Source organism: Melospiza melodia, chromosome Z (assembly GCF_035770615.1).
Source record: "Melospiza melodia melodia isolate bMelMel2 chromosome Z, bMelMel2.pri, whole genome shotgun sequence".
Taxonomy (NCBI): domain Eukaryota; kingdom Metazoa; phylum Chordata; class Aves; order Passeriformes; family Passerellidae; genus Melospiza; species Melospiza melodia.
This window is the reverse complement of record NC_086226.1, coordinates 637,378-925,735: the sequence shown is the minus strand read 5'-3', so window position 1 is coordinate 925,735 and position 288,358 is coordinate 637,378. Positions and strand designations below refer to the sequence as shown.

Genomic DNA, 288,358 nt, shown 5'->3' with positions numbered 1-288,358 from the left:
GTCTCCTCACATCAATTACAGCAAGGCTTCAATGTAAAAGCCTTACCCAGGACAAACTGGTCCTGGGTTTGTTTGAATTTAAATGTAGGTTCAAAACAAGTCCAGCTCAAGCTCTTACTATCTAAATGCTATTCCTCTCAGTGATAGTGTTTTTGTAATTACAGCTCATAAACTAATGGGGGTGAGAGCTATTGGGTGCTGTTTGTCCCACAGAATGTCTGATTAAAAAAATCAACTCTAAACCCTCATTCTGGAAATATCTGAAGAGTTTGCTTCCAGCTCCAGAGGAAAGCTGATTTCAACATGTGAGGACTTAGGGCATAGTACAAGGAGTTGCTTTAAGGATTTACATGTGACACTGGCAGTGATAATTCCACATAGCCTAGCAATAAATGTCTGTATTTAATTAATCAGGAGAAAAAAAAAATCACCTAACAGTCAAGTTGTAGAAATGCTCTGAAGTGCAGCTTCTGGCTGGGGATGAGGCTCCGGGGTTAACAGAGCATCCCAAACCCATCATGGGATCTCAATGCAGGCATTTTTTGGCTGCTGCTTCAATTGTGTTTCAGACTCCAAATGTGCAGTCTGAAAACAGACTAAATGTCACTGAGGCAGCTTTGCTGCCAGCTGTTCCTGGGGTGTTAAATCTCTTCTGGTGTTTGGAGCTGCCTCTTGAATCATCTCTTCACCATCACCTGGTGAAGGCTCTTTGCTTCCAACAGGCAATCTGATCATGGTGCTGCTATTGGGTTGTGCTGCCCCAAAAGTGGAGAGGGGCATCTTTATTTGTCCCCTCAGTGAGCCCGTGGTGAAGACATCTTGAGGGACAGTACCAGCAATGGGGCTGGGACTGTCTGTGTGTCAGGTGGTGAGGAGACCTGCCAGCAGCAGGCTTCTGGCTATATTCTGTATGAAATAGCCCAATTTCTTACCTGGCCCCTTGTGTTCTGTCTCTGACTCCAGGCTTGGATCCTGCTGGCCCCATGTTTGAAGGAGTGGACCCCAGCAGGCGCCTCTCCCCCGATGATGCCAACTTTGTGGATGTCCTTCACACCTACACCAGGGAAACACTGGGTGTTAGCATTGGGATCCAGATGCCTGTGGGCCACCTTGACATCTACCCCAACGGGGGAGACTTCCAGCCTGGCTGTGGCCTAAGTGATGTCTTGGGAGCCATTGCCTATGGCAGTAAGTTCTCTTTAATCTTTTGCCTCTGGTCAGTGTAGACTTCTCACAAATAGACTTGGGTTGATGGAAAGAAAACCATTTTTTCCTTCTAAAATGTCTGTACTTCTGGAGATAGTTTCTAGAAACTATAGATGCTTTTAACAAAGAAGCACATTCTCACTCCAACACCTGATCATAATCTGTGGTCTTATGCTGGGACTAAAAGCTCTTCATGGGAGGGACCAGGAGAGCATCTCCCACTAACCTCCCGAATTGCTGCTGTTCTAGTTTGTCCCTCCTCAGCTTGTGCTGGGCTGCAGAAAGGCATAGCTCACTTTATCTTATGGGCCGCCGGGGTGACAGCTGCTTAAACCAAGTGTATCCCTTGCAACTCTGCCTCTCCAGCAATTGGTGAAGTCGTCAAATGTGAGCACGAGCGGTCTGTGCACCTCTTTGTGGACTCCCTGGTGAACCAGGACAAGCAGAGCTTCGCGTTCCAGTGCACCGACTCCAGTCGCTTCAAGAAGGGCATCTGCCTGAGCTGCCGCAAGAACCGCTGCAACGGCATCGGCTACAACGCCCGCCGCATCCGGCACAAGAGGAACAGCAAGATGTACCTGAAAACCAGGGCAGACATGCCCTTCAAAGGTACGCCTCCCCTCCCAGCAGGAGCACGGCCTCCCCGAGCGGTGTGGGGAAGGAGGCAGAGGCGGAGGAGCAGCATCTCCCCAAAGCTTTGCAGCTCCAGTTGCTGTTCTGCTGTTCTGCACCTGCCTGCACTGCTGTGCTGTGCCATCACTGTGCTCCTTCCTCCCTGTGGAATCCACCCACAACAACACTCTGCCTTTTGAGCAGGGCTGCAGTTCACCTGCCGTGCTTGCAGAACTCAGCCTCAGAGCAATGTAAGGTCTGGGGAGCTGTCCCCAGGGTGGGCCTGCTGCTGCTGTTGTGTAAAAAACCTCAAATTTGTAATCAGTAAGGGCAGGAAAAAGTGATCAGAGCTGTCTCACTACAGGAAGGGTCTGGTCTTTGCTAGCCAACAGTATTTCAAGCAGAGCTGTGCTGAGCGATGTTTCTTTCAGCACAGCTGATTCCATCTCTGCTCTTCTCTCTCTCTCCAGTCTACCACTACCAGATGAAAATGCACGTCTTCAGCTACAAGGACTTGGGAGAAGTTGATCCCACCTTCTCTGTCACCCTCCACGGCACCAATGGAGACTCTGAGCCCCTCTCTTTAGAAATGTGAGTAATCTGCCCTTTGTGTTTTTACCCAAGTACGAAGGCCACAGGGACTACACAGGATAGCAGAATTCTTTTTCCTCTGCCAACACTGGCGTTGCATCCCAGCCTAGCAGCCTCACTTCATCACCTTTCCAAAAAGCTTTTCATTCAGTAGCTTAATTATAATTTATTACTGAACGAATTGAGAACACTTTAATGTGCCCAGTCCCATGTGAGCCTTCACGGCTCGTTGCTTTTTTGTGTGTGGGTTGTTTTGGTTGGTTGGTTTGTTTTTGCCCCCCACCATTTGGACACAGTCTGAAATGTCTCTGGAGGCACTGCTGACCTCCCTTAGCCTCTCCCAAAGGAAAGAGCAGGCACAAACCCCACCTTTAAGCTACGGAAGGATGGCCAAGCTAAGCACACACTGCGTTGTGTGGAGCCAGCTATCTGAGCTCCCGTCAGTGCAATCAGTAATTAACTGGTGACAGTTGAACGTGCAGCACTTGATAAGCTGCAGGGGCTCTGTTAAACTCCTGGCATGGAACAAAGGAGCACCTGGCATGCTTCCATAAGGAAAAAATGCCAAGTCTCTGCCTCTCTTCCAGGCTTGATCTAATTGGCTTAAACGCTACCAACACCTTCCTGGTCTATACTGAGGAGGACATGGGTGAACTTCTGAAAATAAAGCTCACCTGGGAGGGGACGTCTCAGTCGTGGTATGATCTCTGGAAAGAGCTCAGGAGCTACTGGTACAGGCCTGTGAATTCCTCCCAGGAGCTCCACATCAGACGAATACGTGTGAAATCTGGGGAAACACAGCAGAGGTAATAATTGTGCTAGGCTGCATGTGAACTGACCTGAAACTTCAACCCAGAGCCAAGGGAAAAAACCCAATGTTTTGAATGTAGTTGGTATCCTGGCTGCCTTCCTTTTTGGTGTCACCAGCTATTGCTCCCTTGTGGTTTGGGAGAACAGGTTACTGTCCAGCATGAGGCTGCAAACAGGCTTTAAGCAAAACTGGTCACCACAGAGCAGATTTGGAGATTTACTTTGATACTGTGGGGTCCACTGGGACTAAATTAACATGCTTCAAGGTGGTTTGGATTGTACCTGAGATGTTAAAGTACTGAGCACTGAAAGTACTGAAAGATGGATGGTCATGGCTATTATTTATAGGCTCAATGTGCTGATTTGGTACAACCAAGAGGGCCTAAAACTGCAACCAGTAACATGGTGGCACCAACCCCTCAAGAACTGCACTGCTCCTTCTGGGATCTGGCAGGGGGATTGGAACTAGGTGATTTTTTTAAGGGCCTTTCCAAACCCAACCCATACCCCTGGATCATAGAACTGACCATAGAATTCTAGTGGAAGGTTCTCTACCATGGCAGGGATGATTTTTGAGGTCCCATCCCACCCAAACCATTCTCTGATTGTATGATTCTCTGCAAATGGAAAGGTACTTGAGCATCCAAAACTTGTTAAAGCTCCCAAGCATGTAGCACAGTGCTCCCACACCTTCTGTTAATGTTGTTCTGAAGGTAACCCAGATCTGTCAGAGAGCAGCAGTTGACATTGATAATTTCCCACATTTCTCAGTGCTTTAAATAAGCATCACCTGTCATCTGTAAGGTATTCTGCATCCTGGCTTCTATGAAACGTGGGGGTAGCAGAAGCAAAGATCCCCAGTTAAAGTATTGAAGTAGGAAATAAAACAGTAACTCAAGGGGCTGATGGTATATCAAGATGTTCTGTGGGATGGATGGCTAATCAAACAACTTGTCCTAGAATAAGCTGCAGTCCGTATTACCTGCTAATTGTTAATCATAAGACAGCAAGTGCCTTGACTTCTGTGTCCTCTTCCTCCTAGGTTTGCTTTCTGTGTGGAGGACTTCCAGCTAACCAGAATATCTCCTGGCAAAGAGCTCTGGTTTGTGAAGTGCACAGAGGAATGGCAGAAAAGGTACGGAAATCAGTCAAGAGAAATTCTGTATGGTGCATGTGGCTTGGCTGGGATGACTGGAACCTTCTCATTGTATTTTTAGCTCCTAATACCTCTTTTTCTTTCAAAAAAGATAAGAAATCCTAGCCTATGATTCACACCTATCAGATTAAATTTTTTAATATCACCTACTATTGCTAAGTAGGTGGTATTATTCTCCCTTCTGACCTTGGATTGTCATCTTATACCTTTACATCTTTATAGCCAAACAGATGTATCACATTCCTTGCTGCTGATTGTGGTAGGTGCTAAAGTCAGGTGCCACCCAAGCCCCAGATCTGTGCAATAGTGGAAAGGTAACTAAGAGTCATTCATTAAGTGCCCTGTAAAACAGGAGGAAGCTGGAAGAAGTGCAGGGCATTTCCTCAAGCTCGGGTGGAAGACCTTGAGCTGCCAAGAAATCACTTGGTTAAACTTTGAGCTCAACTGCATGAGGAAGACTCAGGTGAGGAGTTGCCGTGGTGTTACAGCCCTGAGTCCTGCAGGTTCATCTCCAGGCCTGCTGATCTCCTCTGCTTCAGGAGAGTGCCACTGCCAAAGCAGCTCAGGCTTCTTTAACCTCTGGGGCACTTCCCAGACACACACAACAGTCCTCAGAGCATGACTTCCAGAAAGTCTGGTCCCAGCAGTGACAACCTGATTGCCTCGGATGCCTCCGGTCATGTTTTGAATGAATTCCTGTTCATTTGACTAAATGATACTTTCCTTTGGATTTAGCCCAGCCTTTTGCTCTCTCTTAAATTTCATTTTGTAGACTTGGAGCTTTGTCGCTTCTAATCCAGAGGACGAAGTGCTTGTTAGGGCTAGCAGAGCCGCGTGGAAGTCGAGCTTAGCACAGCCTTCCTGGGCACAGAACTCAGCTCAGAAATGCGAGCTGGTCCCATTCCAGGTTTGGCAGAAACCAGCAAGCTGTGCTATGCACGGTAGCAAACAATTCTGTGAATGAAACCCCTGTGCAAGAACTTGTTGCTCTGCCACAAGTCTCGAAAGATCGAGTAAACATTCCTGCAGGTACAATAAAAGGTTGTTTTGATATGCTACTTGGTAACCCCCATAAAACTGAATTGCTGGCAGATGTGCCCTTCCTCCTTTCTCGTGCAGTACAGCTTGTGCACGAGGCAGAGGAGTTGAGCTCAGCTGCAGCACACCATTTTTTCTAGGAAATGATCCTTCCTTCCAGAAATCATGAGTGATTACTTGCTGTTCAGCTCTCTGTTTCTGCCAAGTCAGTGCAATATTATAGTTTCCCCCTTAGAGATTGAGCCTGCAAACATCTGTCCATCCCAAATGGAGCTGCACAGGCAGGGTCTAGCTCAAGCCCTGTAATTTCTGCTTGCAGCCTGCATAATGTCTGCTGCAGGCTCTCACTGAGTAGCTACTGGGCAAAGTGCAGCTTTGGCAGAATAAAACACCAGCCTGTGCCGTCCAAACCTGTTCTTGGCGTTGCACGAGTTCTTAGAAATCCTTCATTACTCCTCTTAACTTCTGCATTTAACTAGGTGTCTTTTTTGCTGTCTGTTTTCCCCAGGTCTGTGTCAAATCTGCTCTGAAGGCTTCCCTAAAGACTCACAACCAAGCAACCTAGATGCATGATGACCACGCAGGTGGCAAGATGCTCTGGGAGAAACCTGGCTTGGCAGCACTTAAAGAAACTAGCTCTTCAGGACAAAACATCTTGGATTGGATGCAAGAAACTGAGGAGCAATTGATGAACCATGGTCCTAGACGTAAAATAACTAAAACTCCATTTTTCCCTTTCCCGAGGAGCCTGGTTTGCGCATTTAACCTTACCTTGACCTGTTACACACTGCATTTTCCCTTCCCTGCTCCCATTAACCAGGACTATGGATGAGATCTTCACAGACTGAGACCTCAGCAATGATCTTCTGGTCTGCCTGCCAGTGGAGTTGAGAAGACAAATAACCATGCTAACTGCCCATCAGACTGTGGGTGACAGAGCTGCCAAGAACAAATTAGCACCTAGGGTAGGGTTACCATGGTCCTGTAGCACTGTGGGCTCTGGGAAGGTGAGACCAGCACAGGTCAGGTGTGTGGGGCTGTCCAGGGAAGGGCTGGGGATAAGCACAATGCCACTTAACTTCAAGTTGTCCTTTGCTTGCCTTAAAAATAATCCGTTCTGATAGTGAAATGTCTATTTTCCTGACATATGGCCTGATAAGGAGGCAGAGCTCTGTCCTCCCTGTGCCTGGGGCAGGACATGGTGCAGGTGGTGGTGGTGGCAGCTGCTCCTCGGTGCCTGGTCAGTGTCTGCAGTGGGGCTGCCCAGTCCCATGTGGGGATCCCTTTTTAAGGGGCAAAGATGAGCTGCCCTTGTTCTGACCACAGGGATGGAGGAAGGCAATGCACCGTGCTGCCTCAGGAGAGCCTTGCACCACTCCATTTAACCTCTGAGAAAGTGCTCACCTCTGCTCAGTTGTCGTAGCACCAATGCATAGTTAAGACCTTATTTTTGAGTGCCAAACATCCTGCCCCCAATTGTCACAACACCCCAGTTGGATTCCCTGGTCCCAGGTGATCTTGGCTTGGCTTTGGGTTGGACAGACTCTGCAGCTGTTCTGTTTGCTACAGCAGAGTGGACCTTGTCAGTTGGTGAAATAGGTTTTGTTTTGGTTGCTTGCTTTTGGCTTTTATTTCTTTTTCCTTTTTTTTTTTTTTTTTTTTTTTTTTGTACTTTCTGGAAGGAAAATTGGTATAACAACCCTTGAGCTTTTGGCTTGCAGAAAAGTAATCTCAATAATGGTGTTGCCAGGTGGTACACTGAGTTCTGAAGTCTTAGCAAGTCTTTCTGAGGCCTGCAAATCTCTTCAGTTTTTGTAGAGCTTCACTCCAACCAAAGCAAGCACATTTGGGGATATTTTTTTTCATGGTTTTGTGCAAAGACTTCAAAAACAGAAGCCTTTGCAGAGTTATTGCCATGCCATACTTAGAGAAGTTTCAAAGCCCTATTTGTATATTGTGGTTTTTGTATGACTTAAAACATAATTTATTTCTCATATTGTATATATGTAGAATTTTAAACATTTTGGTTTTGAGTAACAGTTTTTATGAGCCTTGAGATCAAAAATAAAGGGCTTTGTAAAAATCAGTGAAGTCTTGTTATTGATCACAGAACCATTTAGGTTGGAAAGACCCTCCAAGAACACTGAGGTCAAACTTGTCCCCAGCACTGCCAGGGCCACCACTGACTCCTGTCCTCAAGTGCCACATCCTCATGGCTCAAAGGATGGGGATTCCACGACTGCTCTGGGCAGCTGTGCCAGGGCAAGACCACCCTTTCCATGAAGAAGTTTTCCCTGATTTCCAGCCTAAACTCCCATGGCCCAGCCTGAGGCCGTTCCTCTCCTCCTGTCCCTGGTCCCTGGGAGCACAGCCCGACCCCCCCTGGCTGTCCCCTCCTACATTGTGCAGAACAATCTACCAAAAGCTTTGACATTCCTTGCCAGAACAGCTATGACAGTCTTGTTCCTCCTTGCAGGTCCCTGAGACCTTCAGCCAGGTTCAGCACCCTCCTTCCTCCTCCTTCCCAGCTCCTCTGCGTGGCCAAGGCCAAGCTGTGCTCTCCATGCTCCCACCACCGAGGGCCTTCAGGAACGGGGCAAAGTCACTCTGGATCTACAACTGCCCTGTAGAGATGCCCCCCATAAAACACCAGGAGAGGGGGGACACGGAGCTGCTGCCAGGGCTGGAGCCCCTCTGCTCTGGAGCCAGCCTGGCACAGCTGGGGCTGTTCAGCTGCACCAGAGAAGCTCCAGGGACACCTCAGAGCCCCTGCCAGGGCCTCCAGGGGCTCCAGGAGAGCTGCACAGCCCCTGGGGACAAGGCAGGCAGGGACAGCACCCAGGCAATGGCTCCCACTGCCAGAGGGCAGGCACAGATTCTGGCACATTGGGAATTAGGAATTGCTGGCTGGGAGGGTGGGCAGGCCCTGGCCCAGGGTGCCCAGAGCAGCTGTGGCTGCCCCTGGATCCCTGGCAGTGCCCCAGGCCAGGCTGGATGGGGCTGGGAGCAGCCTGGGACAGTGGGAGCTGTCCCTGACCATGGCAGGGGGTGGGCTTTAAGGTCCCTTCCAACCCAAACCTTCTGTGGTTACAGGTTTATTTCAGTTTTAGCTCAGCAGTGAGGACATTATTTGAACAGCACCAGTACTATCATATTTTTTTTCAGCAGAGTGAATGTCAGAAAACCAAAATTCTTCTCCGCTTTGCAGGTGAGGGATGTTCTGGCTGGCCGTTCCCCACAGTGACCTCGAGCCACATTCAGCAGGGAGCTCCACCAAAACCATTACCCTTCCCTTCCCATGTTGCTTTCTTTCAGACATGGCAATACCACTACTGCTTTTGGCTGGGGAAAAGCAGGATTTTGTGTTACTTTCTATGGTTGTAGCAGTGAGTACAGTGGACTCTGGAAAGACCATTGCTGCTGTGCCAGGCTAATCAGGACAAGTTCAAACTCCCTCTCTTCCTTTGATTTCTTCCAATAATTTTTTTTTTCTCCATAAAATGTCACTTACATTTTGCCTGAAATGCTTCACCTTTGCCTGACTTCGCTAACAAACCCATTGGTGAACACTTGTAAGAAAACTTACCCAAATCTAATCACTGAGTTTTCCCAGCTTTTCCCCGCAGCCACACCACTGAATTTAAAGGGAAGCCTCTTATTGTGCTCTGCCTGTGCCTGACACAAATTGATGGCACAAATCCAGCAGCAGCAGAAGGACTTTGCAAACAGAGCAAGTACCTCTGAGCTGAGGAAGATTTGCATGAAATTACTTAGTTAACCTTTCCCTATGGAAAGCTCAGCAATGCCTGTCTGCAAGGAAAACTACCTCGGTGGATTTGGCAGAGAGCGATTTGGTGCTTGCAGGGCCCCTGATTATTCTGCACCCCCGAGCTGGAGCTGTTTTCTGATGTGTTCCTGTGGGGCTCCCTTCCACCCTCTGCAAAGAGTGTGCAGAACTAACACCAGAAGTCATTCCAGATATCTGGAACTCATTTTTTGGCTGCTACCCCGTGGACACAGCTGCAGCACAAGGGCTGGTGCCTCTTGCAGGGTGAGTCTCCTGCAAGGACAAGCAGGAGCTGGCCTCTAAAGGAAAAGGGGGAAGAATACAAGCTCACAAGAGAGGAGAAACAGACTGCAGCCCTTCTACATCTGTGGGCATCCTCTTCAGGTGTCTGGCCCTTCACACAGCAAATGTTAGCTCCCAAAGGCATCGCTCCTGCTGCTCCACACCTTGAGGGGTCACACCTGCTGGCACACCAAGATGCATCCCCGCATGCCTCCCCTCACTGGGAGCTCGGCTGTGCATTAGACAAATGAGAAAACAAAGAGAAGAGGGTATTTTTTAAAAAGTTTCCAATGAATTTAGAATCTTTTTTATGTCTCTAAGGAATTTAGGCCTGGCAGAGCAGACACATCCCAATCTGTGCCAGGCAGGGCTGAGGCTGCACAACTGTGCCTGAGCTGCTGGCACCCCTCCCCCAGGTTTCCTTGGGGTCACTTTTTCACAGCCACTGCATTCAGCCCCAAGGGTTAGGTCCCCACAAAGGTCAGGCTGTTCTCTGAGGAACAATAGGGCCGGCATGGGGAATGCTTTATAACCCTCCTCAACCCCCACCCAGGGCTGCCCCAGCCTCACAAGCAGCAGTAACTGCGCAGTTTCACCAATTACCGTAAAATCAGAGCGCCATAGAATCCCAAAATGGTTTGGGTTGGGAGCTTGAATTCCAGCTCATTCCAATCCCCTGCCACTGGAGGCATCTCTAGAGGCATTTTCCACTGTCCCAGGCTGCTCCAAGACCCATCCAACCTGGCCTTGGGCACTGCCAGGGATCCAGGGGCAGCCACAGCTGCTCTGGGCACCCTGGGCCAGGGCCTGCCCACCCTCCCAGCCAGCAATTCCTTCCCAATATCCCATTTAATTATCCTATCTAATATTCCCTCTGGCAGTGAGAAGCCATTCCCTGTGTCCTGCCCCTCCATGCCTTGTTCCCAGTCCCTCTCTCTTGGAGACCATTTAGGCACTGGTAGGGACTCCAGGAGAGCTGGAGATGAACTTGGGACAAGCTCAGCCTGTCAAATACATCCCAGCATCCCTCTTTGGAGGTGATTTGAACACAAAGTGCATTTGGAGTGCGCTTCTCCCTCATTTCCCAGTGTAATATCTCCCTTTGGCAGTGTGTCCTAGATCAGATCTTGCTGTCCTGTTCAGATCTCCCTAAACCAGGACACAGTGCTCTGAGGTGCCTTAGCAGACGTCCCCAGTGCAGGTCGTGCCAGCTATCTCTCCCAAGCTACAAAAGTCTGGACACAAAAGATCTGTCTGGGAAGAAAAAGACCAACCCATCCTTCCAAGAACAAGGACAGCACGTCTTTTTTCTGGCTTCCCAAACTGAGACAATGACCCAGCCTCACTCCAGCAAGTAAGACTTTCCAGGGGTCCCCAAGAGCAGCCTCACCGAGAGATGGCTGTGACAGTTCAGGAAACCCAAGATCCTGCTCCTCTGCCTGTGCAAACCAGTTGTAATTTCATGCCTGCTCTGATGCTGACATTCCAACATAAATTATACAGCTCATTGCCTTTGCAGCATCCCATCCAGCCCAGCAGCAAACACAAAGGGTCTGGCAACTTCTGCACGTTGATGCAAAGGCATCAGAGACCTCACACTGCCCAGAGGGATGGGTAAAGCATCTCGGTCCAGAACCAACCCAAGTTTAAAACTAAAGATCAGATAATTTATATTGCTTGATTATTGGTTTTTTCCTATCTCTGTCCTCTCCGTTCCAGGTTGTTTTGCAGCTGTTTCACAAAGGTTCAGGATATTTATGGCAACCTGTATAAAGAAGACACAAAGTGCAAACATGCAGAATCCTCTTCTTCTGACCTGACTTGTAATAATATTGAAAAATGAGGAAGGTGGATTAATAAAACAAGGTTTTCCAGGCTATGCTGTTCCACCTCTCCTCATTCTGCAAACAGGCAAACCAGCTCAGACAAAGTAAGAAATGACACAAGACTTGGACAAAACATTAATGCAAATATGGTTGATTTTTCACCCCCTCCTTTCCATGTGGCTTTCCATATCTTGTTTTGGCTGAGAACAGACATATCCTACAAAGTTATGAAGAGAAAGGCCACACCAGCTGGGCTGGAGCTAGGCAAGTGTACTGGAGCAATTGTAGTCTGATGCCCTAAAACCTGCAGATGTTAATGAGAAGAAGATCCTTGCTCTGCTCTCTATGAAACAGCCAGACATGTAATTGAACAACCCATCAAAGACTCCATGGAAAAGCTGGACCACATTTTATTCACACATAGCAATGGAGGGAATACCCAATTATCTCAAAATCAGTTGGGTTAAAAAGCTTAAAATTTATCTCTAAATTTCAGACTGATGGATCTGTGTGGTTTGCAGATGACTAAATTTGTTCCAAAACATCACTGCTCTCTTTACAACTAGTTTATTAGTTTTGTGTTTTTTTGCTGAGGAGGAAGAATCCATTGAAATACAACAAAATTGATAGCTGGATAAGATTAACAGATTTGCCTTAAAAATTTAGTTTGCTTTAAAAGCACTCCAGGAGTCAGTGAGAGAGAGAAAACACAGATGCCTTCACCTTGGTTAACAGCTCTGCACTTGAACCAGAACTGTTCAAAGTCTTCTGAACACTTTTCATGAAAAAAAAAAAAAAAAAAAAAAAAAAAAAAAAAAAAAAAGAAGTTGAAGAGTTAATTTTTCTTACAGGAATTTTCTTCTACTAGTCCAGTCTGGTCTAATACGATATGGTCTCATTCTTATTAGGTTAATGAAGGTAAGTGAAGGTAAATCAAAATGAGTGAAACAGAAAATTTCTAGGGAGAGAAGGCACATGAAGCTGCTGCCAGGGACTGGAGCCCCTCTGCTCTGGAGCCAGCCTGGCACAGCTGGGGCTGTTCAGCTGCACCAGAGAAGCTCCAGGGACACCTCAGAGCCCCTGCCAGGGCCTCCAGGGGCTCCAGGAGAGCTGCACAGCCCCTGGGGACAAGGCAGGCAGGGACAGCACCCAGGCAATGGCTCCCACTGCCAGAGGGCAGGCACAGATTCTGGCACATTGGGAATTAGGAATTGCTGGCTGGGAGGGTGGGCAGGCCCTGGCCCAGGGTGCCCAGAGCAGCTGTGGCTGCCCCTGGATCCCTGGCAGTGCCCCAGGCCAGGCTGGATGGGGCTGGGAGCAGCCTGGGACAGTGGGAGCTGTCCCTGCACATGGCACGGGGTGGTGTTGGATGAGTTTTACTGTCCCTTCCTGCCCAAACCATTCCATGGTTCTGTAACTCAAAGGCTGCCATGGTGGAGCATCCATCCCCAGGAGAGCAGCAGCACACTTACACACTGGACATGCTTCCCTTGATGATTTCTGTGACCAAAGCCAAGGCTGCAGAAGCGGGGACATGACAGCTTTTCTGGGAGTTGTGTCTGCAGAGCTTCCTCCTTGTCTCGGGAGCAAGGAGCAGCCGCTGCCGGGCTCGGGGTCACCCAGAGGGGCACTGCCCTGCAGGACCTCGGCTCAGGGCGCACACGAGTGCTCCAGCTGGGCCTCCTTTCACATCTGAAGGAGTTTTCCCTTGGATGTCTGCAGATGTAGGATGCTATTCCAGGAAAGGGAAGGAAGCTGAGCTGAAATGCCCAGGTGAGGAGCATGCTCTGCGCTCTGCAATGCTGGTTATAAAAGGCATACATTTCGAGAAATTAAAACTCGGTCCACGTTTTCGTCCTGTTACTTCTGCTCATCATCCTCAGTTGTTGACCTAAATTCCTGTTTGGAGTCCAAGTCACACGCTGCCTCCAAGCCAGCTCCAGTAACAACATCAAAGCTCTGACCTAGACCGATCCTGTGTTCCGGCCAACAGCTACTTAACAGGACACGATGAACTTTAGATCCAGTTCATCTTTACAGGGATGAGCCAAAGGAGGCTCTCATTTTTCAGTCTGATCCAAAGATCCTCAGTTAACTTTTGCTGCCCTGTAATGGTGCACTTTAAAGTTGTTTGCCCTCCCATCTGGAAGACCCAAAGAAATAAGTGGAGAAAACCTGACAGCTAGATGGGTGAAGCAACAAATCTGATTGTGTAAATGAAATGCTGCCAAACAATCAAGAAAAATTAAGAAAGGGAAAGACTAAAGACAGTGTCTTCTTTTCTTTTAGCTCTATTACAAGTGATTAAGTAGTGAGGGGAAGAAGGGACAAAACCAGATAGTCTTAGGATATTTAAATACTGTTTTCCTAAGATAATAATCACTAATACTGGAAATAACTGGAAAGGCAACCAGAAAAAAATTTTCCACTCTTTCATTTACACTAAAATTGAACGTTGAAGAAACCCAAAACATTCTAATGAAGACTGTTTTAATTCAAGTCATACCCTCTACATATCACTGGAGCCAAAGCCAAGCTCTGCTCTTCATCATTAATGTCCAGAAACCATTTAGGAGACAGATTTTTTAGATAATTCTGCATAATAATTATCTGTGAAAGAAAACCTGCATCCATGTTTTTCATTTGCATCCTTGAATTGGCTCGTATCCATGATCCACTCCATCTCCCCAGTAGATTCATATCCATGTTCCTCATTATTTTTTCCTCCAAGTTTTAGAAGAAACAGCCCTGCCCACTGCTGCCTAATTTAGAGACTCAGTGAGCTCATGTTTGTCCTCCAAAGGATCAATATCTGCACCCAAATATGAGCTACTCCTCTCAGGTGAGAGCCCACCTGCAGAGCTGCCCCAGCCCTGGCTCCAGCAGCACAAGGAGCTGGAGCTGCTGCAGCCAGTCCAGAGGAGGCCACGGAGCTGCTGCCAGGGCTGGAGCCCCTCTGCTCTGGAGCCAGCCTGGCCCAGCTGGGGCTGTTCAGCTGCACCAGAGAAGCTCCAGGGACACCTCAGAGCCCCTGCCAGGGCCTCCAGGGGCTCCAGGAGAGCTGCACGGCCCCTGGGGACAAGGCAGGCAGGGACAGCACCCAGGCAATGGCTCCCACTGCCAGAGGGCAGGCACAGATTCTGGCACATTGGGAATTAGGAATTGCTGGCTGGGAGGGTGGGCAGGCCCTGGCCCAGGGTGCCCAGAGCAGCTGTGGCTGCCCCTGGATCCCTGGCAGTGCCCCAGGCCAGGCTGGATGGGTCTTGGAGCAGCCTGGGACAGTGGGAGGTGTCCCTGCACATGGCAGGGGGTGGCACTGGATGGGCTTGGTGGTCCCTCCACCACCAGAATTTCTGATAAGGAATTTCACAGCACAGAGCTTGACCAAGGGCAACCCACATTCCAACCCTCTCCAAATCCTGTGTTCCTCCTTGTCTTCTTTCCCCCTGTGTGCAGCCTCCCCACATGTAACTCCTGGAATTCTCTGAGCATTCTGCCTGTCCACAGCTGGGCAGTGGAGAAGAACAGAGGAGCATTCAGGGTAAGCTTTGAAGTACCTGAGGATGAGTTTCTCCTGCCCAGAAGCAGAAACCCCAGGAGCTCACAACCCCTGTAGCACACCCAGGTAAGATGAACAATGACATTGCCTTAGGAAGCTGATGGTCTTCCTGTGTCCCTGCAGCTCCAGAGCCATGCATCAAAGCAGCTGAGATTGGGAAAATTGTTTTATATGGTGTTTTGTTAAAAAGGGATAGAGGAGAACCTGTTCCAGCCAGGCCACCATCTGTCCTCTGCCTTCAACCTTTGTATTCTGGGGGTGCTGGAAGAGATGCAGCCCCTGTGCAGATGCACTCAGAGCTCCATCTCCACCTGCACCCTCTCCTCGGACCTCTCAGGAGAAACACATCCTCCAGCTCCCTTTACCTGTGTCTCATAAAGGAAACTCTCTCTGCTGAGCTTCCAGAGGGAGGTGTAAGGCCCAGCTGGGCAGGGGACACACATGCACTGATGTCCCTCTTGTCTGGGTCATGCTGCTGCTGGCCCACAGAGGTCACCTCTGAACCCAGCACAACAAAAGCCCTCCAGGCAGTGTGGAACTTCCCACCAGGAGCTGTGATAACAGCAGCAGGCATGGTGCACCCAGCCACGCTGGAGGCCACCAGAAGTCCAGGCTTTTTGCCAAAGATCAACCCTCCTGTCGCTGGAAGATGCTGCAGGAGCCAAACAACACATTCCAAACCTCAAAGGAATTTACAGGGTTCCCTCCTTGATATCCTTATGGATCCTGGCTTGAGCATCCTGAAGCAGCAGCTGCTACTCATGGCCGGGTCAGCCATTCCTGGGAGGTTGCTCAGTTAGGCTGGGATTGCAATGCTCGTCCCTGTGCTCTGCTGTCGTATCAGCAACTGGAAGGGTTGTGAGCCATGTTCTGCTGAGCCACCATCAGCTGTTGGATATGATAATATTGAGCCCTTACCTAAATTTGTGGTCAGTTTGGGAATTTAGGTTGAAGGACCGTGTCCTCCCCCAGCTCGGTGGTTGTACTGCAACAGGGCTGTGGCCTCTGATCACTCCATCCATCTGATTTTTCTTTACAGCCAGGTTGAAGCCACCTGCATCACCAGCTCCAGACCTGGCCAGAGAGGTGGGACAGCTGCTCACAACCAGGGGTGAGCTGGGGCTGATTTATGCTTTGGGAGATGGGCACACCAGCAAGCCTGTTTGTTTGTAAACCAAGGATGATTTATTCCGCTTAGTAATTCAGTGTCCTTCGGAAGGCACATGATGTCAGCCCCATTCACCAGCCCTTTTATTTATTATTTTATTCCTGCATAATCCATGCTGCAGACAAAGAGGCGCATTGTTCTACTCTGGCTGACAAACAAAATCTGTTTTTTTATAAATTCCTGCTGTGTTGTTTTCTCCCAGTTTTGCTGTATCAGCTTTTAACTTCCATTTAGAAAAAAAAGGTATTATTTTAAAAAGAAGTTAAATTTGTTTTGTAATCCAACTGAGTTACCTCCTTATGCAGTTTCAGCAGCATTTTGCTGCTCCAATGGCCAGGAGGCTGTTTGTGCCAGCCTATCCAGACTGCCTTGCCTAAACCACCCCATCCTGTAGTTTTAATGGGACTGGACTCAAGAAACAAAGCAAAGGACCAAGTCCAAGCTTTGGCAAGTACTGATGTCATTTTTCATCCTGCTTTCAGGGGAAAAAAAATTGTAGAATCCCAGAATGGTTTGGGTTGGAAGGGACCTTAAAAATTATCTCATTCCATCCCCTTGCCATGGGCAGGGACACCTTCCACTATCCCAGGTTGCTCCAAGCCCTGTCCAACCTGGCCTTGGACACATCTAAGGATGTAGCAGTCACAGCTGCTCTGAGCAACCTCAGGGTCTCACCACTCTCACAGCCAGGAATCCCTTCCCAATATCCCATCCCTCCCTCTGGCACTGGGAATCCTTTTCTCCTTGGCCTGTTTGTTCAGAGCCTTGTACAAAGTCCCTCTCCAGCACTTCTGTAGTCCCGCCATATAAATTTGCCAAGATAGAACAGTTGGGGCCCAAAAGATTGCAGATTTTAGGGGATGTTACCTTGAATTTTGTGAACTGATCCACTGCCCCGTGACAGAAAATTCTGGGGAAAGTCACAGGAGCCAACAAAAAACTCCCAGTGTCTGTTGAACTGCAGATGATCTCTGCACCCATTGCAGTGAGAGTTGACCTATTGCAAAATGCACACCAAACATCCCTCTCTTGGCCACTGGACTCTTGTTGCCTCTTTAGGGTCTCTGGAGATGATGCTGAAGCAATCCCAGCTCAGTATTGTTTTGACTGGGTGGCTGACCACAAGAAGGGTCTCTGGCTATAGCACAGAACTGGAAAGTAGATCCAAGGTTGGTTATCAACACTGATACCCAAGGACAACCCAAAGGTCACAGACCGAATGCTCTTTAAACCCCTTGGGAATCTGCTGAAAGCAGAAACCATGAAGTTGCTGGTCTTTGTTCCTGCAGGATGATTGCAGCCTACCCAGGTCCTGAGGCCAGAAATCCCTCAACAGCATCCCCATAACTCACTGTGCTCACTGCACCTGCTGCCCACAAGGACAGGTGAAACTGCTCCAGGTTTGGACCTCAGCTGCTTGCTGATGTGTGAGAGCTGGGAAAGGCCATTACCAGCTACCCAGCCTGGCTGAAGGTGGTTTTCAAGGGTGAAATCCATTTAAAGACAAACATTTATTCTGGCTCCATCTTGATCTTGCGGTTTTTCTCTCAAGTGAAATGCTGGTGGGCGTCAGACAATCCTGTTGCAGATGCACAGCAAACTCAGGACAGTTTCAGAGCGTATGGAAGCTCCCAAGGGATGTCTTATGATGTGCCAAGAGTGACCCCAGCCACCCATGTGGCAATCCTGCACACAGCTGAGTGCAAGCACAAGTTAGAATAAGAAGAAAGGCCCCTCAACTCCATGCAAAATGCCAAGGACCAGCATTGAACAAGGGTGAAGAATGGGCCATGCTTATTATGACAACCTTTTTAGACAGTAGAACATTATAAAAATTCCCACCTCACTGGAATCTGCAGCATAAGCAGTCCCTGATGCTAGGTCACCAAGGGGTGGCTTTAAACTCCCCATTTCTGGGCAAAATCTTGTCCGCAGGGTGTTCCTTGCACTCTCAAGGGAGCACACCAGAAAGCTGCTGATGCCCCTCATTAGTCCTGTAAAGCTGCAGGACAGCCTCCCACCAGTCACTGCAGTAAAACCAACTTGCTTCACTCATCCATGACCTGACTCCTTGGCCAGCAGCCCAGGGATGTGATCCCCAAGCTCCAGAAGCCTGGTGATGCTTAGGCTAGGGAGCATTAAAGTGGAGGGGCCATTTGCTGCCAGATTGCAAAGGGAAGCCAAAAATAAGACAGACTAACTAGGAACTGAGCAGCTCTCCACAGACCATTGGTGTTCCTGAACTGCCCTCGGAGCACCAGTGGCATTGAAAAATGAGCAAGGAAATTTCCAGCTCAGCCACTTCCTAATCACATAAAAAGTTCAGGGAGGACAAAGACACACAAAAAAAGGAAACTCTGAAAGGAGAGCTTGTTAAACCACAGATAAAATGCTTTTCTCTGGCCGTGACAGTACCACTAGAGTATAGCATAGAGTGGTGCTATACTGGTGCAGTTCAGGGTCCTGAAGAACTTCTAAGGTTTTCGTGTGCTCAAGGAAGAAGGGATCAGACTGGGCTCTTCTGGGCTGTCAGAGGGCATACACAGCTGTGCAGATGTGCCCTCCCTGCCTGTTCCTTGATGACATCCCCTTTGTATTCATCTTTTGCTGCTATCATGTCCCTTATTCTTCAAAACTCTCAGAAAACAAGTATCCCTGCACAAGGGAATGTTCTACAGCAGAGGAGAGCATACCATACCTAAACCCAAGCCCCCAGACCAGTTCTCCAGCATGTTTGCAAGAGCTGCTGCTAGAACTCAGCATTTTATGGACTTTGCGGTGGATGCTTTCCCTTCTCAAGAGACAAGAAACACAGGTTCTGCATGGGGCTTTCTACATATGCAAGAATTTCTGTCTTGGAGCACTCCAGATTTCCAGATCTGTAGATAAATCCTTCTCTCTAACCTGTGCTCACCTGCTGCACAGGGCGTTAACTGAAAATCAACCCTTCCCTCATCATTTTGCTTCTCCTGGAAAAGCTGAACACTAAGGCAGATCTCAAACCACTGTTGGCCCTGCCTTTGGAGTGAAAATCAGTTATTTCAGGTTATTAAAGATGTGTTTTGCCATCCAAGTGCCTCACAAAGCATGGTGGGAGTGCCTCCCACACCATGATTGTCACGCACCACAAAGGTCCTGCCCCAGGCATATGGGACAAAAGGTGAGAGAAGCGCAGCATGGAATGAATTTTGGAATGTGTGGCTGCTTTCAGCCCTGGCATGGCAGAAAGGGGAAGGTCCATGCACGGACCTTGTCTAAGTTATCAGCATCCTGTGGAGTGTGGGCTGTGAAGCTGAAGTATCTATCTACCTATTGATACACCCAATAGCAAAAAAAACCAAAACAACAAAACAAAACAGTTCCCCTGATAACCCCTCTGCAGTTTCTATGCTGACGTTTTCATGTCTTTCAAAAAACAACCCACGAAAAATAAGCCTCACAAAACCCCACTCATCATGGTGAACTCTCCAGCTCTTCTAAGAGCAAAATTTAAGATCCAACTTAAATGCTTAAGATGAAGTTTTAAGCATCAGCTAGATCAAACTTAAATGGAGAGGATGTAATAGACAACTTTTTGGAATTTAACTGAGGTTTCTCCATCTCACCCAAATTGTGCCTCACTTAAAATCTTATTCATGAGTGTTTGGAACAGCTCCAAAACCTTTAGCAATTTCCACATAGTACAAAGAGAACTTAACTATTGCCAATTACATATTGCCTTTACCTAACAAAGCCATCATTTCCTTAAGGCACCCACAGAGTTTCTTTTGCAAATGTCTCTTACATGGCAACAGGGAGCTCACTGTTTAATAGCACCAAATCCCCACCCTGCTTTTCAACACAACGGAGCTCCCCAATGGTTTGGTTATGGATCACAGAATTGTTTAGGATGAAAAAGCCCTTTGAGGTCATTAAGCCCAACCATGCCCAGCACTGCCAAGGCCTTTGCTGAACCCTGTCCCCAAGTGCCACATCTGCACAACATGTAAATCTTGCCAGGGATGGGGACTGCACACTGCCCTGGATGGCTTTGCCAGGGCTGGACAGTCCTTTCCATGGAGAAATTTTCCTCAATATCCACCCTGAGCCTGCCCATGTCGAGCCTGAGGCCGTTCCCTCTGCTCCTGTCCCTGTTCCCTGGAGCACAGCCCGACCCCCCCGGCTGTCCCCTCCTGTCAGGAGCTGTGCAGAGCCACAAGGGCCCCCTGAGCCTCCTTTGCTCCAGGCTCAGCCCCTTCCCAGCTCCCTCAGCCTCTCCTGGGGCTCCAGCCCCTTCCCTGCTCCCTTCACCAAGGCTGCTTCAGCATTGCCAGAAAACAGCACTTTTCCCTTGCCTCTTTACCCATTGCTGGGCATTTGTCACCTGCAGGTAAGACCAGCTGTTCAGCAGGACAATGAACTGCTCTGCCTTGGCCGCAGACTGGGATTGGGAGGAAAACTCCTGCTTTTCAATTTTTAGAACAGGCAAAGACCAAACAAGGAATTAGCTAATAAAATCCACTATGTTCTGTGGTAAAAAAAGAGAAGAAATCTTGAATAAATTGTGTCAGACACTGTAGCATCTGAACCCTATTTGCTACCAGAGATAACAAGATAACATACTTTTCTTTGTATCTCAAACCAGTCTTGGTTTGTTTCAAATCAGATTTCCAGAGTCTGGCAGTGCAATATGATCCTTTTCTTGACCAAGTTGAAGGATAAGCCATTTTTTTTCCCTCATCTGGAAACAGCTGACAACAACTTACTCTGCATTTATGGAGTACTTTTAATCTTGGGTGAAGTGTTTATGGACCATGGGCCTTGTTCCACTTTCAGCTGCGTCTGTGCAAGCCCGTGCTTGGCTGGAGGAAGATAAATTAAAGGAGGGCAGAAATCACTGCAGTGTGTGCAACAACAAAACAAGAATTAACTCCATATGAAGCCCATTTGGCTCTGGCAGGGCTTGTTTGTTTTCTCTGTGTTTTTCTTTACTCCTGCTGCTCACTGTGAAGGGAAGATAAAGAGATGGCTGTAGATTGCCTTGCATAATAGAGCAGAATTTATTCCAGAGATTTATTTGTTATGGGAAAAAGAGTAGATCTTGGAGACCTTAAAATAGATCAAAATCCTATCTTTTCAGGTGCTGTACAGGTAGTCACTAAATCAAGAGCCAGGGATCTGGCAGGCATCACCCTGCATAAACCAGCAGTAAGGAGTGTGGAGAGGGAAATGAAGGTCCAGAGCAAGAAAGGTGAATTAGCCAGGTCACAATACCCATCAGTGCCTGCCAGAATCTCTGCAGTACCCACTAAATACCTCTGCAGAGATGCTCTGGATAAATTATCAACCCCAGGAAGCACAGCTCCCCTCCAGGCAGTCTTGAGAGCTTGAGGTCTGTCCCTGAACCAAAACCCCATATAACATTTACACACCACACATTATTCCTGAACCACCAAAATTCTCAGAAATTTTTAGGAAAAGCTCCCTCCAGCTCCAAGCTCGGGGTCAGCGAAGGCTCATCTCCCTGGTGGGACTCAGTGCTCGTTGTGGAGCTGGAGTGATGAACCCTGTGTGTGAGGCACCTGCTTCTTCACGCTGCCCTGCTGACAGCCAGGCCCCCAGGGGCTGATCCCTTGGGGTCTGAACATCTGCCAACACCTGCACTCACCTGGAGGGGCTCTGCTCCTTTCAGAGGTCTCCCGGGGTGTTCACTGGCGGGTACCAGGAAGAACGCCTTTGCCACATTTCTTTCCCTAGATCTGTGTGGTTTTTTTAGACAAAACAGAATCACAGAATCCTGCAATCATAGAATCATCAAAGCTGGAAGACACTCTAAGATCACCAAGCCCAGCTGCCCACCCAGCACTGCCACTGTAACCCCTAAACTACATCTCCCAGTGCCAGATCCTAACTCCTCTCAAACACCTTTCAGGGATGGTGACTCCACCAGCCCCATGGGCAAACTGATCCAATGCCTTACCAGCCTAACAGTGGAAAAATATTTCCTGATATCTAATCTGAATCTCCCCTGTCTCAGCTTAAGGCCTTGTCCTCTGATCCTCTCACTTCAGCCACAGCAGAAGAGACCACCCCCCACCTCACTGCACCCTCCTGTCAGGGAGTTGTGGGGAATTACAAGATCCCCTCTGACCCTCCTTTTCTTGAGGCTAAACAACCCCAGCTCCCTCACCTGATCCTACAGAAGTCAGGTGCACCTAGGGATTCTTAACCTTAAAAAAACCCTTAAAGACCAAACAAATTAACACACAACCCAACGCTGGCATCTTCCCTAACCCTTTTTTTTTTCTTTGCCTACATGAATCAAGAAATTTCACTTCCAAAACGTCCCCTGTGGTATTCACTAACACTTCAAACATTTTTTCTCATTATAAGGACTGTGATGGGGCAGAGAACTTGAATGAGATTGTAGAATAGTTTGAGTTGGAAAGGACCTTTAAAGCCCATCTCATTCTGCCCCCTGCCATGGGCAGGAACAGCTTCCACTATCCCAGGTTGCTCCAAGCCCCCTCCAAACTTGCCTTGGGCACTTCCAGGGATGGGAGCCCACCTCCCTCACAGATAAAAATTCCATCCCAATTTCCCATCCAGCCCTGCCCTCTGGCAGTGGGAAGCCACTGCCCCTTGTCCTAATGGTAGTACACATACCCACACTGAACAATAATTACATTAATAGCTGGAGGTGAGGACATCGCAGCCAGCATTTACCAAACACCTAAAACTGTACAGAATTTACATTACGGGCTGATTCCAAGGAAAATTGGAGAGCATCAGTGATACAGGGAGTGAGGCTGTTCTCCTGCCCAGTTTTGCAGGTTCATGACATTTGGAGCACTCAGGTTCCTGGATGCTGACCCAGTCTTTATGACACAGTCACTCTGGGGTGTTTTCAGGCAGCATTTTTCAGATGCTGAGGATATGCAATGAAGATCAGACTTAGAAAAAGCTCATTTTTTGTGCATTTAAGCAGTTGGATAAGTCTAAGCAGCCCTTTTTAGGGCTGCACCAGTTGCAGAATCAGGTGGCTCACCATTTGAAAAGTGGGTTGCTTTTGCCAGGGCTTGAGAGAGTGCAAGGTTATGGTTTTTGAGATCTTGTCCCAAGCAGTGCTATCCTGAAAGAGGCAGCTAGATGTGGGAAACCTCTGTCTCTGTGCCAGAAAGAACAGATGTCTGTTAAACAACCAGGCTCCCTCAAACATGTGTAACTGATAATATTCCAAATTAGTGTTCCAGGTAGAAATTCCACAAGCAAACAGAGCACTTTATAATTTTTTAAGCTCAGGAGACTGGTCTCTCTGCATCAGGGAGATGTGCTCAATCTTGGAGCCTGTGCTGCTGGCCAGGTTCCAGGACTGAGTGTATCAGGTTTCTGCCTCTGTATTTGCACATGGTTTTGGATTTGGGAGGAGAAGCCCTTCCTCCTGTGACAGCCAGTCCTGGATTTCTGGATTTTCAGCTGCCCAAGTACTGCAAGTTGGAATGAATTTTAAAAAGTGTGGGTCCTGTTTAGGCTGCTAAGAGAAGGCAACTTCAGTTTTCATCCTTGCAGTGAGTTTTTATGCTCCCCTTGGTATTTTTTATTCTCTCCATGATTCAGAGCCTTACTTTGGTATCTAAGTAACTTTCTTTGCAGCTGAGTTTGGTATTAGGGGCCACTTTTCCACGTGCCCAGGCATCTAATGAATCAATGATTATTTCTCCTGTGGTATCTCTCTCTTATTTTAGGCATTTCAGTCATCTAAAACAACAGCTTTGTATTTCCAGGTATTGAGTGCTCACCTTGATGAACTCACCTTCTCAGCTCTTTGACTGCGCTTAATTTGTTTCTATCACATGGGAGATTGGCAAGAGCATGGATCTGACTCAGCATAAACATATTTAGGAAGCTAATAAACCTATATTTTTAAGCTCTCTCACTCCCCCTCTTGTTATGTTCCCTGTTACTGTTGAGGTTTTTCATGCATTGACCACATCCAGGTTCCACTATGTCCTCAGTCAACCTCCTGTTACTGGTGAGCTCTGAGCTGCATCGCCTGGGACTGTTTGATTCACCTGTTCTATAATTTTCTGTCTCCTCGGCTCTTACTGAACTGAGATTGGTGGTATTCCCCATTCCTGGGAGTGTTTAAGGACAATTTGGACAGCTTTGGAGCAATCTGGGGTAGCAGAAGGTATCCCTGCCCATGGCAGGGGGTGGAACAGGGTGAAGTTTAAGGTTCCTCCCAACCCAAACTATTCTGGGATCTCTTCTGCTCAGAATGGCAGAACTTCTTCGGAGAGTCTTCAGCTTTTCAGAGTGGCAGATATAGAGGGGATGATGGGGTTTTGGGGCTGGGAAGTCCTAAGGGACTAACACTGCCGTGCAGACCAACTTTCTAGGTGGTGTTTGGAAACGAGGAGTATCTCACGAGGCCGATGCCCTCAGAGCTGCTGGTGAATGTGGAGCCGCCAGCGTGTGCCAAGTCCCGGGGCCGTAAATAAAACCAAACTGCCCCTCTGCTAAGCCATGCATCACGTAAAGCCCCTGGGAATGGGATCAGTGACTCGCTTCAAATGCAAATCGCTCTTAGTGCCGGCGGGCGCAGCCCCGGGTTCACGCACAGCGCCATTCTTCAGCCCTGAAAGCCAGACAAGGCCTCCATGAGTAATAAAGTACCTAACTGGACTCTGACCTCAGCTGCACTGGGCCTGTGTGTGAGTGTGGATGTGTGCGTTTTTGTGTGTGTGCCTGTGAGTGTGAGTGTGTGTGCATTTGTGTGTGTGTTTTTGTGTGTGTTTGTGAGGGGGTTTCCCTCAGCCTGCTCCTTCCCCCGGGCACTGCTGCTGTCTATGTGGTGTGGGCCTGTCCGTCACGGTCTGCTGCCTCTTGGCCGGCTTCCACCTGGCAGCCTCTCTGCTAAACCCTTCAAACAAAAATGCTCCTCCCTGGAGTCCCTTTCGGTTTCTGCGGGCTTGGGAGCTGCCAGAGAGGACCTTGGCACACCATGCTACGGCAGCAGTGAGAGAGAGAGAGAGGTTTCCACCATGGCCCACCACGTGTCACGAGGAGGGGTCTGTCTCTTACAAGGACAAATTTTTTAGCAGGGCTCGTTGTGACAGGATAAGGGGGAATGGCTTTAAATTGAAAGACAAGGAGGTGTGTATGGGATATTGGGAAGGAATTGCTGGCTGTGAGGGTGGGGAGGCCCCCAGCTGTGGCTGTCCCTGGATCCCTGGAAGTCTCCAAGGCCAGGCTGGACAGGGCTGGGGCACCTGGGACAGTGGAAGGTGTCCCTGCCCATGGCAGAACGTGGAATGAGATGATCCTTAAAATCCTTTCCAACCCAAACCAGCCTAGGACTACTTATAATGAGCTAAAGAACTTGCTCTGCTGACCCAGCCTCTGCACATATCTAACAGCATCACCATAAAACGTCTGTTAACCAGAATCTGTGCTGGAGACTCAGATCACAACAGAGTCTGTGGAAACAGTGCTGGGAGATGTCCATTTTTTGTCTGGACATCTCTGTAATTTAAGCTGTTGGAACCTGGATCTCAAAGTCTTGGGAAAAAAAACCCAGAAATATGGTCTGTGGAGATCAGAGGAAATGATCAAAATGCTAAGGACAAAGCAGCCAACAAAATTCAGCAAAACTGAGGAAAAAGAAAGATAAAATCACAATGACTGCATGAGAGGAAGAGGGGAGCATAATTTGGGTTGATAGAAACGTTTCAGATACAGCTGCTACAGAAACCTTTGCCAAGGGGAGTTTAGCAGTTGGCAGATGTGGATTGCTCGCTATTGTGGTCTCTAGAGGTGTATCTTCACTTTTTTGGCACTCTCAATCTGCCTGCTTTCCTTTCCTTGTATTCACAATGTAAATTGTTTGGGACAGAGACTCTCCTTTTGGTGCATGGTGGACTTTGCCTAGTAGGTCTCTGAGCATTGAAAATTCTACTGGCAATTATACTGAAGACAGCTTAACCCTGAGGAAAGGATTTTTGACAACCTAGAAACAGTCAAGATGCTCCTTTTTTCCTGCCAAAAAGTTAATTTGTGATGAATTATGGGTTTGAAGCATACACAAGGAGTAGATACATAAACAGGAACACTAAGTTCTGTTTATGAGAAACCTGCAGAAACTCAAAAGCAACAAATCTTTCTTCACTCAGCCTTCATCCCATGGTCCTTCCAAAAGCCTGTTTCCAGTGGGCACTCCCCAGCTTTTCCTTGGCTGTCTGGGAATGCTTCATGTAATTTTTGAGGCATGATAACCAGGCATCTCTGCTTTACTCTGCTTCCCCACCTTTGGTTTCTCAGAGTGTTTCAATAATTGCATCAATGATCAGACAGACAGTGAAAGTCACAGTAAATATTTAATTGTTAAGGAGCATATGTGTTTAAGTCATGATGGGCCTTCCCTGCTAGGATCTTATTTATCTGGCCATGGATCTCATCTGTATATTCTATCCACCTACTTCAGCCCCCAACTGAGAATCCCTGTCAAATCTTCCCAACACTCCTGGAAAGTTTAAAATTAGATCAAATCTCCGTGGGTGGCTCTTACTTCTAAAGTGGATGAAATCCAAACATGAGCCTGAGCTGCACACAGTTTGGAGGCTGCTCTGGGAGGCTGAATCCATCCAGCCACCCTTGTACAGGGGCCAAACCTTTACATTGCCCAAAGCACAGCCCCCAGAAACGTGTTAGGGCTGGGACCAAAGATCAGAGGGAATGGAGAATTGCTGCTGGACTAACCCCCCTCAGCCCTAGCACGGTGAGAGTTGCATGCCAACAGAAACACAGCAACTATTTATTGTTTTTAATCACTTTGAGCTCAAACCTTTTCTTAAAAATGCTCCTTCAAACTTCAGGCTCTGAATCAGCCACGTGCCTGGGGCAGGTGTCCTGCAGGAGGACATGGTGGCCCACACATGGCCACAGGGTCACATTTCCAGGTGGTCTTTTGACCAAGAGGAGCACAGCAGATGTGTGGTGGAAATCTCTGTCCATTCTTTGTGCACAGGCATTTCCCTGAGTATATAGGCCATTTTCATCACATTTGGGACACTATTTCTGCCAAATATGAATCTCTGAATTGGTTCCTCAGCATCCAGTGCAATAAATTTCCAGTTTTGAAAGGGTTTCCAGACAAACAATACCAAAGTTAAGTATTCATAATGTAAAAGTACAGTGATTTCCTTCTTCAACACAATATAAAACCCAGGAAAAAGATCCAGAAACCTTTTAGATTAGAAGTGCCAAGGTAGTCAGACAAGTGGCAACTCAGTACTTTTCTTTTTTCAATTTAAAAATTGAGATAATGGATATTCACAATTCATAATATGGAGATTGACTTCCCATTTATCCAGGATGAAAGGCTCTCTGTAGGAGGTGAGCTCAGCTGAAGAAGGAATTTGGTGAAATACCTCTTGGAGTCCATCAGGTCGGAACAACTCTTCTCATTTGGGATGTGGAACTAAGTCAGAGTGGTAACAGGCACTTTTCAATGACAACAGGTTGAGACAGGGTCTGTCTCCTATTTAGTACTCGGGTGGAGAGACCACTCATCTGAAATATCAAAGAGAAATATCAAAGAAATATCAAAGATTTGCAGTCTCTTCTTCAAGCTATACACAATTATTCCTGTAAATGAGAGCTGTTCCTACAGGAGGCACTGGCTGAGAACAGAGGACAAAGCACAAACCTGGACAGGGTGGATTTGTGCTTGGTGGTCCCTCACCCCGCTTGAATGTTGCAGGGTTTGAGCCAAAAGGGATGTCTCTTTCCTGGCTGGGCTGGGATGTGCTCTGGGAGCTTGGAGGCACATCCTGCAGCAGCGTGGCTGGGTCTTTGGGAGTGTCATGGGTACTGCCATGGAATCCTTTAGGTTGGAAAAGCCCTTTAAGTTTATCAAGTCAACCATTCCCCAAAGCGCTGCCAGGCCCACCAGTCACCCGTGTGCGCAGGTGCCACTGGGGACTCCACCACTGCCCCAGGCAGCCTGTTAAGGGGTTTGATGACCCTCTCCATGAGGAATTTTTCCTAATATCCAAACCAAACCTGCTCTGCTGTAACCCAAGGATGTTTCCTCCTGTCACTGGTTGCTTGGGTGTCCTGAGCCCACTGTGCCTGTGAGTGGGAACCCTGCTGAGCCCAGCCCTGGATAGCAGGTGCCCAGCTGGGCTCAGTCCTATTCCTGCTGCCCTTGGGAACGTGGTGTGAATTATGCTCTGTATAAACATCCAAATTATGTCTGGGGTCATGTTAACTTGGCTGGGGGAGAGGAGAAAAAAAGGAGGGAGACACGGGTACCTTTTGGGGGTAGGGTGAGGGACACAGACACCCTGCAGGTTTCAAAGGCCCTTTCTTTGTCTTTCTTTGAGTTCTTTGTGCCCAGAAAGTTTATTTTCCCTCTGAGTCTTTCTTCTTTCCCTTTAAAATGAATGTTTACTTCTATTAAAATCCCTCCCAGACTACAAATGCCAGTCTTTCTCCACTTGTGATGCTGCACTCACCATCAAAACAGAATGAAAAGCCAGTCCTCCAAAATTCTGGGGGAAGAGAGTGTTTTCTTGCGATTAAGCAGATTGCTCTCTGGGTCATTATGTACATTAGGAGTGCTGCAGAATTGTCCTTGAGCGCGAAATTCCCTTGAAAAAGTGCAAGTCACTTGAAGCAAGAAGGGTTGTTTTAATTTCACAAAGCAAAGAAACTCTGGGCTTAGACAAAACAACCTGGTGTGAGATATCAGCTGGGTGGTGTATCCATACCAGTCTCCTCAGGGGTGGCTATGGGAACAGATCCAAAGCCAATTTAAATGACATATTTAATATTCAGATATCTGTAATGAAAAAGCAGTTTCTAGCACTGATTTTTTTTCAGTGCTGAAGGGAGCAGTGCCTCTGAGATAAAACTGAAAATGTCACTTCCCCTTGGGGCCCAGCTCCGTTCTCTGGTAGGCAAAAGAGCGATTAACATATTTTATTGTTTCTATTTCCCTGCTTTGCATTGGTCTTCCCAGCCCACATCAGGGAGAGGGTTAGAAAGGAGACGTGTTCCTGCTGAAAAGGCTGTTTAAAGTCTCCGATTTGGCACTTTTACGTAAGATTTCGACCCCCATAAACAGGGAGGCAGCAGCTGTGAGCAGCAGGGAGAGGGAGGGCGGCTGGGAGGGCAGGGTGTGCAGCAAACAGCTGGTATTTGTGTTGTCAGCCTGCAAATGCTGTGTTTCATACGCCGTGTGGTTGTGATACTGGTGCAAATGGATGTGCTCAGATGCAGCAGATCTCCAAGAAGGTCCAAAACAACTAAAACCCCATTTCTGCAGCCGTGTCCTGCTGCACGCTGCACCACCGGGAATTCCTGAGCCCAAGATGTCACCTGCAGCTTGGGTAGACTTTACTGCCTTAAAAACCTCTAATCCTGCCCTAAAAACCTCTAATCCTGCCCAGCTTGTCCCCACTGAGGCCAATGTCGTCATGTCCACTGTTTCTACAGCTTCATGAGGCAACCAATGAAAAAATATTGGGTCAGATGACCTTTAAACCTCCCTTCCAACCCGAACCATTCTGTGATAAAAAAGACTCTTGTGACACCGTTTTTGAAGCTTCTACCTGGTGGTTCAATTTTTTGCACTCCTGCAGCTGGGCTGCAAGAGTGTGGATGCAAAGTAGGCAGTCTGGTCATCAAAATGAGATCTGCAACATGCTTTTAAATGCTGTACAAAAAAGTGAGTATTTAGAGATGTGCCTTCTAATTACCCATGGAGATGATAACTATAAACCTCTGCTCCCGGGCATGGTTACAACACCCTTCTTTCTTTTAAGGCAGTTTCCTTGTTTCCTTGCCACTTTTTCTTAAGCAGCTCTGAGGCTGGAGCACAGGGATCATGGTGGGAACTCAAAACCCAGCACAAGAAGATGCCTCACTTCAGAATATTTGTAGCTGTTGATACCAGTGGTGAAGCTTGGCAAAAGCCATGTGATGTTAAGAGGAAGAATGAGCTCAGTTCAGCTAATTCTCATGAAAATGGGAATCGAAGGAAGTCACAAGTGCCAACAAGAACCTTCTCAAAAGTGTTTGCTGCCTGTTGACTCACTCTGCTTTAGGCAACCAAGGCACAGCCAGGGTTTGGGTTACTCTCTTAGTGCATTTTGTCATTTTTCATGTAAACATGACAAATACCTGATAGGAAAAATTAATGATATGGAAGTTCAATATGTACTTTTATGGGGTGAGGCTTGGTGAAAGCCAAAAAAGGATGGTATTTAAGAGGTTTGCAGCTCAAATATTTGGCTTTTCATTGGATTTAAAGCTGGTTCTAAACGACAGTGTTACTGAATATATGTGTTTTCCAAAGTCCTGATTTCTTAAATCAAACAATTCCTGTATATAACTGTAGTGTTGCCAGGCCATGGGGTGTCTTTCACAAATCTTGTCATTTCTGTGATGCTTCTAGATCCCAGTTTCTTGTGTTGGTGAGAAATTCAGCTTTTGTTAAGTAAATAAACAAAGTTCCTGGTCATCTTAATTGTAAGGTTAAAATAACCAAAACAAAATCAAAATGAGAAAGAGGACCTGGAGATGCTGGGGATTCTCTAACGAAATAATAAGTGATGTCTTCTAGATTGTCTGGAGGTGTAACAGCTCCTCAGGTTCCTCCAAAAGTTCTCTTCCACAGCCTCCCTGCAAAGCTATCCATAGGGATTGAGGGAGGTGTGTCTCAGCTGTCAGCCAAGGAAGGTGCAGAATGTCCAGGAAAGCTTCCTGCCTATGGACAAGAGAGCTGCTGGCTTGGGAATGTCCTTCCTTGTGTGTCTGGCAGCTGGTCACAGAATCACAGAATCACAGAATCACAGAATCACAGAATCACAGAATCACAGAATCACAGAATCCCAGATGGGTGGCCAGGGGATGGTTTGGTGCCTTAAAAACCTATTCCATTCCATCCCTTGCCATGGGCAGGGACACCTCCCACTGTCCCAGGCTGCTCCAAGCCCCATCCAGCCTGGCCTGGGGCACTGCCAGGGATCCAGGGGCAGCCGCAGCTGCTCTGGGCACCCTGGGCCAGGGCCTGCCCACCCTCCCAGCCAGCAATTCCTAATTCCCAATGTGCCAGAATCTGTGCCTGCCCTCTGGCAGTGGGAGCCATTGCCTGTGTCCTGCCACGATATGCTCTTGTGAAAAGTCCCTCCTCATGTTTTCTGTTGGCTCCTTCAGGCACTGGACAGACACAATTAGGTTTCTCTGGAGCCTTCTCTTCTCCACGCTGAACAACCCCAATTTTCTCAGCCTTCTCTACTCACATAGCAAAGGTCTAAGAAAGTGGATTGAATATTTCTGGCTAGCCAGGAGACATTCAATGCATTGAGGTAATGACACTTCAGAGCCAAAACTGCACTTTTTAACCTGCCCTTGGTAGCTGCAAAGGTGAAACAGAGCAGTAGGAAGGGCAGGGACCTCGGTAGCCTCCTAAGCTCCCTGGTCCTTAAGAGACCCAGGTGTTCTAGCTGAAGTAAGAGACCAAAACTCATGGCACCCTGTGAGTTTCATGAGTGAATTTCATGGCACCCTGTGAGTTTCACAGCAGCGTTGGTGCTTTAGGGAAAACTCGTTTCATGTGAGTGCTGGTGTCTCCTGGGGAGCCGAGAGCAGCCAGGAGCGCCTCCTTACCCAACCCTTCCAGCTGTATCGGTGCCACTCAGAATAGATGGGAAATCTGCTGCTACTCATCGCCAGAGCATGGTGGGTGGTGGAGCCCTGCCAAATGTGGGTGTGTGCAGCCTGGCAACGGATCCATGGAGCAGAAATAAAAAGGTAATGTGCCGGATTTTTCAAGGGATGTTTTCGGAGCAGTTAGGCAGGGAGGTTGTTTGATGGAGGCTGCAGACACCTGAGATCCTGCAGCATCTGCTCAATGTGCAGAAGGGCCAAACTTCCCCTCTGACAGCTCCAGTGCTCTCCCATGCCAGGATCTCTCCTGGGTCCAACCCTGCCTGCATCTGGAGGTTCCCTAATCCTCCCTGAGCCCCTCAGTGCCTTCAGCCCCTCATCTTCCCTGAATCACCCACAGAACAATGGCACTATTACACTGCCAAATACCTCTTCACAAACTCATCTCTATAGGCATTGTAGCAACAGCATAAAATATCCTTAGTTAAAAAAAAATAAAAGTCTATTTCTTGAGCAGGAAAAATATGAGGCAGTCAAAATAATTGAAAGAATGGTGGTAGGTAGAGGTTTACTTATGAATGCTTGAGTTCATGTGCTTAATTGTTCTACTCATCAGCATTTAGGCAAGAAAATTACTTGAATCTGAAAATGTATTACTGCCTTCACAAATTTTTTATTGCAGTTTTTGGATTGTTGCACAAAATTCAGTACAACTGACATCAGCTATTAAAACCTAATACAGCTGGGAGAAAGGAAAATCTCAGCAGCTGAGAGAGGAAGAGAGAATTCCCTGTTTCCATTTGTTTTGTATTTGTGCCCAGTTTCTGTATTCCCTGAGGATCTTTCAAAGACCATGATTACAAAATGCAGGAAGGTGTGTTTGGGAAGCTGAAGCACCAGACAGTAGCACCCAAAAAAGGCTTTCAGATGGATTTATCAAAAAATTTACTACCTCCAGAGTTAATGAAAGCCTTTGAAGACAGTGGTGTGATGCACAGGAGATGAAGGATTTGTTGTAGTTTGTTGTGCGATGTTGGGAGACGTGCCACGAGCCCACGTAATGCTGGCAGTGACACCCTCCCCTCACTGTGCACTCACCCAGCCTGCTCCTCGAGGCTTCAGAAGACACTGACACAGCCAGACAAGGCAAAGGAACAGAAATAATAAGGGCTAGATGGAGACATTAAGTGTTTTGTCATTTCAGATCCTTTTTCCTGCCACCACCACCCATACTCACTCTGTAAGAAATTACCCCTAATAGGAATTCACTTTTCTTTGTCTTTTTCCACCAAAAACCACCCAAAACTGGGGAGAGAGACAGAAAGAGAGAAGGTGAGCACACCATACCCCTTACTTTTCTGGGGATCATGATCCTATTTTACTGTGTATCAGGACAATGCTGAAAAAAAATAAGTATGTCAGTTTGGGAATATTTTGCAGGTGGGGTTATAAGTCAACTAAGAAATGAAACAAAAAAAAAATCTCTTGGCATCCTTCTTTCCCAGACACAGCTAAGATTCCTGCTTTGACTTGATCCAGGCGAGGGAGGGAGTGCAGCCTGTTCCTCCAACACACTGAGATGCAAGGGGTGTTTGTTTTCTGTTATCAGCAAAGGGTGGTGATGAGCTTACTGTCCATGAGATAATCTTTTTTTTTTTATTACTGTGGGTTAGATCAAGTGCACCATGTTTTGGAACAACAATGAAAGACAAAAATCCCCCCCAAAACTGGAAAAAAATCCCCACCCTTCTCTTTTGCACTGGTGATAAAGTGGTATTTTTTGTCAGAGTGCCCACCCTGAAGCACACTTTAATAATATTAGTGGTTATTACATGCAGAGCAGCTTTTCATGTCACATGAGCCAGGCTTGAAAGAAAATCCCAGCCTCTCTGTGAAATCCACTTGATCCTCGTGTTGAAACACAGCTATTTCCAGATGATACGAAGCACCTGTTTAACAGGGAACTCGGGCAGGAAAATCCCATATTCCAGTCAGAACGGCAGGAGGAACTTCTTGGCTGTGCAACAGAATTACTCACTGACCACACAGGGCAGGTTACAGGTCACTGTCATACTTCCACAAAAATTGTTACAACGTGGAAATGTTTCAACAGCTCTCTGATCGGGGCTGAGTCAGAAAGCATTGTCCTCTGCTCCCACCTCAAATTTGCACCCATCTTTTGCCATGACCAGAGGGGACCGGCGTTCAGCTGCCACGGCTACAGGATGATGTGTCATCAACGTAATTATGGTGTTGAGGAGAGAAAAAATGATCCAAAGAACAGCAGCAAGTCAAGGTCTTATGAAGGAGAGCTTTGAGAGCATTTCAGAGGGAATCGCAGAATGGTTTGGATTGGAAGGACCTTAAAGCTCATCTCATTCCACCTCTGCCATGGGCAGGGACACCTCCCACTGTCCCAGCCTGTTCTGAGCCCCATCCAGCCTGGCCTGGGGCACTGCCAGGGATCCAGGGGCAGCCACAGCTGCTCTGGGCACCCTGTGCCAGGCTCTCCCCACCCTCACAGGGAAGGATTTCCTCCCAGCACCTATGGTAAATTCCCCCTCTATTTAAAACTGTTTCTCCTTGTCCTATGACTATTTGTCCCCTGTAAAAAGCCACTTTCCAAGGCAGAGGAGATGTTTCTCAATGCAATAAGGCATTAAATACAGCAGAAACCTTTTGAGAGAGCAGCTGGAGACTACTCAAAACAAATTGCTGGAGGATACTTAGGGACCTGTTCTTCCTATGCTTGTGAAAGCTGAATGAATAGTTTTTATCCAGATTCATTCCTAGCTGTTACAAAATCACTCATATTCTGCCGTGTAATTAAGATGACCTCTCCCCTTCCCACCTTCACAGCACCGCGCAGTAATTCAGGGATGTAACTTGTGGGTCTGACACCACCCCTCACTCACGGGATCATCCGTGGGGCACAGGGACCCCAGCCCACCCCACTCACACGGGACACACACTCCCAAAACTCCATCCCGGCCCTTAGAACGGCACCAAAAGCACCAGCAAAGTCACGGTGCCCGCCAGATGCGCTGCCAAACCTGACGAGGATGTCTCCCACGAGCAGGAGTGCGTGGATAAGAGAACAATACGATTTGGGGCAGACAAAAGGCTTGAAATCTGAGCCCACCGAAGTATCCAGGCAGCAGCTGCAGCGAACACTTCCCGGGCAGATCCTGTTAAAGGAGGAGGGTCTGCATTCGCCCAGCTCTCCCAGGTGCCATCACAGCAAGGAGAATGAAGATCTTTCGCTGTCCACAGCTCCCTGACAGGAGGGGGCAGCCAGGTGGAGATCAGTGTCTTCTGCCACAGAACAAGTGACAGGATGGGGGGAAACAGCCTCAAGGTGTGCCAGGTTGGATATTGGGGAAAATTTTCCATGGAAAGGGTTGTCCAGTCCTGGCATAGATTGCCTGGGGTAGTGTAAGAGTCCCCATCTCTGGAGGGATTTAAAAGCCCTGTGGATGTGGCACCTGGGGACATGGGACAGTGGTGGCCTGGGCAGTGCCGGGGAATGGTTGGACTCCATGGTCTGGGGGTTTTTCCGACCTAAACCTCTCAATTAGTCTGTGACTTGCATGGAGCAGTACAGAGAGTGAAGGGCCAGCTGGATCATCCAGCCTGGACACAGAGGGCTCTCTGGTGCCTAGGGCTGCTAAAACTTTCAGCATTCCAGACTCAGCCAGAGGTTTTCCATGGTCAGTGGAGATAATGGACACTAGTCTCATATTTATCCTTTTTCTTAGGATGAACATTTCTGAAGAACACCTCAGGCTCTGCTGCCTGCAGAGAGGATCTGCATGGCCACATGAGGGGAGTACACCATGAAGCTGCTCTATTTCCAGATGTGTCCTCTCCAAGGAGTAATTTTTATCTGCATTAATATTTACCTTTTTTTCATAGCCAGTCTTGTTTCCCCACTCAATATCAAGGGTGTTGGAACAACCTATTCTTTATCAGAGCGTTTCATTCCCGAGATGTTTCCCAAACAGCTTTCAGTGCAGCTTTTGTACTGGTCCCATCACCAGTGTGTCTCTGAGCATCACGTAACCACAATTTCAGTGGCAAGTGAAGCATCATCACTTATGCTGCACACAGGCTGCAGGTGCTTTGGAGGTTTTCGTTGTTGTTTTTTATGTTTTGGGAGTGCTCCCAGTGTTTTCCACCAGGGCATATCTGCAGAAGTACAGTGCTGAAGCTGCACAAAAGGCACACTTCCAGATTTCACCAGCTTTAGTCCCAGTATCAACTGTGTCCAGACAGCTGTCCTTGTAATCTGCAGGTTGCAGCTTGTGCATAAGGGAAACCAAAATAATGCATATTACTGGAAAGCTGATGGGCAGAGATGGCCAGGAATATTCTTCCTCTCACTGGTGAAGATGTGTAGGGTTGCCTTCTTTTCTTTTTATTTAAATCCACATTTTAGATGTAAAGGGAGAAGCTTAGTTCCCCAGAATAGGCTTATTTTATTTGGAATTTTTAATTTGCAGTCAAATTCTTGTTGTTTTTCTTCAATTTCTTGGAATTCGTACTCGTATGTGTAAGAAAAACCTCATTTCCTGTCTCCTTCCTGCCATTCAGGTGTTCCTGTTGTCATTTGCTGACAATGACAAAGAGCTTTCTAAATTTCAGTCACTTAGAGAAGCTGAAAATACCTACAGAGCTTCTGGCTGGGGACTTGCAGCCACATGCAGAGGCCTGTGCACAGCTGGGAAGTGCCATTGACTCATTATTAAGGATCTCAACCAGGTGGACATCTAAATCCAGATAATCCATCTGCTGATATACATAGAAGGAGAGGAAACAGAACCAGAAGGAGACCACAGGGCAGGGCAGCACTGAAAAGCTCTGCTAAGTGATCCACGACAGACAAAGCTGAGCTGTTGGTGCTGCTAACTGGTTTGAGAATTCTTTTCCTGATTTTCTGGGTTGAGACAATCTCCTGGAAGTGCCAGCAGAACTTCTTCCCCTCAGTTTGTCCCCATCCCAGCTACTGCAATCCCCCACGAAGCTGCAGGTGTAAATGCTCATGGCAGGTCCTGAGCATGAGGTGAAACTCCACTAAACTCCCTCTGTTAAACACCCAACTTCATGGCTGGAGTTTGGTGGCAAAATGACAAGGGTAACCCAAATAAATGGGACACTTGCAGGTCCCAAAAGGAAACCCACAGACAGCTCTTTTTGTTTCACCCAGGGAGGTTTGATGTCTGAAGTTGAGCTGCAAGGAAGGTCAGCTCAAATTCAGACATATCCTCAAACCCTTTTCATCCAGTTGTGGCATTTCAAAAAGATGAAATTTCAAAGGATCATTTGGAAATGGACATGCTGTTATGGCTATAAGCATGGATGAGCCATTTTTCCTGAAGGGGAGACAGTGTTTACTGTTGGTGAGCTGTAGAGCAGATAAATAAAAGCTTTCTCAAGTGCACTCAGCTGTCTTCTGCTACAGAGAGCTGCTCTGGCTGTTCATAAAAACCTCCACAGAATGAACAGCAGTGGCATTTCCCACCCACTTCCACTTCCACAGAAGTAACTTTTTGTCAAGGGAAAAATAAGTGTTTAAAGCTCTCAGCATTTCAGTTGGTTTTTAGTGAAGTGTTCCTGCAGTTATGGCCCTTTGCTCTGCAGGAACCAGGAGTGAGCCACCCTGTCCCCATCAGCATCTTCACTCAGCCACAGCCTGAAGACTGAGGGCATGACTTTGCACCAATTCTATAAAATTGGTACAAACCGGGGCACTCAATTCTCTCATTTTGGACATGTCTTTAATAAAAAAATCTTTCTTGCAGGATACACGTCACAGACACTCAACCTCAGGAAATTGCCTTGCATCTAGAAGGGGAAAAAAGCCCCACCAGCTTGCCACCTCCATAAATCAGCCATCTGCAGAATGTAAACTGGTGCAGCGTGGCTCTATCAGCACTTACAGCTCCGAGTGCTGTGCAGAGGTCTACACAACGTGAACTAAAAGAAATCTCATGCTATAAATTGCCAAACTTTCCAGGAAACACGACAAAAACCCACCCGTCTGTGCTGACCTGCGGGGCTCAGCTGTGGAGCCCGTGAAAAGGAGGAGTTTCCCTGGGGGTGGAAGGAGCTGCAGAGCTGAGCTTATCTGTGGGTGTTTGGGGAAGAGGGTCACCCGCGGCACATGGCGATGCCGCTGCAACGCGAGAAGGCGTTTTGGGAAGGGGCTGACAGATGATGGGGGGAAGCGAGGAGGAGACCAACGCACTCCTCTCCTTCCTGGCCTTCACAGGCTCCAAGGACATAACCCAGAATCAGCCTGAGAGAGCAGCAGAACTCCTGCTGAACCCAACAGGGCACAGAAAGATATCATACCATTTGTAAGACTTCATTAACCACCGTGTTTTCAGTTCTGTGGCAGTGGCTGCAGGAGCAGGGGCTCCTTTCCAAGTGCTGAAACAATTTTTGCCTATGTTTTCCCATTCTCAGATTTCTCTTAACTTGTGGACATAGATAATGCTGCTGCTGAACCAGCCCTGGGGCCAAGAATGCTCCACTATGCTTCAGCTTCATCCAAGTTTATTCAGCAGGTCCATCAGGAGCAACATCCTCCACCTCATGGTGTGGAACAGCAAAATCACCATTAATTCTTGAAAATTTTAAGAGCCTGGAAGACAAGCAAGAGGGGAAGCAAATGGGGAATGAATTCCCACTGCCAGAGGGCAGGGATAGATGAGATATTGGGAAGAAGAAATTGTTTCCCATGAGGATGGGCAGGCCCTGGCCCAGGGTGCTCAGAGCAGCTGTGGCTGCTTCATCCCTGGACGTGTCTCAGGCCAGGTTGGGCAGGGCTTGAAGCACCGTGAGATGGTGGAAGATGCCCATGGCAGGGGGTGAAATTGGATGAGCTTGAAATTCCCTTCTAACCCAAACCATTCTGGGGTTTTGTGATCTGTGATGCTTTGAACAATTGTATTAATACTGGTATAACTGAGGTTTGGTGGAAAAACACAGGGCTGGTTCCTCTCTGTTGAGTCAGTTCTGGGAAAAGTGGCCAAAGAATTGGCCTGGTACATGCTCTTTTCCTATTTAAGTTACACATTGCGGAGAAAAGCACCATCTTTCTGTAAGACTGCTCAGCACTTAACAATTTCTTTATAATTGGTACATCTAAAAAGCTTTTTTGCTTCCTGTTTGGTTTGCAGCATCAGTGACGATCTCCAGCTGAGGAGCTGGGTATATCCACAAATGGAATAGACACACAACCAGATTTTTACTTGACTTTGTGACAAGATGAGCTTCACACAACTTCTCTTTGCCCTCTTCTTTACCTGAAACAGCTGCTCTCCTCTTAAGGGGTCCCAAAATCTCCAGTGGAGACCTGGTTGCCCATGCTACCTGCATGGTAGCCCCAAACCTGCTGAAGTGGGCCAGGAGATCTGACTCTGCTTCTAAGAAACATCCTTAACATACAATAAAAAAGCCAAATTATGAAAACAGGAAACCACAAGTGGTTTCACCTCTAGTAAGTTCAGCTGCTGAAGAGAACCAAAACAAACCCTGAAAACACACTGAGCTGCATTTTCTGAGGCCAGCTGTGCTGAAACACTCTGATTGCTGGCTGTTTTCTGTCCCCCTGCATGGTCCAAGACATCACCCTACTTTTCAGAGCATCACCATATCAGTTCCCAGTTATAATGTCACTCACAGTAAAGAATTCTTCTCATTTCTCTAGTTTTGGCAACCTTGCCCTGCAGCTGAACCTCCCTCCAGTCTTGCTCATAGACAGCACAGAAGAACTTCTCACAGACCTCCATCCTGGGGGAATTAGGGTTAATCATGTGAGGAGAAGGAGGTCTGGGAGCTCTGAAGTCTCCCTGGTGCCCCTGAGGAGTCACAGCAAAGGGACTGCACTGCTCTCGTGCTTGCCTCCCAACCCAAGCCTGGTATCCCACGTCCATCTGTCCTTCCCCTCCTTGGCCCCCGGCCCACACCAGCTACATGCCTGTAAAGAAAGATGCTGAAGGAAAAGATTCTGGTGGAAGAACACGTCGGGGATTCCACACAGGGGATTTAAAATGAGTGTAAAAGCTTCCCTCACCCTCTCATGCAAAAAAGGTCCCCAAAGAGGAACTTACTGACCCCCAAAATGTGCCAGAAGTAGCAAGTTCCTGCTTCTGTCTGAACATGGAGGAGCGGCGGCAGAGTACATTTGTACCTCCTCATTTGTAACCTAATGGAGAAAATCACAGGATTTGGGGTTATGTTCTCCTTGCCTTCCTCGAGTTTGTTCACGTCACGGGCCATACAACCCTTCCCTTCCCTTCCCCATGGAACCCTTCTTTCTTTTTCTTTCTTCCTTCCTTCCTCCTTTCCTTTCCTTTCCTTTCCTTTCCTTTCCTTTCCTTTCCTTTCCTTTCCTTTCCTTTCCTTTCCTTTCCTTTCCTTTCCTTTCCTTTCCTTTCCTTTCCTTTCCTTTCCTTTCCTTTCCTTTCCTTTCCTTTCCTTTCCTTTCCTTTCCTTTCCTTTCCTTTCCTTTCCTTTCCTTTCCTTTCCTTTCCTTTCCTTTCCTTTCCTTTCCTTTCCTTTCCTTTCCTTTCCTTTCCTTTCCTTTCCTTTCCTTTCCTTTCCTTTCCTTTCCTTTCCTTTTCCTTTCCTTTCCTTTCCTTCTTCTTTGTTGTTCTTTCCTTCCCGACCTGCCATTCCCCCAAGTTCACCCCAACACCTGACCTGGCAAACCTGCAGGAGGGCACCTGGGCCATGCCCAGCTCCTGCCCATTTTCCTGAACAAGGCTGCTCAGCCTCAGCTCTCGTTTGTGCACAAAAAGCACAATTAGATCAGGATCCAGTGACGAAAGAGCCCCAGTCCCAGAGCTGAGAGGGCAAGATGGGAGAGATCACCCCTTGAGAGCCTTCCTGTCTTGCTGCATCATTTCACTTCTCCGAGCCCCTTCTCCCCCGGCATCATCGCCATCTCCCTCATCCGCAGCTGCTGTGCCCAGGAGGAGACAGGACAGGGACATCCCTGCTGGGCAGCACAGCAGCCCTGTGTGTGCTGCCCCTGGTGCCAGGGCTGTGCTGGGGGCAGCACACGGCTGGGAAGGGCTGTCTCACCTCCCTCCAGCCATCACCTGAAGGCACAGGAAACACCTCCCCTAGAGCCAGCAGAGGAGTATTTCCAGAAGGAGGATGATCTCAACTTTGAAAGCAAGATGTAAGAAAATGCATGAGCAGATGAATTTGTGAAGTCTTGTTCCAGAGACAAAAAATTCTAAAGAAGCAACAAAAAACCACTGCCTTCCTTAGGCTGTCTTGCTGCAGCAGCTACAGAGAGACTTGGGATGACTAACATTCCTCCTTCAGCAGCCAAGTGACACACAGCTCACCTCCACAACAGAAAATAGATCAGAGATTAATTTATTGTAAATAGAAGGTGTATCCAATAACACAGTGCTGAGAAATGGGAAAAACACGGGAAGGATTTCAGGCAAGGGTGTGCCTGAAAGCAGAACACTGCATGTCAGGAGATTCATTAATGTGCAGTGCCATGGGACCCCGAGTGAGGAAATGAGCTCATCTTTTCATCTTCAGAAATCCCATCTCTTCAGTTCTGTAAAACTGATGGAATTTGCTGTCTTCATTCCCTGTCCCGGTGAGGAGAGAATTCTACTTTTATAAAAACATAACTCAATGGAGTTCTCTTTTCAAATAATTCTATTAAAACTGGTCTTCAAGCAGATTTTAATGTGTCATAATTTCAAGAATTGATGAAAATTTGAAGATGTATATCATTACATATTATATATGTTAAGTTTGTTTAAAATGACAGTAAGTATGATTTTAAATTATTCAGGAAAAGATTGACAAGTGAACCATATGCTTGAAAACTAGAAAAATTCATTCTGTAGTAACGGGAGTTATTTTTTTCACAAATTATTTAAAACCAGGAACAGTCCCTTATTTTTCAAAATAAGTCATATTCTCTGACAGGCATACACTCAGGCTGAATTCTCTGAGAATAACAACATGCAGATACATAAAATAAAAAAGGATAAATAAAAGCAGGCATTTAAAAAAGAAGCCAGCAGTATTTCTCCTTACAGGTGAGCTGCATCTCCTGGTGACAATTCTGAGGATGTTCTTAGTGACAAGGGCCACCAGCAGCCAGACTGCACGGGAGGGAGATGGAAGGCACTTTACACCAAGGTAAGATGACTCAATGATCCCCATGGTTCCCTTCCAGGTCAGCTTATTCCGTAATTCTGTGATTAATTCCGTGATCCTGTGACTGACTCTGACAGCTGTGGGAACCAGCAGTGATTTCTGGGCGGCTGAGGCTGTCCAGATTTGTTAGTGTTAGTTAAGATAGTTCCAGGAACTGGTGTTAGTTAAGATAATTCCAGCAGCCAGAGCTGCTCCTGCCACAGGAGGAAACACACAGGTAATTAATGGCTCCAAGTTCCCGCAAGCACCCGTGGACGCTTCGTCATTGCATTAATTGGGTGATTTGCCTGCTGGGTGAAAGCACAAACCCCGGCTCACTCCTCCAGGTCAATTCACAACTGAAGGAGCCCACCTGGAACTAACAGTCAGCCCTCTTCCTGTGGTCATTGGGTGACATTCATTGAACAAATAAATAATCTGCATTTAAAAATCTTTAAGATTGGGTAAGGGTGGAGTTTTGAGTCCATGCCTCCAGCCTAAACAAGAGCAGGTAGTACGTAAATCCATACTTCAGCTTTGCCCCAGGTGAAGTCTGATGATGACTGAAATAAGTGTTCTGCATGTTTCACTTTTTCTCTTAGGCTACAGAGTACTCTGGGACTTTCTGTTTTGCAACAGAAAATCTCAAAGGTTTTTGATCTCCAGTTCATCCACTGTGTGGGTACACACCCACCTAACTTTAACCCAAACACAAACCATTTCTGTTTTGGGGAAGCACAAATGTTTGATCTCTTTGCTTGCACAATGTGACCATGAAGAAGGTTAAACAGGATGACACTAATTTTAGAAATATGTTTAATTTTTGTGAAGTCAGAGCATCATTTACATTTGACAGTAATGAACTAAAACCATCTTTATTTCAGGCTTTAAAAGAGGAAACTGAACTAGAGCAAGTGGAGTTGGTGGCAACCCCATGGGTAGAAAACACAACTCTCTTTCCAGATTCTTTAGGTTTAAAGGTACACATCATTCACCCAGCACAGGGCTGTGAGGGGGGAGCTAACACACAGCTCTGAACCTGACAACATATCTCCTGTCTGTATTAATTAGCATCAGATGGATATGCCAGTATGAGCACACTCTCTCCAAAATGCCTTTATTTTGACACATAACATCCTTTGACCTACCAAACCCACATCCCTCCATGGCAGGAAAACTCACCAGGACAGCCACCCTATTAAGTGATGGTGAGCATCCCCATAACCATTCCTGGGAGGAGCAGACCAAGTGTCCTGGGCAATTTTTGGGGAATAACAGCCAGCAGAACAAAAGATGTCTGTGTGAGCACCAACCAAACTCAGCTCTGACCTGAATGGAGGTGTCTCTGTGTGTGCTAAAGATCTGAGCTCCCTCCAGAGCCATCTGAGATCTGATGCTCCATCCCTGGAAGTTTTCCAGGCCAGGTTGGACAGGGCTTGGAGCAGCCTGGTCCAGTGGAAGGTGTCCCTGCCCAAGGCAAGGGGTGGAACAAGATGGTCTCTAAGGTCCCTTCCAGCCCAAACCATTTTGTGGTTCTGTGTTTGTGTGATCCACTTTGCTCACCCTAATGCAGGTTTCAGGTAGGACCCCATGAAACCTCTGTTGTTCCCCCCCACCATATAAACCAGCAGGAAACGTTTTGTCTATTGGTCTCAACACCAATATCCTGGGAGGTCTGGGCCAAAAACCCTCACAATTTGTGAGAAGAGCTGAGTGCCAGAAAGGTGACTTTCTCCAAGGTACCATTCACATCTTCCCTTTACTGGAAGGAGCCCAGGAACATGTCATCCATATCAGCACTTGCCCATTCTAGGATATTTCTGGTGCTGCAGGAAAACATAGTCAGGCATCATCCTGCACTCTGAGCACATGCATTACTGCTCTCCAAAACATGTGTTGAAGGCCTTGGCAAGTCTGTGTTCCCCCCAAGGACAGCTCAGATTCAGCTCAGATTCATCTGTTCTCTCTCCCCACGCCAGGAATGGAGGTGATAGGCAGTAGATATATCATCACACACATTTGGGGCACATTATCTGGGGTCACCTGAGAAGCAGGGTGCAATTTTAGGTCATTTTTCCTCTCTCGTCTGTGCACAGATCTGGGTTAATCCTTGCAAGGGTTATGGCTTGTGATGGTGCAGACCAGATTTCAGATGAGAGGTGTGTCTCCTCTGCACACTTTTCATCTCCAAGATTCGACGTTTGAAATCAAATAAGGAAATAAGCCCTCACAATCAGTATTTTGAATTTGGCTCTGGGGCTTTTATTTCTACAGCATTTGCCTGTATCAGTGAGGAGGGAGAGATCACAGGGCAGAGGTGGGTCACCGTGTCCTTGCACTGCCTGTGGCACACTGCCCTTCACTTCAGAAAGATTTATGAGTTCCTCTTTCATCTCATAATCCTTCACTTTTGCCATGTAACCTCCCCTGAACCTGCTGTGAGTCAGCAGGACTTGTCTGTTAAGGCAAGATTGATGGATGGCACTGGAGCAGATAGTGCATGTTCCTGGATTAGCCAGAGGCATGCTGGCCACATCAACCATCTCTCCCCTGCCCCACAGGAGGGATGGACCAGGTCCAGACCCTGCACGTGGGTGCTCCAAGGGTCCCTGCCCCTCTGTCCCCTCCCCAGACAGACTGAGGTGGTGATGAGATTGTGCAGCACAAAATGGCATTTTCCATTTCTTTTGCACAAAGCTCGTGTCCCACAACTCAGGTTTTGGCTGCTGGTGAAGCTTTCTTCCAAATGGGACCAAAACATGAACGCTGTTCATTTGTGCATATTAGGGATTGCGTAGCTGGCAAAAATATTCACCATGGGGTTCTGGCCCAACTCTTCCCAGGTGGTCAAACTCTGCCTCCCAAAGCTCTCCTGGAAAAAAAAACATACCTAAAGTTGGTGCTGTAGTTTGCTTTAGAGGTGGGAATGTGTCAGGAATGAGAGATTGCTGGGAGCAAGCGCTCCCATTTGCTTAAAAAAAACAAAAACATCCCAGAGCTTGATATGGGAGGTCAAATCTGCCAGCTTAAATCACTTTATTTCTTAAAAGTTGCCATTCTTGGCAAATATATGGTGGCCTTCACCTAAAAGTGAGGCTGTCTGTGAATGCCATCTCATCAGATGTGCACTGCGGCTTCTTTCATCCCCGGCAGAGGAGGGCTGAGGGCTGCAGCCTGAGGCTTGAAAAGATACTTTTCTTTGGAGATGCCAACAGTTTCTTCGGCAGATTTCTCCCCCTTACCCCCTCCCAGCCCAACCTACTTTCACAAAAGAGACAAAAAAAAAAAAAAAAAACCAACCCTAAATGGATCCTGTAGTGTCTGCAATGTAAAGAATTAGCTGAATGGGAAGAAATGAACCATAGTCTTTATGTCCTAGTTACAGTCAGTGCAAACATTGCTGCTAATCCCTGTTGTCAGAGGGGACTGGGGAAGAGACACGGATAGATCCCACTGGGAACATTTTGTCTCCCTCAATCCACACTTGAGATCACATTTTTTGTGTGTAATAACACTGGGTTGTATTAAGAAGCCTGTGGATAACGTGAAGCTGGGGGGGATAATTGCTCGCTGTCCATTCCACCGAGCATAGCACCTACAGCCTTCATATGCAGGGAGGTCTCAGCAACCCATTCATTTCAGGGGAGAAAAAGAAAGCTATTCATTCCCAGCAAATCCCATTTTGCCATGGTAACCCCCCTTCCCGCCCCTCGAGCACAACAGTTGTTCACAGGAGCTGTTTAAAACAGGACAACAAAACCAAACCATCGTACATCCAGCCCTGGCATTTTCTGCTCAGTCTTTTCTGGGCAGAGATAACCCAGGGATGGGGAAGGGAAGGAGTGAACAGCTTATTTTGTCCCCTGCCATCCCTGGGGGCATCCCACTTGTGTCCCTCAATGGGACCCATCCCAGGGGTGGGGTGTCCTGTACACCCAGAGCTCCACAGTGGGACAGTGACCATGTCATGGAAGCAGGGAACAATGGGGGGATCTTATTTTCTACCCTGTTGTGCCAAGGAGAGGGCTGTGGCTTGCCAGAGCTCATGCAGGGGCTGGGGAAGGGAAAAGCAGGCTCCCTGCCAGCTCTGTCCCAGTCTGGAAGGATCAGGCCTGTTTTCTGCCATCCCTTCCATGCGGAACACATCCATGGGTCCAACAGCAGCTGGGAACCAGCACAACTCTCACCACTCTGGGGGCCTCCAAGTGTCCTGGGCCCGTGCAGCCATCCTTGGGTAGGAGCTCTGGAGCTCCCAGTCCACAGCCAGCACCAGGAAACCCAAAATTGTGCTGCTAGTGGAGCATTTGGTGGTCACTAAAGCTGTGTCCCAGCTGCTGGGGAGGACACGGGGCATGCAAGGTTACTCCTGGTGTAACACTGAGCAGCCTGGCACTGGGCAAGGGGAGGGCAGGGGGGTGGAATGAGCTGGTTGTGGAATCCCAGAATGGTTTGGGTAGGAAGGGACATTAAAGCTCATCCATTCCCACCCCTGCCATGGTCAGGGACAGCTCCCACTGTCCCAGGCTGCTCCAAGCCCCATCCAGCCTGGCCTGGGGCACTGCCAGGGATCCAGGGGCAGCCACAGCTGCTCTGGGCACCCTGGGCCAGGGCCTGCCCACCCTCCCAGCCAGCAATTCCTAATTCCCAATGTGCCAGAATCTGTGCCTGCCCTCTGGCAGTGGGAGCCATTGCCTGGGTGCCGTCCCTGCCTGCCTTGTCCCCAGGGGCTGTGCAGCTCTCCTGGAGCCCCTGCAGGCCCTGGCAGGGGCTCTGAGGTGTCCCTGGAGCTTCTCTGGTGCAGCTGAGCAGCCCCAGCTGTGCCAGGCTGGCTCCAGAGCAGAGGGGCTCCAGCCCTGGCAGCAGCTCCGTGGCCTCCTCTGGACCTTCTCTGGCAGGCCCACGTCTCTCTTGTGCTGAGGCCCCCAGAGCTGGGTGCAGCGCTCCACGTGGCTCCTCTTGGGGCAGAGTAGAGGTGAGGAATCACCTCCCTTGACCTTCCCATGCCTGTTTCAATGCAGCCCAGGGAGTGTTTCACCTTCTGGGCTGTGATTCTGGCACACAGCAGCTCATGTCTAGCTTTTCACACACCAGAACCAGCAAACCCTGGGGAGCCTTGATCCCTAAGGCCCCATCCGACTCAAACTGTTGTACAATATCCACCCCAAGGTCTTCCCTGTGCCTCCCCATTGCTCTCCCTTCCTGATGCCCCATCCCTGTGTAGACACTCGACATCCAGGGAGACTTGGGGTACAGGAATACTCTGGCCCAAACCATTTGAATCTTGCACCAAAACTCCAATCCAAGTTGCAGCTCCCACCAGAACAACCAAGACTGAGGCGAGCTGAGCACCACCTCTTTTGCAGGAGACCCTGTTCCAGCTAATAGTAATTCCTTCCTGTAGTTATTATCTGAGCAGAGACTGATGTTGCATCACATAACATACACGGGGCACGGAATCCAGGGAAATCCAGCCAAAATTCAGGCAAACAGTGTGAGGAAGACAGGAGATCCTCTGCATGTGCCACAAGTGCTTTAACTCTGTGGCATCACCTCTTCTGAGAGCAGGGCTTCCCACAGCTAAAAATCACATCATTTTTGGTTAACCTGAATTTGCATTTGAGAGCAAATAAGGGATTCCTAGCATAAATATAATTTCAGTAAAAACTAGAATTAAGGACTGGTTTTGGTTGTTAATTAATAGGCCATTTTATTTTTGTAAACGCAGAGGGAGCACAAAATGTTGGGAAATAAAAACAACTGTTTGCACCAGGTGTTTTTGAAATAAATCCCAGCAATACCACAGATTTTATCCTGCACTTTTTTGTTGACTGAGGTGAATGAAGCCCTTCTGGTAACCCAGACTTTTCCCTGCTACATCCTGGGTATAAACCCTCCCTCTCCACAGGCAAACAATGTTAGTCAGTTGGTCATACCACAGCCTATTAATATGTAGATATTTTAATCACCCTCCAGATCCTCTCACAAATTGCTCTGCCTGGCTCTTTCAAAGCACACAACCAATTTCCTGTTTTTTAGTGGCGCTCCTTCAGGACAGTCTCGTCTGTCCAGAGCACCTTCTCCTCTCTAGACACTCAGCACATTGTGGGATCTACCCCCAGCACTGCTGCCTCCTCCAAAAAAGTAACTTTAGAGTTAGAGAAGTCTCAAAGCAAATTGTCTTTGTCTAAATCAAATACCCAATTCAGCTGAAACGCCCATTCCTGGATGGAGAAACCACTCCTCTCCATTCACAAGAATGAGAATTTAAGGTTGCAATGAATCCCACTAAAAAGTCCCCCTAGAAAAAAAATCCTGTAATGACAGAGTTTGACTCATACTAAACTCACTGCAACTGTGGGGCAGGGGGTGAGAAAAGGGGAAGGAAATAAATCCAAAGGCTTCTCCATTCTCATGTTTTCACTGAAAAGGCTCTGACATGAGCAAAAGCATATTAAAACTAAGTGCCTGGAGAAATGACTGCTCCCAGCTGTCTGTCCTGCCTCCTTCCCCTCCAGTGTCACCGTGTGTGTGACACAGACAGCCTGGCTCAGGCAGCAGCTGTTAAACCACTGGAAATTTCACACAGATTTAGGGTTTCTTTCATATGTGAAGTGTAACCTGCAGCTGTTGAGCAGCTGCTGTGCAGGAGCTTAACCACCCGTGCAGCAGAGCTGGGGGAGGACAAGTACCTGGGGGACGCAGAGCACCCACATTTGATCTGCTTCAACCACAGCCCAGCCCTTGGTGCTCATCAGAGCTTTGGTTTCACTCAGGACCCTGGCTCTGGAGTGTCTGCAGGGTCCCTGCTCCCCTCAGGCTCCAGGGGCGCCAGCCTGGTGCCACCCAGCTCAAACCATCCTGGAATGAGCGCTGGAGAAGTGCTGTGACCAGCCTCTGCACCCTGTGAATCCTTAAAGTATTCAAACGTCCAATATTGAGGTTGGAGTGTCCGCATGACAGTGAAATAACAGGAGGTAGTTACAGGTCATAGACTCAAGGACATATTTGGGTTGGAAAAGCTCTTACCATCCATCTTACCAAGTCCAACCATCCCCAGCACTGCCAAGACCACCACTGCCCCATGTCCCCAGGTGTCACACCCACACAGCTTTCAAACCCTGCAGGGATGGGGACTCCACCACTGCCCTGGGCAGCTGGGCCAGGGTTGGGCAACCCTTTTGGTGGAGAAATTTTTCCTCATGTCCAACCTAACTCCCCATGGGAGCCAAATTCTCTGCTATGGACTTGTTTTTTTTGTGAGGACCATCAAGTTTCTTACCCCTTGGCTAAGCCAAAACCTCAAATACTGACAGCCCTTGGCATTTTCTGGACTACTCGGGACAGAAATGGAGCCCTGGGTTCAGAACATTCAGGAATGGTGTTCCACAGCCATGTGGGAGCTACAAGGCTCCTGCTTGCTCCTGTAGGCAAACACATATTTATTACCTGGAGAACACTGCCTTTAGCCTCCAGAAAGGATGAAACAGCAGGATTGTTAACCTGGAGGACCATAGCCGTGGTAAGAACGCAACGATATCAGTGCCCCTCAGCCAAAGCAGCCTTTTCTCTGCTGTTCAGCTTTTCTTGGTGTTTGCAGCTCCCAAACACCCAAAATGACCAGAAGCTTCCCTGGGGCTGGTATTTCCACAGGCTGGGCCACAGCAGTGTCCTGGAGCTGCCCTTTCCTACCTTGCTCCATGTACCTTTCCCTAAGGCACTGAGGAGGTGCCCGAGTGGGGCTGTCCTGGGATCCTGTGATGGCTTTAACAGATGGACCATGACCACTGATTCACACCATCAGCCTCCTGACCAACACCTGCCAGTTTGCCACCATGGACAGAGGAATCACTTCGTTTTGCCACAGTTCTCTCATCCTCTATAGACAAGCAAAGAAAGCCAAGTAGAAGCTGGCTTAGAAAACACAATCAAGTCGTTTTTGTATTCTTGTCTCTATGGAAAGAGAGTTTTAGTTAATTTCATTTCATCTAACCTCACCCATTCTGTTTGGCATACAAATGATCTCATCCTCTCACCATAAAAGACAACATCAGATTGTTTGCTGTTGCCACAAAGTTGTTTTTATTGATAAGTACAAGTGAATTTATTTGGCCTGTTGGTGCCTGTTTAAGAAATACTTATGAGGAATGCTCCAGACCAGTTCCAGTTGTGTTTTGTTGGTGGTTCCTAGAGAGAATGCCAGAACTGTGTAGTGTTCACTCTCTGAAATTAATGGGGGTAAAAACTAGCATTGCAGGACACCACTATATATCAACCCTGTTCTGGGCCACGTTTTTGTCCCGCACATCACACTGTGAGTGGTTTCCTAATTTCTTCACATGAAAGTAATGAAGACTGAAATTCAGGTTTACATTTCAAGCAGCCACACACCCCACAAAAGTTTTACTGAGGGTGTAATTAAATATAAATTAAATATTTGCTCTGGTTTGTTAGTTCATATCAGCCTCAGCCAGAAGATATCCCACTGCCAACCCTGGGCTCCCAGGGTGTAAAATATTCCTGCTGGCAGCACAACCCTTGTGAGAGCACCAAAGCCTTGCACACACACTCTGGGTGATGGAGCAGGAGACTTTCCAAAGAGAAGCCACTGTGCTGAGGGATGAACTGTCAGGATTTAGGAAGGGACCTGGGGCAGAACCTCAGATCTACCCACCTTTGAATTTCCCAGAGTTTTTGTATTTGTGTTACAGCATGAATTTGTCTGTTCTTGCCCTTTGACATGTTCTGAAAACCAACAAAGCTGTTGAACTCCCACTGAAGAGCACTTACAGAGGCTGGCATGCTTTTCCCAGGAAAAAAAAAAATCCTACAGAAAGGAACCAAAAACATCCACGTCCCTGGCTGCAGCTGGCCCACATGAGAAAGGATATACCTGTAGATATCAGAGTGGGTGGAAATCATAAAAATTTCCAACTTGAGAGGCAGTTTCCTGCCTCTGCAGCATCCTCTCCCTTCTCCTTTTGAAGAAAGACACTCACTGCTTTGGAATCTCAAGTATTTGGAATTAATCCCACCCCCTATCCCCCGACTCTCTCATTTTTTTTTTTTAACCTTGTAGGTGGGAAATATTAAAATGCTAATTGATATTTTCAGTCATTGATCCTTTGAAAAACACCTGCATGACCCTGCTGATAAAATCTGTGGGCAGCACCAGCCACTGGCAGTTCTCACTGAGGGCAGGGGAGCTGCACTGGGATCTTCCAGCCAGCCAGAGGTGTTCTGACAAACCCCATTTTCACTGAGCTGAACAGAAAGTTGCAGCTGCAGTTGTTATCTGTGTGGTGGGAAAATGTGTTCTGAAGGGTTTCAGCTGAAAAAAAAAAAAGCAGACGCAATGGTATTGTACTGGTATAGCATTGATTATACAATTGCAGTGATATTGAAGAAGCTGGTAGCAATGCAAAAAAAAAAATAAATGAAAGGACTGGAGAAGTTATTGTAAGACAGAAGAAGTATTCTCAAGCTTCTGTATCAAAAGGAAGAACAAAAACCATATTCAAATGCACCATATCCACTCTGAGCTCACAATTCTGGCTGGGGCATCCCCACGGCAGAGAGAGTGGTAGGATTTTTAGTTATTGCACTGACTGAAGGCATTTTCCAGCTGGGATCCTTGCCCGCAGCAGATTCCATCCATCTTGTGGTCCAAGGGTTCTCTCTGGTTTAGCCAAAGGAGGGTTGAGGAGTGCTTTGATCTCTGCTTATGAGTGCCTGGACTGGGAAAATAATTAACGGGTACTAATCAACCCCAGCAGCTGAATCCAGACAAGTGCAAGTAAGAGTAAATCTCCCTTTCTCCAAAGGTTTGATTGCCCACATGGGACAGCCCTTTCCAAGGAGGAAACAGACCTGCATTTCTTGGTATCCTCAGCTCCAGACGTCACCTTTCTCAATAGTGTCCTTCAGCCTGACCCAAGCTATTGTGTGTGAATGGTATTGGGGGGCAGGAGGGAAGAAAGGGAAACGAGGAGGAACTGGACACTTTTCTTCTGCTGAGGAATCTCTTTGGCACCACAAACCAGCCTTTCAGTGGGCAGCCCCACTTGGGAAGCAGGGCGAGAAGAATTCCCTGAAGAATGGCCTGTTCTTTGCAGGAGGGAAAACTCCAAAAGCACAACTTGTTCTCCCTGCAGTGCCAGCCAGCCCTGATGCTGCTTGGGGATGGCTTTGTGTGTCTGCAGTTGTGTCAGGACATTTGTCGTCACTGCCCGGCAGAGTGCTCAGCAATCCCCTGATGTTCTCATCCTCCCCCTGCACAAGGCGGTGCCTTCCAAGCTTTTTCTGCCTCCTCTTTGTAAGGGCTGAGGAAGCACAGGAGCTATGGCCTGGGCTGCCAGCAACGACCTGGAAGGAACAGGAAAGCCAGGAAGAAAGACATTTGCCCCTGAGTGTAAGGAGAAACTCACCCAGCTGTAATGATCTGCCCATGTTGCTCCGTGTGGAGTGTCTGTACCCAGGATGACCCACGGAGCTCTAAAGAGGTGGGCCTCAGCCTCTCCTGGATGCAGCCCTGGAGATGAGGGCTCCCAGCCTACAACCCTCCCTCTGTAAAGGCTCCTGATGCTGCAAAGGAAAAAGAGAAGCAGCCCTTTGAAAAACTAAAACCATTTGGGTGGGGGGGCTCAAATTAGAATTGTACCGCTCAAGGTTTATGAAAAGATGTGTCCATGTCCCTCCAGGGTCACTGCTGAGTAAATCTCAGCAGTGCTAATGGTACTGCTAATAGCCAGCACACCAGAGAGGGATGGTCCCAGCTGGAAGGTGATGGTTTGTTGGTAAATCCTTGGAGAAATTAATGGAATCACGGAATCATTTGGGTTGGAAAAGCCTTCAGAGGCCATCGAGTCCAACTGTTCCCCTAGCACTGCCAGGGCCACCACTGACCCATGTCCCTAAGTGCCACATGCCCATCAGGGGATGGGGACTCAGCACTGCCCTGGGCACTGTGCCAGGGCTGGACAGCCCTTTCCATGGGGAAATTCCTGCTGTGCCCACCCTGAGCCTGCCCTGGCCCAGCCTGAGGCCGTTCCCTCTGCTCCTGTCCCTGTTCCCCCCGGCTGTCCCCTCCTGTCAGGAGCTGTGCAGAGCCACAAGGGCCCCCTGAGCCTCCTTTGCTCCAGGCCCAGCCCCTTCCCAGCTCCCTCAGCCTCTCCTGGGGCTCCAGCCCCTTCCCAGCTCCCTGAGCTGCTCCTCACAGGACTTGTTCTGCACTACACAAGGTTTCTGCCTGGCTCCTGGTAATGACAAACTGAGCAGAGTGAAGGGAACGCAAACTTTGGGTTGGATTTTGTTTTACTTTTTCTGCTCTTAGAGTTATACAGAATAAGAGCTCACTTGCACAGCAGCCCCTATGATAGGGTTTCCCTGCCATCTGAAGGCTCCTCCTAGACACCTTGCAGGAATTTTGTGCTTATGAAATTGCTCCAACCTCTGCAGCTCAGCTCCCCTTGGAACAATGCATTCTCTGTGAGCCCCTGAATAGAAAACATCAGCCCATAGTGATAGAGCTCCTGTTAGTGCCCAGCCCTAGACATGGGATAAAAGTGCTTTTCAATGTGTACTTGGGAAAAAAAATGTCTTTTAATGCTCCCACAGTACTCCTTTTACAATGCCAATGCCACTTACAGCCATTGATAGGAAGAAGTTGGACTAATCTTAGCCAGAAGTTCCCATGACCTTTCAGTATCTGCAATACTGCAACTTTTCTTAAAATTATCTTTGCAGGGAAAACAATGTAAAATATACCAAAGGACTTAGAGCAGACAAACCCTTACTTGTTAAGGAGCCCAAATATTACAGGAAGATGTTTTTGGTGATTTTATGCAGCTGGTATGAGGAGGGCAAAATTCACAGGAATCAAGTGGGAATATTGAGGAACAAAATGAAAGTGAGTCAAAGGGTTCAGCAGTGATTTCACACAGTGCTTCATGGGGTAACCTGGGGAACTCCCTGCCCCCTTATATAATCTCAAATTTGCAAGTAAAATGGAAGCAACTGTGATTAAATATTGGAACCCCCTTCACTTTCTTAGAATCAATTAAAAAACTCCTCGGAAAAAATGGTTTAAACCCTCTTTTTAGGAAGCAAACTCATAAAAGGACAGAAGAACCAGCAAATTAGAGATAAAACCATAAATCTTTGAGCAAATACCCATCAAGCAGCAGCACTGGCACAGAAGGTCTAATGGAAGAAGAGGAAAAAAGAGAAAGGAAAGGAAGGAAATCTCTTCTCCCTGTTGTCTTTGTGTACAGTAAACTGTGCTCACCAAGAACCTGCTCAACACCTCTGCCAAGCAAAGCTCTTATTCTGGCCTCTGCCTGCTGCAGTCGGCCAGACTGACCAAAATCCCCCCAAAACTGTGACAGCTGGAATAAAATAGTGATCCTGGCAGAGCAAACATGATCACAGAATGGCCTGGGCTGGAAGGGACCTTAAATCTCATCTCATTTCACCCCTGCCCTGGGCAGGGTCCACTATCCCAGGCTGCTCCAAGCCCCGCCCAGCCTGGCCTTGAAGCATATCAAAATGACAAGAAAACAGTAACAGGGGGAAAAATTTTTTTTGAAGGACCAGGAAACAATCAGAAGCCATATTTGAGAAAAATGAATGCAAATAGGTCTTGTGATGCAGGGAAAAAAAGCCACGCTCTTGAAATGTGTCATCCCATGCATGACACGTTTTGGGGGAGTAGCACTGAAAAGCAGCAGGCTGTTAAACATCATCTGTTTCCAAGTGGGAAGTGCACAATTTCAGATCCAGACCTTTTCCAAGCATAAATGGTGGGAGAAGCACTTCACTCTTTTTATGACTGTGGAGAAGAGAAGAAAGAAGAGGCTGTGGAGGCTGTGGTGGGCTGCAGTTAAAATGGGATGGTTACCTCAGTCTGGCTCTGCTGGGACCCTGGACAATGACCCTGCACGGGCCAGCGTACTTGTCCTGATGCGAGCTTCTCAAAATTGAACCTCATTTAAAAAAAGAGACCAGCTCTGCTCCTTAAGGCTTTTCAGCACAGGAACTTGCCAAGGCACAGGTATGGTTACTCCTGGGACATTGGGGTGACACCCCTTGGAAAACTGTCCACAAGCCTAATGTATTTTACATGTGTTTTAATGTTTTTAAAGCAACAGCAAGCTGCTTTTCATGCAAGTAGGGATGAAAATATATGCAAAACTGAAATGGATTCCTTTATTTTCATTGGGCCTTGCAGACCACACCACTAAGTGTTTACAGGCAGTCCTTTTAAGATTTATTTTTATATTTGGGTATTCAGAGGCAGCTTCTGCTCAAGTGGAATTCCATTTTCTGCTGTCTGTGAGTAGTTTTTTCCTAGTAAAAACAACCATTATTTTTACTAGCAACAGCTGCTGTCCTGAGCCCAGCCCAGCAGCACCCAATCTCCATGATGTGGGAGTTTTCCCTTCAATCTGGGAAACACCAACTCCAGCTCTGATCTTTTTTCTTTTAAACCAAGGGTTGCCCAGCCCTCAAGCAGGGATGAGCAGAGCCTGAATCTGGCTCCCTGCTCTCAGAATATCTTGGAGATGTGAGCAGTGGGCTCATGGCTGGGCTCTGCCCATGGCCACCAAATTGGGGACCACAAACCCGAGCCAGACCAAATTCCAGCATGGACACCTGGAAGATCTGCTCTCCCCTTGTCCACAGCAGCCTCCTGGTGCACACCAACGGGATGTGGGTTCCTAAACCCCTGGGCATTCCTGAGAAACTCCAAAGGAAAGAAAAAGGATCCTTTCCTGGCCGTGGAAGGTCTGCAAATGCCAGACGTTCTGGCTGCCTACATTCAGCCTCAAGGCCCCTTTGTCTCATGTGAGTTATTCATAATTACTCAAGCTGCTAATTTTCCTCTCATGTAAATGATGTTGGGAGGCAAAGCATGAAGGCAGCTAGGCACGTACGGGATAATGGATTGCAGGAGGAAAGAATGGAGCTGGCGTGATGTGAGAATGGCTCTGGGTGCTAGGCAGGTTCCAGCAAACTGGAATGCTTCTGGGGATTCCCTAGAGATGCAGGTGGCACCAAAAAAAATTCCTCTTCAGATTAATCACCAAAAGATTGAAAGGGTGAAATGTGAAATATTTCCTCTCACGTGGAAAAAGAATCCATTTTAGTGCCATGGTTGTCCTCCCCAAACCAGCCCCCTCTTCCAGCTCGGGGATGTTCGGTTCAGCCACCCCAAAGGCACAGCCCTTGGGGACGGCTGGGTCAAGACTTTTGAGGACATCCTGTCTGTGTTTACCCTGCTGGAAAAACTTCCAAATGAGGCCTTATAAACAAGCTCATGTTTTTGGTTTCTTTTTTGCAGCATCTCCACCTGACAGCTGAGTGGCCGTCTCCTGGGAGCACACAGCCCTCGTCACACAGCCGCGAGTGAGAGCTCGCCTTTGGATGCAGGGTAAACGCCAGCAGACGCACACAGCCTCACCAGGAGGTAATCCCAGGCACTTCTGTGTCTGTGCTGGCCTCTACTTGCATCACCAGCACTGAGTTTTCCATCTCAAACCCCACTGCTCTTCAAGTCAAGTGGTTTACCCTCACAGTTCATGCCTTAGCTCCCTGTTTTGCTGGCGGTGAGGATGTCAGGAGAGGGCAAGGCTGAAGTGCCACAGCACAGTGGGGTTGGTTGCTTGTCTCACATAATTGTGGGGAGTGCTGGAAAGCAACTCTGAACACACCTACCAAGCCTCCAGTGAACCCATGGAGCCTCCAGACCACGTCAGGGATTTGTTCAGCTGGAAACCTTCACTCAGTGCAGATGTGGGCTGAGGTTTCCACACGTCTCTGTTAATTTTTAGCCTAATGGAGCTGAACCCTACGGCCAGCATTTTCATGTCTCATGACTTCCTGAGCCTGTGACTGCTTCCCATGGGACATTTGGCCTTGTGTAGGGGAGCACCTCTGGGCAGCACATTTCCTCTCCTTACCTTGCACAGATCCCCCCGTGGTCTTCACCACAAAGTGCTTCCAACCAAAAAAAGCTTATAGCTCAGCTAGAAAAGATGGTTATTCTCAAGATGTGAGGAGTCTTACTGACACATCTGGACACAGCTGAAAAGGGAGAGAGCAGCCAGAGGCCAGTGAAGTGCTAACAAGGATGGAAACACTTGCAGAGAGCCTTGAAAAGGGCAGGATTTCACTCTCCCAAGTCCATGCACTGTCCCACCAACCTGTCATAGAGACTAAGGAGTGAAGTTTTTTTTGAGCAAACACACACAGAACCAGGTGGACTTGAACTTGGGCTCATTAATGGGAAGGGTCACATTTTTCCTCTTCCAGAGGAGAGGAAACAAAGATGTGGGATCTGTCTTAGTAACTGGAGGAAGGAGAAGGCAATTCTAGTTTCTTTCTAGCAAAAAAGGAACATGTTTCAGCCAAAGAGCTGAGTCAGCTAAGCACCGTCTGTGTAATTAACCATAACGTGAGTAAGATTCCTTGGGTTTTCTTCTTTTATCTCATTCCTTTGCTGCAAATCTATTTTTTCAGCCTCATGTACCCTTTAATCTGTCTTGTTTAGTTACAACTGCGTCAGCGTGACCTGAGACATAACAAGGTGTTCTCCTGCCCTGGGGCTGGAGGCTCTTCAAACTGGGCTATGGGGGCTTGAAACCACTGTGCTACCTCCCCAAAATACTGCTGTGATAGGCATTGAGGTTGGCTTCAACAAGGTCTGCAAGAGGCCCCTGAGGAACAGCTTTGATCTCTGCTCCCTGTGACCTGCAGGCCTGCACAAGAAAGCTAAAGGCTTTTAGGAGGGAATGGAGGGAGGGTCTTCAGAGAAGAGTTGACTCCAAAGCCCATTTTTGGTTTGGCATGAAGGGTGGTGAGGCTGTCACTAGTGTTCCAGTTGGGATGTAATCCATCTGCAGCAAGAGGGCTGGCAGCCTCTGGAGTGTAATTCAGGATGCCTAAATCAGTAGTTGATTGTTCAGAAAATGCAAACTGTGAATGTGCTTTTATAAATATTTCATCTGGGTTTGTGTCATCAGGTCCCAGTACCCAGGGACAGCTGGAGCTGTGCCAGAGGGGTTTGGGTGGGATCTCAGGGAAAGGCTCTGCCCCAGAGGGTGCTGGCCCTGCCCAGGCTCCCCAGGGATGGGCACAGCCCCGAGGCTGCCAGAGCTCCAGGAGCCTTTGGACAGCGCTGCCAGGGATGCCCAGGGTGGGATTGCTGGGGTCTGTGCAGGGCAGGGGCTGGGCTGGGGGATCCTTGGGGTCCCTTCCAGCTCAGAGTATTCTGTGATTCATATCAGACACCATCTGGGTCATGAGCTGCTGCTGACCAGGTATGGGAGTGAAAAAGGTCTCTCCAGTGACCAAAAACTCAAGAAATGTCTCTGTCCTGTAGCAAGACACAGGAGCTTCAGAAAGGTGCAGTCTTGACACTGCTCAGCAAGAGCATCACCCTTGCCCACCCATGCCTCTGTACACTCCTGGGCTCGAGTGCCTCCCTGAAAAGGTTCAGCCAAATCACAGCTAATGCTGTGTGTGGCACCACTGATACTGCTCAGAGCTGGTTTTCAGCTTTTAAATGCTCTTTCTGTTTCAGTTCACTGCCTGCAATATGTCTTGATGTGAAACACCTATCCCACAAAAGGTCTTTCAGTTCCACCAAGCCCCAGCAGATAATTTTATGCAGAAATACCTAATTTATCACATGGTCAAGAGAACACTGCATTTTCACATGCAACTCCAGGAAGCAGCATGCTCTTAGGATGTCACCTGTTTGGTCTATTCCTCATTTCCTGCCCAGAAAAATCCATTAGTCTTCAACTCAACAACTACATCTCAGGTATGTAACCTACCCCTCACCTTCTCTGTTTATTAGTTGGGTCAAGAGGCCAGAATGGGACTGGCCAATGCAGAGATGTCACTGGTCCATGTCCAAATTGCTGCACATTCTCCAGAGATGCATATTCAATAAAACCTCCCCTCTCTGATACCTTCAACCCTTGCTATCTCCTTTTACAACAATTGGGTTCAAGCTGAATGAATCAGTGAGCTTTACGAGAATGACATTATTCCTTGAGTTTTAACAGGGTAAAAAGTGATTTTACATGTTAACATTTTCAATATGTTCTGGAAGTCAAACTACAGCTAAGTAATAGCTTGGGGCACTTTATAAAGGAATTCTAAAACAGTTCGAATTGGAAGGAAGCTTAAAGTCCTTATTGTTCTAACACTCCTGCCATATGCAGGGACAGCTCCCACTGTCCCAGGCTGCTCCCAGCCCCATCCAGCCTGGCCTGGGGCACTGCCAGGGATCCAGGGGCAGCCACAGCTGCTCTGGGCACCCTGTGCCAGGGCCTGCCCACCCTCCCAGCCAGCAATTCCTCATTCCCAATGTGCCAGAATCTGTGCCTGCCCTCTGGCAGTGGGAGCCATTGCCTGGGTGCTGTCCCTGCCTGCCTTGTCCCCAGGGGCTGTGCAGCTCTCCTGGAGCCCCTGGAGGCCCTGGCAGGGGCTCTGAGGTGTCCCTGGAGCTTCTCTGGTGCAGCTGAGCAGCCCCAGCTGTGCCAGGCTGGCTCCAGAGCAGAGGGGCTCCAGCCCTGGCAGCAGCTCCGTGGCCTCCTCTGCACTGGCTGCAGCAGCTCCAGCTCCTTGTGCTGCTGGAGATTCCCTTTGAAAGCAATACAATGTACTAAACCCCAAAATTATTCCATATTTGTTCAACAAAGGTGGCACAGGACCACTGAATATCTGGTCTGTGTGGGGTTGGGGTTTTCCCCTGCTGGACAGGATGTCAGCAATGTTCCCATTCCATACAGAAACCACACGTTACAGCTTTGTGTGCTAAAAATCATCAGCACCATCACAGCCCCCTGCAGAGCTGGAAGCAAGCCCAAGGAGCCTTCACAACCACTTAGCAGGCATCAGACAGTTAAGAAGACCTTTTTTCTTTGTGCATCTTTATAAACTGGAAGCACAGCCAAGTGGTGGAACCACACACAAGCTGAACCCTGAGTGTCCAAAGCAGGCTGGCACCTTCCACGAGGGCCAAAAATAAATTGGGTCAGGGTTGACTCACGCTTCTTCACTCCTGACACCCCCTCAGGTTCATGGCGTTCAGTGGTATCTTTAAAAACTTAGCTTTGGGCTTCTGTTCTTACAGGAAAAATGTAACTGTCCCCAGCATAAAACCAGAAGCTGTTTCTGGTGGGTGCTGGGGAAGCAGCGCTCATACAGCTTGGGGGTGAAAAGTTAATCAGGCCTCCCTGAACCCAGGGTTTCAAACAAGCAAGGAGGTTTCAAACAGCTTTCTGTGGGGAAGAAGAGATAGGAAAAATAACTTTTATTTAATTTAATAGGAGAGAGAGCCAAGGCTGAGGCTGACACACAACTGAAATGCCTCTAAAAGGCAGAGGTGAGGAGGGCACTCCAGGAGGCACTTTCATTTCTAGAGCTGGGTCCTAGCAATGTTCAAGACCTCTAAGAACTACTACAATTAATTGCCTCCTTCCTCCACGGCTCTTGTAGTCCTCCCTCTGCTGTATTTTTCCGTAGTATAATCACAAAAAACCATAAGGAGCTATCGGGAAGGAATATTTTCAGTTTCTCTTTTGAATGTTATCATGCAAGAGTTTGTGCAACTTCCCTGGAAAATAACTAGCCAACAAATCAAGATCAAAATTACTTTTTTCCAGGTTTTATTTTTTTTTAGAACTAAATCCTTCTAAATCCACAAAATCAGAGAATAATAGCACCAGCAACCCAAAAAATGGTTCTTCATCTTCAAAGTATCAAAATTAATGAATTTTCTAATGAATTCTAGTTCAATTTTATTCTGGGGGCAGCAAAATGATTGCAAAGTGTCTATTTCAACAAAAGTATTACCTCCTGGTACCTCATTAATTGAAGATTAGGCTGCAGAGTTTCTAATCAGATGAGTTTCTAACCATTCTAAGGTAGATCATTAGAATCAACAATTTTGTATTGTCAAGCCATGGGTCAGCCACAACTGAAGAGCAAAAAGCATCTACCCAGAAACAATGTCTATCTACAGAGACATGTAGAGAGGGAAAAAAAAAAAGAAAAATGAGGAAAAATGATTGAAGATGTGGATTTCTTCCTAATGGCAAAACTAAAGTTTGGTTTTAATAGGCTTCAACCAGAAAAACTTAATTATATGAATAGGCTTTTAAAAAAGTGTTTTCTGAACATGCATGTGATAGGCTGGTTCTCCTGAAGGCCACACATCCCACACTGCCCAGGCATGGGACCAAGACCCAGAAGAGATTTTTTTTAATGTTTCACTGATATGGGATTGCACTGGGGACTTCCTTTAAAGAGCAGCCGCTGAAGGCAGCAAAGCAAATTCCCCAGCTAACATTTCAAGGAAATGAGAAGTGTCTCAGCCTCTTTGAGAGCCTCTTCTGTCACTGCACAGCATGACCATATCTGCTGAATTCTCTCTGTAAAATCCCCCTCCCAAATGAGGGCTCTGAAACTTTCTCAGAAAATGAAACAGTGCAAATTTCTCTGCCTATCAGCAGCATAAATTCACCAGGAAAAAAAAAAATCATGTAGTTTAGCAGAATTTACTCAGAGAAAATTTTCATAGTGGGGTTTCCTTCTGAATGCTTGTGCAATGATAAAATCAAAGTCAAAGATCTGGAGATAAACTCCAGTTGAGGATCTGGAGAGGCAGTGGGGACCTCAGCAGCCTTTCCCAGCTTGCAGGGCAGGATGCTTTAATGGCACCAGGTACATTCCCGTAACACCCACCTTATGCAAACAGCAACAACCTGTTGGGTAAAACACGGCTTGTTCCAGCTTGGGGTAGGCAGGCCCTGCCTCCCACATGGCATATTTGGTTCATGGTCTCGCTGGGACCCTCCCCATCCTCTGGGGATTGGTGGGGTGCCTCAACAACCACCCTCCTTTATAGGATCACAGGATGGTTTGGCTTGGAAGGGACCTTAAATCCCATCCCATCCCACCCCCTGCCATGGGCAGGGACACCTTCCACTGTCCCAGGCTGCTCCAAGCCCTCCAACCTGGACTTGAATGTTTCACAGCCTCAAACTGTACCAGGAGAGGATTGGGTTGAACATTCAGAGGAATATTTTTACAGAAAGGGTGATTTAACACTGCAAATTGCTGCCCAGGAAGGTGTTGGAGTCCCCATCCCCGGAGTTGTCCAGGAAATGGCTGGATGTGGCACTGAGTGCTCTGGGCCGAGTGACGAGATGGGACCTGATGGCCTTGGAGGACTTTTCCATTCCACGTGATTCTGGGATTCTGTTTCCAAGGACGGGGCATCCACCGCCCTCTGGGCAATCCTTTTCCTCTCTGGGACACAGCAGCACAGGCATACTTTTAGCTGTGGGGAGAGATCTGTTCCCAGTGCCCCAGTAAGGTCCTGGTGTGCCTGGGTCATTCCCAACCCCAGGACAGAGGGGGAGATGTTGTCCAGTGAGGTCCTGGTGTGCCTGGGGTTCATTCCTGTCTCCAGATCACAGGAGATGTGTCCCAGTGAGGTTCTGGTGTGCCTGGGGGTCATTCCTGTCCCCAGAACACAGGAGGAAATGTGTCCCAGTGAGGTCCTGATGTGTCTGGGATCATTCCTGTCCCCAGAACACAGGAGATGTTTCCCAGTGAGGCCCTGGTGTCTGGGGGTTCATTCCTGTCCTCAGACCACAGGAGATGAGTCCCAATGAGGTTCTGGTGTGCCTGGGGGTTCATTCCTGTCCCCAGGACACAGGAGATGTGTCCCAATGAGGCCCTGGTGTCTCTGGGGGTTCATTCCTGTCCCCAGGACACAGGAGATGTATCCCAGTGAGGTCCTGGTGTGCCTGGGGTCATTCCTGTCCCCAGAACACAGGAGATGTGTCCCAATGAGGTCCTGGTGTGCCTGGGGTCATTCCTGTCCCCAGGACACAGGAGATGTGTCCCAGTGAGGTCCTGGTGTGCCTGGGGTCATTCCTGTCCCCAGAACACAGGAGATGTGTCCCAATGAGGTCCTGGTGTGCCTGGGGTCATTCCCAGCCCCTGGGCCCCTCCTGCCAGCCCCACATGTAAGGGCCTAACCAGGCCCTGCCTCAGGCCTGCGCTGTCAGGCATGAAGAGTGATAGATAATGGGGGATTGGCCAAATCCACTGGCTGATCCATGCCTGGGTAAGTCCTCCCAGCTGCCCCGGCCTCACAGGGAAGCAGTTGTGAGTGGTTTGGTGCCCTTTTTCCTCTCTCCTCAGCAGACGAGGAGCAGCCTGAGCCGTAGCGATGCCCTCAGAGCAGAGTATGCTCAGCACAAATATTGCTGGTTTTACTCACAAGCAGGAGTTAGAGAGGGCTTTCTCCACCCAGGTATTTGCAGCAGAGTTGGATGCATCATTTGCTTTGACGATGAGCTGCATCAACCCATCTGGCCCATTCAAGGAGCTCTTTATGCAGGAGACCCCCAGTCCAGGGAGGAGATGCTGTACCTTGAAGGACACCAGCACAGAGCTCCACTTGAATGTGGGATGAGCTGGATTGCTCCGTTCTTTGGAGCAGAGCCATAAGCAGTCATTGCCACCAGCTCCTCCTCTAAGGAAGATCTGGGAAAATTATTTTCTAGCTCCTTTCCATATAAAAAGTCCTAAAAATGCAAAGACACCAGCAGGTATGGCTGAGACCAGCCACACTTTGCCTCTTCAGCAGGAAGATAAAGAGCTGAGAAGATTCTTCTCAATACATAAATGTGATGGGAAATTATTTACTTCAGTGCTGGTAAAGCTCAGGATAACATCCAGCCTGGCACAACTGCACAAGAGAGGTGGACGTGATCCTGAGGAACAGCAAATTCATTTATTTATTAAGTCTCGTGCCAAAAATACTAGAGCAGTATTTGCTTGTAGAAATATTTAGTTCAGTCTGGGACGGCCCTTCCTGAAGCTGGTGTGGGATTATTTACCTAGGCAGAAAATTGCAGGGTGTACTCAGGTAGGAATAAGGTGGACAGATCTGGGATCTGCTCCTGTCGCTGGCAAAACAACTGGCCTAGCAGAGCAGCCCGTGGGGAGGGTGACAAAAGGGTCCTTTTCCCTCCTGCCACAGAGGATGAAATGTGAAAGCACCTCCTTGAGGAGCCCCTGAGCAGGGTGAGCAGCTGCAGAGGACACACTTGCCCCAGGCATGCAAGGGCCCAGTGTCCTGTGGCATCCTCCTGTTCTCCTCAGCTTGGGGTGGGATGGTGGTATTGGGGGGAAAACACTGATTTCAGGCAAAGGCAAGAGCTGTTAGTAGATCAAAGGCTATGGAACAGAAAGGTTGTCCTACTCACAGCTCTACAGGAGTGTGTGAGAGCCACAGACCTCTCTGCCTTCTGGAGACCCACCTTAGGTAGAGAAGAGCAAATCTGTTTTACAGGCCCTCAAAAACACACAGGGATGGGACAAACCTTGCTAAATGCTTTCACTCCCTGAAGAAATCTTCATCAAATTCTATTGGGAAATTATCTCAAGCAGTTTTCCCCAAGATGAGGGAGGCAGCTCCCATCCCAGAAGTCCTCTGGTTCAGCCAAACACCGTGTGGGTCTCTCCCTCCTTTACCACAAATCCACTTCTGACCTGATGCCCAGAGGCTGTCATTCTGTAATTTGCCCCTCTTCCCCCCTCCCCATCATTATTCCTGCACTTTCCCTACCAGCTGCTGCTGCTGCTGTACCACAGGTGTGTCAGAATCACCCTTTTCTCCTGCTCTGGGCTGGGCAGTTCAGGAGGGTGCAGAACATGGACAGGCACCCCCAGGCATCCCCATGCTGGGTGCCCAATTCATTTATTTATGAAGTCTCATGGAGAAGAGGGTCTAGTGACAGATTACACAATTTTGGATGGGGCTGCAGCCCCTGTACCCAGTAACATCTTTTCCTACAGATAAAACAGGGATCTCATCATCTTTGGTTCTGGGATGTCTCATGTACACCAGTACAGTAATATAAGCCAGAAATACGTCCCAGACCTGGCAATCTCACAGCTGATAATGAGAAACATTTTCTTTAACAGAAGACTTCCAGGCATAGAAACATTGAGAATAAATCTTATCAATACTAAAAATGAAGACAAATTATTCCAAACCCAGGACGAGGATTCCATAAATCTGTGAATTGCTCCCGGTGGTGGGAGGAGAGAGCCAACAAGCATCTTGTCAGCAGTCCATGCAGAGGTGGGCACCACTGCAGGAGAACTCTGGACAAGCTCTTGGGGCTGACCTGCCCCTCTGTTTTATCCCAGTGCTGAGCAGTGATGGGGTCCCAGGGTCACCATCCTGGCCAGGCTGGGTATCAGGGAGCAGGAGGTGGAACATGCTTCAAAGTAACTTGGGGTAAACACTGCAGCTAAAAATCCTGTGGGCCTATCACTGCAGCTACCTAAGCTTCTGCATGTGTCCCAGATAGGAGTTTGTAGATAAGAGAGTATGCAGAGCCCACGGAGCAATAGGAGTGTGTTCCACCCAACATGGCAGTGACTCACGCTGCCAGCATGGGTAAGTAACTCCCCCCTCCATCCTTCTGCTGTTGCTCCATCTGCACTAAGACTGGTGCAGAACTATAGAAACTGTATTAATAAAGGTCTTTTATGTGGGTTTAATCATCTCCCAGGATCTGCCAGACCACAAACTTGAAACTCTTTATGAATGTGACTCACTCCCAGAGCACACGTTCATTGGTCGACAGACTCTCCTGATTTTGCCCTGTGAAATTCTTTTTCCTATTGGAAGAGAGGGCCTGAGGTGTTACCTATGCTGCAATGGAGTTCACTGACTCACAGTAACCCCAAATACTTGTATTACATTGTTTAATACTCATTCATTCATCCCAGAGCAGCCTCACAATAAACACTGACCCCCCCCCTTCCGCAGAAATTACCATGTGTGCAGATACACTTCCTACTTTTGCAACACATTTTACAGGGTAAGGTTATCTGCAAGACCGAAACAAAAGGAAAAAGAAGTTATTTTTCTCCTCAAATATATGAAACATCCAGATTTGCCACGGTGCACTTAAAGAAAAGGATTTGTATGAAGGACCTCAATGTGTTTTGAATCAGTATCAGATCCCACTTAGGAGCTGGTGTCTGACCTGCAGAGAAATGCAGTGCAGCCAGAGATGAATGAATTTTAGTGACATTTTTAGAGTCAAATATGAGCTTGGCAAGTGATTCATAAAGAAGAAAGTTGATAAATATGGACACAGAGTTCAGCACTGGCAATTTAAGCTGAGCTGGGGTTGCTGCAATATTAAACCCATTGAATGTCTGCATTGTACAGAGATCTCTCCAGTTCCTGTTCCCCCGAGCTGCAGAGGGATGGGGGATCCCAGGTCAGGCTCAAGGCTCTGTGCTGCAAACATAATCCACGGAGCCAATTAGAGGCTCATGCACATCATCACAAATCTCTGCTAGTGCAGAAAAACGGAAAGGAGAGATTTCCTGCTTACAAAGAGCCAGGAAATGTCCAGCTTGGCAGAGGTGTGAAACTCAAACCCTCAACACAGGTGATGGGCTCAGCTGCTAAAGAGGAAACTATTCACAGGGGGGGCATTGCAGAGACCTATGGATTTGACCCTCTTAGCAAGCATCTGTTTGTCAAGTTCACCAATTCACATGAGCCCGGGGGCACCTCCTTTGCGTGTGTTTATTTGTACATCTGCACTCACAGCACTGTACAGACCATCTCCCACCCAGGGCTACCCCTCAGGCAACCTCCCAGGCTGCCCTTCCAGTGAAGCAAAAATCAGCCCCCAAACCTGGACCTGCTCACTGCCCTTACACATTTACACCAGCCAAAGTGCCTCACTGGAAAAGCTCAGAGCAAAGCAGGCAGGCAAGAGGCAAATGCATTCTGAAATATCTTCTCCGAGGCGCTGGATCCTCTGCAGAGCTGGACATAATACAAAGCCAATATCACCACAGCTTGTCCTCCCCACACTGAGCACTGGCTCACGCACTGAAAAAAATGTCTTGGATGTCTGTCTGGAACACAGCCACTTGCTGACAGCCTACCATAACATTATATACAGGGCTATCTTACCTTCCAATTACACGTCCCCAGGGTGTTCCCTAAATATGACTACGCTGATTATATTCACCAACCCTCCTTCCATTGAAAGGCACTTATTTCCCCTCTCCCTCCCAATTTATTCCAGACACACTAGAAGGCTGAATAAAAAACACCGGAGTCTGTTGCCCATTTTCATTTCAGATACAATTTAAATTTTAAATTTTAATTTCCAAACACGGTTTTTGCTTTACATGTCTCTCAAATGCCTTCAGTATCCTGGTGCATCCTGCTGGTTACTCCAGTCACCACTACATTTTTTTCCCAGAGCAAACATCTGTATAGAGTATTTCCCTCCATTTGGCACAAGGAAATTGGTACCAGAAGTGAGAAAAGAGAGTGCTGAGGAGGGATGGATGAGTGGATGGATGGAGGTCCCTTCTGCATGCACCTTGGATGCAGTAGGACAGACTTCCTATCACACAGGAAAGGTCTCTGATGTCACCACTTCTTCTGTATTTGCACAGTACATTTGGCTCCCCCGTGAGCCGTGACCACGTCAGCATTGGCAAACTCCTCTCCAGTGTTGACGTCTTCTGCAAACACCCTCTTCATTCAACAAACAGCACCAAAAGGCACATTAAAATATTTGAGGCGCCAGCAGAGCGAAATAATACATACATGGATATTTTACCAACATACTCATGGACTGCAGAAAATTCTTATTTACCACAGATTAGCAGAACTCCTCTGTCAAAAGGCTAAAAAAAGTGCAGCAGCCTGAAATAGAAACAAACACACTTGTTTGGTCACAGAGGTCAGTGCTGCTCTCTCGTCAGGAGCTTTGTCATCCAGATCTCAGGAATTCTGCTGCTGTCATTGCAGCCATCCCTGTGTGCCCAGGGCTATGCTCCTGTCATTGCAGCCATCCCTGTGTGCCCTGCACTCTGTGCTGCTGTCACTGCAGCCATCCCTGTGTGCCCAGCACTGGGAGATGCAGACACACATCCCTGTGCCTCATCCATCACATTCCCACAGCCAGCGTCCCCAGCCAGCATCCCCTGCTCCTGGCCAGTGTGAGATGCTGCCAGGCAGCCCTGGCACCTCTCTGCCTGCCTTCCTAGGAGCTGATACAAGAAGCAAAGAGGTGAAAAGCCAACCGGACAAAGGAACCAGGCTCCAGCTGCCACGAAAGCCTCGAAAAACCCCAACTCCTGTCAGTGACTGCCAGTGCCAACATCTGGATTCACTGAACCCAAGTCGTGGCTTTGATTTCCTGTGATTCACCTGTGAGATAAAGGGCTCAGTCAGCTCCATCAGATAGAGGGTAGAAGAACAGACCACTATTCTCTCTTCAGAAAACCTGGCACACACAGATATCCTGACTGAGGTCAAGCTTCCCAGCGCTCCAGGCTGCCTGCCCCGTAGGGCCATGGAGCTCCCCAGGACACCGTGCACAGCAGGCTTTCCTAGAAGCCTGCTCCAGTAATTTTGTTGTCAGAGCACTTCTTTTAAAAGGTGTTTGTAGAAGGCAGAGAGGGATAACCATGGCTGAGCAGGAAAGCACAGGCTGGATGTAATCCAGGGCGAGTGCGCTGAGCTGCGATGGGGTGCTGTGGGGCTGCTCCTGTGAACTGCAGGGAGATGGTTATGGATGTGCTGCAACACAGCCACTGGGGTTTGCCTTTTTTTCTTTCTCTTTTCCTTTTTCTTCTTTTCCATAAAGAGCTAATATCTTGGGAAGCCTTCCAAGGCAGCCTGAAAGAGAGGTGGACCTGCCAAAACATGATGCGCGCTGGACACCACTCCCCGCTGCAGGCTGCCAACCAGCTTCTCCAGCCAGCTGCTTTAGGAGTTGACAAGTTTTTCCATAGTCCTGGATCAAATTTAGAAGCAGTGATCCAGCTAGCAGCAAGCAGCACAGATGGTTTCTTTGTCAGGAGAGCAGCAGGTAGAGATCTTCCAGCTCAAGAGGACTGATCTGTCTGGTCTCAGGTCTCCCTGTTGACTCAGGGCAGGAAAAACCTCAGCAAGCTTTGGTGGGGTTCAGGCTGGAAGACCCAAACCCACCCCAGGCAGGAGATGCCAGACAGGTCCTTTTCCCCTCCTTTAACCTCCCCCACCACCTGCACTCTGTGATCCATATGTTTATTTGCTCTGCAAGGCGGAGCCAATTCCTGGCACTCTTTGGAAAGCCACCACCTGCTCCAAGAGACCTTGGTGACTGCCCTTTTGCAGTCATTATGTTTGCAATAAAATTCAAGCAGGCCCATAAAACCAGGGGGAAAAATCCGATCAAGTGTGGGTCCAGCCCCGGAAGAGGCAAGAATTTCTGGATTTAGATCAGGGGTGCTCATATCTCAGCCTGGGCTTTCTGCCAGGCACCAAGAGCTCCCTGCAAACCCAGTCTGGAGACAGAGCTGTGCCATGGCGAATGGGCGTGGAATATCTCTGAAGGGGCTCCACAAATCCCCATGCACTGCAGCAAGGACCCTGCCAGGAGACAGCACTGGGCAACTACTGGAAGGGGGAACTGAAATGTTCAATTCAGGTCTTAACACCAAAATCTCACCTTGAGCACCAGAGCTTTGTGCTGGGTCACACTGCACAGTGGGACAACTGCTCTGGCTCTCCCAGTGCCTGGGCTGCTCTCTGGGGCTGACAAAGGCAGAAAACCTGGGTCCACCTGCAGCACTGAGCTGTTTCCTCACCTCCAGCAAGGACCAAACCCATATGCCTCAGTTTCCCCACCTGCCACAGGGGCCCAGCAGCACTCTGAAGTCTCTCACAGTGCAACTCCTACCACATGTAAGACCTAAGTACCATTGCAATGCAATTATAATAATTTCCCATGTCAAGCGTGGCTTTTCCTTCTCCACGGAGAGCTTTCCCTGCTGGCTTGCAGGAGGCAGAGCAAGGGGAGCCCTGCTCACACCACTGCTGCTCCAGGGCTCACACCACCCTCCTGCACCACATTTCCTTCGGGAATGCAGCACAGAGAGCGTGGGAAGCGCGGAGGGACCGGGCCCTTGATGTGCAGCCCTCAGACAAATCCCGTGGATCTGCTCCTTCTCCCTTGCCTCTGCCTCTTTGTAGCCGTGACCTCTCGCTGGCGAGGCCAACCTTCTCCATGGCATTTCAGGGCTGACCAGGGCACTGAACGGGGAATCAGCCAGAACACAGCCTCCTTTGTTGCAGTTCTCCTTCTAATGTATGTAAATGGGGCAGGTTGCTGTTGCAGCCCCGGCACCCACCCGCAGGTAGAGGGGCCTTCCCCCCATGGCAGAGGCCGGAGCAGGGCCCAGCCCACGTTCCTGGGTGAAACACAAGCTGCATTCCTCCTTCCTGCCTTCCCAGCAGAGAAACATGAACACCCCAGATAAAGCCACCCAGCATTTGATATTTCACAGGGCAGGAATGCGCTTCATCCTCTCTAGGACAGGGTTTTCATGCCATCTCCTCCTGCTGACAGATCACTGCCACTCAGCTGGCTCGGGGGTCTGGAGCAGGATACAGCGCCCATGGGTGGCACTGCCTTCAGACCCAGCTGATCCTGCTCCTGGCCCATCCTGCCTTGAGGTTCTTTTGTCCTTTACCTCTGCTCTGGGGTCACCCATTGTCCTGCATGGTGACAGGTTGGCAACCTTCACAGGAAGGTGACAGATCATTCTCTCATCACTCTCTCATCACACTTTGGGGCACTAAACTGGAGTTTGGTACCTCCTGGTGCCTGAGGTGGGAGGTAAAACACTCCTCCCAGACACAGACTGCTACTATCAGGCTCAGGCTGGAGCTTCATGGGCCCAGGAGCAGGGAATTCAGTCACAGAACTGCCACTTGAAGCCCAGGGCTTGTCCCATGTTTTGGTCCACGTAGTCAATAAATAGGAAAAAGAAAATAAAGGTTTGGCTGAGGGGCACACAAACCTTCCAAGCACATCTGAGGGGAGCTCCAGGACAGACCCCAGACCTTCCTGCAGAGGTGTTTTGGTGACTGTGAGTGAATCCTGTGGCAGAGTGCAGCTGAGGGAGCCACCAGAAGAAAGGGAAGGTGGGATTTTGCTGTACACATCCCCATTTCAATGCACAACTCTGCAGTTTCGCTTTTGGTAGCAAACACCAGAGCTACAGACAACAAAGGCAGCAAAGAGAAGAAAAAAGGAAGAGGAGGAGACGGAGGGGGAGTGGGATCAGAGATTAAAGGGCACCCCGAGCCTCACACAAAACATTTTGCTTTTGATCTTGTCCTTGATCATGAAGGTCCAGCCCACTTTTTGCACAGTCAGAGGTCATATTATGGCTTGTTTTCTCAACAAAAAGAAATACAACTCCAGAAAACTGGCAGGAATTGGCTCTCACGCACAGACCTGAGCAAGGGTCACATTTCCAAAGTGAAAGTGTCTGTCCTGTGTGAGCAGAGGACACGAGAGAGCCTGGAAGGAAGGTCTGGGGATGGCTGCAGCTCTGCTTTCTGTGTGAATGCAGATGAGCAGTTCAGGATCCAGCTCCCTCCACCCTGCCCCAGGCTGGCAAGGTTTTAAGCAAATTGGACAAAGAAGGAGAGATCTTAAGGAACCAGTTTTTCTACAAGGCTTCTGAAAGTTTATGTTGGGAAGAGCAGAGTGAGAAAAATAAAAAAAAAAGACCCTGTAAGTGTATCCATTCAGAGTAAGAATCAATCTGTGGGTTCACTTCCTACTAAATATTGGAGAAACACACCAGAGACCTCTTAAAAGGCATTGGCCGTCAGAGAGCTTTTAATCAGAGCTCCCATTTCCATCAACACCTAAGTCAATCAGCATCAAGGCACCAACTCAGGGTAAATCAGGCATCCTAGCTGCAATGCTCACAGGGTTTTCCCTTTCCTCTCTCTTGGACAAGGTACAAGAAATAAAAAGCTTGTTTCCAAACGGTACAAATTTGAAGTGAGCAGCTGTTCACCAGGGAAAGACCCAGAGCTAATTACCCAGCTCATCTAACAACCTCCTTGCGAGGCTTGCAGGATGATTCAGGTTGGAGTGGGCCCTGGGGGAGGTCTGCAGGCTGAGCCCCTGCTCCAGGCAAGGTCAGCTGTGAATTCTGCTCAGGGCTTGACCCAGCTGAGTCACAGAAGCCTGCAAGGATGGAGACTGCAGCCTCTCTGGGCAGAGCTTCCCTGCAGATCCCCAATCTGGGATGTCAAGGGCAAGGAGATACTCCTTGGTGGCAAGGGAATCACAGGAATGTCACAAACAGCACAACTGACCTCCCTCTCAGGGTTCCCATCTTATCAACACCTACTGACACCAGGAGGACAACAGTTCTGGCAAAATCCAGAGTAAAACCCACAAACACCTCTGCAAAATGAAGTTCTGCAGGGAAAGCACAAAGCACAACCTTTTCCCTCTGCAGCTGCATGAGGAAAAATCCACCCATTGCCTGCCCACGGTGATCTCAAGCCCTAAATTTAAACTAGGAAATCAGCTGTCATTGGGAAAGTAACCTGGGTATTTTCAGCCAAGATTCCTGGCATAGCCTGGGGCTGCTCCGTGGCAATCCCAGAGCTCAGTTGCCTTTTGTGGGAATAAACCTCGGGACGGGCCCCGGGAGGAGGAGGGGAGCAGGGCAGGTTCAGCTGGTGTGAGGTGTGATGGGTGCAGGTCACAGCCCACTCCACATCCCGTGACACAACCAAGCCCTGGGAAGTCTTGGGAAAAGCCCAAATGCACCTAAACAGTGGTTATTGGGCCCAGAAAGAGTTGGTCTCTGACTACTGCTGGTGAGCAGCTGGGTTAGTCCATAAATGCAGGTGTGTGAGGTTACAGATGGGGGCTGGTCTCAGCTGGCCCAGCTCAGGTGTTTCTACATAATGTTTCCTACCTTACAGATGTATTTACACTCCCATCCCCTGCTTTCCTGCATGATCAGAGCTCATTTCCAGCAACTTGGTGCACACCTCATGCAGTAGGGCACAGAGAGCAGGAATGGAGCAGTTTAGGTCCTGATCCAATGCAGAAAAGGCTGTGCCACACTGTCACTGCATCCCTGGCTGTCCCAAAGCAATTTCTGAAAACAACAGTGAAGCTCAGCTCGGCCCAACAGGGCACCAAGCCCAGGTGCTAAAATTGTGATAGGATCAGAAAATTAAAGTGGTTTGTTACAAGCAGCAGCTTCTTCCTGCACTCCTACAGAGTGCAGCACATCTCTGTACTGGTGGGAAAGAACCAGCGCTGGTCTTCACGCCTGTTTTATTCATGGCCTCATTTCCCTCTGCCAGAGGCAGGGATGAAGACCCATCCACGGGATTATTCTTGCTAATGAGTGAACAGGAAAGAGCCCAGGATCGCTCTTAGTTTCTAGACCAAGACTGGGGGATTGATGCTCAAAATACCTATTTACCTAGGATCGGAGTCCCTGGCAGCTGGGGCATCCTCCTCAGGCTTGGCTTTTGTGTCAGCCCTGAGCTGCCACTGTCGGAGCACAGGCTCACCGTGCTGAACCAGAGCAGGGTAGCAAGCACAGCCCTGCTGCCTGGCTTTGCACCACCTCCCCTGGCTGTAACTCCCCACTCCTCTCCTGCACACAAAGTGTGCCTCTGCTGGCAGCTCCCTCAGCACAAGGATCTGAATCTGCTCAGCATTTTCCACCTGCTCTAGGCTGGGCTGCAAGACCATTTTCCTACCAGGTTAGGGAAGTACCTGTGGTGTTTCTAGTTGCTGATTCAGGTGTTTGTCTTGTGTACCTTGGCAATACACAACTGAATGGCCTCAAGTCCCACCTTTGTGTCCAGCATCCCCCAGCTCCTCTCTCTCTCATTCCCTGGGCTGGTGGAGACTCTCCCTCTGTGGAGTAAGAATTGAGATACTCCAGGGAAGGAGGCTCAATACTGAAATCATAGACTCACATAGAAGAATTTGGGTTGGAAGGCACTTCAGTGATGATCCACCTCCATGGGCAGGGACAGCTCCCACTGTCCCAGGCTGCTCCCAGCCCCATCCAGCCTGGCCTGGGGCACTGCCAGGGATCCAGGGGCAGCCACAGCTGCTCTGGGCACCCTGGGCCAGGGCCTGCCCACCCTCCCAGCCAGCAATTCCTAATTCCCAATGTGCCAGAATCTGTGCCTGCCCTCTGGCAGTGGGAGCCATTGCCTGGGTGCTGTCCCTGCCTGCCTTGTCCCCAGGGGCTGTGCAGCTCTCCTGGAGCCCCTGGAGGCCCTGGCAGGGGCTCTGAGGTGTCCCTGGAGCTTCTCTGGTGCAGCTGAACACAGCCATCTCTGCCAGCTTTTAAAATGCAGACTCCTCTTCTCCACTTTCCCTCTGTTTGAGACATTTTTCCCCCCATTTCCCCACCACTGCGTCTGTCACCTCCAAGAGCTCCTACTCCACAATGCCACGAGCCCTTTTCTTTGGCTTCTTGCTCCTGGGTGTAACCCAACCATCTCTGACTGCTGGTCGCCAGAGCTCAGTTTTCCTGTATCCTCGCTCCCAGTGTAAAATCTGATTTCCCGGTGATGCCCCAGACATTATCAATGCCCCCAAGCCCCACTCACAGCCGCCCAATGTCCCCCTTCCCCCCAGCCCTACACCCCTCACTCCTGCAGGCAGAGGAAGCCAAACTGCACAGACCGGCCCTGGCTTGGCAGTGATGCCAAGAAACTTGGAGATTTCCTGCTGGAGCACCTATGGAAAATGAACAGCTTATTTTTTCCTCCGTGTGTTCCCATTTATTCACACTGAACACTCCCCAGTGTTTCCTCTCTCGGCAGAAGCTGTGTTTGCTGTACCCAAAACCCTCTCAAAAAAGCCTCTAGACAGTCACATCCCATCAGGATAGCTGCCCCTGGGTGTTTTATGGGATCATGGCATCAAGCAGGTTTTATTTGTACTGTTTTCACCAAAAATAACCCTCCTCACTCTCCAAAAAGGGTTTTCAAGGACAGTATTTTTTAAAATAATTTTAAAAATTATTTAGATTATTGTAGAATTTCTTGAAGACCACTTATTTTGCTATCAACAGAAACAATCAGATCCCAGAAACTATTTAGAAAACCTTGCCCTGAGTAAATGAAGCCCAGAACACTCAAGAAGTCACGTCCACCTGTTATCAGAAGCCACACACCTTTGTAAGCACTTGGGTATATATAATTTTAAAACCCCCCTAAACCTCCTACTACTAAATGCGGCATTTATTAGAGCTACCAAATGCTTTTAAAAAGATCTTTTTACTTATTTAAGAACTTAAAAGATATTTTTGGGGAAGGTGTAATCCATTTTGGAAAGTCTGCTCCACATTTTTAAACCTGCTGATAAAGTCACTGCTGCTGTTGCAAAGGATCTGTCAGTTCCCTGAAGAGATGCAGAAAGTATTTTTATACTAAAAAAGCTGTGGATGCAGCATGAGGTCCATACTTAACAGATATGAAATGCCTCATTTTTAAACACTAGGGCTGGATAATTTTGGCAGCCTCTTTCTATCGCATCTTAATTATTTTTCTCTTCCAACAAAACAGAAATATTTTCTCTCGATTTCTTGAAACAAGGACAGTTCATGCATCATTTGGCAGCCCTCTGCAAGCGGTTTGTACTTGAATTTCCAGAAACAGTGTGTTATTTACACTGCCAATTGCAACACTTTTTTCTGTGTAAAAGCTCCCTTAGATTTCACCAATCTTTGCCTTTTTTTTTTTTTTTTTTTTTTTTTTTTTTTTTGTTTTGAATAAACAGACCCTGAAGGCAAGAAGAGCACTGCAGGGAAGGAAAATACCTCCAATACTGCTGGAGCTGGAGGCCAAACACAAATTCCACACTCTCCGCCAGCTCAGGTTGATAAATTTGCTGGGATTTCAAGGCACAGCCCCAGAATTTCATGTTCCCTGGGAGAGTGTTGATGCACAAGATATATATCTGTCTCTCAATATGGTGCTTTTCCAGGGGAATGTGTTGATCAGCCCCCAGCTGGACAAAAATGCACTTCTCATTGCTGTCCCGTGGAAGTCCTTCAGGGCTCTCCAAGGCTGGGAAGGAGGACTGGTGAAGGCTGAGGAACAGAAGGGGAGCTGAGCTCTGGGGATGCTGCTCAGCCACAAATTTATCCCTTTTCTATTTATTTTATTTTTTTTTTTTTTAACACGCAGATTTGTTGTTTAAACAACACCAAAGCCACAGATCCCAAAGTGCCACCTGCTCCCACTCTCACACAGCGACCCCGGTGTCTGCCACTGCTCTCATTCCATCCTCAACATCCATCCCTTTTAATGGGAGCCACAGTTTTAGGAAACACTGGAGTCTGCAAACACCCATGATCATTTTTCTTTAAGCAACCCAGATGGGTTATTAAATGGGTAACACCACATGAGCTGATATTATTATTAAATGGGGAACACCACATGAGCTGATATTCCACATTCATGAGTTTTTAGAAACAAAACAAGAGCTTGCAGTAAATCAACCCCATTGGAATAATAGGTAGGGGGGAAAAAAAGGAAAAAATCAAATCCTGGAGTGTATAGCTGTTGAAATAAAACACAATACCAGAAAAAGATGTCCAGAAAACTCATTTTTAAATCGAGAAGTTCACGTTTTCAAAAGGCACAGCTTGTCCCACACTCCCACCCCTGCAGAGGAGAGAGGAGAAGCTGAAGGCATTTAGTAGACATTTGCATCTATATTCTGCAAGTAGCAGATGCAAAGGAAGAGATTCATTTCCCCTAACATAAGCCATCTAAAAATTAAATGCTGATAGTTATCTTGGATTCTTTTTAAGCCCAGATTAAAATAGCTGCTATGTGCAGGTCTGCCCTGCTCTCTCCCCAGAGATTACAGAAAGCACTCAAGTGCCAAAATTAAATAGGGGGCTGAAATTAAACCAGAGGTATCCCACTCTCAGCACAGCTCCTGAATGCAATGCCTTGTATCCGAAGCACACTGGAATCCCTGGAAAAATCACGGCTGTAATCCTGGAAGGGCGTTTGAGCCCTGTGCTGCTGCTCAGGGATTCGGGCAGGTCAGGCTGACCTGAGGCGCTGTGTCAGCCCCCAGAGCGACCTGCCCTGCTGCTGCCAGCACCCAGCACCCTCCAGGACAGCACAGCACGGTCCATTTGCCTGGGCTCAAATGGGAAGGCAGAACTGGAAGCAAAGCGAGTGCTCGTGCTCCCAAACTCTCTGCTGGGATTGATTTCTCGTGGTATTTTTACTGCCAGATACCCTGAGCCCTACCAGAGCAGCATCACTCTGAAGGCATTGGAAAAAGCATCTCTGGGGTGCAGGGGGAGGAACTACAGCAAAATCCTCAAAAAGGGTCTAACAGGGTGACGAAAAATAGAACATAAAGAATTTAAACATGTGCCCCAGGAGCAGCACCCAAAGCCGTACTGGGGCAGAGTGGGTGATCCAGGGAGAGCAGCAGGAGATGCTCCCTTGGCTGCCCCAAAGGCACCACCAGGAGACTCTGAGGAGGCATCCAAGGCAGGGCAGGGAGAAGTCCTGGAAAGGAGCCCCCATTTTTGCTGCTGGGGTCTTGCACTGCAAGGCTTGTGATTGAGGGCTCTGCCCTTTTGAACACCCAGCTTCAGGGGGAGGGTGCGTGGGGAGCAGAGTGGGAGCAGAGAGGGGACCAAGCTCATCTGCTTTTATTCTTTCTAATTTTTAATTATTTTTTTAACGTGGCAGGTGCTGGTTTTCCACGCACGCTGCCAGCTCCACACAAGCTCTTTTTTTTTTTTTTTTTTTTTTTTTCTTCCTAACACGTTCCTTTGAGAAACAAAGGTTCGACGCAAAACGCTGCCCCTGATGAAATGTGGAAAGCGGCCGGTCTGGCTGCTGGTGAGTGCTGCTATTCATCTGACTAAGCAGCATTTGACATTTGGGCTTGGCGGGTCTCAAGTTTCCCTCTAGTAAGATATGGGCTGACTCGGGCGCAGCCAATCTCGGTCGGAGGCGCGGATGGTGCCGCAGGGAGGGAGGGAAGGAGGGAGGGAGGGAGGCAGGAGCGCATCCCAGACGGAGCAGCACCCGCGGGCCGTGCGAGCGGCGCCGCAGCCTCACCTCAGCTGCACCGCAGCCGTGGCACCGCTGCCCGCTCCTCCCGGGCCTGCTGGCGACGATGCTCAGCTGCCGATTCACACCTTTCCTTCCCTTTCATTTCTTTTTTTTTTTTTTGACATTTCTTCACGACTTCCACTCGGTTTTTTGCTCCTCTTCCCCCCTTTACCAGAGCTCTGTGTTTCCTGCTGCCCGCGTGGTTTATCCTCTGCTGTAACCGGAGGCAACTGGAAGCTGTTGTACAAGAGTTTCCCAACCCAGGTTCGAGCTTGGTGCAACACAACCAGCAGCGCAGAGGGAAATCCTTTCTGAGGGCCGGTGTTTCAGAATAAACCCAGTCAGACTGAAATGATACCAAAAGCGGCAGGCTTGCAGAGCGCTGGCACGGAGGCTGTGAGCTGAATCCACAACTCAGACATGTCCTCCCAGATGGAGGGAGTCCAAGCCAGACAACAATACCACAGTCCAGTCTTCTGAGAGGTGTAATCCACCAAAAATCCTGCTCTGGGTGGATGTGTCACTGCCCAAGCACAGCGAGCCAGCTGGATGGAGCTGGCATGCTTGCCTTTGATGAGTAAAGCATTAAGCATGATTTGGTAGAGACACTTTGTGGTACTGGGAAGATCTGTGACATCCTTTAATCTTTACATTTCTCTTTGCCTTTTGTGCTCCTCCTCCCAACCCCAAGATTTTTGCTCTAACTACAAGCAAGGACAAAAAGAAAGGAGCTGCAGCATAAATGACATGAATACTAAAATAAGTGCCATTTATAAATAAGGGGTTTTTAAGTATTACTACTTCCTGATGCAAATACTAAACTCCTTGTCCACAAAATTTAAAACAGGCCTGTACAACACAATTTTTCAATGAGTAAAAATCCCTTATCACTTTATTTTGCACCAGACTTCCCAGGACTGTTACTTGCAACATTGCCACAGAGTCTCCCAGCTCCTAACAGCACCGTCCCCAAAGCCCCACTCATCACCCTCATTTCCACTTCTTGAGACTTTCTATTAGTGGAAATGAAATTTGCAGAGTTGCAAAGCTCATTGCATAACTTGTTCAAAAGCAGTTAGGAACAAACACAAACACATCTCATGGATAACAATGAGCCCTTGGGAACCCTGAAGTCCCAACAGGCATCTACCCACTCCAAAAAGCTCTCTAAGGACCCGGCCCCAGCCTCACTGAGCGCAGGAAAAAAATTAACTCCACACCACAAGTGCTGCAGAACACTCTAAAGCCATGGCTTATAAACTTTACTTGCCATGTGCCCCCATTTGTTTGCTTCAGGAGCTGGATAGCCTCACCCAGGATGGTTTTCTGCGTGGTTCCTGGCTGCCCAAGGACTCAGGCAAAGCTCAGCCTGACTTTGAGCCATCTCTTGGCTGGAGGCGATGCAGGAGCCCTCCTGAGCAGGGTCTCAGGGCACCAAGTCAGTGATCAGCCATGGGGTGGGACTGCAGGCATGCACAGGTCCCACAAGTGCAGCATGCTGTTGCAGTCCATGCAAGATGTGGCATGTTCCTCAGCCCCAAGTACACCCAAGACACTCATCTGCTCTGCAAACAGAGCTGGGGCTCCACATGAGCTCATGAGGACACACAGGGGTATGAGCAGCCTCGCACTCAAATATGGGTATGAACAGCCCTGCCAGAGCAGCCACACAGGAAACCCGGGGCGTTTCAGGGATAAAACTGAGGTGTCACCTCTCCCTGTCACCCCAGAGAACCTCTGCCAGCTGTGACACCAGTGCAGGGCACTCCTGCTGCCAGCTTGGGCAGGGACAGCATCCCCAGGACCCTGGGCCTGGAGCAGCTCGCTCCACCCCATCCCAGAGCACAGCAGCTGTGGGAGGAACAGAGCAGGTAGAACCAGTGCTCCCCACCTGCCAGGGAGCTTGCTGCTGAGCAAGACCAGGGGCACCGTCCAAAACAAACAGAGCAGAAACCACTTCTCCAAGGAACAGCTTGTCCACGCTGCTGAAACCTCGAGGATTACTGCAGAGCAGCCCTGTCCCAGCAGGCACCTCTGCTGGGCACACTCCAGGGCTGGAAGCACACCTGGAAAATGGAAAGAAGAGGTGAAACCCAGGAGAAGGGCCTGCCTTATGCCACAGGCCGACCCTGAGTCCCACATGTTTGCTCTGGTTGTCTTTAGCAGGCACCCAGGGAGGAGGCACTGACACAAACCCAGCTCTGAGCACTGGCAGTGATGTAACTCTGCGTCTCACAAGGAAGAGGAATGCAGGTTTTTCTCTCCCTGTTCCTCCTCAGCAGGGGTGCAAGTCCCACTGCTAATGGCTCCTAGTCTGTGCCACAGGAGGATGAGCCGGCTGAACGCTGCCCCAGAGGGAAGCAGCAGGCTGGAAGGGATTTCTTCCAGCCCTACAACCACCACCTCTGACACCTCCCCGGAGGGCAGGAAGAACAGGGTGCTCACTTTAAACTGCCCTTTAAAATCACGTCTAATTTTCCTTATTCCAGCACTGAGCTGCACAGCTACCATGTAACCTGAGGGCTGAAACTGAAGGAGTGCTGCCACACTCAGCAGCTACATTCACACAGGTGCATAATTGTGCAATAGTAGTTGCAAAAGCTTCTATCATTCAAGCGTCAAGACCTGAAATTGGAGGAGAGAGACCTCTTTTACTTCTTCTCAGCACAAGGTGAGCTTGGAGAACATCACCAACCTGCAAAAGCCAGTGATGCCTCAATTCACACTGCATGGCCACCAAGCTATCAGCACTGTGCACACACCTGCACAGGCAGCTGCCTAAGTCACATAAAGCATTTTTAGAAATACAGTTGAATGTTATATTCCCTGTGAAGAGTCCTTGTTTTGTTTTCCTCAAACAAAACTCTCATGGTTCTCAAACTCTCATGGTTGAAAGGGGCACAGGCAGCTCCAGTTGCAAGTTTATTAGCAAATTAACAGAAACCTTGATGAACTCCAGCATATTTCTGGTGGTTGATGCCCTAAAGGATTTTATTTATATGAAATCCATGCTTTAAACAGCTGACAGTCACTTCAAAACACATCAAACTGACCCCTGTTCTGGCCTCAAAGGAGCTCGCAAACCATAAATTTACGTAATAAATAAAACTTCCCCTGGGACAAACAACAGCCTGTGAAATGCACTCGTTCAGCAACTGCTGAGAACACTCATTTCCTAATCAGGCCCTGTGGAAGCAGCACACACCAAGTTAACCTTATCTCCCCTCATCTGGGACTCAGACTATGTGCTCACACAGCAGCTGTGCTCCTCCAGGAGCACCGTGCTGCTCAGGTGCCAGGTTTTTCAGAGATGAATCAAACACAGAACGGTGAAGAGCTACAGGAGCTACACAGGACCTGAAACCTGCCTGGCACAGCCCCAGCCACAGCCCCATTCCTGGGGAATGAGGAACCTGGGCACTGAACACCTCTTCTGGCAGCCTGGAACCCTCTGTCAGATGCAAATCAGGAGCTGCTTCAGCTGGGGATGCTGCAGGTGGCTGGCTGGAGTGTCAGGGGCTGAGTCACAGCTCGGAGCTCTCCACCTGCAGCCTGGCAGCGCCAGGGCCAGCAGGGGAGCTCAGCTGCTCGGGAGCACCCTGGGAAAGGGACAGGTAGCCAGGGGAGCTCAGCTGCTCGGGAGCACCCTGGGAAAGGGACAGGTAGCCAGGGGAGCTCAGCTGCTCGGGAGCACTTTGAGAAAGGGACAGGTAGCCAGGGGAGCTCAGCTGCTCAGGAGCACCCTGGGAGAGGGACAGGTAGCCAGGGGAGCTCAGCTGCTCAGGAGCACCCTGGGAGAGGGACAGGTAGCCAGGGGAGCTCAGCTGCTCGGGAGCACCCTGGGAAAGGGACAGGTAGCCAGGCTGCTGCTGGAATAAGCTCAGGAGCTGGGGTATAACATGAGACCAGGGCCATGAAAGTCAGGTTTTGGCTCATTATCTACCAGATTGTGACATCCACTGCATGGTGTGCTGCAGCTTTGTACAAGGCATTTGGTACATCCCTGATACCCCATCCCTGGAAACATCCAAGGCCAGGCTGGATGGGGCTCTGACCAACCTGACCTAGTGCAAGGTGCCCCAGCCTATTGCAGGGGGATGGATTAGGGGTCCTTCAAAAGTCCCTGCCAACCCAAACTGTTCTGTGATTCTGTGGTCTATTCCAGCACTATCAGTGGTAAATAATGCCTTGACGAGGTATCTCACATGGGAGGCATCTTAGAATTTTGACATACTGCATTACCTATTTTTCACAGAAAAATAGTTTTTTTTAAAGTTCAGATTTTATTCATCTCCTAACAGGTCTGCTCCCAGATTCTATCCAGGGCTTGAGCTCAAACTTTGCACAGGGGAGTTTGTCCAGGAGAGCATGAAGTGGGATAGTGGAGAGGCTGGGAGCCCAGCCTTTGGGCTCCTGTGCTGTACTCTGCAGTTTTTGTCCTGTACAAGTGCAAGAGACATCCCAAATGTCTCTTGCACTTGTGCAGGACATTCCCCAGGTCCATGGATGGGAGACAGCAACCTGGGACAGTGGAAGGTGCCCCTGCCCATGGCAGGGAGTGGAACAAGGTGGGCTCCAAGATTCCTTCCACATTCCCTGATTCTATGACAGGGGACCACCTGCAGTGTCAAAACAAATCAAAGAATCTCTGATACACAAAAATCTGGCTCCGGCTCTCTCTGAGAAGCAGGCTGAGGGATGAGAGCGAGTTCACTGCACCTTCATCAATCTCATGGAGAGGCCCATTCCAATAGTGACACCCCTGGCTGCTTCCAAACCTTGTGCCAAACAACTGCACCAATGCCCAAACCACGTGAGAACAAGGGAAGGTGCAAAGAAAGGAAAAAGAGAACATCTCTATGTGGTTAGAGCCCCAAGCTGCTCATCCTCCATCACACGTGCAGGGCTGGGAGTCACTGACACTCCCCCTGCCTGCCCAGGGGAGTCACAGTGAAATCCTCCTCTGAAGCCACTGATTTGGACTGGAATTACACAGGTGGTAGCAACATACTGCAAATTCCTTGGGTTTGGTTGGTTCTCAAGTCATCCTCAGGGAATCTATCTATTTTTAGGCCTGCAACTGCATTTTTCCATGGCACTGCATGACCCTTCCTCCCACCCCAGTGCTGGGCAGAGCAGGAGGAGGCTGAAGACAGAGAGCAGCCCTCAAACCAACAGGACGTGAGCAAGGGGCACACCTGCTCTGCAGTACAAGAGTTGTGGGCCTGGAACCTGTTTGAGAGAAAAGAGCAGCACAGAGCCCTGCAGCACACACTGCTGCCCAGAGCACCAGCACCTGGGGTTCCCAATCTCCAGGACAAAATGCTACAGCGGGTGACAGAGGCAGGACACCCCCGGTGAAGGCACACAGCACTTGAACCCCATCCCTTTCTTAGAAACAGCATGAATGAATAAATACTACTGTTTGTGCAGCTGCATCCAATACCTGCCACAGTGAGATCTTGGTTCATAGCCATACTTGCCCTTTGTCTCAAGTTTAAACTACTCCACATCAATTTACACTCCATACCCTACTCCATACTCAGCCTACTCCATATTCTACTTCCTTACAATCTCTCCTGAATCTAATTTGCAGACTGACACTCGCCACTGTTAGAGAAGTAGTCATAAATGTTCTACTTTTCGCTCACCACAACCTCACAATGCTTTTCTCTAAATTAGTAATTTTTTTACCCTTCTAGCAACTGCAGATTTGCTGAATCACAGAGTTTTATGATTATTTTTAAGGTGATTTAGAGGTTTCTGGAGTCTGGTGAATGTACTTTTATTAAAAAGAGCACATCTTTAGTTTGTACAGGTAAAGAACTTTAACCTGGTGAGTGTCAGAAGAGGCTCCTGAAATTGAGTTATTGATAAAACTGAGTTATTTCATGCTCAATCCAATTAGTGTTCCAGTAAATACAACTTCCCAATGCTCTGCCATCTCTTAAGTTCTCCCTCCCTTGTTAAACTTATGTTGTCTTCTGATTCACACTCTAGATTTTGCAAATCCCTTTTCAAGACCTGAAAAATCTCTTTTTATAAATAACCACAGCAGAGGGGAAAAACATTGTTGTGTAAAATATTCCTACAAGAAAAACAGAAAGCCCAATGATTATATCATGTGTATCTTGTACTAGAGCTAAATGTTTATAAAGAGGGATTAATTTTTTTTTTCCTTCCTGGCAAAGGCTAAAGTAAATACAATGCTAGAGAAAATATGTGACATGCACTCAACACTGAAGAAACATGTTTGGATACAGCGCAGTAAGGAACTCGCAGAAGAATCTAACACCATAAAAATTCTGAGCTTCCAGCTTGCTGTCAGTGCTCAAATCTCTCAAAGTAAAACTTGGGTGAATTTTCTTTGGAGATGTGGTCAGATGGTGCTTACAAGCTCCATAAACTGATTAGTTAGTAGCAGGAATGAAAAACATTTCATAGGTTAGCAGAGGTTATCAGGCAGCAACACAGAAATGAGGGCACAAAGCCCTTCCCCTCCTCCTGATTCCTGCAACCCCACAGCTCAGGTTTTGGCTCATAGATGCTTACTTTGTTCTTTTATTTTTTGTTATTCTAAGTTTCCTGCTGCTAATGTGGAGGAGCTGGTGTGATGTCTGTGCTTGGGACAGACAGGAATTTGGGGTGCCTGGCTCCTGGTGTCCAGGCTGGGCACCACGACCTCTCCAGACTGGCAGGTTCACTCCCAGAGCTTGCTGCCTGCAGCTTCTGTGCAACAGCTCCCTGTCCCGCTGATTCCCAGAGATTAAAGCTCTGCTTTCACAATCATTAATGCCACATTTGGGCAATGCCTGATCTCACAGAAAACACATCCAGCCCAGGCAGGGTGTGAACACACAGCCCTGCTTCTGCTGAATCAGAGCAGGAGCACGATCACCAGAGGGAAATCAATAGCTGCTCTCCGTGAGTACCTGCCAGGAGCAGTCTGCCATGATGGCAATTCCAAACAGCTGTGGATCAGCAGCCTGAGATTACACCTGATCTGCCCTGCAATTCCTACGGCTACAGCATTTTGCCCAAGCATCACTGGCTCTACAGCTGGGCTTGTTCTCAAAGAGTGCCCTCAAATAAGTCCAAAAACATTACCTTTTGATCTTAACTCACTTCCATGAGAAATACTCATCCAGTATAAAACTAAAACCAACAACCATATGTGCAATTCAAACTTCATTCATGCTCCAACCCACCTGCTAAATTTACTTTTTCATTTAAATGTACCAAAGTCAGCAAAGACATGACCAGCACTTGGTTCCTTGTAGCTGCTTCCAGAAGGTGGGAAGCGTATCCCTGTTACTAAACCCTTAGCTTTGAGCTCTCAGAAGGATTAATTTCCCTTCTGATCCCCCTCAGCATCCCCCTGCAGCATCCCAGTCAGACAGCACAGACTTTGGCAGGTGGAGAGGCCAGACAGAGCCCTGCCCAGCTTAACAGCATCACACCAGATGGAAAACGTCTGGATCTGCAGATGGAGGAAGAGCTTAATAGAAATACTCTCACGATGAGGTGAGACTTCCCCAAAAATGTGCACTTTAGGAGCTTCAACAAGTAATTTTTTTATACACAGAATGCTACACAACATCCCATCTTCATTACTGCAGCTCCACTAGCAGTGCAGCAGAACTGCTGATATCTACTCCAGAAAGGAATGCACCAGGTAAGTCTATCTCTGTCAGGCCTCTGCACCTTCTCCCTCTCTCTCCCATACAGCTGTTTAGGATTAAGGTTTAATAGCTTTTTTTTCTGGACCAAGGAACCACAGAATCTACTCTCTTCATCTCCTGCCAGACTCCAGCGATGTCCCCACAAACTGCACTGGGACGCACTCTGTAAAACACCAAGTGCCCCCCAATGCCCTCGGAGTCCAGCAGCTCTGGGGTGCAGAGCAGCACTGACGCGTTGGTGTCGTGGCAGCTGCCTGTTTAAAAACCATAAAAAGAGAAACGGGGAACGCTGAATTTTCAAGTGTTTCAGTTTCAGGGTTTAATCCATCAAGCACTCAGGAGAAAGGCTGTGCTACTGCAGGGAGTGCAGATGCCTCTGCGAGGCTGGGACAGCTGCAGGGTGTCTAAAACGCTCCACCCAGTGGCAGAAAGCAACACCCGCCTGAAAAGGTAAATCCGGCACAGTTCTACACGGGCAGTATATCCCACACGTGCTTTCTTACCCCACACGGTACAAAAAGAGAAAGAAATTAGCATTTTCGTTATACTGCATAATAGAGGCTATTCACGTAAAGAATACAACTGAGCCTAAAAAGGAAGGAAAAAAAAAGAAAGTATGCACTCAGTACATTTAAAGTATGTGATTATCCCTCTAAAATCTAACACATTTCTTATCTCCCACTACTTCCAGGACACTTAAATTCCCGTAATCCCAACTGCTCTCAGCAGAGATGCCTTAATTTCCCAAAGGCAGAAACACAGTTCTGCCATTGTTATATCCAGGAAATCAGAGAGCATAGCTGGGAATTAGTACAAGGATCAGGTATTTCTGCTGTTATTCTGCAATAAATGATAGGGCTTGCTAGCAAAGACAAGCTCACACCAAATCCTCAAGGCTCAGCACTCCTACGTAACGTAGAAGATTGGCTCAGGAATCAAACATCAATGCTCCTGCTCATCTTTAATGACAACTCAGCAAGAAAAAAGCCAGTATTTTGAATCCCTGCCCATGGCACTGGGGTTGGAAGTAGATGATCTTTAATGTCCCTTCCAACCCAAACCATTCTGTGATTCTGTGATTCTGAAGCACAGCAAACTGTGTTTGTGTAGGGCCCAGCACAAGACCTGGTTTAGGCCTTCTGGGAATGCCATGCTTTAGGTTTAGACATGAAATCAGGAACTACAGAAGAGGAATGCAGAGGGATTGTCACTGGTCTCAACCATTTAACAGTTTAATTTGCACAAGGAAGATTTTGATGGGCTATTGGGAATTAGGAATTGCTGTCTGGGAGGGTGGGCAGCCCTGGCCCAGGGTGCCCAGAGCAGCTGTGGCTGCCCCTGGATCCCTGGCAGTGCCCAAGGCCAGGCTGGAACAATCTCATCTGGTGGAAGGAGCCCCTGCCCATGGCAGAGGCTGGAATGGGACAGTCTCCACACCATTCCGTGATTCTACAAGCACATCATTCTGACCTGGCTGACCTCAGCTGGGTGATGTGAAAGAAGGTGATGTGAAAGAAGCTAGAGCTGCACTGCCTCAAGCCCCAGTAACTTCATGGGAAAGGATTTTTCACTGCCTCACTTTTGTGTGACAAAGCCTCTCAGCCTCCTCAGTTCTCACAGAAAATGAGCAGGATAAAAATGGAATGATATGGGAATAAGCAGTTGGCTCACACTGCAAAGAAAGGTTACTGGCAGGAGGATGTACATCATCTGTGCTGATAACACATTTGTCAAGGTATCTGGAAAGCTGCAGCTAATGCATAAAAAGTTCTCTGGAAAATAAGATGGACATGATGATGCATTCTTCAGAAATTACACCATAATTCAGGATGACCAAATGCAGCTCTCCTGGCTAGAATTACACATGAATCTCAAAAATGTGAGTGATAAAAAGGGGAAATGAAACATTGTGTGCTAAATAAAGCACATGAAGAGGATTTACTGTAAACACACAATGATGAGCTCAGAAAAAACTGTTATTGCACAAGGAAAAGATCCTGGAAAAACTTATCCAGTTCTCTGAAAACAAGAATTCAGTGATCATCCACAGTCAAGAACTGCCCATAAATTCCTCCATGAGGACCCAACCATGATCTCTACAACCAGTGACAAGACTGAGGGAATGACCAGATCGGAGTGAATGACATGAAGCTCTGTAAGGGCAGGGTTAGTTTGGATGTCAGGGAAAGGCTCTTCCCCAGAGGGTGCTGGCCCTGCCCAGGCTCCCCAGGGATGGGCACAGCCCCGAGGCTGCCAGAGCTCCAGGAGCCTTTGGACAGCGCTGCCAGGGATGCCCAGGGTGGGATTGCTGGGGGTCTGTGCAGGGCAGCGGCTGGGCTGGGTGATCCTGGTGGGTCCCTTCCAGCTCAGATTATTCCATGCTTCTATGATTCTAAGAAGAAACAGGGAATTAGTTATTGGTTATTACAGAAAGCACTACTCGTTATTAAATAAAAATCCTCCTGCAAAAGATGTGACAAAATCCATGTGGAAAATGTTTTCTGAGCAGTGAAATCCCAGTAATCCCAATCTACTACAGTAAGAGTAGAAAGAGGAAAACAGACACTGTATTAGATAAATATCTGGTTTGCTGCCCTACTGCAGCTGGGTTGGTTGGAGATTTTTTTAATCCATATAAACAGTGCTAAATATCTCTACAGTTTTTAAAGTCACTGCACCCATGAAAACCCCTCGGAAGATGATCAGCATATTTCAATTGTTATCCACCAGCTGAAGCAACACTTGCCTTGGCCTGAATTTCCTGCTAGGCTAGGCAGACAGGTTTGAGTGCCTTTCACAATCCTCCCATGCCAGCAGAGGGTTATTGTAAGGAATATTTGGTAAGGAATATTTGGCGGAGGATGAGAAGGAGTAAAGGCTGAAGTCCCTGCTGCTGTTCCAGTGCTATGGAGAGGTGTGTGCTGTCTCTGGCAGGGCTCTCTCCAGTGAGCACCTGATGCAGACATGCACATCAGAGCAAGCTGCAAGCTGCTCACAGCAGCCTGGAGGACTCCAGCAAGCACCAAGACTTCATTTCACCCCAATGTCATGCTGGCCCTGTCAAACGATTCACAACTCCAACTCCACGGCCTCTGAGGCAGCTTCCTCAGAGCTGTACCTCCCAAAGTGGCCAAGAACAGCCCCACACCAGCAGTCCCAAGAAATATGGGTGGTACTATCAGAGGAATTTTAAGAAAGAGATGCTGAGTGCGTGCAGTGAATGTGCCCCTTCTCAGGGGGCTGGCAGATTTGCTGGAGTTCTCTAGAAACTACCTAATAAACACCAGTTATTCCTCAACAAAAAGAAACACTCTCTCCAAAACCCAACACTGATTTCCCAAAACTAACAATTCTCACGGTGATTTACATTTAAAATAAACTAACAAACAGAACACCAAGTCTTTTTCCTTTGTGTGTTATATTTATTATTCTTTTGGGAGGCACAATGAAAATTTCAGCTTCTGTTCTCTTCCCTTGCAGGACAGCAGGGTACAGGTTAACAGCCACCAATCTACAATCAATATATACTTCAGAAAGTCTCTGATTGCATTTTCACATTTCCTGATATTAGAAGAGGCACATGTACCAGACAGTGTCAGTAGCTGAAATAAGTTCAAGCAATACTTGCTTAAGAAGCTGCACTGACTACTATTTTAAGGCAGGTTGGGTGAAAGTTTGACAGGCAATTTCCTCAGGAAATGAAAATAATTTTGCCTACAGAAATACATTGATTGAAAAGAGGCTTTTAGAAAATACTTCATTAGTGTGAAATTATATTGATGCTGCACTTCCTTTAGTTAGAAAGGCATCAATGAATCTCTTTTGTTCAGAATTCTGACTTCTCAGTCGTTCCTTTACCTTGCAGGAAAGGCAGGCAGCGATGCTCTGGTGTCAGAGAGGCAGGTTTCTCAGGGGATCAGCAGCTGCAGTGCCCAGGAGGCCTCAGGCTGTGTTCTCAATGAGCACAGCAATGCCTTGCCCTCCGCCGATGCACGCTGACCCAACCGCGTACTTCCCACCGCGGCGCCTGCCCAGAAGCAGAAACAGGGGAGCGGTTACTGCAGGTTACTGCAGCTGGTCTCCTCTCATAAAATCAGCAGCTCCCGTCCTGATTTTATGAGGAAACCAGCTACCAACTGGGTGTCACTGACAATGACATTTTAGAATGTCTATGTTGTTATTTTTCTAGTAAAATACCATGAAGTCTCAAGTGCTGTTGAAATATTTCTTAACAATGACTTTAGAGATCATCTGGTTCCAGCCTCTGCCACAGGCACAAACTTCTTCCACTAGACCCCACCTGAACATTTCTGGAATAGTTTTTAAACTAAAATAGTTTTTATACTAATAGTTTTTAAACTAAAAACATTACTGAGGTAGATTTCAAACGCTACGTTTTCTACAACCACGCTCCAATAAACAGATTTCTGCAAGGTGCAAATGATCTGAAGTCTCACAGCTGAGCACTAAGACAGTGTTGCAAGTGCAAGCAAAGAGACACAGTGATCTCCACCCTGAGGGGGGAATGAAAATGCTGCTAAGCATATTAGGCAATCCAAAAGAGACAGAATTTCTGAAAATGGGCTAAAGGAGAGAGAATGTGACAACAAAGTCTTTTAAAGCATCCCCTTCCAGTAGCTAAAGGACTGGAGGGGGACTTCATGCATGGGAGGGAAAGGACAAGGGGGAATGGCTTTCACTGTCAGAGGACAGGGACAGATGGGATATTGGAAAGGCATTCCTGGCTGTGAGGATGATGAGGCCCTGGCACAGGTTTCACAGAGCAGCTGTGGCTGTTCTATCCCTGGTAGTGTTCAAGGCCAGGTTGGATGGGGCTTGGAGCCACCTGGGATAGTGGAAGCTGTCCCTGGACACCTGGGATAGTGGAAGCTGTCCCTAGGACTCCATGATTCTATGAAATGCCCCACGTTAAGAAGAGAACAGACTTTGCTCAAAGGCCATTTCAAAAGAAGGAAACCTTCCCACAGGCTCCAGTAGGCTTGGACCAGATCTAGGTGAACTGAGAAATGCTGTCATGACAACAGGATGGGATGTGAGGCAAGTGCAGGACCTGCCCTGCAGCACAGAAGCGGCAAACTCACACAGAAAGTGGCCCACTCCAGCCAGGAGAGTTTTAGGCTGGCTGACCAGGAGAGTTTAGTCACATGGCATCCGTGCCCAAAATGTCAGCAGGCATAAATCCACCCGCCAGCAGCGCACCCATGCTGAGCAGCTGCTGAGTTCATACCTTAATTCATGCACCAGGTGAGCTGTGATCCGTGAGCCCGAGGCCCCCAGGGGGTGGCCGATGGCAATGGCACCTCCATTGACGTTTGTTTTCTCAGGGTCAAGGCCCAACACCTTTTCCACAGCCAGATACTGAGGTGCAAATGCCTCATTCACCTAAAGCACCAGAGAAAGGACAGAACTTCAACACCAGCTTTCAGCAGTATGTGCGCAAACAAGAATAAATAAGGTGAACTGGTCAAATGCTGTGTCTATAACAGCATGCTCAGCCAACACTCATGTGTCAATCCAACCCAACTACATTCAAATACTAAGCAAGACAAGGTGAATTTTCTAAAAAAAAAGTACAGTATGTTCTGAGACAGTGGGTCCATGAAGAGCCTGCTGCTCTGACAGAAAAAGGCCCTGTTCACATGTATCACTAGCTAAAAACATGAGCAGTCCAGCCAAAGGAGTAAAACGTCATGTCACATGAGGATATTTTTGTTCCACGGAATGCGATCGCACCATTTCCAGTTTCCACGTGCCTGGGATTTCTGTAGTGACTGTGCAGCAGAAACTGGATGGACAGAGGTCAGGCAGGCTCCTGACAGACAAGAACACCTACATGGCATGAGTGGAATCCTCCTGCTAAAAAGATCAGGGGTAAGATCACTGCTCTTGTAAAAACATCTCACCTCTACCAAATCCATATCCTTCAGGGTCAGTCCTGCCTTCTTCAAAACCTCTGTAATTGCAGGTACAGGGCCTGTTTGGAAATCATATGCAGTTAGTTAAATTTAAAAAATTATTAAATTAAGTATTAGAAACTTGTTTTACATAGGACAAATTCATAAACCCTCATGAGAACCCCTCCCACAAGCCTCTGTGCAGATAATGAATTCTGGATATGTCACTAACCTGCTTTAACAGGTGGTAAGAGAGCTCCTAAATCTCAAAACTACTTGGTCTCCTTGCCAACATGCAGCCAGGGAAATCTTAGAGTGTCACTACTGCTGCACACAGAGCTTTTGAGTCAAGAGAAATGACAGTCCCCAAGTAAATAAAACAACTTCACAATGGTTTTGAGGCATTCTCCTTCCCCATACTCGTGGTTCCACTTATTCTTTCCTCACAACTTGCAGCCTCCAGGTAAACAAAATAAGAAAAACACAGGCTGCTCTAGAGTTTGCTGGTCATGTGCTTAGTTATGGGTATTGTTGTTTTGGTGTTCTCAATATATTTGAAAATCTTCTAATAAAAAGCCAAACCTTTAACTAGTTTATTCCAAACAATTAGATGCTCCCTTAGACCCAGGTCTTGGACAACTGAAAAAAGCAAGATTTTGAGTTTCAGATTATTAAGAGTTTGGCAACAACACTGTCCTCTGGAAGAAAGCTGCCTTCTATAACCTAATATAAACTATGAAGGGAAATTAACCTCAAATGCAGCTACCTAAGGAAACACACACACTCAAAGAGAATTTGGAAAGGTTAATCAGGTATGTGATTGTAGGAGAAACATACTGAGATGTTGGGTGGTGGCTGATCATTCAATTCTAAAACAATCCTAAATGCAATCACATCGCCAAAAAATGGCGATGAAAACACATAGCTCAAAGAATAAATTAAGTAAATTACCAAAGAGACAGAAAAATATAAAAGAAATAAGCACTCAGTTCAGAGCTCAGTGGAGTTTCAGGGAGCCCCAGGCAGCTTAACACCATACTAAGTGCATCTTATTAGGGAAGGATTTTAGTATGCCTGTTACGCATCAAGAGTAATGGGAGGGTCTCATGGAGACAACACAAAGACCCCTAATGACAGCCAAGTAAACTTTTCCCCCTCTCTCTCTCTTTTTTAAAACAATGGATTCTCTCACTGAACACTGTGAGACAGGACCTGCTATCAGTATGTGAAAGGACAGTGGCTCAGACTGAGCTCCTGTTTGTCAGATCTGCTGCTGTCAGGTCGATGAACCTCATCTGCTCTCTTTGAGCTGCTGGGGACAAGCTGTGGTGTGAAGGAGTTGGGATACTAAGTGATCCTCCATATGATTTATGAAGTTTTTAAACAAGCTAGAAGAGATGCCTGAACTCGAGAGAAGGGGCTTGTCTAGGAAGCACAATGCCAGCACCAAGTCCAGCGAAGAAAACCCTCCCTCCTGCTCTGTGTCAGTCAGACAGTCTGAGCAGGAAAACAAATCTGACAATGCCTCATTTGCATTTCTACTGGCACCCAGAACCTGCCAACAACAGCTCCTCTGAACAGAACACAGAGATGAAAAGCAATGCTGGGATACAATGCTGTCTGCAAACTAAAGTGAGGGGAAAAATTCTGTGGTGTCTGGATTGGCTTTGAGGGACTGTTTGCACTAAGAGAGGAAACAGAAAATACCTAATGAAGAAACAGAAAATATGGGACTAAAGCAACCAAGAAAAGGTTTTTGGTTTTCCAAGTAACACATGAACAGATGCATATCCTGGGATCCAAGCAGTTGAGTCACTGAAACTGCTGAAAGGCTACATTACTCCATCAGCAACAGGTGAGGCAGGCAACTCATAGTTACACATTTTATCAAGGGATTTAGAGCTCACAGCAAATGAAAGTGAATTTTAGGAGAAAATGGTTTTTAAAAAATGTGTGTTTGTTTTCTTGACTAAAAGAGACAGTACAAAAAGGGAAGAAGAGCCCGGGAAACCATGCTGATGCTATTACTGTGGGTCAGGCACTGCACACACCCCTCCAGCCAAACTGAGGAGCAAATCCATCCCTCTGCACAACAAGGATGGACTGGCACAGCAGGATGGACGGCAGGACACACAAACACCTCCAGAGCCACCAGCCTGAGCACATTTCTTTCCTTCAGAATGCCCATGACAAGAACATTTTAGTGCTGTTTGATGCCATAAAATTGTGCTTTACTGCAACTTACCAATGCCCATGATGGAAGGGTCACAGCCAGCTGAGTGATAAGCTACTACTCTTGCCAGAGGAGTGAGACTGTGCTTTTTAAGTGCTGATTCACTGGCAAGGATGACTGCACCAGCTCCATCACACACACCCTTGCAGTAAGAGAGAAGCATTCTTAGTGAGAAAATACAAAGAAACAAAAAAATCCTCACACTCTTTAACCCCAAAAAGGGGCTTGAGTCTAAGGTACCATAATTAACATTTAACAATGTTTCTTCAAAACAACCAAAAACAAATCACTCTTCTGAGGCTGGGGAAAGATAGTTAAATATAGATAAATGTTTCATGAATTCCAATGTGCTGGAAAAGAAAAATAAGTCTTCCCTGCATTGGAAATATGATTCTGCTGACTTGCAAGAACACTATTAATAATGGATAATATATGTGCTATTAATTATAAAAGATGCTTTACAGACACCCACACTTACTGTGGCTATGATCTATTTTAGGCATGAATTCAGACTGTATGATCACAGCACTCCATCTGGCCCAAAGAACTTTAATCAATTAATTCAGATAATGACTGTGAGAGGAACAGTCCATAATGACATGCTGCTAAGCACCGAGTATGTTCTGGGTAAAAGCAAAATGTGGTTTGGGGGAGAGAGGACAGTAGCTGGGGTACAAAGATGAGCAGCAGCAGTATGCCCACTAAAAAAATGTAGGTTTGAAGCAAAGAAGTTCAGTTACCACTGCCCCCCAAAAAAGGAGAGTGGCTACGCAGCCACTGCAGCCACCAATTGCACAACTCAAGGCTCAGGAGGAAATGCCAATGCCTCACTGCAGTATCAGTGGCAGCCCATAGAACCAAATTTAGGACTTAGGAGTGACTGAAGGATCCCCTGGCACCAACCAGGATCACCTGGCACAAGGCTGGGAGAGTCAGCTGGGGCATTCAGCTGCAGAATTAGAAGGCATCTTTGTCAGGAGACACCACTGAGAGCCAACTCGGTGAGAGATAAAAACAGTGGCAATAAATTTGGAGAACCACAGAGGGGACACGTGCCCAGCCCAAGGGTGTGATGTACTCACTGAAGCATTCCCAGCCGTGACTGTTCCATCCTTTTTAAAGACACACGGGAGTTTTGTCAGCTGTTCCATGGTGGTCTGGGGTTTGGGGTGCTCGTCCTTTTGCATGCTTTCTTTACCCTTTTTTGTCTTCACCTCAATTGGTGCCATCTCAGCCTTAAAGTGGCCAGCATCATTAGCTGCAACCACAAAAAAGAAAATAAAAAGGACCTGATAAAAACATCAAGATGATTGCCCAGCATGACCAACAATCATATTTTCATGCGCACACAGCTTCTTGCTCTATTTGAACCAAAAGTTCAGGGACAGCAATATTTATGCTTTATTTTCCTTATTTATTGTTGGGGGATTTTTTGTGGTTTTTGTTATTTTAAGAAGTTGGGTAAAAACCATAGACGTACACTGTCAAACTTCTCCAAATAAAGCCTCAAATATTGAAACTTTATGTCAGGTTTCAACAGCTGAACTCCTTCTTGTTTGGTTTTTTTTGTGTAAACCACTAGGTTTATTTTTAGTAGATACTCCCCTTTACTGCTGCTTTATTTTACAGCTCTGTCATTTCTCAGATGGCCAAGATGTAAATCTCACTCAGAGAGGAATGAGCAGAAAACCTCTTGAGCCACATTGTTTCTGTTGATAAGATACTGTACATCAATCAAAATCCTGCTCAAGGTGATCCTCCGAGGGCTCTCACCGTCAAACTAAGATCTCAGAATGGGATTCAGCTGCCTAAACAACCTAAAACAATTCAAGCCATTGCAGGTATCTAAGATGCCCAAAAAAGCATCTGGCCAGATTGCCTAATAAACACGAGACAGAGATTTTAAAACTGAAATTGTCAGATCTGATGTTGTTTAGCTACCTCTGGACTTCTCAATAAATGCCTCAAACCCTTTTTCTTTCCTGATTACACACAGGGTTCTCTCTTTACTGTGGGATAAGATGACCTGGTCCTACATGCAGAAATAAAAACAGCAAGGTAAAATCCTAGGAAACAAGAAACAGAGTTTCTAGCAAAGGCTCCAGTAATAGCAGGAGTTAGGTAACAAGAGTAACGAGCAGGAAGGGTAATAAATGATGAAGAAAAGTTACAAAAAGCTCTTCTACATCCATTAGAAAAAATACAGAATCTTCCCTCAAGAGCGCAGCTGTTAAAATGCACCGTCATTAGAATCTAAAACCATGCTTAGATCTTTCCTTCTTATGTTCACCTTTGGTCTCCAATGTATGCTGAGTCCCAGGATGGCCACTGCACATTCTACTGGATTTTGGCCTGAACTTCACAGTAACTGAGTCACAGAAACTGGGATGGTTTGGGTGGGAAGGGACATTAAAATCCATCTTGATCCAAACCCCTGCCATGGCAGGGACAGCTCCCACTGTCCCAGGCTGCTCCCAGCCCCATCCAGCCTGGCCTGGGGCACTGCCAGGGATCCAGGGGCAGCCACAGCTGCTCTGGGCACCCTGGGCCAGGGCCTGCCCACCCTGCCAGCCAGCAATTCCTCATTCCCAATGTGCCAGAATCTGTGCCTGCCCTCTGGCAGTGGGAGCCATTGCCTGGGTGCTGTCCCTGCCTGCCTTGTCCCCAGGGGCTGTGCAGCTCTCCTGGAGCCCCTGGAGGCCCTGGCAGGGGCTCTGAGGTGTCCCTGGAGCTTCTCTGGTGCAGCTGAGCAGCCCCAGCTGTGCCAGGCTGGCTCCAGAGCAGAGGGGCTCCAGCCCTGGCAGCAGCTCCATGGCCTCCTCTGCACTGGCTGCAGCAGCTCCACGTCCTTCTTACATTTTAGGCTCAGAGCTGAATGCCTCTGAATTATGGTTTCGGGCACGTAAACCACCCAGAGAACAGTTTAAAACACAGCTCCTAAACAAATATCCCCTCTTCAGATTCCATCTGCTCCGACTGTTCAAGCATTCAAGAACTACATTCAATTTGCAAAAGAAAGCAGAAGGATTTAGATGAATTACAGCACATGCTGGCACACAAGGAGGATGTGGGTCACTCTGTAAGACTGTTCTGCCGTGCAGAGGAAAGAAAGGAGTGCAGTCAGGCATGCCTGGGACAATGCTGCATCCCACCAGAGGGGCACCAGCAAATGACATCCACCAACATGAATCCTGCTCAGGCCGTGACTGGCCAGTGGTGTTTGCTGCCTCAACAGCTAAGGAATGTCCCTGAGGAAGGCACAGGAAGGCAGTGGAAAGGGGCTCCCACTAAACCTTCTGAGAGGTGCAACCCCGCACTCACCACACTGTCAAAGCCAACCCCCCTAAGAGTGCATTATTTTTACCATGGGGCCAGCAAAATCACAAATTACAGCATGCAAACAGAAGGCCAAGAGCACCAGAGAAACCTTGGAATGCTTTGAACCAAGGCTAAAAACTGACTGGACTTGAAACTGGTGCCACGTGAACACCTCCGCTGCCCGATTCACTCACCGGCCTTGCACCGCTGCTGGGTTTTGAGCGCGTAGCGGTCGCAGTCCTCCCGGGAGATGCTGTACTTTGCAGCCAGGTTCTCAGCCGTCACTGCCATAGGGATTTTAACATGGGTATCTGTTAGGGCCTCCCACAGCGTGTCCTCCAGCTGCGTGGAACACCAGAAGAAGGAAATCAGGAAGCACGGCAATACCTGTATTAATTACTGACAGCTTCTAACTGTTCAGCAGTCTCTTAGAAACTAATGGCTCTTTGTAGAATTAATTCAGGTTATCTACAGATAATTTACTGATTTATCAGAGTGAACATAGTGAAAAACAGTGTGCAAGCTCTTGTGTGCTACTCTAATTAATCTCCATTACACTCTAGTGCGATTCTTTCCACTCACACATGGCCCCAAGAGGCTTGGGGAAAGCTTTAAAAATAGATTTTTAGTATTTCAGCATATTTCGCTTCTGTATTAATTATTTATTAGAGTCCTGTGAGCAAACTTCCTGCTTGCCAGGAAGGAAATGGGAGGCACTGTGAGAAGGCACAACAACCTACTGATTCTTTAGCTCTTTCTCTAATGTCAGGTAGAATCCCCTTGCTAGAGTCAAAAGTTTCTGTGGGTATGACATCTCAGGGGAGAAGACACCCAAGTTTACCTTCACTCAACCTGATAAAGGTAAGTCCAGTCTGTTCAGATGGGTTTTGTTATCTCTGTCAGCAGTAAAGTTCTGCACGATAAGCCATTCATTCACCTGTCACTGTGCAATTCAGTTATCTTTATGGTAAGAACACAGTTGCACCTACTTAGTGTATCAGCAACTTTGTGAAGGCGCTGTCAGTAGGACCTGTGCCACACAAGAACAAATCAAGGACATCATATTCACCATCTTCACAATGAAAATACGGTGTGGGGAAAAAATCCAAAGGGCTGAAACACTGAAATATCCTAATTTTGCATTTTGATGTCAGTTATGACCTACTGAGTAAGTCGTGACACGTTTTCAGTTTATCCTGCTGATAAAGTATTTTATACAGTATTCACTCAGAACTTATCTTCAGAAGAAAATGTAAATATAACTTACTGGTCAATGGATTTAACTTCAAGGTTCCACTTTGAAATTGAGAGATGCTCACAGCTGGGAGGTATACATGCTCTTTACCAGTCTCTCTACCTACTGCCAGCACTACTAGCCTTGCCTAAATGTGTGTGCCTCTGCTTCACAGACATTTTGTACATAGTACTTGCACAGAATGTAGCAAGTGAACTAAATTTTGTGTCCAAGAGTTTACTGGTATGTTTAACATGGAACAGGAACTCAAAAATTGTTTTGAAAAAGCTGGAAAACTGGCACACTTCACCAAATGGCCTGAACCTACTGTTTTGATACTGTCTGAATACCAGATAAATGCTTTAAAGTACAAATTCTGGATCTAATCTCCAATAATTTCATTTTCAAGGATTTGTTGCCTACAATCCTGATACTAAGCAATGCTTTGCTCACAGAGCAAAGGAAGTACCTTGAGTTCTGCTCCTAGTCTGGTTCCGAACCGAACCTTCCGAACCGCGTAAGGAGCCTGGCTCATGCTCTCAGCTCCGCCACACAGGACAACTTCTGACTCATTCAGGCAGATTTCCTGTCAACACAGTAAAACCAAACACATCCAGGATTTAGCTGGCTGCTTGAGGAAGAGAATAACAACTGTTTTAAAAGAAGAGGTTGCCACCTACAAAGCAACGACCTTAGAATGAACGCAAGCTTAGCCATGTGTGTACATGGATGAAGGGTTTACCCTTCTGTTAATGGTGGGGTCTGTCTCCTTCATGCCACTTCCCTTTTTCTTCCCTTCAGCAAAGAATGACTGCATCCATGAGGGAAGAAGAGAATATGGGTGTGCACACATGACAAGAGCAGAGGAACAAAGACATCAGGCATCCGCATGCTGGTGTAGTTTGCTTCACAATTGGTTGTGCTTGTGGTTTTCAGCTCCCACTCTTCTCAAAAGGAACACAAATTACACTTCAAAGCCTGAAGTAAGATCTTACAATTCAAAAAAAAGGGACATAATTTTAGAAGACAATAGCCAGGTAGCTGCCAAAGTAAGTACCCAAAACACATTAATTCATCAACCGCAAAGCAAAAAAAACCTAAAAGCCCCAATTCTTAAATGCACCATCAAAGCATTCAAGAATAGTGCTTCCTTAAAATGCTTCACTGAGTTGGACTTTGAAGTTATTTATGAACTAGAATGAAAGAAAATTGAATTACCCCAGAGCAGCTGTGGTTGCCCCATCCCTGGAAGTGCCCAAGGCCAGGCTGGACAGGGCTTGGAGCAACCTGGGGTAGTGGAAGGTGTCCCTGCCCATGGTAGGGAGGTGGAACTGGGTGTCCTTTGATGTGCCTTCCAACCCAAACAGGTCCATGATTCTGTGATCTTGATATGCATTTGAGATTCCTAGTTGATAACTTGTGTGTAGCAATAAGTGCTGAGATGATCTTTACTGTTACCAAAAACTTAGTGAGCACCTAAGCAGCACAGGCTGCATTGATGAAACGCCAGCTTTGAAAAGGACCTCACCACCATGCTTCCAGTAAAAGTGGTCACATTTTGCAGCAGATTTTTTCAGTGTGGACAAACATGTGTCTGGCCTCTGCAAAACGCACTAGTAAAAACAGCTGGGTGGATGTTATTGCAAACATGTAACCTTATCTCCACATTTTTTGTATTTTTTCTTCCAGAATATCGGGCCTAAAATAATTCTTTAGCCAAGGAAAACCAAAAAAATCCCACACAATAAACAATCTGCTTGTTCAAGTATTCATAAAAGCAATGTATGAGCAAATGAAATAAAAATCCCTGCGCTCTGACTCAATGGCTTTGGCCAACTCCTCAAAGAGAAGTTGATTCTCTTCTATTTTAAAAGAAGTGACCTCATAAACTACTTAACCCATGAGAGGCTTGGATCTTTGAACAAAAGCATACTTAAAAAGCACTTTTTAAGGTTGCTGCTTACACAGCTAGGCAGGTGAGAATATAAACAATGATGAAGAGATGAAAGACTCCTGGAGTCCAGTAATTCCAGTCCATGCAAACAGGATTGTGGGATGCAACTATAGCACAGCTGAGCTCCATTTCACTAGCTAACACTTGTTGCATTCCTCATATTAAACTAAAAGTTACTACAATACTTGGATTTTAAGAAACATCCACACAATGGGGCACTGTGGTGGCTGAACTCCTGCAGAAAACTGTGCTGGACAATAGAAACCTCTATCAAAAACCCGTGTGAAGACTCATCCCAAACACAAAGGACACGTTTCTACACCTTAAAGGCCTGACAAAAGCTACAGCTGACACAGAAACACAGCTTTGTACCTGACAGCCATTGGTAATGGACTGGAAGCCAGAGCCACAGAGCCTGTTGACAGTGAGGGCAGGGACAGCCACGGGAACTCCCACTCGCAAACCAACGTGTCTTGCAATGTAGATGGCATCTGAGGAGCTCTGCAGGCAGAACAGGAAAGATGTTTTGTCACACTCTCGTTGGTTTGGAAAGCAAAAATAGTGTTGATGGAAAGTCAGAATGGTGTAATTGCATCCCAGGCAGAAGATGGTGCATGTTCAGCAGAAATCTTACCACTCACCAGAAGCACTTTGATTGAGCTCAGAAAGACACTATCCTACAGGATCTGAAAGTGTCACTGTCTTAATATGAATTTTAAAGAAAGTGTGTGTTAAGTCAGAAACTTTATGGTTTTTTCCCTTATCCTTTATTTTCAAAACAGCACCCACACAGCAGGCTGACACAAGGGCAGATCCTGCCAGGCGAGCTGCAATTATTTTAAGGTAAATTAATATTGCTCAGACTAACAAGGGAAGGCCTCCAAAACCAGAGAGAACACCTATGCCCTTGGGGAACGTGCCCTAAGCTAAAACGTATCATAAAGACAAAGTTCTGTGAACAGTGCTGCAATACTATTACAAGTTCAGAAAAAAAATAAATGAAGCCACTTCTGCTGAAGGAGTTTGAAGAAGTCACACATTCACAGTTTATTAAATTTAATCAAACAATATAAATAAACCAGAATTAAAAAAAAATCTACTGGAATGGGGAAGTATGATGCAAAGGAAAAGACATGTACTTTCAAAATAAAAAGAAACTTTATCAGGAGATGGCTATTTTTTATGTGAAAGCACTACAAGAGATTTGAGTGCAGCAATGTTCTCCTAGGCCACAAACAGCTCTTACAGAATTGAAAAGCTGAATAAAAGAAGCTTAGATGGTAGCTGTAGGAGACAGAATAATTTGAAACCACTCTTTTGGATGAAAATGCAAAGAAGGAATACCACCTTGTTCTTTGCTTATTGTCCAAGTTCTCAGCTACTTGCTTCTTCTGCATCCTTGAAACATGCAGTGCAAAATAAAAGTCCCCACCCTTAATAGTAATGGTGAAATCAGAACACAAAGCAAAAAAAAAAAAAAAAGCTAGGAATGTTCTTTGCTGTCTTGCCTAAAACAAAGATCCTCATTTGTATGTGTGGGTAACTGCAGTTCTGCAATGCATACAACAGCATCCTCTTTGGAAGAGACACGATTTCCAAATGTCTCTGCCAATCAAAGCATGAATCCTTCCAGTTCAAAGGAAACTCACATTCACTCAAAAAAAAAAACTATAGAAAACACAGGAGAAATTGACTCGTATCACTTACAGGCTTGACACAGAAAGGGATTTATACAACTCTGTGAAAAAATACAGATCACTGAGTCACACAGCTCCAGCCATTAAAACCAGGGAAACATACCTGGGATTAGCAACTAACCAGTTAATTGACACATACTTTTTGGAGGTCAGCTCGTCCTGGTTTAAACGACCTCTGGCACCAAAAAAAGCAAGCTAAGCCCTGCTCCCAACAGCACCACAAATCACACAGGATACATCCCTCAACTCCAGCACAAGCAAGAAACACTAGCCTGCAAACCGCTCCCGACCCCTTTGGCTGCCAGCCCGCGGCAGGGGCACACAGGGCCACACCGAGGGTGCCTGAAACAGCCCCCGGGCAGGAGACCTCGCAGGCCACCAACCTGCATGACGTTGCCCACGACGACGCTGTCGACGATCTCGGGGGGCACCTTGCCCGCGGCCAGCGCGGCTCGAGCGGCATGCTCCGTCAGGTCGGTGGCCGAGAAGTCCTTGAGCAGCCCCCCGTAGGTGCCGAAGGGAGTGCGCTTGGCTGCCACGATGAACACACCTGCAGCGGGGGCAGAAACGGCCCTCGGTGAACACACACCCAGCGTGGGGGGCACAAATTATCCACAGGCACAGCACCTCGCACGCAGCAGAGCGCCAAGCCAGCCTCCAGCGCGCGAGCGTCACCGCAGGACACGAAATAAAACCATGCGGACACAGGGTAAAAGAAGGGCAGCTTAATTTCTGACTCCCAACATTTACAGATTCTTCTAAAAGTGACTGCAGATTGCAGGGTGACAGTGCTACCTCTCCAATGACACTGGGCAAACCAACAGCCCATGAAATTTCTCCTCCTCCAGAAAAGAACACGAAACAATAAGCACTCACAAAAAAAAGGTGTGAAAAAATTCGTTGCAAGGATGTAAACATCAGCAGGCTCAGGAGAACTTAAAAGAACAGGGCAACAGGTGACACCCCAAATTAACCCAAAACTTTTAAAGAATAGGCAACATGAACACAGGAAGTTTGAGATAAATAATGAATGGTGCTTTAGACAAGGAAGGCGTGAAGAATTACCAGTCAGAAAGAAAAGCTGGGAAGATTCTGGAAATACAGTGAGGTTTGACAACAAAGTAAGGCTGGATACAAATGTGGAGTTGGACTAGGCTGCCACATGCATCAAAAATTAGTGCTAATGCACTAAAAACATGCCAGCAACATCTAGGAAATCCTGTAGGAGACACCTCTGAAAAAATCAGACAAGGAACAGTGCTTTTAGCAGAGGCCATTCCCTCATCCTAGAAAAATCAGCAGATTTTTGGTTTATATGCAGAAATAGTTTCCACAAAAAAAACCAAAGCAAAAAAAACCCCACCAAAACCAAAACCAAACCAAACCAAAAAAACCCCAAAAGAAAACACCAGAAAAACCCCAAAGCACAACCCCCCCCCATACACTTTTTATATGCATTTCAACTATTTCAACTTTGAGGACTTAGGACTTTAGCTTAAGAAAAACTCTCCCTAATCAAAAAATTCATGCTCCTGCCACCAGAAATATATACGCCACCTAAACTGCTTTAGCACGAATCTTTTGGCTCCTGGGAAGAAAATCCAGTTTTCACTAGGCAGGAGACCATGTGCAAGCAGTTGTGCACAAATGCACGGAGCAGGAGCAGATGATACAAATTCCAGCTCAGGCGAAGCCATCCCTGAACCAAAGCAAACATCTCCTGGCTGCCTGTGAACACTGGCTCCCTGCTCCCACGTGCAGAAAAACAAGTGGGAGGCAGGCTGTGAACTTTCCCCCAGTTGAAGCGTATTGCTCACAGCCCCTGTTTCCACAGCTCCCATCAAACACCCAGCTATTTTAGGGAACGCTGCAGGGACACACAGAGATGTAAGGGCGCAGACAAATGAAAATGCCTGCTCATTAAGCTGCTTGTGAGCACTGATTTCAGGTCATCTGATCCGTGTTACTTGGCTGTTTTGTCAGAGAGAGGGTGCTCCTCCATCCCGCATGTATTTGCACCCCAGGCTGCATGACTGCTAGAAAAGGACATTCCAAACTGGTCAAGGTCAAGGCTCCCCACTGGCAAGGGCCTGAACACAGTGCAGAGATCTAAAATGTGCAGGGAGGATCCTCAGACACATATCACAGAATGGGTTGGGTTGGAAGGGATCATCCAGCCCCAACTCCCCTGCCATGACCTTCTGTCATCCCAGGCTGCTCCCAGCCCCATCCAGCCTGGCCTGGGGCACTGCCAGGGATCCAGGGGCAGCCACAGCTGCTCTGGGCACCCTGGGCCAGTGGCTCGTGTCATGGCAAAACACTTCTTCCCAATACCCAATCTAAACCTTCCCTCCATGGCATATCTTTCCTGCAGCAAAACAGGCCTTGATACCCGCATTCTCCACCACTCCTCCCGTCCACTGATTCCCTGCCTCCTCCAAGTTGTGCCTGCCCTAACTGACCACAAAGCCTTGCTGCAGACCAGCCTGGGGCCCTGACCAAGCTAAAAGAACCCCTTCTCCTCCCTGCTGGCCGGGTTGTCAGCCACCCACATTATTTGTTCAGTCACATCCACCGCGGCATTGCCTCACGAACAGTGCAGGGGCGAGGATGGAACTTTGCCCCTAAACACTCCTTCCACATCAACAGCACCTCTCTCTCTTTCACGGAGGCTGCTCACTGCTGCCCGCTTCCCAACAGCACCACGGGGCCAATAAACCAGGGCAGGTCACACAACAGAGGCGGCTGAACACCAACTCAGCAGAAAATGAGGGCCCCATTTTCACTTGGATCAGTCCCGTGCCCGCGTTCACCTTCTGGCTGCTCAATAAAACAATAACTCGAGGCTCAGAGAGAAGACTGGGCGGAACCAGTACGAGGAGAAGACGAAGGAGCAGCAGCACAGTCTGTGTTATGTTGAATTAAGCTGGACACAGACACTCCCTTAGGGGACATAACTCACAGCCTGCCAAATTTTGCTCGACTGGAGAGGCACCTACAAATGCTACTGCCTCCCCAGAATTTCAGGAGAGGCAGCAAGGGGTGGCTGAAGCCCTGAGTGAAAAAGGATTCTTTACCTTTAACAACTCTTCTTAAATTCCCATTAATTAGTTCTGTCCTACATTATCAGAGAAATTCCAGAGTCTCTGCAATTTTCCAAGGTGATAAACAATGCATGAGAGCAGAATAGTACCAAATGCATAGAGATCTGACAACTTTTGGGGAAAGAAAGCCAAGATCACTCTGAATCCTTACCAAACACTATATTTGAGACATTTTTTAAACCGGTTTTGTTAATCACTTGCTGCCAAACAGGGAACTGAAACACTCCTTAACGCTCCAACATCTCTCAAATGCACTTGGTACGAAAATAATTCTTCATCAGATCCTATTCTGAAAGCCTACAAAACAACCTATAACATAAAAAAGGAAGTTGAGAAGCATGAACGGTATATGAAAGTGTTGTGGATTGAGATAAGAGAAAATCCTGCAGCGGGCACAGAAAACTAAATCAAACAATTATGGGCAAGGTGCCCTCTGCGCTATCCAGCTCAGCAAACCCATCAGAATTAACACAATGCTGACTACATAGACCTTAGCACTGCAACTCACACCATGACTGACATGTATGCTATTATTTAAGTACAGTCTGTCGAGTAGCAAAGTGCTGTCAAATAGATAAAAAGCCCTATTGCAATAAATTCCAATTTTGTTTTCATACAAGAACAGGTCTTAAAAGGTGTATGTACCTCATTTTTAAGAGTCACAGAATTTAAACAACGCAGAGCATAAATCAGTTCTTTGCACCAAACACTCTGAGGAGCTGTGGCAACTTGCGGAGTTTATCCTGCACTATCAGGGCTAACACAGGCAGGGTCTGTATGTGACAAACTCCCTGTCACTGACAGTTCAGGTGTCACTTAGTGCCTGCACGTAAACAGAGAATCACAGAATCATCTGTAAAACACCTCTAAGACCATGGAGTCCAACCATTCCCCAGCACTCCCAAGGCCACATCCACACGACTTATAAATCTCTCCAGGGCTGGGGACTCCACCACCGCTCGAGGCAGCTGTGCCAGGGCTGGACAGCCCTTTCCGTGGAAAAATTGCTCCTGACACACAAGTCAGTTCCCAGTTACATGACACACACGCACCCCTTGCTATGTGTGTGCAGCACAACTGAGTCGGGCACGCAGGGAGCCAAACACCGCAGAATTACTGCAGAAAACAGCGCTGAACAGAGGCTGTGACTGACACTGTCTGACCCCCACCTCACCTTCTGCACCCCCTCCCCACCCTGTGCTCCCCATTCCCACCCTCTGAACCTCATTCCCCCCCGACCACATTCCCTCTCTGAACCCCATTCCCACTTCCTGAACCCCACTCCCACCCTCTGAGCCCCCTCCCCACTCTACGGCGATCATTCCCACCCTCTGCACCTCATTCCCACCCTCTGACCCCACGCAGCCCGGTATTTTTGGGAAGTTCCTAATTACTTCCAGCTGTCAGGCCGAGCAGGCACGGACGGGACAGCGGGGAGAGGGATCCCCCGGAGGCACGGGAATGGCTCTCGAGGGCTCTACTTTGTAATTCCTGCCGGCCCCACCAGCTGCCTCGCTTTGGGGGCCCCTACAGCGTCCAAGCCGTGACCTCCCGCCCTCAGAGTCCGCCCGGAGCCCCTCAGGGAGCCAGGGATCCGCGGGGGCACGGGATCCTCACCCCTCAGCAGCGCCATGGCCACACCGCGCCCGTCGAGTGCCGCGCCCGCCCGCCGGGCCCGCACATTCGCCACGCTCAGGGCGGAAGGGGCGGCCGGGAGCGGCCGGCAGGCAGTTCACTTAAAGTTATTTTCTACGCGTAAATTTAGTTGTTTGATAAATTTATTTTAAATGTGGGGGGAGTTTTTAGTTGTTTGTTTTTCATACTTTGCTTCTGCTTGGTTCGATTTTTCCCGTGCGGTTTTGGCGAATCGGCGGCAGGGGGAGCGAGGGCCGGCGGTCATGGCTGAGGGGAGAGGCTCCCCCGCCGCCCGCCCCACAGGTAATTACACCGTGATACGGTTAATTGCAGATAATCGTGGGATCGCTTCCGTTGGAAAGCACCTCCGAGATCATCGAGTCCAGCCTGTCACCCGATCCCCACCTTGTCACCCAGCCCAGAGCACTCAGTGCCTCGTCCAGGCCCTCCTTGCGCACCTCCAGGGATGGGCACTCCAACCCTCCCTGGGCAGTTCCAATTCCTGACCTCCCTTTCCATGAGGAAATTCCTGATGGTGTCCAACCTGAGTCTGCCCTGGCGCAGCTGAGATTTATGAACCTCCCTGAGGGGATTGTGGAAGGTCGCACCCCTGAATTCCTGCACAATCCATGGCTGACACACTGCTGCCCCTAATTCCAAGCTTTGGCTCCCCTGGAAACGGATGGAGATGAGCAGGAGCTGCTTGCAGCCCATCTGTTTGAAACCTGTAGGCATTTGGATACTCTCATTTTCCAACACAGCCGACAATGAGAACCACAGGGATAAAAGGGCTAAATGCCTGTGATCATATACTGGTCACTAGAGGGAAGAACCGGTCCCTCCGTGGGCTGCAATGAACACGTATTGGTCTCAGTGATGCAGCACCATGGATGCTGCAAGAACCGACAGCAGGACAGATCCACGGTTCACTCTGATAATATGAAATAGTTAAAACCACACACAAATATCCTAGAATCCCCAAATGGTTTGCATTGGAAGGCATATTACAGCTCATCCAGTGCCACCCCTGCCATGTGCAGGGACACCTCCCACTGTCCCAGGCTGCTCCCAGCCCCATCCAGCCTGGCCTGGGGCACTGCCAGGGATCCAGGGGCAGCCACAGCTGCTCTGGGCACCCTGGGCCAGGGCCTGCCCGCCCTCCCAGCCAGGAATCTGCACCTCCAAAGTACACCACAAAACCCACCCTCCAGAGTTCTGATGGTTGAAATGCACCTTGAGGTATGATTTATCTGTATAATTGCTCCAGTGGAACCATGCCGGCTGTCAGGCAGAAGACAGGGAAGGCAGTGAAAATATTTTGTGTACAAATAAAAACTGCCATATGTCTTCAGGGACACATTTAAAGGTCTGTAAATTTTCTAGTAGAAAAAAATGTTATCCTGTCAAGACTCCAATTTTTCATTTAAAATAATCTCTCAAGTACTTTCTCTACATAATTCCAATGATTTAATAAATCTATAAATCAATGAACATGCAACATTGTCTTTAAAAAGAGACAAGGGCTTTGCTCTATTTTCTTCCTTTGCCATTGAATTCTCTTATCTAAGTCTCATTTAAGGCCAAGGGAGGGGATCCTGCCCCTGTGCCCCTGTGCTCAGGTGAGAGCCCACCTGCAGAGCTGCCCCAGCCCCGGCTCCAGCAGCACAAGGAGCTGGAGCTGCTGCAGCCAGTGCAGAGGAGGCCACGGAGCTGCTGCCAGGGCTGGAGCCCCTCTGCTCTGGAGCCAGCCTGGCCCAGCTGGGGCTGCTCAGCTGCACCAGAGAAGCTCCAGGGACACCTCAGAGCCCCTGCCAGGGCCTGCAGGGGCTCCAGGAGAGCTGCACAGCCCCTGGGGACAAGGCAGGCAGGGACAGCACCCAGGCAATGGCTCCCACTGCCAGAGGGCAGGCACAGATTCTGGCACATTGGGAATTAGGAATTGCTGGCTGGGAGGGTGGGCAGGCCCTGGCCCAGGGTGCCCAGAGCAGCTGTGGCTGCCCCTGGATCCCTGGCAGTGCCCCAGGCCAGGCTGGATGGGGCTGGGAGCAGCCTGGGACAGTGGGAGCTGTCCCTGCCCATGGCAGGGAGTGGAACAGGACGGGCTTTAATATCCCTTCCAACCCAAACCATTCTGGGATTCTGTGATTCTGTGATTTACACGTGCACAATGGGTGGCTTTTCCTCTCCTTTTCTCCACTCATTTGCACTGGCTCTCAGGGCCATAACACTCCACACTCAGTGAATTTCTGATCAGCTGCCAATATTTCAGCACCTCTGAAATCAGGTTATAACTTCTAAAACCTTTCATGTGCTAAGTAAAAGTGATTCTCTTAATTTCTGTTTATAAGCTAGAAATGTTTCTATTGGATGGAAGTATATATTGAAAGGGGTTATTTCTTGCATTCCCATTTTTGACCAAGAGCCACAGTTTCTTCAAAAGTGTTTATTTCACAATTTTTTTTATCCCCAGCTGAATATTACAGTGACTATTACAAGCATTTTCTTATAAACAAAGGTGTAGTTTACAGATTTGTTCAAAATGGAAAAATATTTTATAAGCAGTAGTATTTCATCTACAGTATTCGCTCATGTATATCATTCAACTTTGACAGCAGCTATACCTTCTGCTCCTTAAGGTAATGACACTTCACACCACAAAAAATAAAATAAAAATATCCCCAAAGATTTCAATATAGTAGCACTTTTTTAATATACTTATTTTCTTCTGATTTCAAATTAATCTGAAAGTCTTTGTCCACTGGCATTCACACCTTGAAATAATTTGGATACTCATCAGGGTTATGTCTTGTGGATTGTTTTACTTAACATCTACCTTGCTAGAATTTCTTTCAGAAAGAAAAAAAGATCCATTTATGACTGTAATATATATGTGAATCAATGAAGTTTGAGGAAAAAGCTTCATGGAAATTCATGCAATTCATTTTAATTAGGTTCTATTTATATGCACTGATAAAATGCTAATTTTTTGGTTAATGGTCTGAAAATATAAGTTTGCAAAATTTTACTAATTTACTATTGAAAATGGAGGAAAACAACCATTGTTTCAAGTGCAGCTTTTTCATTTGTACCTTTTGCAAATCACACAAACGAGGAATCAAGTCCTGCAAAGACTCCAGTGTTCAAGTTGCAGGGTGATCAAAAGCAGCCACTGTGCTTAAAACATGCCCACACTTTGGTACTGTTTCACAAATACAAAGAAATTCTTGGAATAAACTGCATGAGCAAAAAAATGTAACATAGGATTGCAAAAATTCAGTCTTGAAGTCTAATATTCTTTTTCTACAGTCACCTACAGCAGCTTTATCTTCAGATAAGATAAGCAATCTCAGCTACAAAATGCCAATTAAAAAAATAAAAGGAAGAAGGAAAGGAACTTTCTGGTGAAAATGAAACATGGACCTTGTCCTGGATGCTTCTTGTAGGTCAGCCAGCATATGCCTCAACTCATATTCGAAGTGTTGGTTCTGTAATGCTGGTGACTTGGGCATTTTGATTGTTTAATTTATTTTATTTTATTCCCAGTAGTGTTTTTTTGAGATAAAAGCCATCATATTTGCAGAAATCACAGTGGGTCACTATTGTTTGGGGTTTTTTTCCACCAAGAACTTCAAAGTGTTTTTGCAGACTTCCTCTATGTAAGATTTTATGAGTAGACTTTTATATCCATAGACAACTTTTTCTATGACAGAATAATAAAAATACTCCACTGTTTTAATGCTTATTTCAGAGAAAGAGTGGTTGAGTTAAACAGCTGAAGGCACACAGTGGGAAAATGCTAAACGTAATAATCAATATTTAAAAATAAAGACAGATCTGGAGAAGAGCCAGCTTTCTCTAAGCCATGCTTTGTGATCATTTTGCTTTTTAAATAAAGAAGTGTAAATCTGAGGAAAGAAGGCGTGCTTGAGCATAGCAATTTAACTAAATTAACATTTAAATACAAATTTTTAAAAGTGCTAACAGAAAAGATAACATATATTAAAGATATTTCATACAGAGTTCTCTTCCAGATGGATCTCAGTGGATAAACTACATGATCACAGATCAGGATGTTAAATCCCAGTTCCCATCTACACATACTAAGAGTTTTTAAGAAAGAATATATAAATTACAATCCTGAAAGTGCTAGTGAAGGACCATTATCCCCTAGAAGACCATTAAGCACATTTTACAGTGGTAATCAGCAACAAAGCCACTGCAGAAGAGGATTCTGCAGCAACCTGTCACTTAGTCTGAGTGATAAGCATAGGTTTAATCAATGCATTGGGAATTGTACTCCAAATAATTTACATCAGAAAGAGGTAGAGACCTGAACTGCCTGAAACTGCTGACCTAACACGAATCCTGAGCAACAGTTTGCTGTTTAAGCCACCTTACAGAAAAGCTGAATCCTGCTTTGAATTATTTACTTTTAAACCATGACAACTGTTGGAGCATGGAAAGAAGGGAGAGGCAACAACTACCAAAATTCAGAGCACTGCAAGGACATTCACTGTGAAAAGAGGTAGGTGAAAATAAATAAAGGTGTAGTGGGTGAGTGGGTGGCAGGGCTTGCTGGGCACGGGCAGCAGACTGGTGGCATGACCCTCATTGCACAGCCAGGGGAGATGAAGGCACTGCTGAAGACACAGCAGGGGTGAGTGCCCAAGAACTGCAGTTTGGAGACAATCCTGGCTCTTTACAAGCAAAATCTCTGTACTTCAATGGGTGATGGTTAAGGGGGGACAAATTACTTTTTAGCCTGAAGTCTGTCCTTCAGTGGTAACAGTTGCTCTGAACTATAGTCTCAGTTTGGATCAAGGTATTTACCCACTGGCATAGACCGATATAACTCTGCACAGCACTCAAAAGTTTCTTTTAAAATGTGCTTTTTTGGATAGTCATATACATATATAGTACATACAGGACTACTGCAGTTTGTATATACACCGATTATATACATGATGCCTAAATCACAACACGCTCCTTGCCTAGGAAGGAAACTGCAGCAGACAGGAGGTGGTGTATCTCCAAGAAACTTCACATTCTTCTTTCAGTCTCTGAGTAGACAGCCTACCTGGTCATAAATTTACTGTTTGGATTTACACCAGCTAAAAAGAGTCAGATGGAGAGAGTGGATTTTTCTTAGAAAGCTTTTAGTCGTGATGGAGCTGCGCAGCACAGAAGAAGCCACAAAAGCAGGTGAGCTAAGACTGATTTACACAAGACCATGGTGGAAGTGGAGAGGGCAGGATGGTGGCAGCCCCCCGTCCTGGCTGCAGTTTGGCACGTGGTGCTGTGGCAGGAGCATCCCCACGCTGAGCAGCACTGACCCTGGGGAACCCACCTCCTCCCCTGCCCAGCAGCCACTGACAGCCCAGCGTGTGCTGCCAAGGACCACAGAAAAACCAATGCCTGGTCTCCTTCAGCGTCTGTGTGGTGAGGTCTGAGAGTTGGTTCGGCTTAGTTTATAAGTCTGATTAAAAAAAACAAAACAAAACAAAACTAAGAGAATCTGAATTGAAGGCAATTATTAATTTAAGGTTGTTGCATTTTGGGTTCACTCTTAAAGAAATGGCTTATGTATGTTTTTAACATACCACCTGACAGCTTTTTTTTTGCTTTTTTTTTGTGTTAGAACATTTCATCTCTTTTAGAAATTTTTAAATTTTTAAAATATTGTCAATTTATCCAAACTCTGTATTTCCATGATTCTTAACATTTTGGATGGCTGCTGAACTGAATGGAGCTTTTCCATGGACAGCTACAGCTAGGATTAACCCACTGAACACAGGTAGGGCTGGAGGATTAAACTGGGCTCCTTGGCCTGATCTGTGCATGGGATTCTGACACTGGCCACGTAAGAGGTACAAGAACCTCGACAGCCACTGGAGGAAAGTGTTTCAGACTCAAAAGCACAAGGAAAGCCAACAGTAGGGATCAGGATGATGCTATGCTAGAAGCTTAAGAAGGCTTAAGGCAGTCCTTTGCATCATGATTATTTCGCTAGGACAAAACCTTTGCTAACGTAAATTTGGTAATGCAAGAAAGTTCAATGGAACAAATTCCTGCCAATTTATCTAAATTTCCATGAAGTAGATACACTGAATATATTTAGCAATGGCTAAGGAGAAACAGCTCCTCCTAAATACATTTGGTGTATCTGAATGTATTTGTGAAAAATGTATTTGTATTTGTGACAAATTCCACATCAGTGGAAACAAGCAGCATCCCAGCCATTTACCTTTATGGTGTGATAAATACACACCTTCTGCAATTTACTTTTTCAATTCACTGTCATGAATGCAGTTACTAGCAAGAATTGAAGGCAGAACTGCATATTCTGCTGTTCATACACACAAGACCACCTGCTCCTAGACAAATGACACATCCTTCAAGGCAGCACAAGTGTCTCAAATTTTGTTTTTGTCATCGACACCTATGAAAATCAAAATAAGCTGTCTCCCACTTCTTGGCTTTTGGAGATGATTATGGGCTTTGAACTATGTCAACATAAAATCAAGCAGTAAAAAATAAGGATACTTTTCAAATATCCTTATTTCTGAGATGCAAATTACCCAAAAAATCACATACAGACCAGTGTCTTTTTTAGTGTACATTTTAGCATCCATTTGTTACTGTGTACTGGTTCTTCCATAAGACTGTTTGGTCCATATTTTAAGAGCTCTTGAATTCTTTTTATGATTTTTTTTCTTTTGTTGCTGGAAGTCTCTGGGTGTGAGAGGTGAGTTTAATTCTACTTTCTTCAGACTTTTTTGAGAAAATCCAAGTTGAGAGAAGCAGGGAGATGAATGGAGTCCATGGTGATGGCAGATGGGTTGAATGGGAACAGAACTGGGAACGTGTGCTTGAAGTCTAACAGCAGCTGTGGAGGGTCATTCCGTTCTTGCAACTGCTTCTGTTGGGTGTGGGAGAAGAAAACAAATTTAGCATCAGTTGTTGCCTTTTCTTGTTGTGTTTTACACCATCAAATGTTTGAGAATGTACATCATTTTACAGATACTGCAAAAAACGGTGAGAACTATTTTGTTCTCTTCTGCAGCACCTTTCCTTCTGAGCAAGTATTTACAGGAACTTCTATCAGACTGTAGGAAACACTGCTTCAGGAGAGCCTGGTTACATTTTCTACATCACCACAAAGATACAGGACCTGGAAACAAGATGATCCCCTTGGCACAGCAAAAGCAGGACTACATGATACCAGCAGACCACCTTTGATTCAGCTGATCAACCATGGTGATATGTTCTGGGGGTAACTGAATATATGTCCTTCCTTTTTCTCCCTGCTCCTTGTGAGCATTAAAAGGTAGTTGGCTTTAATTTGTTTATTTTTCCTTCAGTTGCCAATTTCTACCTCCTATCTCAGAAGTAACTCAATTTCACCAACACTTTGTTGACTCCTGCAACCTTAATCCTCATTTGTGTTGCTACTGAAGAGCTGAATCAGCTGAGCTTGGGATTTGGGTGCTTATTGCCCTCTGTGATTAACAGCCTGGCCATCCCTGCAGCTGTGTGCTGTAAGTGTGTGTGCACACACAGAACACTGAATTCAGGACAACCTGCAGCAGCGTGCCTTTTATAAAATGCCTGAGCTACCAGTGATTTAATACAGATGCCACTAGAACTACAGAGATGTCATTTGTGCCCTCCAGTTGACAGCCCTTTAAATTTACCTGTATGTTTCGTATGAAAGCTACTGTCACACGTTCTTCAAACTCATTCACAGGAGTGTAGAGATTAAGTATCTTTACAATCTGTTAAAAAGAAAACATGGTTACAGTCGTGAGAAGCTAAACTTCTCCAGAACACAAAGCACCAGCAGCAGGTTGTCATAATATGGCCACAACAAGTCTGCCTTGACAAACCAGAGGAAGGAAGCAGCAGAAGTATCACCCTGGTCTTTTTCTTTGCCTCCTGTAAGGTTTGCAAGATCGATGGACCTGTCAAAATCACTTCTTATGGGAACTTCTGTAAATTGGCAACAGACCTGGGCAACAGATTTATACAGGGTTGGCACATGCTGACATGGATGACTTCTGATGTCACCTCTACAATACTTCTCTTGATGCTCCCTCACTCCCACTCCTTCCCTCAGCTTTTCTCAAAAATTGATGTTCAGGACAGGGTGGTACAGATAGATTAGAAAAGCTCTCTGAGAACCACTGGAAATCAGCTCACACCTCCCACGTCTCCCTTCCTACAATATAATGAAATTATATTGGACAGGCAATCCAGCAGTAAAAATTGTGAGTTTATATCCTCCTGGAATGGAGTCTCAAAGTTCAAGATCATATCCAGCCAGCCTAGATTGGTACTTCTAAACCTCCTGCCCCAAACAGGAATCCTTGGTGGGCATCCTGCAGGCACAGCCAGTTTAAGAGCTGGCAAAAGACAATAGGTGTGGGAATCCTTAAAATCAGAGGGTTTTGGGAAAGCTGCAAAAGGCAGGCCTCAGAGAGAGCAGAACTGCAATTCAAGCCAGGCGGGTTTAAAATGCCAAGGATCTGACTTACACAACAAACTCCTCGGGGCTGTGTTTAATCTTTGCACATTTCTGGAGCTCCAGTGCCATCAGTGGCACTGTAACACTGTGACCACCTCTGGGAGGTGCCAAGGTGTAACATCAGTTCTGAAAAGCTGTGCCCACTGAAGAGCTGGCAGAGGGAGACCACCCTTTCCCACTCCTCAATTACCTGTGCTGTAAACCCCTGCCCTGCTCCCTACCTGCTGGGTTGTGAGTGACGTGCACAAGGAGCAGATGGCCTCAGCATCCTCTGAAGTTTTCTTCTTCAGCTGCAGGAGCTGTGCTGCCTGAATCAAGGGCTCCAAAGTTTGTGCTGCTCCACTCTGCTGCAGATTCTTCCCATGCAGCCATTCCTCCAGCTGGCTGATGTTAAACCTGGATAAGTGACCAAGACAAGATGTGAGCTGAGAGGTAAAAAGCAGCATCTTCAAAACTCCTCCTTGGGCCTCAGGGTATGTTGCAGTGCTGGTGTATGTCGCTCTTTGTGATGTGTTTTTGTGATACACACAGCAAGAGACAATCAGATCAAAGCTTAGTACTCAACAGCTCAGAGTAAAATATATACTCCAAGTATCTTTCAAATAGATGAACCATGTAACAGCCAAACAATACAAGGGAGGTGCTTTTCTACAGCATTCAGATTCCTCCAACAATTAAAATGAAGATTTTAACCAGCTTTTAAATGCTAACAAGATCCTGCAAAGTACCCAGATACCTTTGAGAATATCTACACAGAAAATGCTTTTGCTGTGCCCACTGTCCTCAAGGGGAATATAGAAAGATCCAGCATGGGAAGGGGAGAGGGTAGCAAAAGGAAGATTCAACGAATTTGCACTGAGAAGTGCACTTTTTTCCCCTATTTCCCACCAACTTACAGCATTAACAAAACTTCCCTAATCAGGCAGAGCCCTGCCCCAAGCCCCAGCCCCACCTCAGCTGCATGCCCGTGCTCCACGAGCAGACATCCTTCCTCAGCAGGAGGTTGTTCAGGGCGATGGCGTTGATCATGTAGAAGAGCTGCTTGAACACCTGCTGGATGATCTCTGGGTCCAGGCCCTGGTCACACATGATGCTGTGGAACGTGTTCAGCTGGCGAATCATTTCATCCAAGCTGTAGGAGCTGTCACCCGCATTGGAGGAGTATTTCCTGTAGCCCACCAGTTTGACAATGGAAAGCCCTTGGATACTCTCATTTTCCAACACAGCAGGCACTGGAAAAAGGGGGGGAAATGGGCTAAAAAGCCTGCATCCATCTATTTGTCACTAGAAGGAAGAACTGATCCCTCCATGGGCTGCAATGAACACGTATCACTCTCAGTGATGCAGCACCATGGATGCTGCAAGAACCGACAGCAGGACAGATCCATGGTTCACTCTGGTAATATGAAACAGTTAAAAACACACACAAATATCATATAAGTGTGCAAGAGTTTGGTTTGGAAGAGTCTTTAAAGGCCATTCAGGTCAAACACCCCTGCCATGGGCAGGAAAACCTTCCACCATCCCAGGTTGTTCCAAGCCCTGTCCAGCTGGGCATTGGACATTCCAGGGATGGGGCCTTCCTCAGGTGAATCCTCAGGGATTTAGCTGAAGAGATAACTCTTCCTTCTCATACCTGCTCTCACACCCTCAAAAAGAGTCTTTTTCCTCTTCCCAATCCTCTCCTCTCTTATAATATACATTTCCATCCAAAAAAGATTAACCACAAACCTGGTCTGGAGGAGACAGCAGACCCACTAGCACAATCTGATCTCTTCCACTGCCTCCCCAACAGAAATAAAAGAGATATCTTCTAGAGTGGGAGGAAAAACCCTTACACCTATTAGCTCCTATCATGGGGGAAGATAAAAACTCTCTGGGTCATGCTGGCACTGTGCAAAGGTCTGAAAAATAGCTGGAGCAGATAAGCTGGGCCAAGAAGCACCCTGCAGGTGTGAGCTCACCGATCATGGGCTGCAGGATGCCCCCCGCAATGTTGATGAGCTGCTGGTAGATCTGGATGGAGAGGTGGCCCAGCACCTGGCGGTACTCAGTCAGGTCAAAGTTCTTCAGGCAGTGCTCATTCTGCTTCGCCGTGTTTTGGGTCATGAAACACTGAAAAGGAGATTAAAACACCCAGGCTCATTATCCCACCCACTGACAGTCCATCAAAACCGCTGCATTAAACCCCGCCTGCACCCTTACAATACAGTGTACCAAAATATGTTACCAAAGTACATCACAGAAAAGATCAAAACTCATAAATCACCTTTCAGTAGCCTAGGCATTTGTTTATAAATTATTACTAGAGAACTACCTTTTGAAGAAAATCATTAAACTACCAGATTTTCATTTTATCCTTAGCAAGGATCTGCACATTTGTATTAACTGCAATATACAGGAGTAGAAAATAACATTTTAGGCCCTCTGAAACTTAGCTTTTAGCTACATGCTTATCCCTTTGAGTGCTGACTGTTTCTGGGAAACAAAATATTTTTAAATTAAGATTCTAGAAAAAATTCTTGAAAAAAGATTCTTGAAGGATTCTTGAAAATCATTATGGCTGCATGTCACATGCTGCTTTGACAACATCTTAAATTGTTCTGAAATTTCATAAATGTCCTGAAACAACTGAATTTATTGCCTGTTTTTGCTGATACAGCTGATCTATAATCCTGCATTTGCCTACTGTAAACCCTCAGTTCTGGGCTCAGATATTAATACCAGTTTTAGTGTCAGAATTCAATGGGATGCTTTAATTAACACAGATCCTTTAATTGCCTGTTCATATGGTCTTACGTGGTGTGAAAATCAGAACTATGAAACTGTTTTTGTTGGTTGCTGAGTGGCAAAATGCAAAAATACAACATGTACCAATTTGAGTTGATTTCACAATTTCCCCATTTTCCTGACTAATCGTAGAGCACCATGCTCCTCACCTGACAGGAGATTGCATGTGGGCTGGGATTTTCTTTTAAACCTTTTCGGAAAAACAGGCTGGATTTAAAACTAAAGATAACAGTATCTTGCAAACAGCTCTGTAGTATTTCTCTCCTCTATATTTTGCAACAATTGCCAATGGAATTTGCAAACAGCTGATAAATTTAACACAGTAAATCATGGTTTTAACCCAGCTGATTTTCTGGAGAGGATTTTCTCTAAATGCAGTATTATTATCCAGACAGAAGAGGGCAAACAAGAGCACAGCTTCTAGTAAGTATTCTCTAAAATATTTTTAACCTTTTATTTTTAAATCTTCGAAATCCAGTGCTGAGGTTTTACACACAAACCGTTATCTCTTGAATGACCTGAATAGTTCATTTAATTTTATGAAATTTTTTTCTTACATTTTGAATGCTTAATATATCTAAATAGATATCTAAAGACTAAAAAAAAAATAACAGTATTTGTGTCTGTTGAAAATTTTAATATGCAGAATACAAGGCTATAAGGATAGCAGTGTGTAATGTTGTAGGAGAACGGTGATAATCCCATTCTTCTGAAAGGGATAAGCTTTAATAAAACATTTCAAGCTATAAAATATTGTTTAATGAAAAGCTGAGGGATGAACTAAAACCAGGAGAACGACCTTCAAAATGGTTCACCACAAAGATCATAGAAAGGCTGGCACAGCTGGGGCTGTTGAGCTGCACCAGAGAAGCTCCAGGGACACCTCAGAGCCCCTGCCAGGGCCTCCAGGGGCTCCAGGAGAGCTGCACAGCCCCTGGGGACAAGGCAGGCAGGGACAGCACCCAGGCAATGGCTCCCACTGCCAGAGGGCAGGCACAGATTCTGGCACATTGGGAATTAGGAATTGCTGGCTGGGAGGGTGGGCAGGCCCTGGCCCAGGGTGCCCAGAGCAGCTGTGGCTGCCCCTGGATCCCTGGCAGTGCCCCAGGCCAGGCTGGATGGGGCTGGGAGCAGCCTGGGACAGTGGGAGCTGTCCCTGCACATGACAGGGGGCTGAATGAGATGGGATTTAATGTCCCTTTCCAGCCCAAACCCTTCTGTGCTTTTAGGAGCTTTTCCAGGGAAAGCTATCTGTGCTATACCCAGATCATAGCTGTACCCACATTAACCAAGGAGGGCAATCAGAGCAGCCCCATTCCAGCCAGAGGGAAGCCCCTGGTGCCAGGAGGAGGCAGGACTGTCCCTCAGGCCAGGCTCTCACCTCTTCCCCACTGTACTGCTTCAGGCAGTGCAGCAGCCGGCAGGTGTTGGCCAGCCAGAACGATGTCATCTCAAAGTCATCCTGGTGCTTCTGCAGAGACAGAGTGAAAACACATGAGATCCCACCCCCTCCTTTCATCACAAAACAAACCAATTTTGAGTTTCCCCACCTATAATCAGGCAGCTTTCCCTCTGCATCTGGGCAATATTAGCTGTTCTTCCCTGCAAACTTTTTTTTTTTTTTTACCTCTAAATTCCAACAATTTTATTGCTAAGATCACAATTCTCCTCGCTCTTCTAAAAAGGGAGTCTCTAAAAGCAAATTGGCCTGAAAAGCCCTGTGAGAGCTGAGTGCCACACTGTTGGACTTGGTTATTACCACCTGACAGCCTCTCAACCCCAAGACAAGAGCAAATGGACACCTGCCTTCAGCACTTTCTTCACGCCGTTGATGGTGGAGGTGAGCAAGGAGTGCACCTTCTGGTCATCGTTGATGTAATCTGCGTGTCTGATGCACATGTAGAGGATGTAAGCAGGAAGGCAGGGAACAGTAGCAGACACTGCCTGGGGCTTGAGATCTGGAAGATTTGACAATTTAAAAAATGAAAGATTTCACAAAAAAAAAGAGCAAACTTAAATTTCCCCAACTGACAAGAGAAGCAGAGAACGCCACAGCTGGAATGTACCCAGGCAAACCCCTCTCCTCTCAGTCCTGGGGAAAATTATATTTTGGCTCTGCAACTTGCATCCCTCTCTGCAGAGTGGATACAAAGCCAGAGATTCAGCTGCAGGACAGAGGGACCTGCCCCAGACCCTCAGCACTCAGGGTTGGGAGGGCAGACCCTGCCTGCCCTGAGGTTTGTGACAACACCCCATTTCTCCTTATGGAACCACAGTGGAGCCAGAGCTTCTCTACCTTGTAAAACCCTCCCCCAGCAGCACAGAACCACCTCAGAACAGCTCCCTGAAGCTTTCAAGGATACCTCACACAATAAGTCCTTCCCCTGAATTGATGACACATTAAATCACTCCTTCCCTCAAGATACAGAATCCTAATGGTGGCTGTGGGCATTTGAAGCCTCTGAAGAACAAGCTTGCCTGATTAGGAGAACTTCAGTGCCCACAGCAATGGGCTAGCACTGCTCTGTGAACACTTTTTGGATCCCCACTAGGCTCTGCTGGAGTTAGAGTTGTAGTGAATGCCAACACCTTGCCAGGGAAGGCTGACTTCTGAAACAGCACTGAGTGAGGGGATGCTGCAGCAACTCTGAGCAGCCTGTGCAGTGCAGAAGAGTTCACAAGTTCATTACCTCATAAACTGAGCTACCTTTGTTCCACTGCTGTGCCAGACCCAGGGCCAGTCCTTCTGCCACCCCCTCCCCATCTATCACCTCATATGAAACTCAGCAAGTTACTGCCTGCTCTAAAAACTAGCCTTGCTTTGTGTTTCCCATTGTTTGCTATCCCTAAGGGATCTAGCTCCTTAGTGCAGCACTACTTTACCTACCCAAACTGCCATCACCACAAACATGCAGCTCCAGAAGGGATCAATTGAGAAGATCTATTTGTCTACCTTAGTTTTTTAATCTCAAGTTTACAAACTCTTCCAGGCACGAGAAGGAGCAGCCAGGCAGAGAAGCAGAGCAAGTTCCCCACCTGTAATGAGGTTTCGGATGAGGAGTGGCTCATCTTCTTTGTAATATTCCAGCATGCCCTGAAAATCCTTCTCCTTCCTCTGGACAGCAACCTGCATGTTCCTCTCGTGTGGCCTCCTCTCCGCTGGCACTGTTGTCTGGGATGCTGTGAAGAGAAAAGGTTATCAACACCTGGCTGGCACCTGGGAATCAACAACTATTCAGGCCCTCCACTGGCCTTGGTGCAGAACCAAGTCAAAAAGTTATATATTGAATTCCCAATAATGTCACCGGCTTTGACAGACTTATAAAAATAAAAACAATCAGATCCTGGATTACCAGTCCACAGAGTTCTGACTCTGAATGAAAAAAAAGTGCAAAACTTGAACTTAGAAGAGGAAAAAATGAAGCATTTTTTTATTTTCCAAGAGACCACAGGCTAGAAGGCAGCAACCCTAGTGAATGATTTTCACAGAGCCAGGCAAAAAGCAGGCAGGCAATGCAAAATCCCTAAGCATGGCATCTTCTGTCTGCCTGCAAAGCTGCACACCGTGGTGGCACACTGCTGGAGTGTAATAAAGCAGAAGAGACCAGCATGCAAATACTGCAGCAAGCAGCATGCAAATCACACTGACAGGGAGCAGCTGGGCGAGCCGTGGAAACCCTCCAGTTATTCAGCTTAATTTCACTTAATGCCTGGTTTCCAGAAATTAACTCATGAGATGGGGCTCTCTGATTAATCACGGCTTCTCCAGAGAACAGGAAGTGCTTTCTATGCAACACAGATGCCACATTTAAGGTGATTTCTCATTAAGCAGAATATACATACACAATTTGATACTAAAGGGTTATAATTCTCCCTTCAAAATTGACAGATCAGAACATTTCCCTGCTGGCCACTGGGCTCCTTTCTGTACCTCTGCCTGGGTCACTGCAATGACAGGAATGACTGCAATGACAGCAAAAAAGTTTCCTCAAATATCCTCCAAACCCTGGTACAGGGTCAGTGTCAGCTCTGTGCCTGCTGCTAGCTCAGTGCCAGAACAAGCAAAGTCTTACTTTCATAGAAAGAAAAATAGAAAAAAACCCTGAAACCCTGCAGCTCTCCAAGACTGGCCAAAGAAGTAAAACCCAAGTGAAGTTTCCCCCAACCCAGTATCTCCCAATGCACAAGTCACCTTCAAAATCTTGGACCTTCTTCATGTAAATCTTCAGCTGCTTCTTCAGCTTCTTTTCATTCTTTTCCAACTTTTCCAGCAGTTCTTTAAGATCCTGAAAGACAGAAGATACATTTAAAAGAACTCCCAACATTAAGCCCTAGAACAACTCATTTGGGGTGAGTTAGAGGCTGGAGTATGTATGGCCTGTGCATCACCAAGGCGTGGTGTGAGCATCTCAGTGGAAGAGGAGCACTACCCACAGCATTTAATCCTGCCTGTTAATAACATTTAAACAGTTTTATTTAGATACTGGGGTTGTTGAAAAAAGGCAAAAACTCAGGAGGTGCCAACATTCCCTCCAGACTTTGCACACTGATATAGAAGGGGAGAAAGGGAAGATTTATGATCATCCAGGCCAACTTTTTGAAGTGGCAACTGCCTTTCCACATCCCAGTAAAAGCAAGTAAGATGAAAGACCTGTGCTGCCTCTGGGCCTAACAAAGTAGAAGGGTCCCCAGTGATCTGATTTGAAAGGCAGTGCCACAAAGTAGACAGGCTTAAAAAAGCATTTAAAAAATTTAAAAATAAAGCACCTATGTAAGTCACAAAAGTCATACAGCCACAGAACATCAGCTCAAGGCCAAGTGCCAACACTCCCAAATACACCAGTGGGAGATGCTGATGGATTCTGCAGAGTTTAGGAGGGGTGAAAGAGATCCTAGTGCCCTTCCCTCCAGATTATGCCTCATATCTCCTTCTCTCAAACCATTTTTTGCTCTCTGTCTTTTCAGCACAGCTTCTTACCAGGTTTTCATTGGTCAGACGTGTAATTTCTTGCTGAAGTCCAAACTCCACCTGGACCTCTGGAGAGAGCTGCAGAGTCTGCAGGAATGCCTGCTGCTGCTTCTCCAGCTCCTCTTGCATTAAATCCACCTGGTTTTTCAGAGCCTCCATCTCCTCCTCGTGCTCCCTTCTCTGGTCCTGGAGCTGTGCTTCCAGCAACCTGAGAACAGGACCACACTGATCAGTCTGTGATGTCAGCATCATGGTGGTAACCACCACGTGAGTTTAGATCCTTCAAAATCTAAATTTCCCAACTTGGGAAATACTCTGTCAACCTCCCTGTAAAACTGATGAACAAGAAGCTATTATTGCCACACTAGTCTGTCATTTGCTATACTGCAGATGAAATACTTTTGAAATTAAGAGATGTGAAATCAAAAGTTGGGATTTAAAAAAAAAAAATCCCAAAGCACCCTTCTTTATTTAACTTCATCAAACATCCAGGTTCCTTTACTTGCACAGAGTAAATACATGGCAAGAAAGTAACACAGATCAACACCTGCAAGTTTTGTTTTCAAAAGCTCAGCTTGAAGGACATTTGTTCCTGTGCTCCTTACCTGTTCAACAGAAATTCTCACTCTTGAAAACTGCCACTTGCTAAGCAGAATGCCTTTCTAAATCCAGTGGAAACTTAACATCACTGAGATGTCAACTGCAGACACCCATGCTGAAGGTGATGGTGACGGCCTAGCAGGTGACATAGTAATTGATTTTAAGTGTCCCTTACCCTCTGGTACATGGAAATGTCCCTTCAGCCCACCAGCTCTTGCCAGAAGATTGAAGAGACTCCAGAAGGTGTGAGGCCTCTGAGAGAGAACCACCAAGCCAGAAATGATATAGTCCCAGATTATACAGGACAATGGTGACCAAGAGAAGGAATGACCAAGGGCACTACCAAGCCCCTGCCCCTGCTGCAGCTCACTGATGTGCCTGCTCAGAGCTAAGGGTCACCTCACACCCAGCTCAGGGCCTTCTGACACTGGATGCAAACAGCAGCCCTCAAAGATGAAGAGGATTCTGCTGTTGACAGCTCCACACTGATCCAGGACATGCACAGAGCTACAACTTGCACTGGTCCACTGGGAAATTGATTGTGATCCACACCTGTCAACTGTTTCCCTACAGGAACAACTATGCACAGAAATTTTTTTGTTGTTGTTGTTGTTTTGGCATTTTCTGTAATAACGTTTTTATAAAAGAGTGCATGCTTTCAGGGAAGATTCCTGGATGAGAAGTACTAATCATCCCCAGGTTGTTTTGTGTGGTGGTTGTTTTTGTTGCCTTTAGAAAATTTAACAACCCAGTATCTACTCCCACATTCCAGAACAAGACAGAAAAGCATGTTTTCCACCTATAGAAACATGAGCAATAATGCAGTCAGCCTCATAATCCTGTCAGGAGTTATATTCTTAATAGGCTTGGAAAATACAGACCCACCATGAAATAAGTATTAAGTACTTAATTTTCATTTTATTTCTTCATACTGGGATTAGTTGGGATTCAGACTGGATAATCTGTGAGACACCCTCAGAAGAACATGCTCCTTCTACAAACCTGCGTTCCTACTTTGCTTGGAAAAACACATGAAATAATCTCTGTTGTTTCTTCCTGTTACTGTCTGGTTTTACCCTGATACCTGTAGATGTGACCACTTTAGACTACTCTATACAAAATACTTAAATTTTTTATCTCTTTAATGTCCTTAAAACTTTAATAAAATATATATATATTGGAGCCCCATAAGCACCAAGCATGGGGGTGATGCAGGACAAGAATCCAGGAGGGATATTTGCCCAGCAGAGCAGGACCTGGGGAGGGCTATGGAACAAGCTATGGAAAAGCCTGTGTCTGCCATGTGCCTTTGACACAGACAACACATGGATGGGAGCACAAAATCCCCAGGATCATGCAAAGGTGACAGCACTGGGATACAAGCACAGACTCTCCCCTTCCAACAGGTCAAGGACTGGGAGAAAACCCTTCCAAGAGGTGCCATGTCTTAGTGCAATTTGGGAGAAAAACAATAAAATGGGAGGCATTTTTTGTCTTCTTTGAGATCCCAGCCTCCCAACCCCTCCATCACCCAATTTCCCATTAGTGTCACATAATCCTTACTGGATCACAGCTCAGGCATTAGTGACAATAGCCACCACCAGCAATGGCCAACTGGAACCATGACTCCTCTGAAAATTATAGGAGGGTCTCAATTCCTGCAGTTTGGAAATCCTTCCTGCAGCTGCTCCCAGACAGGACAGAGGGCCCTGCCCAGGACCACATGGCAACAGCAGAGCAAGAGCAAGAAACAAGAGGGCAAGGAAAAGGCAGGAGAAGGCAGAAGCAGCAGTGGGGAAAAACAGAAAGTGTTTGACCTGGCAACTTGCTTTAAACCTTGATAAGCCAAGCCGAGCTCTCCATCTTCATTGAGATAGCCCCAGTCCTCAGTCTTGCTAGAAATAAAGGACAGAAAAAGGAAACGAGGACAGAGAAAGACAAAAGGTCAATTGAAAGAGAAGGGGGAAAGGTGCAGAAGCCTTATGTATTTCATTCAGTATTAGTTTTCAGAGCACACTTTCATTGCATTGCATTTCTTTTTCCACCACAGGGAAGGAGAGCCCTGCCCTGGTTGTGCCCTGTAAGACATTTTAAAAACAAGTTTCTCCATCTCTTTCCCACTGCAGCAACTCCCACTGGTCTAAAATAAACTCTACTTCAGCCAAGGGTTTCCTCAGCATTTGACTCAAACACATCAGTCTTTCCTCTGAGCAACCTTTGCTCCAAACACCACATGCATCCACACAAGATCAATCTCCTCTGTATACAGCCAGGCAGAATAATGGTCAGGAAAGTCTCATCCCACTTTAATACTTTTAGCAGTTGGCTTTTTTAGTCTCCTTTTAGCAGATTGTTTGGCGTTTTTTTCAAGTTATATGAGGCAAGATTTATCTTCTTTAATGAGGGGCTCAATACATTACAAATGAGTGATGTAAGCTGGTCAGCTTGACCAGAAATGTTTGTTACAGCAAGATTTTACGTGGCTTTGATGTCAGTTAAAAAAAAAAGTGTTTGTTTTAAGCAATAACAGTTTAAAAAGTAAGCAAGGAAACCATCAAACATAACATATCATTATATTAAAAAAACAAAAACAAACAAAACCAAAACACAAAAAGAAGAAAGCCAAACACACATTTTGAAAAGAGCTGTAGCAGATGCCGTTCCCTAACAAGGGAATCTCTGCATATTTCAGTGGCAAAGCACAACACAAACATTCACGAGCAAATTTTCACAGGAGGGAAGCAGTGAGAAATGTGGTGTTGCAGCACTGCTTTGAAGGGGCTCTGGAGGTGCCTCACCACCACAGACAGCTCGTGCATCCCTCCCATGGCACTGCTCAAGCACAGCACTTCTCAAATCTGGCAAACATTTCAGGCGCTGACACTTGCAAAGTTCATCTGCTAGAGCCACATGTATGAATTTCAATTAAAACCTTGTTGCTATCCCATACATAGCAGGTTTTCAAAAGGGTCTGCAGGCTGACAGATACAGGGAGGTTTATTGGTCTCATTTGCATGAATTTGTGACTCAAGTAATTTTTTTTGGTTCATATAATCTTATCAGGACATGTCCTCAGGCACTGAAAACCAAAGGAAAAAGCAGGAAGGTCCCCACTATTTATTGCATGTCAGAAACCTGTGAAATCTCACACGATGAGCAACATTTTAAAAATATAGCCCTCCTTGGAAAAATAGCTTTCTTTCCTTTTTTAATCATAGGCATTGAGGTAAATGAGGAGAGCAGCTCAAGAAAATGCCATTTTAAGATAAATATATAAAAATGCTGATTTAAGGTAAACCTGCGCTGGGAAATAAGCATTCAGTCCATCTCTATCAACACAGCACTGACTCAGAAATTACTGCACTCCCCCTCTCCCAGAAGGTCATGTTGACCAAGACATAAAAAGGGGTCCTTTCAATGCAGTTAGAGTAATTGGCATCTGAATCATAATTTCCTAAAATGCTGGGTCAATCCTATTCTCAAATAAGGCTGGAGAGGAGTTAAAAGGGCTGATTCACAAAGCCCTTTATCCTCATCTTAGAGGCACAGGTCTGGGGAGCAGCTGGGACCTGCAGTCAGCAAACTATCCTCATCAAAAGCAAAAAATTCCTGCCCAAACACCCCCCTGCCCAGTGAAAGTAGCTTAAAGGAGATGTATGTACCCCAAACCAGAGATCTTAATTTCAGCATCTTCAGTAAATGATCCTCTCTTCATTAAAAGGGGGCATTTCAGGCAGAGATGGACCTTTTTGTTTTAGGTAAAAGGAAAAATACTGTGCATCACAGACTAGATCTCTGGCAAAGGGGGAAGATACCCATGGGAGAGTGGGAGGCAGAGATATGGTAGGATCTCCACATCATGGTCTCTCCCAGCTGCAAAAGCATCCCTCATGTGAAGCCAGCATCAGCTCTTCACTTCGCACAGCAGCTGCAAGTGGGACTTGCCCAACAGGAAAAAAAAATCCAATTACTCAACAAAATCACTTGGAAGCTATCATGGAAGCTAATTTCAAAGGCCCAGCCTGATTTACCTTGAGCTGCCAGGTTATTTATTGTCTCTTAACACCATCACCCGGTCTCTCACTGGCTCTGCATTTCCACCAAGATCAAACAGGCTTGAAAGAATGATCCCAAGAACCGAAACAGGGAACATAAAAGCCTACTTAGCTTTAGATTCAGTTATTGTAGGAGAAAAATGAGGTAGGAGCTAACTTGATTTTACTCTTAGCAGCTGAAATTCAGCAGAATTTTAGGGAAAAAAAAAGGAAAAAAAAGAAAGAAAAAACCTGATTTTAATGCATTTATAAAGTCTGATGTCAGTTCAAACTTGCCCTTGACCTGGAATCAAAGGGCTTTGCTCTGGAAGCTTTGTGGAGAGAGAATTCCTACATGGGCAGGGTTAGCAGCACCTGCCAGAGTTCTTCCTGTTTTCCTCCTGCTGTATTTAGAAGTGCTGCATGACATAGACATGGAGAGAATAAAAGGTTGATCTCGCACCAAAATAAAGCCATGCTGTGTCCTCAGGCTAAATAGCTAAGAGATGATGACTTGGAGCTAGGAGCACCTCCTGGGTGGAGTGAGGTTTAACCACATCCATAAGCCTGGCCTGGTGAAGAGCAACCCCACCAGAAAAGCTTCCCATTAAAATATGTATTGATCAAGAGTAGAAAGGGAAGGCATTTCTGTTTCTCATGCTGACACCCTTGGGTATAGAGCTGTGTAAGTACAAATGCAAATTTTTGCTAGGGGAGGGAATGTTAATTTATGTCCACAAACACAATAATCTAGGCTCCCCAAGCATTTGTCTTCATCCATTTTATTGCCATCAACACCAGCCTACAGCTTATAAACCAACCCAATAAACAGACAAGTGCACAGGGAACCTTGTAATGGGGAGGCTTGTGGTGCTTAATGAGACACTGGATAAATCACTGCAGAAAATCAGGGTGAGAGCATATAGAGCTTCTGCTGCTGTATTTCAGGAGCCAAGCTCCAGTCAAGCTTCACGCAAGAAGCAGATGAGAGAATAATGAACTGACCCTGGAGACTGGAGATTTCCCCTTCCAAAATTTAAGAGACCAAAAACCACCAAGGCCAGATTACATGAACTTCTTAGCATTGCAGCTCACCCATGCAATTGCAAGGAGAGAGATTTGTAGTCCTGTGGAAAATTAGGTCCTGCAAACTTATAGGCCCTGGAGGGATTTAAAATCCATGTGGATGTGGCACATGGTTTAGTGCTGGCCTTTGCAGTGCTGGGGGAAGACTGAACCTCAAGACATCTTTTTGAGCCTAAATAATTCTACAATTCAGTTATTTCTGTAGAAGTGAAGTGTAGAGACCAGAATGCTGGGAGGAGGACTGGAGCCTCCTGGCAGGCTACAGAAAGCCAAGTGCACCAGTATGGCCAGACACCAATTTATACTGGGGACCAGTGACACCCCTGGGTCAGACACATTTCCTGTGAATGCAGCAACCCTTATTTTGACTCCTTCACCAGCCCCTGAACACAAACTAACCTTCCCTGCATACTGGAAAATGTAGGGAGTAATTAAAGCTGTGCCCAACAATGGCATTTCACGTCTCATCTGAGCACCCATGGCTCCAGGAGAATGTTGGAAAGAAGGAAAAAGAATGAAAGAAGAGAAAATTCATAGAATTCATTAAGTGACCAAAACCTACTCCTTGCTGCAGAAAGCACACTGGGCTCCACTGATTTACTGACAAGAATGTGATGTGCAAATTAATCTCATCACCTCTGCTGCAGGAGGGGCAGAAATTTCATCAGCAAGTTCACTTCAGGAAGGCAAATATTCCACGGCAAATTAAAAAACCCCACAAGGACTAGTCCTGATTTAGCCAGACATGACGCCCAGGTGAGAAACCAATGTCACAAGAGTCCTGGACCCCAACAATCCCCACTGCTCCAGGCCTCCAGACCTCATGAAAGCTGGCAGAACAGCCTCAGTCCAGCCATCAGGGTTTTAAGCTCCACTTAAATGGGCCCTTCCTCATATTCATACAGGTGTGAATAAAATCCTCATTAAGTCAAGTCCCAGCATGGAATGTTAACAACCTTCTGCAACCACTCAAGGAAGTAGCAAACCATTTGTGTTATTAAAAGCCATTAATCCACAATGGCTGGGTCTTCTTCCTTGCTGAATGGAAATTATTTAGGAGGAGGAAAGATTCAAACATCTGTATTTGTCAATAGAAAAAAAGATAAACATTCAATTTCCTTGAAGTAAAATAAAAATTTTCTTTTCATAATATCTTGCTGTTTAATCCATATAATTTTTTCTTCTTGCAAGATACTGCTTTATTATTTTATATTCTCCTGGGCAGCTGCAAGGACTGACTTAATGCTTGACAATATCCACCCATTGTTACTGTCACGACAGATATATGTTCAAAGTATTTATCCTTATTGAGGCAAACTGGCAGTAAAACAGTTGTTCCTGACACTCAGTTTGGGTGTAAGAAAACCAGTAATATGAGTGTTTTCAGGGAATACAGCATGTTTGTTAGCTCAGTTAACCATGATGGGTTTTTGCCTCTGGGAAAACTAGAAGGGAACTGTGGCATCTTCCCAACACGGTATGGGACACCTGAGGAACAACTGAGGGAGCTGGGGGTGTTCAGCCTGGAGAAAAGGAGACTCAGGGGTGGCCTTATCACTCTGTACAGCTCCCTGAAAAGTGGCTGTGCTCAGGTGGGGTTGGTCTCTTTCTCCAGGCAGCAACTGACAGAACCAGAGGACACAGTCTTAAGCAACATCAAGGGAAATACAGGTTGGATATCTAAGTTTTTCACAGAAAGAGTGATAAAGTTCTGGAATGGCCTGTCTGGGGGAGGTAGTGGAGTCACCATCCCTGGATGCATTTAACAAAGCCTGGATGTGGCACTGGGTGCCAGGATTTAGATGAGGTGTTGGGGCTGGGTTGGACACGATGGTTTTGAAGGTCTCTTCCAACTAGTTATTCTGTGAATTCTATGAAATAAATACAAATACAGTCCCAAATCTTAGTCTTCCTGCTATTTCCATACTGGAAGCAAAGTCAAAACCTGCTTTTGCTCATGTTTGCTTTTCCACCTGCTCAGTATGTGACTGGAACCAGATGATCTTAAAGGTCTCTTTCAGCCCAAACCATTCTGGGATTCTACAATTCCATAAGACGCGTGTCCTTGGTTTCACCTTTATGGCCCACCCTTGAGTCCACAGCACAGTGCCGAGGCTGGCAGCCGTCTGGAACACATTGATTTTGGTGTGGGTCCCTCTCTGACACAGAATCCCCCCCGTGCTGGCGAGGTCTGTGCCACACTTACCGGTTGGTCTCGCACATGCCCTGGTAGGCTTCGATCGCGTCCTCCTGGTCAACGTGCCGGTCGCTGTTGGGCCAGCTGGCACTGGGGGAGATGCTCTCCTAAAGTCAACGTGCAAAACACCCATGTGACTTCCTGCTTTAAAACTCTGCCCAGCCCTGAAAGCTCCTGACACCAAACCACTCCCAATTATTCTATTAAAAGCATCCCTGGGGCATCCACCACACTACTGAGTTTCTGTGAATCCACACACATGCATTAGGAGAGATAACAGATGGAAGAAAGATGCAGTGAACTTAGGAAGAGGATAAGCAGGGTGCTTGGCTTGGTTTGAAATACAAAACACGCCAAAACCTTGAGGAACGATAAGACAGCAAATCAATAAAGACTGAGTTTCTGGAAAATGTGCCCTTCCATTGGAATGTGCTCTAAATACAAATCCCATCCCAGTTGTTTGAGAGACAGGCTCCCATCCTGCCTGCATGTCAGAAGAAAGACATTACACCTACACCAGCCCAAACTGAGCAGAATCTGGTCTAGAAATTCTTTTCCCTCACCCCATTTCCTTGCAGGAAAAGATTATTGCTGTGAAACATCACCAGGAAGGTGCTGAACCACACACATTAGTGCAGGGCTGGTGTGGGCTGGCTTACCCTCTTCTGGTGTGGGGGTAGGCACCCTACAGCAGTACCAAGGCACAGATAGTCCTGGGCTGTCTGAAATGCCAGGGATTCCATTTTATCCCCAGGCAGCAGATCCTGTATCCCTGCACAACCCCCCGTAACCTCCCTGTGCCATCCTGCCCACCAGAGCAGGAATGGCATTGCTCAGGCAGCAAGTGAACTTCCACCAACAGAGGGGAAGAAGGAAAAAAGAAAAACCATTATCCTCTCCTTTACCATGTTTTTCCCCGTCTCTTTCTGCTGGGCTGCCTTCATGATCTGCGACCTGAGGATGAGCACCTCCTCCTTGCGCACCTCCAGCTCCTCGTTGGCCGATTTCAGCTGGTTCAGGAGGAGGTTGTAGCCGTCCTGCACATCGTTGGAAGAGTTGTTCTGGGTGGCGTGGTCTGCAATGGCCTTCCTCAGCTCATTGAGGTCATTTTTCAGCTTCTTGTTCTCTGACTCCAGCTCTTGTCTCTGGAAAACACCGAGCCATTAAGCAGTTTAAATAAACCGTAGTGCTTCATCCTGTTCTGAGATGCCTCTAGGCTGACTCAATTATCGATGGTTACAGATCAATGCAAGCCAGGATCTGGATTTTGCTGCCAGCCCAGCCATCTGTGGTTCAGGGAAGGTTTTTGCTTTAGTCAGCAGCCTGTTGCTATTTAATAACAACACTACAGGGTGACCCAGTATATTTTTTATTTGTTGACACTATTTCTAAACACAAAAGCAGGCTGTTAAAGAAGCTAAGCATGCTCTTTTCTCCTCCACCTCTTTTCCTTCTGAATCAATAAATCACACAACCCCCACAACATTCAGCTCACCTTTCATATTCATTAGATAAGCTGGAAGATGCTGGTTTCCCCAAACCATCATCATGGCAGGCAACCCTTAGGTGAGCCACGGGTCTCTGAATTCCCTCTTCTTTTGTAATTCCCCCACCTCAGTGCAGTGTTTATAGCTGGAGGATTTCCTCACCCTGATCACAGAATCACAGAAATTCTAGGTTGGAAGAGACCTTTAAGATCATCGAGTCCAACCCATGTTCTAACACTTCAACTAGATCATGGCACCAAGTGCCACAATGGCTGAGGTCTCCTCAGCCATTGGCATTTGACAGGCAGGGTCAACACTGTGCTAGTTTGATGCCAACTGATTCTCCTGAATAACAACATCTTTACTGAGACAACTGAAGGGCTTATTCACTTTTGCATGGCAGCAGAAGACAGAAGAATAGAGCTCTGGCAGCTAGGACAGCCTTTCTTTTAGTCTGTCACCACAAAGCTTTGTTTGCAGGTGGCAGCACAACATTTGGTAGCTCCCTGCCACCACCCAAACCCACCTGGAGAATCCCTGTTGGGTCAAGAGCAGCTTTGCTCCTGCACATGGTGCAATCACAGAACCATGGAATGGTTTGGCTTGGAAGGAACCTTAAAGCTCATCCTGTTCCACCCCCTGCCATGGGCAGGGACACTTCCACTAGCCCAGGTGGCTCCAAGCCCATCCAACCTGGCCTTGGACACATCCAGGGGCAGTTTTTCTGGGAAACCTGCACCAGAACCTCTCTACCCTCACAGCCAAGAACTTTTTCCCAATATTCCATCTAAACCTACCCCCTTCAAGCTTAAAACCATCAGTCCTTGCTGTGGGTCACAGACCGGCTGGGAGCCAGACTCCTTGGAGTCCTGTTGACAACAACCCATCTTCCTGGGCATGACCCTCCACCTCTGGCTGCTGTATGGTGCCACCCAGGAGTGCTCCCTCCTGCCCCACGCCCCCAGACTCCTCAGGGAACACCAAACCCCAACAGGACCCTTGTCCAACACAGCACAAACCAACAGCCCTGCACGTGAGCTGATGACATTTGCTGTCTGATGAGGGGTCAGCTCTTGCCTAGGGACCAACGCCACCCATGTGGATTCTCCAGTCTACAACAGCACATCATTCCCCACTGTCACCCACATGCCTCATCTCCCTGCTGCTTATTGAGCCTTTCCACGGCTTCCTTTCACAACCCCTCCTATCTCTGGGATCTCTGCTTCATTATCAGCTTGGGCTGAGTCAAGCTAATGAATCCAAAAATGGCTGGGGGGGATGGGGGCAATTTGTACAATTTACACAGTGTGTAGCTAGCACAGCTGTGTAAACCCCATTTCCATAGGAAACGGGTGTTGTAATTATAAATCCTTACAAATTATAAATAGCATGGCTTATCACAGCAGAGGTGTGAGCAGAATAGCTGATCTGGCATCTGGGCAGCATGCTCCTAGCTGAACAGACACCATCAGTATTGGGGCATATTCAGGTACTTTATACCAGCCGTCATGAAAAAAACAAAAGGATAAGATATGCCTTAGATCCATCAATTCGGGTTAATTCCACATTAACCATGCATATGAGACATGGGTTTTTCTGTAACTGGTGATTAAAGCAGGAGTTGGAAGTGTGTGCATGGTGGGAATTGGTGTCAAACTGGGTTTAACTCTTCCTGCTACATCACCCCTCACTGATGGTGAAAGCAGTTACTTGCTTTTCTACTAAAATAACTCATCTGTGGGTTTTGTTATTTCCTGGGTAAGACCTCTGCTTTCCTTTTTTTTAACCTTTGCTCTCCTCCTCTTTGTGTCCCTTTCTTCCTCTCTTTTTTGGAATGGGTCAGTCACACTGCTAACTCCAAGGCCCGGTCATTTCAAGCTCTGGTTAGAAACAAAGCCAGAAAGACCAGGAAAGAAAGCAAATACGAATCACTCAGCTCCAAGAGCCCCTACCATACATTCCTTTCAAAATTTACATTTACGTTTATTCCTTGCTCCTTTCTTTGTGGATTTCATAGAGCAGTGTTAAAACACCTTCTGTCCCCAGCTCACACACTCTTTTTGCATCAGCTCTTGCCACGGAAGATCAGAAGCTAAAATAAAATGCTGTGGATGTGGAGATTTCTACTGGCAAAGTGAAAAATACTCTTTCTTCAGCATAGGCAAGTCCTGTTGATTTATTTGACAAATATCTGACAAATAAATTTGACCAAAAAAAATTTTACAGTCAGAATGCACTGAACTTGAACTCACACTTGTCCCAACAGATGCAGTGTTAAAGAGCTCTGACAGGGTAACCCAAGCACTAATGGTGATGGAAATAGCTTCACTCTTTAGCAAAGGGCCCACAGAGCAGTGCTGGGGGAAGTGTGAGCCTGCCTAAGTCACAGGTCGGCACTGCCATGCCAGAATTTTGCCCCTCTCTTCTTTTCTGGTACTCTGCAGGAAGAGGAAATTATATCCTCCATGCAGCTCATTTATGATGAGCTGCCAATTCTAAGGGATGAAACAAGTGAGAAACTGAATTATGCATCATGCTCCTGTGTGGAATCCTAGAATGTGTGAATGAGGAAGGACCTTTAAAGGCCATCTAGTCCAGCTGCCACTAGAACAGGTTGCTCAGGAACACAGAGTCAGAGCAAGGGTTTCTTGGTGCTTTCATTCCCACTGCCACTTTCCCAGCTTGAAAAAACAAGGAAAACACATTTTTCACTGGCATATCTGAGGGACATAACTCCCTGTTTTGCATTCCTGGATAATGATTAACCAAACATCTGGCTGGGTGTATTTTGGGACAACATCTCCTGAGAAATGCATTTCTGCATTACAAAGGACAGGTGACTTCTGCATGTAAATTTATCAGTGTTAGCTCAAGTTTCACACATTTCAGTCTTACAAAACTAAAAAACCAGATGAGCCTCTCTAACAGAGCACTGTGCCTCACCCACTTCCCTCCATCAGAATCTGCATCAAGAACAGGCTCCCCAGCAGATGCTAAAGCCAAAGGCAAATCCCTGCCATCATGAGTGTTATGAGAGTAATAATTACAGTAATAATTACACCAAGACACCAAGCTGGAGGACAGCGGACAGCTATGAAGTATCAGACCATGTGCTGGTTGCAGAAGCCAAACCTGCACAGCCATCCAGTAGCACCCACACCTTGTATTGTCCTGCTTAATGGTCTGTGGATGCCAAAAATGTCTGAAATTGGACATAAAAATATGGAATCTTTCTTTAAAATAGTGAAGAAATAGTTTGTAAGCTAAGGAACCTTAAAGCTCATCTTGTCCAAACTGAAAGAGAGAAGGTTTAGATCAAAAAGGAGGAAAAATATTCCTGTCTGGGAGGGTGGGCAGGCCCTGGCCCAGGGTGCCCAGAGCAGTTTGGCTGCCCCTGGATCCCTGGCAGTGTCCCAGGCCAGGTGGGAGCAGCCTGGTCCAGGGAAAGGTGTCCCTGTCCATGGCTGACTAACTGGTACCTCACAAGCCATTCAAGAGCATCCACAGAAAGACTGTCCCCTGTCTGAGCTTTTAGGCACCTCAGACTATTTCCCCAAGATACAGTATTTTTAAGCTGGTAAAACAGCTTAAGTTTCACAAGAAACTCTTTAAGGAGCCAGAGATAGTACAAATATTTGAGCTATAAATTAACAGGAGAAAGAGAAGAGAAGAATAGCTTTGTCATAGCCTTGGAAGCAGCTGTCAAGGGAGAAGGAGGGAAAAGATGCCCTCAAAATCAGCAGTAAGTCACTCTTGCATTGCAGACAGAGAGTTCAGGCTGTGTCCCATGTTCAGATGTAGGGAGCACACAAATACACTGGGAAGTGTATTTGTCTGTCTTTTTCAGTGGACCTTCTCAGGAAAACACTCCTACAAGGAATGTTAATTCCCTGCAGGTTCATTTCCCCTCTATTTTAGACTAAAGTTTAACAAACCCTGCATTTTTAGCAAACCCATGCTGCGTATTCTTATGAAATAGTATTAATAGTAAATTTTTTAAAAAATTAACACTTAAAAATTTAAAAAATTTGATAGGTATGTAGAACTATGAATGCTAGTATGTTAGCGTGCAGAAAATAGGAAAATCCAAAATCGGTATTTCCACTCTGAACTTCCAGGGTTGAACCTTGAAGAAAACACAGTTTGTGAGCTCATACAGAAGTCGGAATTCCAGAAGCCATCTAAGGAGGTGGTGGTAATTCTCATCTGCTGGGTTTCCCCTTCCAAACTGCAACTCCACTTTGCTTTACCAGGTCAAGAAACTTAAATCTTCCACAAGTATGTTTAACCAACTGGAAGACACTTGGGCAATGACCTGGCCAGGCTTCTTCTCCAAGGGACTATGTAGAGGTACTAAGGAAATTCAGGGGGTTTTCCTCCACCACAAACAGCACATTTAGCCAGACCTATACCAGTATCATGCTAGGAAAATAAAATTGGATTATTAAGTGTCACAAAAATCTACTGATACTCTAAGGGCTTAGTGAGGGTTGGACATCTTTTCCATCTCTAATTTCTGCTTTTTTTACGTCCAGTGGAGGAGATGATGCAGAAGGAAAAATTAGTATTATTACTGACAGATGGTTTAGCATCATGCTATTCTGCAAAACATATGTTCCTCTGGACTTCTCAGTTGCCTTGCAATATTTTTTAATGGGATAGGGAGAGAGGAACACCAGAAAGTTAGGTCTGCACTGAAAAAACCAACAGCATAAAAAAATTTCCCTTAGTAGCACTATTCTAGAAACTGGTTTTCTGAGGATAAGCAGCACATAAAAAGTGGTCTAAGACAGTTAAGGCCAGAAATGTTTGAATACAGTTAGAGCAGGAGGATAGAACCCACAGAAGCTGCAATAGGAGCCCAGGAGGTTTCAGTTGCTCTGACTGTCACAGGGAGAATGTGACAGGGACAGAAACTGTCAGGATTTTGAGCTTGGGAGCAAGACAGATTCTAGGGTAGGGCAATGCTGGGAAGACATTCCATGCTGGAAGGATGATTGTGGTCAACCAGCACTTCTGATGGGAGATGGAGCCATTTAAAGAAGCAAAAAAATCACTCCACAGATTTATCTGGGTTTGACCGGAGTGGCACCTTGGGATAGCACAAGAAGATGGCTAAGAAGCAGAGGTGGCGCCTGGAACAAGAAACAGCCCATAAGAATTTACACCTGCTGCAAAGCCAGCTGCTGAGACCTGCAGTGCCTGTCAAAGGGAGCCCAACAAAGTCCCAGAGGGAATACCTGCCATGGAAAAAGCCCTCTTCACCACGAGTGGGTTCGTTACCTCCACGGATGACTCAGAGACAGGTAGATCAGCAGAAAACAGACGTCACCCCAGAGAGACACATATATGAGCCCATCCCAGGCCCAGGAGAGGATGGAAAACCACAGTTTTCCAACTGCCCTCTCTAGCAGAGCTCATTATGGCAGGTTTTGGATTATTATCACATTCACACCATTTGTTTGGGCTGCTTGAGCCACGCAGTAGGTTACAGCACTAAGGAGAAGCCTCTCACTCACCTTCAGGCTGTTGTATGCAAAATCTTCATGTTCTGAAGTCACTTCAGTCTTTATTTCATTTACCTGTGCAGAATAAAGAGTAAATTTTTTATTTAGGATCAGGCAGAAGAACGGGCACACAGCACAGGGTAGCTGGGCACATCTCCATCAGCATTCAGTCCTGCTGGCCAGCTCAACCATAATAATGTCATTAATTGCCATCAGACAGCATCCCAGCAACACCAGTGGGGCAGAGGACACTCCGAGAGAAAATGGTTTAATCTCTCATTAATATCTTGACAACTGTGCCTCGCTGCAGCTTTCAAACAATGACAGTCATTAAGGGAACAATCTCCAACACAGCAGTTGGAAAACAGGTTTTTAATCCTCCTGCAGCAGGAATGAGAGGCTGGGGAAGTCTCCTGTTTCATGTCTTCCCTGCAAATTACTAGGGGTGATCAATAAGGGCATCTAGTGAAGCAAGTAAATAATTACTGTGGATGATTTTGTTGAGTCTCCTACTGCATTTGTTCTAAGGTACACTGATCTCACACTGGAGAGTAATAATGAAAATAATTCCCAAACAAAGCAACAGGAGCCCCAGAAATTCCAAATATGTAACCAAGAGGGATGGCATTTGCCCAGCAATTTGTAAAAGAGCAGTGCTTCAGGGCACCAAGCACACAGCAGCACTGCTGTTTCATAGCACACTCTGGCCTCTGAGAAGCCACAGAGCCTTGGCTACAGATGGCAGGGAAAGCACATTCAAGAGATCTGCTATAGAAACCCCCCAGCCCAGAAGTCAGCTCACCACCACCTAGAAAGCTCTATTTTCAGACTCACAGATTCCTGCCCCCTGAGTTACCACTGGGCTGCCAGTAATCTTAATTTTTTAGATATACATGTTTTTAATTTGTTTTCAAGCAAACAACTCAAATTTTAGGAAGTTTGAGGCTGTTTTTTGTTTGGTTTTTTGGTAGTTTTTTTTTCACAAGGAACGAAGAATGCAGCAAAAGACTTCCCTGCCTTGCAACAGAAATTAAGAACCCATTCTCCTAACAGCTACCCTGATATTTCTGACTTACTACATTACTTTTAACCTGTATTCCTCTCTATGATCACTACTGAAGGAAAAAACCTAACCAAAACACAGAGATGATAATAAAACCAAAATGGGGACACCAGCCTGACTGACATGGGTGTGAAGTGCTTTCCAGTTCATGCCACACACTGCTGGATGGAGGGAAGTCAGGACAGCAAAGAAATGCTTGAATAAAAGGAATCATCCAAAAGGGATGGTTGTTGAACATGCAGGGCACCACATGTGAGACACAGGGTCAGTGCAGGTGGAATAACGTGTGCCAAAATTGATTCCACATTTCATTGCTTTCAAGAAGCTTAAGATACTGGCCTAAATATGTTACAACCGGTTTGATTAAACAAATAAATAAAGCAATTCTCCTGTCCAATTGTCCTTAGTGGACAAAAAAAAAGTTTATCTCCATTTTCCAGATGGATTTGTAGCCCCTTATGTTGAACTTGTCACTTCTAAAGCTAAATTCCTACATCATGTGGCCTCAGGCAATCAAGGAAAGCCAGTTACAAATATGAAATATTAGTATCCATGAAAAGATGCCTCTTGCCTGGGATTTCTTGCTCTCTTGCTCCTTTTTCTCCAGCTGGGCTTGCAGCTTCTTCCTCTCCAGCTCAAGCTCCCTCACTCGCTTCTGTAGCTTTAGGAATAGGGTCATGTCCATGGCTGCTTTCTCCATCCCAATCTCCTGGAGAAGGACAGGAGGGAGGGAAAAAAGAGAAGACCTCAGTGTCAAGCTCTACACCCATGCACAGTGGCAGATGCACCCTGTATGTACATCAGCCACAGCCAGGAACAAGAGCATCCTAAGAAACACATGTACTTCCAAAAAGCAAGTCCACATTCTAAATACCTATTTTTAGTGTCAGTAAAATACCTGACTTGTTTTGATACATCACTGAATGCTTAACAGCCCAACAGATAAGTAGGTGATGCAGGTAAGAACATAAAAAAATGTCCCTTTTAGTTAAGTGTTTATTTGTTGGGGTTTTTTAAATGCCACACCTGGAATATTTTATATCAAAGCATTATCAATACTGATTATTTTGACTTCAGAAAATGCTTTCAGAGCTGTTCAAGAATACCAAAACGATATAATGCAGCAGCCAGCAGAGGGAAATGGGGGCTTCTGCAGATGTGTATTGGGACACAAACTATGGTCCTGCAAGGGTAGAGCTGACCCTAAGGATACTGAACACCCGTAAGTGCTCAAGAGTCAGAAAAGTGGAGTTAAAAAAGCAGCCTACACTATGTAAATAAAAAACACATTTCCCTTTTCCACAGGATTCTTGATAGCCAAGGAATAATTTGTGCTGCTCTTTTCTGCATTAGGAGACTGTTGATTTGATTACAGGGCTGTGCTGGCCAGCAAAGCATCCATGAAGATGCATGGGAAGGAAAATGCTCAGGGCAAGAGGCCAATGAATTCTGGTGTCCTTGCAGAGAGGGATCATGATACAGTCATGATCCATCACCACTGGGTGTAACTGCTGTGATGGATTTTCATCAGTCCTCAAGCTGGTATAGCCCAAAGACAGCACTGTATTATTTTTAGAGCCCCGATGCTGCAAACAAGTAGAATTTGCCAGAGCACCACAACCCTGCAGTCCCTCTCACACAATTAACGATGCATTTCTACAGCATGGAATCAATTCCATCCGTCCCACCTCACTGTCCAGGCTGCACTGTCCCCCTGTGCTGCAGACCCCACACCCATCCCGCCCAGAGCAGGGCTCCCCTGCCCTCCCCCCTCATTTGCTGTACCTCCACCTGCTGTATCACATCCTCGGTGTCCCCGATCTCAGAGGTGCAGATGGATGCGTTGTTGGAATCAGACTCCAAACTGCTCTGGTTGGATGGGTTTCTCCTGTGCCCTGGTGTTTGCTGCCAAGAAACGGTGCACACATATAAAGCACCCAGTGTTAAAGGACTCCTCTCCAAGTGTTGCTTCTTTAGAGCAAATATGTGGCTATATACTTAAATTACCTTACAGAGAATTACATGTTCTAAGTTTTTATGCCCTACCCTTAAAATTCTTATTAACACTTCAAAGTGCAAAAGTGATATAGAAGCTCAGCTTTAAAATTCTGCATGAATTAAAGGCTCTTCATGACACCAGATGCCTGGTAAGTATGAACATGCAAATCTGAGCTCAAGGTTGTGCTGCTGACAGAACCCTTCAGGACCCTCTTTAAAACACTCAGAATTCCATCAAGTCCAGCAGCACTCTGATTTTCAACAGTTTTTCTAACACTGTAGCAATGCTGAACCTAAAAACTCTGGCTTTTGAAATTCTGAAGTCATATTGCTGGAGATTTTCATTTGTTTGCTTTTTTAACCCAATACCTTCGCATGAACATCACTAACACAAAAGCAAAACAACAACAAGCATGAGCCAGCTTTTGCTGAGGTTCACAGACATCTGTAAGCATTTCACAGAGAAGCATGGAAGACCAAGCTCCTCTTGCAAGGTACACAAAAGGTTTGGCTCCAGTGCAGATAGGTATCCTTAGAAATATCAAGCACAACCTGCCCACTAATCGCAGCTCTATTAAATGTTTTGGGGGTGAGTGAGCCACGTTATCCAGGCACCAACATCAGGTCCAGGGCACAAGGGAACAGGGATAATTCCAGTTTAATTACCTTAAAAATAGTCATTTCATCCTTCAAGTTGTCATATCTCTGCTCCAGACTTGCATACTCTTTTACCAGGTTCTGATAACGAGATCTCTCTTCTTCCAGCTCTTTCTTCATCTGCATATTTTCCTCAACTGTGTTTCGTGCAAATTCATCTTTAAAATAGGAAGGGAGAAAAAAAAAGAAATTATGAACTTTAGCTGAGAAACAAGCTTCTTGTAAACATGTGGAACAACAACAACAACAACTAATGAACAACATACTCCTTGCCAAGAGCCAAGAGCCTAAATACATGTAAGTATTCAGTAATATTTAGAGACCATTATAATCTGTATTTGTCTCCTCAATATTTGAAAGAGCTTCAGCTCTTCTGTTTGCAGAGCAATCCTTTGCCTTGAGTTAAAGAGAATTCTCCAGTGCCTACAAACCATTATTTAACTGTGGCAGCTACAGCTCCCATGGACCAGCCATAAACCCACTTAAGAAAAGCCCAGCACGGTACAGAAATACATTTGGGTTGAAAAGTGGTACTTGCTTTATATTAAAACTTCCCTGCCTACTTCCCAGCAGCAGCTTTGGCATAGGAGCAAATCAACAACAGCAGCTCTTCCTCGTGTCATCATCAAACATTTACCATGGCAAGATTGTGGGGGTTCAAAGAAGTTCATATCCAAATAAATTGAGTTATTTGTTGAAAACTCCCCTCTGGAAGCAAACCTGGTCCCTTCTCTTCCTAAGGAACGAGGCAAATGTAGCCCATGTGTTGTTTTCAATGGGTGAACAACAAACCAACCCTCTACTCTTCCTTTCTCCCATCTTAGATGCTCCAAAAGCATCCTGTAAAGGATGAATAAATATTTGCAGCAAGTTTCTTCTTAATATGTTATCTTCATTCTTCTGTTTTGTGTTAGGCTAGGAGCAAAATGCACTTCACAAGTACCACAGAGCAGTGGTAGTTACATCCACAGCAGGATGACCTTTGTAAATCCTGCTGCAAAATCAAAGCTGAAAAGGATGACAAAAAAATAGAAAAGCTCAATACATGCAGGAGAGTTCCTTTTGTGAAATGGGATCTTCCCAGGTTGCTTCCCCTATGTACGACTTGTCATCTAAGTCTCTGCTTTTAAAAAACACTTATAGGCTCTTGTCACACTAGACAAATCCTTTGCCACAGCTCAATAATGTGAATTGTGCTGCCCCTTAGATCCTTTATTAATTATTCTTGGGATACAGCTATTCCCTACTCCATCAGCTTCACTGCCTCCCACATTGTCTGCATGAAATGCTTTAACATAACTGAACTAAAAAGCCTTGCTAGGTACTTTACTCTGTATTTCACCAATTAAACTGGCCTCTGCCTTACCTGTTGTGCAAGCAGCTCTGTTCATGCAGTAGGACAGCATGAACACAGCTACCTGCACAACAAAACAGAGACAAAAGCCACCAGGAAAGGGTCACGGGAAGATTAGCATTTTTCAAGGCAGGGAAAATTAGTTTCAGGGGAGAAGATTAAGCCCTTGTCTAATGGAGGCATGACGATGCCATAGGCAGTTTTTCCTACCTTCAGACTGACAGAGGATCCTGCTGTTGAGCTCCTCTTTTTCCTGCTTCAGGAGAGCATTTTCTTCTTCCAGGTCGCAGATACGCTGGGGAACAAGGCAGAGAGTTACTGCTGGCAGCAGGGCAGGGCTCCTGCAGGGATTAATTTCACCTGGCAGGAGACAGGGGGCTTTGTTCGGCCTCTCTTTGCTCTTTAAGAGATCTGTTCCCCTGTGCTTCGCCACTTATCCTTTGTACACGGGTAGCAGAAACACAGGAAAAATGCACTGCTACAAAAGTGAATAAATTCCCCTTTCCTGAGTGCACTTCTCCCTTAAATCTACATTTTCAGCAGAATTTTACAAAATACGGAGCAGCTGGACTTGGTGGCCACGACCTGCAGGAGCAAAGCTCTTGGAAGTGATCAGGTCATCAAATCAGAGGCTTATTTTTAGATTTCAATGGGCTTCATCATTGTCCTCAAGTCACAACACCGAGTCACAGCTGCTGGGGAAATAAATATGCTGATTGTCCCCAGAGATGTAGCACTTCAGGAGCTGAGATGGACACAGTGAATGTGAGCTGAGTGAATAGATCAGGCTTTTTTAACTTTATTGTACCCAGTCCATGTAGCATGATGAGTCACTTCAGTGCTTCCCACAACTAGAGAACCTCTGGTACAGCGAGGAATGACATGTACCAGGGCTCTTGGCAATACAACAGCAGCATATTTAGCAACTATTAACAACAATTGCCTCGTAAAAAATAATGAGAACAGGAACTAAATCCTGAAAATGCTATTTTCACTTGTCACAACTGCAAGGCTGGGCTGATGCTGACAGCAACCAATCCTGGAACATTATTCAGCTTCCTGAACTCTGGTGCATTCAACAGCGTTATCTCAAAACACACAACCATCATATTGTCAAGTGAAATACGGTGCCGCGGCTAAGCAGGATGATTCTGCTGCTGTCAGGGGGAGGACACACATCATCCCAGCACGTGTCATCCCCTATGCCTGCTCCTCCACTTCCTGTAGCCACTGCTTGGGAAACAGCTACACACAGCAGAAGGAACTCAAGGCACCAATGATAAACAACAATGTAAACACCATAATAAGAGTTTCCAGAGCCCAAGAGTAATAATTTTGCTGTCACCACTAGATTAAATTTATAGGCAGCCCAGCTGGCGTGCATTCCTAGCACAGATTTCAGTCTTCCACACAAGCATGCTCAAATTAAGGCATTTTATCAAACACTGGCTACGCCAGATACATCCTAATGATGAGGACAAAAGCACAGTGAATATTTTCTTGTAAGTCACAACTGAATCAGTCCTGTTCCATGCACAAACTGAAAAACCTCCCTACTTGTTACTCTCCCTGTTAATTTACTCCAGCTCTCTGCATTACATCTGTCTGCACCTCTCCTAGAAGGCTGGAGTCTGGATGTACAACTAGAAAGTAAAAAACCCCATAATTTAAGCATACAGAGCTACTAGTGTTTTAAATCCTGTGAACTGAGCCAAGATTTTAATATTCTGTACCAAAACCAACTGCACTCCTTCACCATAAATCACATCTGTCATTAGATCAGCACTAGTGTCTTCAAGATATGAAGAATTTTTTAAAAATTGGAGAAGAGATACAGGAGTGATGGAATGGAAGGAAAACCTGTGCTGCAATGGGACAGCAAGGAGCTCTACTTGTTTGTCCCATCAGGAAAAGATTAAAAACAGTGGGATTATTTTTCTAATGCTTTTTATTGGGTGCTGATAAGGAATTCTCTGCCCAAAGCTATGATGGTTGGAAAACAAAACAGACAAAAATCTTGAGGATTCTCAACTGTGCTGAGAGGATATTTGGAAGAGCAAGACTTAACAGAATCCACAACAATTATTCCCAGATTTTAAAATTTCTGATCCAGGTTGGGTAGAGATATTTTTAAGATGTTCTCTTAAGCCACTGGATTTGTTTTCTGCATTCCTGCTTCTACATGAAACAGGAATAAGCTCAGAGATCAAAACCCATGTCTAACCAAGCCCTGTGGGAACATGAATGGTCCACACAATGGCCAAGCAGCGCCAACTCCACCCCTGATACCTACACAGGCAACTTTTGTACCTCCTGCTTATCTTTCCACAGGAAACAGATCTGTGGAGGTGCTTCAAATGCAAGAGCACCTGCTTTGAAAGATTTCTGGGGAAGATGCTGAGCAGGGAGCCCTTGTGATGGCTGCAGCTCTTATCTAAGTGTCTCCCTGGAGCAGCCTGCTCATAAGGTCTGCCTCTCATCCTCCCCCAGTCTTGCAAGGAAAGGATGATGGCATTTGGCACTTTTCTAATGAAATTCCTGGCCAGGCTGTGAATTATCCTAGCTACGAAGCAAGAAGAATAGGTGCTACCAAAAGCCCTGGAAGGAGCTGTTGGTACTTACCCAGATGTTTCAGATTCAATCATAAAATTAAATAAGAAGAGCTGCTCTAAAACTAAGGACTTAGACAGAATGGCTGTGATGAAGAGATTAAAGGACTTTTCTTCATTAACTAAATCATAACTGACATGGATTTGCAGGAGCTTAAGAAAAATTAAAGGCTCATCTCAGTCTCACTCAGAAGTGAGATGTCTTTGAGAATCTATCCCACTACAACCATGCCCATGGTGTCCTCTTGATACTGAAGGCAAAAACTGCTTCTCACCTGAATTTAATTTCATGATGCTTCCCAGCTTCTAGCAGATATTAGACCAACTCAAAAATCTCTTCCCAGAATTTTTCTTGGGAAGTGTTCTGGATAAATTAATATTTTCAGGAAGGAAACAGGTCCTCTCCCTCTTCCCACTTACACGGAACCGAAGGGAGCAATGTAAAGCTAATGCCAGAAATAGGAGCCTGCACCATTAAAAATGTTTTATAATTAAACTGTCTATTTTCATGGTGAAATGCACAGTATTTGCTCTGCTGTAGGCACTTTTACAACAAGGGAAATCTTCTGCTTTGTTTTCATGCTTTTTAAAAGCATTTCTTCAGTGATTAATCCAACCTTCCATCCAAGTGCTCAAAGGCGATTTGCAATCAAGAACAAAGAGACACAGTTTATCCCCAGCTGCATCACCCTTAAAATCAAGCATCCTTTCAGGCCCTAAAAGCCTGTGCTGCACCCAGCTAATGAACAGAGCCCTGTGCCAAAAAGAATATTATAATTTTAAAAGGAAATCACTAGTTTCACATGTCCCTGTGTGGTGAACCACAAGTGCAAGGAGTGGAGCAAGTGATCACCTGGCAGCTCTCTTGGTCCAGCCAAGGACAGCAAGGGTACAGACCGTTCACCTCTTTGAGAAGCACATCCAAAAGTGCATTTGAGTCATGCCAGAGGCTTGGGGTAAATCACCCTGACACAGCAATGGTGCTGTGTGAAGTGCCCTAGAAGAGCCTCATAAGGACATTCTTCCACTGTAATAATAACACAGCTAATTCCAAGCTTTTCTTTTTTTTTTTTTCTTTTTCTTAATTTCCAAAAGTGACTCGTCTTCAGGTTGTCACACACCAAGTACTGTTCTAGAATAACAGCTGCAAACCAGCTTTTTCTTTGCAATTTATTGAGTATAAAATCCCTAAATTCTTTCCAATTGCAAGATCAAAGATTCAATTCAATTTCTGGTGCAGAAGAGATATCATGGATTTAACTTGAGCAGCCACAAGCATTTGCAGAAGGACACTGAACTCTCATGTCAGTGCCTCAGGTAAAGAGAACGGGTGTTATTCAGAATTAATCTGATCAGTGAAGAAATTCAGGGCAAAAGGTCCATCTTTGCTATTTGCAAAACAAACTTTACACTCTGAAATCTCTTCCTCCCACTAGAATGACTTCTTGTACAATGGTGGCAGTGCTGGACTGCTCCCACCCCAAGAGACAAAGAACAGGATTGCTGCACTTGATTGTCCTTGTGGGTCCCTTCCAAACCAGGATATTCTTTGGATTTGCATGAAGGAGGAAGGAAAAAAAATAAATCTATTTTGTGTATATCCCAGCTCCAAATGCCATAAAAGACCGTAACAACCAGCAGCTGTTGCTGGAGCAGTGCCTCTCCTCAGGGAGGGAAGTTGGTCCTCACACAGGTCACGCTCTGTGCATACCTACAACACCAGCTATGTCAGAAACTGAACCTTGTGTCCCATCCCGGGCTGGGGTGAGGAATATTTACACCTTCCTAATATTTGCAGCAGCTGTTACAGACCTCCCCAGTAATTTGCATTACGCACCATGAGGAATCACTGTATACACATGAAGCTCTGGCATTTACATGAATCTCATGACAAGAAAAGCAGCTTCAAGTTGTGCCAGGGCAGGTTTAGGTTGGATATTGGATAAATTTTTTTTTCACTGAAAGGCTTGTAAAGCATTGGAACAGACTGCTCTGGGCAGTGGTAGAGTGGCCCTGGAAGTATTCAAAAACCACACAAATGTGGCACTTGAGGACATGGCTTAGTGCTGAACATGGTGGTGGTGGGCTGATGGTGGGACTTGGTGATTTTACAGGTCTTTTTCAACTTCTACAACTCTTTGATTCTATGATGTTCATGGTTTTTAGGCACCCTGATTTCCAGATGTGTTTGGGTTTGGGTCATTTCCTTGTGGTTGGCAGCACAAAAGGCATCAGGGTGGGGTGTCCTGACACAAGGCAGCCACTGCTCCTGCAGGGATCTCCACCTGTCCTGCTCCAGGAGCTGTTGTAAATCCCAGGGGCATTCAGCAGCAGAAATAACACTCAAAGAACAGACACTTCCCTTCAGAGCTCTGAAGAGCGAGCTCTCACCAGCATGGCCACCTGCAGGAGACAACCTGTGGCAGACAGACAGACAGACAGACAGACAGCCGTACCTTCCTCAGCAGGTCCCTCTCCTTGCCATGGCTGTCCTCCAGCACCTCCCTCTCGCCGTGAGCCCTCTCCAGCTCCAGCCGCAGCCGCTCCGTCTCCTCCTGCAGGCTGAGGAGCTGCTTGCCATCACCCTGCTGGGTCTGCTGGTACTGCTGCAGCTCCTTCTTCAGCTTCTCCACCTCGGAGGAGTGGGCTGATGTCAGCATGGACAGCTGCTCATTCAGAAGCTTGTTCTCCTTGTTCTGCAGCCAGCATCCCAGGAAGAAGAAGACAAGAGCACAAGTGACATCAGTGCACGCAGTGATGCAGTACAAAAGTAACCACTCAAATCCCCAAGCACGGTGGGTGACAGACCCACAATAACAAACGTTCCCATGCACATCCTAATGACGCTCATAAAGCTAAAAGCTATTTCTAAACTGTGACAAAAGCTCAATAATATTTTGGCAACGATTACAGAAGCATTTGTCAAATCGTACTACGCTGATATCACTCAGAGAAAAGGCAAATAACTCTTGGTAGCACTTGCAACCAAACCAAAATACTACACTTTTACTACAGCTTCCAAACAGCATAGCTTAATATGATTGGTTTGCAATTTTGGGGGCCTTTGTAGTATTCCTTTTGCAGTATACCCTGCTATTCCTGAATCCCATACCTGCAGAAACCCGGAGTGACAATGCAGAACTGCAGCTTCAAGCACAAGGAGCTCCCCAAACTCCAGTTTCAAGTCATGCGCCAGCTCAGCCATCCTTTCATTTGCTCAGGTTTTCATTTCTAGCATTTAGCACTGATTTTCTCCCCAGTTTTGAGAACTGAAAATTCAGCAGACTTTGCTCATTTTTGGGCCTCAAATCAAAGTCAATGGGCATTACATTGTGACTAATAAAACATCATAATTATCAGGCATCACCAGGCCAAAAACCAAGAGCATTATTAAAAGCCTACTACATAAGCTGTGCTGACTTTGGGTAGATAAGCTTGATACCACAAGAAGAATTTTGAAACTTAAAATGCATTCTAGTTTTTAAAGTTTGCTCTGATCATCCTTCTGGCCCCTATTAAGGTGACCTCCCAAAGCACCCCCTCTCATTGCATCTCAGTGCTCTTGCTCAGAAGCAAGATAAAGACACATCTCAAATGGAAAAAACAAGTAAATGAGCCATATTAACATTTTCTTCCTTTGTTCCCTAGTAATGAATTATTAATGAACATCAATATTCAGCATTCGTATCATATTAGGAAATTATAATTTCTGCATGACCAAAGGCATTTCGTAGAATCCTAGAAGGATTTGAGCTGGAAGGGACATCATGTTCCCTGCCATGTGCAGGGACAGCTCCCACTGTCCCAGGCTGCTCCCAGCCCCATCCAGCCTGGCCTGGGGCACTGCCAGGGATCCAGGGGCAGCCACAGCTGCTCTGGGCACCCTGGGCCAGGGCCTGCCCACCCTCCCAGCCAGCAATTGCTAATTCCCAATGTGCCAGAATCTGTGCCTGCCCTCTGGCAGTGGGAGCCATTGCCTGGGTGCTGTCCCTGCCTGCCTTGTCCCCAGGGGCTGTGCAGCTCTCCTGGAGCCCCTGGAGGCCCTGGCAGGGGCTCTGAGGTGTCCCTGGAGCTTCTCTGGTGCAGCTGAACAGCCCCAGCTGGGCCAGGCTGGCTCCAGAGCAGGGGCTCTGAAGATATTTCCAAATAAATGCATTTTCAGAACCTTGTGTCCATGGTTTCACACAGCACCCAACCAAGATTTTAATGCAAATACAAGATAAATGCACAGGAATGGTTCTGGGTTGTTTTATTAAAAACTACTGACATGAGGGAGCATTTACTGGGTTCTTCCCCACTGCAATCAGAGATTGCTCAACAAACCCTATTTAATTTGAACTTGCTTTATTTTCAACCATTATCCAGTCCTGCAGATTTGAGACAGTCCTGGTTTCAACTCAGGCTCTGTGAAAAAACCCCAATTTATTTTGCTACCAAAGGCAGATGTAACAAATTCCTCAGCTTGTTACCCAAACTAGTTTTATTCACAAAAATGCTCACAGAGATAGCAGTGCTTGCAGAGAGAGTGCAGGGAGCTCACAGTGTGTCTAAATATTGGCTGCAAGAACATGCAACACTAAATTAGGCACATGCCTTGTAAGTGTCTCAGGCAATTCCAACAGATTTAAAGAAAATTACCTGAAGGAAAAAGAAAAAAAAAAAAAAACCCAGAAAAAAAAAAAAAAAAAAAAAGAGAAGGAATTGGTCCAATGTAAATAGAAAAGATAGTGCTCCAGTGAGGATGTTTTGCAGCAAAATAGATCAAAATCTTTCTTCTGTGTGCAAAAAATCCCTCATCGATTAAAAAACCTAATTAAATGATTCCAGTTACAGATGCCAGAGCATCTGAGCCGAGGCTGATGTACAATAATAGGTTTTAATGTTTTCAAAGAAAGATCTCTTCCTTAGGGGCACACGGAGGATTGCATCTCTACTCATGCATGAGCTAAAGTAGCAGAAATAGAAACATTTTCTTCCACAGCTACTCAAAACAAACCAACACAACTGCAGCTCTCCAGGTTACCTGCTATATGCTTTTTTTTTCTTGTAAAGTTAATTGGTATTTTCAAAGGTTGTGTTTATAGATTAGCAAGGACTGAAAGCAAGATCCTTCAGGGAAACGATGATACTGCAAATGCGCCGTGCCAGAAAAAAGATTCAGTGCACTGAGAAGAGAATCTGCTGGAACAATGCTCCTCAGCACTTCCAAAGCATCCCAGAGAAACCGGGCAGCCCTGGAAGGATGGTTAAATTCAGCTCTCTGGACAGACCACCACATGTAACCCAGAGCAGGAATTCTTTCCTGCAAAAGATACACAGAAAGCATCCAAGAAACTCCTACAAAATGGTCTGTGGAGAGACTGAGGGAGAGCAAGATGAGCTCGAGACCATTATTTCTGCCTGGTTAAAAGCTCTCCACGACTCCTTCCCTGAAGCAGATCTTCTGCTGCTTTCATAACCCGTGACAGAAAAGCCAATGTTAACCAAATGTTGTTTTTTTCCTTTACTGTTCCACTGCCACACTTCTCCTAGCAAGGAAATAGGGGAAAAGACAAACTATAAAATACTACTGATGTTCCAGTGTCAAGCCCAGCTGCTCAGCAGATCCAACACTGATGTTCACACTCTTTTCATGAGTTCAGCCCAAATTATCTCGACCTGGAATGACTCTTCCTATTCAATTCCACCAAAATACCTCCTGGATGAAAGGTCATACCTTTCAAACTTTATTCTGAGAGTTTCCCATTCCTAAGCTACTGCTAGCAAAATCTAAGTATGGAAATGGGGATTTTAAAATTAAACACCAGGGTCTGGAAGTTGGACCCTGTTGTGGTGCAGCTGGACCCTGCTGCGGTGCAGTTAATGCACTGCAGCCAATTAACACTGCAGTGAGGCTGACCACAGCAATGCAACCCCCTGTGTGTCCTGACTCTGCACTGTCTGAGCCAACACAGAGCCACTTGTCATCACCCCCAACACAGGACTGCTCCTGTCTCACTGGGGTGGGGAGATTTCAGCTGGTGAATGAGCCATGTGGGATGGACAAGGGTTTCTGACAACATCTCAGAATGATAAACTGGAATAATCACAAACTGGTGCTACAAATAAAGGGTAATCCCAGCTGAAGAGGATGTTTTCCTACCTGTAAAAATTCAGTTTAAGGGTTCAAGTGGATATGAATTTCCCTGTTGATATTAGTCAATGCAACTAGGCCCCACTCAGCATTTCTCATGATCACCCCTCAATTCCTTTTACAGCAACACAGAAAGTATTTAACAAAGTAATTTGGACACATTAGTAGGTGAAACAATTATTCTGCTATGTCTGTAAAATCAAACCATTATTTTGCAGCTTATTAATGGCAAATGGCTACTGAAGAAAACACCCCTGTGATCAAAGAGTCACTGTAAGGTCATTAACTCACGCCACACAGGGATCTGTCACATCACACTATCCCACCCTCCCCTTACCCCTGGAGAACTGTTGTGTCTAGTAACACAAAGTAAACTATTTACCCAAATTGCTGTTTATCTTCCAGGGAATGTGACTCCCAAGACACACAGTTCACAATGCCAGTGGTGGCACACACTCTGCACACTCAGTGCCCACAGAGCAAAAAGCACACAGAGCAATTCAGCCCCAAACCTGTGACATTGGATCCCACGTGGAGCTGGCTTGGGTTTTTAAGCAACACTTTCTAAAACTGCTGTTCTGTTTTGCCCCTCTGAGCCCTGCTGGGTAGTCCCCACAACAATTCCAGTGCAGCTTGGAGCAGGCTGTGTCCCACCCTTACAAATGCTTGGCTGCCACCAACATGACTGTGAAAAATGTGTATTATATGATTGGCTTTTTCCAAATATTAAAATCAATATTATATGTGCTATGTCAGAAAGTTATGCTGTATTAATTTTTTTAGTAGTGTGTTAAATATAATTTTAGATTATAACACAATGTTAAAACAGAAACTATGCTTTTTTAAAGAAAGGACTTGCATCAAGATAGCAGCCATAGGACACCTACATCTTTCAGAGAAAGAGCATTTATTGCTCTCTTATCAGAAGAAACTAACTTCTTCCCGCCTTGCTCAGCCCTGAAGAGGCCATTAGGATTAAGAGGAAGAAGCTGACACTGACCAGACAGAATCCTTTGTTTGAATGGAATTTATGTATCACGTATGAGGTGGATGAATATACAACAGGCTTTTGTTTTTAAGGGTTAATCCTCTGTTAACGTGTGTCCTTTTTCGGGCTTATTTTGCCCAGAAAAGGTACCCAAACTGTCCATAACTCTTCTTATTTGTCTTGTATTGTCCTAATCCCAACTGTTGAAATTTTCATTACTCTATTTATATTGCTATTTTTATAGCCACTTTATTACTATTAACCTTTTAACATTTCAAAAACAAGTGACTGGCATTTTTCACAACGGCCCTTCCCACACGACACGGGCAGACCCAAAGCGGCGGCTGGGCCAGGCCCGTCCCTGCACAGCCCAGGACGTACCTGCTCGTCCACCTTCCTCTGCAGCTGCACCACCTTGTTCTCCATGCCGATGTTGAGCTTCTTGAGGTGCTGTGCCGAGCGGGCCTCGATGCGGAGGGCCTGGAGCTGGCGCCGGGCCCTGAGGCGCCGCCAGTGGCACTGCAGCACCACGGCGGCGGCCTGGGCCCGGCGGAGCCGCGCGCGGGCCAGCCAGCCCCGGGCGTACTTCTGCAGGATGGTGGCCTTGTGCTCCATCAGCATCTGCAAAACACGGCCACAGCGCGGCGGTCAACAGAGGGAAGGCATGGGATTGTGGAACCCCAGAATGGTTTGGGTTGGAGGGACTCTAAAGATCATCCACCATGGGCAGGTGGTGGATGATCACACTTCCACTAGACCAAGGTGCTCCAAGCTCTGTCCAACCTAGCCTTGGAAATTTCCAGGGATCCAGTTGTGTCAGAATTCAGGACATTCCTCTGGCTGTCCTGGGTTGCCAGGGGGCTCAGAGACCCTGGCACAGAGCCCAAGACACCTGTGACTTTGATTATGACCCATGGAAAAAGTTAACAACCTTATATGAGGATCTGCAAGCCACAAAAGTCCGAGTAGAGTAATAATCAGTTTGTCATAGGATGAAAAGTAGAGTTTTTTGGGGTTTTAGAATGGGGGTTCAGGGGCCAAGATGGAGGAATCTGGGTGTGTCCAGCCTTTCTCCTTCTTCTTCTTAGCCTCCATCTTCTGCTGTGATGTTGGCACTTTTAGATTGGTTTAGAGTAGAAGCTCACTGTCTAACATTGGTGATAGGTATTGGAAAGTAATTGTAAATATTGTACACGTAGTTTTTAGTATAAAAAGATAACACCTCCCTGGGGGCAGGCAGATTGCCTCTGTCTGTCCTGCTGAGTGGACCTCAGAGGAGAAAGAATTTTATAGATAAAAAATAATAAACAACCTTGAGATTGAGAAATGACAAGCTCTGACTCCTCCTTTGACCGTGGGGCTGAGAAAAGAGACTTTCTAATACATCTTGAGGTCACTCTGACCAGCTAAAGTCCCAAGACATTTGCTCTGGGAAACCTGTGCCAGGGCCTCCCCACCCTCACAGCCTTCCCAATATCTTCTCTAAATCTACTTTCCTTCAGCTTAAGGGCATTCCTGAAAGGTCACCTGCACAGCAGCTCAGGTTTGGCGGCAGCAAACATTAAACACTTCCCAAACGGCCCTGGGAAGGGCTTCTCCTCCAAGGAATGTCCTGGAAGATGCAGGTGCTGATGGAAATGGAGGCTGTGGTTTTGCACCCTCCTTCATGGACACTGTTCTCAATGGATGCAGGCAGGGCACCTCTGCTAGGAGCCTGCTTAGTCTCAAAGCAAAGACCTGCTTGGTCAGTGACACGAGGGGATATGATCCTGGTTGTGAGGACTTGGTGGGAGCAGGTGACATCTGGGCTCAAGTGTGACTTTGTGGACCACCTCAGAAGAGTACTGAGATCCACCAGAGCCACAGCTCCAGAGTAAACACTCATTAACAGACACACTAACAGTCAGCAATGAACTCACTGTCCCCTCAGCATCAGACATCACCAGAACAGATCTGTAGATTTTTTTTCCTGTGTTCTGCCTCTGCATTATGATAATTTTTACTGCAGATAAATGCTGTCCTGATGGGATTTCATATCATGTGGATAACCTTCAAATAAAACTATGAGTCCTTTCACTACAGTCTGCAGCTACTTCTCTAGCACGGTTCAATTTGTAGTAATTTTTATCTGTTTTCATGAAATTTCCGGCATGTTTGCATTGGATTTCTTCCTCAAAATTTGCAGCTATCTTGTCAGTCAGTGGCAGTTCAATTTTGCTCTCTAAAATTGAAGGCTGACATTTTAGAGATACAAACAGCATATTGTTAATAGCTTCCTTATGCTTCAGTCTGCTAAGGAAATAAATAGGAGAATTTGAAGATTACAAGACACTTCATTGTTATTAGTTTGGGTTAAGTTGTCTCAGAAAAGGTTATCCTATCAGCTTCTCTTATAAATATTTTGTTTCACCCTAAGGCTTTCTTTGCAGTTGCAAATTTTAATTCAGAATAAAGGCATTGTATGAATTTAAGATGCAGCAAGAATGACTGTGAAATGAGCTTTATATGTCTCCAGTCTCGGCATTCATAAATGGGGAAAGCTAGGGATGCCCAAAGAGGTAGAAGAAACCCCACTGCATTGCCTTGGGGACTTATTTCAGCTTTACACAAAAATTTTTGGGTGGGAACTGGGCATGCCTTCATCCCATCGATCATCACCCACTGCCCTGCATCTGTCAATGAACATGCACTGGAACCAACACTTTTATCTAAAACCTATACCCAGTGCTCCAGAGATTAAGGACACTCAGATTAGAGAGGCCTGGCCTTCAGACAACTTATACACCTTGCTAAGATTTGGGTGGCCTTGAATCTTAGAGAGTTTAACTGCTGGATCAGCTGCCTCCTCTGCAGAAGCTTCCACTTTAAAAAATAGATGCTGAAACAGCAGCGGCAGCACAAATTCCTTATCGCCAGCTGCTGTGTCTCAAAGGACAGCCCTGGTTTCTCTGGGAGGTCACCAAGTGTCCAGGTAATTTCAATTATTTCCAGGAACGGGCTTTTCCTTATTGAAGCCTCTCACTTCTTGGAATTTCCCCACAACCCAGTTAGGCACCAGTTTAGTGCTGGATCTGCAGAGTAGACAGAAGATTCTCCAAAGCTGTTCTCAGTTTCCTGACAGAGAGTAGCTGGAGAAAGGCTCTGGACAAGTGATGAGGGGACAGGACAAAGGGCAATGGCTTCCCATTGCCAGAGGGCAGAGTTAGATGGGATATTGGGAAGGAATTGCTGGCTGTGAGGGTGGCAATGCCTTGGCACAGGTTTTCCAGAGAATCTTTGGCTGTCCCTGGATCCCTGGAAGTGACCAACACCAAACTGGACAGAGCTTGGAGCAAGCTGGCATAGTGGAAGGTGTCCCTGCCCATGGCAGCGGTGGAATGAGGTGATCTTTAAGGTTCCCTTACACCCAAACCACTCCAGGATTCAATGACTTATCACTGTATCACTGCTGTCATGAAACTCCAAATCTTTTGTGTCCTACTCCAGGTTTAACACAGAAAGCTAAAGGAGAGACCTAATTAAAGAGATATGCATATCAAGAAATTAATTACTGTCTTCCATGACAGACCCTCTTTGTCTTCTTACGCTATCGGGAGCAGCTCCAACACTCACTCAGTGGGATGGGGAGGTTTCAGCAGAGCATAAGTTAGACCAAATGACATTTCCACATCTCCACACCACCTCCTGGCACCACAGTGACCAACTCTATTTAGCTGTTCTGCTGAGGTGCTGCTGCCAAAACGTTTTTTGCTCGCACAGCTTTAAATAGCAAAGCTCACCATCACCCTCGGTCCTCTGGCAACACTGGGGGCTGTCAGCTTCACAAACATCAACACCGCCACAACAAACACACCACAGAAGTAAATATAAAGGTTCTTTCCTCATGCAAAGACCCTCCTGGGGGTGTACCTGGTGGTAAATCCTCCTGACAAACATGCCCCGAGCAAAAGCCTGGATGGTGAGGGTGGCGCTGCGGACCCTCAGGAAGGCCCGGCGCATCCGCAGCATTCGGTACTGCTTCTGCAGGATGATGGCAGCCCTCGTCCTCCTCAGGTGCTGGAAAAGCCTGCAGGGCACAGGAGGAGGGTAAGCAGGGCACATAAACTCAACTTTTCTTCTGATGCAGTAAGTTTTAAGCCAGGGGGAGAGGAAAGCTTTTGTCCAATGTGGCTTGGTAGTATTCAGGAAAGACCATCCCAACAGCTGGGCTAAGAAAGCCTCCATGCTATCAGACAGCAGCCATTGAACCCAGGAGCACTGGAACCACAGATCAACACACCCCATTGCTCCCAAACAGCATTAAACCCAAGTATTCCCCAGGTTTTCCTTGGTTTGAACTCTCTGCCTTACATCCGTTCTCTAATCAGCACCCAGGTTGGCTCCATCACCTCCCTAACTATAAAAAGCACACTACTGACTCAGTGAAAACAGCAGCAAATTGATTTGACATTTAAACTGGTGTACACTGCTTTGGCAACATTCCTGAGCAGAGCCTCGAGCCATTCAGAGACAGTAAATAATGAGGGATGTGGTCAGCTCTGCACCATGTTGCTCCCATTCTCCAGCTGAACTCATGTTCAATTTGCTGTTACACTGGTTAATAAATGCCCATAAACCCTCCATTAAATTTGATAATTAGCTTGTTTTGCTGGATTTATGATTCATTTATTGCTCTCAGCATGCAGCATTATACAGAAATTTGATCCACTTCTTTTATTTTGTGAAAAGCATATCAAAATGAAGAGCCACATCAGATTGGTTTATATATTCCCCTGATTGAGGCAAATGGTTTCTCATTAGGACCCACTGATGCAAGGCTTCCTGAAGAGGATAAGGGATGGTCCGTCTCCAAAAAGAGACAGTAGTTACTTAGATGCCATCCCACCCTACAAGCACTGCACAAACAGGGGAACTGAAAAATTATGTAGAAGAAACTCTGCAGCAGCTGGTTCTCCCCGACACCAACCCCTTTCACAATCACAAACAACACCACAAACTCAGCTAGCATCTCTGATGTTCTTCTGCTGATTGTCTGGCTTGAAGAAGGGCCACAAGAGGGAAGGTGGCCAGTGGGTTGGGATGCTGCTCCATTGCTTCACTCCTCCCTCACATCAACCCCACACCGGCCACCAGGTACCCACCCTCCAGCAGAGCGCTACCTACAGAAACCCCAGCAAGCCACTGACACAATGGTTCCTGCACAGAAACAGTTAACATGAGGCTCTTTTATTATCTACTGTACACAGCCCCCCTGCCAGTGATTTAGAGTGATTTTCCTCATTACAAAGGATACAGCCAATCAATCCTGAGAACTCCCCCTGGACATCAGGAGACACAAACCTTGTCCCTGCAGGGGAGGAATGCATACCAACTAGGCAGCCCTTCTCTGGCTGATCCAAATGCCCTCTACCAAAGGCAGTCCCAGGAAAATATTAGTTCTGTGAAACACTTTCACCTAAACCCTTCAGAGCACTGTAGTCACCTCATTACAACCAGATTGTCTATGTTACGACCTTGGCCCAGAACCTAGAAATTAAACTAATGTAAATATGAAACCAGTTTGAGGCAAATAATTTTGATCTCTTGCCCCTAAATAAAGACAGATAGAGGGGTCAGAAATAAGTCCCAACTTTAGCCCTTTAGAGTTTTTTTAGAAACTCTCACCACAGCATTACCCACATGCGCGTTACGCATCTTGCTTTCAAGCGAACAGAGCATTTCCAAAGCTCCTCATATGAAACCCCCAAGATGAAACAGACTGAAAACCCGTGTGGCCAGCGGTGTTTCCACCCTTGTCTGCCCCGCTCTGAGGCTGCCCAGGACCCACCTGCATGCCAGGTGCCCGCGGGCATAGCGCTGCAGGGCGAGGGTTGCTCAAGTGCTCAAGTGAACAGAGCATTTCCAAAGCTCCTGATATGAAACCCCCATGATGCAACCGATTGAAAACAGAGGTGTTTCCACCCTTGGCTCCCCAGCTGCCCCCTCTGAGGCCGCCCAGGACCCACCTGCGTGCCAGGTGCCCGCGGGTGTAGCGCTGCAGGGCGAGGGTGGCTCGCCTCAGCCGCAGGTACCTGGCCCTCTGCAGCCAGCCCCGCACCATCTTCTGGATCATGATGGTGGCAGCTCTGAACTTATCTGCACGCAGCTTCTCCAGATATGCCACCTGGCCTGCACGGAAAAAGATCTTGGTACGGCCAAACTGGAACTTGTCTGGATCCTTTTCAAAAGCATAAAGGAAATTATATTTAATTGAGGCAAACATAACTTTTTTTTTCTTTTTGTTTTCAGTCTAAGTTCATCAGTAGATACAGAGTGAAAACACTACTTTGAATCAAATTTATCAACTCATGTCTCTTCTTAACTGGGTAATGAAGATATTATTGGGTAATGAAGATATTATTCGACTCCATTATTAGATATATTAGATTATTAGACTTATTAGACATTATTCGATATTACTAGACTTACTACACTTGAGCATCTACACACCCATTAAGGAAAGCAGCACTAGGATTCAGTCTTGAACTCCATATAGTTGCACAATTTTGAAGAGGTTTTGGGTTGGGTTTTTGTGTTTTGTGGATTTTTTTTTGCTTAGTTGGTCTGGGGTTTTTTTGTTGTTGTTTGGTTTTGGTTTTTTGTGGTGCAGGAGTTTATTTGGGGTTTATTTTGTTTTGGGTTTGTTTGTTTGCTTGTTTGGGGGGGTTTAGAGGTTTTGTTTGGATTTGGTCTTTTGTTATTTGTTGGTTTTTACGTACATAAAGAAATCACAGAATTGTTTAGGTTGGAAGGGACCTTAAACCTCACATATATCCAACCTCCCTGCCATGGGCAGGGATGCCTTCCACTACACCAGACTGGAAATGCAGCACCACAGCACTTCAAGAAAAATATTTCTCTTTTGAAAAGATTAATGTTTAGACCTACAAAGTCATACATGCACTGCAAAAGGCTCTGCAGCCAAGGGTAACACTGGGTGCAAAAAGCAAAAAGAGGAACCCAATTGGGTTAATTCCTCAAAACCCCACAGGAAAACAAGAGATCAAGCATTAAAACCTGTCTAAGGTGCTGGCCACATTCTGAGCCACTCAACAGCAAGAAACCTTTGCATGCACATTTGCAATTTAAAAATAATGCATACAAGCAAGCAGTAAAGTTTTGGTAAGGTGAGGTGGCAAAATCTTCTGACTTGTTTGTGGTAAAGAAGTCCCAGTCTGCAGGAGGTTTTTTCCACATAGGGCCAATGAAAGTCTCCCACACATCAAGAAAAGGCATTTACTGCACTTTTCCCTTGCTCATTTGTGCAAAGAGTCAATTAATGACTGACTAAGGTTCATGACGTCCCAGGGTGGACCCCTGAAAAGTGCTCCAGCTGTGGCTAGACAAAAGAAGAAGGAGGGGATGGGGGGACACATTTTTTAGAAATGGCCAGTCATTTGTGTCCAGCCAGTGACAGAAAACTTGACTTCACCAGCACTGAAAAGATTCACTCCTCTTGACCAGAACCAAGAAATCCCATGCTCCTGACACCTCTTTGCAAGACTCCCTCATTTTGGGAAAACTCCCAGGCTGCCTGGGGTGGAGAAGCACCTGCACATGCAGCAGGTGAAGCTGGAGCAATCATCAAAGCCACAAGTTCTGTGCTTTTAGCATCAGTGACAAAGATCTGGTCCCAGCTCACCTTAATGAGGTCTTCCAGCAGGGTCTGACAGATCTGCTTCGTGTTGTTCTTAGAGAGGTCTCTCTTGTTCATAAGCACACGGTACCTATTGAAAAAGTCAGGGTAGGACCACCTGAAAGCAAAGCACACGCTGGGTTAGTCTGCATGCTAGGTACTGCTTCACTAAAATAAAGGGCTTGGAGTCATAGATGAGCCAAAGTGTGCAATATTTCAAGGGATTTCTCACCACAACCAACATGGACCAACTCCAAAAGGAGCTACTCACCCCCAGCTTGGCCCCAATCTCAGATGTTGAATGACCAAGTGGCCTTTCTAGCCTGGAACAGAAAGGCCACAGATCACCCTGTTCTCACCCCTGATGTGCTTCCCAATCTGCTGCTCTTTACTACTCAAACACAACAGTGCTGCTCCTGTCAGAAAGGAGAAGCTAACTTGGGAGAAATCATGGATCTCTTGTTTACCCAAAAATAAAAACTAAACAGAAATCTTTATAGTTGTAGATTGCACAATCATAAAGTTGTAGAAAATGAATCAAATAGAAATTCTTCGGTTTTTGTGTTCCCAAACTCTGCTGAATACTAATTTCAATCTACTCCCTAATTGCTCCATCTTGAGGTCTGTGACTGACACCCTTCAAACAAACACAAAATCTTTTGGCTCTGGAAAGACAAAGCAGCCCCTTGGAAGATGCCTCACTGTCTCCAGCAGCAAAGCCTCCAAACAGGCAATGCTAATTGAAGGAATTAGAGCACTGTATCCTGCTGCTAGAAATATCATCTCCCGCTGCTGGTGATAGATGTAGAGCCTGCAGACTGCGATCCTGAAATTGCTTCAGCATCTGCCAAGTTTCAGCCCCCTCTAAATTAACACAGTGAGTTATAAACCCCTCAAAACCTGAGATTTTAATTAACACTAAACTTCTCCAGAATGATCATTGGTATTTCAACAAAATACGCATAACAAGCATCAAAGGGAGACTGGAGAGAATCACAGAGGATTTGATTTCTGCCCTCACTCAACAAAACCACCTGTGAGCCTGATCCTTACCTGCAGGGATGCTCTGGCAACCAGGACGAGAACAAACTGTGAAGAGATGCCACACAGAAACATTCTCTTCACCCAGAGGCCCCATGTCCACCTTAACTTTTTGCATTATGCACCAAACTCTTCCTATTTTTACACTTCCAGGGATTAAGTGTTCGGGAGGGAAAATAAACTGCAAAGGGCCAGAGCATTGCTTGCGACGGGTCGTGGCCAGTTTGCAGTGGTGAGACTGAGTGAGACCACCTGAGCAGTCACAGCTGCCAGCTCTACAAAATGCATCATGAAACAAAACTGTTCAGTTGGAAGGGACCTGCACAACCATCTACTCCAGCTGCTGGTATCTCTCACGAAACACCTTGAAGGCTGGAAGCTGTGGTATTTGCTAAGACAGGCATATTGCTGATTTCAAAACACACAGCCAACAGAGTTTTTTGTCACTTCAGAAAAGGGGAGGAAAGCCAATGCTTTTTTTAATTGAAAAGAGTGCAGTAAAATGAAATGTTTGCAAAGGGAATGAAGAGAGCAAATGGGAAAAAAAGGTGGATTGGTAAACCACATGTAACTCCTGCATGGACACACAGCACCCAGGGCACAACTAGTGAAAAATAAAGGGACTGGCAAAAACCAGAATATCCTTAGGATTGCACCTAAAGCCAAAGGTAAAAAAGAGAGCTTGTGGGGGCAGAAGCATGAAGGCCACTGTGATGAAAGGATTTCCCATGCTCAGAATGCTCAGATTGGCTCTGGAACAGCCAGATTTTGTGCTGATTCAATCTCTGTCTCCATGGGCTACTCCTGAGGCCAGGCAGCTACAGCTACCCACCCTCAAATAACCAAAAGATCACTGGATCACTAAAAAAAACTAAGGTGTCAGCTATGGAGAGCTCCCTCTGGGGTGAAAACTGAACACAAGATTATGCAAGACTACAAACTTGTGTCCTCTGAGGTTTAACTTAAACTTGCCTCCTCTTTGCTTTCCCAGCGCCTCTGTTTTGTAATTACGTTTGCCACTTTGCGTTGTGCAAATGAAATCCGTTTTCATTTCAAGCATACCCAAGGTTTACACAGCTCCAAATCAAACCTGAGAGGAGAAGCAGAGCATGCAGAGCCCGCGGCACCCAGCCAAGCACACGAGGCTGGCTCGGGTACTGCTCGAGGCAGGGAAAGCTTGGGAGGAGGGAAGAGAGAAGGAAGGAGTATTCCCATTAACCTGCCAGAGTCAGCTCAGGCACTGGCATTATTAACTGCTGATATCCAGAGAAAAAAAATCACCCTGCAGGTGCCACCCAGGCTCTTCCAGCTAAGAGCAGATGGTGAAGAGGCAGAACATGAAACTCAGGGCACAGGTCCAAGCTGGGCAGAAAGTAAAATCCATCATCTTCCAGGACCACAGCAGAGATGGAGATCCCACAGCTGCCCACAAACAAGAGTCAGACACCTGCAGGAAATCCTTAAAAATAAATCATAGGCCACCGCACAGTGGGTCTTCCTCCAGAGCCTGTCACTCTCGTTTCCCAAGGCAGAAAAAAATTATTTTCCACATCCATCCTTAATAAAAATGACTCACTTTTCAGGAGTAAGTCTCACATGAGACATTGGAAGAGTCAGGGAATACATTCCCTGGTTTCTGCCAAGGTGTTCACAGGACTGGTGGCATCCACAGCCCCACATGTCCCAGAGGTTCACAGCCCCACGCTGAGCCCCAGGGCACTGAACTGCCTCCCTTGTGCTCTCACCACTCTCTGATTTATCAGGGAATGACAGCCCTGACACCACACTGCTCCTGAATTATTGTCCATGGGCATCAAAACAAAATCTGTGCCACAACAGGAGTTTCACTGGGATATTTGCCATCCCAGTTCACCAGCAAAAGAAAGCTGCAGGGGTTCATAGGTGCTGCTACAGAATCCTCCCCGGAGAAAGGAGCAATTAAAGCACTCAGGTTTAATGTAACATGCCTCATTGAACCACTCGAGGCTCAAAGCTGTATAAAATTTCCTTACAACTATCTGCTGGGAGAGAAACAAACATGATCCCCCAGCCCTGCAAGGGAGATTTCTCCAGTGCAGAAATACTGAAGCTCAGTGCTTTGTTGTACATGCACTTTTAAAATTACTTTTCTGCACATACATTTTTATTTTTTTTTTAGGTACAATGCCTTCATTTTAAAAGGGAAAACAAAAACAAACATGAAAACAAAAAAAGAAAATTCATTCATACTTGCCAAGCCACACAATGACTCCCAGCAGGAGACAAAGGATGTGCTGTGTTACCCCACAGCTTAGCAGGTCAGGAAAGACTGTGGGAAGGGTACACCTCAGTTCAACTTGTGGACAGGTATCAAATAAAAAGCAGACCTCGGGTGCTTGGTATGCTGCCACACAACACACAGCATGGGCAAGCCTCAGTGCTGGGGGCTGGAAACGACCAAGGGACACTAAATAAATAGAGCTCTGTAGTATTATTATCAAGTTTTAAGATCCAGATAAGTGATGCAGAGAAAAGAGATGGAACCAGGGCATTTTTGTACCTGCACAACTGAGAAACAGGAAGAAGGAGGCACAAAGGACTGGGCAGATGCTACTCAAACTGAGATCAAGGCAACCTCAAACAGCTGAATTTTGCTTTGATGCCAGCACAGGTCACTAAGGGGAAAAGGCAATAAAGGGAAGGGAAGAATGCAGGAAAGTAACTTATGCCTGTGGAGAAACCCCTCCTTGGGCTCAGCAGCAAGGAGGATGGTTGGCTGAGAGCCTGAGGCTTGGTCTTCCCAGCAAAGTCTTTGTCACCTACAGGAAACAGAGGGAATAAGACATAGCACACGCCACAGATGAAGTAATCTTTTTTCTGTAGTTTAAGCAACCAGATTTGGATGTTTTACACAAAAATGCAGCCAGGTGCAAAGCAGAGGGGCTGCTCCTGTCCAAAATCGAGGGTTTATGAACCTGAGCAGAGCCAGCTGTGTTTATCACAATGCCAAATTGAAGGGAGAGCGTGGGTAGGAAACTGGGGTTCACATTCCAAGGAAGCTTCCAAAAAGCATCTTTCCAAGCAGTCAACAACTGCCCAAAATATCCACAACCCATTGTTTCAGCAATGTTGTGCCAGCTGCACCGAGTGAACAGCTGAAAGCAGTGTAATAGGTCAAAAAAGCTTCCAACTCTTAACCATAATATGGTTTCTTTTGGTACCCTAAAATAACTGAACGTGAAATGTTTCCACTCAGAGCAAACAAAGACCATCCCAGGTGCTGAGCAAACTCAGTTTTTGTGGGAAATCCTGGCAGCACCACAAGGCACCCTCCCCTGAAGGGGCCAATATATTAAGCAGGAAGGAGCTGGATGATATTGATCTTTTCAGAGGAGTCAGAACATGTCTGGAAGGGTGCAGGTTCAATCTCGGAGCCAAGATTTGACATGAAATTATTTTAGAAGCTGCAGTTCAGGGAGAAAATTTCTCTTGCCTTGTTTACTGCAGCAGAACAGATTTGCCTTTCAATTAGTTCTAAAACATGCAGGCTGGCCTGGCTTGAAATTAGCTGGAATATATTCAAAGGGAAAAACAAGGGGGGGAAAGCCCCTCCATTTGCATATTACACCTTTGTTGGGTGTGGGCAAACAGAACTGTTGGTAGCCAAAGCAATTCATAGGTCTTGTTATCCTGAAATGACAGCCACACAGCTAAAGGCACATTCTGTAAAAAAAATTATACATCAAGGATGCCCATGATAGTTTTCAATTATAAATGTTTAATATTTATAGAGTTTAGCAGCTGGGATTTCACACTGAATTGATACAAAAATGCTGAATCTGACAGTGAGCTCCAGCGACCAGAGGAAGCAGCCAAATGCCAAGGATACTTAAACTATAAATACATAACAACTACAAAGAGGGTAATTCAGAGAGAACTGCAGCGATGAGGCAATTCAGAGTGATGGCACGGTGTGACACCACTGCTGCTGGACCACTGACTGGAAACCACCAAAACCAGCAGCGGGGAAAAAAAAAGTACAGTTTTGACAGAACCAATTTAAAAACTTGGTTTAAAGAATTATTTTGCTATTCATGGAGATGTGCAGCAATTAGTTCTCAAAAGACTCATCTCTCTGCAGCCAGTTTCTGTAAGGAAGATGAATGGTTTTACAGCACAGAGACATCTTCCACGCTTTACCCAGGGAAGCTGATGATAGATTTACTACCTACACACCTCAGACACTCCATTCATCACAGTCATTTATGTACATGCTAACAGATACAGATTTCTTAACTGCTGAGTAACATTTCAAAGCAAATGATACATTTTCAATTTATTTCAGACGCAGCCAGAGCGCAGCCTACCATGGAAATGGCAAAATAAACCCAGGAACACCCTAAGTGGGGAGTCCCAGGCTTCAGATTTCTGAGACTTACACAGCTTGAACAACTACCACTTGTATTAAAAATTATTTCTTTTTCTAGAGGTAAAAAAATTATTAAGGACTCAAAACACTGAACTCTTCAGCAGCAGGTGGATTTATCCAGAGATCTCTGACTCAAAGTCACATCACCCTCAGAAAGCTATTCTAGTGACAGTGTGCTGGAATATATTCAGAAGTAAACATTACAGGATGAAAACAAGAGTTTTTCTATTGTTTCTGGTTAAAACTTACCTTGAGATAAACAAATTTGGAAATTCCCTATTGTTTTATGGGTAAATTGCTTACACCTGAGCGAAGCAAAAGTCACGAAGATCAAGTTTTCTGCTATTATTTTAAAGTATTCCAAATTTAGAGCCTTCACAAGAGGTTTAAATTTAAAGCAATGACTGTCCTTTTTGGTTTTATCCTTAATCAAGCAATATAAATGCAACCTGTCTCAATATATAAGGAAATACAGAGGAATAATCAATGCTCACTGTGATGAAAACCGAGAGATATCACATGTGAAACTGCAGAAATGACTAAAAGTCTGTTACTTTTCCTACAAAACAAAATCCTGTGGAAGCATCTTTTCCCAAGATGGTCTGTAAAGTCAATATAAAGACACAGATTATTCACAATCTTTCAATGACATCCTGAGTCTGGATTTTCAAGACTGGAATTTTCTGAGTAAGGAAGATGAAGAACTATGGGAGCCCAAAGTGAGTATTTTATTTGGTGCAGAGCTGCTCCTATACACAAATATATGCTAGAAATATTAAAACACACAAAGATCTGTCCTTCAACAATCACAAACTTTGGAGAATATCACTCTGAAAGGCTGAAATTGCTTTTTGCACCCTGTTTTTTTTTGTCCCTGGAAGAAGAACAAGAGCTGACAAGTTGCAGTGATGGAAGAGTTCTGTATTCCTAGCGTCCTGGGAAAAGATCTCACAACCAAAAGCATGCAAGCAGAGCTGAGAGCATCAACTTTTTAGTTTGTAAGGGTGGAGTGGTTCTTGTACTGGTCAATTCTTTGCTGTCAATAGATCCTGGCTGGTGTCCAGGTGCTGCAGTGATTCCTCCCCTCTGCTCCCCCTCCCCATTACTGATTTCACATTGATTTTAGTGCTGTAGAGTATTAGCTGCAGTTAAGTGAGCAGAAATGGGAAAATGCTACAAATCTGTAGGATAATTATGAATGGAGGGGAACAGGGTGTGTTCCATGCAGCCATGGTAAGACCAGTAACAAACCTCACAAAACACACAACGCTCAGGTCAGAGCTCCCCAAACTCTCCCAGGACCCACCATGGCAAAGCCAGGGCTCAGACTGCACTGGGCAGTGTGACTGCTTGCTTGGGGAGCAAAGAACTGCATTTCTCTGGCCTTTTCCATGCGAGAAAAACCCAGATTTTTCATTGTTTCAGGGCTTTTACTGCAAGGACTAACAGATTTGGTCTGGCTACAAAGATGGTAGTAAAAAACACCCATGGGCTGGAATTTTTGATTCCCCACCATGGCTTAGGGATCAAGTAAGGAAGAAGCAGCTTTTTACTGGTTGCTTCCACAGAAGCCCTCAAGACTTCAGAGATGAGAGCCAAAGGTGATGCTGGGTCTTCTAACAGGGTCAGGCTCCCGGCACGAGGTCCCAGACCTGCACCCTCCCGCACTGGCAGGGGACACAGAGAAATTGGGTTCCATGAGAGTTTTCTTCTTCTCCTTTCTCTGTTTTCCCTTCTTCCTCCTTAAGTTGCTGGACCCAGCTGGTCAGGGAGGAGCCCAAGGGCAGCTGTGACCTGCCCACAGAGGTCCCTGGCCAGCAGAGGTGACAGAGCCACCTCAACCTGCAGCTGCTGCCCTCGGCTGCCAGAACCCCCTGCAGCTTTTCAGGAGGTTGTGAGAGCAGCACGCTCCTCCCCAAAACGTGAGACAGGGAGTTGCTCATGGTGCTCCACATCACGCTTAGCCAACACTTCACTGAGCATATTTATGATTTCTTTGTTCCATATAAAAGGGCTGATGGCTTTGCTGACATTAACACAAAGCTGCTTGGCACTAAAATGCAATTGATGCATTTTTAGAATTATTTGCCCTTGTCATCTTCAGGACTTATGTATAGCCTATTTTTTCTGATTTATTGGGCCTTAAAAACCTCTTTTGAATTTTATATCTCAATCAGCAGGAGCACACCACCCATAAGCCTCCTTTTTATGATGCAAGAGTTTGAAGCCTAGGATGCTCTGGATGTGCTCTGTGAATGTCTACAACAATAATTTACAACCCTTATTTTCTTTCTCTGAAAGTAGAATCAGAATTTTTTTTGGCTGAAATGAGGATTGTAGCAGATGTCTGAAGCCAGGGGGGAAACAAAATCACACACAAAGAAAACCAAATTGAACAGTGGAAGAGGCTTCAGGCAAACAGTGAAGAAGTGCTTTAGGGCAGTGCTTGCTTTCAGAGTTGTTGTTTCGTTACTTGGTTTTCACCTAGGTACAGCATCCCAACTGGATTCCTTTGTCTGCCAGGCATCAGCTTTTTCAGAAGTTTCATGAGAGCAAATTACCTCTCAGGACCAGACTGAAAGCACCAGCTGGAGCACTGGACACAGCACAACACACTCTCTGTCATGCCCACTTGGCAGCTCTTTGCTTGACAATGAATCTCTTACACCTGAGGAACCCAGGACATAATGGGAGTTTGGCAAAATGAAACAAAAAAATATATAAAAAGCAGAAAATCTATCCTGGGTACAAGCAAACCTAAATAAACATTGTCCTGCCAACACAAGTATTTTCTTCTACCTCCCTCACGTCAGATAATCCCAGAAGGGTTTGGTCTTCAAAGCTCACCCAATGCCACCCCTGCCATGGGCAGAGACACCTTCCCCTGTCCCGGGGTGCCCCAAGCCCCATCCAGCCCGGCCCTGGGCACAATGAACCTGCTGGGTAAGCAGCAGCAGCAGCACAAGCCCAGGGAGCTCCCAGCCCAGCACCTGGACGGGAAGCCAGCCGCACTGATCCGGATGGTCTCCAGCACTCCGCAGGCTCTCAGCTGCTGCACTGCTCTCTTCGGATCAAACCTGCAATTAGATTTAGGACAGGCATTAACACACAGTGAAAGGGAGCCCGCAGCCACTGCCTCTCAAACCTCAGCATAACCCAGGCCTGGCTTTGGGAACAGGCTGCACAGATGTCACACCTTTTCTCTGCATGTCGCAAAGGTCCGACTTCCGAGTTGCCTGAAACCTTGCTCCCACCCTGCTATCAATGCCAGGGGTATTCTTGGGATAGACTGACCATCTGCTGCAATTAATTAGTGCCTACAGCTAGAATTTATCTGGCTTTGTAAAGCAATACAATCACAATAAAAAAGGGAACAGGCTACCCCACCACGAGCTGCCTGGTGAACCAGCTATTGGGGCAACAATATGTTTACAGAAATCAAATTCAACAGCAGAATAAGTCTGATATATTCAATTCCATATCCAAAGCAGGTAATTAACAGGTCCCATGATTTTCTAGACTAAGTTTTCCAAGAACATGACCACTTTAAAGCTTGCATCATCCCTTACCACTGCCACCACATGCCATCAGGAATTTGTGGCAAAAAAATCTCAAGGAAACTTCCAGCTGAGTACTCAGCCAGTGCTTCCTCTGATTCCTGGCAAAAACTCACTCCCAAATCAGACCTTCCTTGCAGAGAGTGAGTCCAGGTACCAGCATCCCCCATGGCCGCTCCCTCCTTCCACCCTGACGCTGAATGCACAAGGAGGTCACAGCTCTCCAGCCCTGGAAGGCACTGGAAAAGGTCCCTGCATCAAGCTCAGACTCACACGATGCAATGTCCATAGCTGTGTGAGGTTTCCAGAACAAAGCTTCTCGTATAATGCCAGTTTTATTTCCCTTTCTGAAAGCTCAAAATATTTACACCTGCAAGTCAAGATTACATGAATAATTCTTCCTGCTCTCTGCTGTACAAAAGCAGCATGAAAAATAGTCTCCTTCTTCTCCCTCTGTGCTTTTTTTTAATTCCCTGGACCTGTCAAGTCTACAAGCAAGTTATTCACTGCAACACCACCAACACTGTGCAGGGTGAAAAATCAGTCTGGGCTGTCACTCACTTCAAGGAAGAACCCACAAGAGTGCAATTTCCATAACAATAAATAATAAACAGGAGTGGCAGATCGACAGGTAAGCGTCGGTCCTGGAAGATCCCAGGGCAATCTCTCTGGTATCCAAGGGAAACTCTGCAAAGCAGCAAAGCCCTCTTCAGTGGGGGTGAAATGCAGCCACCAGAGAGGCTGCAGTCATCTGTCAGCAACAGCTCCAGTTATGGGCTAATGCTGAAATTAAGATCTTAAAAGAGGGACAATACAGCTTATTACAAACTCCTTTTCCTTGCCATGGCAGATAGAAGCACCTGACGGGTTGCTTTTGGCCTGGAAACTCAAATCAAAGATCCCAAACCCTGCCTGAAAGTGAATCTAAAAGGAAAACTGACAGAGGAACAACCTGAAGTCAGGCATTCCCCTTGCACATCTCTCTTTGGAAGTCTTCTCCAGCAGGAATTAACCTCAGTCCCACCCTGCAGTCAGATGGAGCAGACACCCCTGCATGGAGCAAGGTGTCCCAGGATGGGAGCCTGGCACCCTCCAGCCCTATTACAGATTTTATCTTCTCAGCATGTTGTGAGTAGGAATGCAGGGTGTGAGAGACCTGAGGAACCCTCCAGTCCAGCCCCCTATGCTCAAAAGCTGGGACAGCTGTGGGGGCAGATCCATGGCCCAGGGGTTTAGCCAGTCAAAATTTATAGAAACCTCCAGAGACGGAGGCTGAACAACCTCTCAGGCAGACTATTCCACTGACAGACTGTCCTCAGGGAGGAAAAAAATAGGTTTACTCATGTCCAGTCTGAACCTCCCGTGTAAATTTGGGGCCATCGGCTCCTTCCTCCCACCACACACCACTGTTGAGAGCACGGCTTTCTCCTCATGGCAGCCCCTCTAAGTACTGAAGAGCTGCCATTACCTCCTCCCTGCTCTCCAGGGTAAGCTTTTCATTTTAGTAAAAACATAATGCTCTTGTGAGCCGAAAAATTTTATGTTTTAGAGAAAACTTATTTTCTCACTGAACAACAAACATAACACCCAGTGTTCTGCATGCTACAGACACTTGGGTGCTAACGTGGAGCAATGCTGATGATGTTTCACTTCACAAATGCTTCCCAGTACTGCACATTTTCCAGCATGTGTCTTTAGATCACACTTTTACACATAAAAAAGTCCTACAAGGAGCAGCTGAGGGAGCAGGGAAGGGGCTGGAGCCCCAGGAGAGGCTGAGGGAGCTGGGAAGGGGCTGAGCCTGGAGCAAAGGAGGCTCAGGGGGGCCCTTGTGGCTCTGCACAGCTCCTGACAGGAGGGGACAGCCGGGGGGAACAGGGACAGGAGCAGAGGGAACGGCTTCAGGCTGGGACTTGGACAGCAGCAGGAATTTCCCCATGGAAAGGGAGGTCAGGCCTTGGCAGGGGCTGCCCAGAGTGGTGTTGGAGTGCCCATCCCTGGAGGTGTCCAAGGAAGGACTGGATGTGGCACTCAGTGCTCCAGGCTGGTGGCACAGCGGGGTTCAGACACAGCTGGGACTCCATGATCCTGAGCTCTTTTCCAGCCTCCGTGCTCCTGGGATTCTGTGACTTTATTAGTGCCAGGCTAAGGACACAAATTCTTCAAGCTGGTGGCAGCAAGACCAACCTTGACCACGATCCCCAGGTGACAATGCCAATTAAGCAATCCATGAGGGGTGAGGGGGGAGAAGCTCTTGCAGACACCTGAACCCCCTGTGGATGAGGATGCAACCCCATCACCACAACCTAAAGCAACCTCCTCCAGAACCATCCTTGTGTCTATTTTGGCCTGTCATGTGTTCCCAAAATCCTGAGCTTGGACATTCACCAATAGTAGCATCACACTGGGCAGAGCCATCACTTGGAGTAGGAGCAGGCACTGGCAGAATTATCCTCCTGGTGCTTGCTACCCATAATATCTTAGGGATACAACTGAGTTCATTCAATTACTGCCCCCTGAAAACCAGGAGTTTGCACATCCATGGAATTATATTAACTGTATCCTGAGCATCGCATGAAAAATTGAATTTGAAAGTTCAAAGGCAGAGAAGTGAAGAGGGATGAGCTGAAAGGAGAGCTAAGCAGGGACACGGAGTCCTGGAAAGACCCACTGGAAAGATAAAACCACTTCATCACCCAGAGCATCTACCACACTCTCACTACAGCAAGTCAGAGAATAATTTTGTGCTTCATCTAAAGAAAATTGTCAATCACACAGTGTAATCCTGAATTTCACTTAATGAACACCCTCTGCAAAAGGCAAGAGGAGACCAAGGCCCAAGCACATCCAGTTCCTACAGGACGGTGTGTGGAACAGATCAGCAGAGCACAGGAACACAGATCCCAGCACAGACAGCCGTCTCCAGGGCTGCTAACTACCCATCTAAGGAATCGGGTAAATAGAAACCAGCTTCTGAATGTCTTGCAATGATTAATACCCCTCACTTTGCTGTTTGCAGGGGCAGAAGAGTCAAGCCAGGAAGCTTCCTGGTGGGATACATCTCTCCCAGCACATCATGACCAAGGGTAGGTCTGTTTAGAGAAGCTCTGCCTTCCTTCCAGGACACTGTTGGAGCTGTCTCTGCATTCCTAAATTGCACTGTGCTCACTGGGAGCACTCAGCCTGCATCAGATCAGCTGGAGGGAAATGCCTCCCTGCTGCTGGATTACATTTACAACCTCCTTCCTTAAAGGTCACCACCTGCACTTGATGCCTTTCGAGGACATCACATCTGTAAGGTCCCTGCATACTAATGGCCAAGCTTTTCTGGAGTTACAGAGAAGAAAACTGGGCACAAATCCATGACCAAGAGGTCAAACAGGGCTAACAACTACCTGCTCACAGAAATTGTTCCCTGTGATACGTCTCTGAGCTACGGACAAAGATCAGGACTGGCCTTTTGCTTCAGCTGCTCACCTGCCTGGAGTTGATACAAACCACATCTTTACTTTTTCTACATTTATTTTGGAAGCAGCAAGATATTTCTGTTCATTTTACAAGCCCACTTCTTATCTCTTCTTTTTCATTTCCTTCTCTTGTCACTGTTTGGAACTATAATTATTTAAATCAAAGCAAGTCTAAGATAAAAACTGCATGAAGGCCCTATCACTGCAAAGCAAGGATGCTCACTATTAGCAGAGCATATCTATGAATTATTAGAACCTGAATTAGTCTTCATTTCAGAGGCACAAACCCCACATGCTGAAACTCAAAAAGGTGACTCCAGCAACCCACACAGACCTTCCAGCTTCAGGAACAACATTAAATGGAAAAGGCAAGCTCTTCAGCAGGAGGAAGAGCCCAAAGCATGCCCTGCCACCATAAAGCTGAGCATATCTGCTCACCGAGTTCTTCATCAGTAAATTTGCAGGCAACACTGAGCTGGGAGCTTGTGTTGATCTATTGGAAGGAAGGAGGGCTCTGCAGAGAGACTTAGATCAGTTGGATGGATGGGCAGAGTCCAACAGCATGAAGTTTAATCAGTCCAAGTGGCGAGTTCTACATTTTCGCCACAAAACCCCCCCTACAACGTTCCAAGCTGGGGACAGTGTGTCTGGACAGTGTTCAGGCAGAAAGGGCCCTGGGGGTGCTGATGACAGCTGGTTGAATAAGAGCCAGCAATGTGCCCTGGTGGCCAAGAAGGCCAATGGCTCCTGGCCTGGATCAGGAATGGTGTGGCCAGCAGGAGCAGGGAGCTCATTCTGCCCCTGTATGGGCACTGCTGAGGCTGCACCTTGAGTGCTGTGTCCAGCTCTGGGCCCTCAGCTTAGGAAGGACGTTGAGATGCTGGAGCACATCCAGAGGAGGCAACGAGGCTGGAGAGGGGCTTGGAACACAAGCCCTGTGAGGAACGTTTGAAGGAGCTGGGGCTGTTTAGCCTGGAGAAGAGGAGGCTTAGAGGTGACCTTATTGCTCTCTACAGCTTCCTGCAGGGAGGTTGCAGACAGGTGGGGTTGGTCTCTTCCACTGGGCAGCACTGACAGAACCAGAGGACACAGCCTCCAGCTACATCAGGGAAGGCAGAGGTTGGACATTAGGAAAAATTTTTCACCAAAAGAGTAATAAAGTACTGGAATGCCTGAATGTGTTTAACAAAAGACTGGACATGGCGCTTGGTGCTGTAGTCTAGTTGAGGTGTTGGGGCATAGGCTGGACTCTGTGATGTTAGGGATCTCTTCCAACCTCATTATTCTGTGATTCTGTGATCTGCAGGGCCACTTACTTGAAGGGGAGCTTCTCATCGTTGGGCTTGATGCAGCGCACGTAGTGCGGGGTGGTGGCGTTCAGGGTCTCCATCAGCAGCTGCAGGGAGTTGCGGAACTGAAAGACAAAACCACTCGTCTGGAGGAGGGAGGGAGGAGCTGGGACCCTGCAGCCCCAGCCAGCAGTGCCACAAGCCACCCGTGGGTGTGACACAGAGCGAGCCTCCCCATGGAGCCAGCCCAGATACGGGGAATTCAGAGAAGACACTGTGGGGTTGAGGGCTTCCAGCTCAAAGAGTCAGGAGCAATAAAGCTCGGGAGTCTGCCCAGTAGGGTCTTTGAAACATCTCCAAGGATGGAGGCAGCACAACCTCTCTGTGCCCCTGTTGAACTTTTTGACTGCCCACAGTGGGGAAATGCTCCTTTCCTGAAGCTGTTTCAGTTTAAAGGCTCCACAGTATATTGGCACACCATCCAGTGAATCCCAGAGTCTCCACCCTCCCCAGACCATCATGTCTCAGCTGCTTTCAGCCAAGACTACTCAATCCTGCTGTTCCAGAGACACCACTAGAAGTCATCCAAAACACAACAGCTGAACACAAGAGATCATGGGAAAGTCTCTTTCCACCCAGCTTTTTATTTACCTCTGCTTCAAACTGAAGCAACAAGGTATTAACTGGATTGTTCTGTTGTCACTGACTCCCTGAGGCCTCCCATTACCTGGTGTCCCACTGTTTTCCTGTGCTCCTTGTTGGCAGCTTTGAAGGCTGGCTTGGCAGAGCGCACGTTGATCCGGGGCGTTCTCTTTGCCACAGCAGTGGTGGGCACGGCGTCCTTCTCCTCCTGGAATAAGTCTGCTACCATCTGATACTGAAACAAAAGGCAACACTTGAGCACTTCTGGCCCTTCCTGCTGGGGAATGAACCCACCCAGCTCCCATTGCTCAGGTCACTTCTCACCCATCCTAAACCCGAAAAGGGAAAAAGGGCAAGAAAGTGAAAGCAAGAAGAGATGTCTACATGAACCACGTCAGCAGGACAGCTGACCATTCTGTGCTGCAGGTCATGAAACCTTGAAACATGCACATTAAATCAAACTAACCTAAAAAGAAAGGAGGCTGGATTGCTGAGGTCTTGCCAAGGCACAAAACCTCCTGGACAGGAGGTGACTCTTGCTCCCAAGGCTTTGTTTCAGGGTGTTTATGCAGCCCTGCCCCAGCAAGGATGCTGCTACACAGCACATAACCTAGGAATAGGATCTCCTGTGAGCACAGGCTGCAGCCAGGCCCCACCACAGCCCCGGAGGCACCCTTGCTTTTCAAAAAAATTAAGGGACACAAACACTTCCTCCCTAATGACCCCACCTTTCAGGGTAGCACCACCATCCCACAACCCTGCAAGCACCACATCTAGCTCAACAGATCCTAAGCCTGGGATTTCTGGCAAGCCAGCAGCAACATTTCTGCTTCACAAACAACAGGTGAGCTGGCAAAGGCAGTTAATGCCTTTATTATTATTATTATTATTTAGGAGGCAGAATATTCAGATTTACATTAGGTTGGGGAACCTGAATATTAAGTAAGCCACCATAAATCTGGTCTGGTTAGCAAGCCTGTCGAATTTTCACATATTGAATCCATCTACACACCCACACACTGGCTACTGCCACAGCTGCACTTGCATTACTTAAATGTAAAAAAAATCCTCTCTGTCAGCAGGTGGGATGTCATGTATCACCAGCTGAGCTGGGCTCCTGCCAAAGCACCCACGGTGTCCCCCAGCAGCAGGGATGCTGGAGCACCTGAGGGACAGAACCACATTCCCCACATCCATGGCACACCATGCCCAACACACCCACCCCAAAACCACCAGCACAAGGCACTGGCAGCTGCCTAGCACTCTTGCCCCCACCTCAGGCTCCACCCAAAAGCCCAGCCTGGTTGTATTTCCATTAAGATCCCAGGAAGAGTGCTGTGGTTTACCATTTTTTAGACATAAACAGCAGCCCTGTGCTGTGAAGGGCTGCCTGGCTCTCTGCCACATCCCTGGGCTGAGACAGGAACATTTCCAGCCCTGTCCTGTGGGATGTTCTCACAGCTTGTTAGGACAGCAGCCTCAACAACACTGTGGGAAGGAAATTATTTGCATTACATGAGCAAATTTATTGCAGGCTCCATGACTGCGCTAGCTAAGGATCTGCTTCACACTCAGCTTTCACTGCTATCTCTGCAGCTCACTCAACTCCTACCACAATAAAGGCTCTCCCCTCCTTCACCTGGCCCTCTATCCCTAAAAACCACATCCTAACAATTGTTGTGGTGACACAACACCATCTGGGATGCTCTGACTCCTGCAAGCACAGGAGGTATGGATGACACATGTATACTAATGAAGATATCCAACACAGGCTCTGCATTACTGCCTCACACCTGACAATGTGGTAAAGCCTCTGGATGCAATTTGGGGTTTCAAAATATCTTCTCAACAGAGCTGGGAGTGCCACTGCTCTCTCCATCCACTTGGTATTAATAACAGCAGTGTTTGTTCCTGGGGAAGGATCTCAGAGCCAAGCTCTCAGCTTGCGTGATGCAAACCTGGTGGAACTTGGACCATCTCTAGCAGGAGCCATTCTGGGGCATAAGCAAGAGGGACAGATCCCTCCTCCCCAGCTGGCAGGGTCAAAGCCACTGGTGCATTATTTGTAATTACAGAGACCTGGAAAATAATACCTTCACAGCATGCCCTTATGCCTTCAATCAGCATTCAAATAATTTCCCTTAATTCAAAGAACATCAGCTCTCAACTGTTTTAGCTGACCAGCGCTTACAGAACTAATTAAATGCTTTATAAAGTCTCTCTCACCATCTTGTTGATGGCAGTAATTGCATTCTAATTAGCAGAAGGCAGTTCTGCCTTGGTGGGAGTGCTTCATCAGCGATGGCTTGCTGGCAGGGAGGTGCCCAGGTCATTGCTGTGTTAAATTCAGTGTTCCCCTTGCCCTCTGTGCTGCTTTAGTGGGAATGTAAAGAAGAAAGTAGGGAATGCTGTGTGCCAGCTTGATCCTGAGGACAGGACAAAGTCCTCGCAGCACAAATGTGAGCTTTAGTTAAATTTACACATTTGAATAGCAGAGTCAGCACTGTCACTTCTGCTTTTGCTGGTTCAGAGAGACCAGGTTGCCTTTTACAGCAATACAAAATTGTTTCTAATTGTTTATAGCCCTGGAGGGCAAATGGCAGGCAAGAAGCAAAAATACCAGGGTAACAATCTGCTGGCAAACAGGGGTTAGGGGCAGCAAGAGCAGATCACAAGGTGTTGAAGGATTTGGGAGAGGAATGTGACAATGCTCCTACTGCTCTTCTTCCAGACCAGCACGGCATCAGCACAGGCTGATACAGGCCACTGCTCCCATGTAGTTAGGGGAATGGGAGTAAATGGGGGTTAAAGGCAGAAATTCAACAACCTATCTCCCAAAGGTTCTCAGACCCAAGTGAATTTCAGAGTGTTTTGGGCTGTGTCAGGGCACATGTGGCTGCCCCATCTCCAGAAGCATCCAAGGCCACGCTGAACAGGGCTTGGAGCAACCTGGGATAGTAGAAGGGGCAGGGATGACACTGGATGGAATTTATTATCCTCTCCAACACAGCTATTAAACAAAGTCCAGCCTGCTCTGATATTATATTGTGGTCCCTACATATGGCAAGAGAGCCTTTATTTTACATCTGTGTTTTTAGGGAAGGATTTCCAGGGTCTCCACCACTCCACACCACACTACTCCAATGAGATACACTCTCTCCTCTACACCAAACAGTCAAGCAGAAATCCTTATCAGACACTGCCAGTTCTGCAGCACTGACTCCAACAGCAAGTTCAGCACTGGCTAAATAATTCATCATACAGCATCAACTATTCCTGGAGGTTACCTGGCATTTCTAATGAGCTCTAATCATGCCCAGTTTTTCCCTGGGAAGCTTCCTGAACATGCAGAGCTTTTGATTTGGGCATTATTAAAGCTCAGCTTCATCGTTATTAATTTCACAACTACTACCATGGATGAGAAAATTGCTCATCTTGCCATCTTCACATGAATTCCTTGCTGTGAAACAGGCCAAGGCACTGACAACACTTAAATAATTTCCCATTCTCATGTCTTCTAACTTTGACAGGAACAAACTCCTCCTAAAAATAATGTTTCCTCCACCTCCCTTCATCCCACTCCTGATTCAGGGTGTCATTTAGAAGGTCACAGCCAGCAGCACACCCAAGGGTGTCACAAAGAGAAGTTTGAATATGACACACTTTTGCTTGCAACATGCAGGCCTTCAAAACTTGTAATGTAAAAAAACAAACAAACAAACAAAAAAAAAACCAAACAAAAAAAAAAAAAAAAACAAAACAAAAAAAAAATAAAACCAAACTAAAACATGCCGGCCTCTGCTGTGGAAGGCTTTGAAATGGTTTGGAGGAAAGCAGATGAACTCCTTCCTTAAAGCACACACGGGGGTTGGAGCAGCAATGGTGCCCCAGAGTCACACAGCCTGGATTTCGGCTGCTGGATGGTGAGCTGGGCTTTGCATTTTCACACTAACTGCTTAATAAAAGCAGCTTCTGGGAGAGATGGGGTTGTTTAAGGTTTCAGCTCATTAATTGACAATGAAAGACTCAAAGCTGCAGGGAAGAACTTTTGGTCTGGTTTTAAAACAACAAGGATCTGAAATTCCTTAGCCGCCTGTGCTATTGACACTTTTAACCCAACCTACCCAAATGCTCACAGAGAGCAGGAGTATGGTACAGGAAGCCAGTGAAAAATCTACTCAATTTATATAGAAAACTGTAAAATCTCCAGCTTGGAGCCCACTGTAAATGCTCATTTACTGCAGGCATGACCCACTCCAAAGCCTTCAGACCCCCACAGCTCTTCTGCTTCCAACATCCCACCAAATCCACAGCACACAGGAAATTTTAAACAGCAAGAGCCAAAAAAGCCTTTACCAGGAGACCTGGCATTCAAAGTCAGTCAATACATCCCTGCTGGCACCTGGTGCAATGAGATGTTGACAAGTTGTTTGTACAACACTCGGGAGAGGGAAGGTACAGGCACAAAACCTTGTAAAAGACAAGTGACACCAAGAGTGATCATTAGTGTCTGTTAATTTGTTAAAGTTACACTTTGCCAGTGGTGTAAAACAGCTCCACAGCAGCTGGAGTGTCTCAGAGTTCATGTTACAGTTCCAGCATTACATATTAACTCCAGTTTTTGCACAGTAATTATTGAAGTAATTAGAAGTCACGGGGACAAGTACGCCAGATTACAGATAACAGGAACAGCTATTTTCACACAGAAGGGGGATAGGACCAGCAAGGCTACCCACAATGTACAAACCATGCTGGTGACAGTGGCTTTTACCCCAGATCCCCATGCTTTTGACCATCCTGGTCTAGTGCAAGGTGTCCCATGGCAGGGGGCTGGAACAAGACGATCCCTAAATTCTCTTCCAACCCAAATCATCCAGTGATTCTGTGGGTGATGGGTGATTCAGTGATGGGCGGGGAGGTCCAAGCAAGAGCTAAGTGGGATGTACAGTGCCCAAAAACTATCTGCTCCTAATTTTGGCCCTTGGTGACCGAAAAAAGAAGAGGATCAGCAGGTTTGGAAACCACTTCTGTGATGCATCCTGACAGGACACCAACACCGGGGTGAAGGAAGGCAGACAACCACCCACATCCATGCATCCAGTGGGTGTAACCCTGAGCACCCTCCTCTCCCCGTCCTTTTTCCCTGCTCCACACCCCACTGGTTTGTCTCTCTGGTGGCTGTCAGTGCAGCAGGGTCACACCCTGAGCCAGGTGTGGCACAGGGATGCTCAGCTCAGCTCCTGCCCTGACCTGCTGCTCCTTTTACCTGGCTGGCTTTCAGGATGTTGATCTGCTCCTCGTACACGGTGTCCCTGTTCTTCTCCAGAAAGCCCTCGCTCTGGTACTCCACCTGCCAGGACACAAAGGGAAGAAGCTCAGAGGCACAAGTCCAACACACAAAGACAAGGTGCTCCCACCACTCCCCTGCTGTCAGGAGCTCACCCCAAAACCCTGAGAGGGGAAAGGAACAACTGGAATTTAAAGGTCACTTTTTATCAAAGTGAATCTGGGTGAAAGCAAAATCCTTACTAGGAAACACTAGATTGTTTCCTAGCCATTAAATTGCTGTGTATGGAAGTCAGGGGTAAAAATTGCAAGGATCATCAGTAACTCTACATGCTCTTCTGTTCACTCTTCAACTCCTTCTAAGTTAATCAATAAACCTCAAAATATGCCCTGCCTAAGTCTCTTGTAGGTCTCTTGGGTTTTGAAACTGCAGAGGAGTGGGATGCAAAGGAATTTTAAAAAAATTTTAAAAAATACATTAGAGACAACAAAAGAAAATTTATCTTTTTTTCATATTAAAAAATGATAAAAACTTGCTAAGAAATATTGTTCATGAAGGATCCATATGCAAAACCACCTGCCTGAGGAAAGGTGAGTATCAACATTTGCCATGGTGAGTGCCTCTGGAATCAAGGACAAACCTGGTTAGGGGAAGCACCTGTAGGGCATCACAGCACCTGGATATTGTCCAGCTCCTCAGACACATGTCAGGGTTGATCTTTTTAATTTTTTCCTAACAAATGTGTGTTTGGGTTAACTTCAAGCTTTTGAGATTCCTGTTTGCTGTAACATTTGTCACATCAGGGCTTCAGTGAAGCCAGAGTCTATGGACAAGACCCCAGCACACCAGGCACTGGGATTTGGTTTAGTGCCACAGTTGGTATCTTCTCCCTCACAAAGGTGGGATCTGCCTGGGATCACATCTCACCTCCTCCCTGCACTGTGCCTTGCTGGCACTCACAGCTCCTGCTCTTCTAAAACAAGGACATTTTCTGCCAAGCTGCCCTTACAGAAACCCCTTTCCCCACAGCTTTGGGAAAGAGGATTTTTCTCTCCTCCAGAACCCACAGCTCACAGCCCAGAGCCACAACCAACAGGCTGAAGCCCTCGGGGCTGATCCAGATTTGAGCACCTGAGCCACAACCACCAGCCTCGATGCGCCGAGGGGCAGCTCACGGGGCTCTGCCCTGATTTACGGTGCTGCAGGAGGCTGTCCTGCCCTGCCGGGTGCTCCCTGCTGCGCACCTTGTCGGCGAAGTGCAGCACGATGAAGGAGGTGTTGGACATGCGCGGCTTCTGGAAGTGCTGGCTGGCGCCGTGGCGGTCGTACAGCTTCTGCGCCCAGTTCTGGTCCGTGCCCTTGGGCACCTGCAAAGGGGACAAAGGGGACACTGCCAGGCCCAGGTGCTGCTCTGTGGTCACCTGCTTCGGTGACAAACACACCAAAACTGCGTTTCCAGCAGGGAACACACAAATCTTGGTTCTGTTCCGGAAGACGGAACGGCTCTTGCAGGAAAAAAAACAAGGAAAAAACAAACCAACAAAACAGACCAAACAAACAAAGCAAACAAAAACACAACCCAAAATAAACAAAAAAAAAGCCCCTACAAATCCTGAAACAAAACAAAAACCCACAACAACAAAACAGCATTTCCAGCAGGAAACACACAAATCTTGGTTCTGTTCCGTCAGCTGTGAACGGCTCTTGCAGGAAATAAAAAAGGCAAAACGAACCAACAAAATGGACCAAACAAACAAAAACACCAAACAAAATACACCCCAAAACATAACAAAAAATACCCACAAACCCTGAAACAAAACAAAAACAAACAAAAACCCACAACAGCATTTCCAGCAGGAAACACCCAAATCTTGGTTTTGTTCCGTCAGCTGTAATGGCTCTCGCAGGAAATACAAAAAGGGCAAAATGAACCAACAAAATGGAACAAACAAATAAAAAAACAAACAAAACCACATCCCAAAACAAAACAAAAACACCCTCAAACCCTGAAACAAAACAAAAACAAACCAAAACCCACAACAACAAAACTGTGTTTCCAGCAGGGAACACACAAATCTTGGTTCTGTTCCGGAAGACGGAACGGCTCTTGCAGGAAAAAAACCAAGGAAAAAACAAACCAACAAAACAGACCAAACAAACAAAACAAACAAAAACACAACCCAAAATAAACAAAAAAAAAGCCCCTACAAATCCTGAAACAAAACAAAAACAAACAAAAACCCACAACAACAAAACAGCGTTTCCAGCAGGAAACACACAAATCTTGGTTCTGTTCTGGAAGACAGAACGGCTCTTGCAGGAAATAAAAAAGAAAAAACAAACCAACAAAACAGACAAAACAAACCAAACAAAAACACACCCCAAAACAAACAAAAAAAAAGCCCCTACAAACCCTGAAACAAAACAAAAACAAACAAAAACCCACAACAACAAAACAGCATTTCCAGCAGGAAACACACAAATCTTGGTTCTGTTCCGTCAGCTGTAATGGCTCTCGCAGGAAATAAAAAAAGGGCAAAATGAACCAACAAAATGGACCAAACAAATAAAAAAAACAAACAAAACAAAACATCCCAAAACAAAACAAAAAACACCCACAAACCCTGAAACAAAACAAAAATAAACAAAGGAAAACCACAAAAAACCAAACAAAAACCAAAACACTGAAAAACAAAACAAAAGCACCCATAAAACCTAAAACAAAGAAAAAACACAAAAAACCAACCAAACAAAAACCAAAACAGCCACAAAAACAAACAAAACCAAACAAAAAACTAACAAAACCCCAAATCTCTCCCCCAAAAGAAGCAAACAAAAAAGCATCCACAAACCCTGAAACGAAACAAACAGAAAACACAAACAAACAAGCAAAAACAAAATCAAACTAAACCAAACCAAAAACCCCAAAATCCCTAAACCTCCCCCTGCAAAAAACAAAAAGTCCCAACAGAAACAAACCCAGAATGAAAGAAAACCCAAAATGAAACAAAACCCCAAATACATACATACATACATACATACATACATACATACATACACACACACAAAACCCCCCAAACAACAACAACAAAAAAACCTCACTAATTAAAACAGAAATAATAAGGAAGTATTTTTACAATTAATGATACATTAACTACTCAGGCACCGATATTTTTTTTTTTTTAATGCTGTTTTAGGTGATGGAATAACTTCCAGAAACTGCCACATGAGACCACACACATGAGGTTCTGGTTTATATAACAGTGAGATTGTTCCTCTTGGGGTCTGAGAGCCACCTGTGATGGGGTTCATCCCCATCCCATGAAATGCTGGGAGCACAGCAGTGGCTGCACAAACACACACAGACATTTAAAAAAAAAAAAAAGTATAATTGGATATTTAGGTTAGAAAAAGCAATGGTTCAGAAGAAAAGTCTCAGTCAATATTTAAACTTAGATAGGACAAAGCCTAGAAACCACAGAAAAACCATCCAGCAACAGTGAGAGCTCTTGATCATCCGTCAGGACTTTACACAGGCCTTTATATGAAAAATGACAGAGGAAATAGGGACACAGAACAGGAAGATGGAAAACATGAGACAGGTGAGGAATATTTCTTTATGCTGCTCTGAAACAGCCTTTGATTTCATGACAGCAAACCAAAACACACCAGAAGGGCTCTGAACACAGGGAGAAGCATCTCCTGCCAATCCCTGTAATGAGGGTGAATTAAATGCAGCAGCCATTCACACAAGCTGTGCTCTCCCACATTTGTTTACACTTTACAATTTTTAAGTTTAGCCAATTATGGATACACACAGAAATAACACAGGCTATATATAAATATTGAAAGGCACTTAGCTATGCAATTATATACATATTTTATTTATGCAAGGTAAGACTTGCATGTTTAAACGATGGGGTTATATAAATGTAGATGCGTTTCTTTTCATGGGTGATATTTAATATTTGCATGCAAAAGCATCCTTTCTGGAGGTATCACTGGGTGCCTCCTGCGCAGGACTAAGTCACAGGTGCAGAGCAGGAGCACTGCAGCCACCCTGAGCCAGATTTATCCTGCACCAGCTCTCTTCCAGGGCATCCACCTTGCTGAAAAGCCTGCTTATCTCAGAGTTAAACTTCAAAGGCATCACTCCTGCCTCCCAGAAAGAGGGTTTGCCATAACCCTGCTCACCGTCCTGCAGCCTGGGTATTTTTAGCTGCCTGGGAAGCACCTGAGTAGGGACCAAGTTCCAAAGATAAAAATTAAGGAGGCCATTATCTCTACTATTATAACAGCTTTTGGCGTTACCTTGGCAGTTTGAGGCCCTTAGAGCAACTGAGAAAGTTATTTATGGGCTATCTCACCTTTTTTTAGGAGATGGGGAAAAAGAAAAGCGACTGCCTTGCAAGTTTTGTAGGGAATCTTTGAACAGGATAAAGCTGATACTGGGAATTGCACAAGGTCACTGCCTGTGCTCCTCTGTCCCCCCCTGTCACAAGCAGGGTCCCTCCTCCCCTGGATCCACTGTCCCTGGTGCTGCCAGGAGCTCCTGCAACCACAATCACACGCACTGCAGCCAGGGCCAGCCCACAGGATCCACTCTGCATCCCAGCACCAAGAACCCACAGCCAGGGGTGAGGAGATGCTTGGGACCACCTGGACTAAAGGCTGAGACTCCCTCCACCACGACCTCCAACAGAAGGACAGTTAAGTGGATAGAAGAAACAAGGGTGGTTTAAGGTGAAGGAGGGTAGAATTAGATTAGATATTAGGAAGAAATTCCTCCCTGTGAGGGTCTGGCACAGGTTACTCAGCAAAGCTGTGTCTGCTCCACCCCTGGAAGTGTCCAACGCCAGGTTGGATGGGGCTTGGGGCAGCCTGGGACAGCGGAAGGCATCCATGCCCATGGTAGGGATGGGAGTGGATGAGCTCCAAGCTGCCTTCCCACCAAAACCATTCAGGTATTCTGTGATCCAGACCTAGTGATCTGAAAACCAACCCTCTGAAAACACAGTAGGAACTACTCACATTTTGTTTCTTTACTCCTTAGCACTCCAATACGAGTTAAAGCCTGAAAAGAGCGTGGGCTGCCTCTGCAGAAACACTCCAGAAACACGTTCCCCTGCAAGTGATGTGCCTGACTTTGAAGTCATCAGAGCTGACAGCGTGACGTCGGGGAGGCTGCTCTGCTCTGCCCGCCCCAGAGGAAAGCCCAGGGGTCCAACCTCTGCTCGTGGAGCAGAAATCCCCTGGGACAGGAAGGCCATGTGCTAATTCCTGATGTCCAAAAACCTAACGAGTCCAGACAAGGAAAACACATTTGCTCAGATCCCCAGGTCCGCAGCGATGCACGGAGACAGGCGGGGTGCAAAAGCAGTGGGCAGGAGGGGAGTGCAGCGCTCCTGGCACTCGACAGAAGCACACAGCAAAGGTCCAAGGGCACCTCCTGAACAGCACTAGGAAATGCATTTGGCACATCAGCAGCATGACACAGTGGCAGCGTGCCATGGAACACAGTGTGGAGCCACAGAGCAGCTCAGGAACGTGAGGGACTTGGGGGGTTTGGTGAGACACAATTCCCCCCCGGCAGCCTCAGGGTCAGGCTGCTCCACCAGCAGAAAGATCCCTCACAGATCTTGGACAACGATGACAACTCTGACAAGTGGGCCTTCCCCATCAGCCTGCTCTTGATTGAACCCTTTTGGTAGTACTTAAGGGAAATGGACACTTGTTTTTTCATTAATTTTTTCATTCTCCCTCCCATGCCAAGGCAGAAGCAAGGAAACAGTGAGGTAGCAGGACACCTTATGGAGAAACCTGGCCACCCACGGTAACTTCTGACTGTATTCCCAAACAGAACCTCAGAACCACTGAATATCCCAAGGTGGAAGGGACCCATAAAGACCAGCAATGTCCAACTCCTGGCCCTGCACAGGACAGCCCCCAAAATGCCACCCTGTGCCAGGGAGCACTGTCCAAGGCACTAAGAAAGTGCTGAAAGACAGGCAGCACGCCCACATGCCATGTACCTTGAGTCTGAAAACAGGACAGCTCACCCAGCTTTGACAGAGGCCCAACTGCATTTCTGAGGGCTCTATTTCCTCTAAGGATAACCTAAATTCCTTGGAAAACCAACCCCAACTGGCTGCTCCTCTTCAGAGAGTGCAAGTCATCCCACATGTCTCCTCAGAATTCAAAGTTTTCCAAAGTGTGCTGTCCCCTCCTTCAAAGTAACTCCCTCCACAAGTGCAACCATACCCTAAATCTATTCCAGATATCCAAGCAATCTTCCCAGAACTGGATTTGGAGAAGACAGCCTCCATCTTTCGTTCCTTCTGACAGGCTCTACTCCTTTCCCAGATTATTTCCCCCTTGGCCCCACGGTGACTGCACCCACCCTGCACAGCTCACCAAGGGAGGTTCTCCTGGATGCCCTTCCACCCTTTCCCACCTTCCCTCCAACCTTAATAATTCTAGAACAGCTTCCAACTCCTGTACTACAAAGCTGTTTTTAAAAACCCAAACATAAACATCTCCCCTCTGGAGGGGGATTTTTCACAAAGACATGGAGTGACAGGACAAGAGGGAATGGCTTCCCCCTGCAGGGTGCAGGGTTAGATGGGGTATTGGAAAGGAATTGTCACCTGTGAGAGGGAGGGTGTACAAGGCCAGGCTGGACTGGGCTTGGAGCAGCCTGGGACAGTGGAAGGGGTGGAGCAGGGGGTGGAGCAGGATGATCTTTAAGGTCAACCCCAAACCATTCTGTGATTCTGTGATTCCACAATTCTATATGCTAAAGTCTGTTTTAAGAAGTAGGCTTTTTCTCAGTAGCTTTCAGGAAGCAGGTTTAGTCCTTAACACCCCAACCCCAGTTCAAGAGCCCTCTCTTTCAGTGCCAATTCTTATGTCAAGCTTTCCCTAAACAGCAACAAGACTCTGCTATGACCTACACTTCCTGAACTGCTTCAGCACATACCCAGCCACCTCCTCTCCAACCACACATTAGGGATTTAAAAAAAACCCCATACTGTGAAGTGAGAACATTAGTGACAAACCATCTGCATTTGCACTAATGCTTCATTATGTATCAAATATTCCCCTGGTGCCGTTTCACGTCCCAGAGTGTTTTCATCGTCTGCTAGGTTCTAACAAGGTGGCGTGTAATTACCTTATTGTGGTCCCACCCCAGGAGCTGAAACACTGCCATGGGGGTGGAGGCTTTCATCCATAAACTGCTGCATTCAGCTGACAGGTTTTGCTGAAATTTTCATAAATCTGGAGAACACTTGCAGGTTGTTATAAAAGAGGCGATTACAGGGCCTGTAGTAAGGGCCTGTGACTAATGACAGCATCCCCCACTGACAGGTAAACACCCAGATAATTGGCATTTGATGAGAAGGGTGGGGGAATACATCTTGATTGCAGGGTTTCGGGTTGGGGGTTTTTTGGGTTTTTTTTGTTGTTTTTTTTTGGGGGGGGTTTTTTGGTTGTTTTTTTGTTTGTTTGTTTGTTTGTTTGTTTTTTGTTTGGTTGGTTGTTTTTTTGTGGAGTTTTTTGGGTTTTTTTTTCAAAAAAGTGTGGACTAAAAAAGTAGCACCAGGTAAATCTACTGCTGGTACATGGGAGCTGCAATGTCACCACCAGCAATGCCACCAGCAGGAACCAGTGCCAGGTGCTCCAGAGAGGAGCCAAGGGTGTGACTCCCAACACCAGGAAAACTTCCCTTATGGTCCTCACAGCATCCAGAAGACAGCTTGAGCCTGCAGAATTCAACTGGCTTCATAGCACAGAGAGCAAATTAAATGGTGTTGAATATCAAGCAAATAATCTGACCTCCTTCCAAACCAGCACTGGCTGAGATGTTGTTTTTAAGGACATAAAATTAAGTCTAATTTGTTCTCATTTTCAAGGAGGTTTCGTGAGAGCAGACTTGAAAAGGGCAAAGCCCCAGCTCTGGCTCACCCCAAAGACAAAGCCAGAGTGTCTGTAGCCCAGACCAGGGCTGAGCTCGTGGGATGTGCAGGCTGGGACAGGGAAGGCAGCCCTGGTACCTGGAGGGCAGCAAACACTTCACAGGTCACCCCCCTTCCAGACAAACACAGGTGCTACATCCTTGTCCAGGGAAACCAGTCTGAACAATGGATCCCAACCCTTTCCCTCTGATACAACATGCTATTTGTGTTCTTGAGCCATCAAATCTCTCCTGGGCTCACGGATCCCACAAACCCCACAAGAATTCCTTGGGTCCTTCTTATCACCTTGGCTGTGCTGGCAAGGGCAGCCCTTTATCCACTTCATCTCTCCCAGCACTTTGTCTCACTCTTCCCTGCCTTTGTTCAGAAGCACTCGGGGCCCTCCCACAGTCAGAAAGACATTCCCTGGCACAGAACACACTGAATCTCAATGGAAACCCTTCCTGAGGACAACGTGGGTCGCCCCACAGCAACACCAGGCTGATGCCCCTCAAGGCAGCCACTCCCAGCAGGATGGCAGTCCCCATCCCCTTCCCACAGGACATCCATCTCCAGCATCAAAGAGCTTCAAAGCAGGCATCCCAGCTTCCCAAGGAAACCTGCCCTCTGACATTCCCTGTTCCTAAGTATATTTGATTATTCACAACTGAGCAATGTGTGAACAAGGAGCCCAGCCTTTCTTCTGGATTGTCATCAAGGTTTGCCACTCTGGCTTTTCTTCTCAAATTTCAAACAAGATTTCACTTTGTCCGGTATGAGGGGTGGGGGGGTAAAAGACAGCAAACTGCTCTCCAACATCACCACTCTCTGAAGTCTGCACACTAAATGCAATGAGTTTTGCCTTAAAGAGATGTTGCAAGAAGACAGGTTTCCCCTGAGACAAAATAAGGCTTGAGAGGAGCTCCAGCTCCTTTTGGGCAATGCCAAAGACATCAGGTCTCAGTGGAAGGCTGTCCCTCAGAACAGCCAGGCCAGACACATGAGCACTGGCTGCACAGGGTGAGTTCAGGTGCCTGGGTTTGGAGAAAACACCTGCCCAGGAGGCTCTGAATGTCCCAAACCAAAGCAAACCCCAACTCAAGCCTGCTCCTGCCATGAGCACAGCAGCAACACACGTGAAAGGAGATGTTTACCCACCTAAGACACCAGACATTAAAGACACCACATTAAAGCCCATTCTTTGACCTTTTACCGAGACAAAGACACAGGTGAAAAGGAGGGAGGTCCTCTTTACCTTGCACTCTTCATCCAGCAGGTCCAGGATGCCCAGCTTGGCCTCTATCAGGTCTATGCAGGGCTGGTTGTCATAGAAGTCTATGAGTGTCCAGGGGATCCCCTCCTTCATGTACTCCTCTTGTTCCAGCTTAAACACGTGCTGGGAGTGGGAGAAAGCAGAGCTGCTGAGTGTGAGCCCGGCCAGAGAGCACAGCCCCTTCCCCCTGTCCCTGCTGGGCTTCAGCATTCCATCAGCACCCCCAGAGGCTCTAGGGGCCCTCACACACAGCCTGCACATTCACACAGCCCATCTTCCTGGCCAGGAGAACAAAACCATCATGCTGGGACACCACAGCGCAGGGAAAAATAAGGCTTGAAATGACTTTCACTACAAAGTGACTGAAGCTGTCACTGCAACAAGGCGGGAGCCATGCACTGGCGTGGCAGTGACACATCTGTCTCTCGGGCTGACAAAAATCCTCCTCTGCTTTACTGCTCTGCTGATTAAAGCAGTGACCTGGAGCAGGTTCACAAGCTGGGAGCCCAGCCAGGGCTGGGAGCCCGTGTCCCCATCTGCGAGCAGGGCTCCACAAAGCGCACCCATCATCCCACAAGGGGTATCAGCAGCAGCATCTGACTGACTCGGGGGCACTTCTATTGAAAATTCTCATTTAAAAGGACCTATAATAAAAAAATCTTTGCAAGGCTTACGTATCTCAGACCTCTGCCCAAGCAGATAAATTGTCTCTGGCTATTTCTGAGATACTCCAGAGCATATTAAAAAATGATTTTTCAAATGCACTTTTTTTTTCCCTTCAAAGATAGCTTTTTAAAATCTCTTCAAACATGTCATCTTGGAGCTTGAATTTATATGCTTCAGAAGTGATAGTTAGACATACCAAGTAAGATATGAATAGTGCAAATACAATAATTTACTTTTCATTTTTAGCAGCAGTGATCTATGTGATGCATTAGATAGACTGCAAATGTTCATGTCCATGCATAAGATATAGCTTCAAAGGGCCAAACTAATCTGCAATACTTAAATGCTCAAATTTAACAAGTTTTCCCTGTATCCTGAAATTAACAGTATTTTTTCCCTACTTACAACCAAAGCAGAACCAAACTCCTTATTAGTTCCATTTCCAGTGAAGGTAAATGCTTGTTTCTAATGAAATAGGAACACTTCTGGGTTTTGTGAGGCATGTCCAAGTGAAAAGTGGGGAGCATTTCCAATTCTGTTATTTAATACAGAGTTTTCATCACACAGGTTTAATCCATGCTTAATGGAAAGGTTTCCACACCCATAACTTATTTTAATTCACACTGGAAATCAGCATGAGAACCCCCAGGTTTTGTTTTAGGATTGAAACAGCACCAAGAAAAAGGCAGATTTCATACTTATGTGAGCCTTTGCACAGATCACATGCAAATCCATTTCCAGGATCACATTTATACATCAACTAAGCAATATTTTCCACCTTGATAGGAACATCCAGAACCACTGCAGTGAAATTTCTGGGAGAGGGGCATCCCAAGGATGCCCATGATCTGTCCAGGCTGCAGGGGAATGCTGTAGAGCAGAAGCCAGACACACCACAACCCTGCCTAGTTGCATTTTCTGCTCGGTTTTATGGAAAGTTTCCAAGCTGACCTTACCGAGTTGAACTGCTGCTGGAGCTTTTCGTTGGCATAGTTGATACAGAACTGTTCAAAGCTATTCACTTCAAAAGTTTCAAACCTGCAAAGCAATGAATAAATCAGCATTAGGCGTTGCTTTGTCTCAAAATCTTCTTTTTTAATTTTTTTTTTAATTTTTCCTGCAATGGTGCCATACGTGTGATGGGGAGCACTCAACCCTAATTTCCATTCCTTCTGTCCTAAATTTAAACTTTTTTCCTCAAAACATCTTTCTTTTCTTGGCAGAACTCAAGGGATTCAAGAGGTCCCTCCTGGTACACACGAATGAGACATTTGGCACGACTGCAGCTTCCTGCCCATCAGCTCCGTCTGAGACAAGAAATGTAACTGCCTCTCCTGGGGAAAAATATTATGAAATATTAAGTTCCAAATACATTCACTGCAAAGGTGATGAAGAAACAGTAGCTGCTGTCTTAAAAGACCCAGCATGCTACTTTTAATGGAATTTAATAGAGCAGAAAAAAGAAGGTATTAAATTTGTAATTATAGCTTCTGCACTGCATCCCCGTTAGCACAAAAATTAGACACACGTGAGTAAGCAAGTTCTGCAAGGGAGAAGGGGAAAAATGGTGATTTCAGCTCCAACTCCACATTCCTTAGAGGGTCCTTGGTGCTGGACTCTGCGATCCACCTCTTCACCAGGACTTCCACAGCTCCCCACGCCAAAACATTTTCATACCCTGCCACACATTAGCTCCAAAAGAGGCCCAAAAATAGCTTCCTAATCACAATTAGAAAGGAAAAAATATGCAGTTTTAGTAAGACAGACTACAGGTAAGGAGCAGGGAGCCAGCAGAGCCCCTGAGGCTGAAGCACACAATACCCAAGGACAGGCACAGGGAGCCAGGCTAGCTCTTAAAACCCAAAGAGGGTATTTTGAACTACCACTGGGAGTTATGTGTTTTATATTTCTATTTTTAAGGCACAGTTGGAAGGGGGAAGGGAAAAAAGAAGTCTTTGACACATGACTGTAAGAATTAAACCAAGGAGAGAAGTGGGAAGGCTTCCTGTGTTCAGTGAGTAAGCTGCTGTAATGATAAATATGTGACTAAATAATCGTTGGGGTAATAGGCACCATAGGAGCTGGCAGAACAGTCTTTAAACACTGAATGAATGAAGCCCTTTCTTTCCAGCCTCTCTTCCCCAGAATAATCAGCACTTGTGGCACTTCCTGAGGACCACCCTGCTGTTACCCAGGCAATGCAGTTGTTCTCCAGGTACTTCCAGGTGACAATGCCATCACCACACAAAATGCCAGAGTCCCTGGGGAAATGCCATGCCAAATTGCAAAAGAAAAAGGGGAATGGAGAAATGAGCTGGTTTTGTGCTTTTATCACCCCCACAGTCCTTGAGGAAACCTGGGACTGCTTTCCCTCTGTGTGTCCAGCAGCTGGTGCCACCTGTGCCAAGCAGAAGATGCTTAACCCATCCCCCTCCCAAAAACTGGGCTTTAGAGTCTTTAATGCAACAGAATCTGGTGCCTGGGACAGCAAATGATGACGTTAAAGATGTGTCATGGCCCTCAGTGGTGGATGTGTCCCTGGAGAGCCCCCTCTGTGCTTGATCTCAGTGGCGTGGCTGAGCCAATCTGCGCCTCCAGCCCTTGCCACTCGAGGAATGTGGCATCCCAGGACTCGTTGGAAATGCCAGCTGCTGCAGGCATGACCACAGCAACAGGGCAAGGAAAGATTTAATTAAAACATAGATGGAGAGGCACAGCGAGCTAGGTGGGAAAGGGCAATGAGGGCAGGAGTGTGTGAGGAAGAGAAATCAGGGTGGAAACGTCTCCCCTTCTGAGACACCAGAAGTGATTTATGAACCCTCCCAGTGGGTGCCAGCCGGGGGCAGAGCTGCTGTACAACTCCAGCTCCGAGGGAGATCTCACAAAGTTTCTAATTAAGGGACTCTACTAGCACACTTTGCTAATTGACAAAGCAGATTAGTAGCCAGCCCTACGTGTGTGCACGCCAAGAGGCCCTACCTGCCCAGAGTGACTGCACTGAGGGCAACATCCTGATGGGGAAAGAAAAACAGTGCTCTCTATTGGCTCTCTATTCATTTTAGTGCACTGTAATCTGGTGGAAAAAATATGCATATTCACCACTGAAACCCATCGCTGTGGCTCCCTGGAAGGCAAATCCAGGAGGGGACAGCTCTTGTAAGTAGATTTTCAAGGGCCAAATGCTGCATTTTGGGTTTTCTGCTGCTCCCCATTCTGCTGGTCTCTCCTAAGTCCTCTGAAGCACCAAGGTTTGTGTTTTAATATTTAAAGTTCATAAATAAGTCCAGCACACAGCTGGTTGCCTGGGTGTTCACATTTCATGTGGCAAACAAGAGTGGGAACAAGCCATCCCCACCAAGTCCAGGAGTGTCCCATGAATCCACTCTTCTGACTGACTTCAGCATTGGTCCTACAGCAAATAACACCATTTCAATAAATACAGAAAGGCTTTCAGTGCTGCACCCTCTCACCTCAGAAGAAAGAAAAAGAGAATTAAGGATGCAAAGTCGAGCACTAGAAAGTTGGAAGAAAAACCCTGCAGCTTCTGCACCCTCTGTGTGGCTCCCATCCCTAGAAATCCCACCAAGAGGGACAGTCCTCCCCCAGGAACACTGGGACAGGAGCTCTGAGGATGTCAAGGATGTGCTGTGAAGCTGCTGCAGGCTCCCTGCCTTTCCAGCTCAACCCCTCTCCCAAAGAAAAGGACAAAACAACATCCATCTGGGGGGGGAAAGATCTGTTAGCTAGAAAACTGCATTAAAGGTCAAAAAACACATAAGTTAGGAGAACCAAACCACTTTAAAGTTCAGCAGAGCCAGGCTATCATCACCCATATTCCCTGCACTGTAAATTACTCAGCATTTAGACAGCAACACCCATTTACAAAAGGGATTCACAGTCATTTTAGAACACCAGAGTCCCACAAGCATCTCAGCCAAGAACAGGGACACCTTCCCCTGCAAATCTGCCTCTTTGGTAGGACCTGCAGGTCCTTGTGGAAAAGCCCTGCTGGTGTTACCAGGGCTGAAAGCTCCTGCTGGCCCACACACTGGACAGGCAGCTGAAGGAGATTTTTCTTCCACACCATCAGATTTTCAAGCCCAGCTTAATCTTTCATGAGCCTTATCCTCAAGCCTCCTTTCATTCAGATTTCTGAAAGTCTGATCCTCTAACTCAAGCATCCAATTTTCTGTATGGATCCACCATCACCCACAGGGCTCCATCTCAAAGCTTTATTCATCACACTCCAGCCTGCAGAAATTTCTGTGGGGGAAAACAGCTTATCTATCTCATAGAAAAGAGATGGGAAACATTCTCTATCTCATACAGCCCTTGAACCAGACTGTACTGTATTTAAGATCTTCCCAAGTGAGCCCAGAATCTTACAAACCAGAGAGCAACTTCATCACCTCAAGCCATTCCCACTGAAATCCCAAACCAAGGATAACTGTGTGGTTATCACCCTTGATAGCAGTGTTCCTGCAAACCTTGCCACATGACAGCAGCTATGGATGGAGAGCAGCAGCCAGGGGGGCTGCACTGCTGCTCCAGCACTGTCTGGCATCCTTTCTGCTGCTCTGGTTGTCCAGATGTGAAAACTATCATCCCAAGCACCAGTAGCTGTACAAACTTTGTGGGAGTGTTTATACACAAGACCCAGCTCCAACAATTGTGTAGGTGTTACAGCCCTAAAATCACACTGCTTTTTTGTTCTGATCCAGAACTGCTTTGGCAGGATTTCATTCTCAATTTGAGGTTCTCCTAGAGCTGACAGACCTTCAGAGGACACAGGACTGGGGACTGAGCAAGCACAGTGACTGCCCTGGGTTAGGGACTGGCTCCTGGAGCAGCCGCAATGTATGCATTCCACCTTCCCCTCCGAAACAGGAGCAATTCAGCACCTGAACTGGTAAGGGAGAACGGGAGACCACTGCTGTCCCACTGAGAACCACAGAACCCCAGAAGGGTTTTGGGTTGCAGGGATCTTTTAGGATCATACAGGGTCATGCAGGGACACCTTCCACTGTCCTAGGTTGCTCCAAGTGCCATCTAACCCAGCCTAGCATGGATCTGCTGTCTGGGCCACCTGGGACTTCTCTCTTGGCCTGGCTGCCCAGAGACACACACACACACACACAAAAAAAAGGGTGTTGGAAAAATGCAAGGTAAAACCCAAACCCACAAGCCCTCTTTCCTTTTCCACCCCACAACTGACAGAATCCCTTCCTTTCTCCTCCCTTCTCTGCTTCCTTGCAGCACTTCAGCTAAAATGAGCTCAGACAACTCTCACAGCCCTCTTCTACCACCACTCAGGATGACAAACCAGGCAGTAACTGGTACCCAGAACAATTTCAAAGTGGCTCATTGCCCCTGAGGGCACAGGCTGCAAGTTCTGCAAGAGCTTTTTGCACCTGACATCCCCGCCACAGGTTCCCAAGCTCCTGTGAAAGCTCTCAGTGCCTTCACAGATAAAGTGAAGGAGTGTCCTCAAACCCCACAGCAAGATGAGGCCAGCTTTGCTCTCCACAGCAGCACCTTTACCCCAGCTCATTTTTGAGGTTGTTTTAAACAGCACAGGAGACAGAAACTCCAGATGGGAAAGGCATGGGAGGTAAAACCCAGAACCCAGTGCTCGCACAGACCACTTTGTGCTGAAGGCTGCACACTCTGAAGGGGGATCAAAACTGCAAACCCCACAGTACTTTTTTGTGTGCTCCTTTCCATCATTCCCACCACCTGCCCCCAGACAAAGCAGCATGTGCTTTGCAGGAAGGGGAAGACAAGCTGTAAAGGAGTAACTGATCAGCGCGGGGCGCTGAGGAGGTGCCTACCCGTAGATGTCGAGCACGCCGATGAAGGAGTGCTGCTTCACAGCGGTGTGCAGGGCCTTGTTGACGTGCTGCACGATCCAGTTGAAGAGCTGGGCGTAGATGTGCTTGGCCAGGGCGTTCCTGGCGTTCACCACCTGGTGCAGGGACATGCTCTTCACGTAGGTCTCGGCCGTGGTGACGAGCTTGCGGTGGCAGAGCCAGTGCTGCATCTGGCTGTGCTCCACGCCCAGCAGGCTGCAGAAGCTGCTCAGGTGCTCATCCTCGCTCTGGGAGGGAGGTGGGGGGAAACCAGAAGTAAAGTCAGCAGGTTGGTGACCCCGCAAAGAGGCATTTTGACACCCAAGTTCACAGCTCTGTGCAAGGAATAGCGGGTTTTTGTAACTATCTAGGAAAGCTGTGTCTCTGTGGGGAACAGGAGCGGGAATGCAGTGACACCCATCAGATGTGGGAGTCCTCGTGGACACGGTGGGACAGCTCACACGGAGCTCTGGATGGTGGCACCAAGGCCTGGCCCTGCTCTGGTAATCCTTGAGCTCTCAGCTTTCACAAAAAGCACATTTCCACAGGAGAAAGAATTCTCCATCTCACTCCTCCTCAAGCTGCAGCTACACCCTGCTCCACAGCAACCCTGGTGATGCCTCAGACTAAAGCTTAGGGTATGCCAGGACACCATGCCTTTTACAAAATAACTCCATCCTGAATAACAAAGCAATAAATCGTACATTACCAGAAGGGCTTAGGCTTTGCACAATTAATAAAATGAAATGTGAACTTCATTTTCTTTAGTGCAATATATTTTCCCCCTCTGAAATTAAGACAAAGCAGTTCTGAGCCTCTATTACGGTCAGATAGCAGGCTCTGCCTTTTGGAAAACAAGAAAACAATTTCCCCCTCCCCTGTGTAATAATACATATCTATAGGAAATAAATTGTTTCCAGTTAGGTAAGTGTACTTAGAAATGCTGGATGGAGTTGGGGATGCAGTAAAAAGAGTGCATTTTACAAGAATTCTAGTGTGTTCCATTGCTACAATACCTTTTTGACCAGAGTCAAGGTTGTACCAGAATTGATTTAATCCCTTGCAATTACATTTGAAGGTAATTAAACAACATGAGATTCATTAAAAGAACTCAACATCGTTGAAGCAGCAGCCTTCACATATTCATGTTGCCAAATATCAAGTAAATTACCTCTAGCATCTCGCATTGAACACCACATTATATCTAGGGTAACACTGAAGTGTGTGCAGAACCCTTTTAATACTTCAATTAGGAACAAACAACCCAGCCTAGGATGCAATGATAATTTACAGGACAGTATTTTCCATATAATTGCTTTACTTTTCCCCACCTCTGAACAAACACAGAAACAGAAAAACTGCCTCTAAGGCATCTTTAGTGTTACTTATTTTTGCTAATTAACCACACAGTGCTCCTTTGGCCATGTTACAAGCAGCAGCTCCATGGCTTTGCCTAGAGGAAAAGTGGTTGTAAAGCATCACACCTTGTGCTGGTGGTGTCACCATCAGTGTCACAAGTCCCCAAGACCCTGCACTGGGTATTCTAAGGAAGCAGGAAGAGCTAAGGTGGGTTGGGATGTCAGGGATGAAAGCAATTTTTGAACAACCTCATTGGCAGGCTGGCTGGAGAGGAGGGAAAATGCATTATTTCCCAGGACAAACAAAGCAACTAGGAACTCGTGATGGGTTTTCAAAAAAAGGCCAAGGAAACCAGGAGGAAAAGGGCTTTCCAGCCAAGGACATGAGCACAGCCTTACTCCTGAGCACTCCAAGCTCCCCACGTGGGAGCTCCTGAGGGGCACCTACCGATACACTGCAGACCTCCCCGTCTCGTTCCCCTTGGATCTTCAAGTTCCCCAGGTGCAGAATGCCAGCAATTATCCTAAAAATGGTCATCTGATGAGATTCCTTCACTCCTGCAGGAAAAATTGACAGCTGATTGCCACAAAGAAAAACGAAACACAATTTTAAGTTTATTTGAAGGTGCTTGCAGTGTTTGATTTCCTTCTGAGGCAATTGGTTTTCAGAGTCACAAGGCTTCTCCCAGCAAATACACCATAAACTCTCAATTTTAACATGGGTGGGTTTAATTCACTCAAACCCAAGGACGCTGCTCCACAGTGAACAAACAGGATCAGAGTTACAGGGGCTCTGCAGCCTTCACAGAACAAGGAGTTGCTCATCTGCCATCAGTCTGCTGACAACCAAAGCACACAAACTACAAATTACACTTATTGCCAATATCCCACAAAAAGAAGGGAAAATTAAAGCCCTGCACAACGCCCCCACACTGGTGGCACAGCTGGATGCAGCAAGTCACCAGGGAGGTGATGCAGAGCTCTGCCTTACCCTCCCCAGTGTTTCCACTTGTGGGTCTTTACCGGGGGTGTAAGATGTTATTGCTTCATATATTTTACTTAAATATTGCTTTATCTATTTTTCTTTACAGGCATTCCCAGCAGGAGCTTTGCTCAGCAGCAGCCCACACATGGCCTTCTTGCCGTATCTTGCATTTTTTTAACATCCCAGCTGGGTTTCTGTGTCCCTTTTGTGCTCAGGGCCGGTGTCCTCATTATCCACCCAAGGTCTGAGACATCACCTGCTGGTTTCTGAATTATCCAGAGCCTCCCTTTCTCTCTCTCGGGACATTTCTGTCATCAGCACAGTGAGAAATGTTTCAAGGTTACTAAAAGGAGCAATGCTCTGCTCTTACTCAGAATTCTTAACTGGAGTTAAGCCTGGCTAGGATTGGGGATTTGCAGACAAATTTGACTTCTTGTTACACACAAAAAGGCAAGACTGGAAACTGTAGCAGCAATTCACCAGGCCATGAACAGAAGCAGAGCTGGGGAACACTGGAGGAAAATGAGGAAAAGCAGAGAGAGAGGAGCACACGAAGAACAGAAAATCATCATCAGACTGGCCCCAGAGGAAGATGCTCTCACAGGGCTTCCCAGGACCAGCAAGGAGACAGGGGAGCTGCCTGGGGAGCCAGAGAAGGGGAGACTAAACATGCCAGGGGGATGGAGGAGAGTTCCCTGGGGACTGTAGTCCTGTGGGCAAGTTTGGAGCAACCAGGAATGGTATTTTTGAGTAGGTATCAGAACTCACATAAGCTGAACAAGAGGAGGGTAAAGATAAGATGTCAAAGAGAAAGAGATGAGGCCCATCTAAAACACACAGAGGACAAATTTTGGGGAAACAAGTTCTACAGCTTGCAGTGAGACCCCACACTCACTGCAGGCACAGCTGGTCAGGGGCTTTCACAGACAGCTCTAAACATCACAAGCTCCCCTCCCAACCTGTGAAATGGAACCAAGAGGTACCAAGACTCACCAGGATTTATAAACTTGGTTTCAGATAAATACAAATACACTGGGGCAAGTTTTCCCCTTCCAGACTGTTTTTCCTTTAACGGCTCTGCTCCCCTGCTGCCAGCACGGGGGCTGGACACAGCCACAGCTCCTGCAGCTGCCGTGTGCATGCGGGCTCTGCACAGCAGGGATGTGCTCAGCTCATTATTTCCAGGAATCAGCTACCCAGCACAGCACACTGATCCAACAAGTGACATCACCCTCCACCACAACACAGGCTGAACTGCACAGTAATAGCTCTTCTCCTGCTCGTAAACAGGGTAAAAAATAGCAAGTCAATACTGCAGCCCTGCTCTGACTTCAGAATGGCTTCTCTTAAATTCTGCATCCCTGTCCATTTCACTGCTGCTCCACAGACAGCTGCTAAAAACACTTCTATAGCTCCTACTAACGAGCAAAGTAAAGCCAGCTAGGTCTACAGGAACATTACAATTCTGGTAAAACACTGAGAACAATTGAGAGAAACTTCTGCCGGGCAGGCTTCAAGCAGAGCAGCTCCTTACCAAGGAGGGTGAAGGCATGTCTGGTTTTCTCAAAGTCATCAGCATCATCCACGCCATCGATGGACGTGTCACCTCCCTGAGAAGTGTAGAAAAAGTCTTCGGCACATGCTAGGAGAGAAGAAAGAGGAGGAAAACGTGAGCAAGCAGTCCTCCCCACTGTCTCCATGAGTCGGGAACGGATAATAAAAAACACAGCTTCTAGGTCAGAAGTTAAGAGGCTAGAAACCCCAGGTTTATTGGAACCCCTTCTTTTATACACTGTTCTGATACAGGGAGACCTGATTGGTCATTTAATCAACACATTTCACACGATTGGCTAATTAAGAAGACACCCTTAGGTAAACGTCTTATGAGAAAAACAACTTGTTCAAAACACCACCTGCAGATAGTTTACAATTCTTCCTCTCCACCTCCCTAAAACTTCCCAGACCAATTCCCGGGAAATCTTATCTAGCTTTCTCCCCAGACCAATCCATGAGAAAGCTCACCTAGCCTTCTTCCCAGACCAATTCATGGGAAAGCTTATCTAGTTTTGTCTCTCTGCCCAGACCGCCATATCCGCACCCCACTGCAGCCCTCCCCGGAATGGGCGCTGGATGCTGGCTGTGCCCATCCCCGAAGGACACCTGTGCCCTGTGAACCCAGTTTGCTCAGGGGTGGGTGGAGCAGAGCCTCGGTGAGTGGCTGTAGCTGCTTCCTGCAGTGGTGGAACCTTTTCTCCATGCACAGCAAGTGCAGCCAGGGCAGCGCTGTGCTGTGTTTGGGATTCTAGTAACAGCTCCATCACATGGGGGAAGACCATCCCAAACACTGAGGTGACTCCTTTCAGTAATTCCTCATCCTGTTTCACACATCCATGACTGATTCAGGTATTTTAACACCTTTTCTACACAAAGCCTTAATCCTTGGGAGCAAAGGGAATGGAGGATGGCTCACAGTGCCTGCATTACACCACTTGAACATCTGTGCCCTAGCAAAGTTACTCTAGGATGACACCAATAAATCCCGTGGAGGCTGAGAGGCATTTCCAGTGCAAATACAACAAGAAGAGGTTGCAGGATTTGTGTCCACTTAAGAAAGCTGCTCATGTAATCCCCCTCCTTAAAACAAGGTCTCCCAGAAGGCCCAGAGCAGGGAGATGTGTGTCCATGGCTGCTGCTGAGCCCTGGCACTGCCAGAGCTTTGCCCTGAGAGGGCTGGGGGAGCCCAGACCCTGGACAGCCTCCCCCCCCCACCCAGAATCAGCTCTCAGCACCAGCCTCAGCCTGGTTTGAACTGAGTAGGAGTCATTGGCCAAAACCCACTCATTAACACACACAAACATATTTCCCAAGCATGGTGAATAGAGAGAAAAATACCTATTGTGTTCCCCACCAGCCTAGTGGTAAGCTTTAAAACACTGCAATCTGCACTTTTCTTGACTCAAATTGCCACCAGAAGCTCCCCCTCCCTTCCTGGGCCTCCCACAGGCTTCTGCATTAGCTGTACTTTCAGGCTGTAAAGAAAAACATTTGATTCCTTTTGGCATACAAAAGCCCTGCTACCCAGAGATCTCGGTAATTTCACTCATTGCTGGAGCATCAGGAATAAGGAGCATCAGAAAATGCTGATTGGGGTCGGGCAGACAATGTCCCTCCTGGTCCCCCAGCACAAGAGGAGCTCACCCAGCCCGTGGTGGAGCACATCACACTCACAGCCTGGTGCTGCTGCTGGTGGATGATGGGACCAGGACCTCAGCTTTCCATTTTCAGCATTCACACTGGGATCTGCTCCTGCCTCAAGTCATCCCTGGTATAACTGACTCCAATCTCTGTATTTCAAGATCTCTGTAATTATTTTAACCACACAAACCCTTTGATTCACTGCAAACAAATAAAACACATTTCTGCCTTGCACCACTGCCCAGGCATCATTAAGCCAGACACCACACTTCAAAAGGCACTTGCATTGCACATCACCATTTAAAGTCAAATATTTACTTTCTAGTTTAAAATTAAGCCCTTTAGGATCACTCTGACTGAAGCCAACACTGGCTTGCTCTGCTGGGCTCATGTATGTTTAGAGACTCTTTTTGTTTTCCAGCATCTTGCAACATAAAAGGAAGTAATAACAATTCTCTGTATGTGTAAGACCCAAAGGAGAAGCAATAGCTCGTAGGTTTTCAGATGGAAAAATATATATCCTCCTCCATGAGTAATAAATAAAAAGTGGATTTTCACATCAAGACACCTCTTGTTTTGTATAAGCCTTGGGAAGACAAGATTGACAGGTAAGTACAGCTCACACAAGGAAATAAATCTGAGTTCTGACTAGTCATCTTCAAGCAGGCCAGTAAATCCAAGGCAAAGCTGGAAATTAAAAACATCACTCAAAAGAAAGAAAAACAAGTGAATTGTGCACCTCTGCACCCACAGCCCCCTGCTCAGCACCAGCAATCCCACAGGCAAGGGCTGAGCCTGTGTCACACCAACAGGAGCAGCTCGCAGACCCACATCCACATCCCCACCGACCCACCGACCCCACATCTGACAGCCCCCAAAACGCTTTGGGGAGGCTTCCTCCAGCTATTGCAAGGTGAGAGGGCAGGAAACATCAAGGGAACACCCCTTCACCTTTGGAAAGAGCTGCTTCTTCTCCAACACCTGCTGGACACCTGGGCATGCTGTGACACAGCAAATGCAAAGAGCCATGGAGAGCAGCTGGAGACTGACAGGGACTGGCACCAAATTTTGATGAGAAATGACCCAAGAAGGCTTCCTTGCAGCTAATGGCCCTGGCACCCACTCCCCCTGCACCGCCAGCTGTTGCCATTACACATTCATCCCTGAGATGCTGAAGCTGAGCCACAGTCACAACTGCACAAACGTGTCCTGGGTGATGCACCAGGACAGCAAAGGCTCTCAGCCTGCACTCCTGCCAGTCACACAAACACAGATGATGCTTTTAGAGAGCTGTGATGAGTAAGACTGGTATTTCCCCTGATCCACATGTTCCCAAGAAGAGAGCAGTGATTTCACAGCTGGAGCTCTCACACGTCAACTCATCTCCCAGAAGGAGCTGAAAAAGTTTGTGTCTGAATTTTAAGATGCCAGCAAACATCATCATTACCCAGGGTATGTTTTTAAAAATGAAACACATAAATATGGCATAAACTCTTGAAAAGGGTCCATGTGATGTGCTCTGTGCAGGCAATGTGCCTACAGTGACCCAAAAGGTCATTAAGGCAAGCTCAGGATTACCTAGAAACTGAAAGCCCCTCTCTTCATCTGCCATTCCACTGTAGTGTGGATGGCAGCTTCTGCAAGACCCTGTGGTGGGATCAGAACCTGCCTTGCTCCCTGTTCAAAATAGGTTAAAAGCCTGGTTTAAACCTTGCTTTTCTCCCTAAGCAACAGCAAATATTCAAGATTTAAAAATAATTAAAATTTATCCCTGTGCCACCTGCTGCAAGTGCAAGCCCTCTGAATCAAGTGTTCTACTGAGGCTTTGCTGCAAATACTGGGGGGAAAAACCCAACCCACTCCAGGAGTTAGCCATTGAAAAGAAAGAAACATAACTAATTCAAAGGACACAACCACTCCTGCCAAGACACTGGCCAGATCAGTCCACACTCACATCTGATTTAAAGCACACACCTTATGCAAGGTTGGTACAATATTAACACATGATCTCCCTGCATCAGCTGGCATACACCACAGCAGTGTAGTTTCACTGCAGCTGAAGCTACTGCAATTTCACTGCTGATTTTTACAAAATCATGGAACCACAAAATGGTTTGGGTTGGAAGGGACCTTAAAGGGACACCTTCCACTGTCCCAGGCTGCTCCAAGCCCCATCCAACCCAGCCCCAGACACTCCCAGGGATCCGGGGGCAGCCACAGCTTCTGGGGGAACCCACCCTCACCCAAGGTGCCATGTCCCTGGAGATGATGGGGTGAGCAAACCTGTGCTCCAGCCAGCAGCAGAGCCCTGCAGTCTCATCCCCCTGCCCTCCTCCCAGGGCACACAGCCTCCCCAGGGACCTGCATTTCTGACCCCACCACCTTCCCCTGCTGCCCTCAGGCCCAGGCAGCAGCCAGCAGGGCACAGGGGTGTGCCAGCACTTACTGAGTCCAAGGTCTTTGAATTCTGGGAGGCTCGAGGAGGCACAGAGCTGGTAGAAGATGTGGTAGTTGCGCTCGTCCTCTGCCTGTGGGGAAACACTGAGTTACCAGAGGCACAGAGGGGTCACAGCAGTGCTCCCACCCTCACACTGAGCCCAGGGCCATCCTGGTCCCATCCCCTGCCTCCCACCACCGAGACCTGTCAGTGACACCAACACAAAGACATTTTCCTTGCCACCTGGGAGAAAGGAGGTGCCAAACCTGACCAACACACACTGCCCATCAGGCAAAGGAAGTAAATAACTCTGTATTACCTTCTACATCTTATCCCTCTCTGGATGAATGAAGAAGCAAGCACTGAGTTGCAAACCCACAGTAATATAAAAAGAAGGTGGCTTACTCTTCATAGCTTCTCAAAGTTGTCAGGTTTTTAAGATTTTTATAGTTGGAGCACTTTTTTTTGTGTTTAAGGACAAAATTTTTGCAGTAGCTTCTGATCTACCTTCCAAGGAGAAGCTAAGAAAGCCTCTCCTGAGCCTGCACAAGAAACTCAAGGGATGTGCTGTGGTAGACATCAGCCTTCTCAGCCCATCTCCTGCCCTTCTTCATCTTCAAAACTGAGCACTGCTGCCTCCATTTGTTCTCCCTGGCTCCTTATCTAACAAGTCTCCCAGGTACACCTTGTGGGAATTTATAAAATTAGAAAGTTTTGAGAAAGTTGTGAAAAAGACAGGTTCTAGAGACAACAGGACAAGAGACAGCCCAGGACAAGGGTCATCAGGGTGGAATCATAAAGAACTCCAAGACTGAGTCCAAAAGACACATCTGGAAGCTGTGTCAACCAAGGAAGCGACAGGAGAAGGGAAAACAGCCTCAAGTTGTGCCAGGGGAGGTTTAGGTGGGCTATCAGGAACAGTTCCTCCATGGAAAGGGCTGTCCAGCCCTGGCACAGCTGCAAAAGCAGTGGTGGAGTCCCCACCCCTGGAGGGGTTTAAAAGCCGTGTGGAAGTGACACTTGGGAATGTGATCACAAGAGGATGGAAAAGGACTTTGTACAAGAGCATGGGGGGACAGGACAAGGAATGATGGCTTCCCATGGAAAGAGAATAGGTTTAGGTTGGATATTGGAAAGGATTTGCTGGCTGGGAGGGTGGGCAGGCCCTGGCCCAGGGTGCCCAGAGCAGCTGTGGCTGCCCCTGGATCCCTGGCAGTGCCCCAGGCCAGGCTGGATGGGGCTGGGAGCAGCCTGGGACAGTGGGAGCTGTCCCTGCCATGGCAGGGGGGGAATGAGGTGATCTTTAAAATCCCTTCCCATCCAAACCATTCCATGATGATGATTCTGTGATGGGTATGGCAGTGCTGGGGGGACAGTTGGATTCAGCTGTCTTAGAGGTCACTTCAACCTAAATGATTCTGTGGTTCTATTTGTAAAGAGATTTTTTTTTCTTATCCACAGAAAAGACCCAGACTATTGAATTCCTGGATACAGCACCCAAAAGAAAAAAAGGACAAAGCCCCACAACTCCTCACCTGAAATACAACCCGAGATTTTTCCAGCAGATATGTCCTCATGTTGGCACCAATGATGTGGTATCTTTTATCAAAGCCAATCTGAATGTATTTCCCAAAGCGGCTGCTGTTGTCATTCCTTGTTGTTTTAGCATTTCCAATGGCCTGAATAAAACAAACAAAATTAAACATTAAATTTTAATTGATTTTTTAATTTTTTTTAACATTTCGATTTGCAATCAGTGTTATATGAACAGGCACAGGGGGTTTTGAGGGAAACCCCTTCCCAGATGCAGAAGGCAGAAGAGCAATGGGACTTCGGGGAAGACTCTTCACTGAAAAGGGTTTTTATGGAAGAAAAATGCATACAAGCAGCAACAAATATTTGTACGGCAATTAAACCATCCACATCCCAAAAGCCTCAACATCTGAGTTGAGGATGCCCCCACCTTTGTTCAGAGTCACCTTATAGGATGCCTCCAGCAGCTTCCCTGGATAGGTCTCCTTCCCCCACAAGCCCATTTACCTCAGGGTTTTTCTGCAAACCAGGCAGTTTTCTTTTATGTTTTTTTCTGAATAGGCAATATTCTCATCAATTTCCAATAAAGACAGGCAGGTTGCCTGGCCTCAGCACTTAGAAATTACAGCCAGAACTGAACACAGGCAGGAAAATTAGAGCAATAAAATTCTGGGGTCATATAGAAGAATAGTGTGCACAATGAATTTTTTTCTTGGATGGTTTTAAGTGCCCCCCTGGTAGTGCAGCTGCATTTCACAGAGGCAGGGGAGACGGGTGAGGAAAGGAGTAATCTTTAAGCGGGTTTACCACGCGTACACCTGCAGGAAACCAGCCAGATTTCCCCATCAGCCACACACCTGCTGGCTTTTCTTACTGCTCACCTCCTACAGCCCCACTGGCCTGGACACTGCAGCTCACCCTCATGGGTGTCAGGCCACAGGTGCTGCCACTTGTCAGGCTGTGTCTCACCCCCTCTCAGTGTGTCAGACAATCTGGCACAAGTGACGGAAAGCCTCCCTAAAGGCTGAGCCAAGCCTAAGGTTAAGCACAGGACAACACCACACTGCACTAAAGCAGCATTTCTGGCTCCTGCCTTGAAAGTCACACGAGTCTGAAGAGCTTCATGGACTTTGGAAAAGCCTGAATCAGCTGAAGGTACTTCATGGCTCCAAAATCTGTTTGGAAAACGGGATTTAGGCACTCAGACATTTATTTTCACCATCTGGCTTCAGTGAAAGGAAACAAAGTTGCTTTCCCCCTTTCTTTTGTATTTATAAGAAGAATTCCTTCAGAGCAGGGATTTCCCTAAAATGAGACTCGTTACTCCCCTATCACAGATCAACTGGGTTGGAAAAGCCCTCCCAGCCCATCAAGCCCAAGTTGTGCTTGATGCCCACCTTGTCACTAGCCCAGAGCACTGAGTGCCACGTCCAGGCTTCGCTCGGACACCGCCAGGGATGGGCACTTCAACACCTCCCTGGACAGCCCCTTCCAATGCCTGACCACCCTTTCCATGAAGAAATTCCTGTAATGTCCAGCCTAAACCTCCTGTGGCACAGCTTAAGACTGTGTTCTTTGGTCTCATTGCTGTTGCCTAGGGGAAGAGGCCGGTACATGATTGATAGCAACAGAAAACTAACAAAAATAAAAATTAATTTAAATATCTCAGATTAATACCTCCTTCTATATTCCATGTCTGTACAACAAAAGAAGGAGATTAGGGCACACCATGGAGTAACAAAGGAGGAAGAAGATGATAAAACACTAACAGTGCCGGCTGCATTCTTGAGCTCTCCACTCTGGAGCCCCATCAATGCCCAGCTCCTGGACATGTGGTGGGGATACTCAGGCTCAGCTTTAAGACCATCAAATGCAGGTGCAATTGGGTTGGTCTAAATGGAGGCTGTTGGTGCCTCTCTGCCTTTCAGCCCAGCTCCAGCTGATTTACAGCTGTTATGCTGTAAACCCCCAGGTTTGTCACTATCCTTGCGACATAGGGCGAGACAGAGTGATCAGGACAAAGGAAAGGGAGCAGCTTTTACCTCCATGATGGGGCTGGAGGCCAGGACTTTGGCTTCGATGTTGGTCTCGCTGGCGGAGCCCCCGACGGTGGCGAAGAAGCGCATGGCGTATTTGGCAGAGACCGTCTTGCCCGCCCCCGACTCCCCGCTGACGATGATGGACTGGTTCTTCTCATCCCTGGGAGAGCCAGAGCAGCAGAGTCAATGAATGATAAGCTCCTCTGAGTTAATCCATTTTCCTGTTTGCTGTTTGCACCCTCATCCCGCATCGCCGGTCCCTCGCCCTGTGGCCACCCACGTTACAGACACTGGATTTCTCCTGGACTAGGAAAGTAATACACAGCTGTGACACTTCCCAGAGAACATGTGGAGGACACTGGACATCTCCAGAACACCCCCAGACACTGGACATCTCCAGGACATCCCCAAAGGCTGGCAGAGGCAGTGGGAACTGAGCCCCTGCATGAAGCACTGCTGCCTCCCTCATCCTGAGACTCTGGGGAGCCCGTTTCTTACACAACACCCAAACTCTGCTGCTGGGCATCTGTCTGGAGAACTATTAACAGGCATTGGCTGAGTTTCAGCTCCTAGTTCTGTATATTTAATTTTCCCTCCCAGCTCCTTCACTCAAGCATTTGAGACTTTGCTCATTAAAACACAGTCAACTTGTGAAAATTGCTTTTAAAACACAGTTACTCAGAAAGATTCCTCTACACTCAAATTGCATTAAAAACACTGAAGTTGTAAAATCAAGCATCCTAAAATCGGGACACAGAAGAAGTCACTTGATTCCCTGTGTAATTATATGAGTATCAGTACTTTCACACAACTCCCAGCATCTGGTTGAAACTTTGACGACCCCAATACAAAGCAGGTCTGACATCAGACTCCCACCAGTGACTCATCCCCAAACCCTGTGGCACTGTGAGGTCACTGGAGTGCAGAGGTATTTCACCAGATACCTCCAGGGCATGGGACTTTGCACAGAGAAGCTGGGGCTGCACCATTTCATGCAGATCCTGAGCCTTGCACAGAGCACAAGCTCTTCCAAATGCCTTTTTCCACTTGCAAAATTAATCATTCACACAAAAGCTGTTGCAGAAGTCACCATGAAATAGCCAGTCCTTCCCAGCGTGGTACCCACCAGATACCTCCCAATAATTAATCTGTTTAACATGCTTGAGCTGCAAGGCAAAGAAAGGGCCAAGGCAGTAAGAGGAGCTCATTTTCAGACCTACATCCCTCCAGGAAAAGGTTTGCTGGCTCCAGGGCCAAGCTCCTCTGCTGCAGTGGGATTCACACCCGAGGGCATCATCAGCACACAGCAAACCCAGCAACTCTGCAATTTGGCTGCAGATTTTGGGAAGTGCAGAGTTTTCACTGCAGGATTTGTTACAAGCTCCCAAAATACCCGAGGTCTTGGGTAAGCTGTAAGGACATAATTGAGTGTGTTTTTAAGTAAGATCAACTTAAGCTTCCCAGACTCTGCCCTGGCTTCCATGAATCACAGCTGAAAGCAGGCACAGAAAATCCCATGCACAAGTACAACAATAAATTTATACCTTGCAGTTCTCTTGACATCAGGAAACATCATCAAAACATATTTCAGTTTAAGATACTCAGTTCAAGTTTATAACAGATGAGGACAGAGGCTAAATGATTGCCATACCCCACTTTTGCAGTTCCAAAGTACAAAAGACGCACAACACCATTACTTCACTGTCAGGCACAAACATCTTAATTCCTTCAAGGCTCGGGATAATTGGTTTGAGAAAAAAACCTCAGCCAAGTCACATGTAGCATTTTGGTGCAGCCATGACTTTGAGGCACTTTCAGCAGCAGCAGACTGACAAGATAATTTCCAGCTCTCTCAATTTTTCAGACACCAATTCTCAAAGTGTATCTTAATCCATCCCCTAGCCAGCTAGTTCTCCTGGGTACCAGCCAAGGGGAAGGCAAGAGGGGCCTCCAAGCACCCCAGCAGCCAGGCAGCAGTGCAGAAACATGGGCTGTGAGTGGGGCACACCCTCCTGAGAGCCAGAGCCAGCATCCCAAAGTGCTGATCCCGGTGACTCACCCGGGTGGGGACAGCCTGCTCCTGCTAAGTCACAGCGCCGTGCCCTCAGCAGGCCTTGGCAGAGCCACCCGAGGCCTTGGCAGAGCCACCGAGGCTCTGCCACAGCCAGCTGGCAGCATCCAGGCACGGGGCTGCCAACGTGCCAGGCTCACACCTTTGGACTCACACAGGTGTGCAGCAAACCTCTCCTGGCAGCACGGGGCAGCCAGCAGAGGAAAAGCAGTGCCAGCTCCTCAGAGGGGAAGGGAAACTCAGCACCAGCCCCAGAAGGGGACTGCGTGAACCTACAGCAGCAGCTCCTGGGACAGCTGATGGCTGTCCTGACTGAACTCTGATTGATGCTCCTCCATGCTTTGATCGCCTTCAGGGAGGTGGGCTGCCATCTCTCCCTCCAGGGAACAAGTGAAAGGAGGAGAGGAAACGGCCTCAAACTGTGCCAGGGAAGGCTTAGATTGGATATCTGGAGGAATTTCTTCCTGGAAGGGGCTGCCAAGCCCCAGCACAGGCTGCTGCTGGGAAGTGATGGAGTGCCCCTGCCTGGAAGTGTTCAAACAAAGTGTGGATGTGGCACTTGGGGACATGGTTAAGGTGAACATGCTGGTGGTGCTGGCTGACAGCTGCACCTGATCTCAGAGGCCTTTTCCAGCCTCGGTGGATCCATGGTTTCGGACTCATGGACTGAGTTCCATCCGTGAAATCCCACACTGGCCATCACTGCAGGACCCAACAGACAAAATTCCTTTTAGCTGCCAAGAAACGGGCACAGAGAGGCTCTGGCATGGGCTGCAAGGGTGGATGAACGGGCTGTCCTTGGTCAGAGGAGAGGGAGAAGCAGAAGGGAGAGGTGGCAACCAAAATCCCTGCAGAAGGAGCTCTGCAAATGCAAAGCTGTCTTGGCTTAGAGATACACTTGCCTCAAAGTTACTTCAGAATTATTGTTTCCCACCCTGCTCTGCATGACAGGTATGGCCCAAGTGGCACATCTCAGATAACATTTCCCTGCCACTTTTCTCTTGAAGCCATAAGACAAAAGCACCACCAGTCTGGGAGTGAGTCTTCAGCTAAATGAGGCCAAAATCTCAAAAGATGCATTACCTGGCATCCAGACAGCACTGCTGCAAGGTAGTATTTGGTAACTCATTTTTTTTCTCTTTAAGGTGCACAATTATGAGTTATTGTCACCAATTTTGACTTCTTTCATTACTTCTCTATTACCAGCTGTTGGGGTGGGCCAGGCTGGGGAAGGCAGAGACCAACCCACCTGAGAGCCCAGCTAGGGACCAACCCAGACCCACAGTTGCCCTGGGCTTCAGATCCCATCACAAAAATGTCTTTAAGTGACATTCTTAATGCTTTATGGCTCCCTCTGGCTTGCCTCCTTTTAAACAGACATTTGCCAAAAGACACTGAGCCCAGTGACAAAACTATGGCCAACACAATTTACTGCTGCTGCAGCCACTCTGCCAGGTCCCATTTTTCCAAAGTTTCCCAAGAATTTGCCCTGATGGCTAATGTGCTGCAATATGAAATGGGCCAGGTGAGCTCTCCATGGCACCAAAAAACTTTTGGATTATATCAATAACATAAAATGAAAAGAAAGCTGCTCTCAGCAGGCCACTCAACCTCCTGCATTTGCAGTAATGTGTCTCTTCCGGGTTTTTTTGGTGGATAGTGCATGTTCAGACATTTATTTTCCAACTTCAGGAATAAAAGCTTTCAGGAATAAAAAGGCTGCAGAGCCTTTCCAGTGTACAAGTTAACCAACTGCTGGTGCCAGCAGGGGAAGATGGATGAACCCCACAGAGCAGCTGGCAGTGTACAGGATGCTCGGGCAGCAGAAATGGTTAAAGCCAGGCAGGAGGTGTTTGTGTTCAGTGTGGAATAAAAGACACTGAAATGTTTGGCCACCATGCAGGCACAGTGTGCAACACGGCTGCTTAAAATACATTCAATTTTGGCAGTGCCGGCACAGGAGAAAATTATTATTGAAAAGAACCTGAGTAAAATGAAGTGTCTATGGGTGAATACTGCTTCTGATGCAGCATGGCAGCACTGCCCCATCTCCTCCTGGGGCTGGGCAGGCTCCTGTGCAACTCAGGGCTGCCACCACAGCTTTTTATGTGTGCACAAAGTACATCAAGGGCTCCTCTCCCCGTGGCTCACAGCTCACATGATGCTCAGGCTGGAAAACCACACCATGATCTGGGCTACAGCCCCCAGACATCAGCGAGGCAAACAAAACCACAAAGGAGCATAAGTCCAGCCAGAACAAGATCCAGAACAGTTTCTTCAATGCAAGAGGCACCAGCAGCTGCAGAGGTGCTTTGGAGGTGGGTAACACATCTTTCTGCAGATGTTTGCCAGCTTAACAGCAATGCCCCTCAAGACCACGCACAGTAAGAGATCGGTGATGTCTCCAGCCAGCAAAACTAAGAGGGGGTCACTGGTGCTTTTACAACACATGAGAAAAAGCATGGAATCATAGAAAAGCTAGGCTTGGGAAGGACCTTTAAAGGCCATCTAGAAAAGGCCATGAACGGGGACACCTTCCATGACCCCAGGTTGCTCCAAACCCCATCCAACTCATCCTCAGACATTTCCAAAGATGAGGCAGCCACAGCTGCTCTGGGCAACTGTAGAAATTCCTTTTTTATATCTGCTCTAGAAGTCTAATAGATAACATTTTTGAAAGGCAATATCTAAAGGCGCTGCCCAAGGCAAACAAAAGTCAGTTGGCTATGAAGAGAAAGGGCACCTCAGATTCCTTTGCTGATTAACACTGGCTGCTAATTGCCAGCCTTTACATCCAGGGAACATATTTCCCTGCCTGCTTAAGCAGTCAGTCCTTCACCTGCAGCAACACAGAGAACACTGCTGCCCTCAGAGGAGCCCCAAAACAGTCTGGGAAAGGTGTGGAGAAGCATTCACACCCCAAGCTGCCCACCTGGACACAGAGCATCAGAGCAGTCAGAGGTGTGGCACTGCTCAGTGTTTCCATGTGCAGTCCACACCACTTTAATGTATCCAGGGTAGAACATCCCTGGAAAATCCTCACTTCAGAAAAGGGGATCGTCCAGCCACTGCAATAAAGAAGGGTTTGAATCCAAGGATGGCTCTCACCACTGCTCTGCCAGAGACAGAGGAGACAAGGGACACCTCAGTGCAGATATTTACACCCTCAGCCTTCAGCAGCACTGCTTTAAAACAGTATTTGAAGACAAATATACCCAAAATATTCTTTGGACACATATATCACCAGCCGGAATCTTTCCAAAGTCATCTTTCTTTAAAGCAATAATCCAAACCCATGAGGTGGGACCTGGAACATCTAGGATTTGTTTTGACGGTCATCCCTTCAGAAAATCACCACTGGCGCAAGCAGCTTAACTGCACAACTTTATCCTGGTCTCTGCAGCGGGAGTAAAACCAGTTACACTAAAAACACAGCTTTTCCAAGAGGGAAAAGGATCTGGAATAAATGAAGGCAGAGCCAGACCCTGTGAATAACTGTCAGGGGTCACTCCAGCTTTAATCCGAGATCTGACACTAATTCTCTGTGTCGTGGAATGAGTCAATAAGTCTCTCCACCATGGAAATCATATTTAACCTACTTCTTTCAGGTTGCTTGGAGGATTAGTGGTCATAAAGCAATCTGAAGATTAAAAATCCTTTAAGTACTGTGGTTTGAATTGAGCCTGACCACAATGAGAACACCCACAAAAGCCATGATGCATTTCTCCATTGTCAGTGCTACACAGGCTAAGAATGGGCATAGCTACTGCACTGTGTTGCTGTATGAAAAAATGAAAAAAATAAAAAAATAAAAAATTAAAACAAATAAAATAAATAAAATAAAAATAAATCACATTTTAAAAAGAAACCATTTAATTACCACTGGGTTTCACCCCTCAAGTGATAATGACAGCAATGCAAAACTGAGACATCAACACATCAAGTACAACTATGCTTTCAAATGAACAAACAGAAATTGCACTCTGGAGGTGAAAATCAGAGGGTTGCAGCATTGTAACCAAGAGAAAAGCCTACTCTGAAGTGGTCTCTGAAGTCAAGAGTTGTTCCCATTTCTGTGGGATAACTGGAATTTAGAGCAGCATCACTGATGAGAGTGGCAGTGGCTTCTTTTACTTGTTGGATCTAATTTGGGTTTTCAGAATCCCCATCATTGTTACTCAGCCAAACAGAAAACCACAACTTAGGGGCAGTTACACTTTTCCCTCAGAGAAACCCAATAAGATATTTTTCATCCAGTTGAACAAGAATGTTCAAGGACTTGTTTTCTGTTTACATTTTCAAATATCAGCTGCAAATGCACATTTTATGGTGCAGCTGCTGAAGCCAGCAGTGCTACAAGAACAGATTTTCAAGAGCTGCACATTCATTTGGGTAATTTTTTACTCTGTACCTTCCATAAATGGCATGGATTACCCTATACAACCTTTTTTTGGTCCTTCTTTTTTTTACACAGAAAACTATATTTAACATAGATAATTTTACTTTTGTAGGGATAACTTTTGATACAGTGGCATGTACCTGTGGGGGAAAATAACACTGTTTTCACCAACAATCTACACCCATATCAGCGCTTCAAAATACATTCTGGTGACAAAGGACAAGTTGGATTCCAAAGAGGTGGACTTGAGTTGAACTTGATCATCCTGATGGGTCCCTTCCAGCTCAGCATGTTCTATGATTCTGAGATGCACTGGGGGTGATGCTGCCCCTGGTTACCCTGTGCAGCTTTGGAGCCCATCTGCTCACACCCCACTGGGTTTCAGCAAGGAGCCAGACAGAAAATGTGGCCTTCAATGTCTCAGTTGCTGGGGAAAAGCCTAAAAGCAGCAGTTTGGCCCAGAATGGGCAAGGATGGGCACGCACATGGAGACCAGGCAAGGTGCAGCATTGACCTCCTCCTGCGCAGCGTGCTCCAGCAGCTTGGCGGGGCAGGGCTGCTCCCTCTCCTTAACACTCATCCATGCCACATTCCCAACACCAGGACCAAACCCCATGGAGCAGACCACGGCATCTCTGCAAAGGTCAGAGTGCTTCCAGGAGACGTTCCAGTGCTCCAGGCGTTTTCCCCACGGGAGCACTGGGATTCCCACAGGCCTCGGCCTGTTCATGCCCCTTCTCCCCCAACACTCCACACAGCTGGCTGGACAGGCCCCTCCAACAGCACAGAAAATTCTCACAGCTCTGACTTTCTGTGAAATGCTGAGCTGTGTCCAGTCTGGGTGACCTTCTGGCAGGACTGATGCCTCACACACCCCGTCGGGGAGGAACACAAGCTCCGTTCCAGCACTCCAGGCATTTTCCCCACAGGAGCGTTAGGACTCCCACAGACCCTGGCCTGTTCTTGCTCCTTCTCCCCAAACACTCCACACAGCCGGCTGGAAACACCCCTCCAACAGCACAGAAAACAGAATTTCTGTGAAATGCTGAGCTGTGTCTGGTCTGGATGACCTTCTGGCAGGACTGATGCCCTGCACACCCTGTCAGGGAGGAACACAAGCTCCATTCTACCGCTCCAGGCATTTTCCCCACAGGAGCGTTGGGACTCCCACAGGCCCCATCCTGCTCATGCTGCTTCTCCTCCACACAGCCGGCTGGAAGCGCCCCTCCAACAGCACAGAAAACCCTCACAGTTCTGAATTTTTCTGAAATGCTGAGTTGTGTCCTGTCTGGGTGACCTTCTGGCAGGACTGGTGTCTCCCACACCCCATCAGGGAGGAACACAAGCTGTGTTCCAGCACTCCAGGTGTTCTCCCCATGGGAGCACTGGGACTCCCACAGGCCCTGCCCTGTTCATGCCGCTTGTCCCCAAACACTCCACACAGCCGCCTGGAAATGCCCCTCCAACAGCACAGAAAACCCTCACAGCTCTGAGTGTCTGTGAAATGTTGAGTTGTGGCCAGTCTGGATGACCTTCTGGCAGGACTGATGCCCTGCACACCCCGTCGGGGAGGAACACGAGCTCCTCAGCCTCATGGAAACGAGGTCAGCAATTCTTTTGTGTGCTGTTCCCAAGGAGAGCAAAACACGCACTCAGCCAGCTTCCCCAGCTCTCTGGCACCCTGATGCTCTGTTCTGTGTTGGGATCACACCACAGAGCATCCCTGGCTCCGGCCCAGGCCACCTGCAAGCTGCTGGAGCGCTGCAGAGGGAGGAGGCTTGGGCTGCATCCTCCCAAAAAGCACCACACACAGGAAGGAGCTATGGGATGCTGTACCAGCAGATCGGCTCTGGAGTACCAAGAGGACAGGTCAGTTGTTCTTCCACCCCATGCCAGTCCCAGAAAGAAGGTCCTGACAACTGACCACCATCCTAAGCTACTGCTGCTTGGAAAACCCCCACGCTGCTATCTGACTAATTGATCAATTGATGAACATTAGGAGAACCCCAGAAAGGGATTTTCAGAAACAGACTGTGGGTTCCCCATCCTGAGACCTCCAGAGGTTCACTGAGGGTGTGAGGTGGCCAGCAGTGGCTGGGAGGTGGGCAAAGCCAGTGACAAGTCTTTGGGCTCTCATGTAATTACACTGCTCATAAATGCTGTTTTGAATGTTTAATGATACTTAGTGTTGCAGCTGCCTCCCCTCAGAGCTCCAGCAGTTCTCCTGCATCACAGCAGTAGTTACATGTTTGATGTAGGCTATTATCCCTCCTTCCAGTGATACTTCACACACACACTCATTACTTTCAGGCCTTTCTCTACCTTAAGCTTTCCCATGCCAGTTCTGTCCCATTTATGAGTATTTATGATTTTTCTATAAGGAATGTTTCATTTATTATTAAATCTGCTAGTAAGTAGCACAGTCCTTATTCCAAATTGCCAAAAATAAAAAAAAAAATTACATTTAAAAGAAGTTCATTAGCTGGCCACTTATCCACAGAGCATCTCTGTCCTGTCCTATAGCAAGTAACATCAGAGGGTTTCTCCTCCAGTTCTTGGGAAATATTTCCTGCAGTGTGTCCCATAGATATGTTTTCTACATATCACTTCAAGAGAAGAAAAGCAATCCCTAGGATCTTAGATCAGCGCCATCACATTCATGGGATAGCTCTTGCAAAACCTCCTCCCCTTATCCCCATCCCACTTTTAACTCTAAACAGAAGAGAATTCCTTCAGTTTTCCAGTTTCCTGAATTCAAGGCTCTTGAGTTGTTTTTCTTCTGGTCCTCTTTTTAGACCAGAGCTTTACTTTTGGGATGATCCCTGCTGCACAGCCCTGGTGAGGGGCAGCACAGCTCAGTGCCCCAGCTCCCTGCAAGCCCCTACCCAGCCTCATTCCCCTGGAGACAAAACCCTTCCCTGCCTTTAATATAACACAGGATTCAGCCTTATTTACTGTGCCAGTCTGATTCCCCTTGCATCTCTGTCGGGGGTTAATCTCTCTTTTAACTCCTATCTGCTCTCTCTTTGTACAGCTTTAAATCCTCCTGTAAAAGCTTGAAATGTGAAGTGCTATGAAAGGGCATCCCCCACTGTGCCCACACCCCTCCCTGAGTCTATTTGCTTGTGTGCAGGGCTGTCGCTGCAATTCCTGCTCTTTTCCAGCTCCAGCCTTGCCCCCCAGAGCACGAAAGGGAGCCCTGGTCACCTCAGGCAGCCCCAGTGGCACCTGCCTCTCTGCAGGACACAGACATTTCCCCTGTGGCTGTAGGGAGCAGAGATTTTGACAGCGCAGTGCAAAGCCTGGGTGCTCTAACTTCCAATAAAAATGGAAAACCACTGCTACACAGACCTGTCTGCAGTCCAAGTGTTTGGTGGCAGGAGCAGCATGTGGCACTGGGGCTGAAGGGAGGAGATACCCTATTTCCATACAATTTACAGTTCAGGAGTTTCACAACAGATGTTGAGCCTGGTTGGAGCTGCAGATACCAGGCAGGGGTTATCTGGTACCCACTGAGCTGCATTTCAGACAAGATATGCAGAAGCTGAACTCATCCATCAAATCACTCCTGCATTTCTTATTTTATTCATTCTGCAAGAGCTACCAACAACACTGTGAGCAGATCCTCAAGTGGGGGAGGAGGAAGCTCCAGTTCAGCCAACAGGTCACCAGGACAGCTGCCTTCCCACTGATATTGCAAGGGTCAGGTAAGGCCTGAAGAGCCCCTCTGTGCTCCTGGCAGAACACCACACTGTTCTGCTGTTTGGAATTAGCAGTTTCATGTGAAACAGACCCAAGATATTTTTTTTCCTAGCCTCATACAACAGCTTCACAGGGATGCACCTGTGAAAGCATTGGCCAGACAGAGGCACCAGGGAATAAAGCCCACAGCACTTGACCCAGTCCTTGCACTTCTCAGAAGGTTTTCACAAGCCCTTTATTACCCGAGATCTCTGCCACGGTGAGAGCTGGACACTGGCCTCCCTTTGTGTCCATCACCTGGCATGGGCTGCTGCCATTTCACACCCAGGGCCCAGGCTGAATGGTGTGACATTCAGGCTCCTTTGCTCCAGGCGCAGCCCCTTCCCAGCTCCCTCAGCCCCTCCTGGGGCTCCAGCCCCTTCCCAGCTCCGTTCCCTGCCCTGGACACGCTCCAGCCCCTCAGAGTTATCCCCAGCTCATCCTCGGCAGTGCTGGCACAGAGCAGTGTGAAACATGTGCTGCTCAGGTCAGGCTGACTGCAGCAGAAATGCAGGTTTCCAAGAGGGAATTTTTGCCAGACTCCAGGCTCCTACCCAGAGGGATGACACACAGGGAAATCAGAGCCAGGATGTGGGCACACAAGGCATCTTTTGTTCCTCTGCGAGAAAAGCAAGAATCAGCCAGGCCATCAGCAGCTGTGCTGTCCTTTTGTGTGACCATGGCACAGCTTTCAGATTGTTCCCAGGAGGGCAAACACCTTCTGTGGCCCCTCAGCCCCACTGCACCTCTCCAGGACAGGACCCTGACCAGAGCAGGTGCCTGAACTGCCTTGCAGATAATCCATGTCCCAAGGCACTCATTGCTCCCATCCCAGCACCACTAACAATCACTAAATGATCCCTCCTTCCACCATCTCAACACCACTAACAATCACCAAATTATCCATCCTTCCACCATCCCAGCACCACTAACAATCGCTAAATGATCCCTCCTTCCACCATCTCAACACCACTAACAATCACCAAATTATCCATCCTTCCACCATCCTAGCACCACTAACAATCATTAAATGATCCCTCCTTCCACCATCTCAACACCACTAACCATCACAAAATTATCCATCCTTCCATAATCCCAACACCACTAACCATCACCACCACTAACAATCACTAAATGATCCATCCTTCCACCATCCCAGCACCAGAAACAATCACTAAATGATCCATCATTCCACCATCTCACCACCACTAACAATCACCAAATTATCCACTCTTCCACCCTCCCAACACTTGACTCCACCGCCTCCAGCAGCAGCACTTGGAGCAAACTGACTCCATGCTGCTCATTTTGTTTAAAGCAACACTGTTTCAGTGAACTGAGTGTGTTTAGTCCCACACTGGGTATCTGGGGAGTTTCCAAAGAGCTAGCCACTGTAAAAATTAGAGGATGTCACATATGAATTTCTATCACTTGCCTGTTTTTGGTTTTGGTTTTTTCTTAAGCTGTTTCACATGCAAGTGCTGCAAAAACATCCTTTTTGTGAAAAGCTCACGCTTAAAGGGGAGTTTTAATGCACACTGAATCCACTGTAGGTGTTCAGGTGCTTTATGAAAATTTCTGACTCAAAAAAGGGATCAGGTGTTGTTACACAACATCTGCAGCACCACCAACGGCTTTCAGTTTTTCCTTTTCCTTTTTCTTTTTTTTTTAATTTATTTTTGGTGGGTTTTTTCCCTTTTAAATTGGCGTTTTCTGATGACAGCACAAAAGCAAACACAGGATGCTATACAGTCACCTGTGAGGGTGCCTCCTGTCCCTCTCTTGGGCACTGAGGCTGAGGCAGTGGGAAAGCACAGGAGCAAGTCACTAACACTTGTACACACCAACTGCCTTACACTCTGCCCTGCCACCCTATCTCTTCATGGAAAGCTCAGAAAAAAAAATCTAATTACCTCCAATTTTTCTCATTTAACACAGTCATAAGTTTTGTGCCCTTTTCCCTTGCCATCTCACTGAATCCCATTCAATCCCCTTCACTGTGCTTTCCCTGCGTGCTCTGGGTCACTAATGGACATAGAATATTCAAAAAACCCCAAGACTGGCCAGACAGCCAGTTTTCCCTGGTTTTCCCTGCTCTCAGTCACCTTGCAAGTTTGACCTTCTGAGACAGCAGGCTTGAGTTTTATTGCTGATCTGTAAGGATGCACCAGACATAATCCAATTGTTTAAAAGCTGAACTGCAAAAGAAGTGATATCTTTGCACCAGTTTAGGTTTAACAAGCCACGTCCCACCTCACCCCAAAGCAGCAAAGCTGAGCTGCAGACATGAGGCATCCCACAGAGTCAGCATTTCAGCTGGAAAAAGGGCAAAAAGAACTCCTTTATCCATCACCCAGGGGCTATGCCATCCACACCCCCTGCCCCAACAGCTCCTTCACTCTCTTTGGAGCACCATGGAGGGAAAAGCTCAGATCGAGCTACAGAGAACACAACACTCACCCAGGAGCACTCAGACTTAAAACTCAGTGTGCCACATTTTAAGGCACATTTCAAATAACCAGGTAGATTCCTATAATCCATGTCCCAATCTCCTCTCAGCCCTGTCTGAAACCCTCTTTTGTACCCAAGCCTGCAATTACCATAATAACAGCCCATAACAGCACCAGAGGAGCACTGAGCAGTGAGCACCTTGCCTGAGAGCTCTGAAGGTGGTTATTTTCCTGTCCCCTTGAAAACAGAGCAGCCTGAACCACCCAGAGACAGCAGGTATCCTTTATGGGCTGCTGTCAAAAGTAGCTTTATTCTGATAAGGAGGGAAGCAGAGACAAGCATTGTTAGCTAGAGCTGCTATCCCTCTGCCTGCATAATTCCTGAGGGATGTGGGAGAACAGCACCTAGCAAACCTCAGCACCTGAAGTTTGTCCCTACACAAACTTCAGCGGAAAAGCGAGTTGCTGGCTTGTGTTTTAGACATTTGCCCTGGAAAACCCACAGGTCCTGTCCACACAGGTCAGCAAAACCCTGGTGTCTTCTAAAAGAGCCTGCACCTTGCTGCTTACTCTGGAATCACACAAGAACAAAATCCTAAGCCTTCCTCTTTCTGTAGGCAGGTCCCCAGATCCCTGAACTGTTCTCAAAGCAGTTTTGCCCAGAGCACAAGCACTTGCAGGAGTGCACTGCAGGCTGGACTCAGTTTGGGTGCAATCAATCCAATCTCTGGCCATGGCAGTGCTCCTCCAGATGCATTTCTGGATTGAAATCTGGCTCATTTTTATTAGAAATACATCCTAACTCACCACTAAAACACAGACACAGCAGAAAGAAAGAACCTTGGAAAATGGTTCAGTGCTTGCTCTTGCTGTTAAAAGCCAGGACTGTACAGAAATCTCAGCTAATTCACAAGCAAACAAAAACACACTGTGTGAGTCCTGACAACTATAATAAAATGATCCCTGGTACAACAATTTTCAGTTTCCTCTCCAATTCTCTTTTGGATCATGACTTGTTTCTTAGGAACAAAATCCTACATTTGTCCCCAGCAACACAACAAGCACAGAAATAAATAAAGTAAAACTCTCACCATATCCATCTGGTGAAGGGAGGGATTTGAGGGACCCATAAATATCTCCAACTATCTACCAGTTAACACCTAACTCAAAATCACAATATCCCCATAAAGCAACAACTAATATAATCTTCTGGATTTAGTTTGATTATCTCACCAAACTATCTGAAATGTGGTTTCCTCTAAGCTATTAAACATGACATTTGCAGAGTGGTTTGAATTTCTTCCAGGAAACTCATCCAAGAAGCAAGAAGAGAGGGATCCCCTGCAGAACCTCTGAGTTCCTGAGGAGCACAGGGACCCTATCAGCCCAGCAGCCTGGGTACAGAACTGGGATCAAGTCATTAGGCAGAATTAATTAGAAATACCTGATCTCCGGCACACTGTCTTTCACGACTTTGCTTTCACGGAGTATCTGGAGCATTTGATGGCATTTTTGCCCGCTTGTTACCCAAATCCCCATGGCTGGGTATCCCCCCTGACCTGGCCATTTGCTTGTAGGCTTTCTCAGCCACGGCAAAGATGTGGGGGTCCATGTCCCCCATGTTCTGGCCGCTGTAGGCGTAGATGACATCCTGCTCGTAGATTGGCAGCTGCTCATAGGGGTTGATGGCCACCAGCACGATACCTGAGGGCAGACAGACAGGCAGGGGGTTGGTATTTCTGGGTTTTCAGGGCTTGGCTTAGTAAGGTCTTTAAAATGCAATGATTGAGAGTTAACAAAGAAAGTGAGTGGGTAAGGGCTCGTAATTGTTATCTCAGCATCCCCTTCAATAGCAAGGCAATAAACCCCTGTACAGCTGCAAAGGAGATGCACAAAACTGGTGAGAAGAGCTAAAATATACAATAATCTCCATTGTGTGAAGACAGGCTTTGCAGAAGGGGTGAGGAGAGATCAACACAGCCTGAGCCAGCACTACAGAAAAGCAATTCCTGTGCAACCAAAGCTCTGCTAGACCCAAACAAACATCCCAGGTTTTCCCCTGGCCTGGGTTGTGAGTAAAACTCCTAACAAAGAATGTGCCCAAATGAAACTGAAATACATAAATCACAGGGAAGGAATGCCAGAGCCTGCCCTGAGGTTTTCATGTGTGCCTCCTCTCCAGCTCTGGGCACTGAGCAGGGAGCTGATGAGAGGCCAAGCCACACGTGCACTCCCCTTGGGCTCCAGGGAGCTGCTCTGCATCCAAGCTCCACCTCTGGGGAGTTTTGGGTCGGGCAGGTCTTAGCTGTGCCTGCAAGGAGCTCCAGGAGCTCCTGGCTGTGGGGCCAGCGCTGTACACCTGGCTGTGGGGCCAGTGACATACACCTGGCTGTGGGGCCAGCACTGCGCTCCTGGCTGTGGGGCCAGCACTGTGCTCCTGGCTGTGGGGCCAGTGCTGTACACCTGGCTGTGGGGCCAGTGACATACACCTGGCTGTCGGGCCAGTGACATACACCTGGCTGTGGGGCCAGTGCTGTACACCTGGCTGTGGGGCCAGCGCTGTACACCTGGCTGTGGGGCCAGTGACATACACCTGGCTGTGGGGCCAGCACTGTGCTCCTGGCTGTGGGGCCAGCGCTGTACACCTGGCTGTGGGGCCAGCACTGTGCTCCTGGCTGTGGGGCCAGTGCTGTACACCTGGCTGTGGGGCCAGTGACATACACCTGGCTGTGGGGCCAGTGACATACACCTGGCTGTGGGGCCAGTGACATACACCTGGCTGTGGGGCCAGCACTGTGCTCCTGGCTGTGGGGCCAGCACTGTGCTCCTGGCTGTGGGGCCAGTGCTGTACACCTGGCTGTGGGGCCAGTGACATACACCTGGCTGTGGGGCCAGCACTGTGCTCCTGGCTGTGGGGCCAGCACTGTGCTCCTGGCTGTGGGGCCAGCGCTGTACACCTGGCTGTGTGGCCAGCGTTTTACTCCTGGCTGTGGGGCCAGTGCCAAAGTTCCCAATCCCCAATGTCCCCAATCCCTCAATGTCTTCAGTCCCCCAGTGATGTCCCCAATGTCCTCACTGCCCCCAATGCCCCCAGTGTCCCCAGTCTCCCAATGTCCCCACTGGTCCTGGCTGTGGGGCCAGCATTGTGCTCCAGGATGTAGGGCCAGTGCCAATGTCCCCAATCTCCAACATCCTCAGTCCCCCAAATGTCCTCAATCCCTCAATGATGCCCCCAATGTCCCCAATGTCTTCACTGTCCCCAATGCCCCCAGTGTCCCCACTGCACCTGGCCGTGGGGCCAGCATTGTATAACTGGCTGTGGGGCCAGTGCCAATGTTCCCAATCCCCCCAATGTTCCCAATTTCCCAATGATCCCCAAGTCCCCAATGTCCCCAATGTCCTCACTGCCTCCAATGTCCCCACTGTCTGTCCTCACTGCCTCCAATGTCTCCACTGCCTCCAATGCCCCCAATATCTCCAATGTCCCCAATCCCCCAATGATGTCCCCAATGTCCTCATTGTCTCCAATGTCCTCACTGTCTCCAATGTCCCCAGTCCTCCTATGTCCCCACTGCACCTGGCTGTGGGGCCACTGGCAATGTTCCTAATCCCCAATGTCCCCCAATCCCCTCAATGTCCCCAATCCCCCAGTGATGTCCCCAATGTCCCCAGTGTCCCCACTGCCCCCAATGCCACCAACGTCCCCAGTGTCCCCAATCCTCCAATGTCCCCGCTGCACCTGGCTGTGGGGCCAGTGTTGTGCTCCCAGCTCAGCCAGCCCAGGGCTCGGGCACACTCCCACTACAGGAGCACAGGAGCTCTCAGCTTGCAGCAAACACCAGAAAGGCAAAGGGCAGTGACTGTCCCAGCAGCTGCCCTGCAGGACATTGACCCAGCGGCCTCACCCCTCCCCAAGCCCTGCTCCTGCCTGCTGGCTTCCTGGTTCTGCTCAGGTCACCCAACAATTTCCCTGACTCACCAAAACCATGAAGCAAACAAAGCTGAAGGGCTCTGCTCACTTCAGACAGGCACCTTCCTGCCCTTCTCAGCCACCTTATAACCCAAGCACAAGGCATGCTGCAGCCAGACAGAGCTTTGCAACCAAACCTACACAGCCCAAACGCCTGCATGCCCATCAAGGCTGTGCTCCAGACAATCATGAACCTTCTTAGAAGCTGCCTTCACAAAACCTCACTGATTTTGGGTGAGAGCAGGCCTGTGGGTGACTGAGGGAACATGTGCAGTTGCAAGAGGCTGCAAGTTATGCCAGTAATCCAACACTACACATCATTAAATACTGAAAGTTAACATTACTCAGACCCACAGAGACAACATATTTCTAGGGCACTGTTTTAAAAAGTCATCTCCTCTGCCAGTTTTCTCCTCTGCAACCCCAGTCACAGCTGTACACACCAGCTTTAACAGGACACAGGGAATGGCTTTCCATTGACAGAGGCAGGGCTAAATGGGATATTGGGAAGGAATTGCTGGCTGGGAGGGTGGGCAGGCCCTGGCCCAGGGTGCCCAGAGCAGCTGTGGCTGCCCCTGGATCCCTGGCAGTGCCCCAGGCCAGGCTGGATGGGGCTTGGAGCAACCTGGACAATGGAAGTTGTTCCATGGCAGGGGTTGGAACATGATCCTTAAAACCCCTTCCAATCCAAACAAGTCTGGGATTCTGTGAATTGCCTTCTTTCCTTTCTTCTTAATTTTTCAAGCTGCACCTTGTGGCTGTCCATGCACAGGTAACTGCTTTCCTGGATAGCTTTGGCAAAGCACCCTCCCCAAAAATCACAAGCCCAAGATCACACCTGCCCTTCTCCTACTCTGAATTTGGGAGTTAAATAATTTCCAAAGCCATGAAGAAAAAGAAGGGAATGGAGTACTGGAAGTTTTTTACATTTTTTTTTCTGGAGGAAAACCTGCTATGGACATTCCTCAGTAGTATCTCTCTGTCTGGCATGCCATGTTCACTGCTTTTTTAATTCCTTCTTTTCCCCTGTGGACGCTGCCAAGCACGTGCAAGGCTGGCCCCAAAGTCATCTGACAGGATGCTCCCACCAAGAGCAGGTGGACCGTGAGCTCAGCAAGGTCTCAGTGCACCAGCCCTCAGAAACCACCTCTGGTTTTACACACACTCAAAACTAAACCCACCACCCCCAGGCTTTCCTCACGCTGATGGTCTCAAGGGGCTCCTCTGTGGCCCCACAACCCCTGAGGAGCTGAAGGTGTGCTCTGGACACTCACCACAGTAGGTGTAGATGTGGTTGGACTCGAGGAACCTGACCTTGAGGTTGTGCAGGACGGCAGGCTCGTGCAGGTAGCTGAGGGCTGTCAGGTCATTCTGCCCCACCAGGATGTCAGGGTTGCGTAGGAAGGGCAGCTCACTCCCTGGCGGGTCGATGGGATATTCATACAGCTGAGGAGACACACGAGGAACACAAAAAGACAACAGCTCCTTTAATGGCTTGTATCTTTTCCAGGCATAACTCCTGCTAGTGTTAAACACTGACACACTTTGCTCTTTAATTTTAAATTAAATTAAAAGCCCCTTGGTGATAAATGCTGCAGGGACTTGCATGGCAGACTGCCAGGTCACCCCTCTGGTAATGGCTGTGAGCTGATCACCACATGGTCCTGGTGGATACTGATGGTCCACGAGCACCAACCTGGCCACACCTGAGTCATCTTCAGGCCAGCCTTGGGACAAACAGCCTTCAGCCAGCTCTGAGCAGTGACAGCAGCGACAGAAATCCACAGCTTCACCTGATATAAGCATCTTCCTGCCCTTGGAAAAGCAGCCTCATTCCAAACTAGACCATGCTTTTACCATCAGAGCAATTTCTCAGCTCATTTTTAATTCAGGTTACTTTTATACCTGAAACCTGGCACCCCTTGAGGCAGAGAGGACATGGAGAAGCACGGAGTCCCTGCTGCTGAAGTGTCTGAGGAGCCAGGTTATGCTGCTGAAGTTGGCATATGGGCAGCCTTATGCTATTTTTGACTCATTCCCAAATGAGCAACAGAACCATCAACTAAAGAAAAACTGCATTTTATTTCTTTACAGAGGAGGGGGAAAAAAATTCCAGTGATGCTGCTTCCCACAGGGTGTCTCAGAAGGGAGGCCTGATGCTCAGCTCCCATCAGAAGGGAGGAATCCCAGCTTCCAAGCAAACCCACTGTGACTGCACTGGATCCCTGCCCATGCAAACAGCACAAGGAAGGCTGACCCAAGTGCACAAGGAGAGGCTCCCTCAGCGTGTCTGACAACCTCAGGCTGGTTTTATCCACGCAGTCAATGCCAATTTTCAAGAGTTTGCACTCAGTCTCACATCTTAATGGCAAACACACCAGGGATGCCCTGTGATATTTAACAGCCAGCTCCTCGTTCGGAGGGAGCTCTCGTGCATACAGAGCAGAGCCAGGAGCCACAAAACCCATGAAGACTCACTTAAAGCACAAGGACAAAAGGAAGCACTGAACAGCTGGGTAATGCATGGTGGCTGTCAGGAACAAAAGGCTTTCTACAGCTTTGAATCCCCTGAAGGTACGTGTGCTGGGTATCTCCAACCTGATGCACTCAAGTGCTGCTCCCCTTTGCCAGAGCTTTTCAGTCCAACATGACACAGATCCAGTCAGGACTTCACACAGGAAAGCATCAAACAGGGCACTCCCAGAGACCTCAGGCCTCTTGCACAACCCCAAAATGAGATGTTCCATGTTTCACCATGACTGTGACAGGCTTATTAAGCTACTACCTACAATACCTGGTAATCCTTTCATCACCTTGTACTTTAATGTTGCTGATCCTGAACTCAGCTGCACAAAAGGATTTGACCTTGCAGGGCTCCTCAGCCCCATTAGTTTCCAGGGAAATATCCAGATTGAAGAGGAAAAAAATAATTCCTGTCCAAGTACTAAAACTGCAGGGGATCTCAGCCAGGAGGGGAGGATGGGGGTTGTAGCACCCAGCAATAGCAGCAGGTGTACTTTGGCAGCCTGAGCACAGGTGGAAGACAAGAGCTCCTGTGGGTGAGATGGGCACCCAGGCACCCATCACTGCCCAGCACTGGCTCCAGCAGCACAAGGAGCTGGAGCTGCTGCAGCCAGTGCAGAGGAGGCCACGGAGCTGCTGCCAGGGCTGGAGCCCCTCTGCTCTGGAGCCAGCCTGGCACAGCTGGGGCTGCTCAGCTGCACCAGAGAAGCTCCAGGGACACCTCAGAGCCCCTGCCAGGGCCTGCAGGGGCTCCAGGAGAGCTGCACAGCCCCTGGGGACAGGGCAGGCAGGGACAGGACAAGGGGGAATTACCTTAAGCTGTAGGACAGTAGGCTTAGGTAAGATATTAGGAGTAAGTTCTTTGCTGTAATGGCAGTGAGGCCCTGGCCCAGGGTGCCCAGAGCAGCTGTGGCTGCCCCTGGATCCCTGGACACGTCCAAGGCCAGGCTGGATGGAGCTTGGAGCACTCTGGGATAGTGAAAGGTGTTCCTGCCCATGGCAGGGGGTGGAATGGGATGAACTTTAAGGTCCTTCCAACCCAAACCATTCCACAATAAAATGATGATTCTATGCCTAGTGCTTCCAAGGGATTGCAGGGTGGCATCTGTGCACCTCCTCACCCAGATTTATCACTGTGGAAGATAAAAAGGCATCAAGCGTCCTCCGTCCTTTATCCTCCCCAGAAAGCTGCCCTGTGCTGGAAGAGCAAACTGGGCAGGACAATAAAAGCAGCTGAGACCAAGCGAGGAAGGAGCAACAGCACCAAGCACTAGGTGCAGACCCCAACATCAACAACTTTCTCTGCAAACCTGGCACACTGACACACAGCCAACAGCCCGAGCTGGAGCTGCTCTGAAAGAAAAACTGCTTTCACAAACTGCCTCATCTACCACAGCTTGTTCCTGTTCTCCATCCTCCATCAGGCAATCTGGTGGAAATGCTCCCCACAGTGGGGGAATGTCTGGTGTGGAGGGGATGGGAATCACCCACCCCGCTCAGCACATATGGATCTGTAGTGGGTGGTCTCTGCTAACTCTGCCAGGCAATGGAGCAGATCACACTCTAGACAGCTCAGGAAACCCCACCTGCTCACTGAAGAACGATGGTTTAGGTGCAATTCTTCATGTAAAATGTATTTATTCTTCCCACTACAGCAGGCAGCTCGTGGTGAGCACACAGCACGGCTGCTCCCTTCCCATAAACTGAATTTGCAGCTGATGCAAATGCCGTGGTTAACTTCATTGGCAATTCCCTGCTGTCACCCAATGTCCCACCCCAGGAGGCTGTGTGGAACAGGGAGCAGCTGCTCCTCCCCAGCCTGTGTCCTGCTCTGGGGATGATTAATTGCTGGCTGTACTCACGCTACAGCCCGGGCTGTTTGCGCATTTGGAACCAGCGCTCGGCTAGAAAACATCTACATTTAAATGAGTTTCGTGTTTTTCCCTTTTAAAAGCTTTTCTCATTTAAAAATGAAGCAGAGAAAAAAGGAGTTTATGTAACAGTATGCTCAGAGAGGAAAACTGAGGCGTGGAGAAAGCTGTGGCACAGCAGCCCCCTCTGAGCCGTGTGTGGGTTTTCCATCAGCACCCGAGGTTGAGTGGATGCCACCAGCCGTGCTCTCCACAATTTGTTCAGCAGCAAAAAGCACAAACTGGCACTTCTGACATACTGCTGCTATTAAAAAAAATACATCCTGGTATCACAGACTATTACCAGTTTGCCAGGAGATGAAAAGAGATGATGGAGGTCAAGGGCTTTTCTCACAACCTACTGTAACACAAGTGTCCAGGGAGGGAGCCGGCAGGGAAAAAGTGAAAGTGTTGAGGCAATAAAGCACATTTTAAACCACTTCACAGAAGCTATGAAATGGCTCAGGCTTCTTCACACATTAATTCGAAGCTTTAAATTGCTAAAAAGAATAAAGCTTACAGTTTCATCTTCAAGTTTCAGCTGGAGGCTTTTATCTCCCTCTTTGTAATCCTTGATAATTTCTGCCGATCTCCAAACTTCATCGGGGTCAGGAATCCAAACCCTAGTGTACTGGAGAGGTGGAAAAGAAAAGAAAGAAAAAGTTTAAACACGATGAAACCTCGGGAAATAAAATGAGAAATAAATTAATTCTCCATTAATACAGCCTCACACTTATTGTAAAGTCAATGCAGCTAAACCATTTATTTTAGTAAAAGAAAAAATAAATCCAGTTTTAGTTCTTGGGGTTAATTACAGACCAGAAGTCTAATTTTTCAGTCTAATTTTCTCCTGGACAAGGTGTACACTGGCTCGTTACCAATCTAACAAAGCAGGATAAAGTTTCATTTCCCTGGGAAAAAAAAACCACCAGCTTTCCGAAAGGCTTTTATGAAATAACTCAATTCACCCCTAGCAGTCCCTACACCAAAGTGTGTTTATTTGCTCAAAAAAAGGCAGTTTGGTCCCCACAGAGCAAGCCCTGACCCAAACCCACTGCCACAGGCAGAGGCAGGCAAATGAGGACACCAACACCAACTGCTTCAGCTGGAGGTGAACACAGAAACGGGCTCCAGGAACATACTTGGATTTAAATGAATTCATGAATTAGATTAAATTTAACCTTTTTTTTTTTGCATCTACAAAGCCAGGGCCACCAAGGGGGAAGCCTCAAGGCAGACCTGTGCAGCCCAGCTCAGGGAGCCGGGCTGGTGCTGGACTCCTCCTGTCAGAACCCAGGACATTGCTCTGGCTGCCCTGCAGGACTCAAGACCCTGGCACAGGGCTCAGACACCTTGGCACAGAGTCAGAGACACCCGTGCCTTTGATTTTAACCCATGTAAACAATTACCAACTTTGTGTGAGGAGTTACAAGCCACAAAAGTTTGAGTAGAACGATCGTGAATTTATCCCAGGGTGAAAATGTAGAATTTTAGGGTTTTTAGAATGGGGGCTCAAGAGGCAAGATGGAGGAATCTGGGCATGTCCTGTTTTTCTCCTTCTTCTTGTTCTCCATCTTCTGATGGTGGCACTTTTGGATTGGTTTAGGATAGAGACAGAGTGTCTAACATAGGTGATAGATATTGGAAAATTATTGTAAATAAAGTACAGGTAGCTTTTAGCATAAAAATCTATCACCACCCCAAAGGCAGGGACTGTGCCACAACCAACTGCTGGACAGACCTCAGCAGGTCAGAAAGAGAATGTATTAAATAAGAGCAAATTAACAACCTTGAAAACCTGAGCTGAGGAATCTCAACTTTTTCCTCGAGCTCAGGGCTGGGAAAAAAGACTTTTTAATACCTCAGGAGCCATTTCAGCAACAACAAACCCGAGATCCTCCAGCCCACAGAGCCAAAAGGAACCCTCCAACACCCACAGATTTACTAGCCCTTTAGGGCAGCTCTCCCCTCTATTCCTCCTGCTGATTGAAGTGGGAGCTGCAGAATCTTATTCCTACTCAGAGCTCCAGGGGCTGGGGGAAGTCCCAGCCAGCCCAAGTGACAGCAGCCCCAGATCCCCAAAGGTGGTTTTGGCCTCCATTTGAAAACAAACCCCAGCACACAATGTCCAAGCAACATTTTGTGGCAACCAACGAGTTAACATAGCAGCAGCCACCACCTGACAGGCCACTTTGCAGCTGAAAAGCAATAGATTTTTATAGTTATCACACGTAATTATTTTTAGAGCTGCTCAATAGCTACAGCAGCAGGAACCTTTACATGTTAATGGAGCCACACAATCGTATTCCCAGAACAACAGTTTTACCAGGGAGTGGGGGGGAAAGACGTGAAAACTTGAATTTTCTCAGCACACCAGCTCTAGCACCTCATGGGCCTCCGGTGCTCTCCCTGCCACAAAGAAGGGAGGCTGCAGTGGGGAAGGGGCTGGTTGGGGTCCACTGTGGATTCATCCAGTGCCAGCACTCTGCTGGCAAAAAGTGAGATTCAGACACACTCTAGAGGTGCCCAAAATAGCCAAGGATCAGGATGTACCCGGCTCAGGGCAGCTTCAAACACAAGGTGTTGCTGGTCTTGGCAACCTTGCAAATGTTCCACCTGCACACGGGGCTGGGCTGAGCCCTGGCCCTGCCTGCACTGGTGGCTGCAGACAGGGACACACTGACCCCAGAGCAGCCTGGAATGGGGAAACCTATCAACACTTAGAGGCTGAAACCTGGGTACAGCTGCAGCAGCAGCAAGAGGTCCCATGGGCCACCCCCCTCAGCAATTCATCGCCAGCCAGGAGGCACCCAGGTGTGATAGGAGGGTGACAGCTCTCAGCACCCACTGCCCACAGCCTGCTGGTGGGAGGCTGCATAGATCACCAGCCACCCTCATCACAGCACCACAGAGTAGTAGTAATAATAACAATTATTATAATAATTATAATAACTGATTTTCCCAGACTTTGTGCACACACACACGTGCAAGGAGCCACACAGGACAGAACACACCATGCAGGACAGAATGCACCACACAGGACAGAACGCACCATGCAGGACAGAATGCACCACACAGGACAGAACGCACCATGCAGGACAGAATGCACCATGCATGACAGAACACATCACACAGGACCAAATGCACCACGCAGGACAGCATGCACTACACAGGACAGAATGAACCAGGCAGGACAGAGGTGTTTGCAAGGCCGCAGGGGCCCTGGGGACACCCTGGCTCGCAGGTTCCAGCTGTGGTCAGGCACTCCACACACCGAGGGGGTGGTCAGGCAGCTCCCAGCCTGCTGCGGAGCCGGAGGCTGTTAGCACAGGCTGCTTGCTGTGAGTGAATGCAGCTGCCCAAGCATCTCTAATGCTCTCCTGTGGTGCGTGCACACGCACACACCCGGAGAGGGGAGCGCCGTTCATCCTGCTGTGCTCCCCCCCTCCCTCTGCCCTCCCGCACAAACCCCCATCCCAGCCCTCCCTTCCAGCCATAAATCCCAGATATGTCAGGCACACGCTGCTGGAATCCAAGCACTTTGTCACGGGCCCATCTTCACAAGGCCAGCTGCAGTTAGAGCCTGAGGAGGCTGGGGCAGCCCTCGGTGGGGCCACGCTGGGCTCACCACCCTCACTCCCCTGCATTCCCTGCCTCTGACCCCTGCAGCCTGCTCCCCAAACTGCCTCACACCCCCTCTTTTTGACAAACCAACCCACTCGGGTGAGAGGGTCACCAAAACCATCCATGGGTGGGGAGAGCAGCCCTGTGAGCTGCTGCTTCCATAATCACATTTCCAGCATCATTTCACCACTCCACAAGCCTTGCTCAGGCTTCCCGAGAGCTTTAACAGCCTCCTGATCTGCCGGAGGAGCTTGTTCTAAGGGAGAGGGCACACGGCCCCATCTCAGAGCACTGGGGATGAAGGATTGACCTGGCTTTGCGCTCAGGAGACACAACCCTGGGCAAGCCACTCAAACTCCAGACTCTCCCGAGTTTCCATACATTTTCTCTTTCTTTAATTTGTTTTTTTAAGAAAAAGATCCCTTCAGTCCTCAAGGATGCCTTTAAACAATATGCTAAAATTAACTAGAAATATCTCTGCATGCTCAGCCTCTAAAAAAAAATCTTTTTTTTTAAACCTGGTTTACTGTGTCATTTTTTTTTTAACCAGATCCCCAATAAAACTAAAGCCATACAGTGCTCTCACTGCCTCTTGCATTATTTGCCACAGCTTAAGCAGAAGCTTAATAAATTCAATCCCCACCTCCTGATTTGATTTAGATTTTAGCAGGCTGCCGCTGCAGATGCAGATTAAAACCAACATTAAATTAGAAGAGGCAGGTCTTGTTTTACTGTTTCAAAGCCCTCAGTGCTGGCCAAAGGCACTCCCAGCAAGCTCTGGGCAGCGTGCTCCATCTCAGCCAGGAGAGATGCAGGCAAGGAGTTACAACTCCACAGACTGAGCATCATTTTCATTACATTAAGAAAATTGTATGATCTTCCATTAGGTAAAAAATATTAAAACCTAGGGATCTCAGCTTCGTCTGGGCTGTTTGGCTGCTGCAAGTCTTCACAGAGAGCTGGACATCAGCAAATCCATCGTTATTATTGCTGGGTTTTTATCCCCTGAGTTATTTCAGGAATGCCAACACTCACAGCTGACCCCCGGGAAGTTTTCATTGCTCCTGGGTCAAGGGCATTTTTCCAGGCGGGTCCTTCCAACAAACTGCAGATAGAGGGAGGGCACAGCAGCCAACCCAGAATGAAATTAATTATAAATAAAACAGCAGCAAAATATTGCATTTTCATGCAATAAAATAGCAATAACTAGTAAAATAGCAATTCCCCTCACCACTGGGAATTCAGTAACAAAGGTGAAGACATAGTATGTCATGACAAAGGCTCTTCCATGCAGGTTAAGAAAATCCTATGGAAGGACTTTATTGAAAACAGAAACAGTGATTTAAAAAAAAAATCAAAGGTGAATGCACAAATTTTAACTAGAACAAGGTGGAAATCAGGACAAATCTCTGTATATTTTTCTCTGTAAAGCAAGCACACTTCTACTTTTCTCCCTTTGCAGTGGGTTTATTGCTAACCTAATTCTATACTGTTCTGTGTCCAGTATTGCTGGGTGCTTTCAAACAGGGTAAAAAATACACACAAAAGAAAAACCAGCCTAAATGTCAGCCCTGGCTTCCCGAGAATATTTATATTTACACAACCAGCATGTGAATGGTTAAGCCGCTTACACTCAAACAGACCAACAACCACCTTCCAGCTCTCACTCACAAGCTATCTATTACTAAAACTGAGGATTTCCCAAACTGTGCTCTTTTATAGTGAAAGTACAAGCTGTAAGTGGAACTAAAAGTGGCCATACCACACACTCGGGGGGGGGTCATTTTTCTGTTCCCTATCCTCCTTTTTAAACTAGTATTGAAGATCACTCCCCAGAGATCATTTAAAGAGGCTCTTCCAGATATAAAACAAACAAACAAACAAACAAACAAACAAACAAACAAACAAAGGATTTTACTTGCAGCCCCTGTCTGGATGTGCACAGCTTCTCTCTCAGCCTCTGTGCTGAACCAAACAAACATCTCCTCATTAATTTTGGCTGGTACTGAGCAGGGCTGAGCAGCACAAGTGGCTTGGGCCAGGCTCTCCCGTTGTGCCCAAGGCAGCAGGGTCCCACAGATGGCTGTGGAAGGAGTGACTCTGCTGTGGCCAACTGTTTGTGTTTGCAAACCAGCAGCACCCTTGGGTGCTGGGTAGAGCCACTGGATGTGTGCTGGCAGGAGGGGGACATGGAAAGGGGCCTCTTCTGGGTGCCCTGCAGCCTTAAATTTCCCTTCTGCCCCACTTGGCATTGGCTCAGGAGAAAAATCTGCCTTGTCCATGACGCAGCAAAATATCCCCATCGAGGGACTTGTGGATCATTACCTTTTTTTTATTATTTACATTACTGAATATGGAGGCAGATGGCAAACCATAATCCTCGCTTTCCCATCCTCTGAATGAGGCTTTCATCCCAGGAGCAATTTCTCCCCTGCCCGACAGACAAGCCAAGCTCAAATTTAGGTCAGGGCTCCCTAAGCAGTGCCGTGACTGCGGGACCTGCTGACCCCGGTGTCTCAGCCTGGGCTGGCTCCTCTGCCTGCTGCTGGGCACCCCCAGCTGGCACAGCCTCACAGGGGACACGAGGGGTGGCAGAGTGCCTGGGACAGGGCAGGCAGGGATGGCCCAGGGTCGCTCATCTCTCCCCTGCCCGATGCCGGCACCAAATGCTGGTGGGGGAAAAACACAAATCCAGCATCTCCAGCACGAGCCCAGAGGGTATGCACTCAAAACAGGGACCTCTAGTAGAAAAAGATCAACTTCTTCCTCACCCTAAATCCCCACAAACACCAAAAGGACTGGCAAATCATCATTTCAGCTCCGAGTGGGGGACACACACTACAACAGCATCATGCTCTGGGGATAGGGAAAAGGATAAATAGTGTTTTACTTCTTAAAAAGCACAAAAAACATCATTTTGAGCTACAGAATGAAAGTGCTAACCTGCTGAGGGTGTTAAATGTAAAGGGAAAGACAGTGGCACTCTGCAGGACCATCTAATTCCTCAACATGAGAACGAGCAAATTGCGTGTTTCCCAGGGCTGATAAAAATGTACAAAAACAAACAGCAGAGCCAGGGAAGATGGGCATACACCACCCCTCATATTCCCCACCATCCTCGTGCTAGTGGAGATGGACCCTGGACAAACACACAAATGCACACCCGGACAATGCCTCCTTTAAGGCAGGGCTCCTAAATTTTGGGGAGCACCTCTCCATCCCCGAACACTGCAGGGGCCCCTGAATTTGAGCAAACCATGTGCTTCACTGATGCCTTTGAGGCACAGGGATGTTCTCCTCTCCCCCTGAAGAGCTGTCACGCTGATGGATGGCTCCAAGTGTCCCACCAGCACTAAATCTGCTCCATTTCTCCTTGTGGAACTTTATTCCCCTGCCCAAATTAACTCCGATGATGATTTGCATAAATTGTCACAGCAGCTGAGCAGTGCTTGGACAAGCAGCATCTGCAGCATTTATCCACTGGCTCATTAGAAGCATTTCTAATGAAGGGGCATTAAAAGGGTTCAGTTCATCATTGCACCAACCCCAAGTCACCAAAGGCAGACAGAAAACTGGCACCGAGCACAAAGGGCTGCAGGCAGGCCCTGACGCTAGAACAGAAACACTGAGGGTACCCTTGAAGGCTTTGCTTTAGTTAGCTGTGATTTTCAGGACGATTTCCAAGACTAATCAATAGTGTTACATGTAACTAACAGCCAACGACTCGTGTATTCCCAACATCTCCCCCGCCACTTCTTCTGTGGCATCTCGGCGTCGCTCGTTACTGCAGGTTTAATTAGGAGTGACAAGTTCAGCGTCAAGGTCTTGAGTGCACTCACAGCCCTGCTCCAGCTGCAAAATTCCTCTTCCAGTAAGTCACCCGATACTGCAGAAGTAGGTAAAGCCCCAGGTGCTATGGGACAGTGCAAATAAACAATCTGGTCTTTAATCTGGGGCAAAAAAGGCAAAAAAAGGCAGTCCCTCCCGGGATAGGGAGCCACTGCCTCATGGACTGTGACACCACGACTTGCTCTGGGCAGTGCAGCAACTTCTGGCTTCACTTTGCTGCTCTACCCTTTGAAAAGCAATTAAACCAAAGCAAGGTTGCGGGCACAGGGGATGTGCACTGTCAGCTGCACTGCCCTAACACACACCCGAGAGCAGCCCCAGCAGGGTGCAGGGCAGGGCTGGGCCGGGCTGGTGGGAGCTGGCAGCACTCGGGGGTGTCTCTGCAGCCCTCTGCAGCCGGGACCAGGCTGAGCACAGCAGCCCCTTGCCCCAGGAGGCTCCCAAACAGCGCTGCCAGGGCTGGAGCAGCCTGGCGAGACACAGCTCTCCCCTCTGTGGGGCTAAGCCTGGAGTTACAGCATGTGCCCCACGGCAGAATTAACCTAACCCTGCAAAGCCCTTCAAAACTTAGTGTTCACTGGGGTTAGAGCAGCTCCAAGAGGTGCCAGCACCCTGAGAGCTGCTGTGAGTCCCCTGCCCAGCTCCTGGGGTCCATCCAGCAGGGCAGCATTGACCCACAAAAGTTCTGAGTTTCTCTTCTGTCAGGCCTGGCTCAGCCCTGCAAGCTCTTCCTATTTGCTCACCATCATTGTCCACCCCCTGCCAGAAAGAGGGATGCTCTGCAGGCCCCCAAAATCTCTGCAGAGTCCCTGGGAAGTGCAAAAATCTGTTGATAAAGCCCACACAGGTAACTTGCCTTCACTTGCAGATCTCCCTGGAGGAGCTGTGGGCATCAGCATTCTGGAGCAGGGAGCTCAGCACCCCTTCCCCAAGCACCTTCCCTGGCTCCAGCACCCACGGGTGCTCATGGCACACCCAGCACCACCCAGCCAAATCAGCTCCTGCGGGACTCCTCACCCCTCCTTGCAAGTGATTGATTAAAAAATTCCCACATTGCACAGGACCATGAAAATATCCTGGATGCAGGATGAGCCTTTCACATACAGCTCAGATATGCAGACAGCTTTTTTAATTAAAATAAAGGTTATTGGGGTTTTACAGAGTAGGGTTTTGTCTTTTTTTAACTAAAAACTCCATGCAGAGGCCAAGTGTCCCCGTAGCATGACTTTCACTGAACAGCCTGTCATACTTCAAGAGTGAAATCCTTCCAGGCTACTTTCTGCAAATCCCTCTTGATTGGCATTAATTACCCTTCTCTCCTGTAATTCGCAATTAATCAAAACCTTTAGCAGTGATGTTTATGAGTGATGTGATGTAACCTTCCCTTCACTGTCCCCTTTTCCATCCGAAATCCATGTGAGTTCACCACTCCTTGGTGAAAATAAGCTGGATCCAAAACATTCTCAATATACACCATTTACAGCTGATTGGTAATGAATAGCTTAAAAACAGCCTTTGGGTTTAATTAAATAGTCAAAAATGGCATTTTTTCCTTGGGTTTTCAGAGTCCTCTGTCTGTAACGCAGCCCTGTGATGCTTTATGGAAATTCACAAGCACGTTCACTTCCCAGGGCAGTGACCACCCCACATTAGATGATTTTAGATGAAAATGCCGGGTCCTGGGAGGAGCTCTGGGTGCAGGGATGCAGCCAGGGGACAGCAGGGCTTTCAGCTGGAAATGTTTAAAGCAGTGGCTGCTCCTTGGCTGTAACTGCGGTGACACCGGTGGCATTCAGGGTGTCACCAGCGTCTCCCAAAATCCAGGCCACCACAGCACATCCCCCCCCACCTCCTGAGCTCAGCCATCCTCCCCACTGGGCACCACTGTACCCAAACAGCACCAAAATCCACTGTTAATTGCAGTGCAACCTCTCCACCAGACTGGACTGTTAACCTTATTCAAAAGAAGTAATTGGATTAATCAACCTGCACAGTAACCTCTCACATCTCCAGAACTCGGGCATTAAAACCCCTCTTGGAACATCACTCAGGCATAGTTAATTCAAAGGGGTTTGACTTAAAGTTACAGGACATTTTTCAGCATTTTCCAGCGAGAGGGTTATGCTGGAAAGACCCCTGGGGCCACCTCTGCATCCTTTTCACTGCTGAGCAACTGAAGGAAAACAAATTGATCACCAGGGATTTACACGAGCAACGTTTCACCAGAGGTAATTAAAAAATTCCAGCAACAAGGTCTGTTAGAAAAGAGATATTAGACACCTGGAGAACAGCCCCAGTGATCAAGACATAAAGCTGGAATAAATATTTTCAATTAAAGTAACTGAAGCAGTGAACACGCACTCAGATGCTCCCAGCTGCTGAGGAATGGGAGGGCAGAGAGAAGGAGGGAACCACTGCTCCTGCATTTCCACACAATGGCAGAATGGTTTGGGTGGGAAGGGACCCAGCGCCGCCCCTGCCATGGTCAGGGACACCTCCCACTGTCCCAGGCTGCTCCAAGCCCCATCCAGCCTGGCCTGGGGCACTGCCAGGGATCCAGGGGCAGCCACAGCTGCTCTGGGCACCCTGGGCCAGGGCCTGCCCACCCTCCCAGGGAAGAACTTCTTCCTAAATTTCTTTCTTGCAGCAATTTCCAGGTATTTGGGGATGTGGTGTGTGCTGGCTCTGGTGCTCCCAAGCCGTCTTGACACCAGATCTCAGAGGAGCACTTGTATCAGGAGTTACTCCATGCTCATGCACACTTTGTCTCTTCTCTCCTGTGAAATAAATCTGCAAGATTTTGCAATTGCTGAGCTAACACTGGTTTTCTTTTTAATACATAAAATGCAAGGCACAGCATGGCTGAACAGTCAGCTGTTTTCCTTCTCATTCCCTCACAGTTTTAGCTGTCCAGCTGAAATTCTGAGATTTTGGCTCTCCAGATCTTCCCACACTCATATCCTGCAGCCTCTTCTTTATACCACACAGCAACTTGGTGGAAAAGCATCCCCTAAATCCCACATCCAATCTCCTCCAACAAGGGTAGGGGAGACAAAAGCATAAATGAGGAAGGATACAGGAAAGAATCTCTCCATCCACCCCTGAATTTTGAATCAGAAGGTGATTTGAGAGGTGGTGCCTTTGGCAAAGCAGCATTTGTGTTCTGGAGGAAGGGCTCAGGGAAGGGGAACAACATGCAGAAGCCTACCCATGTAGGAAAATGGTGGCAAGAAGGGCACCTGAACCCCCTTAAAAAAAACTAAAACAACAAAAAAAAAAAAACCACCACCAACAGCAACAACCAATAACAAAAGGAAAAAAAATCCAACCAAAAAAAACCCCCAACAAAATAAAAAAATCACTACCTCAAAATGCGTCTTTTCTAGCCTTAACTTTCTAGTTTGAATTTTGCTTTTTTTTTTCCTCTGGTCTGGCAGTGTCCCCAGCAGAGTTGGGCAAATCCAAGGTTATCTCTTCCCTCTGGAAGGGTGGCTGCCACAGCTGCACACAAACACACATTCCCAGGAAGATCAAACACAGCTCTCATGAAACACTGGAGTGTCCACAGAACAAAGCACCCAAACAGAAGGAGAAAATAAAAACAGATTTAAAAAAAACCCCAAGGAATCTATCTCAGCCATGGTGTGCTGCTCCTGCCTTCCCCATTCCCACAACAAAGCCACCCTGGGGTGGGCAGGCAGGACATCCCTGTCCCAACAGGAGATGTGTGTGCTCACATGAACACTCTCCCTGTGCCACTGGAGCTTCTCTGTATTCCCCAACAGGCACAGGCTCCAGAGGGGGCTGCCACCAAGGGAAGCCTCAGCTCTGCTCTTCCCATATCCCAGGGACACCCCAGCTGTCAGATTTCTGTTCCCACTAACATTCCCTGGCTCGGGCCCAAGGAGCTTTGCCCCAACAGCAGGAAATGCAGCTCCTGCCCAAGGGATGCCTTTCCCTGGGGGAAGGACAGGAGTCACAGTCACACAGCAGCTGATGCCATTGCCTTGAAGCCAGGGTGTCCCATCAGCTCAGCTTCAGCACTTACCCTGTTTCAAGGCTTAGTTACCCCTACTCTTACCACCCAAGGTGAGGAAAACATTTATTATTAACTAGAAAAGCAGCAAAACAAATAAAAATACATCTTGAAGTTATAGCAGTTTCAGAGTGCATGAAGACAAGTCATGAGCTCACTCAAACCAGGGCTAAAGAGTAACTCAAATCCACCTCTACTGAACATTGCTCTGCCACCTTTCTCCCTCCTCTAAGGGATGACCTCATGCTTTGCTAGGTAGATAAATAAAATGAAGAAGAAAAAACTAAACTGAATAAACTTTACATTTTTCAAGTTTATTTAGTTGTAAAAGCAAAGTTTTGCCAATCATGCTGAGAGTTCCCAGCTCAGAATGTACAAGACCAAAGGTTTCTGCCCTTTCTGACAAAACAGTCAGTCCCAATAGCTGAGCTCCTTCAAGCTGTAGGGGTCAGTGGTTGGGCAGGAACAGCTGAACTCACGTGGCTTCAGTCACTGCCAGCATGCCCTCATGGTGACCCACAGCACCACCACAGCATGGGCCTGTCCCACAGGGCCTCCAAACCACAGAGCCCCGGGATCATTTGGGCTGGAAAAGCCCTCAGACCATCAAATCCAGTCATTCACAGCACCAGGCCACCACTGACCCATGTCCCCAGCTGCCACATCCACACAGCTTCTAAATCCCTGCAGGTATGGGGACTCCACCAGGGCCCTGAGCAGCTGGGCCAGGGCTGGGCAGCCCTTTCCACAAAGGAATTTTCCCCAATATCCAGATGCATCAGAAGAGGCCAAGCACACTCATAGATGCACCAGGGATTTGGGAGCCTGTCCAAAGGGGATGTGGTCTATAAAAGGCAGAGAGATGTGCAGCAGCTCATGTCCCCTCACAGCTGCTCCACCTTCCATCCCACACTGGGGTGAAGCTGGAGGCTGCTGCAAAATTTCCAATATAGATACTTTATTAAGAAAAAAAAAAAAATCCCAGTTTGGGTCATGGCATAGTGCTGCCACCATGCAGAGGTGTCATCCAGGCCCTCTTCACCCCAGATACCAAACCAGTCTTCACTGCTTCAGTTTCCCTCCTCCCAATGGCACCTCTCACCTCCTGCTCCCTGGTAAGGCAGCAAGGCTGGCTTTTGAGCCCTTATCAGGGCTTTTATAAAGGCACTGCCAGAGCACAGCCTCCCACTTCCCAGCTACGGTGCAGATAAGACTCACTTTGTATAAACAAAAATACTCTAGTAAGAGCAGAGACTCAAGTGTGAGAGGGGCATGACCTATCAGAGCATCAGCGAGATGGATTCAGCTGCAGAAAGGCAAATATTTGCTTTACCCTCCTCTCCGCATCCTCCCCGTGTTGTATTTGCAAATCAGGGTCACTTCCAGCGACAGGATGTCCCCTGCATCAGGTTGGAAGAGCAGAGCAGAGCCACACGCCAAGCGTCCCTCAGAGCAGGCCCAGCTCAGCCCAGGCCTCACATCCCTCGGCATTTTCCTTGGAGCTTTCAGTCATTGATTTCTGTCACTGCACAGCCCCTGGGGACAGGGCAGGCAGGGACAGCCCCCAGGCAATGGCTCCCACTGCCAGAGGGCAGGGACAGATTCTGGCACATTGGGAATTAGGAATTGCTGGCTGGGAGGGTGGGCAGGCCCTGGCCCAGGGTGCCCAGAGCAGCTGTGGCTGCCCCTGGATCCCTGGCAGTGCCCCAGGCCAGGCTGGATGGGGCTTGGAGCAGCCTGGGACAGTGGGAGCTGTCCCTGACCATGGCAGGGGTGGCACTGGATGAACTGTAAGGTCCTTCCCACTCAAACCCTTCAGTGATTCTGCGATTTCCCCACAGAGGGTCTGCAGAAGCCCCAAATTTCCATGCTCCTTCAGCTGCTGGCGTTTCCAGCTGTAGGATTGTGGATCTGAGTTCCAAACTGATGCATTTCAGAGCAGCCACATCGCTCAGGACACGACATGTCCCAGCAGGGCCTTGCCAGGTCTGCAAGGCCAGCCCTGATGGCCACAGCAGTGCAGCGTCTGGGGACAACCTGGCTGCCACCAGCACATCCACAAAGCCAGCTCCTGGCTGCCAGCACTGATGTCCCAGAGAGGAATCCCAAGGGACTGCTTTCCACAAAAGCTCTTTTCACAGGAAAGCAGTTTAACCTGCTCAAAAGGCATTTTAGCCCATTCAGAGGGGAGGTTTCCCCTCTGTCCATCTACCAGCAAAGACCTGGGCTTTGTTTCAAAGGAAGCCAGCAAACCTCAGCATATCCACAGCCTGTTTCCAGCCAGGAACTCTGTCTGGGAAAGTTGGGATTTCCCCACACCTCCAACACTTCCTTCAGGATTTGCATGTGCAGGAGAAAGCCCACATCTCATTTTGCACTGACACAGGGAAAAATGAGCCACAAATCTCTTTTCATCACAAGATAGAAGAGGGTATTGGCTGGTCTGGTAGTGAGACAGACTGCCACAGTTAATACCATTATCACTCCTAACCTGTGTTTTATTGCTGCAGCAAATTTATCCCCAGTGTCTTACAAGCAGTCTGCAGGAATAAAATGCAAGAGACATCCCCAAAAACTGCTTAAATCCCCCAAATTATGGGGGTTTTGTGAGCCTGTGTATGGGATGTTCAACACAAGCAGAGAGATCAGCAGCCGCTGACCCCACCCAAGTGTGAAAGATATGTATTTTATTATTGATTTTTTCACAAATATTAAAATGAATATTATATATGTGTTATGGTAGAAAGTTATGCTGTATTAATTTTTTTAATAGTGTGTTCAATATAGTTTTAGGTTATAACATAATGTTAAAATAGAAATTATGTATGTGGGGTATTTTTTTAAAGAAAGGAATGAGGTACTTGTACCCGATAGCAGCCACAGGACACCTAAATCTTTCAGAGAAAGAGAATTTATTGCTCCATTATCAGAAGAAAGTAACTTCTTCCTGCCTTGCTCAGCCCTGAAGACACCATTATGATTCAGAGGAAGAAGCTGACACTGATCAGACAAAATCCTGCGTTTGAATGGAATTTATGCATCATGTATCAGGTGTATGAATATGCAACAGGCTGTTGTTGTTAAGGGTTAATCCTCTGTTAACATGTGTCCTTTATTGGGCTTATTTTGCCCAGAAAGAGGTACCCAGACTGTCTGTAACTTTTTGATTTTTGTCTCGTATTGTCCTTAATCCCAATTGTCCAAATTTTTATTCCTCTGATTATATTACTAATATAATAACAATTTCATTACTATTAAACTGTTTAAATTTTAAACACAAGTGGTTGGCATTTTTCTCACAGGCAGCTCAGGGGGCTGACAGCACCCTCACAGCCCTGAAGGCCCCAGCTGGGAGGGACAGCGAGGGACAGAGCTGCAGGACAGGACACCACCCCAGCACCAGCAGTGTTTGGCTGCTGGAAGGACACACAGCCCCTGCAGAGACCCTCCAGGATCTCAGGTGTCGCTCCAGCCCCACAGACACTCAGGGCTGGTGTAGCGGCCAAGGGCACCGCTGCATTTTCACACCCACACTCAGCTCAGCCCGCATTTGTGGCACCAAGGACACAGCACCCACCCCCTCACTGCTGGTTTGTGCCAGAGCACAGCACCCACACAGCACGCACGGTGGCTTCAGCTTTCCCCGAGCTCTGCCTCCAAAAGGGTGGGAAAAGCTGTGTCTTTAACTGTTTTTAACTGGCCTGCTTCCATCCAACAACTTAAACATCCTTAATGCATCCCAGCCATCCAACACAGGCCCTGCACAGGCACTGCAGCTCCCAAGAGATTGCTCCAAGCATCAGTCATGGGCAAGTGTGTTAACAGAGCAGCCAGCTTTCAGATCAGACATTAATTATGTACAAAGCCTGTAAGAGACGAGGGTCAGTGCTGTTTATGGGGTTAAAGCAGGTAAGGCAGATGCAGCCAGGGCCTCTTCCATCTGCTGGCGTGTTTCAAAAGCTCTTCAGCTTTCAAAATATGAGCTCTGCTTCAGCTCTGAACTGATTTGCTCTGCCCTGACTTGAAAAAATTACATTTGTTTTGTGTGAACAGGAGGAGAGAAGCCAAGTCCTTCCAAAGTGGCCTTTTCCCTTCCCAGACAAATTAACTGTTATTGAAGTTTAGCCCCACGCCAGGACAGGTTTGTCCAGATCCCAGGCACATTTCAGCTGTTCCCAGCTTTCCAGCTGCTTCCCACGCAGGTGAGAGGGATCAGGGAGGCAACCCTCCTGCCCAGCCCGAGCCTGGCCATGGCTCCAGAGCCCCCCAAACCTCACAGGAGCTCTGGGCATCCAGCACCCACTGCTAATGCTGCAGAAATTCCTCCTGAGTCTCTCAGGGGCAGCTCGGAGTTCAGAGCCCCCAGTGACCAACTCAGGCACCCAGAGGTGTGTGTAGAGGAAATTAATTTATCTAGACAAGCGTCAGGGCTGCGTCTCTTCCAGCCATCTCTGTAACTGCGCCTAAAAGCAGTATTTATCAACAGGGATGCATCTAAAACACGTCAGTCTACGGCTCTGAAGCTTGGAGGCAGAAGAAACAAGATTTTAACCCGAGGAAGGTGCTAACTTGCTCGGTGAAGATACTTGAAGTTTATTTCTAAGCTTCAAGTCACATTATAATGTGGCTCTTTAAAGAAGAGCTTTTGGGGAGCAGCTCAGAAAACAAGAGTGGATTGTGTCCTGTGGAAGGAGAGCAGTGGAATCCTGCCTGGAGGCAAAAGCAGAGCATTAAAAAACACCTACACCCGAATGATCACACAAAAGTGAAAACAACAACAAAGGCTGAAGACTTGGACCCCCTTCCAGAAAACAGCAGCAGTTCCAGCACACCCCTAGGGTGGACTTTTTGCCCCAAAACGCTGCCCATGCAGCACAGCTCCCCTTCTCCTTTTCAGGTGGGCTCTGACATTGCTCCATCAGCTTGGACATTCACTCCAGGACCTTGCAATATCGTGTGTCTGCATTTCAGCAGCACCTTGCACACTGCTACATCAGGAATTCAGCTGCAATATGGAACTGAGACCAAAGTGTTGTTGCCATACTTCAGGAGGATTACAGAACTGCTTTTAATAAGGGTTTTAATAAGCTCTAAGCACAGTAAGTTGCTTTTGCTCAGCTCACATGGCTGCAAAGATAAAACCTTGCACAAAGCAACAGCCACAAGCTGCTTGACAGAACTTGCAGCGCTAAAAATTACGGAGTTACCTCTTAAAAGAATGTTCTCCTTTGTTGCCTTTGAAGTAAAAGTTTATACACTACAAACTCAGGTTTGGCTATCTCGCAGCTTTGCAACATCAAACAACATCACAGATCTGCACCTCTGCAGTTTCTGTTTGGTTTTGGCCAGACACTTGCAGGATGAGGAATGAGCAACATTGAAGGTTTGGAGCACAAGAAAAACACTTAAATCTTGCTTTGTGAACTAATATTCTTTATGTACTTTGGATGCATATCATCAGGTGGGCACCCTCCTGAGCTGGGACAGCCAAAATCAATTCCCACACCACATTCGACATCCCCCGCCACTGCTGGTCACCCACAGCTGGACCAGAGCCACAGCTCCCAACACCCTCAGCCACATCCCAAAGGTGACAGGCACCCCCAGCACAGTGATGGTCATCTCCAGATAACACACATCTGTTGAAAACCAGTTAGTACCAGTATTATATTTTCCTCAGGAAAAAAAAAACATAAACAGAAAAAGAAAACAAGCCCATCCTGAATCTAGGAAAGGGTCAGCACAACAAAATTTAAAATTATAAGTAACTATTAGTTTTTTCCAGTCTGTGAGTGTTTCTCCCTCCCCCACCACTTAGCACAATCTCTATTGTCTGAAAAGCGTTTAACTGGAAGTGGGTCATGTCTCCTGGCATTACTAAATCTTCCCAAATTTCCCCCGATTAGTCAAATGCAATATCCTCCCTGACATCTGAATGATTGAGGTAGTGTGTAATGCCATTTTTCCCCTGAATGAGCCACATCAAAGAGGGTTATAAGCCTAGAGATGGCACGCCAGATAAAAGAGTCGCCAACAGCTTGTGCCCAAAATGTTACTGAGGGAAATTAAATCGTTTTGTTGGAAGGGTTGTCCTTTGGAAACACTCAGCCATTAGGACGGAAAGTGGAGAGACAAGAAACTGCCTTCAGAGCTGCTAGGAGGATGAAACCTCACTGTGAGCTGAGTGGTCCCATTGTTAAAACACTTGTGCACATGGAAAGATTTTCTATCAGCCACAACATCCAGCCTGCTCTTCACACAGAGACATCAAAAACCATCCTACTGGGAGTTAACAACAGCCTAAATTTGGGCAATACCTCTCAGATAACTGAAAATTACAGCAGGATCCTATCAGACTAGAAAAAAATAAGAAAAAAAATGTGAAAAAGCAGTAAACCTGCTACCGCAGAAAAAGAAAATACAATTTAACAACTGGGATGTAACAGCAAGCAATCGCTCAGGCATGAGTTATATCCAAAGGGTTCAAAAATCCCACCCTTTGAAGCAGAAGGATGCCAGGAGCTGCTCCAGTGCTGATGTGGGGCTGAGCTCTCTCCTCACAGGAAAAGAGCTGGAGCTTTAAAGACGTGTCAGGTTGGTGATTAGGTGAGATCCGGGCAAAGTTTAGTCAATAACAGCAGGGTTTGTGTTCTGCTGATTTACCTCACGTGACCCCCCAGTGCTGAAACTTTGCACCAGAGCAAAGGCTGGCAGGAGACAGCACATTTTTCAGTCCAAAAAAAAAAAAAAAGAGTAATAAATTAAAATAATATTTTAAAAAGAAGGAGAGGGAGAGAGCCTACGGACCTTTTGGCATCGACAAATAGAATGTTCTGCTTCTGAGAACTGGCTTTTTATCCAAAGATAAAAAGTGTGTGGTGCAGAAATCCATATTTTAAAAAAAAAAAGAAAAAAAAGAGGGGCACTAGAGAGATTCCATTTGGGTGAGAACGCAAATGCCTGCTGGTGGACTTTGGGATGCAAACCTGTATTTTGGGTCGAGCAGTGCCTGGGGAGGAAAAGCCTGCTTGCAGTTTTTGGGGAGTGCCAAGTGGTTCAGCCTGGAGCAGCCTCAGCCATGCACACCTCTTGCAGCACAGAGTGCTGAAAGGGAAATTCAGTCAAGTTTTGCTACTAAGGGTGGTTCAGGCCCACCCTGAGGGTCAGTGAGCAGGTGGTTCAGGTCACTCCAAGGCGGTCAGCACTGACCACCGGGCACCTTGGGGACAGTCCCCAGGACTGCCAAAACCCAGGGTGTGAGCACAGCCACCCCTCAGTGCAACAGCAGCGGGGAGGGCAAAGTGCAGAGAGATGAAGATTAGCTCTGACAGCCTCGACTCCGAGTTTATTTTGGCATGGCAAGAGCGCACGAGGCTTCAAAGCAGCTCTGACGAGGAGCAGGGGCCGGGCAGCAGCAGCAGCTGCCCCGGGGCTGAATTCCAGCGCCGTCCCTGCCACCGGCTGCACCCAAAGCATCCATCAGCCCTGTAACCCTCACACCAGGGCTCTGCACAACTGAGACCTGCATGCTCAAGGCACCTTGATTTTCCTCCTTCCCTCTTGCTTGTTTTTAAATGAAGTGCTTTATTTAGCAGCTCTGCCTCCATCCCCTGCGACGGGGCAGACAAAGCAGCAGCGCTTCTGCAGGGGGAGGAACAGCTCCTCTCCTTGCTGGGGCAGGATCCAAACAAAAACAAAGGCTTTGGAAAGCAGAAGGAAAGTGAAAACAAGCAGAAGGGAGGGGGAGCAACAGATTTAAAACCTGGTGCTTCCAGGGTTTACAGGAGCAAGATAGGAGCTGCTTATCTCTGGCCAGGGCGGTGCAGAACGCGCTGCAGGAGAGCCAAGGGCAGGTCTGTCACCCTGGCACCTCTGCTCCCCAAAAGGCACAGCGAGAAAGGCCCAGCTCAGAGGGCCAGGGGAGGCCCTGCAGACACCCCTGAGGGCAGCTCTGCTCAGCCACAGGTGAGATGTTCACAGGTCACACAGACCTGCCCTCCCTGAGAGCCTTACCGGGGTGCTACAGGTTCTGCTCCAGCCAGAACGTGCCTTGTTGGTACCATTACTCACAAGTAATGGTGATAGTGCAGGTGTTCACAATCCAACCCAGCAGAGAATTGCTTTCCTGTCTCCCCTGGCCTTGGAAGAAATCAAAGGGACACCACAAGACATGAGACACTGCCCAAGCAGATAGGCAGCTCTTTATCTCCAATTTCTTTCATTATTTTATTTCTTACCACTAAACGTGGTGGTGAAAGAGGAATGAGATAAGCAACAAGCAGGCACCCCACAGCTGTGGGAAGAGCTCGCAAGAGCCACACCAGTATTCCCATATCCACCTTCTGCTATGGAGCAGAACCTTCTCCTCCAACCTGTCTCCAGAGCAGGACATGTGTTCCTAGCAGGGGATGTGGGACCAACCCAAGACCTCAGCAGTCCAGTGCTGCCAGGTGAGAGCCACCTCCAGCTCTCCATGCCCACCCCACCAGGAGGCTAAGTGTCCCTGAACGAGCCCCAGGCCCTGCCCAGGGCAAAGAACAGCAATACCCACAGCACCCACCTTCCCAGAGCTCACAGTAATTAAGCAGCATCAATCCACGAGGAGTTACTCAGCTTAATTAGATTGGAAATTACACCTTCTGTCATCTCAGCATCCTGGCATCCACTGGCTGCCTTGAGACATGCTTACACCAGCCGTGCTCACCTGGGGTGTACCAGCAAGGACCAGCTCCTCAGCAGGCACAGGGATCAGGTATTTTTATTCCTATTTTCTTTCAAAGCCCTTTTCAATTAGCCTCACTTGCTAATACACATGTCAGCAGCCCCAGGTGCTTGCTCACACCCAGCCTGCTTTGGCAGCTGTAGGTTTGCCTGTGCCTCCTGAAACCATCCCTGTGGGGCTTCCAGAACAATCCGGACATGCCCGTGATGCTCTAAAAGCCATCTTCAAACACATCAAGGGTCCTTTTTCCCTTTGAAGAGCAGTGACTGGCTGGGCCACATCCCTGAGGTGTAACCTGCTATTGTGATAGGCAGTGATTCACCCAGGAGACATCCTGCTCCCAGCATGGTTAGCACATGCAGCCAGCTCCCCACAGGCTGTGGCACTTCCAGGAGGGAGCCTGGGCAGTGACTCACCACGGGAAGGGGGAAGGTTTGCACTGGGTGTAAGGGCTCCACCAAGGGAAACTCATCCCTCCGTGGGCTGCCCCTGCTCCTTCAGGGTGGGAGCTGGTTGTGGTCTGAAGGGTTGGTCAGCCCACGTGTGGAAAGGATGTTCTCAAGGAACGGCTGAGCTGGAAGCACACGGTGATGGAGACTTGTGGGTGAGAGCTAAGAGAAATATCCAAAAGTCAGAATGGACGTGGGTTTCCCAGAGGAGCAGGCTGCCCGGAGTGGCTGCCCCTGGATCCCTGGCAGTGTCCCAGGCCAGGCTGGACGGGGCTTGGAGCAGCCTGGGATAGGGGAAGGTGTCCCTGCCCATGGCAGGGGTTGGACCTGAATGATCCTTGAAGTCCCTCCCAACCCAAACCATTCTGTGATTCCATGACACAGCACACATCTCCCACTGAGGATCCATGGAAGCACCAAGCACCTGGAGCAGCCAGAGGAGGCAAAGCCACTCCCGTGGTGCCGCCACAGGGCCTGTGTGGGAATGCAGAGAGAGGGAGCTGAGGGCTGTACACTAAGGAGGAGGTGAACGGGGTCACAACAGCCTGCCCTGCACCCTAGACAGCCAGGGAGGGCAGCCAGGGGTGTAGGGGATACAGTGTGTGTAAATGAAGGTGGTATGGAATGTAACCTTATCCCCTAAAGAGCTGCAGCTGAACCAATTACTAAAGATCAGGAGCAGGCCTGATGTTAACAGGCCACACCTGTAGCCAGTCAGAAGAGCGTTATAAAAGAGTGGATTGGTGGGAACTGGAGTCAGTTGGCTGCTGTGAGAACAAGGAAGAGTTAATGCCTAAAGGAGCTGCCTACAAGAAACATCAAGGAGGTGTGAAACTCTGGCAATATGGAACCCTTGCAATGTACTGATAATGGAACTCCTGCAATATAATGACAGCACAGGGGGGTCACACAGCACTGCTTCTGATCTGCTGGGACTTCCTGGGGACAAACACAGGGCACTGAAAGCCAGCGCCACAGAAAACTGCTCAGGAAGGGGAAAATTAACAATGAAATCTATAAAAGGACAGTCAGATGGGGTTTGGTTAAAAAATGGCAAAGGATGGTGGCAGAGCAGGCCAGGAGCAAGGCTGCTGGAGGAGCTGCTCCACCATCCCACCCCCTGCACCATGCCAGGGCTGGCAGTCAGCACCTGCAGGTAATCACTGCCCACAGTGAGGGTTTACACACCTGTGCTGCTCACAGTCCCTACCTGGACGTGTTTAAGTCATTCCTGAGATTCCCAGGTTTCAGTCAGCTGCAGAAGGTTTTTCAGACACAGGACAAACCAAGGAGAAAAGGAAAGCACAGCTGGAGAAGGAGTCACATTTCCAGGCTGAAGGCTGTTCCCTGTAGGGATGCTCTTCTCCCAACCCTCTGGATACCACAGGAAAGGCAAAGGGCAGAAATGCCAAACCCTCAAAAGCTTCATTAGTATACCTGGTGAGTCCACCATGACCCAGACAACACTTTAAGGAGGGCTCACCAAGGAAAGCCCTGTGAAGCCCATCACCCACCAAGCCTGGTCCTTCCCAGCCCTGCCACCACCTCTGGACAGGGCTCTGCTCATCCTTGAAGGCTCAGGCTGAGCCAAAACCCAACCCCACAAGACGTGTCTGAGAGCAGGCCAGAGGCATACGAGGACAACAGCTTTACAGCCAGTTCGAGACACAGAAAGCTCACAGGGACCTTTTTTCAGTTTTGATAAGCAGCAAATTCTTCCCTAAAGTGTTCTGCAAACATTTCAGGTGTCTGCCACAGCTTGAGGTTCCTCTGCAATAACAGCAGTAATTTTCCTGACCTGGATTGTAGCTCGCTCTGATGCTCCTTTAGCCACCAGCAAACGCCTCTGTGTGCAGGGAGGGTCAAAGATCAGGCAGCAGCACCACACAAAAACACCAGCTCAGAGCTTCACCTGCCTCACCTGACATTTATTACACCCATGGCTACCTCAGAAAGCCCAAAGTCCACCCTCATGCTCAAGTGGGGCTGCTCCTGTGGATTCCCTGAAGGACAGCCATCACAGTGAGGGAACACTACTCCTGCTTTGGACAGGGCTTCAAATTCATTGCTGTGTCAATTAAAAGTGAAACACATCTAGAACAGCACTGCTTCACAGCAAACTGAGAAGTTTAAACATATATGTACAGAAACACAATCACAAACATACACAGCCTTCTTTCTCGGTCACCAGAAGAGATGCATGAGTTCACATTCAGGGTCATTATTTTCTCTGCCTGGTAATTGGCAGCACGAAAGAACAGCAAAGCAAAAAAAATCCTCCTCTGTAAATACATTCCTCAACAGCAGCCAGGCTGCCTGTAACAAATAACCTCGGATAAACTCCTTCCTGAGGGCAGGAAAGGGCAGGAAGGACTCATCCCACCCAATCCCTTAAGAACGAGCACAGCACCCACTGCTGCTCCCATCCCTCACCCTGGAGTGAGCCCAGCAAATCACTGCAACTTGGGCTTCATGCACTGCGATTTCCACACCACAGTTTCACACCCTTGGAACAGAATCAGGGCAGGAATTCTCAGAAACAGATTTTTAGAAGAGCAAGCTGATTCATCCCAGCCAGCAAGAGGGCATGCAGCAGGATCTAGCTAATGAACCCTGCTGCAGCCATTCCCGGGGCTGTGCCCCAGCACCTGCACTCAGCTCTGAGCTCCTTGGCTCAGTGGCTCTCATCTGACCCAAGCACGGGGATTATTAAATGCACAACTGAGATGAAAAGTTGCACAAACAGAGATGGAAATGGGGTTATTTTTGCAGCACAAATACCCCGGAGCAGCGTGCCCTGTGGTGGGACGTGCACCCGCGGTGCCAGGAGAGCATGGGGTGAACTCTGGCCCACCGAGGCAGGGAAATGCCCCCAGACCACAGTCCCTGAGCTCCCCGGGAGCCAGGTGAGGCCCAGACCCGGTGGGCTGGAGGGTGTTTCAGGCAGGCTCGGCTCTGTCTGTCTGTCTGTCCCTGTGCCACCGCAGGGAGGCCAAGGGGCCCCGGGCGGCTGCGGTGCTGCCCGTGCCCTTGGCACAGCCCCAGCCTGCAGAGAGCTGGCTGGAGCAATCAGAGTTTACATTTCAATGGTTTTCTCTCTGCCACTGCAGCTCATAATGAGGCAGACTCAGGAGGAGCCTGGGGATGCCGATGGACCTGGCTCCCTCAGCGAGACAGCCCCATCCTTACATAAAATCCCAGCGTGGCCTCCCAGCTGTCCCTGCCCTCTGTGCTATGACCCACACGTGTTCTCATCATCTAAATAAAGAAAAAAGAGACCAAAACCTTCATCTGTAACATGCTTTTCCTCACAGGAGCTGCAATGGCAGCAGCAGGAGCTCAGGAGCTCTGCAGCATCGCGTGGACGTCCTGGGATTGAACCCCAAACACTCCCTGCCCCCAGCACTTATTCCCAGAAATTTGTTCTACACAATCCACAGAAAATCTTCTCTCCCCTTCCCTGCTGCTCCTCAGCCCCAAGCCAGCCCACAGGCACACGCTGAGGATGAATCCTCCCTGAGCCTCGCAGGATAAATAATTTTCACGAGGGTTTATGGCAGAAGGTCTGTGCCAATGCATTGACTCAATCAGTGTGTGATCACACGGGCAGCATTCACACACTTTTGAGAAGTTTCTCCCCAGGGTCAGAAACCACCAATTCATTCCAGCTATTTCATTTAATACAACTTTAAGTGAAAACCAGAGTCTTCTACACCCCAACACTGGCCATTAGAAGAGGATTTTTTTAATGCATAAAGTCTATAAGAAAATATTTGGCAAACAGCAGCCACTTTGCACAACGAGAGGAAAAAAATAGCATGAAAAATAAATACCCTGGTTTCTTATTTACCCAGAGCTTGCAGACCTTCTGAAGAGCATATCTTGAGCTGCACAACAGCCCAGGAGCAGAGAGACACAGCTTATTCCCTAGCCTGGCAGAAGCCCTATTTTGCATGAGGTTCAGAGGCTATACTTACAAGGACAATTACCATATTTTAAGAAGCACCTTTAAGAGAGCAGAACATCAGAAGCCAAAGCAATTACAGTTGGTTTTGCCATACAGAGAGCCTCACCTTACAATGTAACTAAGGTCAGCCATACAAACAACTCTAATTTCTGGTTTAGTGCTGCAAATCAACCCTGATGATGATGATGGCACCTTCCATGGGGTGACCAGGTCCATCCCTCCTGCCCAGTGCCCAGCCCAGGGCACAGAACAGGCTCAGTGATCCCACACCGGGCTCACACTGGCACTGCCCAGGCTCAGTGATCCCACACCAGGCTCACACTGGCACTGCCCAGGCTCAGTGATCCCACACCGGGCTCACACTGGCACTGCCCAGGCTCAGTGATCCCACACCGGGCTCACACTGGCACTGCCCAGGCTCAGTGATCCCACACCAGGCTCACACTGGCACTGCCCAGGCTCAGTGATCCCACACCAGGCTCACACCTGCACAGGCTGTGATCCCACACCAGGCTCACACTGGCACTGCCCAGGCTCAGTTATCCCACACCAGGCTCACACTGGCACTGCCCAGGCTCAGTGATCCCACACCAGGCTCACACTGGCACTGCCCAGGCTCAGTGATCCCACACCAGGGGCACACTGGCACTGCCCAGGCTCAGTTATCCCACACCAGGCTCACACTGGCACTGCCCAGGCTCAGTTATCCCACACCAGGCTCACACTGGCACTGCCCAGGCTCAGTGATCCCACACCAGGCTCACACTGGCACTGCCCAGGCTCAGTGATCCCACACCAGGGGCACACTGGCACTGCCCAGGCTCAGTTATCCCACACCAGGGGCACACTGGCACTGCCCAGGCTCAGTTATCCCACACCAGGCTCACACTGGCACTGCCCAGGCTCAGTTATCCCACACCAGGGGCACACTGGCACTGCCCAGGCTCAGTGATCCCACACCAGGCTCACACTGGCACTGCCCAGGCTCAGTTATCCCACACCAGGCTCACACCTGCCCAGGCTCAGTGATCCCACACCAGGCTCACACTGGCACTGCCCAGGCTCAGTTATCCCACACCAGGCTCACACCTGCCCAGGCTCAGTGATCCCACACCAGGCTCACACTGGCACTGCACAGGCTGTGATCCCACACCAGGGGCACACTGGCACTGCACAGGCTGTGATCCCACACCAGGGGCACACTGGCACTGCCCAGGCTGTGATCCCACACCAGGCTCACACCTGCACAGGCTGTGATCCCACACCAGGCTCACACCTGCACAGGCTCGTGGGTTCATGAGCTGCCTTTGCCCCCTGCTCCAGTAAGGAGGATTTGGAAAGTCCCCTGCCCAGCTGCAGTTTTTCTGGGCCTGGCTGTACCTGGGCACATCAGGGAGGTGGCAGGAGCAGGGCCAGCACAAGCAGCCTCAGAAAGTTGTTTCTTGGGCAATGCACAGATTAGGTGAAATTCTCCTATGTCTCCCTATGGAACAGGTTTTTGCAGGTTGGAATTCTCTGTGCCACCACCTGCTCTGTACCTCTTGCACAGGCTGGTGCCAGGCGGCATCCTCTGCCACAGAACTCCTTTTCTGCTGCTCAACTCCTGTTTGATTCTGCCATAAAATGAAATCCACAGCCAGAGAATCCCAGAGTGTCCAGGTGAAGCAGTGGCAGTGAGAAGAGAGAATGGTCCCTCCATAACTATTGACCAAAGTGGAGTCCTACACACTTGAAGGTTGGAGCAGTTGTGGATCTACTGTCATGCTCATAATTAGGCAGAGCTATTAATTGCTCTGCTTGATGGGGATATTAAACACCAGTCAGCCCTTGAAGTGACACAGGCATCCCATGGAGAAGGCCTCCAGCAGAGGCTCAGAGCTGCTGGTGTTCCCAGGATGGGTTCCTCTCCTGCATAAGCGTCCCCCAGGCCAATCCAACACACCAAACTCATCAGCATGGTGACAAATTTATACACCAAGAAAACTACTACAGATCCCCACAAGGTCCCAGAAAACCTTCTGCAAGCAGCACATGGAAGCTGAGGGCCCTCCACACAACACACACCAGCTCCCACTGCAGTTCAGCAGGAAGGAGACCTGAGAATTCCCACCTGGACGCTCCAAAGTGGCTCCTCAGCAGTTTCTCCCATGCTGGCTCCAGCGGGAGGAGGAATGACTCAGAGGAAGGTGCAGCTGTGGCTATGCCAGCACAGCAGCACCTGTGGGATCAGTAGCCTGTGGGATCACTAGTCTGTGGGATCAATGGGCTCTCAGCAAGACAGCTGTACTGTACTGAGCCCGGATCACCTTCCTCCCCCTCCTCTGCTCCCCACAAACAGCCTCACCTGCCAGCAGAGGCCCAGGAGCCTCAGACCTGCCCCTGGGCATCACCCCTGTCCTGGGCATCAGCCCTGCCCACGTGGGCATCCCCCCTGTCCTGGGCATCACCTCTGTCCCTGGGCATCACCTCTGTCCCTGGGCATCCCCTCTGTCCCTGGGCTGTCCCCTCTGTCCCTGGCCATCACCCATGCCCCCCTGGGCATCACCCATGCCCCCCTGGGCATCACCCATGCCCCCCTGGGCTGTCACCCCTGCATGGAGCTGACCTGCAGGTGAGCCCCAGGACCGAGCCCAACACATCCCCTCTGCCTCAGGGACTCCACAGCCACCAGCACCACCAGGCTCAGCACCTCCAGGCTGTGAGGTTTGTTGTGGGTTTTGAGCCTTCTTGGATCTTTTTCTTGTGCTCTCAAAGTCGCAGGAAACATTTTTCCTGCTGCTTCAAAGGCCAGAGCAGGCACAGGGGCCCCATGCAGCAGACAGCCCAGCAGGACAGCCCTAAATTTCACCATGACTCAGTTGCACAGACAGCCCTTGTGGGCTCCAGCCCCTGGCTCCATCACCTAAAAATCCAGCTGCATCCCTAGAATGTTCCTGCAAAACCAACAGGCAACAGCAGAAGGACCAGTGCTGAAACGCCTGCTCTCACCAACAAACTTTGTTGTTGTTAAAAATAAACCTAAAGTTAACAACACACACAGGTTGCCACCAAATCCCCACCCCTTTCTCATCAGAAAGTCCCTACACAGCAGAAGGATCCCAAGCAACGCCCCAGGAGACAGCTCACACCTGCTCAACAGACCAACAGGAGTGTAAACCAGGGCAGCACAAAAAGACAACGCAGGTTAACTACTGCTCATCAAGTCAAAAATCAATTAACCAGGCAGCTTTAATCAGCCCATCAACAGGGATAGCACAGCGCTGGGGGCCAGCCCCCCTCCTGCCAGGGATGCTGGCCATCCCATCCATGCACTCATCCTGAGAGGTGCTCTGGTGGGCACGGCAGGGCTGTTCAGCCACAGCTCTACTCCTGCTCCTCTCCGGGTTTTCCAAGGGGAAAAGATGCTCCAAACTTGGCTTTTGAAGTGCTCCCGAGAAGGATGGAGGTCATCCCGCTCACAGACAGCCCAGCTCAGTCCAGCAGGGCCTCTGCAATGCCCACAGGTTCAGAGGAGATCACCGGATCCACCATTCATCCTGCATCCCTTTGATGGCCAAAGGAAAGGTTCGTGACAACCCCCGACGTTACATAAAAAAGCTGCTGGCAGAACGAGTTACAGGAGCAGAAATCTGCAGCAAAGTTAAGCCCGGGGGACACAAAGTGATTCTGGCGCCAACCTGGCAGCACCTCCACGAGCTGACCACGGCCACAGGGAGAGCCCAAACCACTAAAACTCCCATTATGACAACAGATGATGCTGACGCTGCCACACAGCACAGCCTTTTCCGAAGCCAAGCGCCGCTCCCGGCGGGTCCCTGCCCGGCGGTACCGATGGTTTTGGCATTCCCGGAGCGCGGCTGCCCCCGAGCAGCCCCGGGAGATGCGGAGCGCGGCGAGAGGGCTCTCTCCCCATCAGGAGCTCCGAGCCAGGCGGGTCTCGCACTGCCTGCGAGAGCTCTTTCATCGGGACAGGTCAATCGGCACAGATCTCTCTGGACACAAACTCCCGCGGGGAAAGGGAGCGGAAAGCCCCGAACTGTGTGGGAGGCATCCACAGCCCAAGGGCTGGGGTTACCCGAGTACCCCACAGACACAAAATAACAACAACAAAAAAAAATTAAAACCAGAGCGGAAACTGTTTTTCTAGTCCAGACCTCAGGCTCTGCTTTAAACAGAGCACCTGAGCCTCACAATTACCACCACGATCGCTTTTTAAGAGCAAGGGAAGCGTGGGGCCGGTCGGGGCGCGGTGCCCGGCCAGGCCACCAGCCGTGCCACCTTCCCTGGCTGCCATGAGGAAGCGGGCGCGTCCCATCGCGCCCCTGCCAAGGGATCTCATCCAGGACTTGTGGAACAAAAAGGGCTCTGGAAACCGGACACCGCGGAAGCGTTTCGGGGAGTTGGGGCACTCGCTCTGCGCTCCTGTGATTCCGCACCTTCCCGCCCCTCCGGCCCGGGCTTTAGGCATCGAGCAGGGCAGGAATCGAGCAGGGCAGGAATATCCCAGGGGTTCTGGGCAGGCTGGGAGGGTTTTGGCCGCGCAGGTGACGGAGCGCACGGAGGGCGAGGCCGCCGCCGCGACCCACGGGCGAAGTCCGCCCTGCAGCGCGGAGAGCCGGCAGGGTGGAACTCCGGGGGCCCGGGAGGGGTCCGGGAGGGGCCCGGGAGGGGTCCGGGGCCGCGGGGGCACGGCGGCGATGCCGCTCCGCATCCCGCGCACCTGCGGGAAAGTTGCGGGGCCCCTCCCGGGCCGGGAACGGGCCCCCCTCCAGGGCAGGGGGAGCTCGGAGCGGCGCCCGCAGAGCCCCCCGCGCCCTCCCGCTCACCTTGGTGTAGAGCTGCGCGGCGGACATGGCCGGGGCGGGCGGCGCTAGGCGCGGGGCATGGGGGCGGCGGGCGGCCGGACCGACCGCCGCACGGACACACGGACGCACGGACGCACCGGCGCTCCGACCTTTACACCCGCCGCGGCCGGCCGGGCGCGGGCACGGGAAGCGAAGGGAGCGGCAGCGGCAGGAGGAGGAGGAGAAGGAGAAGAAGGAGGAGGAGGAGGAGGAGGAGGAGGCAGCAGCACCGCTCCGCCTCCGCCGCGCCCCGCTCAGGTATGGGGAGGCTCGGCCCGGCTCCCTTCGGTTTCCTTCGGCTCGGCTTTTATTATTATCATTTCTTTAACTTAAAAAAAAAAAGAAAGAAAGAAAGAAAAGAAAGAAAAATAAAAACGCTGTTTTTAATAAATATTTTTCTTCCCGGCCGCTTTACCCCGCGGCTCTCGGCATCCCCATCCCTCCCAGCTCCGGCGCCCCCCGGGCAGGGTCCCCCCGGCAGCGCAAGTTGGTGCTGCGTTTGGAAGGGTTTTGCCTTTTATCCATCTCCCTTTCTCACAGAGGAAGAGCAATTAAGCCCCAAGCAGGTGGCCCTTGGTGGTTTTCGGGTCTTCCATCGCCCCGCGGGCTCTGGGGATCCCCCACGCTTTGAGGAGTGAGGGACGGCATCGCTGCGGTGTCCTTAGCCAGGACACGCCTGTTCCCGGGACAGGAGCATTGCCCTCCTGACCCCACTGGAAATCAGCTCGAGAAGTGTGCCAGGGATAGGCTTTGCTCTGTCTTCTGCCTGCAGGTGGGCTCGGGGTCCCCCCAGCACCACTGCTCCCGGGCGCTGCTTGTGTGCCGCTCCTACACCGGCGGCAGGAATTCCAACTTCCACAGCAACAGCCAAAAATTGATCCCAGCCCGTCAATCCTGGCCGTGCTGCTTCCCTCCATCCCACGGGAGCACCCTGTTCTGCAATTCATGCTTAGACGGCACTTTCGGAGCCTGGGAAGCAGAATGAAATGCAAAGCGCTCCTAATTAACCACTACTGCTATTCTTTATCATTCGAGGTATTTTGCATATTAACCGAGCAGGCAGAAGCCCGCTCAGCGATCCTGCTCCCTGTCACCGGTGTTTGCGCCGTCACTGGGATCCCTCCCGCCCTGGTTTCGGGCTGTGCCGCTCACAGGCACCCACAGCCTTTCCCCACAGTGATCACTGGTGGCATCTCACACTCTGCTCCTTGTCCCCTGCGGGATAAAACTCTTCCCCCCTGTCACATTTTCCCTCTTCCACCCCAGGGCCTGGCAGGGAGCAGTGCTGATGTGGTGGAAGGACAGCCAGCATTGCAGATACCTCTCTTTTCCAGCTCTGATATCCTTGATGAATAAAAAAAAAAAAAAATATTGCAGGTGGCTCTGGGGGGAGTCTGGGAAGGAGGAGGGGAGGGGAGGAAAAAAACTGCACCATGTCTAGAAATTGCCCTGGGAAAATTTGACAGCATAATCCCTGCAAAGCCTCCAAGAGAGCTTAGTCAGGCAAACAAAACTTGCTCCTCTCATTTCATTAAATCAGCTGCGGAAACAAAACGTGGAGCACTGGTGGAATTAGAAGCAAAGCTTTCAGTGAAGCTGGGGTAGCAGTGATAGCCCCGAGGCAAAGCACAGGCATTCCCGTGGAACACCAGCTGGTGTCACATGCGATTCTCCATTAATCTAAAACTTTAATTAAACTCAGAAACTGAAAACCCCAAAATACATACAGAATCCCTGAAGTACATCCTAACTGCTGAGTTGCTGGAAATTGTCTCCTCCAGGAGACAGAAGCTTCTTCCCACTTGGGAATCAAAACTTGTGTAGATCAAATTTAACAGGCACGGGCTCTTAAATAGCAGTTTATGGTACCCCCTCTTGCATTCACATAGAGGGCATTTTGAGGTAAAAATTGACTAAATACAGGGGGTTTTCCCCTTTAAGCACAGCCAGTGGATTCTTTACAAGCACAGGATGGGTTGGAGTTCATTTTAAGGTCCTGCCCTTGTCCCTGTGTTGTAGTGACACATGGAAACCCCAGGAACAGATGGATGGATGGATGGATGGATGGACAGGTGATGGCACAGCCAGTGAGGAGCATCAATTCTGACAGCTCTAAATGTCATCAGAACAGAGCTGGCTGTTGTTAAGTGTGACCCCAGGTCCTGAATTTTTGCATGCAAAGATGTCCCAGAGACCTCAAATCTGGATTTCACTCCTCCTGTGCCTCACAGAAGCCACCACGTGCCACATCTGGGCACAGTCTGGGCCTGGCAGAGTCACAGTACCCTGGGTGTGGCTGCACGGGCTGTTTCTGCAGCCTGCGTTAAAGTAATGATAAATTATTCCAGGTGATAACGAAATGAATAATTAACATTCCTGCAAATAGATTCTGTCCAGAGCCTGCAGCCCAGCCCCAGGGAGCAGGGGCCAAGCCAGCATTGTGCCACAGGGCACAGGGAACCACTCCAGAGCTCATCATCTTGTTTGTGGCCAAAAACACCACCATGGAAAGCCCTGGGGTTGGTCTTAAAGTCCTTGTAAAAAGGTAAGCACATGTAGAAAAGTCTTAAAGCCTTGGGAGATGCTGAGGATTCAAACTCTGGAGTGAGTCTGGGATGATGTGATCAGGGACTTTTGCATTCTCAGCCCTGCCACAGGCAAGTCACCCACACGCTCCACACCTCTGCTCTTCCTCTGTCACCGTGACAAATTTAATTAAAAATACTGGGAAGAATATTTTGCAGAGCCCTGGTACGTGTCTAAGTGAAGAGGCTGTGGCTGCCAGGTTTCTAAATGCCACTGATTCTGTCTCTGTGTGGCTCAGAGCCCTGGTGCAGGGGCAAGCTCAAGCCTGGGCCAGGCTGCTTCCCTCACCAGTGGCGTCCCTGCGCTCCAGCTTTAATAGCTGGTTTGCCTGCAGGATTGCTCACTGGGGCAGGAAATGCCACAGGATTTCAGGAGCAGCAGCTAATGCTCAGGAGGTTCCCGGCACCTGCAAGCCACAATTCCAGCTGTGTTTGGCACCTGCAAGCCACAATTCCAGCTGTGTTTGGCTCATTACTGCCTGGTGACCTGCAAGCCAGAGGTGTAACCTGAGCACTGGCCCCAGGCAGGCAAAGGCACCGCCAAGCTTTGCAGAACGTTCTGCCTGGTGCCCTATTTACCCAGTTTACTGCAAGGAGATCCAAGGAGCTGGGAGAAGATGGAAATCTGCAGGATTAAGGAAACCCTTCACTCTTGAGTGAGAAAATCGTCCTTACTGCATCACTCATCTGTCGGGGGCAGCGAGAAGGAGCCTCTTGAGGAGGCTCTGACCCAGCCAGCCTCACCAGTTGTTCTGGACCAGCCTGAATCCTGTAAAGCTCTCGGCAGCAAAGGGCTCAGCGCCAGCAACACGCTCACCCACCAACAGCTTCGTCTCAGGAGAGTTTAGCTGCCCGTTATCCCGTGGGAATTCACTCCTGCTGAAGGCAAATTCTTTTAATCTTGTGCAGACCTCATGTTCGTTGCAGAGGAAATTTGCCTCCAGGAGCAGGAGCTCAGACACTCTATAAATGTTTGATAGCTCTGACCACCTCTTCTGAGTTATTATTTTATTAGAAAAGGAGATTTATTATGGTTCTGGATGACTTGAATTCACAAAGCTCACCAGTGTGGTATTTTTTTTATCTCTCATATCGAGTGTACCCAACAAATGTCACAGCCTTTAATAACATGCTTTAATTAATCCTGGAATTCTGGATGTGCTATTATCTTCATTTTTCAAAGGGAGGTCACAATAGTAAAGGAAAATCTACATTGCTTGCACGGGCTACTCCAGGAGTCTGCGGCAGACCAGGAAATTAATCTCTTAATCATTCTGCCAATTTGACTCCGTGGTGGGAGCACAGACCTGTGACTACCTCAGCTCTCTGCACTAATGAAACTATTTCCTTTATCTGGGATGGCCTTTCCCACCAGCAAAACAGGACAGCTCTGATGTCCCCTGTGCAGTTTTTGGAGATGGCTGCTGAAAAGGGCTCGATGTCCTGCCCGCCAGCCTACCTCTCCCAGCCTGAAGCTTCACCTTTCTGGAAGCTTCCTTCCTCAGTACCTGTAGGACAATCCCTGTTTGGATCTGGGGAATCCAAGGAACAAGCCTTGAGAGGCACTGCTCTGGTCTGTCTGGCTTCCTGCCAGGATGGAAACAGTTCCAGTGTCTCTCTCCCACCTGGTGACTCAGAAAGTTTTGTTTGTAAGTAAGGAAGTTTTGGGAAAAAGGGTGAAAAAGCAGGAGCTAGAGGAAAGATGGCAGAAGCTGAAAGGCTGAAGGAGAGAGAAACAGCTGCAGATAAGCAGCAGCAGCAGCAGCAGCAGCAAAGACTCATATGGAAAAATGAAAAAAGAACATAAAACATTTCCAAATACCACGAAGTCTGTGAGCAGGAAAGGATGAGAGGTTTTACATGGGTTCTTCACTCCCCTCCTCTGAATAGGACAGAGGAAAAACTAAAGAAATACATAGCAAGGAGCAGGTCAGGGGCAGCCCGGTGGGGAGCAGCTGGGTCACCCCTAGCCATGCTCCTCGTGTACCCACTGCTCCTCCTGCAGCAGGGCCAGGCTGGTGTGGGGACAGAGCGGCCAGCGAGGTGTCCCTGCTCCCCACTGCCACCAGCACCTCCCTGGGGACATCCAGCCAGCTTCTGTGCTGCTGTCTTAATTATGGTGTGCTCCTGCCCCCATTCCATGTGTTCGGTGTGGTGATCCAAGGAAACCCAGAGAGGCAGAGGTGTCATTGTAGAGAAAATTACAGAGAATAAACCTCTTTACAAGACACCTCTAACTTCAGCCCCGCAGACTTAATTCTGCCCAATCAGAGGACTCACAGACTTGAGATCCACTATTCCACAGATCATTCAACAGACACCAGAATCTTGCAAAAGAATATCAGTTTTTTAATGTTCACCCCACAGTAAAATACATTCAGAGTTTTATACTTGGTATCTAAATACAAACAAAATATTTTTGCAAATGTTTTAGTTTAAAAGGCATTTTAATAAAGGTTTACTGAAAGTTTTCTACATGCTTTCTTTTTGCAGATTAAAAAGAATACCTGTGCTTTATTCATGTCACAATAATACACCATTATGTTGTAGAGGGCAGACAGTATTCTTGAATTAAAATGTCAAGCACTTTGGATTGGATCAGATTTGTAAAAAAAAAAAACCATGGGGGAAAAAATAAACTTTAAAATACTATGTTTCTTATAATTCCCAATTAAATGTTTTGAGTATCACAGTGGAGAGAGTTCTTCCAACTCAAGTCAAGCATAAGCATCCTAAGAAAATGTTTTAAAAGGCAACTGAGTGAGCTAAAATACCAAAGTAAGAGACGCCCTTAAGAGGCAGGCCTTAGTGCCTTTTCTGCAGTGGGGGGCTTTACTTCAAACTTGTAGGTCATTGACTGAATGAACTGTATCTGTTCTTGGTACTGTCTCTCTGCTTCCATATTTGATTCTTCTTCTTTCTTCCTCTTCTCTTCTTCAGCTTTTTGGAGCAACTGTTGATAGGCAATTTGAGCTGTGAGCTGGTCTCTGTACTCTTTGGCCTTCTGTGCTTTTCTGGAAATGCCAAATGAATAGGTTATTTAAGCAGTGTGTGTAAAAAGGATAAACATTATTATTATTATGTAATCTGCTAGCATTCGAGCTTAGACCAAAGAACCATTCAAAGCTCCTTTTAGCAGTAAATAACTGCCACTATTTACCAAACGCTGCGTGCTAACCTTATGTTCTGCAGAGAGTTAACTGTACTCTGTTGTGTCCTAAAAAGCAGACTGTAAAACTGGTGTTTTATCAGAAAGAGGGAAAGAACAACTCCCTGTAATCAGCATGCCCTCCCAGCCGTGGTGAGAGGATAGAGGATGGGGGTGCTGGGTCTCAGTCCATCCCTGGCTCGGGCTCCTGCTGCTGCTGACACCCACCCTCACCCTCCTGCTGAGAACAACCCCCTGCTGCACTGATATTGCTGCAAGTGGCTGTCAGGAGAAATCAATCTTCCACTGCACCTCAGGACTCGTGTGCTGCTTTCAGGCCCCTCTGGAGAAGCAGAGGAAGCCTTACGTGCTCAGGCCCTTCTGGAGCAGGAGTCAGACACTTGAATGCCAGCAGAGTAGTCAGCACTTGTGCGCTAACTCAACAGAGCTGAGCCACAAACCCTTCCTGACACTGCTGAGTGCCATCTCTGCTAAGTGGAGCATATCCCAGCTGGAGCCCAGCGCGTTTCCTTCACAAGGGTGACACTTCTGCCACAGCCAGGAGATTGTTCCCAATACAGCCCTCAGAGAACACAACAGACACCGGCTCGGGAAGGAGCTACTCGTATCCCACGGGCAGGAGAGGAGAAAGGGCAGGAGTACAAAAGGAGAGTGAGTGAGATAAAGCCCTTTGCCCAAGGCTTTGCATGACACCCAGAGGAACATTTCAGCTACTGCGTGTAAGGCTCTGCTCATCCAGAGGCACTAGGGAGAGCCCTGTGCAGCCGGGGTTACGTGCTGCAGCCGGGTGTTCTGGTGGCTGACACAAGATCGTTCAGGGGATGTCTGTGGGTGGGGTTTAGCAATAAGCCCGGACACACTTGCTCTCCTGGGGCAGGAACAAACAAACCTTTCATTAACCCTCCTCCCCAGTCACTTGTAACAACAACTCACAGTATGAGGGGATGTGCTTAGGAAATTTGATTGATGTAAGTCACATGATGATTAAAAACACCTACACAAGGATATGTACCACTACCTTCTGAGGTCAGAATTAATGACTTAATACCAGCTGCAGCATCACAAGTCTGCTCTTGGGCAGTTTGGAACTGATAAGGTACATGGTGAAAAATCTCCTCTAAATAGAAAGAAGTCCACCCAGTGCTCTAGAGGTATCAGAAAACAATAATCAGCTCTCTCACAAGTTTAAAAGATTGGTCTGCAAAGAAATGACCTGATGACATAGAAGAAAAGTACCTTTTACGTTCTTCTTCCTCCTCATATTCAAATTTTCTGACTGCTTCAGCCATTGCCTTCTTCTCTTTAGCAATCTCTATTTTCCTTTCTTCTTTTTTCTGCACTGGAAAACAAAACCAGAAATCCTTTTAGAAGGTAACAGCTCTGCTGAGCTTGAAGGGCCAGTGAGACTGCATTTGGGCTAAGTAGCCTAAATAATAGGTTTGAGTTTTGTTGTTTCTGAAGTGCCACACAAACAACAGCAAGTGTATTCCCAGCTTATTTATTTTTCATCCACTCAGACCTGGATAGATTTCACATTCAGGGCTTCACAATAATATAATTAATAGCAATGACCGTTTGCCCATGCAATCCTCACTTTACCAGGCTTTGCTGTGGGGATGGCAATGGGGAATTAGTGCAAGGAATGCCTGTAGGAGTGCATTTTGGGAAGAGGCTCAGGGAGGGTCACATTGCTGTCCACTCTGTCACACAGTGTTCCCAGCAATGCTGTTCCCAGCAGCAGGGTGTTGAGCTGCCTCTGCCCAGATGTGTGTCCAACCACTTACACTTCTCCTCCACCTGCGTCTGCCGTGCGATCAGGACATCTCTCAGCGTGTGAAACCGAGCTTCCCTCTCTCGTTTCTGTTTCTCAACCCTCTCGGCCCAAATCTTATCTCTCTCTTCCTTGAAGATCTGCTCATCCTCTCTTTCTTGCTCCTTCTCCTTCCTCAGCTGTTCAGCCAGATGATCCAGGTAAGAAAGTTGCTCCTTCAACAGCGTTTGCTGCAAACACACAGACATTTGCAGATATGAGTACATTAGTTCAAAAAAGCCTTTCAAACCCTGACAAAAAGTGGTGGTTCACAGCCACTGTGGGAGCTGGGAGCCCAGAGACCCTTCCAAAACCTGACACGGGAAAGAACTGCTCAGAATCCTCTACCAGGCAAATACAGAGTGATCCCTTTACCCACAGCAGCTCAGCTGCCTACAACACACCCATTTTACAGACTTTCCACAGCTGACCAGGCTACTCCAGGATCACCCGCATTAAATATAATAATGTAATATAATATAATATATATTACCTCCTGTAATTCTGCAGCAAGGTCTAACATTGAATTGATACAACTTTCCTAACCACCTCTCTCCTGTGTCCTGAATACCCTAGACTCGTTTGCATGCTAAAGTTGGACAATCTACTTGTTTTAACTTCAGGAAATGAACAGACACATCCACTGATTCACTGCATCTCCAAGAAATAAAACATAAGAGTTTGCATCTATCTACATAATGTTTTTAAAAAATGTAATTTTTTTTAGTATTCATTAATTACAATAAGTTAAATATTTCCTTTCTTCTGCAGTTACAAATACTTGCTACATCAGGTCCATGAAACAAAAAATAGTTTTTCAGCCTCTATTATGTCCGTGCAGTGTAAAGATGATAAAGCTCAGGTGATTTATACACAATGAAATCAGCATGGAGGGACAGAATTCCAGGACTTCCTGAGAGCCCCCACTTCATTTATCCAGCCTGGTAGCCTTGCTGATTGCAAAGCAGGCTTTAAAGTGCTGTGGTTTTAACAGCTAATGGGCTTCTGCAGAGCTGCAGGGTGCTGGCAGGAGGAGAGGCAGCAGGCTGCTCAACAAAAGAATTATCTCATTCAGGGAGAAGGGCTTGTGTCTGCTCTCTGTTACCCTGTGCAGCTCACAGGGCCACAGAACTGGTCTACATGAGGTATTGCCCCACAAGCTCACCATGAAACACCTTACTTTTTTATTTCTTATCTTCTCATATTCCATGTCGGTGTCCTCCAAATCATTTTCCAAGGCCGCCTTCTCTTCGGCAAGTTGAATTTGTTTTTCTGCATCAAGATGCTTCTGCCTGTCCTGCACTGCTTTGAGCAACACCTCCCTGCATTTCTTCTGCTGATACAGCTTCTTCCTCTCAAGGTCTTCATTTTCTTTCCTGAACTGGTGCAGCTCTTTTTCCTACACGGATAAAAGCAGCCAGCTTGTAAAATCACTGTGTAACTTCAAATTAAGTGCTGTCTATAGTTAGTTTATTGCAATAGTGAAGAGAAAGCCTTGCTGGCAACACAGAATTAGTGTCATCCACTGGATCTGGTAAAGCCTGAACATTTTAGCATATCTTTCACTAGAATTCAGGATTTTTATCGGTAACCATCACATGCAATTCAATATAAAAACGGGATTGTGCCTGGTATTTTACAAATGTTTCAGACAGATAGACAGAGTAATCTCTTTAGGGAAATCAATATCATTGCAGCATTTTTGATCTATATCCAGGTGTTCATACACAGCCATAAGCACTGACAAATAACAGGGCCATGTGTTCCTGCTTTTTCTGTAGATATTATGTGTCCTCTGCCTGTGTTGGGTGTTCAGAGCACAGCATCTCTACCAGTCATAAGGCGGCTACAAGTCAGTGATTGTATCTTTGTGTTCTGATGGGCACTTACTGAATTTTCATGGTTTCAAATCATCCCACTTCGTATTGGAAAGAATTTTATATTCCACCTTATATTGAAAAAACGTGCAGTGAAACTAAGTTCTTAAAAAAGAAACAATGACAGATCAGAAATGCGTATTTGAGATCAAATAAGTATTTGTGTATTCAAGATTATTTAGCCACAAAAAAATTTCAAAAGTAGCATCATTAAGTAATTCATAAGCATAATTTCTGGACAACTGAATAAGTGTATAAGCACAACTGCACTGAAATATAGTCATAACACAGTGCGTGACCATCATTAGCACTGTATTATCTCAGAAATCATGCTTCAGCTGTCTCTAAGGCACACACTTTTTTGTTAACCTGTTTTTAAATTAAATGTCTCTTTTGTAATGTGAAGGAGTCTTTAAAAATGCCTTAGCAGATTTGTCATAAACAGCATGTCTAATCTTTCCATAGGGAAGGAGAAGCTGCACTCCCTAACAAATATCCCTTTTTATTCTGGACATAAAGCACCCACGGGTTCTTGCAGTATTCCAGAGCCAAAGCTGACTTTATAACTGCCTGAACTGTCAAATTCACTTTCAGAAGCTGGTGAAACAGCTTTGAAACTCAATATATATATATAATTTGAGGAACAGCATTAGAAATCCAAAGCTTTGAACAGCAAAGGTGGAAAGAAAGCAGAAATAGTTAGCAGTCAGCTGTGCAAGCTGGCATCTGTCTCTGGATGAATTCTGACATCAGTGAAGCTGTGTGAGAGCAGCCAAGGATGGGATCCATGAAAGACTGTTCACTGGGGTAACACAATGTCACAAATGTGCAAAGGAGTGTTTACCAACCACCCTTCTGCAAGCCAGGATCAAAGTGCTATGGCACACAAGAAATTCTTGACACTACAGTCGGGATAACATGAAGTCAATCACTTTCCAAGAAATCACAATTCTTTAAGGCACAAATAGGACAAAGAAGGAGGGCAGCTAATGTAGGTAATGTAGCTAAAGCAAAAATTGCTGTCCCTGTTTTGTCATCCACTTCTGAGATATCCTGGTGCACACATGTGGTCTACCCTGCCAAAGGTGCAAGTTTTCCTTCACTAAATATTCTATTTTTATAGCAATGGCCAGGAGAAACCTTTATGCACACTTAGCTGCCCATTCACCCAGATGAAACTCCTGGTCATTAGGGGCTACCAGCCTGCAATGAAAAACTTGTAATGAGACCATCTGCCACTCTGCTGAGAATGGATTGTATTGCATTTTCCATACAGAAACTCTCCTTCAAAGAAAGCTCTTTTTTTTCAGAGACTCAACCACTTCACTAGAAATGTATCTCCTTGACAGAGCCCCAGGCTGCTGTCTCCAGGGGAAGATGCAGAGCCTTCTATCCTAATAGTGCTTTTCTGAAAAGGCCAGTTAAGGAACAGCATTCTTTGCCTGGGAAGTTTGGCAGTGCCTTAGAAGTTGTTACAAGAAAATAATTCTGTTCTACATGTTTTTAAATAAGCAAAACATTAGTCTAGCTTGGAATATTTTCACAGCCAGCATTTTCAGAGCTTTAGATTCATTACTGTCTCATTTTTATAAAATGGGGAAGCATATATGATGCCAGCACCAGCTTCCAGTGTCTAACAGAGTATCCTGAGTGATCATTCAGCCTCTACATGTAAACAGCTGCAAAATGAAGATTGAGTCTGAGCTAAATAGCCTCCCATAAGTCAAAGTCAACATAGAATACTGAACTAGCAAGCCACACTAAAGCCAGCAAAACTACAGCAGGAGAGATGGATAAGGATGATGAAAATAGAAGGTACTGGCTGAGCAGTTGGGCCAAGGTAGCCAAATGCCTCCTGTGATGTGAGCTCAACAGCAGGCAGGTCTAACAGGCAAGAGAGCTTAAGTGCTGCTTGCTAATTTGCTTTAAAAAATATATATAAAATAAATATTTCAGCTGGGAAACAAGATTCGTCGCTATCCTCCAGGAAACTGGAAATCAAAAAGCAACAAAGGTATTTGGCAAAAGCTTTAAAATGTTTCCATTTCCCACAGCACCTCTGAGAGACTGAGTGCCAAAACCCTTTAGAATGCTGACTTTCAAAAGAAGTATTTCCCTCTGTAAAAGGGAATGCCTTTGCCACAGCTCTGAAAAGAGGCTTAGCTCAGCAGCACAGGCTCAGATACTAATGGTATCAGTAAAGATACAAATAAGGTATGGATTAGTTTAAATGTCTAGTAAGCCTATCATTAGAAGGGCCTTCTGCCCAAGCCTGAGTGCAGAGCACTGTGGAAATTACCATCCTTTCAGCCTCCTGTCTGATCTCCTGCTTCTTCTCCTCCCTGCGAGCGGCATGCACGGCCACCTGGGCATCGAGCACATCCACCATCTCCCGGATCCGCGCTGCCGCCTCCTGCGCCTTCAGCTCCGCTTCCTGGTCCTTAGCCAGCAGCTCCTTCTCACAAATCTCTTCCAACTCCCGCTCCTGCATCTTCTCTTCCTCTTTCAGCATCTCCTTCAGAGCCTGCTGGGCCAGCTGGCAGTCAACCAGCTCCTTCTCACTCAGTTTTTTACAGTGTTCGCGATACTCGTGACATCGGTTTCTGGAAGGCAACGTAAAAGTTTTTTTTAAAAAGTCTCAAAACAATAAGCAGGTCTGGAGGTGTGTGGTGAATGAAGGCTCTCAGCTCATCACTGCTCAAAATACAGCAACCCCAGACACCAGTTATATGCCTGGTCTGGCACTGATTCCTTGTGGAACCTAAGGAACCACAGAGAGCCTGATTTGATGGAGGTTTTGACATTAATGAGCTGAAGGATTTGAATTTGTAAAAAAGGCCTGAATCAACTTCTTCACAAGGGGAAGGGAAGAGGCAGCAGTGATCTCTGCTCCCTGTGACAGGGACAGGACCCAGAGAGAATGGCTGGAGCTGTTCCAGGGGGTTTGGGTGGGATCTCAGGGAAAGGCTCTGCCCCAGAGGGTGCTGGCCCTGCCCAGGCTCCCCAGGGATGGGCACAGCCCCGAGCCTGCAGAGCTCCAGGAGCCTTTGGACAGCGCTGCCAGGGATGCCCAGGGTGGGATTGCTGGGGTCTGTGCAGGGCAGCGGCTGGGCTGGGGGATCCTTGGGGGTCCCTTCCAAGGTGATCCTTGGGGGTCCCTTCCAGCTTGGGATATTCTGTGAGTGTAAATGAACATACAATGCATCCACACATTGCATACACAATGTGTACTCTACATATAGCTGGGACGTAGGGGGTTATGTGCATATATACCTTTTATTAACATATAAAACATATGCATGCTACACTTATTCAAACATGTAGGTTGGTCTCTATTCAAACGAAGACAGAATAGGTTGGTAAGTCACCTGAAAGCTCATTCATATTCAGAAAATACTGTGACAGTGGAAATGTGGGTTACACGGTTGAGCAGGAACCACTAGAAATTTATTAATTTTTAAAGTCAAGTTCTATGGGATAATTCAGACAAGTCACAATAAAAACCTGGAGAAAGTAGAAAGTCAAACAAGTAATGCAGCTTTCAATTTTCATTTACTCTCTGCAACTGAGTTGCATATAAAGAGGTAATTTATCTTCAGTTGAAGAACACTACTCTAATTGCAGATCCCGCTTTTACTTTTGCAAACAAAGCACTGTTGAGATCAACACATGCCATAAAACATTATTTAATTTGAACAATCTGCAGGCACTTTAATTCTGTTCTATAAACAGGATATAGATTTTCATTAAGTCAGAATGTGAAACTGGCAGACAAAGGTGAAGACCAGCAAGTGTGAAGGATGTACAAGTCTGAGGATGTGTGACAGACACATGTGAATGCTGCGAAGTGAAAAGATATCTCACAATTTCATGCTGAATGAAACTATCTATGCAGATTATTGCAAAGGTGTTTAGGAATTCACGGAAGATATCACAGCCTGAATCATGAACAACTTGACAGCAGCAGCAGTTACCTGGGCAATGAGAAATACTATGACACTACACAAGCTTTAGCTGACTATCCTGTGTAAAAAAATATTAAATATTCATCAGGCAATTACCTCAATGCTATTACCAATCTCCATATCAGGGTAGTTATTTAATTTTCAGAGCAGAGGTCTCACCACATTTTCTCCCTGCTGCCATTCAACAGTCACTGCCTCACATTTCCCTGGGGACAAGGAAATCTCTCTGTTCATCCTCTTGGCTAAAGCCAAGTGCCATGGAGCCTATGCTGAAAGGTGAAGGGCACTGACACAAACAGCAAAAGGGGCAGCACTGCTGTGAAAACATTTCCATTCTGCTTGCTCTTTGTTGAAACTGCCCCAGGCTGAACCCCCTGCCCTGGGCTGATCCCCAGCGTGGGCAGCAGGGCAGGGGGATCCTGCCCCTGTGCCCCTGGGCTCAGGTGAGAGCCCACCTGCAGAGCTGCCCCAGCCCTGGCTCCAGCAGCACAAGGAGCTGGAGCTGCTGCAGCCAGTGCAGAGGAGGCCACGGAGCTGCTGCCAGGGCTGGAGCCCCTCTGCTCTGGAGCCAGCCTGGCACAGCTGGGGCTGCTCAGCTGCACCAGAGAAGCTCCAGGGACACCTCAGAGCCCCTGCCAGGGCCTCCAGGGGCTCCAGGAGAGCTGCACAGCCCCTGGGGACAAGGCAGGCAGGGACAGCACCCAGGCAATGGCTCCCACTGCCAGAGGGCAGGCACAGATTCTGGCACATTGGGAATTAGGAATTGCTGGCTGGGAGGGCGGGCAGGCCCTGGCCCAGGGTGCCCAGAGCAGCTGTGGCTGCCCCTGGATCCCTGGCAGTGCCCCAGGCCAGGCTGGATGGGGCTTGGAGCAGCCTGGGATGGTGGGAGGTGTCCCTGCCCACAATAAAGATGACTTTGAAGGCCCCTTCCAATCCAAACCATTCCATGATGAGATGCTGTAGTTCAGTGCCAGTGCAGACTGGTGAAAAGGGATGGTTGTTTTACCTCTTGGACGAGACAGGAACCTCCTGACCACTGTTTAACCCAGCAATAATAGCAGAGAGCAGCACAGGGATGAGCCATGGCGCGTTCCAAGGAGCACCCCTGCTCCCAGCAGGTCATCAAACGTACTACGTCATTGATGGTTTTCTTACATTTCACCACTGGAATCTATCTTTCATCTCCTGGGCGGGAGTTAGTGGCGATGAAAGACCACAACACTAATTAGTCTTCATGAAAAACATATTTCTCAAATGTTGTGAGGGAAACATGCTATTATTAAGACTCTAAATCTTGCTATAATTAAGATTCTACATCTGACAATTATCAATCACTGTATTACCTTAACACAATGGGTTCAAGGTTCTCTCAGCATTGAAGGAATAAAGAACTAGTTATTCTTTTCTGTGATTATAAACTAATCTGATATTTATTGAATTCCCACAGGGGAGTAGAAGTTAATTATGTTCAGCATTGTTAGAATTTTAATATAAAATAACCCTGTAATTGCTTGATTTCATCAAAATAATTCCCCCAAAGCAGCTTTTACACCAACCCATAAACATCTGCTCCCCCAGATGGCAGGTTTTCTTCCTCACTTTGCTGTCCTAAGCTTCTTAAGATTAAAACTGTGCCTGGATGTGGCTACCTCCCAAAGACGGAACCTCCCCAGTTATTCATTCATTTTATGGCTGCAGCACAATGTTGCTGGGATAACATCATACCCCATATGGATGCTTCTGATGTTACCACAAAAAAGAGGATGTGATCTGTGTTTTATGCAAATTTTAAGACATTGCAGTTTTCTTTTAAGTTACCAATGATGAACATGCCCTCAGGCTAGCACTGGCTGAGTCTCTTCTCAGACAAGGTGTAGCCCTCCCTGAAAATGAATTCCAGCGGGATTCCCATGGTCCAAGCCTTGTCCCCTCTGTCACCTTGTGACAAAGGACGCCTCCTGGTTAACATTACTACTGAGAAGCTGTTACACCTGTACCCTCAGGCCATGGCAACCAGCCATAAAAAATAAAAAATGCTCTGGAATAATGTCTGACAGGGTAGGTGCTCCTATACCTCAAGGTTTGAGAATCCACGCCAGGAGCACCTTGCTTGGAGTTACAGGAAATACAAATTAGTCTGTATCAGGTTTCAGAAAGATATTCAAAAGAGTTGAAAATCCACAGGCAAAGAGAAACAGAAAATCACATGTGTATCCACCTGCTACTTTCCAGGGCTCCTGGGTGTGCCCTGGAGTGATCATCTCCAAAGGGGGGCAGGTGTGCAGGAAGAGAATATGTTTTATACCATTGATAAATAACATTAAAAAGTAAAAAATGGCATTTATTTAATCTTTACCTCATCCTTTTTAATTTCTATTTGTGCATATGTTTTATAATGTACACAATATATCAGTACAGTATATTATTACATATTTATATAATTGATAAATAAACATTTTGGGGTGAATGTTAAAAGTTTTTACATCCAGGGGTGTGCAGTCAGAGGATTGGAGACCATTACTCCAGAGGACAGGCTATGACACAATTACAGACTCCTGCTTGTGAATTTTCAGTAAGTGTTGGTCTCCTGAGCAGAAAATCCTGCTCCCTCATCTCTGCCTGGACCAGGATGGTTTAGGAGGAGGAGTAACAACTAACAGCTAAAAAAAAGCATACCTGGGACTCCTTAAACAAGACAAATAGATGCAGATACACCAAGACTGCCACTCACAACAGCTGTGAGGAGAGATGGTTTCACTGCCTCTCAATTCTCTGAAACATGCAGCCAGCAGAACACCAACAATAAAGCTTCAACAACACCTTTTAACAGGATGCTGTGTGGTGTGAATATGGCTTAGATCCCAGAGCAGAGTGGGAAAGGTAAAAGGACAATATAGGATGAAATATTCCCATGAGACTGAGTGAGCCATAGATCAACAGGGCTACAAGGAAGACAAAGGACCTGAGACATTAGGACAGGCAACTACAGCATGGAAGTTCAAGTATGTGTCACCAGATGATGGAGTTCAGTGGCGTGATTCATTTTGCAATTAAAATATCTAAAATTAGACACCTGAACAGGAATCTGCATGTGTGCTAAATTCCCACTCTGATCAATGAGAACCTAATTAAAGTCAGTAGAGGCTGGGGTGCAGCTCAGCTGACAGGGCAGGATAAGCCTGTTTGGGACTGACTTTAGGTTCCTGTAACTGTCCTGATTTTGGTGAAGTTTTGAATAGAACAGGAATGCAGATTCCCAGTGAATATAAAGTTACCACTACTAAGACTTATCTGCCTTTAGGTAACATCTCCCTGGTGTGTAAAACAAGCTACAAGTACAAAATAAAAAGCACTCCAGCAGCACCCCCTCCAGACTATTTTAAAAGTGAGTTTTGATCACTTTGTGTGATAGATAGAGAACAAACCAGAAGCTGCAAAGTCAAGGGCCACATTTTCAAACCACCATGTGAAGTTCTAACACCTGTCCAAGTCAATAAACAGCACATTTTAACAAATATTTACCTGTGGAATTAGTTAATTAGTGTTTATGCACAAGTAAGAGCCAATGTTGATTTTTATCCCCAGCCTGGGCACACTGAGAAGCAGGTGTTGTAGATTTCACAGTACCGTGAAAGACACTTGAAAGACTGGGAAAGACACTTGAAATAATCACAATCAAATAACATTATTATTTTTTCTTTCATCCCTCCCTCGGAAAACCAGATTTACAAGAATGGGACAAGGCAGACTTCATGCCAAAGCCTCAGGTCCTAGTAAGTACCTGCAAGTTACTGCTTTCAGTCAGGAAGACTTGGCACAGAACTTCAGGCTGCATTAAACCCTTAGCTGCAGCTGCTACTCTTGAAGAGTATGCATTCAATAAAAAACACTGTCTGTTTGGACAATCTTACATTTCAGGAATCTTTACTGACATATTATCTTAGTCAGCTTGATTTAGGCCAAATTAACCTTCCCTGCAGCCTGTTCACTCCAACAGTATAAAGCTGGAACAGGAATTACAAAAAGGGTTGACTTGGCAGGTGGAAATGCAGGGATGCTTATGTGCAACAAGAAGGACACACTACACTTGCAAGAATTAAGTACTCTGATTTTTTCTGTCTTACTGTTTCAACCACTTTCATCTTTCCTTCCTCCATTTATTGTTGCCATCTTCTTTTTAAAATGTCCCTATATATTTACTTTGGGCAAATTCTCTTTTATAAGATATTTTTATGGCAATACCTGAACTGTTGCTCTCGTTTTTCAGCCACAACTTGCAGTCTCTCTTGCTCCCTCTTCTCCTTCAGTAATTTTGCTTGTTCCTTCAAGTTTGCTTCTTTCTGCTGTGCCTTTTCCTCATCAAGTGCATTCACCTCAGCAAGGTGCCTGCTCTCCTCTGCCTCCAGAAAGTCACGGAGCCTGTAATGAAAACATTTGAATAAAGGCTAAATCAATCCCTCAGTCAAAGGACAAAGTTTTTGTCTCTGCTATTAACAGAAAGTGGGTACTGGGCTCCTTTTAACACCTCTTACAAATGTCAGAGAAGTGAACATCAAATTTTAACTCAGGGATCATTCATGTTTGTGTCCATCAAGGGAATCTTACAATACAACATGAGTGATCCTGTCAGGCACAGTCTAAACTCCTGATCTTACAAACCCACTTTCAAAGTTGCTTTATGACTTCAGTTCCCCATTCATCAAATTATTCTGTTTCTCAGACTACATTTGTCACCAGCTGATAACAATTAGATTTTGTGCTATGGTTGTCCTTCAGCACAGACCCACAGACTAATATCCTGAGATGGAAGGGACCCCCAAGGATCACCCAGTCCAGCTCCTGACCCTACAGACCCCCCAGCAATCCCACCCTGGGCATCCCTAGCAGTGCTGTCCAAAGGCTCCGGGAGCTCTGGCAGCCTCGGGGAGCCTGGTCAGTTCCCCACAACTCTCTGGGAGAAAAACCTTTCCCTGATGCCCTCCCTCCTCTATGCATCTATAATTGCATCTTCTCTCAAATGACCTCTTGATATTTTTGCATCACTCTGCAGAACACTTCATCCTGAAATATCTTTGATGAGAAAATTATGTCAAATAGACAGTTTTTAAATACAACATAATGTACTTCTCTGTTAATCCCAGCAGTGAGAAACCAGGGGCTGCAGAGTCCAGAAATCACTGATTTCAGCCAATACACCACAGTGTCTCGGCAGAAAGGGCCCTGGGAGGTCCCGGCAGCCGAACTGAGCGCAGGCCAATGATGCACCCTTGTGGCAAAGAGAGCCACTGGCAGCTTGGGCTGCGGGAGGAGCAGCACTGCCAGCGGGCCCAGGGAGGGCACCTTTCCTCCCGGCACTGCTGAGACTCCAGCGGAGCGCTGGCTCCAGCTCCAGGCGCTGCAGCACCGCAAGGACACGGCCTCGGCAGAGGGTGACAGTGGAGGGACACTGAGGGACTGCAGCACCCCTCCCAACAGGAGCATCTCTCCTAAAGTTCCTTCTCTCCTGAGAGAGCAGGACTCTCCAGCCTGGAGAAGAGAAGGCACAGAGGGATCTTAGCAATGCACCTAAACTCCTGAAGGGAGGGAATGCAGGAAAGACAGACATCTACTCCTCAGCAGTGCTCAGTGGTGGGACAAGGGGCCACAAATTAAACCACGTGAAATTCCAAAGAACAGAAGAAAACATTTATTTTTCTTCTTACTGTGAGTGAGGTGAGATATTGGACACGATGCTCACAGAGGTGATTCAGTCTCCATGTGTGGAGACAAGCAAAACCCAATGGATACACACTCCTGGACACCCTGCTCCACGTGACTCCAGGGTTGGACCAGATCATCTCAGGAGATTCCTTCTAACCCCAGTGCTTCTGTGGAACCATGTGCAATTCCCCTGAAGGCGCATTAGACCAGGACAGTTTCTAACCAAACAGTTTCTAACCAAACTGATGACCTTCACAGCTACAAAGTCACTTGACATGAAACAGTAACTGAGAAATTAAATCACAATATTTTTTCCAAAGATCAGTACAGCATAATTATGTTCTTTACATGGCAGCAATGTGCTTTACCTTTAATATTTTTCAAGGACTTCTGGAAAATTTTAATTTTTTCAGCTGACTGTGCTGCAAAGTGTTATTTGTAGGAGCTAAAGATCAGCTTGACGAATTAGCAACAAAACCCTCAGTGACACTGAACTGAGAGAATTTCTGACACTTTGCTACCCAGAGAAACTGTGAATGCCCACAAGAGGGTGGATGGAACTAGATGAGCCCATCCACCCCGGAATTCTATGACTCTGTGCCCCACCTTTGGAAGTGTTCCAGGCCAGCTGGGACAAGGCTTGGAGCAACCTGGTCAGGCGGGAGGTGTCCCTGCCGGGGTGCTTGAAACAAGATGAGCTTTAAGGTCCCTTCCAACCCAAACCATTCCACCATTTTATGATTGTATCAAGGTACTCTTCAATCTCTTTAAAAATCAAGCAATGAAAGGGCTATGCCACTACTTCTGCGCTTGTCTGCGGCAGACAGGAGGCTCCAAATGCCGCCTCAGCTACACGGTTACTGTGTTTGAACGCACGTCACTGGTGCCGGGCTCTCTGAGCCCACACGGAAAACAGCAGGGGCGCTGCACTGGCTACTTGTTTGCTACCTCTCTCTCCTCACTTCGACCTCCTTCAGGTACTGCTGCAGCGTGGCCCGGACCTTCCTCTCGGCGGCGCGCTGCATCCATTTCTCCTCGCCGCCCTTGTGCCAGTCGGAGACACTGCGGTAGTGGCGGAGCATCCGCAGGTCACGTTCATACTCACGCTGCTCCTCCTCCAGCGCCCTCTCGGCCAAAATCGTCTCTTCGAACAGGTCTCTCTTGGTGGGCTTGGCTAGCTGCGAGAGAAAGGAAATGGAGAAAGCGTGGAGACCTCGTAGCACCCTTCCAAAGATGTGAAGGGGCCCACAGTGAATCCAGAGAGGGACTTCATCAGGAATTGTAGTGACAGGACAAGGGAAATGGGTACAGAGTGAAAGAGGGGAAATTTAGGCTAAATGTAGGAAAAAATTCTTCTTTGTGACGGTGGTGAGGCACCCACACAGGTTTCCCAGAGAAGCTGTGGCTGTTCCTGGATCCCTGGAAGTGTCCAAGGCCAGGCTGGATGGGGCTTGGAGCAACCTGGGGTAGTGGAAAATGTCCCTGCCCATGGCAGGGGGTGGCACTGGATGAGCTTTAAGGTCCCTTCCAACACAAAACATTCATGGGTGAAAAGTCTGAGTGTTTTTCAGTTGAATTCATGACTGTGCAAGTACCTAATACCAAATGATGAGTTCACAGTAATTATGGGGTAATCTCAGAATCACTGAGGCTGGAAAAGAACTCCAGGATCATCAAGTCCCCACCTTGTCACCCAGCCCAGGGCCCTGAGTGCCATGTCCCATCCTTCCTTGGACCCCTCCAAGGATAGGGACTCCAACACCTCCCTAGGCAGACCCTTCCAAGGCCTGAATGTCTTTTCTGTGAAGAAATTCCTCTTAAATTAGACAAGCCCTGCCTACATCCCCATAGCTTCAGGCTCCCCAGGACCCCCAAAAAGATCACCAGGCTCCCAAGGACTCCTCACACAGCACCAGGTTCCCCGGGACCCCCAAACACAACACCGGGCTCCCCAGGACCCCTCACAGGGCACCAGGTTCCCCGGGACCCCCAAACACAACACCGGGCTCCCCAGGACCCCTCACATGGCACCAGGTTCCCCGGGACCCCCAAACACAACACCAGGCTCCCCAGGACCCCTCACAGGGCACCAGGTTCCCCGGGACATTTAAACACAACACCGGGCTGCCCAGGACACTCAAATACAGCACTGGGCTCCCTGGGACCTTCAAATACAGCACCGGGCTGTCCGGGACCCTCAAACACAACACCGGGCTCCCCAGGACCCTTCACACAGCATCGGGCTCCCCGGGACCCCCAAACACAGCACCGGGCTCTCCGGGATCTCTCACACAGCACCGGGCTCCCCAGGACCTTCAAACACAGCACCGGGCTCCCCAGGAGCTCTCACACAACACCGGGCTCCCCAGGACCTTCAAACACAGCACCGGGCTCCCCGGGAGCTCTCACACAACACGGGGCTCCCCAGGACCTTCAAACACAGCACCGGGCTCCCCGGGAGCTCTCACACAACACCGGGCTCCCCAGGACCTTCAAACACAGCACCGGGCTCTCCGGGACCCCTCCCAGCTGCTCCCAGAGGGTCCCGCTTCAGCCGGCCCCGCTCTGGGGCTCGACCCCCACGTCCCCGCAGCTCCCTGGAGCACAGCAGCCCCGGTGTGGCCCCTCACCACCGCCACTTCGCCCGGCAGCGGCCCGCAGCCGGTGAACTCCCGGCGCCTCTGTGTGTGAGAGCAGTGAGGGGGCCGGGGACGGGGCGGGGGCCGCGCCGCCATGGCGGATGGAAGCGCCGCCGTTGCTGAGGGGACGCGCGCGGGACGGAAGTGGCATCATGGCGGCGGGGGCGCTGAGGGGTGTCCAGCGTGGATGGGGTTCTGAAGGTGTCCCGGTGTTAAAAACGGGACCACACTCCCGGTACTAAAGTGACTTTAGCATTTATTATAATAAAAAGGCCTAAAGCATGGGAGCCCGCGGGTCAAGCAGGAGCGTTCCCGTCGAGGATGCTGCAGCGCCGGCCCTCCGTCTTCTTGAGCAGCTATGTACCGATGCATGGCAGGGGCGCTGAGGGATGTCCTGGCATGGAGGAGGCGCTGAGGGGTGTCCCGGCCGGCTGGGGGCGGTGAGGGGTGTCCTGGCATGGCGGGGACACTGAGGCGTGTCCCGGCATGGCGGGGGAGCTGAGGGGTGTCCGGCATGGCGGGGGCACTGAGGGATGTCCTGGCATGGCAGAGGCACTGAGGGATGTCCTGGCATGGCGGGGGCGCTGAGGGGTGTCCCGAGGTCAGGGGACTGTCAGGGCTGGAAGAGACCTTCAGGATGATCCAGCACTGCCGCTGTAATTCCGAACCCATCACACCGCGGCACCCCGAGCCACAGCCCGGCGCCTCCTCAGCTCCTGCACTGCCACTGCACTCTGTGGGCAGCCCTGCCGCCCATGTGGCACAATGCGGAATACCTAAAAGTTTCTGAAGAAGGGGTGTTCTTTGATCATGGAATCATAACATATCCTGAGTCGGAAGAGAGTCACAAGGAGCCCCGTCCCCACCGCGCACGGCGTCAGGGACCACAGACTGCAGCCCCAGGTACCAGTGCTGGGGCATCAGTGGGGATAGCCTGGCACAGGAATGGAAAGGATTTAGGTTAATGACTTATCTTATGGAGCCAGCCTGGCACAGCTGGGGCTGTTCAGCTGCACCAGAGAAGCTCCAGGGACACCTCAGAGCCCCTGCCAGGGCCTGCAGGGGCTCCAGGAGAGCTGCACAGCCCCTGGGGACAAGGCAGGCAGGGACAGCACCCGGGCAATGGCTCCCACTGCCAGAGGGCAGGCACAGATTCTGGCACATTGGGAATTAGGAATTGCTGGCTGGGAGGGTGGGCAGGCCCTGGCCCAGGGTGCCCAGAGCAGCTGTGGCTGCCCCTGGATCCCTGGCAGTGCCCCAGGCCAGGCTGGATGGGGCTTGGAGCAGCCTGGGACAGTGGGAGCTGTCCCTGCCCATGGCAGGGCCTGGAACAGGATATGCTTCAAGGTCTTTCCCAACCCAAACCCTTCTGTGGCTCTGTGAAATAGAACTAATGACAAGAATGGGTTCTCTGTGCCCACAGGTGATGGAGCGGAGTGAACCCACAGCTCCCAGGTCAGGACTGTCACAGAGACCTCCTGCAGCACATCCTGCTGATGCCAGGCTCCAGACCTGCCTGGGCTGGAGGAAAATGGGAAGTAAAACATTGGCTGTGCATCAGTGATTGCTTCAAGCTCATTGCCCACAAAGGAGTTGTGGGAAAAAGCTGTTGCTGAAGCTTTGAAGCTCTGGAACACCCACACATACACTGCCAAGAACTTTGCTTTCTTGTGCATAATCACATTAGCTTGGCTGATAGCAAGTTGAAAAAAATTATCCCAGAGAAGAAAGGTCAATGTTTAACCTGGGTGTAAAGCTTGTTCTCATCCAATTAAAACCCCATGCAATTACTTCTGGTGTCAACAATGTGATCCTTGCACAGTCAAATACAGCAGTTTGATACACAGGGTTTACAAACTGGAGAATGTGTTTACCACCATGGTAGTGCTTGAAATGGAATCTTTGGAGTTTTTTTCAGTAGAGACTTAATGCTGTCATACTATCGTGACTTAGTCTTTGAGATATTTGTCAAAGAGAAACAACTTCACATCACTTCCCCCCTGAAAACTTGTATTTGAGTGGAGGGAGGGCTGAATTTCATGGTATTTCATAGTTTTGCCTCGTATTCTACGGTGTGTTTAATGGGTAATGTTGCCTTAGTCTTAAGATCTACACAAAACCAGCAATCAGTTTTATGTGTAATAGACTGTACAAATGTGCAGCACTGCCATCTGTTTGACATCCAAAAATAAACAGGGATGTGTGGATTCTCTAAAGTCCCCATTCTTCTGTGAAGTCCTTCCACCAGCTCTGAGAACATTTCCTCCTGAAAACTGGGTTTATTCTGAAGTCATGGCAGATGGCTTGTGACTTTATTTTACATTAATGTTTGATGAAAAAAAACCAGATTCTCCTTAACTTAGGTGCCTGAGAGGACTCTGGTCACTGGCTTTCCTCACTGGGAATGTATATGGGATATAGGATATACATAGGATATGGTCTGTTCTGGATTGGCTGGATTGAATTCTCCTTCCTGAAACGTCTCTCAAAGGAATGGCCCATAACTTCATATATTCACAGAACCACAGAATCCCAGGGTGGTTTGGGTGTGAAGGGACCTTAAAGCCTGTCCCATTCCACGCCTGCCATAGGCAGGGACACCTCCCACTATCCAGGGTGCTCCAAGCCCCGTTGGCAGGAGGGAAGGGCTGGGAAGGCATGGAAGAAGGACAGCAGCGCTGACAGATGGAGCAACTCAGCAAACCAGAGCCCCTTTTCAGGGGCAAAGTCTGCAGTGGGAAAATCTGGCAAGGACAGTAGGGCCTTTCTGTCCTTCCAGGAAGTATGAGAAACTGATTGGTATCAGCTGACGGACAATTCCCTTTGTACAAAAGAAACTTTCAGCTTCTTCCTCTAGAAGGAAAATTAACTCTATTTAAGGGAACCAAAGTCCTCCCCACCCCTCATAAAAGACAACTTTCCCTACAATGGCTGCCTATTCTCTTTGTCCGGGGTTGTGGTGGCTACATGAGCCAGTGCTGGGGCACACCAGCCCCCTTCCCTCTGCAGGATCAATGTCCTTCTGTCCTGCAGATGCCCCTGGCTTTCCAGGCTGGGGCTTTCAGAATTTGCCAGTTCCTCTGTGGTGATGAATCCCCCTGAGGTTTCCTCACTGGTCACACTCCATAGCATCTCTGGTTCCTCCAGCCAGGCTTTCTTGTGATTCTTCCTCCAGGCTTTTTTTGTCTTATGGGTGCATTTGTTCTGAGTGGTTTTTTTTGTGTTTTTTTGGTTTTTTTTGTGAAGGATTTCCTGTTTGCTCAGATCCACATGACTGGCTGAGTCAGGAACAGGAGAGTCACATAAATATAAAAGTGTGTCACAGTGACACGCTTTGCATGAGTAGCAAAGCTCAGAACTTCTACTAATGTATTTTAAAAATGTAAGTTAAATATAAATCTTTCCCTTGCGTCGCTGGTCACAGGCAGTACCTGCCAGCTGGCACCACGTGTCATGGTGCAGAGCCACACAGGCCTGGCTGTGGCAGGAATCACAGAGCCCTGGAATGGTTTGGGTTGGAAGGGACCTTAAAGCCCCTCCATTCCCACCCCCTGCCATGGCAGGGACAGCTCCCACTGTCCCAGGCTGCTCCCAGCCCCATCCAGCCTGGCCTGGGGCACTGCCAGGGATCCAGGGGCAGCCACAGCTGCTCTGGGCACCCTGGGCCAGGGCCTGCCCACCCTCCCAGCCAGCAATTCCTCATTCCCAATGTGCCAGAATCTGTGCCTGCCCTCTGGCAGTGGGAGCCATTGCCTGGGTGCTGTCCCTGCCTGCCTTGTCCCCAGGGGCTGTGCAGCTCTCCTGGAGCCCCTGGAGGCCCTGGCAGGGGCTCTGAGGTGTCCCTGGAGCTTCTCTGGTGCAGCTGAACAGCCCCAGCTGGGCCAGGCTGGCTCCAGAGCAGAGGGGCTCCAGCCTTGGATGCATCATGGCCTCCTCTGGGCTCATTCCACATTCTCCTCATGTTGGAGGTCCCAGAGCTGGACACAGGACTCCAGGTCAGAGTCTCACCAGACGGAAGTAGAAGGCGGCCCTGGGGGATCTCTGCCCCTCCACTGAGTGCAGCTGCCCCCCCTGCCACGAGATGTGGGACTGATTATTGCAACAACCCACAGCTGGAGAAGCAGGAGGAAAGGAAAATGGCAAAGATGGGAGAAACAAAGAGCAGCTCTGTCTGAGGTCAGGGGAGAGAGCAAGCTGCCACAACTTTGCTAGGGGAGATGAAGGCTTGTATACCCAGGGATGATTAACCCAAAATAGCATGGCAGCATGGAGATGGGGATTGATGGGTTGACATGTAGAATGGTCACCACTTAACAGAATCTCAAAAGTTTTGGGGGCAAATCTCAATGTTTCTGTAAGGAGCTCTTAGAGGTGGCTCTGCAAATTCATAACTCCTCCTTAATGAGTGAAAAGCAATGGGGGCAGAGAGAGGAATTTCCTGGTCCTCAGGCCAGAATCCTACACGGTGTCAAACCAAGGAATGGCCCTCCCAGGAACGGGGTCAAACAGGGATTTGTGCTCTGTGCAGAGTCAGAAGGCAAAGCACCCAGCGTGTCCAGCTGCACTGGGAAGGGATGGCCAACAATCCAGGCCATGTTGCAATGCCTTTGCATAAATCAGCAGCGCAGCCTCAGATGGGGAGAAGAGTAATGATGCAGAAAAGGCAAGAAGTGCTCAATCAATATCTCTGCTCCGCATCTGGAGAGAGGGCAGGATGAGGTGCTTGTATCACACGAGGAGGATGGAGTACTTTCCAGTCCATTAGTAACCAAGGAGGTTGTTAAACACCATCTACCAGCCATAAACAATTTTGAATCAGCAGGCCTGGATAACTTGCTCCCAAGGGCCCTCCAACAGCTGACTGAGAAGCTCTCTGGCCTGCTGGTGTTAATTTTTAATAAATCTTGGAATACCAGGGAAGATCCAGATGGATTGAAGCATGAAAATACTGCACTGATCTGCTAAAGGGGCAAGTGGGATGGCCTGAGGAACAGGTTGGCTTGCCTGCCATCAGTCATGGGTAAAATAATGGGAATCCTCCCAAGAGTCACCCAGAGGAGGAATTAAAGGATGGAAATACAGCTCATGTTTGTCAGAGAGGTTCTGCAGTCAGCACACCATGTCAAACAAAGCTGATTTCGTCCTCTGAGTAGATTACAAGTTTGGTTAATAAAGATAATTGCTTAGAGATAATATACATATGCTTTTGTACAGAATTTGATTTACCAGGGCGTGGCAGGTTGATTATAAAATGAGCATTGCACTACAAGAACAAAGCACATCTGCAGGGGATTCAGAGGGGATCCCAACAAACAGCTGTCTGAGGGGAACCAGGCTGTTTCTAGGGGGATTTCACAAGGCCCAATCCCATCTCTAAGATTCAGCATTTTCTTATCTGGAAGCAAATACAACATCCTTGGTGACTGATCAGCTATGCACTAGACAAACAGGAGAGGCCAAGCCATTTGGGCACAGCTGAGATGAGGACAGCTCAGCATCTGGCTGGGGTCACCACTGCACCTCGGGAGGGAAGAGGAAGGGGACAGGCAAGGGAAAGCAGAGAGAGGATGCTCAGAGCCAGGGCAGCAATGCTGTAGCATCATGGGTGGTGGGGAGATACAGACCCCAGGCTCAGCAGGAGGGCAGAAGGTTGGATGTCACACATTCCCAAGGAAAACTCCTTGGAGTGAGTTTTAGGAGGTGAATCAGAGCCTGGGATGAGAGAGGTGGGAAGGAATGACTCCCTGCTGCAGGACTTTGCATCTGGGGCTGGATATTGCCTGGGAAAGGATGCATGACCCAGACCAGCCTTTCCACACTTTATTCTGACACTGACCCTAGTGACCCTGAGGAAATCAACTAAAGCTTGAGCCAGTTTTTCCTGACAGGAATATCCCATTTGGCCTTTCCCATCCCTGAGCTTTATCCATCCCTTGGGAAAACACTCAGTGCCTGGGTGGACACCTCAGTGACACCCCAAAGGGAAGTGCAGGGGTACCAGGCATGGAGTGACATCCCTGTGGGCAGCTTGAACACATGGACAGCCCTGTCTGCTGCTCCAGACAAGAAAGAAAAGGCTCTGAGAAACCTTTAGCAAGCCTAAATGCTCAAACAACCTTATGTGAAGCAGCTTTTCTGCATCATGGTTACACCAAAATCAGTTAAACTACCCTTGGCACCCCTTTCAGCAACATATGTATTTTTTTTCCTGAAGCATTATCAATTCAATTCAATTTTATTTTGATTTATTTCTACTCTTCCATCCTTGAAAACCAAAGGTTACTCATATTCATATGGGGCACATTGTGTTTAGGAAAAGCTGTTCACTCATTCTGGCCATGGCCAGCCAACATCTATTCCTTGCTTGGGTGGGTTTTGGAGAGATGTGGGGCTCAGAAAATTCAAGTGGGAGTGCATTTCCCTGGGTTCAGAGCAGAAGAGGGCCCTGTGGGACAGAGAAGGGTGCATGCCCACCAGCTCACGTGTGCTCCTCACTTTCAGGTTCATGTCCTTGGTCCTCAGAGCATCACAGGAGCAAGGAGGTGATTTGGACACACCAAGCCAGGTCACAGGAGCAGTTTCTTGCCCAGCCTTCCCTTGTGGTCTGGATGGGCAGTCTGGTATCTCCTCCTCTTCCTGCTGCTTCTGCAGTTTCCTTGGAAGGGACCAGACCTGCTCAGTCATGCCAAAGGTGAGAGGAAACCTCCTCATCTCAAGAGCCAAGAAAGCCCTGACCAGTGTCATGACCACAGCCAGGTCAGGCACCCTCACTGGACCTCATGGAGGTCCCAGAGCACGAGGATGGGGAGGAGGGTCTCACACTGGACTGGAGAGGGATGTGGGATGTTTGTTCCCTGATCCCAGCCTGAACCAAGCCCAAAGATTGCTCACTTCCACATGCACCAACAGAGCAAAGGTGGGCAATGGTCCCTGTGAAACAGCCTCACAGAAAAGATGGAATTTTTTTCATCTTATGTCTTTCCATCCTCCTGAATCCAACTCAAGGAAAAATTTATCTTCCAACCTATTTTTGTCAGGATTTGCAGAGGGCTTCTTAATATGGCACCTGTCCTACACATCCAGTTTGCCACGGGAAATCTGGCTGAGGGCCAGGCTGGCCTCACATTTCCATCTGACTCTGCCACTAACTGGTGATGGAGAGCCTGCTGCTCACAATGTTCCTCAAGGGCTCCTCTGACTGCTCCTGCTCCAGGGACAGAATGAGGTCAACAATTCAAATCCCAACTGTTTAACCCAAACAGGCCCCATCCATCAACACCTGAGCAGTGGATTAGAATACATTGTTATTGCTGAAGGTGAATTGAAGGGATGAGGCATTAAATCTCAAGTCTTACCTAATGCCAGACATTACAAAATATTTCAACCTTTTCCAAAAGGGGGAAAAAAAAGCCAGTTTGTCTTAAAATCACTGAATGCCAACCAACAGAGTTTTGGTGAGGTGATCCAAACCAAAGGCAAAAAAAACACTGCAGCCACCTTGCTGGGCTGCCCAGATGCAAGGTAAAAAACAGGTGCCCATCCAAAAAACCCAAAAAAATCACCTGGGGTCTCAGTGTAAATGCCACCAGGAAGATGCAGCAGGAACTGATCAAAGACCTTAGACACAGGATCATCTTCCCCGTTGTGGCTTCCACTCCCCAAACTGTCAGGAGCTCACAAGCAGCTTCATCTCCCCAAAGAGTCACTAATTCTGATGGCCTCTTCTATCTCACCTGAATGCATCTGCCTCATCTCCAAAACACTCAAGGTCAGGTTTGATTTGGCCTCGAGCAACCTGTTCCAGTGCAAGGTGCTGGAATGAGATGAGCTTTAAGGTCCTTTCCAGCCCAAGCCATTCTGGGATCCTGTGGTTCTGTGCACTGAAGGGGAGATGGGATCTCCGCAGCCTCACTCCTGGGCGTGCCTTTAAGTAGCTGTGCCTGGCACAAAGCCCCAGCAGGTGAGAGCCCCACTGCCCTGCCTGCCTCCCACCTTCTCCTCCTGCCCAGCTCAGCACCCAAGAGCAGCCAGGCTGAGGAGCAGAGCACAACCAATCCCTCCAGTGCCTCCAAAAAGGGCATTGCCTTCACTCCCACCCTGCCTCCAGCTCAGGTCCCTGGGACAGAGTGCTTTTCCTCCACCACAGCCAGTGCTTGGCCAGGCAGAGCATCGCACCCCTGCTCCACTCAAGCCCGAGGGAGGGTGCAGCCAGAGTAAATTACTTAGAAGGGGGAAAAAAAGTAAAATTAAATAACCACAGAAGACAAAGGCTTCTTGTCTCAAAGCCCTCCCTCAGCCAGCACATCAGGCAGGTTGGCACTGTGCTCAGGTGATGCTGTGTGGGCAGGGGCTGTGCTGGGGTTGCTCTGGGAACCCCATGGCAGCACCAACTCCCTCCCAAAATTCAGCAGCAGGGACCCCCAGTGCTCACCCAGATTTTAGCAGCTGGGTAAAACCCAAGATTTCACATTCAGGGAGATGTGTATGACCCAAAGGGTTTGGGTCTGACTGCTCCAGCAGGATGTGACTTTTTCAACAGGTTGAACTTGTAATTGCATATTTTTCTCCCCTATATTAAAAAAAAAAAAAAAAAAAAAAAAAAGAGAGGAGGAGAAGTAGAATGGACTCATTTATCAAGTGCAGCCAAACACTGGCCTGGACTCAGTCCGTGACACTTTGTACAATGGCATTCCAGTTTGTCCTCCTCAATAATTCGTATTCTAATGAGCCCTTTTGCT

At 47.6% G+C, this 288,358-nt stretch overlaps 4 protein-coding genes across 7 annotated transcripts in view; 1 reads left to right on the top strand and 3 right to left on the bottom strand.

Annotated features, from left to right (window-relative positions):
* LIPG (lipase G, endothelial type) overlaps nt 1-7,499 on the top strand; it is a 9,945-nt gene extending 2,446 nt beyond the window's left edge. For both annotated transcript variants that reach the window (XM_063180051.1, XM_063180053.1), the window contains 6 exons: nt 964-1,188; nt 1,573-1,815; nt 2,289-2,409; nt 2,997-3,215; nt 4,262-4,354; nt 5,922-7,499. In XM_063180051.1, the coding sequence (XP_063036121.1) occupies nt 964-1,188; nt 1,573-1,815; nt 2,289-2,409; nt 2,997-3,215; nt 4,262-4,354; nt 5,922-5,943 (923 nt within the window). In that variant the 3' untranslated portion in view covers nt 5,944-7,499. The remainder of the gene's footprint in view (nt 1-963; nt 1,189-1,572; nt 1,816-2,288; nt 2,410-2,996; nt 3,216-4,261; nt 4,355-5,921) is intronic.
* An 81,480-nt stretch (nt 7,500-88,979) lies between these two features.
* ACAA2 (acetyl-CoA acyltransferase 2) lies at nt 88,980-106,702 on the bottom strand. 2 transcript variants are annotated; one of them, XM_063180012.1, is made up of 11 exons: nt 106,651-106,693; nt 105,960-106,043; nt 102,313-102,479; nt 100,605-100,733; nt 98,748-98,864; nt 97,239-97,386; nt 94,809-94,984; nt 93,739-93,868; nt 91,503-91,573; nt 90,827-90,981; nt 88,980-89,605 (listed from the first exon to the last, which is right to left on the bottom strand). In XM_063180012.1, the coding sequence occupies exons 1-11, from the start codon at nt 106,664-106,666 to the stop codon at nt 89,521-89,523; spliced, it is 1,278 nt and encodes a 425-aa protein (XP_063036082.1). In that variant the 5' UTR covers nt 106,667-106,693; the 3' UTR covers nt 88,980-89,520. The 2 variants fall into 2 exon arrangements, with proteins under 2 accessions (XP_063036082.1, XP_063036083.1); XM_063180013.1 differs by lacking the exon at nt 105,960-106,043 and having other exon boundaries at nt 106,651-106,702.
* Nucleotides 106,703-109,096: 2,394 nt separating this feature from the next.
* Nucleotides 109,097-257,986, bottom strand: MYO5B (myosin VB). Of its 2 annotated transcripts, XM_063179615.1 has the most exons (40): nt 257,858-257,986; nt 228,905-229,015; nt 225,226-225,397; nt 221,541-221,685; nt 207,324-207,480; nt 205,284-205,427; nt 203,758-203,839; nt 199,651-199,758; nt 197,580-197,689; nt 195,756-196,021; nt 190,881-190,962; nt 189,241-189,381; nt 181,275-181,397; nt 180,010-180,093; nt 174,829-174,978; nt 174,129-174,226; nt 168,779-168,865; nt 160,346-160,457; nt 158,670-158,881; nt 156,574-156,730; nt 153,046-153,285; nt 148,000-148,239; nt 143,145-143,229; nt 141,590-141,738; nt 140,711-140,830; nt 139,497-139,634; nt 137,875-137,937; nt 131,774-132,013; nt 130,878-130,975; nt 125,369-125,446; nt 122,961-123,159; nt 122,175-122,268; nt 121,019-121,162; nt 119,789-119,940; nt 119,364-119,453; nt 117,157-117,307; nt 116,145-116,424; nt 115,414-115,588; nt 114,363-114,443; nt 109,097-113,587 (listed from the first exon to the last, which is right to left on the bottom strand). In XM_063179615.1, exons 1-40 carry the CDS (start codon nt 257,882-257,884, stop codon nt 113,435-113,437), a joined length of 5,538 nt encoding a protein of 1,845 aa, XP_063035685.1. In that variant the 5' UTR covers nt 257,885-257,986; the 3' UTR covers nt 109,097-113,434. The 2 variants fall into 2 exon arrangements, with proteins under 2 accessions (XP_063035685.1, XP_063035684.1); XM_063179614.1 differs by lacking the exon at nt 125,369-125,446.
* Nucleotides 257,987-263,251: 5,265 nt separating this feature from the next.
* Nucleotides 263,252-279,716, bottom strand: CFAP53 (cilia and flagella associated protein 53). Its single transcript, XM_063180702.1, has 10 exons — nt 279,612-279,716; nt 277,944-278,159; nt 276,686-276,807; nt 275,524-275,700; nt 269,616-269,919; nt 266,620-266,838; nt 265,414-265,630; nt 265,224-265,237; nt 264,866-264,963; nt 263,252-263,474 (listed from the first exon to the last, which is right to left on the bottom strand). Exons 1-10 carry the CDS (start codon nt 279,714-279,716, stop codon nt 263,252-263,254), a joined length of 1,695 nt encoding a protein of 564 aa, XP_063036772.1.
* Nucleotides 279,717-288,358: the final 8,642 nt, after the last annotated feature.

Excerpts from the sequence above, each read along its gene's own strand:
- ACAA2 (XM_063180012.1), bottom strand. Across the intron at positions 102,480-105,959 it reads CCCCAGCCCTGGAGAGATTT|GTGTGTTCATCGTGGCAGCC; the intron begins ATAAGTCGTGTG and ends CCCCCGCTGCAG. Across the intron at positions 89,606-90,826 it reads CACCTGGTGCATGAATTAAG|GCGCCGCGGTGGGAAGTACG; the intron begins GTATGAACTCAG and ends GCTTCTGGGCAG.
- MYO5B (XM_063179615.1), bottom strand. The coding sequence starts at position 257,884 with ATGTCCGCCGCGCAGCTCTACACCAAG. Across the intron at positions 160,458-168,778 it reads GCGGCTGGCTTCCCGTCCAG|GTGGTCCTACCCTGACTTTT; the intron begins GTGCTGGGCTGG and ends CTTTGCTTTCAG. Across the intron at positions 119,454-119,788 it reads GCGTGAAGAAAGTGCTGAAG|AAGCACCAGGATGACTTTGA; the intron begins GCAGGTGTCCAT and ends CTGTCTCTGCAG.
- CFAP53 (XM_063180702.1), bottom strand. The coding sequence starts at position 279,716 with ATGGCGGCGCGGCCCCCGCCCCGTCCCCGGCCCCCTCACTGCTCTCAC. Across the intron at positions 278,160-279,611 it reads TGCCGGGCGAAGTGGCGGTG|CTAGCCAAGCCCACCAAGAG; the intron begins GTGAGGGGCCAC and ends TTTCTCTCGCAG. Across the intron at positions 275,701-276,685 it reads GCCGAGGCCGTGTCCTTGCG|GCTCCGTGACTTTCTGGAGG; the intron begins GTGCTGCAGCGC and ends TTTTCATTACAG.